At 41.5% G+C, this 271,930-nt stretch overlaps 2 protein-coding genes across 2 annotated transcripts; one reads left to right on the top strand and one right to left on the bottom strand.

The window, feature by feature from the left end:
• Window positions 1-26,555: 26,555 nt before the first annotated feature.
• Window positions 26,556-39,284, bottom strand: LOC146656023 (uncharacterized). Its single transcript, XM_085427621.1, has 6 exons — window positions 39,202-39,284; window positions 34,238-34,322; window positions 33,519-33,638; window positions 28,479-28,507; window positions 28,287-28,372; window positions 26,556-28,185 (listed from the first exon to the last, which is right to left on the bottom strand). The coding sequence occupies exons 2-6, from the start codon at window positions 34,284-34,286 to the stop codon at window positions 28,149-28,151; spliced, it is 321 nt and encodes a 106-aa protein (XP_085283747.1). The 5' UTR covers window positions 34,287-34,322; window positions 39,202-39,284; the 3' UTR covers window positions 26,556-28,148.
• A 14,224-nt stretch (window positions 39,285-53,508) lies between these two features.
• adgra1b (adhesion G protein-coupled receptor A1b) lies at window positions 53,509-252,995 on the top strand. The gene is made up of 19 exons (XM_085428849.1): window positions 53,509-54,319; window positions 78,276-78,347; window positions 99,400-99,471; window positions 101,748-101,819; window positions 101,999-102,070; window positions 102,406-102,569; window positions 111,444-111,657; window positions 124,539-124,703; window positions 127,804-128,023; window positions 128,451-128,600; window positions 130,285-130,446; window positions 130,781-131,014; window positions 184,924-185,134; window positions 185,674-185,882; window positions 218,281-218,408; window positions 226,028-226,151; window positions 235,568-235,713; window positions 250,277-250,372; window positions 250,702-252,995. Exons 1-19 carry the CDS (start codon window positions 54,102-54,104, stop codon window positions 252,113-252,115), a joined length of 4,143 nt encoding a protein of 1,380 aa, XP_085284975.1. The 5' UTR covers window positions 53,509-54,101; the 3' UTR covers window positions 252,116-252,995.
• Window positions 252,996-271,930: the final 18,935 nt, after the last annotated feature.

Raw genomic sequence — 271,930 nt, 5'->3', positions numbered from 1 at the left:
CATCTTTCCTTACAGTCAGTGCATCATTTTTTTTGGGTGGCTGTATGCCTCTCGGAACTATCGCTTATATCAGTGTAAAAACTGATAAGATGAGTCATAGTGTGAAGCCTGTTACCCTCCCCACAGGACTTGGAGCCTGAATCTGGACTGAATGAGGCTGAGAAGTGGAAGGTTATCACAACATCAAAACACATCTCAGGGTGGTAGATTCGAGGATGTAGCAGCCTGAGTGAGAGCAATACAGCATTTGTCTCGACAGAAAACTCCCACGGGAATATAAAATAATGTGTGCAATTGTTTTTCCTCACAGTCTGTGGAATATCAATAGTGGTCCAATCAGATGGAGTGTAGCAGGAGATAGAGGCTGCGAGTAATTGCAATCTAGCTGAGCAGATAAATGTCGTTTGGGTTTACTGACAGACAATTGAGCATGCATTTTAGAAGAATGCAGCGAATTGATGTGAACATTTTTGATGCAACAAGAATTCCTGCTTTGTCTTTAAGTCCAGCCACACTGGCCACTTTGTGTCTCTGCATCCAAAACCCTTTAAAGATCCTTGAACGAGAAAGGTGTGACATGTCCGTCATTAACTAATTCTGTAAACAGTCACACTCTTTAACCTCCTCAAACCATGGCGTGTTCCTTTCTCCTGCCACCAGGGCGTGGTGCTCAATGTCGCCACGAGATGGCGGTATAGAACCACGATTAACCATCACACACATCCACTGCAGTGCGAGAAGAGCTGCACTGTGCAGCAAACCATAAAAAGATTGACTCGCATGTTGGTGCACTGAGAAATCGCTATTATAAAAATGTACTGACCCGCTCCCCTCTAATATTTTAAGCCAATTACATGTGTGGAACTTTGTTGTTTTGCTGTTGTGCAGGTTTAGTGTTTGTGTCTTCAGGGAGCCGCAGGTTACAGTGACAAGAGAAGACATGATGCTCATTAAAATGGGGTTCAGCTTGTGTGACGGAATGGTTTAAGCAAATTATGAAGCTGAAAATATGACTGCAGCGTTAATAAGAATCTTAATGAATTGACAAGATTGATTGGTTTGAAGTTGCTCGTTTATATTTTTTGATGTATAAAACTGAAATGAATCCTTCATAGAAAGAAAAGAACTGTCAAAATGCTGCTCCTGCTGCTGCAGTATTTACCCTTTATAAGAATTTCTTACTATGTTTATGAAATGAATAAGCTTGCATCCAGTTAATGAACTGATCACCATAATAAGCATCCTCATTGGTGTGATTGCTGATTGCTATGCAGTCGCAATTACGCTCATGTTGTCTTTTTGATTTTTTTTTTTTTTTGCTAACCTGCAGCTCAAAATTTTTCATTTTATTGATATGCATGCAATTTGATGCTGTTTGCTTCGTTTTCATGCATAAAATGTGCATAAATCTGCATTTTTCATGAGATATCCTGAAAATCACGAAGGCACTTTGCTGCTAATTCATATGCTAAACTGTGCACAGTCCTTTGCACGGTTCTGTTATCTATTTTTCTTTTTTCAAATGATTTAATTAAATTCCCTGACACTCATGCATTAGTCACTGTATACTGCATGACTAATTTTAATAGTATCGCATACTGATTTGTACCTGGGCTTTCTATGATAACATATACAGTTTATTTAGAGTTAGATAATGCATTAAGGTCTTTGGAGGATCATTCAGTCTACTTAAAACACAAAAGACAAGTTTGAACCTTTGACGTCTATAGTGAAGGAATCTGAACCCATTATGGTTTTTGCTGAGATTGTTTACGACTGTTTCCCTTAGAGGGAAAGGTCACTGCAAATCATCACACACTTGTTTTGAGTGATCACTTTTATCCTGTGGTGAAACATTTGTATCCTGTTGTGTGTGCTGGCTATAGATCAACATGTTAAACCCTTCTCTCTCCATCAACATTATCAAAACAACAAATGACTGAATATATTTTAGAAAAATGGTCTTTCAGCCCTTCAAGAGAATTACAGCGACTTGAAGACTGGCCAACACTTCACTAAGACATGTTCAAGGGGAACAGTAACCCTTCGTCACCCATATTATTATCTTTTTAAATGCCCATAACTGGAACAAAATTATGCAAAGTTCCACTGACCACAATTGTAACTCACCACTGGCATTCAGTAAAAATCCAGTCTGAACCTGCTTATTACTGCACAGTGACGAGGTCTGGATGAGCTAATTATTAAGACGTATGGGTTATTATTATCATTATGTCTATAATATGCTGTCTAAGGTTCACTTTCTAAGGTGGCCCTATCATTCTCACTGTACTGTACAAGAATATAGGCTACCACACACCAGTGGAATTTTTAAATGATCACCACTCCACACTCATTGAAGTATTTGATGATACAACCGTGTGTAAAATAAAGTTTTCACAGGACTCTCTGCAGTCTCATAAAAAACACACAGCTTATGATTCATCAGCTTGTAGAACAACCTTTAGCAGTAATAACTTGAAGTTCTTTATGACTTTAACCGTCTCCTACATCATTATTTACAACATTGATTTAGTTCATGGAGGTTTTGAAAAATTAGTTGACATCTGGGCTTTGACTGGATCATTGCAGGACCTTGATTGTTCTCTTTTTCAACCATTCTGTTGAAGATTTGATGTTATGATTGGGATCACTGTCCTCGTTGCATCACCCAATGCAGGCCAAGCTGAATCTTTTGAACAGTTGGCCTCAAATTGGTTTTTGGTTCATGGTCAACTCAGTGACTGCAAGGCACCCAAATCACCTCATGGGGACCCCTGCTTTTCAGAAAGAAGAGGTTTTCTCCTAGTAATCCTTCCAAGCATAACATTTACTTACTTAAGGCCTGTATAGTCTGAGATGTAGCTGAGATGTTGATGCTTTATCTTTTTAAAAATATATCTATAAACATTTCTTAAGAATTCCTGAGCGTGCCAAGAGTGTAGCATTGTGTTAACATACACCTGAATGCTTCAGCAAAACGCTGCTTTTACAGGGGCAGTCACACATGCCGATGATCACTTAATTCAAGTGCATTAATTTGATTACTGCTACATATCCTTCTTAATTCATATAGAAGCAGTGAGGATATAGCCTGCTTAGTTTTTTAGAGTAAAGTATATCGTTAGCTTCATAGCATAAGTGCCTAAGTCATTGACTTAGTCAAATGACTTAGGCAATTATGCTATGAAGCTAACGATATACATGTTTTCTTGTGTGCTTTTACTGTAATGCATTGCAATCTATTGTAGAAATCAACTTCAGCTGCATCTGCAACTCAGTCAGTACCAAAAATCAGGTAAAGCATTATATAAAAAATAAATAAATCATAAATCAGCTTCTCAGTAAATACCTCATTAGACGCAGTTTACCTGAAACGATTAAAAAATGCAAAACCAGAATCAATAATTCTTGCTGAGCAATCAATCAGTGAAAACTGCAATTTAAATATTACTGACTATATACAACCAAGTGCCTGACAATTAAGCTGAATTATAACGATAAGGAAATTATACAAGAATATAAGGATTTTGACAGCGAGAGGGGGGAAAACCAGCACGTTAGAATATAAATATAATTATTCACACAGTGATTAAATGAGACAGTAAAACAGAAATGAATTCCAAAATAGAACAGCTCAGGCACAAGTACCTGCTAACTGCTCTGTGCCGCAGCACTTGAACTAAAAATAACTTTCCTCACTTCTTGTGGTCCATTCCGTGTCAATCAGATTACCTTGCAATTTGCAAATTTGGACCATTGGGGCCATTACCCTGCAAATTGAATTTCAATCAAACCTTTTAAGCGTTAGCTCACTATGTGTAACACACTCCCCTGTTGTTCATGGACTAAGCGCTCTGAATGGGGGAGTCTGAGGATCTCCACAGGCTACTTGGAGGACTTATAAAAGGTATATATGGAAGGTATGTAATTATTAAAGCCTGAGTTGATGGACATCCGTGTACAGGCTTGTTACCATAGCAAATAGGAAACTTGAAAAATCAGTTGTCATCCATAGGACTGGGAGACTTTTCATCTTTTGTGCACTGTGTCCCAAACAGTACACTTTAAACATGGTGAAGGTTTCTCACATGAATCACAGATACCAGGAAAACAAACCAGATGACAACCACGTGGAGACAGTTTTTCAATTTTTCTTGTGATTTTCATACTATTATAGCAAATATTACTAATCAGATTATTCATGTCTCTGTTCTTTGCAATAAACCCTGGCCGTTTCATTCTAGCATATTATTACAGTCTGTATTGAGTCTGTCATGACTTTGTCATTTAAAGTCACTTATGTAATCATGCTGTCAGCTCTGTGAGTGGCGACTAAAGTGTGTTTACGTCCAGACTTCTGGTATTATGCAAGCTCATGGTAGGTGGCAGTACATTCACACAGCTCTACCTTGAGAGACAAAGCATTCATTTAGCCACCTTTCATTCGTGCAAATAAAGGACACGCAGAGTGGCTCCCTCTGGAAACAAACAAATGAATACTTTTAAACTAAACACTCTAAAAGATTTGTTAACTCAATGGATTCTTTTTCTCACCTCAAATCTAATATAAAAACACCCCCCCCCCCCCCCCCAAAAGAGGTTGGTGTGGTCTTTTTGTAATACAGGGGAAAACTTACAATGTGTAATTTGAAACAGACAGTGGGTGAATGTTCTTCACATGCACATGCAGGCCAGAGTGTTGCAAGTGCACCTGTCAATGCAAACAGTCCATATCCAAAAACAGAGCGGTCATAGAATGAGAAGATGAAGAAGATGGATGGATGTATGGAGGAACTGAAATGATGCTCTGATCCTCAAAAGGGCAAACAGAATGGAACCATGCCTTCTTATATGCACGAAGGAAAGCATAGACATCATGGATGATGTGAACATGTGACATGAACAATCACAGTGAGAAAAGTTGTACAGTATCTGCAGGAGCTAAACAGAATACAGATGCCATTCACTGTATTATTTACACTGTGACTTCCCTACTCTGGCAGGTCAAAGTGAGGAAAAAGCACAGCTGAACTGCACCTTTGCGGTTCCTCAACCGACTCAGTAATGCTATTTTGCTGTTATTATAATTTTTTTCCACTAGATGAAAGATGAAAATGAAGCAGCGCTGCCACTTAAATACAAAGCCAAGAGCAGCCTGTCTTTATGCCGGACACATGAGCATTTCAAATTAGTCTGGAACCTCGTACTTGCGTTTTTAATCAACAAACTCAGACCAAAATCCGTCAATGCAACTGGACTGAGTTGGCCTACAACCAGTCAGAGCAACAAAGAGCTGCAAACCGGACACGTGTAAACTGATTACAGCAGACAGAGATGTCAGTCTTTGCACCCACATTAGATAAAGGGGTGTAACTAGCATGGGCAATGCTGAGTGGAATCCGTCTGAATGGGAGACACTCTCTGGTAGAGCAAATGAAACAGAGCTCAGCCCCTATCACTTTGTATTTCTTGTCTTATCTGCAGCCAACACCAAGACTCCCTGTGCAACACATTGGACTTGTCATAGCGCGAAATGTATTGGTGTAATTAACAAAATTAATGACCACTTTCTCATATTCAGGTGACTCAGGGAGTCTTACTGCTGAACCCGGGTGCACAATTTGTACAGCTGTTGTGAATGTTATTAGCAATATGGGTGCTATGATGCAAAAATGTTAAAATGTCTCCTCAAAAAAAAAAAAAAATCCAGTCAAATCAATTAAAGACATAGAAATAAGAGAAATCATTCATTGTGATTTAACAACTAAATTGAAATACAGTGTCTCTCTTGTACTGCAAACTCCCTCACATAAGCATATGAAATGATCAAAGTGATCGTATTCATGCAGCAATTACTAACACTTATATGATTTTAAAACATATTACAATATAACAATTCAAGCTCAAACTGGAACTTACTCTTCAGGTAAAATGACTTTCTGAGACTACTGAATACCATCAACCTGAAATCATCCTAAAAGAGTTACATTTCATACGTAACAATGAAAAGCTATACAGACTTAAAGGGAAAAATACAGAATACACAGTCAGACTGTGAGGAAGCCCTGCCAGGAACCCTAGTTGCTTAAAACAACTTGGTTTGTGGGGTTTGTTAAAAGTGCAGAATTTAAAAGTAGCTACCACCATGTTTTTGCCAGGGTAGGAGGACAGACTAACTGATGAAAGGCAAGCAGTACAACAACTCACTAACACTGCAGTTTTTGCTCTTAATGTGTACTATAGAGCATGTTTTTAATGGAAGGCATTTGAACATGCCTTGTTGTTTGCACAAATTCATTCTTCTGTCATTTGGATGAGTGATGAAATGTTTCTCCCGGTGAAAAACATCGTGTCCAGCTTGAACTAAATAAACTTTTTGGGGGGATTTCCTTATGTAACACAGTAACAAGACTTCCTAAATGAATTATACTAATGGACCAATTGGTTTGATTATAGGAGCACAGTGGTGTGTTTAAATGAGACAGAGACAGAAATGTGAATTTAAAGAATAAGCCAGCTTTAGTGAACCGAACCATAAGTTTGGCCGCCACAGTTTAACGGTACTTACAATTATAAAAAAGAAAAATCACTAAAAACTAAAAAAATACATAAAACTACCAGGATAAAGACTTGGCCAAGTGTTAGTTCTCAGTTCTTAATATTGGGTGTAACCAGGTAAACTGACATCTGAACCTTTCTAGAAAAAAACAGATTACTCAAATTCAATTTCCATTCAAATAAAAATCTCAAACAATTCACTTTTTGTAAATTGCAAAATAAAGACTGTTCCAAACATGCATCTGTTTACTCACTGCAACTACTTTTAGCTCAGAAAACTGCTGAAAGTAGCTGAACTTATCCACAGTAGGGTTTGTTGCAAGCTTATATCCAGTGCGTTTTCATCTCAAAACTTCAGTCTCTTATAACTCTCCTCCTCATGTCAGCAGGTAACTACACACACAACAACGCAGCAGACACAAGCAGGTGGGCGGGACACACACACTCTCTTTCCTGACCTCTATCATTTCTTACAGAGGTACCCTCATTTTATCTGGGTTATATCCTCCCCTCCTGCCCGTCCCTAGGCATCTGCAGTGTGGCACTGAGTCACATGACTTTAACATCTCCAACATAATTTCTATTTGGTTTCTCAAACTCATTTAAAAGAGCTAATCAATGCCACACTAAGGCCTTGAAAAAGAGAATTTATCATCGTTATCAGAGGATTGGCAAATTTTACATAACGCAATATCTCAGCTAGCTTTGCTTTGAGAGCGATGAAGCGATGAAGGGATAGTTCAGTAATTTGAAATTCACTAACCTGGATCTTCACGAGTTCAGGCTGTTCAGCCACAGTTCTCTTTACATCACTCAATCCTTCATCACATGCTGCATCAGAGCTCATCTCATCATCTAGAGGAATTTCCTCAAACCACCACAAATCTGAACTCTGAATTCTTTGGCAAGTCCAGTCCAGGCAAGATGCCTGCTTCAGATGACATGTCAAGTTCAGGTGAGTTGTCACATTCAAGTGAGTTGTCTTGTTTGGGTGAGTTTTGACTATGTCAGGTTCTGCAGCTGCTGATAGAAATCCACACAGGTCCATCTGTACTGTCAGGTTTGACTGTCTCCAGCTTGCTTAAGGACTATGTAAACATCCTCTTCCCACGCAGCGTCAATGCAGCTTCACATTTTTTAGGAGGACTCTGTCTCCAGTTTGCAATGTTGAGTCAACCACTTGCCCACAGATCTGGCTTTGTTGGAAGTTGCATTGTTTTATGCATTACTGGTGGCAACCTGGGACTCTTCCTAATCTTCAGAAGAGAAGACCCTTTGTACACTTATAAGCATGTACCAAAACTTGACCAAGACTTTCCAGTGGAGTTTATCTGACCAATTGAGTGTTCCCCAAGCATCTGGAGAAGAGCACGATTGAATCTCTCAAGGGGATTTCCTCTGGGATGGTAAGAGGTTGTATGTACTTTCTTCATGCTTGTTGGTTTGGAATTGGTACCCCTGAGGCATATGATCAGTTATCACAAATGCATTTAAGTTAAAATATTAAACAAAAATAAGAATGCTTGCTTTTGTAACAGAATAAATACACAAAATTAGGCAATGATAAGGCTTCTCATGAAACACTAAATGCAAGAGGGTTTATCAACAAACAAAGCATTCATATTTGCCAAGTAAGGTTAAAATATGATGCTACAGATGATAAGAAATTTTGGGAGCCAAAAGAGCCAGCTTTTCTTTGGGAGCTGTACCACAAGAGCTGGCTCTCTGAAAAGACCTGAACTTCCCATCACTAGTGGACGAAAAAGGCGGTACCTGTTCTTGATGTAGTGGACTACAATAAGAACATGGGTGGTGTCTGACGCTCTGATTGGATATTACAGTGCTCGCCACAAAATAATGAAGTGGTGATGACTTCTTGGACATTGCCGTTATGGAGAGTTTTATTTTGCTTAAGGAGTCAGGAGCAGGAGTCAGGAACACAAAAAAGGCTCCAGGAGCAGCTTGCTGAAGAAATGTGGGGTGTTGGTGTTGGTGTTGCCTCAGTATGCCCACACTCACCTGCATTCCACGTTATTATGGCAGCAATGCTACACTTTACAGGAGGTACTGCAGGAGGTGCCAGGATATAGTCATCCAGCAGATGAAAATGCCAGTCTGTTGTAAGGCTTGCAATGTCCCTCTGTGCCTCTTATCCCCCCAGAATATCTGCTTTTAACAGTGGCATGATGAGTAGCAATAAATGCTATAATTGTAAATATATAAATAAAAAACTGAAGGTTTGGGTATTTCCATATTTGCTTTCTTTCTTGCATGTTAGAACTGTGAGTAAAGTGGCATGATGACCAGAAATAAATGGTAAAAGTGTGAATATGTAGTGTAGGGTTGGAATTTTAATAAGTGGTCTCCGTTGGGAGTCAAACACAATCCTTTATTATAGTGTTATTTGAATAATAAAAAATATATATTTTTTAGGCACCCTAAAGTTAGATACTTTCTGTTATTCAGTAATTGAGATATTTCAACTTTCACAGATGGTGCCAAATTGAAAAACGCATAAATACATCTTTACTAAAACCTCTGTAACCTTGCTGTATTTCACTTCATTAGCATCAATCTTTGTACAGGTAATGTCCATATGTTTATTCATGATATTCCAGAGTTTCTCTAGCATATTTTCATGCTATAAAAACAAAAATATATTTAGACAAGGGGAAAAGAAATCAGGTTTTTGTGTGTTTGTGTGAGTAACATCTGCTGTAATATTTACACCTCTGATGAAATTAGTTTCATTTTGAGATCAAGATTGTTTTCACATAGTTTGTTATTGCAGAGAAATACTCAATTCATGTTGGGCATATCATTTTCGAGCAGGAACCTCAGAAATACCCTTGGGAATTGAGAGGTTAATCATCTCAGAAGCAGGAGGAAGGAGACGGTCCAGTATGTCATGTGTGCAGTACAAGTCAGACACGGAAGGGTCTTTAATAAGGATTTCACACTGGCACGCCATGTATTGTAATCTGCCTCATGGCTGGGACGTGGACTCTTGCCTGAAAAACCTCCGAGTCTATGATGTGAAGCAAACTGGGGTGAGCTCTCATTGCTCAACACTACAACTGCTGGTGGATTGACATCAATTACGGGTTTAGTACTGGATCCAGATGAGACTGGAAGAGTCTGTGAGGAGCTGAGCTCAATCGGGTTCTCAATGAAAACGGGAGAAGTAAGAGGCTTACTTGCATTATTTGTCACTGTCAAAATCATGGAGTCTAGAGGTGCCGCTGGTTGTCTTCAGAAAATTCAATAATCATGTGCTTATGGTAATCTGAATCAGGATCGTGGAAACAGCGTTGATGGAGCCATATTTCTGGAGAAAGGCGGAGACTTCCTCATCAGTTTCTAATCCTGTTAAACTAGCAACTACAGAACGGGGAATTCTGACTGATTCCTGTTGTATGACATCCATTTTTTTCCAGACTTCATGATTCAGATTTGGCACTTATGAAAACATGACAGAGACAGGAATGGGAATTTAAAGAATAAGCTGGCTTTAGTGAACAGAACCATAGATTTGACCACCACAGTTTTATGGTTCTCAGACACAATTATGAAAAAGAAAAAAAAAAAATCACAAAAATCTCTCTCTCACTCTCCAAGTCCAGACGGGAAGGCTTGTCATCTAAATGAGTGAAGAAATCGCCCACAGAAACAATCCAGGATACAAAGAAAAATATAACATGTCATCACACAGGGTCAGAGGAATGATACCAGTATTAATTACACTGTTCTAGATATTATCCACAACTTAGCTTTTTGTATACATCATATTTGACATCATTTTGTAATTAACATAGTAGGTGGGCGGGACACACAGCAGCAGTCTGTATTCCCATTGGTCAAAACAAACAGGAGGCTGTGTATTCTGACTGGTTGGACAGGCTGTCGCTCTTTCCTAAGCTTTATCTTTTTTTTACAGAAGTACCCTCATTTTATATTGGTTACACTTACCTGGTTTATTACACGTGCATCATGAAATTATTATCTGTAGAGCTTTTGCAGTCAGCATTTCCTTTGCTTTATTTCCAGGTTTACCAAGTAGCAGCTTTTAAAAGCAAACAGCAAAGAGGTTATTTAGCCTGGTGTTTTGCTTTGGTAGTTTAAGACAAAAATGGAGCTAAACAGTAACCTAATTTTAGACTGTGGTGAAAAGAAATCCTAGTACAGGTGTAATTGTCTGTCCTTTAGTGTCTGATGATTGTTTAATTACCGTATTTCCCGGACTACAAAGCGCACCTGAATATTAGCCGCACAAGCTAAAATCAGGGGAAAATCCTGTTTTGTACATACATTAGCCGCACCTGACCAAAAGCCGCAGGTGTTTCAATGTTGACTTATCATATGTAAGAGAATATGCACAAAGCGAATTGTCAGGAAAGAGATGGCTGTTTGGAGACACACCCCTTTTATTAATATTTTGAAAAACAAGTTATGGGTACATATTTGCACATGTGCTGTGCTTCATAAATGAGTAACAAATGTAGTACATAACAGTAACCTACAGCACACCAGAAAAATAGATTCGGACTACCTTTTAGGCTCAGGTGCAGTGACACGGCTGTAACAAGAAGAAAAGTCAGTCATTCACCACCATCTTCCTGCGCACTAAAACCACCAAAGTCCTCTTCTCCAGTGTCGGAAACGAACAGGCTCAGGATGGCTTCGTCATCCACTCTCAGCTTCTTTCCTTCGTTGTCACTTTCAAAACCAAAGAAATCCTCGTTGTCAGTGTCAGAGTCGAACACCCTCAGAAGGGCCGTGGCGGTGTCCTCCTCTCCATCATGCAGCAGTCCAGCCCTTCGAAATCCGTTGGTGATCGTGGATGTTTTCACACTTTTCCACGCTGTCAGAATCCACCGGTGGTGTTGAGCATAACTTGCTTTTCGCAAGTTTATCGCCGCTGGTCATCCACGACTCCCGCTGAACGCGTAGCGCTACTTTGAAGTTTGTTTTTCGCGCTACTTGTACGGCACTATGTTGCCTGGCGGATGGACATGTGACCAACATACCACTCTTGAACCCCGATCCTTCCGCCAGGCAACGTAGTGCCGTACAACAGCAGAACAAACAAAACAAATCGTCTTACGATATCACAAAAATCATGGACAATCTATAGAAAAGCCGCACCTGACTAAAAGCCGCAGGGTTCAAAGCTTGTGCAAAAAGTAGCGGCTTATAGCCCGACAATTACGGTATCTTGTAGTCTAGCCTGTAGAAGAGTGTGTCCCTCCATGGATATGAATGTGCGTCCCCACAATCAACTGGGCTCCACAGTGCTGGGCAGTGAGCACAGGAGGGCCTGACTTGAGGATGTCAGGCCCTCAGGCTGCCCTCAAGAAGTCTGTTTCTTATTCTTTGGTTAGAGACACTGACACCAGTGTCCTGCTGGAAGTCATTCTGAGGCTCTGGCAGAAATTAGGAAACATTAGGAGGTAAAGTAGAGAATGCAGAGTCAACTATGACTGAGGCAGTCTTTCCAACATGAAGTTCAAGTTGCTGATTTCCTGTGTGGGTGCCTGGTGGAAAAAATATGTCTCAAAGTGTTGTCAAAGCTGTACCATCCAACATAAACCTGGTATATTGTCATCCACAAACAAAAATACACGCACAGAAATCTTTTTAAAATGTAAACATCAAAAAAACTCTCAGCAGGGATTCAACTTCACTTTATGACGTCTGGGAAACTTATTTCCACATCATTTACTGAATGCATCACAGCATTCAGAGCCTTGATGGTCACAGACTATGCAGAGCATACACTGAAAATGAATACATTTCCTTAGGCTTCTGCAGGAAAATCACATCCCAGCTTACGTCACTGCTGAAGATATGATCACTCCTGCACTGAGGGAGAGCAAAAACACAGTCGGAGAACAGTGAATTACTCAGACACGTAGAGAGCATCCACCTCACACCTGAAAGTCTGTTTGTAATGAAGAATAAATGCCGAGATAAAACCTTTGTTTTGGCTCTATTTGAAGGCTTTGGCAGTTTGAATTGGAGGATTTTAATGAAAATGAAGCCTAAGACTAGAAAACTGACAAAAATTGCAGTAATTTGTAGAATTCTTGTCTTATGTTCATTATGTTCAACTGTGCTTTTTATGTGTTTTTGTTTCAGATGTATGCAGCAAACATCACTAATAAAATAACGGACGGTGAGTTCCAACCCTACAATTATTAACAGTTAAACTACAGTGTTTCAATATTTCCGCACAGAATTAAGGTAACAATGAGGATGAAGTAAATTTAATAAATACATTTTCTGTTCAAAGCACAAAACCTAGAGAGAACAAATGTATATGGGAGTCTTCTCCTTGAAACCACATGTGGTTCCTATTGATATAAGCTAATGCATTTAAACCACAGTACGCCTCTCTCTCTCTGTTCATATACTGTCAGTAAACATAGCTCACCCAACAGCCTGTTCACTGCATTTCTCTCACTCTCTTACATCAATCTGATAGTAATCCTTCAAATAAGGCCACATTTATTTAATTACACTTTGGATCTAAGTGTTTCAGGGATTATAATCCACAGCAAAAATAATAATGATAGATTAGTTGCTGTTTTTTTTTTTAAGTAGGCATGTGTGAGTATCTGCTTATAATAAATATAAGTATTAGAGAAATTAACTTCTGTAAATACAAGACTAAGCCTGAGTACCTTTAGTACATGTAGCACTACAACGGCCCCTCCCAGAGCCTGGTTCTGCTGGAGGTTTCATCCTTTTAAAAAGGAGGTTTTCCTTCCCACTGCCACTGTTGTTAAATTTCTAAACTTCCTGTTAATGTTTATATATCAACAATAGTAACTGAGATGGGGAACTAACATAAATGGCATACACATCTGCTTCACACCCACTGCAGCGGAAAATGCTATGCTACTTTGTTAGAATGAAGATATCTGTTCGCAGGACCTCAGTGCTTGTGTGTATTATTTTTTGAAAGAATATCAATAAAAGGAACATCTACCTTTAAAATACAACAACAATGCTTTTTCCAGTTTATAAAAAATAATAAAAAAACATGTTGCTTGTTCTAATGAAACAGCGTCAGGCAGCTTTCATATACAGTTAAACAGTCAGATAGATCAGTAGACTATTAGACTGTCACATGTGATGTCTCTAACTGTTATGTCTGATAAAATAAGAGGAACATGAAGAAAAAAATGGTTATTATAATGTGTCATATAATTGCTCATATTATAAGCCTAATTTAACCTTGTGCTTTTAGATGTTCTGCTATTACACCTACGAAACCACAGTACTGTAATTATAGTTCAAGCTTCATAAAAAATAAGTTTGAGCACTGATTTAAACTTTCACAAGTATAAATATAATTACCAATACAACTGATCATTTTTGACCATTTTTACATTGTGCCTTGATGATGTAATACCATTACACAATAGGTCAGTTAAGCTGACCTATTGTTCACTGGATAAAATTTTCTGGATATGGGTGTAAGAAACCGAAGAATTCCATCTTATACTTACACAAAAATGAAGAAAAATAATGCAATGTTAAGCTTGATGCTCCAAGCAAAACTCACTCAATCGCAAAATATTTGTCGACGTTTTTTGGTGGAAAAATATCCATTATTGAATTCTGATCAAAATGTCTCAAATGCAACATTTGCAGGCTACAGGAGGCAGGAATGGAGGCAGAGAGCAGATCAGCAGGGGTCTCACCTCCTCAGGCTGGGTTATTTATTTGTTTTACTTTACCGGATCACAGCCAGCTCAAAGCATAAGCAAACTAAGCAGTTCCCACAACAGCAGGGGTGCAAGGACCCGACCTCTGCCCACATGTATACAGTTAGGAAGTATTTTGTACATTATCGACACAGCGCTGAATTCATCATTCTATCATACAATTTTAAAACAATGTCAAACTGTTTTTTATTTTCCCAAATCTCCTCACAGGAGGTAAATAGGACTATTATGGAACAGTACAGTGAATATAGGAAGCTCTCTTACCAACAGAATAGTTTTTATTACGAACATGCAAATATAACTCAAATAACAAGAGAAAAGAAAAACTTAAAAACATCATGTTTTCATAAATATCTCTATGTCTACACAATGTTTATTACACGGCTTCTATTTTTAAGATACAGTTGACCTCATTGTTTGAATAAGAGTCCACCACAGATGATTCACAGTCAAATAAGCAAGATGTGATTGATGTGCAGACTTTTACTTTTAGGCCTTTAATGCAGCAGTAACCTTCAGGTGCTGCTTGTTTGGGGGTCTTGCTACCTTCAGTTTTGTCTTCAGTAACTAAAAAGCATGCTTATTGGCTTAGTGGATGGAGATGAGGTGACTGGCTTGGCCATTGAAGAATATCCCATTTCTTTCCCTTAAGAAACTCTTGGGTTGCTTTTGTATTACACTTGGGGTTATTATCCAATAGCATTGTAAAGCTCTGTACAATCAGTTTTGCAGCATTTGACTGAATCTGAGCAGAGAGTATAGTCCTGCATTCATCCTGCTGCTTCTATCAGGAGTCTCGTGATAGACTGGACTCCTGATAGACATCAAGTGCTCTAATGCAATGGTGAAAATAAAGTGTCCCCACTTTTTCTACAAATTGCTGATGAGACCCTTTGTGATACTGTTACAAGAACTCCGAATATGGCAGTCATCCGAGTTCGCTGCATGCATGCAAACAAAGGAAGGGTTATCACAGACACTGCTGTGGTCGTCATGCCACCTTCACCCATTCAGTTCTACACAATCACCATCAGCAGTCTTATCAGATGGCGCTATTAGCACGAAATCTTCCCAAAAAGTGCTTTTCCGCTCCTTGTCATGTGCAGCTGTAACACAAGAATGAACGCCCTCGTATTCACCATCTCTCTCACCTTCTCACACAAAGACACACATGCATCTACCTCTGTCAGCCTCTCACTTTGCCCATCTGTGAGATCACTGCAGAATGGCAGTGTTTAGCCTGTATTGAGAGCCCCCGTGCAGGGTGTGCAGGAGTGAGCCCTTATCTGCCCTGAGATCTGTGCTTCTCCCTATGGCCTGCAAACACCATGTAATTGGGCTCCAATTGGAAGCAGGCTCTGAGCTTGTTTATGTAACAAGCGTTTTGTGTGATAACGCCACTGTGCTGTCTGTCGCTCTGCCTGGCTCTCTGCAGACTTCCATCCACGCCTTTCAGGAGGCAGTGCACACTGAACACAATATCAGTGCAGTCCAAAAAAGAGGGGCCACACTATCAAACAGATGCATAGCAACTTATGGAACGTTTGTATTATCAGGTAACTTTGAATCCACAGCTGGTTAATTTCAAGCTTGATGCATTTCTCTTTTCTGTCGTTCTGCATGTTCTGTTGTTAAAATGCACATTCTTTTAAAAGCATAGTTAAACTGATCGTGCATAACATTATGAACATCTCCTTAATATTGTTTGTGTCCACCTTTTACATGATTCATCTGACCATGCCACCTTCTTCCACTGCTCAGATTGGGCACCCTGACTGGTCTGCGGCTAGTCTATGTGATATCCTTGCATCTGTGTTGTTCCTGGATCAACATAATAATGTTTGTCCAGGATTAACATTGCACCTGATTAATCACATTGTTATGATGCCATTGATGTGTGACTTGGAAAAACACCTGCTGTTGTCCACTCAGGAAAAAATCCAAAAAAGGGAGTGGTAATGGTTGGGGTTAGTGTTGGGGGTTAGGATGTGATTGCAGTTTGGGTTACAGGGCTATAGGGAGGATTTAGGGTTAAGGTTTGGTGTGTGGTGTGACGGTGTTTCCGTGTCACAAAGCCATGACATCACTACAGTGTGATTAAACACTTGCAGTGTTGAACCAGAACCAACTTTACTATAACACAAACACAACGAAGTCACATCTAGGGTTGCAGCTATTCAGCCCCATATGCAACAAACTGTGATGCATCGTGTATTCTGTACGGAGCCCCGCAAGGGACGTGGGAGAAAAAAAAATTAAGATGAAGTTTTGCAAGATCTTGCAAAAGTAACTTGGGATCTTGCAAAACTTTTGCGATATCTTGCAAAATTGACTGCATCCTTCACAGGTCGCATTTGAAGGCCAAGTCGGTGTATCCTTCGTGACCCAACCTATCCCAGAATTCAAAGCGCAGCCCAGCCAATTCGTTTCCAACAATGGTGGCAGCTACTTAGTTTTAATATTATTCGTTCTGAGTCACAAAATTAACTTTTAAGATATTTTTCAGGCATGAATGTAGCTGTGTAAACTTCAAATATCTGCTCGGTTTATCAAGACATCACATATTTGCAAAAGTGCTCCGATGTTTTCAGAGACGTCTGTTACCCACCATCTCGAAGCTAACGTGAGGTCAAGGCCCACTACAGCCTAAGGGGACACTGCACTCCCGGGACATCGTGCCTCGACCTCCCGGTTGGCTTTGAGCTGGCGGCCTCCATAGGATGCGGCCAAAACATTTCATCTTTATTTTTTTTCTCTCCCATGTCCTTTGTGGGACTCCATAATTTTGACACCTTTTTTTTTATCAGAACCCGCAATAAATTTTTTAGTAGTTTAAGCTATAGTAGCTTGTTTCTTGGACCAGATCACACTGATCTACTCCCCATGCAGATCAGTGAGCCTTGGCCACCCATGATCCTTTCACTGGTTCACCACTGTTCCTTTTGATAGATACTGACCACTGCAGACTAGAAATACCCCACAAGAACTGCAGTTTTGGAGACGCTCTGACCCAGTTCTCTAGCCATCATAATTTGGCCCTTGTTAGATCTGCTCAAATCCTTACACTTGCCTGTTTTTCCTGCTTTATCAAATCAAATTATAAGACAAAATACTCACTTGCTTTCTCACATATCCCACCGTCAATGTGATGAAGACATAATCAGTGTTATTCACTTCACCTGTCAGTGGTCATAAAATACTCTGTGTATAATGCGGTGTATTTTAGTGGAACGGTTAATACCTGGCAGTGGATTTCAAGCCAGTGTCCAAGCGTTTGTTAAGCCCATGCCTCTCTGTATGTCTCTGAGCCGCTCTCTCTGCCTGTATTCTTTTGTGTCTGACCTCAGAGATCTCACTGAGAGCCCATGATGAGTCATAGCTCAGTCTGGAGCCTCTGCATCACAGTAGGGAGTCGGGAATACAGAGCAGCTCTGGTGTTTCAACACACACAGATACACCCTCACTCAGGCACACACATTTGCAGATGCATAAAGGTGGGCAAACAAACAGGGGAGCAGAAAACTCACAGGGAACGGTGCTGCACAAGTAACATGACCATGCATCTATGTGTGTATAAATATTCATGGAGAATGTGTCAGAGAAATGTGTATGTGGGAATCAATCAGGTACTAACGTGAACACCTTTGAGAACCTTATGGTCCATACCTTCAAATTAACAAAAAACATTCCCGGACATGCACATGCACGCGCTCACTCACACACAGACATTGTCATTCATAATAATACCTCCCTCATCCCAGGCAGCAGATTATCTGATTGTCTAGCCCTGATCCTGTAATATGCAGCACTGTGACGTTCCTGTGATCTTTTTCACTTTTGCGGGAATCGTCAAGAGCCCTCCACGTCCCTGATTAATTTCACTCTGCGCCGTGATTGAAATTCACGCTACCACCTAACGCACCGCTACATTCAGGCACTTTGCGCCGCTGTATTCCTTGCCATCTCTCGCCGCTCAGTGTTTGAGTTTCATCTCTCTGTGACTAAAGAGTGTGTTTTCCATTCTCCCACCCCTGCACCCCCTGAGACTGCAGCGGGATCTCATAAGAACAGCATTCTGTGATGTATATTTCAGCTACTTTCTTCAGAAAAACTCCCCTTTTTTCTTTTCTCCATCTTCCATCATGTCTTGCAGAGGCGGTTATGCAGTCATGACATCGACACCTGAAAATGTTTAGCTGGGAAGCTCCTGGATCCTTTTTTTCACCCTCTTTTTTTAACAAGTTTTCAGCATTTCCCTGATCAGTGACTTGGGTTTGAGCTATGTGATATCAAACATCAGATGGGAATAAAGGATTGCACGGAGAAGATCACTCTCCAACTTAGCCAGGTGAGTCACACATGAGTTTAAATATCTCTGACCTCTAGTGGGTAAAACTGCAGAGATGAGTTATGGCTGAGACCTATTTTTTTTTTAAAAAGCCACAAGTCCTGCAAAAACAATGTTATGCATGAGTAATGCCAGTTAGTCAGTTCCCATTTACAAAATAGGTCTAGTGCATTTAGACATTCTGAACCTCTGTTGTTACCATGAAACGCAGCAAGGGGAGTGTTCAGAGAGGGGGAAGTTTGGTTTAAACTTTCTCTTTGGCTTCCAGTGTGTCCTTATTGTTTGCACATAAACACATGCAGACTGAGTTACGGACTTGTTTTGGATTTGCACTTTTATAAATGTGTTTGACTTGGAGAGTTTTAAAATCATGGTCAGAATTGAGGCAACAGGCCACACACTCCAACAATTAAACTCATCTAATCAAATCATGCCCCTCATTCTTCAACAGTCCTGATGAGTAAATGTTTCTTCTTTTTTAACTCCTTGATACCAGTTTGTAACAAAAATGTCTGACTTCTGGTTAAGCTATAGTCCATATCAACCTGTGCTTCACCTTCCAAGCAACGCACCGTAGCAGCACATGTACAGTGTATTAATCAGCTAACTGTGTTTGAATATTTTAATCTTTGAACACAGGCAGACCAACTGTTTCCTTCTGCCTACACTCTTTTTATTATCTAAGCAGTGACAGAAGGCACTGTTCACGTTTATATTACCAATTTATATTTACCAATATGACCATGGATCTTAACTTGTTTTGCATACCAATGTTATAGTCACGTTGGCATACCTAATGCAGAAATATATATTTATTTGTTTATTTAGAGTTTTTTCCATAAACAGAAACAGTCCTGAAGAAGGTCAATGTAAATTTTTGTTTGTCTTTAGATCACAAATAATTTTTGGGCCGGTCCAGATAGCTGTTTGGATGGTTAGCAACATGGCTAATGCTAACAGCATTACAACATTACTACTGTACAAAGCAAGACAAGATCTTAAGAATGTCTGTCTAGCGCCAATGACATATTTTGGTAGTATATTAAGTTTACAAGAAAATACTAAACTGTACAAATGTCAGGCAGGTTTTGCTACTTACTGATCTGTAGATATAATGCCAGGTAACTCTGTATTGAAGCCCTTTAAATCTTGATCGTGTCTCTATCGTACAAATGCTTGTCACTGTCTAACTCTTGCTTGCTTTGTCCCGTTTTCTGTTGCTCTCTCCTTTCCCTCCTTGTTGTTTTTCCTTTCAGTGATTGCATTTTCAAAGGTGTCTGTGTATTTGCCATGCCAGCTAAAAAAAAAGATATCCACCGGTACCTCTGAAAAGTTTTTAGCACCTGTGTCTAACGGCTAGCGGTTAGATCAGTGTTTCTGAAGGACTGTGCCGTGGCACATAGGTGTGCCGGGAAAAATGATCAGGTGTGCCGTGGAAGATTATCTGGTTCCACCTGATTAGTACTCTAAGCGATTGGCATGAGTAACGGGCAGAACAACTACATTCTCTTCCACTAGAGGGCAGTACAACTACCTGCACTAATTAAATGGGTTGCCAACTACCAGTAAAACAGAAGAAAACAAAGAAGAAATTACACAATAGTCATGCTGCGAGTGAGACAACACAGCGCATAATAGCAATAGATAAGTATTTGAAAAGAAAAAGCAGTCAATCTGACCTGGGTCCTGGAGAAAATTCCGACCCAGATGAAGGCCCTAGTATGAGTAGTGGTCAGAAGAAAGCAATAAAGGTGTACTGGGGACAAACCAAGCCAATTCCACTATATCTGGTGCGCAGGGAAAAATGATCAATATGCTTTTTGTGGCATTTTTGTTTGGTGGTGTTCTGTGCGATTTTTCTAATGTGAAAAATGTGCTGTGGCTCCAAAAGGTTGGGAAACACTGAGCTAGATGACCACCCCTAACTTCGGCCATATCAGATAATAAAAAGGCTAGTAACGGAAGCGGTGCTTGCCAGAAAACTGCTGCGGTATTGACTTCTGAAAATAGTTTACACCATTAGCGTAGTGAGCTAACTGCTAATTTGCTGTAAACGGTAAACTGCTTCCAGATTTGCTTGTGCAATTTTCTTTAGAAATCTGATTTGGTGCAACAAAATCTGATTTCAAGTGCCTGGTGGTAGGCTAGTGAGAGCACTGAGATAAAAAACATTTTTAGGAAGCTGAAAATGCTGATTTTTTCAATAGCTATTACACGTAATGATAGGCTTCATAATACAAAATTAAAGACAAAATGTTATTTAATTTAGTGCTGTATGAATTTGTGTGTGTGAATCAGTGAATGTCGGTTTTAGTAAAAAGTACTCTATAACAGGAATGCAGAAATCCTTCCAGATCTAACTGCTGGCGAGATATCAGACTTACCATCCAGAACTACTGCTATGATGACGCACAAGCTCAGGATTCTCACAGCAGGACTTGTGAAAAACCTGTAACCTGCTTTGGCTGCCTTCACTGTGATTTGATGCTGTGTGTCCAGCATTAATAACACTGAATGTGGGCCAAAGGATTTGGGTAGTGCTAACCAGCCAAAGAAAATAAATGCTGATATTCAAAATTGTTTAGGATGTGCGTATTGATGCAACAGTTTAATGGATTAAAAGCCAGTCCTCTCTTTTTGCTCATTAAATGTCAGATAACTTTAACAGCCAATGAACTCACCCCCCATCACCACTGTTAAAAAAGGAAAATAAAATTTCAGTACAACAGTAATTTTAGAGCTAGTTCAGTATAAAATACATGAGTGTTGCTATTTTGAATCAAAGTTGTGTGCTTTTTGGTAAGTGCGTGGTAGGAGAAACAAAAATAGAGCAACTGGTGTTACTGTTTGTTTTATGTAACACAGAATGACTCATTAATGTGCAGTATGAGAATGACACAATGGAGCAAAGAGGGATTCAGATATAGGTTAGACAAGTTTCCAGCTGGCAGCGCTCCAGAACAGGTTGTGTTCTCCATTCAGAGTGACCAAGTCACAGCTATAAGCTCTTGGCCACTGCTGAACTGTTTCCACATGCAAGTTTTCTGAGCTCATTTGTTTCTCCTGAAAATGAACAAGTTTGTGTTATTCCTCCCAGGTTTGGGAGATGATTTAACTTTAATTTCCCTAAGTTTAATAATTCAATATTGTCCTTAAGACAAGCCTTTAACAGTGGCAAACCAAGTGAAAATGGCTTTGTTATATATGCAAGTGCATGTATGAAATTTGCATAAATCCACTATTAAATTATCGTGAATGTAAAGTAGATAACTAAACTGCAGTGACTCACTCAACCTAACTGAAAACCGTCAAAGGTCGGAAGTCAAAAGACTATTCTGCAGTTTATCAAAGCAGCAAATGTTAGCTCGGAAACAGAGGAATAAAGAGACCAGTGAAAAAGTAGACAACACATCAGCAACTAAAGCAGGATTTACACAGGTATTTGCAACAGTCTGGCTTTTCTGGGGCTTTATTCAGTCCTGTAGCAGCAGCATAACTTCCAAACTGAAATCTGTATGTCTGAGATGCAGCTTGACTGCCTGCTGGATGTATATTGTTCAACTATGCTGGGATGTCCTTGCTGGATTTTCTACCAAAATAAAGTTTCTGTTCAAGAAGCACTTTTATTTGCAACGGGTCACCACAGTGCATAGATCTGCATACACAATTCTGCACAGGTTGCTGATGCAACCTTCGCAGGGATTAGTGTCTCCTCCTGGTGTTATATGGAAGCTCTCTCGCGTGTTAGGTGAATGTGACCACTCAAATCATTTTATATGATCTTTTTATCGTATATAGTGACATTAGGAACAGATGGTTATGGTGATGGTTATGACCAGTGTTGGGGTCATTACACAAAGTAATGTATTACACATTACTCTTTAATTTTATTAAAATAATGTAATTAATTAATAATTAATTACTCACCTGAGAGAGTAATTTGTTGCACTACTCTTTGCATTAGTTTCTTCTTATACTGTAAAATAACCTGAAATGCATTGTCACCTAATTACCAGTTAAACCTTAGGCAAGAGCAACATAAATCCTGAACCTAATCAGGACTCACACAGGATCTTTCTTTTGTATTTACATATGAACACATAGCCGACAACACAAAGAAAACTTTAAAATGAGCCCAAACTCCAAAGAGATAATGAACAGATAGAAACGGGGGCAGCAAGCCAGACTGCTTATCCTCACTGTATTTGTAACCTGTTGAAGATCAGGCTCTGGCTGCTTGACTGGGGTCGTCATGCAATCAGCTTTAACATCAGTTTGGGTTCTTACCATGTTGTCTGTGCAGATGCTTTCAAATAGCTGAAGTTCTGTTATTGCCATAATGTGGCCGTTTCTGTCGTGGATGCAGTTTAAACTTTGCTGTCATGGCACAGTGGCCTGTGAAAATGGGATGGACTCAAGCGCAGATTCAAAACCGGAGGCTTGAAGTGCGGTGTAACAAAAAATCTTTATTCACAACGTCTGTAGTGGTAAGGAAACTAAAAACTCAAACTAAATTTAGTGCGGAACATAAACTAGACGTCTGAGGCAGGAGAGACTAAAACAATAACTAAACTATGACAGATCACTGTGACGATGGGATGCAGGGACTGGGCGGAGGGAGCTATGGCAGACCAGGGCACTGAAACTGAGGAGAGAACTGTCAGAGTTCTCTCCAAAGAAAAGTTGCGTGTTAATCAAAGAATTATAGCATTGTGCCGCCTGATGTGCTTGCAGGCGGAGACTGTTTGGAGGGGAAGGCATGAGGTGGACGCACCTGAGCGCCACCTGCAATCATGCCTCGCCGCCTTAACATCTGTGCTATCTATGCCGTTGTGTTGGTATGTGTTGGGCTGTGAGCTTTAACACCGGCTGTATGCGTACAGCAACCGTGTGTGAAAAGTGGTCAATAAAGAGATGCTGAAAAGCATGTTCATGGAAACATTGTCGGGTCTGCCGTGATATTAGGGGGGGCAGGGATAGCTCAGTAGGTAAAGTGGTCGCCCCATGATCGGAAGGTCGGCGGTTCGAATCCACTTAACGGCTACCCTGAGGTACCCCTGAGCAAGGTACCGTCCCTACACACTGCTCCCCGGGCGCCTGCTTAGTGGGCTGCCCACTGCTTCACTGAGTGAATGGGTCAAATGCAGAGAAAAACAAGTAATTTCCCCATGGGGATCAATAAAGTATCCATTATTATTATTATATGTTTACAATGGGACTTCTGCTCCTGAACCTCTGCGCACAGCGTCTAAGTCACTTTCATCTTTACGCAGGACTGTAAGCTGTCATCTGTGAGGCGCGAGCGGTGTTTGTTTTTAACATAGTTCACGGTGGAGAATAGTTGCTGACTTTGCCTACCTGGGGTTGAAAGTCTCGATAAATGCACGGCGTTTCGGCGGGTATACCGGCTTCCGCAAGTGTGACGCTTATTTTGAGTGATCAAAAAATAATAGAATATAATTTTGTATTTATATTTCAATATCAGAATAATCTTCCAATTTAGAACTACAAGTTAAAAAAAACTAACATAAATAAAATACACTTCAGCTAATTACTTAAAACAATTTTTTTTCCCCAAACCACGCGGAGCCGCACTAAAAGGACTAAAGAGCCGCATGCGGCTCCGGAGCCGCAGGTTGCCGACCCCTGACCTAGGAATAATGATCAGACCTTGAAGTCACTATCTGTATGTTTTTGAGGGCTGGGAAGGTACACATGTGCACCATTTGTCCCGGAGTTTCAGATTAAAGAACTGTCAGCAGATGTTCAAAACTAGCCTCTGTTATGTACAAGGGTACCAAAAAAGTGCTCCCTGTCAAAGGATCAACAGTTGTACAGAGCAAATCGCCCCTGTCACAAGCCTTTGTACTTCCTGAGGTCCAAAAAGCTACTGTATCTCTTGAAAGTGTACTTCCCATAAAATAAGCATTCATTGTTTTCTGACTTTAAGTGGTGTTCCCATGAATCACGAGACACAAACTAAGGAGGGAAAAAAAGTCAAACCACTGAACCAAGCTCCACCAGAGGACTAGCTTTCAATCTAGCAGTCAAGTGTTTACTGCACAGAACCTCGTCTGTTTGATCCCATTGAATCATCAAGCGCTTGATTATGTTTAACTAAGAAGATATTTTTAAGGAATAAGGCACAGATTTCAAAAGATACTCAGAATGGTTGGGCGGTTTTTGATCAACCGAGTTTGGGGTTTCTTTTTTAAACCGAGTACCCTTTCAAAGATAGCATTTTTCTGCTTTTTCTCCCATAAATGGAAAGTGTAATACCGAAATATGCCAAGGTGAAGATCAAGGTAACTCAGCTCAATAGAAGGTTTTTCACAGAATTTTGAATTCTCCAGATGTTATGCTCATACTCTTCAAATATTTAAGGGTAGCGAGGGCGAGCAACAGTATCCTTCACGCCTGTGTAGTTTTTAATTTATATAAAAACTACAAATATAACGTTTCAAAATGGCTTCTTATAAGAGGCAGGCATAGAAAGGTGTGAAATGTCAAAGGGTTAAAAGAAAAAAAAACACAGAGAAAGCAATTCTACACCACCTGAAATTCATATGCTGCCTTTGTTCCTGCAGAGAAGCTGTTACAATTGCCAGCGAAAGCAGGACGAAAGGGAGCAAGGACAAGGAGTGGCAACAGCAGCAGCAAAAGAGAGAGAGAGAGAAAAAGCTATGTTATTGAAATCTCTGATATCGCGTTTCATCTGAAGTAGCTGGTCCTTGTGTTGGGTTGAAGAAACTGGGGAAAGTGGGTTTTTATGGCATACCCCTGTAGTGTAATCAGGAGCGCTGGCTAAGCAGAAGTGACAGCAGCGGTTTGGGATTAGGGTCAGTAGCAGCACACGGCTTGCAGCTGAGAGAGAAAAAGGAAAAGGAGGGGGAGGCATTGTGTTTGCCAGTGGGTAGGGGCCAGCTGGTCGAGGGACCGCCTTGAGGTTTGAAAAAAAAAAAGAAAAGATCCTAAAGTTTCAATGCTATCAGAAATAACACATCTGCAGCCAAGGCTGATTAACCACCTAGCCACCCAGAAAAACAAGGTTTCCTTTTTTTTTTTTTTTGACTCTCATGTAGGTCAATTAGCAGGTGTCAGAGGACTTCTTATAAAGTGAAAATTACGACAGGACCCTATTTCACCCTGGACTCTGCGCGACCTTGTGCTCATTAATGGTGCGCTGCAATCAAATGTTAGTGCCCCTCTGAGATTTGGGATAGTGTTCTACCCATAATAATGGCGCCATGTAATGCAGCTGTAAACGCAAATGTTTGGCTCTCAGTGACACTTGTGATGGGTCTGAATCCATTTGCGGTCAGTTTATTTTGGTCCGGAAAAGCGCACAAATAGCATATAAGAGCAAGCGGACCACTTTAGCTTTGATTGCTTGCTGCCCCCTACACTGCTTTACTTACCCAGTAATGTCTTTTAGTGTTTATTCTTGGTATTTTGACTTTTTGTTAAGAATGTGACCACTCCATAAACCCTCTTCAGGACTAGTCAGGCCTGACCTTATCTCTGCTGCTACAGGGCAAGAAATGCTAGTTTGTTGCAGGGTTAACTCACACAGACAACCATTTACACTCGCATTCACACCTATGGGCAATTTAGAATTACCAAATAAGCTAACCCCACTATCTGCATGTCTTGACCAAATCTTAGATTTGAATCTGTGAAACAACAATGCTAACAACCACGCCACTGTGTTTAAAGACGTAACCAAAGAAGATTTAACATTCTGGAAGACTCTGAATGCATTCCCCTATTAGATCCTGAACAAGTACGTGAAATTCAGTGTGTGAAGTCTTTTTTTCAGTACAGAGGAATTAGACTTTATTTGCAGTCAGTAGACCTGCAAATGGTTGGTGTTTGTGTGTTACCAAAGGAGAGTGGTGGAAAAAGTTTTCACATTATTTATGTTACTGAAATTGGGTGCGCCATGCTATACATCTTTTATATCAAGCACAGTCAGAGAGTCAGAGATGTCAGAGCATATGTGCTGGACAGGCCACCAACAAGGGGGCATTATCTCAACTCCCACTGTAATTTTGTCTGAAAAAACAGAGTGCATTTATACCATGACTTACTGTTTGGAAGAGGAATTCCTGTATAATTATAGCCTATACACTTGGCTACCTTTATAGGCTACACAACAAATTCAAGCCTAAACAACTTACTTTGAACAACCCGTAACTAATCACAAACAGGCATGCATAATATATTTATTTCTAGGTGCTGAAGTGGATTAATGACCTTACCACAACACACAATTCCATTTGTTTTATAGGTTTTTTTTTGTGATATCAGGCACAAAAATGGTCTCTTTTTAGTTCCAAAGAGATGTATACATGGGGGTTGAGATATTTGTATTTGTTATATTTTTTAACTGCAGATAAATAATAATATTTTTTTTTACATAAGTTACATTTCTGATAAAGATTAGCTTGCAGCAGTTGATTTAAATTTAAATAATTTTGTAAAGTAATTAAACTTTTTGAGGAAATATATTAAAGGCAAATGATTATTGATGATTTTTTTTTCAGTTTCAAAACTTAAAGCTACTAAAACTACAGCATTGGTGTTATAGTGAAGCTGACACAAGTGCTCCTCCTGCTACAACTGCTGTCACTGCATCTGCTGAGGCTGTTGCTATGCGACTACTTTTTCAGTTACCAGGTCAGACAACTCAAGGCCTGTAAGTTAATATTTGTATTAATTTGTGGGAATATGAGAAAAACATTGAATGATTATGTTGACTTATTGCCACAGCAGTATGGAGATCTAAACATCCTGTCCAAACATTTTTTTAACTGCTTTCAGTCCGAGCATTTCTGTCCATAGTAGGGTCACAGATAACTTCGCCCAGTGTGGGTGAAGCATCATTTGCTTCAGGTGAGGCTCAATCTGCGGAACCGTTGGCAACTGCACCTTTGTCAACTTCATGTGACTCATTGTTAACCTTTGAAGCTGAGAACATGAAGACCGTTCCTGACAGCTGAAGCAGTGCCACACATCATGGGCGTGGTTCAAATGTGCAGGCTCGTTTCATGCTGCTCTTAGAGCCTCACCCAAATCTTCCTCTGAAGAGGCAGAGTCATCCGTTAATCTGGCAGCGCTCTCTGAGGCTTCTTGAGCAGCTGAGACGGCGTTGTTTCTGCAAGTCATTTCAGATCCAACTGCGGCATCATCTGTAGCAGCGTGAGCCAAAACTGTGGCACAATCTGAGGCTGATTCTTTAGTTGTTTTGGTCTTGCCTTCTCCTGCCGATTTCACCAGTGGTGGGGACACTAAGGGTACCTGAGATTATGTCACTGGATGACGAAACTTTAATCTCACTGCAGAAGTGTAAACCAAAAGGCAATACACACAGAAAATCATTCACTCAAAACTGGTGGCATCACACAATTTACAGGTGCTCAAACACGGGTGTGCCAGCGCATCACTTGGTGTAGTTCTCCTTTGAGGATTCAGATGCAGCAGCATCTCCAGCAGGCTGACAAACTTTATCTTGTCCTCATATGTTTCCACATCTGGGTACAGCTGCATTTGGAGACATATTTCATGTATATTTAAAACACCCACTTCCTGACTTACAGATGAGTTAAATTCAATTTTACATCCACAGTACAAGGACTACCTACCACCACCAGGTCATACAGACTTTTGAACTCAGTCGCTTTGCCTCTCTGAAGTGGGAATCCAGTCCCAGTCGGTACGCTTCAGACATCTAAAAAGTAGAGAATGTATTTGAGAAGACTTTAAAAAAAATCAAAAACACAGAGAGAAAAGGAAAATATCCTTTGATTTGTGCATTTCAGGACAGCATTGCAGACCTGGAGTCCACATGAAAACCTCAGGAGATCTGAGAGTGGAAAACAAGAAGTAGTGATTAGAATGACTTCCTGCAAATGTTTGCATATTGATAAGAGTTATTGACATCAGATCAAATTATCCACAAGGAACCAAACGTAGCCGAAGTTAGAACACAAATCTGGAAACAAACCGGTATCCAACAGGCTGTATGATGTAGCTTTGTTCCACATCAGCAGCTTTTATGGCTTATTGAGAATTTAGTTTAACTGTGAATGGTTGGACTTCCTGGTTTACCAGCATGATATTGCTGGGTTTAATATTTGATGCCAGCATTCTTCAGAGAGTTGAGCGCAGAAAACAGTCGCACGGACAAAGGAAAAATTAGACTGTGTTGTTCAAATATGTTCAAGCATGCACATTTGCACCCTACATTAGCAGACAGTGCTTTGTGGTAGACTGATGATACCTGCTATGTTATGGGTTTAATCTCATGAAGGGAGAGTGGATTGCGGGGTAGCTTCTTTTCTAATATGTCTAAATCCGCGTGTAGCCTTTCATGTCTAGCAATACTAGACAAGTGTGCCTTTTTGTTGAAAGTCCTCAAAGAACCGACCAATACTCAGAGGGTCACGCCCGCTGATGTTTTTCAGCATGGTCAGCTGGAAAGAAAATATGAGACACTGGGCATGAAATAAAGAAAAATAACATTTAATGTTTATGATGAAGCGTGGTGGACAAGAATGACCCACCTCTCTGTTGGGCTTCTGGAACTCATTGGCGATCTTGAATATCTTTATGGCCAAGAACTCTTAGGTAGTTCTGCACTTAGCGACTTTGCTAAAGCAGCCATCAAAGCAGAACCGTGAAAACAGGTATTCATTAATTCTGCTGGACAAGTCCTAAGAGAAAACAGCTACACTGTTCCAAAAAATAGTAATGTCAAAGTATCTTACTGTATATTTTACAGTTTTGTACTGTCTTTCTAGAATATCATTAAATAAAAGACATCTACAGGAAGCGGTGTCTGAAAAGGGCTGGGAAAATCATCAAAGACCCCAGTCACCCATCACATGGACTCTTCACCCTCCTGCCCTCTGGGAGGCGCCACAGGAGCCTCCGGACTAAGACCACCAGGTACCGGAACAGCTTCTTCCCCACAGCTGTCAGACTCCTGAACTCTGCCTCCTGACATCTGACCCACGTTAAACTCATGGACTGAACATACACACACCCACAATGGACAACTGTACCCTCAAACACACAATAATAACATGGACTGAACCACCACTCACAACCACTAGCACTTTATATAGCCTCTGTAGGAATTATATTTCACTTGTCTTAACTGCACTACTGTATAGCTCTGTGTAAATAATCATTCTGTACATTCGATAATTTTTAATCCTACAACTGTTTACAACTTGCATAGTTCCCATTTCTGTATAGCTGTATATCCCAGATTCTGTAAAGTTATTTATTTCATATTCTGTATAGTTTTTCATATTTATATCCTGTTCATATCCTGTACATAGCTTGTACTCACTACAGCCTGTACATACTTATAGTTATAGAATATTCACAACATACTTCATACCGTGTACATTGTAACATACCATAATAGACCCATTTCTGTAATATACTCACATATCTATATTATTGCTAATATATATTGTAATATATCTATATCACTAAAGCACTTCTGGATGGATGCAAACTGCATTTCGTTGCCCTGTACCTGTGCATGTGCAATGACAATAAAGCTGAATTCTATTCTATTCTATTCTAAATTTACATAAGTAGACTGTGATTTTACATGTCAAAGGTAAAATAACATAACATCACTGTAAATATAGTAAAACACAATTTACTTGTTTTTTAAATATATTTTTTTTGTACATATGCATATTTAGATTTTAAAAATACATTCAGAAATGTATCATAATTTCACAAATATTTGTCTGTTATGTGAGAGAATGATCTGTTAAATTCAAATAATACTATGGAAAAATATATAAAATGATCGAAAATTAATGAGAATAATCAATAATTAAAGGAGTATTTGAATTATAATTTTGCTGAAAATTTCATGTCATCTAGGTCTGATTCAATAATTCAGAGGTAACAAGTGAAAATATAAATAATAGGAATAAAAACTAAAAAAAACATATAAAACATTGCACGGCCACGCTGTGCTAATTATATATTTTAAAAAATAAATGTAGAGGTAGGAATTGCAATTAATATAAATCTCAAAGTATTCACAACATTCCTGAACAGAAATAAGCCTCTGCACCTGGGGTGAAGGTGTGGCCATGAAAACAATGTGACATGCCACTGGATGTTGGGCAACATTATAACTAAGCATCGGCCAATGAATGTGAACTAACAACCACAAGGTCGCGGGTATGGCAGCCAGAGATGGGCAGTAACGCGTTACTGTAATCCGATTACTTTTTTCAAGTAACGAGTAAAGTAAGGGATTACTATTGCAAAAATGGTAATTAGATTACCGTTACTTTCCCTGTAGGAACGCTGCGTTACTGCGTTACTAAAACCGTGATTTTTTTGCGAGAATGTCTCATGACAATGACGTAAGCAAGTGCGACGTTCGTGACAACAGCTGTGCGCAGATCAACAATGGATAATATATCGAGTGCGGGAGACAGTATGAGCGTGCAGCGTTTAAAGCGTGGAAGTACTGACCTTACTTTAAGTTTGATTCCATAAAAAGTGACAAAAACATTAGCGTCCGTTGTGCGTAGGAAGAAAACTTCTTTTTACAGCGAAAAAAACCTCTAAACTTTCAAGCAAGCACCGAGTGCACTACGACGTAATGGGAAATTCACAGAGAAACTTCAACTGACCGCTGCGGCTCACCTGCACCAGGGTAAACCTCCACCTACCCCACTCCTGCTTTACAGGTGAAAATAGAGCAAAAGGACCGCTAGTCTTTGACTTTATTTATTTTCTGCTGTGTTTTACTTGCATCTATTTGAAAGAGTGAGTGTAAACACAAAAAATAAAATATTTTATGTGCTGGAATGTGCAGAAAATAGGTTTAAATGTTAAACTAATTTATTCAAGTCAGAGAATGTTGCATATAATTTAATTTTTGCTTGATGCATAAAGTTAAAAGATTAAAACTAATAAAACAAGTTAAAAAAATAGATTTTTCCATTTGATTACATTTTTTATGATGGATTATGTAGAAAAAGTAGAATTGGGCTGAAAGATCTATCGCTTTATCACCTCTTCAGGTTGTAAATCGTATTTTTAAAAAGTAACTAAGTAAATAAGTAATTAATTACTTTTGAAAATAAGTAATCAGTAAAGTAAAGGGATTACTTTTTGGGGAAGTAATCAGTAATTAGTTACTGATTACTTTTTTCAAGTAACTTGACCAACACTGATGGCAGCACTGTAGCGCTAATCCTAATATAAAAGTATTCTACTGTGCATTTTACAGTTTTGTTCTGTTCTTCTAGAATATCATTAAAGTTACATAAATAGACTGTGATTTCACATTTCAAATGTAAATTAACGTTAAATCACTGTAATGTAAAAAAACACAATTTTCATGATTATTAACTGTATCTGTCTGTACATATGCATATTTAGATTGTTAAAATACATTCACAAATGTATCATGATTTCACAAATATCTGTTCGTTATTTGAAAGATTGAACTGTTGAATTCAAATGTAATGCTATGGAAAAGTATATAACATGATTCCTATAAGCTTGTGTTACATCACATAAGTATTATTATCATTGCTATTTACGGCGATCGTGACTCAAGAGTTGGCAGTTTGCCTCGTGATCAGAAGGTTGCTGGTTCGAGCCCCGGCTCGAACACTCTCGTTATTGTGTCCATGGTCAAGACTCTTCGCCAACTGGTGATGGCCAGAGGGGCCGATGGTGCGATACGGCAGCCTCACCTCTGTCAGTCTGTCCCAGGGCATGCAATCCATTATTATTTAAACCAACTGTTAACTGTATATTTCTGTACATTTACGTATTATGATTCATATTGTTACATTCATTGACCTTGTTTATAGGTAATTTCATTGTTTGATCACGTTAAAATGTTCCTAATTTAATGTCTAAAAGCACTTGGTAAAGGCAGAATCCCATGTAAAATTAGCGCAACAAACTCTATTTTCATTACTGAAAATAACCGTATTTTCATTAGAAAGTTATTTTCTGTTATTTTACGGTAGTATTTTGGCGCTCCAGCTGCCAGAATATTACTGTTTTTTTAGGATTTGTTTTTTTCCCCTATTTATAGATAATTTCATTGTTTAATCACATTAACATGTTCCTAATTTAATGTTTAAAATCACTTGAAAAGGCAAGATCCCATGTAAAATTAGTGCAACAAACTGTAATGTCATTACTGGAAATAACCGTATTTTTATGAGGAAGTTATTTTCTGTTATTTTACGGTAGTATTTTGGTGCCCCAGCTGCCGGAATATTACCGTTTTTTAAGATGTTTTTTTAACAGTGTAGCTATAGTATATTCAGTCAGCACTTGATGACGTGCAGGTATGAAATCAGTATATCAAAGTATAAACCAAAGTATATCAGTTGTACTTTATCAATTTTAAAAACATACATTGTCTCACAGCTCCCATTTGTCACAGAACTGTATAATTTGTTTTTTAGATCGCAAGCTTTTATTTACCCATTTGATCATAAATCTAAATGTAGCCTGAGGCAGATTTCTCTTTATGTTAAACATTTTCTTTCTGTTTTCAACCTGTTCTCACAACTTTACTGGGATTTAATAGAGAAGCATTAATTGGTAATACTTAGTTTTGTAAAAACGTAAATATGGGAAGTCGAAGATAAGAAACAGTGCAAAATGACTTCTTCTTTACAGGCTACTGTCTACTATATAAAAACAGAAGCATACTTACACTAACCCTATGAAAAAGAAAACTTCAGCAGACAACAATCACTAAAGAATAGATGTACATATTTCAGCATGCAACGTAGGACAGGAACATTTTGCAGTCTGTAATATGTGAAAACATGTTGGTGTGCAGTGTCTCTCACCTATTTGATTTGAAGATCCTGACAGCTGCAGGTTTTGGTTTGCGAGGCTTGGAAATGACATGTTTTTGTCAAGGTTTGTAGTTTCAAAGTACTCGAAAGCAGCTTCACTGTGTTTTTTGCCTGAACAGATGAAACCAAAATAAAAGAGTTCTGACTGAGTTTCCAAGTATAAAAACCTTTTGACACCATTTTGTTCCATTGCATTAAAAAGATGAAGTCTTGAATTTGAGTCAGAGTCCAAAGCACATGCATCGCTTTTAATTCAAAACAACTGAAAACAGAGGGGACACAGGAACAGCGATGCAGGCAGTGTTTGTTTAAATATTGCCAATTCTCATGAAGGGATAAGAAAAGTCTCATCATTTTGTCTTTCCTGTGCTCACTCTGAAATAAAACACTATATAGCAGTTCCTTAATTTTTTATACATTTAAGTTATACTCTGGGATGTTTTTTTTTTAATTTGGCAAATCGCGCCTTCTAGTTTGGCATACATACTGTAATAATCAGTGCAGAATTTTAATGTTGTGTTCCATTGCTTTCTGAGGTGAGATATGCCAAAGCAAGCGCTTAGATCCTGCAGATCAGAGCATTTGAACGTCGACAACACACTTGAAAGGTCCTAAAGTTTGATTTATAGGGGTATGCCTACAGACTGTCGACTGCCGCAAACAACAGCCACTTTTATAGTTGCTAAATAAATGATGAAATAATCTTTTACCTTTTCTGTAATGCAACAAATTCCAATTTTTGTGATTTATCAAACCCATTACCAGTGGAAACCTTCCTCTGTCATAGCTGTCACTCTATAAAACACAAAGACAAGTAACATCATGTAAAATTTCACATATTCAGCAAATGCCCACTGATAAATCCATCATGTGTAGCCACTAGGGTAACTCTCTCTCAGCTTCCAGTGAAATGAATCACCTTGTTCCTATTGTAGGACTGGAGCTGAGCTGCACAATGTAAACTAAACCAACTGTTCTAGCATCCACCAAGCTTTCTGTACCAGCAGTAATGTATCTTTGCAGTAATTTAAGCACAAAGTTGTCATTACTTTTTACAGTAATGCATGAGCTGAGTTTCAGTTCCCTTGGTGCTAGCGAACAGTTATTTGACATGCCATTAAACTGGCAATAGTGACACTATCTTTGGTGTTGCTTTAAATGAAATCGGCAGTCGGGATTAAACGACAGCATCATACGCTTTCATTTTAAGCACCTTAAGACAAATCCACCCCCGTGTGTTCTGACCCAGAGAAACAAATCAGTCATCACTTCTGCGTTGGCTGTGTCACCCTCCACTGTTGCCATCTAGACAGCAATCTAAGTGAGATTTGGCAGCCGCTGGGCTACGCTTGCCTCACCTCGCTGAATCATGATGTGTGATATTTACATAGCCATAAAATCCCCTCCAGAAGTGAAATGCTCACTGCTTCCCCTAATTAAGCACAAGCAGACATAAACATAGACACAACTTCACACAGCGTAGGCACACATACGCACGAAGGATGCAACATTATACGTGCGTGACTTAATGCTCGCACAGGCACACAGGAATAGAAACTTTTCTGCATTCACACATGCAGAAAAAGACCAATTCACTTAATGTATTACTCGCATTGCTCTAGGCAAAGGGAAAGGTAGATATCAGAGTTAGTAAGCATCGAGTTTTCCATCTGTCAGAATAAACAATAACATATTTAGATGAGATAGTTGTCTCCCCTGCTACTCTTTTCAGTCAAATACCTAATGTGAAATTGCTGATCAGTATAAATCCTGTAATATCACCTCTCAGATAATACTACCGGCCTGTCTGCTCACTTCATTAGTTGAGATTGAAGGTGTTTGGGGATAGTAAAAACAGGTTCAGTGCAATATTTATAAGTGGGAACAGTAAAGTGTTGAGAGAGCTATGATTTTACTGTCAAAGCTTGCAGTGAAATGCAGATTGCTGCACAAACACCTGATGCAGACACATTTACACACACACACACGCATACACATACACTCTACGAATAAGCCCAGTTGAAGAGCAGTCCACTCTAGATTAACTTGTCACTAAAGTTGAGGACTACAGTCCTCAGGGGTTGTCTTATCCCTGCACAGATTGGCCTGCTAGCTGCTCCTTGTTGTTTGGTGAGCTCTTATCTGCCACTTGGAGCTGTGGCAAGTCAGACTTGGATAAGAACACATTCCTGACATCGCCGACACACTCAAAAAAAGTATTTGTGTTTAAAATGGCATTCAGTCTGAAAGCTTTAAGTGTAGGGTAACAATTTTACAAAACAAGCTGAAAGGTATCTTTAGAATTTGCATATATACATTTACCAACCACTTTATTAGGTACACCTTTACAGCTGCTTCTTAATGCAAATATCTAATCAGCCAATCACATGGCAGCAACTCAGTGCATTTAGGCAGACCTTTTTGAATCTGTGCCACAAGAATTAAAGCAGTTCTGAAGGCAAAAGTGCGTCCAACATAATATAGATGGTAGCTAATAAAGGTGTATCTAATAAAGTGTCCAGTGTTCATTACACATTTTACAGATTATATTTTTATTTTTCAAAAATTTACTTTAAGTTTATTTTTCTAAAAAAAGCAGTTTTGATATTAATATTAATATTAATAATAATAATAAAACGTTCTTTTTTAATAAAGCTTATAGTTAGTGTTCTCTTGATTGCCTAAGACTTAAGCGTATATTTATTTTCTTACTCCTTTTATATTTATTTATTAGCTTTTTTTGCACTGATGTAACCGGAGCTCGTCATCTTCCTCTCTGTATGCTGCACTGGATATCTCAGACATGACAAAAAAGTTTACTTTGACTTTTTCAGGCAAACCCAAACCATCTCTTAGTGTTTCTTCTTCACTCATTTCTTTCCACTAACTATTTAAACGCCAGTACTGTATTCAATTATTAGTAATTATTAAACTTTGTGTCTCTCTTCCATAGTTTGCCTTTTGGCGTGTCGCTCTCTTCTCTTTCCCCTCTCCCCCCAGTCTTTAGCGGCTGATGACTGCCCCTCCCATAGCCTGGATCTGCCAGAGGTTTCTTCCTGTTAAAAGAGAGTTTTTCCTTCCCACTTTTGCCAAGTGCTTGCTCACAGTATAGGCTACTTTGACCCGTGCCAAATGTAGAAGCAGCCCCTGGTTTGAAAAACAGACTGAGAAGCCCATTGTAACCGTTCCTATCTTGGTGTTTTAAAACACCAGGAGGATCTTAACTCTGAAACCAAGGGACACTTCACACTCTTGTTGTAGTGACTTGTCAGTCTCATGGTATGGATGACCTATTCTTCATTCTTGCTATAATAGGGGACCATTAATTACTGAGTGAACACTGACTTTATATTCTTTAAGACTTAAAATTAATACTTGAGCCTATAAACCTATCAGAGTGTTTACTGAGGTCTTATTGACATCTATACTATATAACTATAACACGTGGGTTCTCTCTGGGTACTAGGGCTTCCTCCCACCGTCCAAAGACATGCAGCTTGTGGGGATAGGTTAATTGGATAATCCAAATTGCCACTAGGTGTGAATGTGCGAGTGAATGTGAGCGCGAATGGCTGTCTGTCCCTATGTGTTGGCCCTGCGACAGACTGGCGACCTGTCCAGGGTGTACCCCGCCTTTCGCCCTATGACAGCTGGGATAGGCTCCAGCGCTCCCCGCGACCCTGAAAAGGATAAGCGGACGCGAATGGATGGATGGATGGATGGATGGATGGACTATATAACTACTTTTTGCAACCAGAGGATTTGCCCACCACTGGCCATATAAAACATAGCAAGCTTAAGGCACCCACAGGCTTTACTTTTTCAAACCCAGAAGCTAAAAACTATCTTTTGTGTATTGATTGCTGATTGGAATCACTGCATTAAGACACCACAGAGTGACTCATTCAGGAGTGAAGTACATTTTGTTGTTGGGCAGGGATAGCTCAGTAGGTAAAGTGGTCGCCCCATGATCGGAAGGTTGGCGGTTCGAATCCACTTAACGGCTACCTTGAGGTACCCCTGAGCAAGGTACCGTCCCAAAACACTGCTCCCCGGGTGCCTGCTTAGTGGGCTGCCCACTGCTTCACTGAGTGAATGGGTCAAATGCAGAGAAAAACAAGTAATTTCCCCATGGGGATCAATAAAGTATCCATTATTATTATTATCTCCTCGCTGCCCCAGGAGGCAACAGAGCCTGATGGCATGATAAAATACACCAGTGACCACTGAGCTGGAAAACTGTCAACTACGACCTTGGCTGAAACTGACAGGTGTCTAAAAGCACATGCATGACTGAAGCTTAGTAATAACTTTTCAATGAAGGATGTGCAGTAAAGGTCAAGCAGAATTTGCAATCTCATAAGCTGCAGAGCTGCACGGCAGGTGTGAAGTGTATATAAAAAATACAATTTAAAAAGGCTGACCCATTTTCCAGTGAAGGGAGCAGTGTAGCACGCACACACACACACACACACACAGAGATTGTAGTGCACTACAACAGTTTCTGTATGTTTATCAGTCTTCATTTAAGCTTGCTTGTAATTTAAGCTAAACAGACACATCATCAAGAAAGCGGTGGGGGTGAAAACATCTGTGGAAGGCTGTGTGAGATTTACATCCGCCCGTCTCAGGACAGATTATAAAATTGCTTGAGATCTCATTTATTCAAACTTCTTGGATGGGTGATGACCGCAGCAATATTTCATTTTTGTAACTAATCATCAGCCTCTCTGAGAGACACAGCACACTTGTTTTTCTGTGTGAGTCACAACACTCCCATCCACAGGATAGGAAACAAATAAGTCAATAAGGTAAATGTTAGTATGGCTTGAGATAATTTCTTCAACTCTGTGGGGATCTTTGAAGCTGTTACAGCTGCAAGCGTAATTACGCCGACTGCAACAATGACAAGGTTGCCCTCAGGGGATACGTAGCGAAGTAGCTTGAGCTGGCGCTAATTGAAGAGGAGGTAAATATGAGTGCACCATAACAGCTTCTTCTTTAAATACATAATTGAGTTGAAGGGCGCTTTACCATTATTCCCATTGCAGTTTTTATGTTGTAAATACTACAGGGTGATTTGATTTTGTAGCTGGTTTGTTTTTGCAGGAAATCTGACCTCAATCTGTCTTACAGTGACATCATCATTTAATAAACACATCTTGTTTCCTCTTTAGTGAAAATGGTTTTTCTTCGCACTAATCTTCCTGTCAAAATCTAACGGATGATCAGAGTCCGCCAGAGTAAAGTACGCCTGTAGGTTTTCTGAGCAGATCTGTGTAAATCTCAATAACTGATATGTTTGTAGTCATAAGCCTTGGTAAATAACTCAAATTCAAAACAAGGTATGTAAAACAAAGACTCTAGCTACAGCTTAGATTGTTTAAAAAAAACCCCAACCTAAATACCTCTTCCATTAAAATATTTTTGTTCACTGAAGCCATAAAAAACAACAACAACCTGTAAACAAACTGGAAAATGATGGTGACCCGTCAGCACGCTATGTTTCTGAATAACCAGTTTAGCTTAGCCAATTCCATAAGCCTGTGTGAAGGACCTCAGATAGAACTGTGTTTTGAAAAGAGGTAATCCAAGGCCTCAATACATCAATCATGTGGTATGGATGTATAGATAGCACTTAAATCAAAGGATACTAAATAAAGCCGATTCTCACCTCTTTACTGGCCAGTAGACCAGACCACGGCCTCTCTGTGTGAGGATCTAAACGTATTCTACGCTAGATTCGACGCAGCGAACACCATGAGACCGGACAGTGTGCGCACCGCGGATGACGTCAGTGCGAACACTGTGTCTGAGGAGGATGTGCGGAAGTGCTTCAGGAAGGTGAACGCGCGCAAAGCTACAGGTCCGGACGGGATTCCCGGCCGCGTCCTCAAGTCATGCGCGGCTCAGCTGGCTGGAGTGTTCACGCACATCTTCAACCTTTCCCTCTCTCTGTCTGTAGTCCCAGCCTGCTTCAAAATGGCCACCATCGTCCCTGTACCCAAATCCTCCACCATCTCCTCATTAAACGACTGGCGACCTGTAGCCCTGACCCCCATCGTAAGCAAATGCTTCGAGAAGCTGGTCAGGGACTTCATCTGCTCTGCACTACCCGACTCACTGGACCCTCTACAGTTTGCATACCGCCACAACAGGTCCACTGATGATGCCATAGCCCTGACACTACACACTGCCCTGTCACACCTGGAGAAGAGAGACACGTATGTGAGAATGCTGTTTGTAGATTACAGCTCAGCATTCAATACCATCGTTCCCTCGAAGCTGGACAGGAAACTGCAGGATCTAGGACTGAGCAGCTCCCTCTGCAGCTGGATCCTTAGCTTCCTGTCTGACAGACGCCAAGTGGTCAGACTTGGCAGCATCACCTCATCCCCCATCACACTGAACACTGGTGCTCCACAGGGGTGTGGACTGAGCCCTCTCCTGTACTCACTCTACACCTACGACTGCACAGCCACTAACAGCTCCAACATCATTGTGAAGTTTGCGGACGACACTACAGTGGTGGGTCTTATCACCAACAGTGATGAGACGGCTTACAGGGAGGAGGTCAGCGCCCTGACCCACTGGTGTCAAGACAACCATCTCACCCTCAACGTCGCAAAGACAAAGGAGAAGTGCAGAGAAGTACACACCCCCATCACCATCAGCGGCGCTGCTGTGGAGAGAGTGAGCAGCTTCCGGTTCCTTGGAGTACATCTGGCTGAGGATCTTACGTGGTCAGTACACACAAACAAAACAGTGAAGAAGGCGCAGCAGCGCCTCTTCTTTCTCAGGAGACTGAAAAGATTCGGCATGAGCCCCCGCATCCTCAGGACCTTCTATCACTGTGCCATTGAGAGCATCCTCACTGGATGCATCACCACCTGGTATGGCAACAGCACCGCCTACAACTGCAAAGCTCTCCAGCGAGTAGTGCGGTGCTCTGAACGGATAATTGGAGGTGAGCTTCCCTCCCTCCAAGACATCTACAGGAAGCGCTGCCTGAGGAAAGCGGGGAGGATCATCAAGGACTCCAGTCACCCCAGCCATAAACTGTTCAGACTGCTTCCATCAGGAAGGAGGTTCTGCAGCATCCGGTCCCGTACCAGCAGACTGAGAGACAGCTTTTTCCATCAGGCCATCAGACTGCTGAACACGTCATAGACACCTCACCTCCACTACTGGAACTTCAACATTATGCACTCCACACTGTATATAAATGCCACTTGTTTTGCACATATTCAACTCTGTATATTTTATATATTTTATTATTATTATTATTATTTTTTTTCTTTTTACTATTTAATTTGTAAAAATGTGTATACACACACACACACACACACACACACACACACACGTAGGAAAATATTTAGTATACACATCCAGAAATGCATACACTATTATATATTGTACATATATTTATTAGTTTCAGATTAGCCATTCTTGTATTTTGCTCGTTTGTGTTGTTGTGTTTGCACATCTCTGTTGCTTGTGGGGCTCGCACACAAGAATTTCACTCGCATGTGCTGTGCCAGTGTGCCTGCACATGTGATGTGACAATAAAAGTGATTTGATTGATTTGATTTGATAGGTTCTACAATGTGAAGAAGAGAAGGAGAGCTTGTTTGTCTGAAGTACATTTAATGGCTTGTTTAACTTAAACTATGCAACATGCCATAATAAACAAATAAAATGATTGTAAAATCTGTCCAAAAATAAACATTGATAGAGAGAAATGGGTGTATTACTGTTACAGTTCAAACAGTATTTTATTTCAGTTTTTCAGTACCTTTTTTTAGGGTATATGTGAATACTGGCTTCCTGTCTGACACCAGTGTAAAATCAATAAACTGTATTCATCACTGTAACCAAGAGACTCTGGGAAACAAATCTTTGTGTGTATGGCAACATCAAACCAAATAAAAAATAAATTAAAATATAGCAAATAAATGCACTGACCAGTTTACACTTTGAGGATAATAATAAGATAATAAATGAGAGCAAATAAAAATAAATCAATAAATAAGGGATGGATGAGCAAATCGATTCCTGAGTGGTTAACTGTTGACACTTAGTCTCTAGTGGGCATTCCAGGCTCCAGTTGCCTAGGTAACCCTCTCTAATGTATTTATCACCCTGTCATTTGTACTCTCACCTCAAGTTTAAATTGGGACCCGCCCACTTTACATTGCCAGAGGTTATTTCACCCTCCACTGGTTAAAGTTGTCAAATGTCTTTCACTTTCTATGATCTTTTTAAGCTTTTCAATATTGACTAATTCCCTCCCTCCAGGACATTTACAGCACCCGTCTCACTAAAAAATCCCTTTGCATAGCGGCTGATCCCACGCACCCAATGCAAAGCTTCTTCAAGCTGCTGCCGTTGGGGAGGAGGCTGCGGAGTCTCCAGGCCAGGACCAGCAGACTGAAGGACAGCTTCATCCATCAGGCTGTCAGGAAGCTTAACTCCCTCCCGATTCTGCCCCCTCTCCCCTCTCTCCTCCACGGTCTCACTGAACTCTGTCACACACACACACACACACACTCTGACTCACTCACTGGCCTGCACCAGTTACCAGTCACTTTGTGGAGCATTGGACTGCCATTACCTCATAAGACTTTGTTGTTACACTATCTCTTACCGTACATTACTAAATCTCCATTTGCACTATTTGCCTATTTGCACTACTCTGCCTGGTTTACACCCAATGTCATTTACCCTTATATTGTATATTGTATAGCTTTCTTGTTATATGTAAAATTGTATTGTATTTATTTAAATTTTACTTTTTAATTATTTTACTTGCATTTTTAATCACTCTTATATTTAAATGTTCATTTGCTATTTTATCTAGGGATTGAGAGTAACGAAGTTTCTATTCTCTGTATGTCCTGTACATGTGGCAGAATTGACAATAAAGTTGACTTTGACTTGACTTTGACTATTGTTTAAAAAACTGTCATGCTAATAAAGCACCTTTGAATTGAACTGAACTGAACTGAACTGAACATGTTTAAGTATCCTGAGGTCTATTAGTTCACTGTCGGTGTTACAGACAGTGTGTCAAAATGATATCAAACAAATCTGTAGCATGCCTGAACTGATGTGTCTTTTTTTTATTGGTTACTATACATATATGCTCATACTGACATGTCTGCAACATTGTAAAATGTTCCAGCGCCTATTGGTCAATATAATAACTATTAAATCACCTAATCTGGAAGAGATTAGATAACACGTAAAACCTTTGGCTTCAAACCTTTTTAAAACTAGTGATTAGAATAGAATAGAATAGAATAGAATAGAATAGAATAGAATAGAATAGCCTTTATTGTCATTGTACAGAGTACAACGAAATTGGAGTGCCACTCCCTTGGTGCAAGTTTCAATAATAAATATAAATGTAAAATATAAAAAGTACAAAAAAAACAATCGTAAGTACTCAAACAATAGTATGTACAATATATACAGGATAGCAGCATTAATATAATGACAGTATGAATAGCAGCATTAATATAATGACAGTGACGGTATGGAATAGGTTCAATTGTTTTTGTGCTTATTTACTACGGTGATAGCTCTGGGAAAGAAGCTATCCCTGAATCTGTTTGTCCTGGTTTTATGTGACCTGTACCGTCGGCCTGACGGTAATAGTTCAAACAGTTGGTTGCTGGGGTGAGAGTGGTCCTTGATGATATTGCCAGCTCTGCTGAGGTACCGATTTGATTATTTATCCAGATGTGTTACTTTTTTTTGTGTAATCCTTTTTTTTTTTCATATATTTTCCACGCCTCCACAAAAAAGTAATTCTATGAACAATTCATTTTAGAAACACGAACATGAAAAGACAGCTTCATTGCTCTACAATTATCAAGAGAAATAGCATAATTTAACATCTTTAAGACGTAACTAGGAGTACAGGTTGTCACAAAAAAACCTAAGAAGTCAGCTTTATCATGACCCTAATTAGTCAGTGTCAGCAAGCTAAACCTGGTGTTCACATTCACAGTGTTTGTAAAGAGAGAAGCTGAGTGTTTTGGGCCATTCAAGGACAAATGTGGTTTAGTCTGGTAATGACGTTCAGCAGATGCAATTAGTTGTACATAGTCAAAGTACTTTTTTTCAGTGCTTACCAACCCATGACAGAAGCAACTGGCTGTTGTTTATCTGCTATGACTCATACGTCTGGACTAAAGTTTGTTTTTCTTTATAGTTTTCCTCTAATTGTGAGTTCTGTTTTTCTTTGTGGACTGAAAGCGGTAAGAGACTTGATTGGGATGTCACTAGCCCACTCTCTGGTCTGCTTAGCTCTGCGTTCTCAACACAATGACAGGATGTAGGCTGCAGGCAGTCTGGGCCAGGGCTTGCTGGCATTTGGGGTACAGTGGTGACCAGTTACCCACAAATGAATATAAAGACTTTAGTCTCAAAGAGAGCCAGATGGAGAGAAACGAGTTTATTTCGGTCCGTATTTAGATCCTGTGAATGTGCCTGTAAAAATTGAGTGGTCTGTTTATTTTTGAATGTCTTGAGAATTTTCTGATGTGAATTTTGTTGAATGAAAGGAGAAGGACTTTTCCCTTATTGAGCGTCTTGTTGAATTATTTTTTTTCCCACTGGAGTTTCTGAGAATAGCTTGACCCTTTAGTGACTGACCAGCAGGCACATTAGACATGTCAAGCCCCTTTGAGGATAAATCCTGTTGTCTGCCCCCGTCTCCTTGGAGACTCAGGGGCAGCCAGTGCAGAGGTTCTTTCAAAAGTATAATCTGAAAAAGCTTTCCTCTCCCCTAAAACCAAATTCTGGCTATTTCTCAAGTGAGAAATTTGGTCAAAGTGCATTAGCAAATTCTCTAAGGTGTGCTACCTGTTCGCTCGTGGAGGCCAGTCGTTGCTCAGTGCTGTTTGCGGCCAGGGTTCAGACTCCGCAGAACCAGCTTTGTGAGTGACACCGGGGAATTGGCGTCAACATTTTGCTTGGCGAGCTTCCAGTGTCATGAACTGGAGGGAGTGCGAGGGAAGGGAATGGAATGAGCAGGAGAAAAAAAAGAACGGGAAATAGAGCTAATATTTTTAACTCCTGCAATGCGTCACAGATATATGGCCCCATCTGCTGAAAATAAAGGCATCCAGAAAGAAAGGAACCCTGAGCCAGGATCTGATGTTATTCGGTGACATACTATTTGCCTCAGGTTATGATTGCATGATGTCTGTAAGAGGTAGTAAATATCTCCTTGTCTATTTTTGTAGCTATATTTTTATTGCCTTTCTATGTATAGATACAAAAAGGGCCGAGATGCTGCGCATATGTGTGTGTTTAACTGCAAAGACTGTTGATTCAGCTGGAGCCTCCTGAACGCCTGACAGCCAAGTGACATCCTCCGTCACTGAGTGCCGGTGTGCAATCATGACTCAATAAGCCCAGGAAATCAAGGGAGAGCCGGAGAGTGAAAGAAACACACATTGGGACAGAGCAGAGTGAAGAGCAGTGGAGCAGAGGTTAGCCGGCCTTGGGGGTTTGTGGGCTCCAGAGCTGAGCTTCAACTTGCATACATCATGTTCCAAGACCTCCCTGGAGAGTACAGAATGTGTGAACATGAGAAACCCTTTGGGTGTGTTGGTTCGAACCTGGGTTAATCTTCTCTTCATAGGAGCATATACACAAAGTCAAAACACTGAAGTGTGATTGGTCATAATAAGTTACTGTGTCTCAAAAATATCAACAAGGGAGTGTTGAGCATTATAAAACAAGGTTACAAATCTTGACAAACCACAGTTATTGCACACCATAAACTGCACGCAAAAGATGGACATAGCACAGCACCTTCTACTGGTATTCTTACTACTGGCCAGCAGGGGGCAACTCCTGAGGTTGCAAAATAATGTTGGCTCCCTTGTTCTATGACCTCAAAAACCTATTCACTAGCTGGGCCTATGTCCTCATTTTAGGTTTGACAGCGTTTTAGTAGATAAAGTAAATGGCTTGAACGTGAATTGAATTGAATGCCTCGAAGGCGACTGGTGGCGGCTCCCGGGCCTAGCATGTGACTGAGTCACGAATTTGGATTTTGCTGATCTTGCATGTTTCTTAAATTACAGTGTGTGAATGGGTGTGTGAATGGGTGGATGACTGGATATGTAAAGCGCTTTGGGGTCCTTAGGGACAGGTAAAGCGCTATATAAATACAGGCCATTTACCATTTACCATTAACCCAAACAACCCTTTAGCCTTCCACCTGATTGGCAACCTGTCCAGGGTGGCTGGATGGATGGATCAAACAACTTCCGATGCTTGGTAAATGTATTCATTGTGGGAAATAAAAACCTAGATAAACTCCTGGTAAATCTAACTTAAAGCACTAACCACATTCTGAATGGGAAATTACCTTTAAGAATGTTTAAATTCATATAGTTTACTGATCACAATATAAGCATTAATTTTGCTAACTAGCAGGTTTACAAATGAAACAGGTTTTGTGTCATTTTGTAGGTAAATTACAAGTCTAAAAATGGCATGAAATCAAACCATTACAACCTTTATGAACAGTTACTAAATTACAGTTTCACTACAGATCTCCAGTGTTGTACAGCAAGAATGACGCCGCCAGGTGCGTGACCTGTCGCTCTGTAAAAACTGAAGAGTTTGTTTTGCCAGAGACCTCAGTACCCATCTGCTGAAGCAGCTCCTGCATTCACTCCTTCATTATTGCCAAATGTTGTCATGTTCTCTGAGGAGGACTAATTTTCCTGTGCAGAGTTTTTTTTTCTTTTCTTAAGGTTTATATGAGTCAGTCAGGAAGAAATATGTTTGCATCAGACCTCCACCATTAAGGTCAATATTTTAACAAGGGCAGGGTATTGGCTCGTGACAGTTGTGCAATTAAGGTAATAAATTTTCTGCGTATTCCTGTGTTACACTGATGTAGTTATTTTAACAGTAAACTTATCCATGCAGTCTGGATATGCTGAAAGATTTATTTAACCAAAAGCATGTCTACAATTTGCTGAGTGAAGGGAATTAATTGACATGAACAATAAAAATATTTGAGGATCTTGGCTTTGTGTTATCCAGGCCATAAATGTATCACTGTAAGGGTACGCACTGTAGCTGAGACATGGGACGATATCAACTGTAGATTAAAAATGTGGAGTTACAGTACAGTTTTTGCAGGTGGCAACATCTTTAGCACTGTCTGTATTTTCCCAGGTTGATAAATCCCACCCATCTGGCATCTCATCTAGTCAAAATGAATAATTCACACCTGCGCACAAGTCTGTTTTTTACCTGTAGTTACTTTCTAAATACACAACATATGCTGAGTGCAGTGATCTGATTTAGCCTGGAGTCCGCTCATCCACTTTGGTTGCTGTCAGTTTGGATATTTGTGTTGGGGGTTTGTGTACAAACCCACCGAGAGAAAAAACAAAGGCACCAAAAAAAAGGAGAAAAAACTGGAGGTATGAAAGCTTCCTGCTTTTCAACCGAGCCCGTACGCTCGCTCTCTGCAAAGAATATCTCGCCTTTTCTCGTGGGAGCCCTCAGATTTAATGAGCTCAGCTGTTCAAGGCTATCTGCTGTTTAAGTTCTTCTGGGAATGCTCCATGTATGTTTTTCTTTTTCTCCCGGTGATGCCAGCCGTGCCCCTCCTCTTCGTGCCCACAGGGCCGCCGTTTCCTCCCAAGTCTTTGCTGTGGCAGAGAGCTGGTGGAACATTCTGTGGGGAGGCTAAGCCACAAGAGCCAAATAAGAGGTTTTGACCAATTAGAGAGCATTTTGAGCTCAGGGTTCCGGTTTGGATGGCAAACTGAGCGGTTCACAAAAAAGTGTGAAAGCACTGAAGAAGTTGGACGCAGGTGAGGAGGAGAGGGGGAGGATGGGCTGAGGCCGCCGGCAGATCCTGACCATGAAATGCTAGTAAGAATGTGTCACTAAAAAGCCCATCTATTCTCCCTCTTGGCAAACCATCCCCTTGTTGAGGGAGGGCTTAACTGGAGGGGTTTTTTTTTTTTGGTTAGCAGCATATGCTGTCTTGATTTCCTTCTATCCATCCGCTTTGATGCGGGTGGGAAACAGAAAAGAGATGTTTTTCGTATGAAGGCCGTGTCAAGGATGAGTGGATTTGCAATGAATTAGGGCTGGTTAAAAAATAGAAGCACTTACTGAGTGCGCGCCGTCCTGCAACGGAGATGGAAGCCGGGCCTCGATACACTTGTGCCAAAGTGCCCAGCTGTAAGCCCCTCTCAGCACCGATGAAGAAGACGTCTCCGCAGCAGAGCCAAAGCGTGTCTTTTTAATAGAAGAGGAGGAAACGAGATAAAGAGACATCCACCGACAGGCGTGAAATATCTGCCGTGGGAGAGCTTCGGCTCTGACTCTGCGATGACCTATCTCACTACCGAGAACAAGTAGCAATTATGTTACAGAAAGGGGCATGATAGGGCAGGATATGGGAGCACTGCTTGTTGCCCCTTGCTATTCAAAGTTTACAGCCACTGAGGTCAGGGTTCAAATGCAAGACTCCCCTCAGGGCTGTTTTTAGATTCACGCCATCGCACAAAGCATCCTTGTTTGAAATTGAAATCTGAAATAGATTCTCTCTGATTCACAATGTGTTACTGCTTTTCTCTTTCCTATTCATTGTTTGTACTATAAATAGAGGACAACCTGAGAACGAGTGTGTTAAACCCAGTCAGGTTATGCAACTTATGCTAACAACAAATCCATTTTGGTGAAGATCACGTCCTCCTCCTCACCCAATTTCCCCAAGAGGGCCCAGTATTGCTATCTAATTCTCAAGCCCATAATTGGATCACACTATTCATACCTATATTTTTTTTCTTTCTATATGTGTGTGCACATGTACATATCCTGGCCTTTCCCAGCTCTGCGAAATAGACAGTACTGCCCAATAGGTCAGATTACATGTAAAGGGCAGAAGGGAAATGTTTTCATTTCGCACTGCTGTGAAAAATGTCAATAGAAATAAATCTGTTTTTCTCAAATGTTTTAAAACAATTGGAAAAGCCACAGGAAGGAGTATCTTTATACCAAAGGATCAGCGTGATGTTTTGAAATATCACAGAGAGGAGCTCAAAGGAGCAAGTGAATTTTATGCACCCTGCTGGTAGATTGTTTTCAATATTTTGTTATTTACATGACTTGCTTTAAGACTGTAAATGCAGTTAAAAATTACTTGTGTTTCTTTTATTTCTCTGCCCTTTCCTTCCCCTTTTTCTCTTTTTCTGTCAGGAAATGTTCCCAGGATACCTCATCCTCTCATTGGGTCCCCCGCTCACGCAGCTGGGATTATGGAGAGAGGCTAGAATACTTATAAGGCCGAGTTCAGCGCTGCACCGCAGACAGAGTCGGACCGTGTCTCTCCGCCAATGCTGCTTGTCAAAGCAACAAAATAAAAGCGGCGGTACGTCAGGCCTGTGCAGCTTTTATTTGTCTCTGACTTATTGTTGTGGATCGACAGACGGGAGCAGAGCGACCTCCATCAGCGCTAATGATGACAAATGAGCAGGCTGATGAAATTTCATGATGACCGTATTGAGATGTGAAAACAAGAGAGGAGTTTATGTGCAGAGATTTTTATGAGACTTCGGGGTAAAGAGTGATTACAAATGAATATACTCGACTTATTGTCCGCAGCCTCCCTTGAAAACAATATCATTGCGAAAGCTGTCATGTGCCCTGTTTGTAAATGAGGTGAAAACGACTGGAGCTCAAGCTCATTGCTGGCATCTGGTTTGTGGTGCTCTGCTTGTATTCTCGGGTGACGGAGAGTGAGAGAAAGCTGCGGAGGCAGTAACAAATCTGCACTCTCATAAAAGGGCCTCCAAAGATTCATTCTAGACATCTCTGTTTAGGTCATTATACACGCTCCAAACTTTTACTCAAGTCCTTGCGCCGTGCCGCGGTGGTTGGTGGTCAGTGGGTCCACCCAGTCGCTGCAGAAGCGCCGACATGCCAGCTCGCACCGCAGCGTCGTCCATTCTCAAGTTTAAAAGTAGCACTGGTTTCCCAAATCCTCTTGGCACCTTATTATAGTGAGTCTCAGTTTATTGCTGGTAAATTCATCCCAAGACCTTGTTTAACCAAGAGGGGAAACCAGATTGTTTGGTGTATAACATGTTATTAGATTTTCTACTGTTTTGTACTTCATGCTCTCTGCTTTGAATTACAATTCAACTCTGTGTCCTTATGTCCTGTTTCCCTGCCCTCATCTCTGATCCATCACAGCAGATGTCTGCCCCTGGGTTGGTTCTGCTGGAGGTTTCTTCCTGTTAAAAGGGAGTTTTTTCTTGCCACTGTTGCCAATTTCTTCCTTGTGGGGGTTGTCTGTTTGTTGGGGTTTTCTTTGTATTATTGTAGGGTCTTACCTTATAATACAAAGCACCTTGAGGTGACTGTTGTTGTGTTTTGTGCACTATATAAATAAAATAAAATAAAATTGCATCCACGTATCAGCGTAGATGTGTGCCACTCTTGTCTCTAAGTGCTGCATTTTCTTCTCCTTTGTTCTCACTCATATGATGAAGCACTAAAAAAATCCATGTATGACTTGATTCGACTTGACTTTTGTTGACTAAAATCCTCTGGGCTTTAAGCTGGTTAAAAGCCATGGGCTCATGTTGGTGTTAGTTGTGTCACAACAATACATGTCACAGGTGCCTAGTGCCCACTCGCATTTTCTCAGACTCCCACAAGCACATGGGAATATGGTAGGGAAAAAAAGATTGCTTGTTTATGCTGAATAGATGTGTGGACAGCTCATATTTGAGTCACAGACTCATGACCTCTTGGGATTTGGAAATGAACCTGCCACAGTTCTTTAGAACAAGTTTCTAATCAGTAATAATGGACAGCAATATGCACTAACTTTGCTTTTAAATGAATGGATTACGCATGCAAAAGACATCCATATTAAATACATTACACATAAAGACACATATTTGTAATAAATACAGAGGATTAGTGGGGACGCAGGTTCTGTCTTGTTATTTTTATGGAAGTATTCTTAAGGAATAGGATATTAGGATTAGAGAACTACATAAAGGCACAAATTGCAGTTGTCCACCTAATGCCTTCAAAGACCCAATTGTGTTGTTCCACTCATCCATGTTTACAGCTGAGTTGTGTTGATCTTTTTCCTTTTTTTGGCTGAACTAACGTCGATCATCTCGGCACTCTGGACTGACCTATAAACAAAAGCAAAAAAGAATCCTGCCCCAAAAAAGAGCTTTTTAAGCCTCATTTTTAAGTCCTGGTGACATCAGTCCATCTGTACACGTTCATTTTCTTATCCAATTTAGGGCTGTTAGTGGGGCTGGAACCTGTCACCGCTCTTGAGGCAGGGTACACCCTGGACAGGTCTCCAGTCCGTCACCTGGCTAAGACTTTGAGCCAAACTCTTTCCAGGAAAGTTTGAGGCTTTGTTTTTCATTGAGGCAAGTGTGGCTGTACAACTGATGAATAAATCTTTGTTCCACTCTTTTCAGTCAGATGCAATGGTCCGTCCCGCTGCGCATTCACAAATACCAATTATTGTAGTTTTAAATTTCTTTGTCTGTGAGACTGAGAAATTAAACAAAACAATTCAGTAAATGAGAATCTTATAGTTTATATAACTTTTGTTTGACAGTTTGTTGGACTTGACTCAAGTGCAGACTTATGATTCCACGACTTTTCTGGGTATTGCCCTTAATGCAGGCCCCACAATTTTATTTTCTAAGTCATATAAATATTACATGACTGCTTTTCACATGCCCAAAGAGCATTCGCTTTAAATTCACCTGTATGTTTAATTCAGGGATCATTTCAACCGTCGCTGTCTTACTTCCGGCCAAAACACAGATGGGGCATTATGGTACATTTTTATTACTCTTTCACACCCTTCAGATAACACCAGTATTAACGATTATGAAACTAGAAACCACCTGTCACATTTGCTTAAAGCTAAAACAACAATTTTTTTATGTGCAATATTCCATATTAACGGAACAAGTTTGAACACCTCGAGCCTTCATCCGAAACGTCATGGACTAATAATGAGTAACTCTTATCCTGCTGTACCCTGGCCTCTTCAAGTTCAGCAGGTAAATATTTAGTGAGGACTGTGATTGCTTGCAGCCAGGGTCTATTCATCTCTGTCACAGAGTAATAATGGAGAGCTGTGAACACTAATGTGCACGAGGGAAAACACAAGAACATGCTCTGCAGACAGACATGTTTGCGTTGCTTGACCAGGATTGACTCCATCACTTCATTGTGCACTAATGAGGTTTTATTTTGAGTTAATACTGCAGCACTATTTTACAATAATGTTCAGCGGGATTTCATAGTTTCAATTAAAGTTGTTTGTGCCATTCAGAAGAGGCTGTTGGTGTGAAAATATAGCCGCTGCCAGAGAGGAAAACCTTTATAGAACACACTCGAGTACATGGATCTGTTTTCCATTAAGAACATACAAGTAGCTCAGTGAACAGTCATGGCTTGCATCCAAGGAAAGGTTTCCTTAGGGTCTATTAAAGATGGATCACTTCAAATGTTGATGTCAGCTACATCAAGTGACTTTTCTTTGGCTTCCCCAGAGGTCAGCTGGTGGGTAAGATTCTCCTCTGCACTTAGAGGTACGAGGTAAATATACATCTGTGTAAACAAATGTGACTGACAGTCTGAGGCGGTGTCATGGGAGCACAAGGGTCTCCATATGTGGATAAACAGAGAAGGGAAGGTTGTGTCTTTCTCAGTATAGCATGCTCTTATGGAGAGAAAGGGAGTCCATGTTTGCCTGTCAAAACGGAAGAATAGGAAACACGGGCTGCTTGCAGGGTCAGTGGGAGCGGCTTCAAACCCTCCTTTGTGCTCTCGGGCCTGTGCCGGAGACAATGTGGATAATGAGGGAGGATTTTGGCCCAGGGTGCAATGCACATGGACACACAAACACACAGGGGAAGCACCTCACCCTGGCCCCGGGGAACCTAACTAGCCAGCTGTCTCAGCTTCTGTCCCCCTGGGGCCAAGCCCTCTGTACAGATTATGCCCCAGAAAGAGACGAGATTGATGTCACTGGATACATCGTGTGGGCTGTTCAAAGTCACTATTGCTTGATAAGAATAAGTGCACATTATAGGACAGGTATTGGTCCACATTGTTTGCTTTCTGTCTCAAAAGGAATCAGATGACATCTTGGATGGAATAAAAAAACAAACAAACTAAAATTCAGCTCATCAAAGTTAATCTAATTTCAAAGAAATGCCCCAGTTCACACTCTCTTTTAAGTACCTCTAAATCCTAAAACATAAAGACATTTAAAGTAGTCTTTTCTGTATTTACTCATTAATCATCTTCATGAGGCCAACAATCCGTTACTGTGTCAACCTTCCAGCTCATATTCTTAATTTATTGCCATCAGTGAAATGAACGCCAGGTTTACAAGTCTGTCCTCTGCTCGTAAAATGCCAACATCTGCAGCAGCCTCTCACTGCAGCAAATCAAAGCCGAGCAATATGGAAACTAATGAGTTAAAAAAAACAAGATTCTACTTTCGTTTAGGGGGCATGTAAAATAGTAGAACACCATGTTTCCCAAGATCACAATTCAAGCCATTTCCCCCCCGAAAATGTGTGTTTCGCCTGTTCACCAGCGCTGTGGCTCATTTTCAGTTTGTGTACAGGTCACGGGAATTGGATACAAACCGGTTCCTTCGTCCCTGAGTGACTGAAGAGACTAAAACAAACAGCAGCACTTTTCATCAGGCAGTGTAAATGTTTGTGTTTGAGAAATCATGGGTCTAGAGGACCTCCGGGGACTCTCTGAGGTGGCAAAGACGAGAAAATTGTTTAATTTAGCCCATCTGTGATCCCACTCATTGATTATTATTTAGATGAGAGGACGGGCTTCTTCCCCCTGTTGCTTTCAGTAAGCGCAATCCGAAAGAAAGAGAAGCCGAAAGTCTTCAGGACGTTATCTAACGGCCTCTTGTAGCAATGAGACGTTTATGAGCCCACACCGACGCCTGTAAGGACTGGACGGGGAGGGACTTTCGGGACACTACATGCGCAACAAGTCCAAGGGCGCATAAACTGCGTGATGACAAAGAATGACAACACTGCATGCAGCGGTTTAAACAGAAGCACTTTAAATGGATCGTGAAGGGAATATTTCTTGATTTCTGCTGCCAGCGCGAAAGGTAGTGTCGCCGAAAAGTTTGACTTTGAAAACGCACTTTTGGAAGTTTTCTCCAGAGCACATGACAGAAGCCGGCTCGTAAGACTGTTGTTCAGAAATGTCAGCATTTAAAACCCGCGATGTTTAACTTTATTCCTGGTTTAAAAGCAATAAAACAGCGAAAGTATTCAGCTCATTACAGCGCAGCAGGTGACGAGCGGGGTTTGGGATCTGGACTTCGGCTCAGGAACGGAGGAAACTTTATTGTAACGGGAGTGAATGTGAAATGGTCCCTGTTTGTCACAGAAGCTGGGACGACATCACTTGAAAATAGCGGGTTTCTTTCCTTTTTTCCCTTTCTTCTTCTTATATTTTAAGTTATCTCAGTCCACAATGAGGGCGCTGACTTTATTGTGCGTAATAGTCCTGCTGTGCAAGTCGAGCCTGAGCAATAGAAACTGCCCGGATCTGATCATTGACAGCTGTCACTGCTCCGCTGAGAGGTCCAAGGAGTTGAGCAGGCAGCAGGTCCGAATCAAAGTTGTGTGCGACGACGTGGATCTGATGGACACCTTACAGCCCAGCTTCTTACCCAACAGGACCGTTTCGCTGTAAGTAGGAGCAGTCAAGACTTTCACGTCACTAATATAAAGCCCACACACGAGGTAGTGTGTGTTTGTGAGACTCAACATATAACGGATTATCAGGAAGAAAACAGTGTGGGAAAAGTGCAAAGATAATTTTATTTCCTCTATTTTCCAATTCATCTACGGAGTCCCCGGCCCCCGTTAGGGCGTCTGCCTGCATGAACAATAGCGTTAAGTGTTATAAATTGATTCCACACAGTTAAACAACTTTGGCATAATTTACCAGTAAGTCATTTATCGAGTTGCAGAAGAATAGTACACATCAAAGAATAATGTTACCTTGCACTGTTACCATAAATATGTTGTGAAATATGTGGTTGGCAGCCAGCCTTTCTGCAACCTTATTACATTATTACCATTACTGCCCCCGCCCACCCAGCCCCACTGCATTAAGGATGCCACTGAAAGGTCACTAAACTTATCCACGATGCACTCTTCTAACAAAATGATTTTTAAAAAATTTACACAACAGATTGGTTCCAGTTCAAAATCAGAGTGCTAGCAAAGTCGCTGAGGTAATCCCCACAGTCATGACGTATAATAAGTAAATGATAATGTATAATGTAGTGTACCTACTATTCTTCTTTATCTGCCAAACCTTGAATTAACCTTGTAGTAACTTGCAATTTAAAGAATCTCTTTGTTATCATATTCTGTTTTCCACACTGTAACTGATTTCTGTGATTAGAACAGTATTATGGGGAGCGCCAAAAGTAAGATACTGTTATAGGTTTATACGGTTTATACGGGCATCCAGCTGCCAAAAAGTTTCTGTTAAATATACAGAAACTTTTTACACTGCTCCGTTTAAAAAAATAAAATCAGGATATTATTATTTCCTGATTTTATTTTATTGATTTACTCTTATTGCTTATGGTTAAAGAAATGAGGCCTAATTAATAATTAATATAATTAATTAAATAATAAAGAGATTTTATAACTGGAAAAACTGGTCAAAGACTGATCGATAAGTGAAATGAGATCACTGTTAACTCTGATGATCAGTCTATTATTTGGATGGATTAATTATAAAATTTAGCAGCATTTTTTTTTTAAATTAAAAATTTTAATTTGCAATTCTAACCCTTTTAACAGTTTTTAATGTGTTAGTCTCACATTTCCCAAAAGATCAGCAGGTGAAGAAAGGAGAGATAATATGTACAAAGAAATGCAAGAAATGGGTTGCACATACACACATATCAATAGAAGGAATGACAATCACAAACCACATCACAAAAAATGGTCCAGATGAGATGGTCTAGGTTCAATAAGTTCTGTAATTCATTCTGTTCATATGGTGCAACTCAGTCTGTCAGCATTCTCAGAATTTTTTCTGGTGGGTTACTGGGAATTAATCCATCCTGAACTATGCTCTGATGAATGACAGTTTTATATTACAGTCTTATGCATTGGCAGAGCAGGAGGCATTTACTTCTCTTCCTGTTCCTGTACTGACGGGGGTGTTTAGTATGCTGTAATGAAGAGTGATCACTGTTTGTCTACATGCTGTCTGTAATTTCAAAAGGGAGAGAGCAGAAGCTAGTCCTTGTAAAATCCTGCTCTTATTACTAGATCACTGATTCAAATGATAGTTTGAAAAATCTAAATCTATTCCTTAGTGTGTTTCTAGACCCACTTTGAGATCTACCTTCCCCCTGTTAGTGACAGTCAGACCTCATCCATTGCTCACATCTGCATAAATCATTCTCCCTACCCTCGGTGCTGTTTAGAGGTGCCGTTACCTTTACTGTATTGAAAGTCATTCAAACATTCATAGATTTTGCTCTTCCACACCATCTTGGAGAAACCTCTCTTAGTATTCATCTGTGTCTCTCTTGTGGATGAAATAGCACTTCAAACACTTGAGGGGTTGATAACTCCCCCCCCCCCCCCCCCACCTGCTCCCTCTCCCCTTCTCTCTCTGCAGGTGCACAGATTGACGGCAAGATTAATAGACTGCTTTATTCACGGAAACTCGAGGTCTGCCTTTGGAATGTAAAAGCAAATACTTAATGTAAAGGCCCTTGACAAGTTACAGGCGACTACTCATTCTGAACCACAAGCATAGTTGATTAATGGCAGCACTTTGCTTACAGCAGTTTATCTGGAGTGGTGTTTGTTTCCGCGCAGGCAGAGCTGCTTTTGTTTCTTTTAAGTGGGGAATGGTTAAAAAGCTTTGTTTTATCCTCGGCGTTAGTAAAAGTGGAGGCGTTTTTAAGGTTTCACAGGTACTAACGAGGTTTGATTTTTTTCTAAGCGGTCTACACAGAAAGATAAAGTAAGGTTAACCTTCACAGTACACAGTAAGTAAGCATCAAAGTACAGCGACGCAGGTCGAAGCGTCTCCTTCTTTCCGAGTTTCCCTGAGAAATTCGAGGTAGTGTGTGAGCACTATTCCTTGGTGAACTCCATCTTACAGCAGAGCTCTTACCGGCCAGGAAGCAGTTTTCCTGCGTTAGGAAATGTGACCTTTGTCAGGCTAAAGTGACCTCCCCTGCGTGCTCTTTTGTTTAGATGTGCTGTACAAATAAACATATATATCAGGGGAAGCATGTACATACCAACCCCCCCCCCCCCCCCCCCCCCCCACACCCCCACACCCCCACCCACCCCCCCACCCCATAAACTGTCAGCAAATTTCCCAAATGTCCTTCGGCATGCTCTCTTTATTTTCTCCTGATCTCACCACCTACATAGACAATGAACCCCTTGTTGAGCCATTTCCTCAATGACAACCTGTCACGTTCAAGTGTACCAGCCCAGATCCGAGCACCACTTCTGATTAGAGGCACAGATTGTGCTTTGTTGGTTTTCTTTTTGCGTTTCAGTATTGTATCTATAAAATGTTTATGAGGAACAAGCCCTGCAATAATGCGGCGCCCTGCGACTGCCAAAGAAAAACAACTTAACGAGCAAATGAAAGAACATTTGCATAAACGAGAGAGATGAAAATGAACTGTATGAGAGAGTGTGTCAGTAAGTCTGTGAGCCGCACAGCGCCCTCGATTAACACCTCCGCCTGTTTTCCTTATCGTCCACGGGGAGGGGTTGGAGTTGAAGAGTTTAGAGCTTGTCCTGACAGCTCTGTTGACCTTGGGACCTATCTGGTGTAATCGTTTCAGCGGTGCGCCATTTCACTGCAGAGAGTAGCGGCTGAGATCGTTGCTGACACTTGTCTTAGGCAGTGGTCCAGCAGGACCACGCCTCGCTCATCTCAGAAAGAGGAGGAATAGATTGTGGAAGAGATGCATGGATGGTTGTGGTAGGGGGAGATGGGAGATTCAGAGTAAAAAAAGCAGTTAAAGTACTTAAAGGAGTGACAGAGAGGATGCTGGGAAAGTGAGGATGTCAAGTGTTTGGTAGAAAATCACCTGAGGGCTGAGACTGATGATGAGAGTGATACTGAGCAGATGCGACCACTGCAAACAGTTGGGATGTGGAGGTGCTTGCACACTCCACACTCACAGCTTACTGTAAGTGAGCTTGTGAGTCTCTGCTCTGCTGGAATCTACACTGAACAAAAATATAAATGCAACACTTTTGTTTTTGCTCCCATTCCCCATGGGATGGATGTAGAGACCTAAAATTCATTCCAGATACACAATATAACCATCCCTCCCAAACAGTGGTCACAAATCAGTCCAAATGTGTGGTAGTGGGCACATCTGCCATATTGAGATAATCCATCCCACCTCACAGGTGTGCCACATCAGGATGCTGATCTGACATCATGAGTAGTGCACAGGTGTACCTCAGACTGCCCACAACAAAAGGCCACCCTGGAATGTGCAGTTTTGTCTCACAGCAAAATGCCACAGATGCCACAAGCAATGAGGGAACGTGCAATTGGCATGCTGACAGCAGGAATGTCAACCAGATCTGTCGCCCGTGCATTGAATGTTCATTTCTCAACCATAAGCCGTCTCCACAGGCGTTTCAGAGAATATGGCAGCACATCCAACCGGCCTCACAACCGCAGACCTCGTGTAACCACACCAGCCCAGGACCTCCACATCCAGCAGGTTCACCTCCAAGATCGTCTGAGACCAGCCACCCAGACAGCTGCTGGAACAATTGGTTTGCACAACCAAACAATTTCTGCACAAACTGTCAGAAACCGTCTCAGGGACGCTCAACTGCATGCCCGTCGTCCTCATCGGGGTCTTGACCTGACTCCAGCTCGTCGCCGTAACAGACTTGTGTGGGCAAAAGCTCACATTCGATGGCGTCTGGCACGTTGGAGAGGTGTGCGCTTCACGGATGAATCATGGTTCACATTGTTCAGGGCAGATGGCAGCTGAGAATGTCCCAGTTCTTGCATGGCCAGCATACTCACCGGACATGTCACCCATTGAGCATGTTCGGGATGTGCTTGACCGGCGTATACGACAGCGTGTACCAGTTCCCACGAATATCCAACAACCTCGCACAGCCATTGAAGTGGAGTGGACCAACATTCCACAGGCCACAATTGACAATCTGATAGACTCCATGCGACGATGTGTTGCACTGCATGAGGCAAATGGTGGTCACACCAGATACTGACCGGTTCTGGGTCCTCAGACCCCCAATAGCGCAAAAAACTGCACATTCCAGGGTGGCCTTTTGTTGTGGGCAGTCTGAGGTACACCTGTGCACTACTCATGATGTCAGATCAGCATCCTGATGTGGCACACCTGTGAGGTGGGATGGATTATCTCAATATGGCAGATGTGCCCATTACCACACATTTGGACTGATTTGTGACCACTGTTTGGGAGGGATGGTTATATTGTGTATCTGGAATGAATTTTAGGTCTCTACGTCCATCCCATGGGGAATGGGAGCAGTAACAAAGGTGTTGCGTTTATATTTTTGTTGAGTGTACATCCAAAGACATACTGCACATACAGTGCACTTGCATAATTGACAACTTTTAATAAACATTACAATGTTTGTACTGCTGCTTTTCTCTCTCTTGCTGAGTTGCTTTGTTGCAGCCTGACCCGGGTCGTGTACTATTTGCATATTGTCTGAATACTCATATATTACCTGCTGAGAGTAGCTCAACGTGTGGAAGCTTAAACTGAGTTTCACATATTTTTCAGCTGACTGTTCTACAACCACACTTTCTCCTGTGGTCCTGTGTGTTAACATAGCACAAAACAGGCAAGTCAGGCTGCAGTTTCTACACATGTTAGAGTGGTATGCATGGATCTAGAGCCCAACCAATAAAGGACTTTTAAGACTGATACCAGTACCAATAATTGGTCAATTCAATTCAATTCTGTTTCATTTAAATAGCATCAAATCACAACCTCAAGGTGCTTTATATTGTAAGGTAGATACTCTACAATAATACAGAGAAAACCCTTACAATCAAGCTACTCCAATCACAGTGACAGTGGGAAGGAAAAACTCCCTTTTAAACTTGGAGAACCATGCAGCAGAACCACCTAAGGCAGGGGGAGCCATCTGCTGTGATCAGATGGGGGTGTTTGGAGGAAGATAAAAATGAAATATTCCAACATACGAAAAATAAACAGATTACAGCAGGTTGTTGTGTTTACATTAGATAAACAAATAGTTAGCCAATACCCAATAATATCAGATCACTAATAAACTGGTTGGGGTCTACTCCTGGAAGGAGTCACTGGCTCAAAATAAATAGTTTAAAATATTCCCCTTCTCTCCAAAGGCAAAAATGCATTAACAAAGTTGTAAAGAATGGTTTAAGGTGTCAAGGGTTGCCCTGATCCAGTATTTGACACTGGCCAACATCATTAGACTGAATATAGAGAAAAACTGTGCCGTCTGATTCATTAGCTTTAACTATCATTTAAATATATATTCCATAACACAGCATAAAAAAGTTCCATAGGTAAGGATGGCAAAACAGCCAACTAAAATGTATGACTCTTGTGTGCAAAGGATAAATAAAAGGAGCAGTATTATTTACGGTCATGTTACTGTACAGACTGTATTTCTTCATTCAGGGGAATAAAATACTTGTTCCACAGTCTGAGCATGATGTTTTCTCCACGGCGAATTAAGCAAAGTGCATGTTAACAATGAGTCAGTTTGTATACTCAAGCACATTTCACAGTTGACAAAGCTGTCAGTACTGCTTGCAGCACATAGTAGTAGTAGAGACAGAATATTGCCCACCTACTCATGAAAAATCAGAAATCCACACTCTGTTGCTTTATTAGAATTAGCATGTAGTTCACCCAACAGGTTGGTTTTCAACCTGTAATATAATGTTAATACCTAAAGTGTTAGTCTATGAGATGAGTGGCTTTGAAATGAAATGCATTCAAGTGTTCCTCAAAACAATGTTTCTGTCTTCTACATGTTAGAAAGTGATGAAGATGCACCCAGAGCCCCAGTCTGATCCGATGTTATAGAAATAAACCAAAAAACTTTCTTCTGTTATGCAGTGACTGATTTGCGAAGCATAAAGTTTTTTTGTTTTATGTTGTTTTGTTTCTTTGATTTTTTTCCCCCTTATGAAAATAACTCATTAACCACAGTGGTGTTATGTACTCTGAATCCTGTAAAGGATTTATTATTATGAACTTCAAGTAAATAAATTCAGAACTTAAACAATGTTCAAGAAAATTCTAAGACACTTTTATAAATTAAATTAATATGTGCAAAATTCTGAATGTCATATTTTCAGTCAGTTTGCCAATCAAATAAAAGTCTCTTTATTGTCCTTTAAATGGTGCCACATCTGTAAGAAAAATGTGTTTGTGGGTTGAGCAGCAGAATTGAGTTTGTGGGTTACATCTATGAAAAACCAATGAAAAAGCAATGTCAGTGCCAAACAGCTTATTCTTCTATTAACTCTTGTTTTGAGCTTCTGATACCTCAACTGCAGTCAGGTTTGGTGCCTTAATAGCAGCACTGGTGAGCATGGACCCTGCTATAGCATCAGTTGGTGTCTACTCCAAACACACCATGTTGGACTGATCTGGATAGGTCAACTTTCGGCTGATGTTCCACAAAAGCAAGTTACAGCATTATTTTTAGTGAGCCCTTATATCATCTCCAAACTGAAGGCCAAATTCCATATAATTGGGGACTATAACATGCCAGATACAGGCTGCGAAGCTGGCGTCCCAAGAAGATGACGCTACAAGAAGACTGTTTCCTCACCCTGTCAGAACTTAGGAACTGTAGGCAGTCTTCTACAGATTTGCAGACAAGGTTTGCAGGACAATATGGCCGACAGCTCTGTACCCAGACAATACAGAACAGAGTGCACGCAGCCAATCTGTGGTCTTAAAGGGTTGTCAAGAGGCCTGCTGCAGCTGCCCTTGACCGTCGGGCCCATTTGCGCTGGTGTCAGCACCATGCGCATTGGAACCTGAACATTTGGAGAAATATGTTCAGTGATCAGTCCAGATTCTGCCTACTGCAGTTGGATCAACATGTTGATTACTGCATAGCTTTTGGTGGCAGCATTGTGATGGTGATGTCACTGGAAAAACAAGGCTTGTTATCATTGGAAGCAACGTCAATGTTAAACGACATCAAAATTCGATTCTGCAGTTTTGGCAAACCCAATATCTCCACAGTCTGGGACCAAACTCTATCCTCCAAGCTTTGTATGGTTCTTCCAGAGCTATAGAGGCATCTGTTTGTTAAATGAATAAATAGTTAAATTGCCAATATGTCTCGATCCTTCAGATTTCAGTCATCCAATCCAACAAAAGGCACCAGAGAAGACGGGGAACATTTGACAAGGTTTTCACGAACACAGATCACATACTCAACGCTGTTGCTCAATCCACAAATGCGTTTCCCTTTTCAGTGTGGCACCATTTAAGGGGAAATAAACAGGCTTTCATCCCATTGTCTTTCACCCACATCTGCAAACAGGGAAAAAGGCAACTTGTTACATTAAATGCTGGCATTTCAGCCAAAAAAAATCCCTTTTTAAATATCCATCTCATATCACACAGTAAATGGTTTATTTTTTCTTCTTTCACGTTGAGCCCAGTATTGTCCTTGTTGCAATCAGTTTCCAGAGTTAAGAGTTCAGCGATAATAAACAAATATAATTGCAGTAGTGCATTATTTGTCTTCATGTTGTTTTTAATATCTTAATTAAAAAAACACAACTATAATAAAATGTTTGTGATTTACAGAAGTGTCAGCTGAAATTGATCTTCTTAATTGGTGCATGTTCTCACACACTGAGCTCCTTGAAAGCCTGGTTGTTCTCCAGTTTGCCAGAGAGAAAAATGAGGGCATCTGGTTTGGGCTAAAGCCAAATCTGTAGTATCCTCCTCTGTGGACCTTCGCCACCATCATCATCCTTTCAGTTGAAAGACAGGAGGGATGTTTGTGGTGTCAAGAGGGAAGTGATCAGGATAGGGCAGTAGCTCCCTCCAAACCACTACAAGAACATGTCAGTCAAAGTGCTGGCAGGGAAACATTGGAGGAAGCGTGGCTGTAAAATAGCAGGTGGATTTTAGATTAATGCGCTTCTTCGCTGTAGATGGACAGGTTGTGATTAGCATGATCAAAGGATTGAGAAGTTTATATTGATCTGCGTTGTCACTGTGAACAAATACTGGATGTCAGAGCATTTTATTTTTTAGTATTGCTATAAATATAATTCTGTATATTCTTTACCCCCCATTATATTCACTCCAGCTCTTTTCTTCCTTGCTGTTATTCCTTGGGGGCTTTTCTCGTCTGCCGAGGTGCTGTTTGTGCTCTACCCTCCTCTGAGTTCTGAGTACTTCTGCATGAATATTTCATTGCACACATAGCCTGTCCATATACGCCTGTGCATTAACTCATTGAACAACCTTGTGAGTGCACAACACATCGGATCAAGACATTCCGAGTGTTAAACGCCTTAAATGATATGACATTCAGATCCACAGAGAGCTGGATGTTAATCTAAAGAGATGTGACCAAAATGACCCTGATAAAACATGGTGTATCTACTATCTCATGCTGTGAGGAGTCATGCCAATCTCTTGGTCTTTCTGTCTCTTTCTACTGGCTTTTCTCATTCTTATCTCCACTGATATGGAAGATTTTTAAAAAGCAAAAGGTTCAGCTTTAGTGCACTCACCAGTATCAGTCATCAAAGCTTCAGAGGGTGCAATATTTTAGATCCCCAGCACTTCTATCTTCGCTGTTGCCAAGGACCTCTTTCCTCATGTTATCCGTGTGCTCAAGAACAACAACATGGGCATTGAGCTGCTGCGTATTGGAAACATTAACAGAATATAGAAGATGTAGCTGCAGGGACGTCAGGACTGCCATGTTTGTTTGTTGGAGCTTATTGTAGGAATTTGTTGGTTTTTAGGCAGAACTAACATTTGCTTCCTTGCTCCCACATCACAACTTGTTAGCTGCTATTTTAATAATTAAGAAAAAGTTGATTAATGCTCATATTTGGATTAGAGTGTGGTTTACAAGCTACATTCATAAACTGTAAAGCTCAATTCAAAGCTAATTTTACCTGCTAATTAGGGGGTAAGGTCGTCACCATTCTAGAATTTCAAACTCGATATCAATACTCAGGAAAATACTCTTTATTTCTTCAATCCATCCACTTCCGCTTATCCTTTTCAGGGTCGCGGGGGGCGCTGGAGCCTATCCCAGCTGTCACAGGGTGAGAGGCGGGGTACACCCTGGACAGGTCACCAGTCTGTCGCAGGGCTAGCACACAGAGACAGACAACCATTTGCGCTCACATTCACACCTATGGGCAATTTAGATTAATCAATTAACCTATCCCCACAAGCTGCATGTCTTTGGATGGTGGGAGGAAGCCGGAGTACCCAAAAGGAACCCACGCAAAAACAGGGAGAAAATGCAAATTCCACACAGAAAGACACCGGTCTGATGGTGGAATTGAACTCAGGACCTTCTTGCTGTGAGACAACAGTGTAAACCACTGTGCTACCACACTGCCTTTTTGCTTTTTATTCTTCTTTATTCTTTTAGCTCATGTAAATGTATTCAGTAACAGCCCTGTTCATTTCAAGTGCTTCTGGGAACCTGGCACCATATTTCATTGATGGTTCAATTCAATTCAATTCAATTCAATTCAATTTTATTTATATAGCACCAAATCACAACAAAAGTCGCCTCAAGGTGCTTCATAGATACAGAGAAAAACCCAACAATCATATGACCCCCTATGAGCAAGCACGTTGGCGACAGTGGGAAGGAAAAACTCCCTTTTAACAGGAAGAAACCTCCAGCAGAACCAGGCTCAGGGAGGGGCGGGGCCATCTGCTGCGACCGGTTGGGGTGAGAGAAAGAAGACAGGATAAAGACATGCTGTGGAAGAGAGACAGAGATTAATAACAGATATGATTCAATGCAGAGAGGTCTATTGATACATAGTGAGTGAGAAAGGTGACTGGAAAGGAAAAACTCAATGCATCATGGGAATCCCCCGGCAGCCTATGTCTATTGCAGCATAACTAAGGGAGGATTCAGGGTCACCTGGTCCAGCCCTAACTATATGCTTTAGCAAAAAGGAAAGTTTTAAGCCTAATCTTAAAAGTAGAGATAGTGTCTGTCTCCCGAATCCAAACTGGAAGCTGGTTCCACAGAAGAGGGGCCTGAAAACTGAAGGCTCTCCCTCCCATTCTACTTTTAAATACTCTAGGAGCAACAAGTAGGCCTGCAGAGCGAGAGCGAAGTGCTCTAATAGGGTGATATGGTACTACAAGGTCATTAAGATAAGATGGGGCCTGATTATTTAAGACCTTGTATGTGAGGAGCAGGATTTTGAATTCAATTCTGGACTTAACAGGAAGCCAAAACAGGAGAAATCTGCTCTCTCTTTCTAGTCCCTGTCAGGACTCCTGCTGCTGGTTAAGCAGGCTGCCACCATTTCTGCCTAGGTGCTGGTAGATGTCTTCAATTTGGGTCTTTAAGGGAAGCAAAACTCTTTTTACACTCTAATGACTGTGCCTGTTAAATTCCATTTGCTACCTAGTTCCCACATAACTGTTATGATTGTATTATTAGAAGGAGCTTGTTAACCGCTGTTTTAATGACAGCTCAACAGTTGGCTAATGAGGGGTAACTGCTAGAAGTGAAACAGTAACATTCTTGCTGTTTAATACTTAGGTGTTGTTGAAAATTCTTCATAAAGACCAGGATGTTGGTCTCTAAGGTGATCTGCAAAGTTTGTGGTACTCCTGTTCATGTGTTCAGCTGGTGCTGGGAAATCTATTTTGCAAATCTTGGTCATGCCATATTTTAAAACGAGAGATTAGCCACAGTCAATCAAAAGTCATTGGCCAGTTATCAAGCAGTTTCTCAGGCCACCCCCACCCCACCTTGTCAAATGTCATAAAGGCTTGAAAACGAGAATTCAGAAACCAGTGAGTGATGTCACGGTAGCCATCGTACACCATCTGTGGTCAGCATATCTGAAGAAAACCTAACGTTGGTCCTTAACAAAATCTAAATGGGTGTAAATGAATGAATAAATAAATAAATAAGTCACTATCTGTACAGTTGTGTTAAAGGGGGAAACTATGGAGGCCAAAACTTTTTTGTTCCTGTTCGTTAAAGTTCTTACGGTGGGCATTTTTATCAATAGAGTCGATAAGAAGTGACATGCTTTTGGAGCCAGTCTCAAGTGACCACTTAAGTGCGGTTTTTACCACTTCCATGTTGGCTTCATTTTACAGCCACAGAGGTGGCTGCTCTTTAAGGAAACTGCCAGTGTTCTTAATAAATAGCCATTACTCAATCTAGTTACCAGCAAATGCCAATGATATTGTCAAGGTTTCTTCAGAGGCTACAGATATATCACTTAGAAGCTGGCCTTCACACTGGCTGCCTGAAAATCTCTCTGACTGCAGTTGACGTGGTTCAGGTCTGATCAGTTCTGCGTTAGACAATAATGATTCAATGATCGAGAGTTCATGACCACTGGAGCAGTCGCTGTAAATCCTACTGTAGCATGGAAAAACCAAGAATGTGTCAAAACCCAGACCTACTACCAAAAAATATTAAGTAAAGACAAATACAGTGTCTGCCAAGGATACTTCTTTGTGCTGCTCTCCCTGCCTCCTTCATACGCCGCTGAGTAAATACTAAAGTTACTTAAAGGGCCATAAATTTGAGAGAGCAGTGGAGGCCAGCTTAGAAGCATGTTGTCTTTACCCCGTTTTCTGACTAACTGTACAACAAGGTGATTAAAGCCCTGATGTGTGCTGCTTCTGTTGCAATGTGTGATCCCAGTGGGAATCGTATTAGCTGTTCTATTTGTCTCACAGGAGCCTTGGCAGGCTTTTATCAGCCCTGTGTGCTAGATTATGAGCGTATGCCTGCCTCTGTGTGTGCACGAATCAGGGAGTCAGTGTATCCATTTGTGTGCATATGTAGGAGCCCTGTGCTTGCATATGTGTTTGTCACTCAGCTTCTTCACATTTTTCTCCACTCACTCAACACAAGTCACTGATGCTATATGTCTATGTCTGTGGTGAGCCTAATAGTTAGAGACTGCTTAGGCTTCCAGTCACGTAGCTTCAGCATTTAGCAATGCCTGTAATCACAAAAAACTAACTTTTAAAAAAATGCTTATTTTTTCTATTGAACTTTTCCATTAAGTAATTTCTCGTGATGTGGCCTTTTTCATATCTAAATATTATTGCTGGTTAATATATAATTCGGTAAATGAACTTTTGAATTCTTAGCTTACAATAGTGTAAACTCAAATCTCTGATCTCCAATCGCCTTTATGGCTCAATCAGACTAAAGTTAAAGTAGAATGTCACGCTTCTTATGAATACGAAAAAATTTTAATTGAATTTTTGTGGTGATCAGTTGGTTGTCCTGAGGTTGAGCGAGACTGACTGAAGTCACTCTGAGACTCAAAGGTTTGCAATTACCTGACTGACAGACTATCTACTTTATGAACACAGACTGTTTGCTGATATGTTGCAAACAGTCAATCTGAATCCGTCTGCAGTCATCAGTGCAGAGTGTAGAGCTGTTTATAAGGTGGTACACTAGAGGTGATGTAATCGGAGGTTATTGTTGTGCTGGTTCTGACAACTTATCAAATTATGAAGTCACATAATTAAAATCAACAAGACATTCCTAAAGGTTAATTCCAAATTTAAGATATGCAATATTTTGCCCTAACAAGAAGATGAAATATTGCTGTGCTGTTCAATAGCAAATAGGGCAAACCCAGCGAATATGGCACTTTGCACAAAAAAGGAAAGCAAGCGAAGACTGCACTCTTCTCTCTGATTCACTCTGATCAGAATGAAGAGCATCTAAGGCATCTGAAAAACTATATAGTTGCATGCAATAGATAATAATAAAGATTATGATAAGAACTTACTTTTTTGGAATTCCCCAACTGAAGAACTCAACTAAACAGAACTTTCTCTTTTGTTAAAGATAAAGACAAGATAAGCTTCATTTTATTGCTTCATATTTAAGTCAAATCACAAGAATAACACAGAATAACACCTTACTTTATAACCTTCTGTAAACACAAGCAAACAAATCTGACTAACTGATCTGCAACAGTAGAACGGTAGATTGTGTCTCAGTCAGATGACCTTCACCATCATTTAGAGGCCATGTGAACATCTGTTGGTAGCTCTTAAAGCAATTTTCCATCCAAGGTCAATGTTAGTAGATGTGAAATATGTTATTTTGGTTAGCCCTGTCTAGTAACTTGATCTTCTAAAAAAACACTGGGTTTGGCTGTTTGAAGAGAAGTGGCTTGAATCCTCGAGGCCAGTAGATCTAAATGTTTGCCATAGTTTAGATTGTGATCTTTACTCCCTTTGCTCCTCATGATCGGTGTGTTGGATTACTTCCGTGGGAGCTATTTTCGTTTCTATTCCTCCATAATGATATAGCTGAATGTCTTTGCTCCAGCCAGACTGGTTTCTAGAGCACTGACTTTGTTCGGCCTCACAGAAATATCCCAGCTGTGGTGTGGAGGGAGATTAAGAGCAAGAGGTCCTGTTTAAAGGAAGAATTTTCTTTATATTTGGCTAGGAAATGGAAAATAGGTGCAGCTATTTATTGAAACATGTCCAGACATTAGGCAGCTTTCTTGTCATTTCTTGAAGTAGCTCTCCTGGCTCCTTTAAGGACATTCAAAGCTCTTTTTTAGATATTAGCTGCCTTTTTTCTGTTCTCTATCAGAATGATCCTAAACTGCCTCAGTTATGTGATTGATTAGTGTTCTACTGTGTGTTTTTCTGTCAGGTTTGCGTTTACAGAGACAGTGTGTTTACAATCATTGTCACGTTTAAAATTAAGCCATAATAAAAAAAAAATCCAGAATGTTTTCATTTATTATTATTATTTATTACATGGTAGATTAGACTATAATTTTCTGTGTTTATAGTCGCATCACTTTTAACATTTTGACAAGATCCCAAACACCATTGGAATGAAATGCAGTTCTAAACAATGACAGAGCCTTCAATTTGTTTTACAGATGACTGTAAACAAGCACTGTCGTACCTCTCTGCTGACGTCCTCCATACATACTTTTGCCTTTTACCCCTGTTTCCAGTTCTTAATAATGGCTCTTTAGCAGCCATCCTTCCACTGGGACTATTTCTAATAAGGCTTAGAAACAGTAGATGGATCAACTAAAGGTCCAGACACATCTCTCAGGTCCCGTGTCAGGTCTTTGCTGGATTTTTTTTTACTTCTCAATGACATGACTTTTAGATACCGTTCTTAAGCTGTACATAGTTTTTCAGGTATGTCACTTTTTATCCTCAACTTGTTCATGTTCCTCAAATTTTTTAAGAGCTCATTGCACACCATGCTGAGATATGTTTTCAGCTAATGGCTCTTTGGGAATCACCTTGTTGGGAAAAGACAAAGCAACACACAACAAAAGCAATTTTATGCCTGTTAAACTGTGTTAATGGGAACAAATGATATGTTTTTGCAACAGGCTGCTAATAAGTGCCCAAAGAAACATTTAAAAACCTGTCTGATACGTGTAGACACAACACTTACTTATCTGTTGAATCAGATGTCTTTTTATTCTTGAATTATTCCCAGGTTATGTCCAAAAACTTAAAAAAGACCTTCAGAAAGTCTTGAGAACTATTACTCAGGACCACTTAAAAAAAAAATGGGGGTGGCTCAAGACTTTCGTACAGTACTCAGTTCTCATATTTCTCATCAAAACCTTGGCATTTTTATTTGAAAAATGACTCCAGTGTGTATCAGTTATCAAAATACTGTCACACAAATTTATTATCAATTAACTAATCAACTGTTTAACCTTCTGCAGTGCTTCAATCTTCCAATTTTACGCTCGCAAACTCAACATTCACACAAATGAATGCCCTATGCCATGTGGGAATTTTGTGAAAATGCAGCATTTACTAGATAAACTATACACATCTGGCTGTGGTTGGCGCTGGAACACAGTAAGCAATGACATAGACCATTTGCTGCAGCCTACAGAGACAATACTGAATCACTTCTCCTCGCTGAAAGCAGCTTATCCACAGAGAACATAATTGATAATGTAAATACAGAGTTGGATGGCTCCTCTACAAGTTTGTCATGGCCTGTTTACATAATGTTCAATTCTGTTTTTCCTGTGATTTCCTGGACGTTGCGCAGAGGCCTGAGATAGGCATGCAGGGGTCGGCAAGCAGGCACATCCACACAAATCCGCACACACATACATGCAGCATAACACAGCACAGGACACGCTTGAGTTTGCACAAACAGTAGCTGCCTGTCCCTGAGTGGGACGTCCGTCCGCAGAGGGAGGTGTAGGAACAGAATGGGAGACACTGGAGAAAACACAGCGACAGCAGTGAGTGTCTCAGCTCGACCACCTTTACCCTGCCACATTGTTCATATGTGGCTTTAGAAAAGAAGCGCAGCAGTTTTGGCACAATTTATAGTGCTAGCATTTAGAAAAAGCTCAGGGAATACCAGAATCAACTCCACCTGGCCCTTCAAACTGTTTGAGCTCTTTGGTTATCTTTCAGTAATTCTCCGTGTGAAATATTGTGATATTGACCTGCTCGGTTTTCCAAGGAGTTTCTCACCATGTCCGGCTGCTTCCATGCTGGCTTGTATCTGCTGCAATTTCCTGCATGCAGAGAGCTTTTGTCAAGACGAATTCAAACTGACACCAACGCAGCAGGATACTGATGTTTGGATCAACAACAATAGAAATCCATACAAACTCTTGCTTACTCACATTTGGTGGTCTATAAATCTTGTCTAATCTGACTCAGCTTAAAGGATCAAATTTACAAATTTACTGCACCAATGAAATACTCTCTTTTGGTATTAAAGTGCACAGGGTGCAGGTATTTTCGTGACTGGGCTTGTTGTGCAGGTCTTTGTAGGAGTTTCAGTTTTAGAGTGGAAAATCAGAAAGGTCTGATAAAGCAATTCATTGCAAATTGCACTAAATTTAATGCATTTAACTTTAGGTCATGTGTTATTTTGCACCGGGTGTGGCTGTGATAGTCGCCCCTAGGAATGCTGATATACTCAAAATGAGTGAGAACGAATTTGTATATAGTGGATAGCTCAAAGTTACACTGTAAAAAAAAACTAACGTAATTTTCTGTGAGCATATTATCCGTTTTTTAACAGTTTCTGTATGTAGTTGTAATTGTGAACTGTAATTGTTATTTGTAACATTCAGTTATGGTTGAAAAATTAATCGAGAAAATTCCTTCATTTGAAAATGGCACGTCATAAAATCTTCACCTTTCGTGATTTTTTTTCATGCACATATTGCCATATTGAAATGACTGTCAAAATGCAAAAATGAATGGGACTCATACACTTCTAGACTGATCTCTGATGTCTAATGGGTTTTATAAAAACGTCTTCCTAAAATGAGAGAATTGCTTGCATTATTGCACATAACACAATAACAGCAAGTTCATCGACGCACAGATGGGTAAGTATTTGATGGTAGATTATGTTTTGTGTTATTCTGCACATCCTACAGATCAGCTGTTGCAGATTTCAGGTTTACACTATGGGATAGTTTGCAGAGGTGTGGACTCGAGTCACATGACTTGGACTCGAGTCAGACTCGAGTCATTAATTTTATGACTTTAGACTTGACTTGAAAAAATGTTCTAAGACTTGTGACTTGACTTGGACTTTTACACCAATGACTTGGGACTTGAATTGGACTTGAACCGGTTTACTTGAAAAGACTTGATATTTTACCCCAAATATAAAATTTAACATGCATATTATATAGAGATTGAAAATGTGACGTCATTCACGGGTAGAACCGCAAAGGATTCTGGGAACTCGTGGCAAGCGGTACTAGCGCACGCAGGCTTTCAATTGAAATCAGTTATACAGCGATAAAAAGAAACACAAAAATGTCAAGAAGCTGTTGTATTATTAACTGCAATAGCCGGTCGCATGACAGCCACGGGAAGCCGACGGGTAAAGAGATCGGTTGTTATCGGATTACGTCGTTGAAGAGAAATTGTTCGAGCCATGTTTCCGAAGTAACAAAGACGCGACGGATGGCCTGGATCGCAGCCATTCAAAGATCAAATATAACGTCCCAGAACCCTCCAGCTCACAGGTTAGTCTGCTCCAAGCATTTACACGAAGGTCAGTGTTTTTTAGTAGTTAATACGTCATTTTCATAACATAATTGGTGATATAGGTTACAAGCAAGTCTGGCGCTGAACAGAAATTGTCGCGCTATGCTCCTGTGTTTATTGTGCATAAATAGTGAATTGTCCTGACACAATATTGCGTTTCGCTTCTGTTATTATGGTACATTGACAAAAACATATACTTTTATTCACAGGATAAAACAGTTGTTTTGTATCACTAATTGCCCAGTACGATTACAGCATACAATATTATTGTCACTGCTACATTTCTGTGATGGGTACCAGAAATTATTTCCACTACTAATTAATTACCGTTGAGCTCAAAGGTCCTATTAATAAACGGTTAACGAATGTGTATTTATGACGACAATTTGTGAGACTGGTAAACTTATGATACGTACGATGGTCTTTACTTTCTACACGGTGCATTTCAAGGTCCTGTACCCATCCGTCGGTAAACTGTACCTGGGCTTGTTGCAGTGACCTGAAGTTACTAAACTTCATGAGTGTATGCACTCACTCCAAGAACCGTATGATTATAAATATGCATATAAATATGCTAAGATGAGATAGCTGACTTCATCTAACTAGCAAATGTTGTCCAGGCTACGTTGGTGATACAGTTTTTTTTAATGTGTATGATATTTTTGTCATGCGATTTTAAAGCTGGTCCTACAACCGCATCCAAGAATAACATGCAGCTTATCTCAGAACTGTCGGTGAAAATTATTCTTGGAGCTAGGTTTAATTGAGCTGCATTTTAAAGAGGTGCAATTTCACAATTTGTGTATATTTTCTAAGTTCACTATTTTGTCATGTGTTGAGAAAAACACAGATTTTAAAATTACATGGTCTAATATTTACATTTAGCATATAACTGCAACATTATTTTTTCTTTTTTTTTTTTAAAGACTCGAAAGGACTTGAAATTCAAAGTTTCAGACTTGTGACTTGACTCGGACTTTTACACCAGTGACTTGAGACTCGACTCTGACTTGCCTGACATTACTTGAGACTTGACTTGAGACTTGAGGATAAAGACTTGAGACTTACTTGAGACTTGCAAAACAATGACTTGGTCCCACCTCTGATAGTTTGTAACAGCCCTTTTTCTACACAAATCCTGTGCTCCTCTGATTTATGCAGAACATAAGCAGCCCTCAGCAATTTCTAACAGAGAAGTTTGCACTAAAAAAAGACACGAAATTACCATTAAGTTGGCTCTCAGTGATCTAAATTGCCATTGCTGTTACTGGAGACTGTTTTATTTTGATTACTAGACTGCTTGTCCATTATCCAGTCTGCTTGTTTTGATTTGTGAATTTAGGTTTTTAGTAAATTAGCCCATTGTTAGTTGAGCTGATCACCCACAGAACTTTTTTCCCCTTCAACCCATGAGTTAATTTGGCCCTACACTTTCTAATTGACTGATTTCGCCAAGCCCACATAAATTGCAAGCCTTTGAATTTCACCATGTCCCAAAACAGTAGACACAGGGCTCAAGTAATAACTACACTTGATGTAAAAAAAAACCAAAACAGTTTTGTAAAAATAAAATAGCACAAAATAAAAGTCAGTTAAACAGGACGTTTTTGGCATGTAACATTTAAATTACGTTTTTACTGATAATTGAGGAATTAGTTCAGGTGAGATTTCAGTGCAGACAGATATTTGACAGCTGATTGGCAAATCTCATATAGGGCATGTTATTTACATTACTGAGCAAGGTTAGCAACCCACCTCCATTCCAGCTCCTCCTCCTCTGCCATGTCTGACACAATCAGTGTTTTTTCTGTCATGTTAATGCTGCTCTGTTCTGTACCACCGACAAGGTGTGCTCTTCCTCCCACAAGCAGTGGCACATAGCAGATGGAAAAAAGTGGTACTGGCACAAATGTCATATATAACTACGGTTAACCATCTCTACTATGCAAAACATGCCCATGCTCCTCCTTATTCCATACTGACGCTGATCATCAGCTGGTGACAGTATGACTTCATGCGGGTGACGAGCAGCTTTGGCCTCAGTCTTCTAACACTAAATTCAGTGGACTGTCAAACGACAGTCGTTCGTACAGCAGATAAAATAGATTTTCACTTGTTGGCTGGAAATGAGAAGCCTACTGTTTACTTCCATGTGAAATCAGCTGTCATATCACTGTTTAAAGAATTACTGCAAATTTCAAATGATAAATGTGCCTGTGGTATCAGTGTGTAAAGTGCTTTGTGCAACAATGGAACGCTTGACAGCCATAGCAGCAATAACTGGATGGAGGGGCTTAGTGAAAAGTCTATTATCTCACCCGATTATTTCTATCTTTTTTGTGCATTCTTTGTCTCTTGTATTGGCTCTGCGGATTTTGTCCCGCCGGATCTTCCCACTAGTTCTCTGTCAAAAAAAAAAAGAGTCATTTTGGAAGTAATAGAGATACGATCTCCTTGGAAGTTTGCTATTGGGGTAGGCCAAAATATAAATACAAGCTTAGATGTTGACACAAATTTGCTGACGCGAGTTTGCGTCCATCCTGGCCTTTTGCTGAGAGGGGACTTCCTGTCATCAATCTAGCTTTTCCTGCCAAGACAACTGTGAGCAGAAAGAGGTGCTTTCCCCAAATATCACCCAGAAGCAAACTTATTCAATTAAATGAGACAATTCTCCAGTGCAAGTGCAAAAAATGGCAAGTGCAAATATCATTTTTTAACCTTTCAGCCAAAAACCGAGAGAAATCTTTATAGAATTGTTTATTCTCATGACCAAAAAGACCAAATATTTATTTCCTGTTGTGAGTTCATGCCTAGTTTGCATGTCTGTTTGTGCCTTCACAAGTACATTTTCATTGTGCACACTCTGCACCCTGAGCAGTTTGGCCGGCGAGTTGCCCGTTCAGCACAATGCATTGTGGGATCCCGCTGCTTAATCCTGGGGTTAAAAATGAGCATGTAGCCATAACGAGAGCACTGTCGTCACAGAAGAAATCAACACCACATTCTAATTGGCCTTCTCTCCTTAAACCTGGGTGATCATTCCCACAGCCCATTGTGTTAAAAGAAGATGGGAAGGTAGTGGTGGAAGGTGATAAAAGGATCTGACCTTGTGCAAATCTGCCACTGTCTATCTGTCTGAATGTGTGTGCGTAAGTGAGTGAAGTGGCCATTGGCTGACAAGAAGATACACAACATGCAAAGGAGAGCTCAAGGCAGCAGATCACATGGGTATGTACGTATCCACAGCATCACAGAGCGAGAGAGAGCAGCCCTGCAGCAGAGGATTTAAGAGCTGGCTGGAGAAATCAATATTTTAGCAGATATAAAACCTTGAATCTCCATTGGAGTTGTATTTAAAATTATGTGAGTCTGGGCTGCAGAATAAGCGCTGCGTATATCATCATCCCCCCGACTCTTGCACCATAGCCTACAGCTACACTCAACAAAAATATAAACGCAACACTTTTGTTTTTGCTCCCATTCCCCATGGGATGGACGTAGAGACCTAAAATTCATTCCAGATACACAATATAACCATCCCTCCCAAACAGTGGTCACAAATCAGTCCAAATGTGTGGTAGTGGGCACATCTGCTATATTGAGATAATCCATCCCACCTCACAGGTGTGCCACATCAGGATGCTGATCTGACATCATGAGTAGTGCACAGGTGTACCTCAGACTGCCCACAACAAAAGGCCACCCTGGAATGTGCAGTTTTGTCTCACAGCAAAATGCCACAGATGCCACAAGCAATGAGGGAGCGTGCAATTGGCATGCTGACAGCAGGAATATCAACCAGATCTGTCGCCCGTGCATTGAATGTTCATTTCTCAACCATAAGCCGTCTCCACAAGCGTTTCAGAGAATATGGCAGCACATCCAACCGGCCTCACAACCGCAGACCTCGTGTAACCACACCAGCCCAGGACCTCCACATCCAGCAGGTTCACCTCCAAGATCGTCTGAGACCAGCCACCCAGACAGCTGCTGGAACAATTGGTTTGCACAACCAAACAATTTCTGCACAAACTGTCAGAAACCGTCTCGGGGACGCTCAACTGGATGCCCGTCGTCCTCATCGGGGTCTTGACCTGACTCCAGCTCGTCGCCGTAACAGACTTGTGTGGGCAAATGCTCACATTCGATGGCGTCTGGCACGTTGGAGAGGTGTGCGCTTCACGGATGAATCATGGTTCACATTGTTCAGGGCAGATGGCAGCTGAGAATGTCCCAGTTCTTGCATGGCCAGCATACTCACCGGACATGTCACCCATTGAGCATGTTCGGGATGTGCTTGACCGGCGTATACGACAGCGTGTACCAGTTCCCACGAATATCCAACAACCTCGCACAGCCATTGAAGTGGAGTGGACCAACATTCCACAGGCCACAATTGACAATCTGATAGACTCCATGCGACGATGTGTTGCACTGCATGAGGCAAATGGTGGTCACACCAGATACTGACCGGTTCTGGGTCCTCAGACCCCCAATAGCGCAAAAAATGCACATTCCAGGGTGGCCTTTTGTTGTGGGCAGTCTGAGGTACACCTGTGCACTACTCATGATGTCAGATCAGCATCCTGATGTGGCACACCTGTGAGGTGGGATGGATTATCTCAATATAGCAGATGTGCCCACTACCACACATTTGGACTGATTTGTGACCACTGTTTGGGAGGGATGGTTATATTGTGTATCTGGAATGAATTTTAGGTCTCTACGTCCATCCCATGGGGAATGGGAGCAGTAACAAAGGTGTTGCGTTTATATTTTTGTTCAGTGTATGTGTAAAGTTGCATCTGCATCCATGTGTCTGCAGAGAAAATACCTTCTTTCTTTTTTTTACCCCAACAGTACCTATAAATACTATTACCTTTAATTACTCTAATTAAATGTGAATGAGAAAATTATGTGTATTAATTTCAATAAATTTATAGAAATTTTTACTTTAATTTTTTTAGTTTTTAGTTTTTTGTTGCTTGACACTAATTAGCAGGTGTTTGCATTCATATAATGTGTAACGCAATTAATGCATTCATATTGTTCATGGAAGCTTGGTTAGCAAGTTTGCTAGCATTAGCTAATAACAAGGAACCCACCAATCTGTTGAAAACAAAAAGCCTCTTTAGCCACTAAACAAACTCACAAAACGACACAAAATACTAACTCAAAAGCAAAACTGATGGATGATCACACGGTGGCTACCTTCGTCTTTTTAATACAGGCTATGTAACTGTTACATAATAAACAGTGTCTCTCCTTTGAGCTCTGTTTGTGCTTTCATTTTTGCATCACTGCTGTTTTTTGTGCTGAGGTTAAAAGATATAAAGTAAAGGAGAAAGTCAACAACCTCTGTGATCTGAAACTACAAAATAAAATCACAATTCTCTGTTGGTTTTTAGCTACAAGCAATCCTCTTCACATAGACAGTGAGTAGTGTAGTGAGTAGTTTCTAATTTATAAAAGCTTTAATCTCCTTTAACTGTGTCTGTGTGGTTGGATATGATTGATTGGCACCAGGCTTCTGAACTGAGACACAAACCCTAGGTGTGGCGTGGCGGTGCAGTAGTTAGCACTGTCTCACACTGCCAGGGAAGTGTTTGAACCCACTGGCCAGCCTGGGCCCTTTTGTGTGGAGTTTACACGTTCTCCCTGCCTGTCACCTCATGACCTCATGGGACAGTCTCCAACCCTGAATTGTCTAAATAAAGGGATAATTGGTGCATTGTAACATACATCATGTATTACCACCGTCTCGCTGTTTTAAGGAAATCTGAGGAAATCTGTATAATGAAAAAAACTCAAAAAGTCTTTATTTGCCAATTTGCTCATGGAAGTCCGGCTTGAGAGAGAGATTTATTTCAGAGTGGAGCCCTGAACTACCTGTTCTTGTCTGCTGTATCGTTGTATTTCATTGATTTGTTTGCTGTTGTGGTGTGAGCAATGGATGACTGAATTGTGCTGACCTGGCGTTTCCTTAAGCTTTTCTATTAGGCCAATATTTTGACATGAAGGAGTGCAGGAGGGGGCATGTGGGGGGTGGTGGATGGCTTGGATCATTACACATCTTAACCACAAATGGCCATAAACAAGTCCAAAACGTGGCTTGGATGAGTAATTTACAGCCACAATCTCATCAGGCATAAATCCTTATCTCTTGCCAACATATTGACAGGCAGAGGATAAACAATTTATCAGCCATTTGAATAAGTAATCTCCCCCAGCTCTGTTTTTGTGATATTTACAAATGCGCCTCCTCTTACTTGCTCTGCATGCTCACCTCGACTTCTTTCTCTCTCTCTCTCATATCTTTTGCCCCTAAACAGAAACCTGAGTAACAACAAGATCTCTCTGCTGAGGAACGGCTCCTTCTATGGCTTGGCTGCCCTGGAAAAGCTGTGAGTACTTAAATCAAGCACTCTTTAATGTTTTGTCCTCCCCAGAGTCCTAATAGCTGTCATCGCAGCAGCAGTATTGCACTGTAGCTGGGAAAAGGCAAACAGGGGACATGGTGGGAATTAGGAGATCCTTGTCAGGTTTTACCCTGCAGGAGGCTTGCCAGTGTGTTTTTTTTTTCTTTTACCTTCCAGCCCTTGCGCTTAACCACAATTGCCACAGTAAATGTCCTAAAAGCGATAATATATAGCATCATATTAGGGACTAATGCAGTGTGAGATCAGGGTGCTCTGACAGTGTGACTGACTGTGGCGGGCTCGTGCCGATGACTCTCGCACCATATGCAATCTCCCAGAGGGCTGTATTCATACAGCCTGATGATGAGCTCCATGATAGCTCCTCCTGTGTCCCCCCCTGAAGTCAGCTATTGATTGCTTTCACCTCCGTGCAGCCCGGTGATAGCTGCTTTTCTACCTGATGGTGACACAGACACTGGCTGATGAGGAAATCAGAAAGGGGCTGAAATCACACAGAGCGGATGGCTTGATAACTTGCTCTGTTCAGTCAGTCATTCCCAGAGGTATGTGCATGTGAAAGCACACATATTAAGCTCACCACTCACGCCAAAACACACACACACGCGCACGCAAACTACATCAGTGACTGCTGTGAATATTATTACAGTCAGTTTTGGCCCCCGTCTCCGCCGACTGCTGACTGACAGTTAAATTTAGATTGGAATAATGGCAGCGGTATAATTTTGCCTCTCTTTCACTTCTTTTTGGGTGGCTGTGTCGCCTGGTGACCTACAGGATGGTGTCACCTGTCTCTCCGGGCCTTATTAGTGCCATTAAATTGTCCGACTCTCTCTCCAGTTCCATTGGAGTGATGGAGATGATGATTGCGAGGCTTTTAAGGACATTCAGCCAAAGGTCTGTCGCACCTGACCTTTTGGAGCAGCAGTTTGCGTGGCCTATCCCTTCTTTCACCTCACTCCCTTGGTTCAGTCTTTGCATTCTTCCTGCCACATGCAGCATTTGGCAGAGATACGCCTGTTGCTGGAAGCTGATGCCAAACCAGGTAGCCTCAGTGAGTTGAAAGTGGCGGCCAGCTGTTCCCTCGTCTGGCACAGCCGACTGACTGCCTTCCTGTACGGCTGGCTGACTGAATGGATCTGAGGGTTGTGGAGAATTGGCAGCTGATTGACAAGCTTAATAAGGCATGTGTATATGTTTGCACCACTCTTGCTGCAGCTGCGCTCTCAATGTTCTTCAACAAACAGACCGTTTGGGGCAGGAATGGAAACTTGGATCCCACTGCAAGTTTTTTGTTTTTTTTAAATGAAACAGAAACTGATTTGCACATCTTTTCTTATTTAACGATGGCTCTAGATATGCAGATAATTTTAGTTTCATTCATTTTTATTCTGAGGCAATCTGTTTCCTTTCTAATTCAGTTTAGGCACAGACATAATAAAACAGACAAAATACTCTGTGAATGACAAACTGAAATCCAGCAAACATAGAAGGTGGAAGTTGGTAGAAGTTTTTAGTAGATTTGACGTTTTTTTCTCTATATGCAGTTGTTATGTCCTGTGGACCACTGAAATAAAAAAAAGTGCTTCAAAATAACCCCCTGCACTGCACGCCGGTCTTTGCTTTGGTGTTGGCTCAATAAACAATAACTGCCAAGAATAACTGTCACTTTTTCATCCCTTTTTAACCTCTCTGCCATAAAAGGCTGAGGGGGTAATATCGTCACACCACCAGGCGGGTGGGTGGCGTGACACCCAAGTTTGTGAATGTGAGAACTCAAGAACGAGGAGACGTGGGATTTTGAAATTCGTTCCATGGGTGCATCTACTAAAAGTCTGAGATGAGTTTGAATCTCAGTGAGGTTGACTTCAAGGTTAAGGTCAAGGTGAGAGTCCAAGTTTTCTGAAGATCTTGTGAACACCATAAATCGAGAAAGATGTCATGTATGATTTTCAAAGTGATACCATAGGTGTATCTACTAGGAGGCTGAGGGTAGCCTGGCAGCGTCCAGTAGTTTTTAAAATCGTGATTACATGAAACATTTCGCAGATTTTCATTTTAGTATGCGTGTGTTTGTGATATACTCTGCGTACAAATATATGGTACCAGATATATTATTGGCACAATAAGCACACAATTTAATAATTCATTGATGGAAGATCTATATACTGGTAAATTTACCAGAATACTGACTTATTAGATTATTTATTAGTTGTCAAATCTAAACAATATAAATTAGTAAAATGAAGAATATATTAAATAATATGTATACTGCAAAATTAATGATGAATTCATATAGAAGATTTAATACATGACAGGTTGTTTATAAAGTCTCTTATAATATGATGCTTATCCAAACATTGTGTTCTTATCCCCACAATGTTGCTGTCTGCTCTGCTGCAGTATTTTCTAAATTTTAAATGCTTTTATAGTGGCTTATTTCTTTGATCGATAATCAGCGGCCATTCAGCTGCACCAAAAAGTTTAAATATTTGCACTGACGGTTAAAATGCATAACAAACACAAAAACACACTCAATTGAACTATCAAATGTATAACTATATATGATTTGGGGATTTTGTATGAGATATTTGTATAAGTCATATGTATTTTAGCATTCACATTACCCCAGAACAGGGGTGTCCAACTCCAGGCCTCAAGGGCCGGTGTCCTGCATATTTTAGAGATCCCTGGATCAACACACCTGAATCAAATAATTACAAGACTCTGGAGAACTTCAAGACATGTTGAGGAGGTAATTTAGCCATTTAAATCACCTCTGTTGGATCACGGACACGTCTAAAACCTGCAGGACACCGGCCCTTGAGGCCTGGAGTTGGACACCCCTGCCCTAGGCAGTGTTTATGCAAAATTACATCAAGATTGGTCCACTCATCTAGGAGTAGCTAGAGAACATGCAAACATATATTGTATTATTTTCAGAATCTTAGTTTAGTGCACTTGCTCTTTTGGACAAGCAGAGCAGAAAAGACGAGCGTGAAAACTCGATGCACTCATATTTTTAGGTTTAGGCATCAGTTGAATGTTAATCAAATGTAGCACTTTTCATGAAAATCACTACAGTGGTTTTACAGGGGCGCTTGGGAAAGGTTAGGTGCTCTGGAGACAAGGTCTGAGGAAACATTTTAATAGTAATTTCACTCTGAACCAAATGAGCATTAACTTTTTCATCCGAGGTCATGGGGGAGCATTATTAGGCTTCCCAGTCCAATTCCGTGATGAGAGTATACTGTTTTGCTTGTAACTTACTAATCCTAGCTAGGGGCTGGACTCATATATATCATCATTATTGTTATCATCGTTGATGAATGATGGAATTTATACAGCACACTAAGCGACTTTATTAATCCCCCATAGAAGTCTCTTTTGATGTGATTTGCTTGCCCCTGTAGGCCAGATAGAGTCCTTTTAATGGGCTCCTGTATTGTGGGTGATGCCCCCCCCCCCCCCCCCCCCCCCCCCCCCATATGGACACCAGCCCACTGCCGTCAGCCAAACTGGGTCCCACAGGAGCAAAGCAGAAACAAAGCCCATCTCTGTTCTCTGGTCAGGACACTAAATCTAGCTTTTGCCACTTAATCATGTGTTTCCACCGCAGAAGGCCTCGCTGTGCGAAGGGTCTGTCTGAAAGCGACGAGGCTGGCATATCCTTCTCATACCGATTACACTCATGAGCAAATGTTTTTATAGAAAGATTGCACTTAATTTGGAACTATTGCGGACATTATAATATTCTATTTGCATTCTTTATGTAACATCTAGAGTCCAACGTAACAATCCAACAGCAACTACAGAAAATAAATGATTCCTTAATGATAAGGTCGAGATTCTTCGAGCACACTTCTGTTGGCTTCAAGCATGTTGTTGATTATAGGTGTCAGAGAGAGGAGTGGGTATTTTTGAGATCATGACAGTGGCTATGACAGCAGATTTATCCTTCGCAGGCTGTCCAAATGTTTTCTTTACTGAAAGCAGAGGATCTTTTTTTTTTTTTTTTTCGTCTATTTGACCAAACATTATTTGTCTAGCCCTGAGGTGTTTAGAGGCAGGCCGTCAGACTGAGCGGACCACGGCTCAGGCCGGAGACAGTATCAGAATTCAGAGTAGCATCTGCAATTGCTCATCCTGAAAAGTGGATGTCAGAGGTGTGAGGCAGCGTCGTTTAAAAAGTTTCGCGAGTCCTGTTGTTCATACTGACAAAGTGACGTTTATTCAGTCTTCCCTGTGAACGCCTCTCCTTGGGAGGTGATTGATGATGGAGTGGCAAGGTCGCTGAAGGACACATCGCCCCGGCCGGTTGTGCATAAGAATGTGCGGCCGGGTAAAGTCCAGGGCTCCGAGTGAGGAGTGCAGGTCGGGAAATGCTCGATGATTATGCGATCATAAACCAGACTGACCCTGACGTTTTCCTGCAAGGGTTAAAGGTTAAAAGAAGGGACAGCTGAAAAAATGAGAGCATTGTTAGAATTCTTACAGTCCACATGCAGTTTAAAGGGGAAAAAAGCCTAAGATTACATGTGTTAGTGTAAAAGAAAAAGAAAGAAAATCAAATATTCAAATGAACCTTTCCATTACTGATTGACAATTGAATAAGTTCATTTTGTTTTCTCATTAAGAACAATTAATAGATGGAGTGAAGCCATCTGATTAAAGACTCAGAACACATTTTTAGGTAGTGCCACAGCTACTTGTTCAATCTATTTCAATTTGTTAACCATTTATGTGTAATTATTACCAACTTAACTCATAATTGTATTTATCCTCCTTCGGTATGCGCTCTAGTTTTCATGTAAGACAACACTGCAGGTGAACTTGGGCTTGCTAGTGCAGTGTTAGCTTGCTTTACATTTTCCAGATTTCCCCGTATCACACAAAAGCATTGCTATAACCCCCTCAACCCCCTTTGTTTACCTAAGACGTGGAGTATGATCAAGCCTTAAATGGATCAAAGTGCACGCTTGAAATATGAATGCTTTTATTGTTACTTTAAAGGAGATCATTGCTGGGTCGCAGCTGAGGTAAAACATGTGAGGAGCATGGGTGTGACTGACTCACTGACCAAGTTTGGAGAAACAGAGGGGGAGACAGAAGAACAATCCGTCTCCCGCTCTGTTTTGGTAATCACAAATAACCGTCTCCCACGATTAAAACAAGCAGCAGATGAGGAGCGTAGACTTTCAGCACAGACTGGTTATAATATTCAGGTGTAACGTGGGAGTGTTGGGAGTTGTTGTTTGCTTTGTTGTGCTAAACCAGCAAGCAAGAGGGCATCAAAAGCGTCTCTTAAAAGAACTTCACACTCTCTTTGACCTTTTGTTTTGTTCTAATAGAAATCTCTCACACTGATGAGAGGGGTAGTTCCAAAATTGGATACCGACGCTGAGCTGTTAACAAAGAAATTTTCTTCACATTTCTGGAATCCTTAGAAGCATTTCCCCCAATCTGCTGCTTTTGTGCAACTCTTTTAATTTTAAGTGTTGCTTGACTAAAGGTTATTTTTTTGCAAATGTGACTGCTTTTACTGCTACTTTTCTTCTAGGTCAGAAGTGAAACCTGACAAATATTTCATTTGCACCGCCAATCGACCCGCTAGTGTTAGGATGCCTGGGTCGTCGACCCAGGGTTTTTGAGTTTATGTTATTATTTATAATTTCTAGTTTTTGGTTTCTTTGAGTTCCGTCTTATGGCTTATGTCTCTGTCTTCTTTAGTTGCTCTGTCTCCCCTATCACCTGCATCCCCTTGTCTAGTTCGCGTCTCTATGTATCCTTAGTTCCTATATCCCCGTGTTCAGTCAGTGTTTGTGTCTGCCCTGGTCCCACGTCTCTGTTCCCTCTGTAGTGCCTGCATGTGAGTCTATGTTATGTGTTTCCTGTTTTACTTTGAAGGTCTCTGTCTTAGTGTGTTCAGTTTACGCTTCCTTTTGTCTCGTCAGTTCTGATTTGCCCCAGCTGTATTTCCCTCCTGTTATTCATTCCCTGATTACTCCCTCTGTGTATTTAAGCCCTGTGTTTCTCTGTGTCCGTGTTGCGATCTACCATTTTCTTAGCTGTGTGTTCTGTCATTTCTCTAGTTTAAGTTTGTTTTGAGTTTTTTTTAGTTTTGTTATATTTTGAGTATTAAATTAAAGCCTTTTTTGAGTTCACGTCTGTCTCCGGAGTCTGCACCTTGGGTCCAATTCCTGCCTGCACACAGCCTCACCTAACAGCTAGGAAGGAGCCTGCACTCCATCAGTGCTTGAGAAATATTAAACTTTTCCCCCCAAAAACAAATATATTCGCAGTTCATACAGATTATTTTTAGATTTACATGGGTCTACGGTTACTGTTTGAATAATTCGAATAAGAAGGTTGAATAATTAATTTGTGCCCACAGGTGCTGTGGTGCCTACTGTATGTAATATTTTATAATGCAAACACACACAGGGAAGTCCACCGTTTTAAGCTCTGGCAACGGTAGCTAGAAGCCTGTCACAATGCATACACATTCACTCTGTTTAATTGGACTGAACTGTCTGACTGTCTGCCTTTTTCCCCTTCTCAGTAAGCTTTCAACACGCATTTATTTACAATTCAATAGGTGGTTATCTGTCTCAGTGAGTGTTTGTTATAATTCAGTGGATGTGACCAGGCCTTCCCTCAAAGCACCTGCAAACTCACCCATGAATATTTAACATGTGAATAAATGGTTTTAATAAACACCATCCACATTACAATCAGGTCTGGTGCCAATATACTGTAGTTTAGCATTTAGTCAAGTTAATGACAGAGCCAGTTAGAGTTTTCATGGGGACAGCCTTTCATCCAGGTTTAGGTTTAGGGAAAGCTGGAGCCTAGTCTGGTTGAGATAAGGGGAAAGGCAGGGTACATATTGACACAGTTCAGTACCCACAATTATTGCAATTTTTTGTTATTTTGCAACATGCAAAGTTTTGCAACTGAATGGGGTCGGTTACATAAATAGTTGAAAATCACACCTCTGTTGTTGTCTGCATACACCGAAATTCACAGAAATATAACTATTAATGTAATAGTTATACAGAAATAGTTATATTTCTGTATAACTATTACATTTGCGTTCAGCAATCTTCATGTTCTTTGAGTTGAGTCCTCTCGAACTGGACTCACTGACAAAGACTGATGGCAACATGTTGGCGACCTTACACAATCTGTCTAACAGCCAATTAAACAAAAGTTTGCTTGGGTAACTTTATGTCAGGATGATGTTGCATGAGAGGAGTCCTCTTGTTCATAGTATTTCTAAAGTGTTTCTATAAAATGTTGATACTTGGTGTCCCTGCATTGATACAATACCACCACACAATTTGTCGTAACACTCAGACTGGACTCATTTGAGGCTAGATGTTGCTATCTTCTCCTCTCAGATTACAACATCACAAAAAAATAAGCGTAATCCACAAAATTGTCATCGAAATTATATCAGAAATTTGTTATTTTTTTAAACACACGCTTGAGTGTGTGATTTGATCTGAGGTGGATATTTTTACACAGCCATATAAGGGAGGAGAGGGTGACTCTGAAGGCGGGATGTAGATAGAAAAGGTAAAAGAAACAGTATAATTTTTTTTATCTGATATTTTTTAATTTGCTAAAAAAAAAGGGGTAAGTGGCGACAATCCTCTGGAAACCATGAATTTGGTTTTTATGTGGCAATTCATCCAACAGTTGCTAAGATATGTTCAAGTCCATAGATCCATTTTCTTAACTGCATATTAAATTCAAGGTCATAGGGATGCTTAAGCATAACCCAGCTGCCATAGGACAGGAGGCAGGTCCATCTCCACAGGTTTACCACAGAGAGACAGACAATCATTCACATCTACAATTTAGAGTCACTAATTGACCAAACATCTTTGGACTTTTAAAGGAAGCCAGAATGCCTGGAAAAACCCATCCAGGCACAGGGAGGAGATGAAAACACAGAAACGCCCCAGAACCTTCTTGCAGTAAGGCAAGAGTACTAACTACTGCTCCACCAATACAAAACCAGTTGGAATCACCTTAACAAGCAGCCAGTTTTAGTTTATTACTGATCTAAGAGAAATAATACCAACTGAATATCTAGTCTTTTATACCCTCTCAGTTCTCAGAGTTCTTTCTTAGTTAAGGAAACTCCTCTTTTGTTACCTGTCAGCCTCTATCATCACTTTGTTTACCTACTCTGACAGTGGGGAGTTTTCTACAGTTATGGTTCAGTCACACTAGGATAAAAATAGGACAGCAACCTCCTTGAGACTTGAATAAAAAACACTGGTTGCAGAGAGAATGCACTGAATTTTTTCAGATTGGGTGACTTTCTGCTAGCAGCTGCAGCAAACAACTGATCGCCGAGATGATGAACGTGTAACACACTTAACTTCTGCATGACCACTTTCAATTGCAAGACAGTTACACAAATCACCTGGTGGGATGCAACCGGTCTCCAAATATTTGCAGTACCACAAACTGAACGCAGTCACTATCAGACAGATCAGACAGTCTGCACTGACGAGCGCAATTCGCCTGCGACACATCACTGTGCAAGACAGAACTCGAATGGTTGTAATGTTTTATTGCTATATTAAACCGAGGTTTCTGGACACCTATGTGACTTTGCAGTTAAACTGCCATCCTGCAAATCAAATCAAATCAAATCACTTTTATTGTCACATCACATGTGCAGGTACATTGGTACAGCACATGTGAGTGAAATTCTTGTGTGCGAGCTTCACAAGCAACAGAGTTGTGCAAAATACAATAATGTAAACAAGCAAAATACAAGAATGGCTACATCTGAAACTAATAAATATGTGTACAATATATAATAGTATATGCATTTCTGGATGTGTATACTAAATATTTTTCTACGTGTGTGTGTGTGTGTGTGTGTGTACATATTTTACAAATTAAATAGAGTAAACAATAAATAAAATATATAAAAATATACAGAGTTGAATATGTGCAAAACAGTGGTATTAATGTGCAGTATGGAGTGCATAATGTTGAAGTTCCAGTAGTGGAGGTGAGGTGTCTATGACGTGTTCAGCAGTCTGATGGCCTGATGGAAAAAGCTGTCTCTCAGTCTGCTGGTACAGGACCGGATGCTGCAGAACCTCCTTCCTGATGGAAGCAGTCTGAACAGTTTATGGCTGGGGTGACTGGAGTCCTTGATGATCCTCCCCGCTTTCCTCAGGCACCGTTTCCTGTAGATGTCTTGGAGGGAGGGAAGCTCACCTCCAATTATCCGTTCAGAGCACCGCACTACTCGCTGGAGAGCTTTGCAGTTGTAGGCGGTGCTGTTGCCGTACCAGGTGGTGATGCATCCAGTGAGGATGCTCTCAATGGCACAGTGATAGAAGGTCCTGAGGATGCGGGGGCTCATGCCGAATCTTTTCAGTCTCCTGAGAAAGAAGAGGCGCTGCTGCGCCTTCTTCACTGTTTTGTTTGTGTGTACTGACCACGTAAGATCCTCAGCCAGATGTACACCAAGGAACCGGAAGTTGCTCACTCTCTCCACAGCAGCGCCGTTGATGGTGATGGGGGTGTGTACTTCTCTGCACCTCTGGAAGTCCACTATCAACTCCTTTGTCTTTGCGACGTTGAGGGTGAGATGGTTGTCTTGACACCAGTGGGTCAGGGCGCTGACCTCCTCCCTGTAAGCCGTCTCATCACCATTGGTGATAAGACCCACCACTGTAGTGTCGTCCGCAAACTTCACAATGATGTTGGAGTTGTTAGTGGCTGTGCAGTCAAAGGTGTAGAGTGAGTACAGGAGAGGGCTCAGTACACATCCCTGTGGAGCACCAGTGTTCAGTGTGATGGGGGATGAGGTGATGCTGCCCAGTCTGACCACTTGGCGTCTGTCAGACAGGAAGCTAAGGATCCAGCTGCAGAGGGAGCTGCTCAGTCCTAGATCCTGCAGTTTCCTGTCCAGCTTCGAGGGAACGATGGTATTGAATGCTGAGCTGTAATCTACAAACAGCATTCTCACATACGTGTCTCTCTTCTCCAGGTGTGACAGGGCAGTGTGTAGTGTCAGGGCTATGGCATCATCAGTGGACCTGTTGTGGCGGTATGCAAACTGTAGAGGGTCCAGTGAGTCGGGTAGTGCAGAGCAGATGAAGTCCCTGACCAGCTTCTCGAAGCATTTGCTTACGATGGGGGTCAGGGCTACAGGTCGCCAGTCGTTCAATGAGGAGATGGTGGAGGATTTGGGTACAGGGACGATGGTGGCCATTTTGAAGCAGGCTGGGACTACAGACAGAGAGAGGGAAAGGTTGAAGATGTGCGTGAACACTCCAGCCAGCTGAGCCGCACATGACTTGAGGACGCGGCCGGGAATCCCGTCCGGACCTGTAGCTTTGCGTGCGTTCACCTTCCTGAAGCACCTCCGCACATCCTCCTCAGACACAGTGTGCGCACTGACGTCACCCGCGGTGCGCACACTGTCCGGTCTCATGGTGTTCGCTGTGTCGAATCTAGCGTAGAATACGTTTAGATCCTCACACAGAGAGGCCGTGGTCTGCGGTGTGCTGGTTTTCCCTCTAAAGTCTGCGATCGTGTTTAGTCCCTGCCACATACTCCGAGGGTTGTCAAACTGTTGCTCCACCCTGTCCCTGTACTCACGTTTGGCTGCTTTGATCGTCTTCCGGAAGTGGTAATGTGCGTGTTTGTAGTCCGATGTGTTGATGCAGCTACTGCATCACTGTTTGTGGAGGCATTTCAGTTCCAGATCTATGAGGATCTGGCTGGACTCTGAATGTAAGTAATTTCTGTGTATGTATACACACTAGATTTGCTTCATATGGCAACATTTATTCATAAACAGGTTGCATGTAATTGTTAATGTGGCCCCATTCAGTCACAAACTGATAGCAGACTGACCCCGTCTTATTGCCGTTTTATTGCTTGGCACACTTATTCACTCACACTAACATGACACACAAAGCAACCATTTCAAAGGCAACAAACTTGTAAGTTAATTATACATGGTGTCAATACTTTCCCCTAGTGTGACGGCAGCGTTACTCTGGTCGTTCCACTGGCCACCACTGTAGCTACATGGGGAGAGTGATCAACAAAACTGGGATGCTCTTTCTGTTTTGGTTGAGCAATGAGGCCTTTATTTTTCTGCAAGATATTGTAGCTGATGGCAGACTGATTTGAATGGTGAAAATGAGTTTTAGTAGGAAGCAGTCAAAATGCAGGTGTTCTCATTATCCTAAGACCACTGGACTGTACAGCTGAGACTTCTATTACTAAGTGAAGATAAGTGAAAGAAAAAAAATCTGCTTGAACGTTTGGGAATCACTAAAATACAGTGTGCACAGCATTTTGAAATCCTTTGAACAGTTGTTTATTTATTTATTTCATTTTTTGGAATAAAATCGATGAAAAGGTTATAGAGTTATCCAAGTTGGTGCACTGTTAGTTAAACCATTAAACCATTTTTAACTCTACCCCATCCAGTCTTGCCTGCAGCATTATGTGTGGGAGTGCAGTATCTTTGTATCGTCACTATTCTGAATATTAGTCTTCTGTTCTCTAAAACCAAGATGGCCTCGGATTCACAAATGCTGAGACAATACCGCGCCACTGAGAAATACGATGCAAGTTCAGTTAATGAAAGCACCTTGTGGTCTCATTTCATTAACTGTGCACACAATCGAATACGTCATGCGGCATCACTTTCCATTTGGACGAGTGCCCGAGTAGCCATAGGAGGCTGCAGTTTTATTTGCTTATGTACTTCAAGTAGAATTTGACTTTCAGTGAAACTGATGGCGCTCTGATAATTCAATCAACACTGAGATTTATTTATTGGAACTACGCATGATTAAATAGGGCTTGCTTTTAAAGAGAAGGCAGTATTGTGTCTGGAGCATGTGTGTGGTGTGTTCTGCATGTGGAGATTTATCACAGCGACTGAATGCCTGTGCACGCTTCTTTATTAATGTAACAGTGCGGTGCGGTAATCATTTGGATTCGTGGAGGAATCCACCCATTAGCGTCACATTGCAAACAGGCTGCTCTCCTCGGGATCACGCGCGTCAGGAGAACCTGAGCTGCCTAACATATACAGTCCAGTTTAAATTAATTGGGAAGCACTTCAGTAGCTTTTCAAACGTTAACCACAAATGGTGGAGTTTAAACTTAGGGTCGCTACTGCTACTCAAACAGGCAGGAGGGGAGTAGAAAATGGTTATTGTTTAAACACTCGTCTCATTTGAGCTACTCCAGCTGTATCTACAGCGGCTATGTGGGGCAAGTCTCCCAAAGGTAGTTATCATTTGTTTGTGTGTCTTTGTGTGTGTGTGTGTGCACGCGTCATAAATACTCAATAGTGGCCAGAGCTTTTGTTTACCTCAGCTGAAGAGAGAAGTGGGCTTTTATTTGAGTCGGGCTACTATCAGACTCACCACTTATATTCGATTTCCCCTTAAATATATTCTATAAGTATATTTAATGTGCTGAAGCTACTCCTTTTTTTCACATTTTCTCCACTTTGCTGTTATATGCCGCCACTGTGTCCTGTTACTTTAGATTCAGAGCTTAGAGCCTGAGGTGGCATAATCTCTTTTCTTCCTTAGAAAGCATTTGCTGAAAAACTGCAACTGTTTACGCAGGAAGTGTGGAGCTTTTTTTGTCAGTATACACTAATATGTAGATTAAACCAGTGTGAGATATTTTCCTTTCTACATTACAGCCATAACGTAGATTTTACTGAGTTTACAATATAAGTTATTATAATTGTATTAGCTGTATTTTGTGTGGTTTCTCATTATGCTTGTACACATTTTCTTTATGTTCATAGTGCCCGTTTGAACAGGTCTCTGCTGCTGGTCACTTGCCTCACAGCTAGTTTTACAGAATTATGGAAGTTAATGAAGGTTTCCTAACTGGTGAGTTGCTGGCCAAAGTTGCCTCACTGTGAGTGGATCTTGGATGGGTTACAAACATATGGCTTGACTTTGTCAAAAAAGAAAAAAAGGTCTGAGTGTTGGTTCTTGCTGTGTGCTGGATTAGTTTTTCCACTATCAGAGACAGAAAAGAAACAAGTTCACCTCCTAATCTAAGTCACAAATGACATGGAATATTTGGCACAGATGAGACAATGACAAAGAACGTTTCTTTTCAATCAGATTAAAAAATATATATATAAATTTATTACCAGGCTTAGGTACAATTATTTTAGAAAAATGTTTGAATCCTGCAGGGAGATCCTAAGTTGGACTGACCTGAATATTACATGCAGAGCTTATAATTCCTCCATAAAGCTCTGGAGCTGTACACAAGTCCATATTTTTCCCTACATGTAAAGTCTAGTAAACATTGTATTGGACTAAATATTAGCTCTAAAAGGTACAAATAAGTTTTATTTGATTTTAAGATGCAATGAAAAGAAACTACTTGTGTTCAGCCCAGTACTAAAGAAAATGAGGTAATACATTAATTTAACAGATAAATAATTTCCTTATTTATTCAAGTTGACTGAAAAACAGATAATATACTCTGACAGGGTGCAGCGGTTCATCAAGACTTCAGGGTAGAACTGGCCTACCTTGAGTCCAGAGCTTTCAGCAACTGAAAGCATTTGGCACATCATGAAATGAGAACTATGACAAAGAACATCCTGGACTGCTGAGAAGCTTTAATCCTATATTAGGCAACCGTCGGGCAGTATTTGTCTTCCAAAAGTCGAGTGGCTGCTCTCATTAAATCTCAGATGTTAATGGAGTGTTGTTAACAGAAGAGGGGATGCTACACCGTGGTAAACATGTTGCTGCCATCAAACTGAAGACGAGCTAATAGTTCTTTTTTTAAATGTCTCTTTTTCTCAGTTTAAAGATTTGAGATGTTTTCTTCTTTGAATGAAATATGTGTTTATGATATTGTCAAATAACTGCATTCTCTTTTTAATTTACATTTTACACAGTGTCCCAACTTTTTCAGCATTGGTTATGTATTTTGAATGTGAAATCTCTACATTTGTGGTTTGCTTTGCAAAACCGTGGCCAGGCAGTCACTGATAGGTCACTGCATCTGCATGACTGGAGCTTTAGCAATTTCATAGTGACAGCCACCAATTTCTAGCAACCACTTGCACCCAGTTGTGGAATACTCATTTTTCCGTAGTTGCCAGTAGTTGCCAGGCGATCTTTAACCAGTTCTCTGGGCCTACGTGACTGAGCCTTGGTGAGAAACAAATGCTTTATTTTGGTGATAAATCTGGGGTACCTTCATTCAGATTAGATTAGATTAGATTAGATAGAACTTTATTAATCCCTCGGGTGGGTTCCTCTGGGAAATTCGATTTCCAAAAAAGCACAGCACCGACAGAAGTTACAGAGTTACAGAATATTATATATATATATATATATATATAATACACACAAACACACACATATATATATATAAATACAGAGACAATATAAATAAAATATACGAAGGGGATAAATAGAATAAATAGGAATAAAAATAAAAATACAAGTGAATTGCACATTTCAAGTATTGAGTCTATTGCACCGTTGACTATTTACAAAAGTATTGCACAAAAGGTATTGCACAGTGAGGTGAAGAGGCACTACAGCTTAGTTGTTCCCCCCTCCAGTGTGTGTTGATTTTTTCCCCTCCAACTCCTAAACCCCTAAGCCCTAAACAGGATAAGCAGCTAAGAGAATAGATGGATGGAAAATAACCTTGAATGAAACTTAAGCTCTTCGATGTGTCGACTTTACTATAATGACTGAGAGCGAATGTAAATCAAGCCGCTGGGAACCAGTGATGTAAGTGACAGTAAACTCAGCAGGGGTCTCAAAGCTTGTAGCAGGGAAATTACCTTGGCAAAATTAGGAATGCTAAAAACAGGGTAGAAGACATTATTGCATTTTTTCAGGGTCCTTAACCAACAACTACAAATCCTTCAAGCTTTACACTATGATGAATGAGGACATTATGTCAGGCTGTTAATCACAGAAAAGGATGCAAAACTCAATTTCAAATAACTTCCTCTGATTGTTCTGACTTTTGGCATCCATTCTGTTGCATTATGTAGCAGACTCCACCCGTCCTGAGCCAGTTAATGACACAGAATCATAATTTATAACATTTATTTGCAGATATTTGTTATCTCAGGCCTGGTGACCTTAAAAGGTTTTGCCTGTATTGTCATCTATGGCTTTAAACGTGACTGTATACAGGAAACCACTAACACAAACAGGGCCACAGCTGGCATGGTATGTGAAACCAGGACTACAACATCATAACAGGACAATTATTCTCTTAATATCCAGAGGAAGTTCAGACTAGAGCAGGGCGATATGGCCAAAAATATTTATCACGATATATATTTGAAAATTTGCGATAACGATATAACCGACGATATAATTGATGCGAGACAAAATACAACTCCACAACATTACTAGCGCAAAAAGACAACCTTCCATTTATTTTCACTTAAACAAGAAGCTGGTTTTTATGTACATTAAAGCTTTATAAAAGTGTAACAGTGCAAATGCAAATTCCTTGCTGAAAGTTTAACCAAAAGGCATTTCCAGTAGAAATGGGCTGACATATCCTGAGCATAACCATGTATAATATCCACTGAAGTTAAAAAGAGGTGCTTTGCAACATTAAACTGCAGTGTGCAGTACGCATTTTTCGGACCATAAGGTGCACGGGATTATAAGGCACATTAAGCGAAACAAAGCAGTCAGATAAATCAAACTTTATTAAACTCATTCTTCTTGCTTCCTCCACTTCTGTACCATTGATTCATTAATGTTGAATTCTCTGGCAGCTGCTCTATTCCCATGTTGTTGCAGTATATTAATGACTAACCTCGTATTGTGGATGGATTATCTCAGTTGTTCTCCTGACTGAAGTTTGGTCCGTTTACAGTATCCTGCCATGCGATTGCATTTGTCTCTAACCATGAAGAACCTTAACGTTAACTTTTATAAGTGGAAAAGTGTTAGTGTTCGTCCTCCAGCTTCACCGTTTATGTTATGCTAACATAGCTGTGTCGCTAGCGATCACGTAGCACATCATTATATACCAGCTAGCCCAACTTCAGTAACCCTACAAACGTCACTGCTGTTTAGTTTCCTGTCTTCATTTATGTTGGAATTGATAGCAGAGCTGTACGTTTGATTTTTTTCAGAAATCTCTCCGTCAGAACGTGCTATATCATGCTTAGGTAACTAGCGAAACTAGCGAGCTAACTTCCGCTAGCTTCCTGCTAACTTCTAACTCCGTTAAATGTAATAACTTTTGTTTTCATGGATGCCTGGAAGTTAAACTTTATAGTTACACCTGGTAAAGCAGCAATGCTGATCGTTTTATTAAAGATGAAAGAATTTAGAGTTTTTAACTCTAAGTGATGCTGCAGTGTTGTTTGACCTGAAGTATACGGAGTTTAGGACCCAGTTTACTCCCAGATTTAAGAGCATCTTAGTCCGACAAATAACGACGGCCGCTTGCATGTTCTGCAAAAAAATGTGCTTTGTTGTGTATCTGACGGACAAACACCAAACCAGTTCCACATCACTGAAGTTGCACCATTTTTACAAACCAATTCTGGTTCATCTGTTTCACTCAACAATCGGCCATGTGCGTATGAAAACAAAGGCACTGCGCATGCGCGTTTTACTCCCATTCTATCGCGATATTTCATTTTCCTATCGTTTCCTAACATTATACCGGTATTACCGTGAACGGTATAATATGGCCCAGCCCTAGTTCAGACACATGAGTACCTACTGTAGGAAATGTGTAATTACAAATCAGCCAATTGGTTGTTTTCTGTACTTTATTCAACTCAAATCACAGCAACAGTGATTTGCCTCAAGGTGCTTTAGATTATAAGGTAAAGACCCTGCAATAGTAGAAGGAAAACCCCCAAAATCAAATGAACTCCAGTGAACAAGCACTTGGCAACAGTGGAAAGGAAAAACTCCCAGTTGGGCCTGAGGGGAAGAAAACAGGACAAAAGAAACATTGTGAAAGAGAGCCAGAGATGAATAATAACTAATAATTAAGTGGAGAGTCATGGATAAAGACAAAGAGAGTGAAAAGAGGTGAGTGAAGAAGAAATACTCATGGGTAGGGATGGGTATCGTTTAGGTTTTATCCGATACCGGTGCCAAACCGGTACTTTTGAAACAGTGCCCGTGCTTAAACGGTGCTCAAACCGGTGCTTAAAGAATGGAGAACACTCATGTTTAGCTGTTTTTTTGTAAAAAGATAACAATGTTAGCCTTTTCTGCAGCTATGGGGCATATATGGTATCACTCTTGGCTGGAAGCAGTGCTTAAACAATAGAAAAAACACAAACTTTGTCCAAAAACCTCTCATGTTTAGCTGTTTTTTTGTAAAAAGATAACAATGTTAGCCTTTTCTGCAGCTATGGGGCATATATGGTATCACTCTTGGCTGGAAGCAGTGCTTAAACAATGGAAAAAACACAAACTTTGTCCTAAACCTCTCATGTTTAACTGTTTTCCACTTTTTCTTTGGTCATTTTAGCCTTTTTGGCCAGGGTGAAGGGAGTATCTGCCATCAAACAAGAAGACAGCCGCATGTAGCTATGATGATGTTTGCTAGTTCACCTTACACGCATTAATGTAATAACGTGGTTAGCCTACTCAACGTAAATTACACACGAACAACATTAAGCTACTGACCCAGAGAAGAACGGCTGCTGCTGCATCATCATCCTCATCATTTCTGCTACACTGGCAGGGCTAGGGGCCAGGACTCTCCTCTTCGGGTTTTTGGGGGATGTTGCTAACTCCGGGTCCGATAACAGGCAACCCACCCGCAGTAGATGTGCACGGTGTGAGGTCTCGCAGCAAGCTATCAAATACGGCGCATTTCTCGGCTTTTAAAAAAAACGCTATGCGTCGCCAGGTGTTTAATCGGATTCTTGGTGTTACCTCCTTTGACAGTATCACAGTATCAGCTTAAAGCACTTGTTGCAGGCTGCTGAGTTTGCATATTTCGCTGTGAAGTACAGCCAGACTTTTGACCGCTTCGCCTTGGGCATTTTTAATCTGTAGCTCTGCTCTAAAAGAACGTACGTACCTGGACCCGCCTACTATCCTCGGAAACGTAAAATGATTGGCTAGAATCTAAAGTGTATCACAGCTCAGGAAAAAAAAAGCACCGAAATAAAGCACCGAAATGTGCGCTGCTTTTCGGTCTGGTTACTACCGTTTATGACAGAACCGATACCGGTACCCATCCCTACTCATGGGAAGCCCCCAGCAGCCTAAGGGAAGGGTCAGAGTCACCTGATCCAGCCCTAGCTATAAGCTATATCATAAAGGCATAAACACTGAAGGCTCTGCCTCTACAAACATGCTACTAAAAACATTACCTCCTTGGTGGAGGTAACAAGTGTAATTTCATTCAGTAAGTTGATGGGTCATTAAAATAACAGCAGGAATATTTTGCACCTATTAGCCAGTTAGGTAGCTGGTGAGAACAGGCAAAACTTTTACCTAGTCCACATCATCAAGTGATGACTGACCCATGCCAGGTTAATTAAGAAACTATGCAGGTGGTAATGTTGTATTTAGTTTTAGTGACAATACCATAAGAAGACCAAAGTGCACCACTGGACTAGAAAATTAGACACTTGAAAAGTCATAATGCTGTCAAGCTGAATCCAAATGCAATAAGATTACCCTCAGAAGTATATAATTGATATAAGCATGATTTAAAGAGCATTTTTGTGTTTAACACTATGAATTAGAAATATCTCTCTGAAATATGCAGTTTTTACAGTGAGATTCGATCCAGTGGCATAAGAGTATTTATTGTGGTAAGATGGTATATGATACTATGTATATTTAATCAGTGTTGGGATTATTGGGTGGCTGTAGCTCAGGTGGCAGAGCAGGTCAGCCACTAATCAGAAGGTCGGTGGTTTGATCCCAGGCTGCATCCTGGCTGCATGCCAAATATCCTTGGGCAAGATACTAACCCCGTGTTTGCCTACTGGTGGTGGTCAGAGGGCCTGGTGGCGCCTGTGTCCGGCAGCCTCGCCTCTGTCAGCGCGCCCCAGGGCAGCTGTGGCTACAATGTAGCTTGCTATCGCCAGTGTGTGAATGTGTGTGTAAATGGGTGAATGACTGAATGTAGTGTAAAGCGCTTTGGGGTCCTATGGACTAGAAAAGCGCTATACAAATGCAGGCCATTTACCATTATAAGGGGTTTCTCTCATGAAATCTTCCTCCACTCCAAACCTGCTTTGTGAGGTGCTTTGTGGGATTTGACATTTTCCAATAACACTTGCAAAGCAACACATTTACTGTGCGTAGACTCACACACACAGCAGTGATCTCTGCCCTTTGGTAGGGCACTCAGTCGATAAGGTGGAACATTTTGAACGTTCAGCAAATTCAGAGGCAGTAGAGCAGTGAGCTACACGACTGTTCGGGATAAAAGGAGGTGCTACAGGCGCAGTGGATGACCTTTTGACCTCAGGCCTGCACCAGCTCTTTTGTAGACTATCATACATAATCAAAGATAACTTTGGATGAGAGCGGAGATGAGAGCTAGCCGTTGGCTGACCCTGTTGGACTAGGAGGTTAGTCAGTCAGGAAAGGAACTTCAGTATTCTTCCTAGAGCGTGGTAGCCCCTTCCTGTGTGAATAACAAATCCTGGAGGATGTCCATACAAAGTCTCATTAGTGAGTAAGAGGCATACAAAACTGGCATGCTCAGATGATGACATGTGACATGATCACTCATATATGATGAAGAGCATATATTTTTGCATATAACACATAGTTTGGATGAAAGTCCACTTGGAGAGCTTGTTACAAAGTCTTAAGAGTACAGACCAGGCGTGTGTGTGTGTGTGGTTTGTGTGTGGGAGTGTTTTTTAGCATGGACCAAACAACAAGACACAGATCATTAACCCTAAACGAGACTCATTTTTCTGCTGCTAATGATGGCTTGTATCAGTATGACTAACTAATGCTTTAAATCAACTGAATTAACACCAGTTACTGTAAAACAGCCACAACCAAAGGTTTTCTTTGAAGTCCACCAACAGTAGGGATATAGCCATCAACGCCTTCAACCTCTAAGGGGAAATCTGCATTATTGAATGGCTCCTATAAATCTTGCAAATCCATTCTGAGCTTTTTGCTCAAAAACTGTCCCATATATCAAATAGAAGAGCTGAAGCGTTAATTCTATTTTCACTTTGGGATGATTATTGTGTCCTTTTGGTTTTATTTTGTTTCTTCTGGCTGACCCTGAGTTGACCTGACAGATAATTTGCTAAAGTTTTAGTTGAGCTTTGTTGTTGCTCACATTTGGAAAAAGGCACTACCCTTCATCTCATTCTCATCACACTGGACATACAGTTCAGAGTCAAAGGAAACCAGGGACACAATTTCAGGAAGTTTTCTTTGGCCATCTGAGAAAACCGGAGAGGAGATTTTTCTGGAATCCAATTTTAGCATCGTCCGAGGTTTTGGGGTAGGCAGAGGGGGTGGATTAGAAGTCCTTGGCTGTAACCGCAACATGTGTGTTTTTGTCTCTTGGCTGGATGTGGTCTGGGTCTCCAGCATGCAGGAAATTGTCTGTGTCATCCAGCTAACAGGTGCTAGTTAACCCACAAATACTGTCTCAATTAGATGTCAATGTAAAATAGTAAATCTAATAGAAATTTACAAATAGCGCAAATATTTAATTTTGGTTTTTTTTCCCATTTTAAATTCCTTGGCTGTTTAGTTCTTCTTGAAAGCTTAAAAAACACAATTCTTTGCTTCAGTTCAAACTGCAAGCACGCTATTATAAGGTGAACTGGACTCTGCTGTGTGCACATTGTGAAAGAAACATGTTTTGCAGGATGGTGCTGGCCTATATGGTCAGATTTCTTTAAACCAAGCAAATTGAATCTCAGAAATAATCCCTAAACATCCATAGATAGATAGAGAGATAGACTCCTATCTGACTCTTTTTCTGTGTCTCTTTTCTCCAGGGACCTGAAGAATAATTTGATAAGTACAGTGGAGCCTGGGGCTTTCCGTGGTCTGCTAGCACTGAGGAGACTGTAAGTATGATGAAGCCTTGTAATAGCCTTCTCCAGGGGACGCGGGGAGAGTCCTTTGGCTTTAGAGACAATGAGAAAGAGTGTTTTAAAGTACAGAGTTGAAGAGTGGACTGAAGTGTTTAACTTAGGCAAAAGGCCTGCAGTACAGTTTTAGACATTCACAAACCTTCTGTGCCTGAGCAAAGCTAACTCAGGACACAGAGTTATGGGAAGAACAGAATAGCTGCAAGTTAGCAAACTGACTCCGAAAGCAGTCAGCTTCACAGGATAGTGTAGTTACAGTTTGCTAACAGTATCTGCCATTGGAACACTCTCAATTGGACTACTGCAACCCCTTGAGATGAGGATGAGGATTACGGGATTGACTGAGCTTGTGAGCCCCGGCACTCTGCTGGCATGCTAACTGCCACTGTCTGGTTTTAGGACCTTACCAGGTCTGAAAAATGCAACCTCAGATCATCAACAACACATGACATAACACCCTTACTGCTTCCATACCAGCAAGTGTGAGCACCTGTATAAATGCAGTGTGCTGAAGGTGTGTTAACACAATGCCAAGGAGAAAGGACATCAGTAATGATCTGAAAGAAGCAGTTGTTACTGCCCGTCAGGCCATTTCCAAGTACATCTGAGACTCTACCTCAGTTAGCATGCTATATGCTAAAACTCATTCATTCAAAAGGACTGAACAAGTCTGACTTGTTTGGAAGGGCTGGCATGAGGTAGCGTCTTCTCTTTAAAAAAGAACATAACAACACGACTTAGGTTTGCAAAGTTGCATCTGAACAAACCACAAGACTTCTGGAACAATGTCGTTTGGCCAGATAAGACCAAAGTGGAGATTTTTGGCCACAAACCGCGATACCACAGTACCACTTACCAAATGTACATATCAACACAAGCACCACATACCAAATGTCAAGCACAGTAGTGGAGGGGTGATGATTTGGGCTTGTTTTGCAGCCACAGGACCTCGGCGGGCACCTTACAGTCTTTGAGTCGACCACAAATTCCTCTGAATACCAAAGTTTTCTGGAGTCAAATGTGAGGTCATCTACATGACAGCTAAAGCACTGCACACCAGCAAATCTACACCAGAATGGCTGAAAAAGCAAAGATTCAAGGTTTTGCAATGGCCCGGTCAGAACCCATACATCCTCAACCTTGACGCGCAGTGTCATGACCTTAAGAAAGCATGCATAAATCATGGCCTGCAAACTGAAGCAACATTGTTAATGAAGAGTGGGCCAAAATTCCCTCCACAACAGTGTGAGAGACTGAAAGTCAAACAGAATGACTTCATATTGTTGCTGCTAAAAGTGGTTACTGCTACTGAAGCTACTGAATCATGGAGTGTACTTAGTCAGAAGGAGTATTTTCTTTTTACAATGCCTGTAAGTAAGACTATATATAGTCACCAGGGTGTATTTTATTGCCTGCAAGTAAATGTTCTGTGTATAAAAATTACATAGCAATTTTAAAAACTTTGAATGTTACTGCCTTACTAAGTTAAAAATGGCACTATGCTTACATCAAATGAATTCTTCTTTCCAATTTTCGATTAAAGTTATGCTTCTGTTAAAGTTACAGCAACATTTCAAATGTTTTACAGACTTAATTGGAAGGCAAATATTCAAAAAGCAAATGCAGTTTTAAAGGTTAGCTTTCCTTTGTTTGTGGTTTTCGTTGATTTCTTCTCTTTGGGTAATTCTCTCAATGATTACCCTCATCCTTTCTACATATAGGCTTAGGGAGTGAGTGACATGATTGCAGCCTGATAGTTAGTGGGATCTGGGCTGGCAGGGATGCAAACAGTGAGTTAGCCGCGCTGATTCGGGGCGCGTGTGCGCAAGGCTCGGAGTGCAGCGGAGTGCTAATTTAAGTGCTCCCCAACTGGTGATTATTCGAGTGCTCTGCTTATTTTCCCACAGCTGCTCCAGCAAAGCAGCTCTTTAATTACAGAGTGTGAGGGCACGGAGCCACGGACGCGACAGCGCTCAGCCACTCGCACATGGAAGCCCAATGCGTTTGCACATGTTTGTGCATTTCGTGCTCTGTGTGCCAAAAATGGTTATGCGACGAGTAAAAGGTCAGGACAAATATTCCAGGAAGTTGAATAGGCTTTACAGCTGTTTAACTTCTCTGTTCAAGCAGCCATGAAAACAGACATATTGTTTTCCAGTTAGCTCTTGTTCCAACTCGTTCTGCACAATAATATCAGCAAAATTCACCATATGAACAGAAGCATTTTTCTCTTTGCCTTTTTGTTCATATAGGGATCTGTCCAACAACAGGATTGGCTGCCTTTCCCCTGAAATGTTTCTCGATCTGGGTAACCTCTCGAAATTGTGAGTAATCCCCTAAAATTGGAAACATGTCTTGCATCTCTTTATGCTTTGTATTCACCAAATCTGTAGAGGATATGTTTGATATGGCTTCAGTAATGTATGAAAAAAAACCCAGTAGTAAAGCCTTTTTGTATGTGAGGAGTGATCTGTTTCTCTCTGTGTGTTTTTCCCACAAACAGGAATTTATCTGGGAACATCTTCTCCACTCTGACCATGGGACTCTTCACACACCTAGCTGCTCTCAGAGTACTGTAAGAGAAACATACAAGTGTACAGTATAATGGCCTGATCCATTCAGTTTTCTACGTTTCACTTGTTTGTTGTAGTTTAGAGCATGGATGCAGTGGTAAAAGTCAGTTATTGGCTGTTTTCACTGCAGTTATTTTGGCTTGTCATAGGAAGAAAATGACATTAATAATAGCTATGCAGCACACACAGTAGGTTGGAAGTCTTGCCAATGAGTGACCATAATACATGCACTCAGCAACTAGACCAGTTTTTCCTGTTATGACATCAAATACGTGTTAAATGAATAAAGTCCAAATACAGGCGCATGGGTTGTAACAGTATGCTGTATTCTCACCAGGCACTTCAGCGCTGAGACTTTGTTCTGTGACTGTCAGCTGAAGTGGCTGCTCATCTGGGCTAAAAGCAACTCCGTAAAGATTGGCAATGACACGGTCTGCATTTTCCCTACCCACCTCCACGGCCTGGAGTTTCGCAACCTACGCGAACCACAGCTCAAATGTGGTAAGGATTTAGCTAATGGTGGTGGCTGGCATTTACTGTCTCCTAAAACTGGTTTAAATGTTGGGGCTATTTAGAACAAAAGAACTTGACTGTTGAAAGCTTTTAGCTTGCAAAATAAAATGACACTAAACACTAACCTGTTATTTATATAGGTCATGTTAAACATGGCCAAAGTTTCACATAATGAGATAATTGTATTTACAAGTAATCCCCGTGAGCCAAAACCTCAGACTACAGACTGCGCAGTTTCTTTCATGATGTATTTGACATTATACAGCCACTGGTAGCTGGTATAGGCTTCAGCCTCTCATGACCCTTATAAGGATAAGTGGAAGAGATGGATGGATGGATGAAAGGATGGACAACAACTGGTTGCAAGGGAAATTTGGCCATTATCTGACTGGTTGCAGTGGTCCCTGGAGGTTGCTGGAAGTCACTAGGTGAAACTGATTGCAAAGAGAATGCTAAACCAAAATCCCCGCTGTGAATGTTTTATTTGCTGGCAGCTTGCGGTGGTTGACTGTAGTTTGCATGAAAGATGCCAACTTGACTGCAAACACTCACAAACTACTGGCTAAGATGTAGTAAAACCTGAGAAAGTATGGTGCAAGTTGGAAATGGAGAAAGTTTGCCCCACTAGGCACAATGTTTCCAGTTTGTGTTGCACTTTTCACAGTTTCACAAGAATAGCTAGCGAGTGTTTGTAGACAAGTTAGCCTGTGATTGTCAGAACCGAAGCAACCACAAGGAAGTATTTTTTTAACTGGTTGGGAATACAGATTTTTTGCTAATCTGTGATTGAGTGGAGACTGGAGGTCACTAACAAATCGCTAGAACTTTATTTTTAGCAATCTTTTCTGTCAACATCCAGAAACCACTCACCAACCAGTTGGGGAATGGACATTTTTCCCTTGGTACTGGCAGATCCCAGATGGTCATTGACCAGTCTCTAGGCCTGTGTGGCTGGAACCTCAGAATTGTCACACGCTCAAAACTGCTGAGACATTAACGCCATGTGGTTTGTGGTCATTTCTGTTTGCAGCACCTCACTCTGCCCCAATTCGTATAGTTTTTTTTCTACTCTTGGATATCTATGATAAAAATGATGGCTTGTCTTTAATATGGCCATCTCATGTACACAGCTTTGGCTAAAAGTTGACTTAAAACATTTACAACTTTACAGTGAGAGGAACTAAAAAAACCCCCACAAAGATATAAAAAAAAAAAAAATAAAGATCTAAATGCCTTGTTTCTGACAGAGGACAGGCTAATGGGACACTACGGCGCAGTAAAGGGTAAAAAAGAATTAGTTTGAACTTTTAAGGAGCTACTATTATTGAGTCCAAGAATAAAGTTATGAAAATAGAAATTAATATAGAACCACTTTAGAGTAATAATAAGGTATTTATATTTAAACACACATACATTTATTTTATTACTAGCTTTACGCATATTTTAGCAGATTGAACACAGATGCTGAGACAAAGAATCTGCAGTGAAGTTAAGTTTTATGGCCGAAGTGACAAATTATGGCTGTATGATTATGATGTTTCATTCAAACACTTGACATTGTCAAATTGTTGTACTACGTGACTCAAAATTTTGCATATTTTTTCATAACTTAAGAAAGTGAAGCAAAATATTATATAAATTCTAAGTGTACTTCATTTTCCAAGTAACTGGAGAGTGCAGCAATATTTTATTTAACGCAAATAAAACTGTGAGTCAGCAGTTTCCCACATTAGGAGTTTTTCAGTCTCAGGCCAGAATGAAAGCCAGCAGGTCTCTGAGTTTTGTAATTGACTGTCTGACAGATGTTTACAGGGAGAAAATGTGTGGAACGTATTATTTTTGTCAGCGGGACACAATTTCATTGTTGATAATTATAAAGACAAAGCAGTGACAGCATATAGCTCAGTTTTTTATGGACGAGAGTTATCATATCTTTTTAGTATTTGCAAATGAACAAAAGTGCATTGTACCACATAACAAAGGGCACTTGGATGTGGCGCTGGAGCACAAAAGAAACCTCCTCCTACCTTCAAATTTACAACCAGAAATGTTCTGTACACTGCAATCAAAGCAGTTACAAACGTTCACTCAAGCATTGTAAATACTCTGAGTGGCCATGCTATGCTGTTGAGCCCATCGCCATGATGACAGACTACTGCTGTGTTGCTGGTCTCCCCTGCCCGCTTGTTTCCACGTCTGCCTGCACACACTGTGAAACAAAGACCAGAAAGGGCAACAAAACAGATGTGGAGACACTGAAGTGAAACAAGTTTGCTTAAATAATGCTACACAAATAAAGGTAACATTTTCTTTACCCTCTACAATCCAGATTGCACTCTGCTATTCTGATTTGAGGTCCACTTTTAGTCTTATTGGGTCTTCATAAACGATGCATATGTTACAAAGAAAAAGCAATGTAGGTCACTGAGCCACTGTTTCGAAAGTCCCATATTATGAAATGTAATAATTTGGTTTACTTTAAACGATGTTTAAAGCAAAATCTGAAGAAAAAAGTTACTCTCAAACTTTGTATAAAGTTTCTTTTCACTACAGAAGAGTAAATACGACTTGAGGGAAAAAAGCAAAGCGAAAGACTAAACAAAGACATATTTCAGTTGTTGGGGTTAAACTGTGGAATGATGTTGACATCAACATAAAAATGGTTTTGGTCTTTAAAAGAATGCTAAAATATATTTTGGTGGGTTCCTTGTGATAATATTGTTGCTGCTGTCTGTTTCTTGTTGCTGTTATTTCATTTTCTACTTGGAAAGTAGCTTTAATGATAAGAACATAGGCCAGGCATCTATACACATGTTCAGTGGTTCCTATATTAATTGTATTGCACATTCTGTGTAGTCTGTGATGACTGAATGAATAAATAAATATCAATATATAAGAATTAGTTGATTTTCAGATAATAAGGGCAGTCTTATAAGAATTTCAGCTTATTCTGATAATGAGAAAAAAAACTAACATCGTCATCATATTTTTAATTTGGCTGTCTGACAGCTTTACATTTTCAGGTTTGCTTTTGGTGACTTCTCATAACAAGAACCTCTAATGTCATGAAAGCTGCATTTTCAAGTGTTTTACCCATGAAAACATGATTAAGTAGAGCTATTTGGATGATAGGTTTCCCCCTCCGCTGTTATCTCTCCACCTACTGTGAACTGTTTGACAAGCTTAACATGAGCCAGTGATTTAGTGCAAATTTGCTTGACAGAAAATTGCAGGCAAAGATTGTCTCATAAAGGTGTTTTTGTGTTAGGCACCGCTCATTCATCTGTAAATCCGGCATCGGTATCCCTAAAAGGAGGAAGGAGCTCCAAGATTTGCTCGTTTCTCTTTTCCTCAAATAATAATAAATGCTCTATTGTTTTCCCTGACTCACACGCTGATGCCAAAGGACCTTCAGAAAAACCTGCTATTCACTCTGTAGAAGCCAGTGGTTGAAGGCTATAGTGTAACTGGAACTGCAAAGTGCAAAAATGTCTACACAGAGAAAACTGATTGCACTGCATGCTGTTGGAGATTTTGTCTGGGGAGCTTGCTAAATTTGTGGAAAAGTCATTTTGGCATGCACGGTGGACTTTTAAAGACCAAATATGAGTTTAAAGGCTAAAAGATTAGGACAGATATGTTGTCTATCAGCAGTGGGGGCATCAAAGTGAGTTCTTTAAGCAGATAAAAATGCTCTCTTTACTGACTGGAAGCTGTTAGCAACAGCGAAGAAAAATCCACGAGTCTTTGCTTTCTTTTTCTTTCCTGAAAGACTGGTTACAGACAGGCAACCTCCCCCTGCCTCCCTCTGTCTTCCCTCCGTTCCTCTATCTCCCTGCTCCGTGCTGCTGTCCACAGGGGAATTGTATCTCATATGTGATAGAATCATCCTCCTCTTCTCCTTACATCTGGCTCGCACAGGGGATATTGCACTGGAATGAGAAAAATCATTGTTTAGTGCTGGTGTATGTCTGTGTGTGTATGTGTATATATAATGCAAAGGGGCATTACATTGGGATGCACTGTATGCACGATGTCAAATAGTTTGCAGAAGGAAAAAAAAACTAATGTAGCCCATGTGCAGAATACATATCTCTCTTTGCATTTTTGCAGTTGCATCCAGACACTGCAATGCAGACATTCTGGAGAAATTCTATGTAATCCTAACTGTATGTGTTTTTCATTTACGTAGAACAAGCCAAACCAATTACAGAGTAATTCTGCATAGTCAGTGGACAAAGAGCCATGAGTGGAATCCAGTGGCAAGACAGGAGGCACTGCTTTTAGGCCCTAAAGCATCCATCATGGAATTACAATGATAAAGTCCTGCTCTCAGGCATGCTTGGCTTCATACACTTGTCCACAGTACAACTCTATCTTACAGTACCTTATCCATTAACTTGTGTAGTGCTCTGAGAGTCATATTTTAAATGTCATTTGATGATTGCTGTTTTCATATGGCTACAGTTTGCAAAGGAATGTTTTCCAGCAATGTACATCCAAGTACCTGACTATCTCTCAGCACCTGATACCACATTCTTGCTATCAAGAATGATGATGACCTGGAATATAATAAAATTCAAACATGGAATCAAAAGTATGCTTAAAATGAGATTATCCCCTCATTGTTTTTATGAAAATTTGTCACTGAGGACAAATTTGTTTCTCTCTCCAACGGCTCCTGCCTGATGGTTTGCAGATGTTTATACCATACATTCCAGCAACAAGCTCTCATCCCTCCGGTGATACAAGTCGGGTGCTGCCTGCAAATGAGGGGGAACGGAAGAGTGCACGCGGCTTCCTTAGGAGATCAGGTGCTTCCTGTGTTGGGGTCAGGGCTGTCTGTTTGATGGACTCCTGGTTCTTTAACCCTGGTAGGAGGAGCACAACAGCCCAGACATAAAGTGCAAAACTAACACGGCATGTTATACACTGCCCAACAAGACCCTGCTTTCTTTAGCGGTTTTTATTGCATGATGACACAGTAGTGCAACTGCACGGGTATCATGTCATTAAACTGAGTTTCACGTGCAGCACTACTTCTCTTAGCCTGTGGTGTGACTCCAATAATTTAATGATGCAAAAATATCATGAAATATACCTCAAGATAGTCTGTCATACAAGTCTTTGAAGTTCAGTCATGCACCTCTTTTAAAACCAGTTGCTTTGAGAAAGGGATAATGAAGTGACTATACAAACAGACAGTACGTGTTTGAGAATATCTGCGTGTTTTATTTTGTTTTATTTTTAATGTGGATTTGAATCCAATTCAGTTGTGCATGAATACAGTAAATGTAGCAATAAAGAAAATAAATCCTCTAGGGGGGCAATGATCCATAACAAATGGGGGATATGGAGGTTGGTCTATACTTTAAAAATTGCTAAATTAAAACGATTGCTCAAATAGCCCTGTTATGGACTGGTGGCCTGTCCAGGGTGTACCGCTCCTCTTATGGACTGACAGTTGAGATAAGCTCCAGGCCCCTCCGCGACCATGAATTGGATAAGCAGTTAAGAAAATGGATGGATGATTTCTTAAATTGATGAATTGAATTTGCATTTGAATGATGCAGCAGCAAGAGCTCTGAATGACTTGAACCAGGACACAACTCCTACTGACACAAAACGGCTAAATCTTCTGTTGTCTCGCTCACTCTCTTTGACTTGGACATTCACATTTTAAGTGACTTCTACATTAAAATCTAGTGTAAAATCCCACTACAGCATGTCAATCACGTTGAATTTGAGGTCTGGACCTTACCATAGCAAGACATTGACCCTTTTGTTTTTGAGCCATTCTGTTGTAGACCTACTGCCGTGCTCAGGATCTTTGTCCTGTTGAGTGAGCCAGCTTCAGTTAAGCTTTAGCTGTCAGACGTATGGAAAAGAAATAGTAAAAACATAAAAGACTTGCATAAGATGTGGCCTACTTCATATAGTGAATCATATAAGGCTTATATGATTTACTCATGAAAGTGGCCACTTTCTCATTACTTTCATATATTGTTTTAGTAAGTATCCAAAACATACAAGTTTCATTTATATCATTTTTCAGGGGATCTTATATCTGCTTTCACTCTTGTATGCTTTTCATACAAGTTTCACACAATACAGATACAAACTTTATAAAATGTATATATATCTTTTCCATATGGGACAGATGGCATCACATTTGACTCTAGAATACTTTGGTACACAGAGGAGTTCATGATTGGCTCAATGACTTGGTTTTTACCAAAAGTGGAGCTGTGCAGTATGTCCACAGATTTCCATCTTGGTGTCACTGCACCAAAGAACATTGTTCCAGAATTCTTGTGTATTGTTTAGATGCAACTTTGCCATACTAAGCTGCGCCATGATCTTTTTTAGAGAGGAGGTCAAGAAGAGCGGTCCAATATTGAGTGTCTAAAGCCATCTGTAAAACATGGTGGAAGCTGGGTGATGGCTGCATTTTAGCCAGTTGATGTTGTCTAAACCGATGGAGTTAGGAAAAGTCCCATCAGATTTTGGTGCATCATGCAGTATAGTCTGAAAATTGTCTAATTGGCAATGGTTTCATTATATAGCATGAAAATGATCCCAATAAAGTGCCAGTGCAGTGAAAATACACCTGAACAGAAAACGCATAATGAAACACTATCAGCACTACAGATTGGCCTGGGTTGAAGATCAAATTTAAACTTTCAAGATGATTAGAATCATACTAACTCGATTTTTATTTTTGGCTCTTCAGTTAGTCATTTTCCAGATCTTGGCATATCTGAATAACTAGTACTTACCTGCAATTGACAATCTGCAGTTGTTTAGAAATGGCTCCAAGAGACCTTGTGTAAATCTACAATTTTCCTTCACTAAGGTTCTTGGACTTTCCCATTTTCCCGACCATTGGTGAATCCAATGAGTCCTGTCAAACAAGTAAATTTCATGCTAGCAAAGAGAATCTTCCAGTTGTAGTCTTGAATGAAAAGTTAATTGACACCTTCATCACCACTTATTAAAAGATTAAGATGACCGTATGTGTATATTTCAGTCTCTATGTATAGTTGTGTCCCTGTGTAGGTTAGAGAAATTCCAAAATAAAATCAAACATGAGCACCCAATTATTATTTTTTAATCATTAAAGATGATGATTGCTGGAAAAATACCAGTTAAAGGAAATTGTTAGAACCTCCAAATTACCATTGCATTCATGCACATGATGAGTGTATGGAAACTTTTGGCCACAACTGTATATTTCACATAGGATTTATGTGAAAGAAGATGCATACATATAATCTGGTGCTAAGGCACTGCTAATTCAAAAGCATTGTACTGTTTTTTTTATTTCACAGACTCGGCTCCAGTGCACATGCCCCTAGTTCTTGCACATATAATTATGTCTCTGTCCCTGTCCCTGACTTCCTTTGGTTGTCCTACACACACTCCCAAACCCACAGCCAACAATTACATTTTGCTCTGACAGTGTCCAGTGGCCAAAGGCAAACAGCCACACTCTGATCCTTGCCTCAAAGTGTTGTTTCAACAGTGTTAGCACCAGACTAGTCAACAGTCAATGGCCCCCATGCTGTTTCTGTTGTGTTTCATGCAGAGGAGATAGTAAAGCCTCATCTGCCACTACTGTCATAGAGTCTCGACAATCTAACAGGGTCATCAAGCAATTACACTGAGATGTTGCCATGGAGGAGGCAATATTAGTGACCAGTTTTTAAAGTCACTCTCAAAAGCGTGTCACTTTTAATTATACACCTATGATTATAAACTACTTATGTAGAAAGCTGAGGTCAAGGCTCTGCTTGTGTTAATAGCTGTGATTGCCCTGTGGGTTCTATGTTACAATAAGTAATATTGCTAGCTACTCAAGGCTACTCAAGGGAAATGTCAGCTTGTGAACTTAGACCTTTTGCTACCACCCAACATGGATCTTTCACTGTTTTCCTCTTTCAAACCAATTCATCGAGCAATAAAAAGGGTTTATGAGCCACAAATTGAATTGTGTGTCTGGTGCTTTCAGCATATATAACTTATTACAAAAGACACACTGCAGGCAAAGTGCCTGCTTATGTTGCTCTTTGGAGCATGTGCAAGGAACGTGAATAAAAATAAAATACCTTGATTTTCTAATTATTACATTATGTTTATATTTACATGATTTTTTTAACTGGATGTTTTTTTTATTCACAGATATTTTTTATTGTTTCAAGCTCTGAGAGAGTTCCCAGTGTAGTGCACTGAGCTGTCAAGGCACCAATCCATGCCCTGCAAAATAGACAGCACTGATCTCCAAGGGTTCAGTATGATTAGAGACATTACACTGTGTTGTATATCATATTTCAACAGTATGCTTAGATCAATCATTTTTCCAAAATCAGGTCCATTTTCTGGCACTAGACTAAACACTCCTATGGCTTCTAATCTCCTCCCAGTTGTAGCCTTTAATCTTTGGCAAAAGCGCCTGTTGACCTGGCCAGCTGCTGGCGCTATTGTCAGCTTCCTATGTGGAAAATTTTAGGTGTCAAGGAGAGTCCAGGGGAGCACTCTAGGCTGTCACTTTATCAGCTCCTGTTGGTTTCGCTGAGCAACAGTGTGTGAAGGATGGGGGAGGGGTGTGACCTTGACAAAAGGTTTCTGTGTGTTTATAATATTTTAAGGAGCATGCGTGTTTGGTTTTCCCGAGAAGAATGCTTGTGCTTGTGGTGGAATATGTGGAAAGACCTGATGCCTGATTTGAATCCATATGTGATGCTGAGTCTGTAGAACTTCCATTCCCCGAAAATCTCCATTCTGGCTTTTTTCCTGTCTCAAAGAAGCTAAAGGAAGCTTTACAACATAACCATTCTGCTTTAAATCTTCTTCGTGTTCCAGATGGACCTTTGGAGATGCCCCTGTTTCAGCTCATCCCCTCCCGGAGGCAGCTTGTTTTCCATGGTGACTGCCTCCCCCTGCAGTGCACCGCTTCCTACTTGGACCCATCAGTGGAGCTGCTGTGGCGTCATAACGGGCACATCGTGACCACGCAGGAAGACCGAGGCATCTACGTGGAAGAAACCCTCATTCACGACTGCTGCCTGCTCACAAGGTGTGCACAAAGGATAGGGGAGTGCATCTAATGTCTGATTAGCTGTTGACTGCCCTGTTGCACTGACCCACATGCACACAGTCAGAGCCCGACTAAGCCCACGCAGTCAAAATCCACATAGAAATATGCTGATGCATGAGGAGTTTCGTCAGAATATGCATGCGTTTACTCATGCAGCACAGCCACTTCCACGGGAACAGATGTAAAATATGCGTGCGGAAACACACACGCGCTCTCTCACTCACTCATAGAGGCTGTGATTTACCTTTTGTTATTACCGCCCTTGATAAGGATCTGAAAGGACAGGGCAAAATTGGCTTGGCACGGTGCCAACACCTCAGAGCAATCCGCGGCCTGTCTCTAGAGGTTGGCCGTCCAGCCGCTCCCCGAGCACTAGCTGTTTACACGCTAAGAGGAACAGATGCTGAATCATAATTGCAGTGATAAATTAAAGCAGCAACACTGGCTTTTGTGCATTTTTAAAAATGTTTATTTTTTGATATAAGACGTTGCCTAAAACCTCGGTCCTATTCCCATCTTTGCTGCCTTAGCGCTGGCCTGCTTTGTGTCATGGGCGTGCTCACGCACTCCTCTGTTTGTGTGTTACAGTTAATGTTTTTGACATAATGCCGTGGCAACAGGGCTCAGACACAAGAACACATTGCTGCCGATTGCTTTAACTGCTGCCTTTTTCTTACTTGGCCTCTCTAACATAAATATTGATGGAGTGCTGACAGAAATATGTTTCCCTGTGTTAACGGGGCCAGAACGCCTCTTGTTGTGTGGTGTGTTTGGCAGCAGCAGCACCAGCTACTTTTCCGCTCCATTACTGGGAAGGTATACCGTTTCCCCTGCTGCAAATACCACTGATAGTCAGTGGGGTTTATTTGCTTTTATTATGTAAAATTAACTCAGTGGTGAATAATCGTTCTCGGTGATTCCTGTGGTGGCATAATTAGATTAAAGGTAGTGTGGGTGCTTTTAGTGATGTATTGGTGTCTTTGTGTCTCAGTGATGATGAATGTTTTAGGTTAATTTCAATCAAGGTTTCAATCAATACAATACTTTGTCACTCTCTTCTCAGTGCTTACAGTCGTAACAGGGAAGTGCTACCAAATACTGGCACATTTCCGAGGTCCTTGAGCCTGAATAGTTTGACATCATCCTGCTTTATATGTTCTTAATTACAATTTAACAAGAAATATTGTACTTTTTTTTTTTATCCGCTAAACACTATTTGGCAGCTCGTGCAGCTTGTATTGCAGATTAAGATTTTACATGCCAAATACTGTATAATCAGCTTAAAATTGTAATGCATTATGGATTTAACTACCTACTAGCATATTAACTAGTAAAATTAATCACCAGTCTTAAATGTTCCTTAAGCCTCATTTGTGGTCACCGCAACGGTTGTCACTTGTGCCAATTGTGACAACATCACAGCCCTTTATTCATTTACACTGATGCTGGAGGCATACTGGACTTGGTGGGCTTCTAAATGATAGCTATAACAGCTCAAAATAAACCTCAGCATCAGCATCACTTTTCTTTTTTTAGAGTTTTCTCCAGAATGTCTCCTCTTTATCCAGTTGTCCCTATGCCTCTGCATTGCTACAACACTGAAAACTGCAATAAAGATCGACCCTCAGGCACTTGTTTCCAACTGAACTGCATGTACATACAGATAATCTAATATGCAGTAACTTTTTCTAATAGTGTAACAAAGGGGACAGTGGAAGTACTGCAATGCTAAACTGTGTAGGTAGCGTAGGTTGTAATTCTTCAAGAAGTGAAGGGTGAGGGATACACTTAAAAGAAGAAGGATGCCCACATGCATTACACATGCAAGACATGACACGGCGCAGCAAAAACTACACGTTGAGTACGGTGACTAGTGCAGCTGCTGCGATAGCTCAGTCCTGTCTTGTTGATAAAGATGGGAGCATCAGTTGGGTATTAAGTACAAACCCAATTGCGACAGGCTGGAAAAGTAAATGGCACTAAACAGTAACAGCTGGAGGAACATTTTGAAACTCATCAACAATACGTTGGGGTATAAAAAGGGGGTCTTAGAGAGGCAGATGTTCTTAGAATTAAAGATGGGCAGAGGTTCACCAGTCTGCAAAACAACTACATCACAAAAGTGCGGTTCAATGGCATTAATTCAATTTAAGGCAGCACAGCATTAAAAAGTGGCATTATTCTATTATGGAAATCACAGCATGGGTTCATAAACAGTTACAGAAATCACAGTTTGCATGCCATCCACAAATACAGGTTAAAGCTCTGTGATGCAAAGAAAAAGCCATATGGGAACATGATCCAGAAACACTACCGTGTTCTATGGGCTAAAGTTTGTTTAAAATGGACTGAGACAAAGTAGAAAACTGTTCTGTGGTCAGAAATCAGAATTTTGAAATTGTTTTTGAAGAGCCTGGAGAAGGAGCACCCATATACCATTCTCTGATGGTATAGGGGTGAATTAGCAGCTATGAAATTGTCGGCTTGCACATCTGGAAAGGCACCATCAATGCTGAACAGTTCTACAGGTTTAGAGCAGCACATGCGTCCATCCAGATGAGGTTTTTTATAAGTGATGCCTTGCATATTTTAGCAAGACCATGCTAAACCTCATACTGAATCTATTAACTCAGTATAGCTCCATAGTAGAAGAGTCCAAATGCTGAATGGGCCTGTCTGCAGTTTTCACCAGCTGAAAACATTTGGCGCGTTATGATATGAAAAATATGATGAAGAAGATCCGGGACTGTTGAGCATATAGAAGTCCAGCAGCTGCTCTCCTCACGTCCCAGACATTCATATACTGTTGTTAAAGAAAGAGGGAGTGCTATACACAGTGGTACACATGGCACATGACACAATCTAAATCACTGTTTCTTATATATGTGTAAACAAGCCAGGTGAGTAATGATATTGCAATATCTTTTCAAGCTAAAAATATGTGAATGATTTCTTTACAGCTGATTAATCTGCAGTTAAGTCCAGAAAGAATAATAATGTATAATCATTATTTTTTTATAATAGTGAAGAGAATGTACTGATTTTTTACAAATTTATCATATTTCAATATCTTATTTTCCACGTCCCCGATATTTTCATTTTATTTTCAATTTGATTGAATTTAATCTACAGTTTTGATCTCCAACTTTTGATTTGTGAGCTCAGATTAAGATCAGATCGATTATGGTTATTAAATATAATAACTACACATTATTTGTATTCCTGTTCCTGCTGTTATACATCATTCTGCCATAATCCAAAACATTCTTTGCAAACAGTAGCTTAAAGTAAAGAGTCTGAGTACAACTTTCACCATTTGATGTCATGAGAAAGAAAACTCACTGGAGACAGTGAGATTTAGGCTCACTCAGCCCTCATTATGCATATTCGGGGGTCCAAACACCTTATGTAACAAACCCTCTATTATGGTTGTGTACAGACTGGTGACGTCTGTCAGTGTCTCATCCAGCCTTCTGCTTCATCAGCCATATCACTGTAGACTACATGAACCCATCTCCCTCTCCTCAAAACTTTGTCTTTCTTTTCCAGCACAGTATCCCGATGAATTTCCCAACACTCCCATTCTGATTAGGGCCCCATTTGCAATTACGCACCACTCTTATCCCAGTATACACAAATAATGTAATTTTCTACTCCAAGTGGAACCTATTTAGGTCATGTTTCTCTTGGCACCTGAGAGTGTCTCCCTCATGTAGAAAACCTACAAAAAGCAGACATTAGTTCCATAGCGGATGAGTGAATAACAGAGCTTGGGCCAACAAAAACAATCTGCTGTGCATGGGCTGAACTTCACCCTTCACCCTTTGCTGTATCTTAAAGTGGAGTGCTGAGAGAACAGTGTGCGTGTGTGTGTGTGTGTGTGTGGGAGGGAGGGAGGGAGGAAAATTAGTGCTTTGACTTCATCAGCCCTGCAAAATTTTTGTTAAAAAAAAGAAAAAGAAAAAATTTAACTGATGTTTTGACCTTTGACATGCCAGATGCAGTCGATGCTTATTTAAGCACAGTGGACAAGATATTAGTCATCGCAGGCCGTGTTGATGTCGTTCACCTTGGATAAATGTCTTCTGAGTCAGTGAGCTTCGCCCTGCATGCCCCATCAGAGGGGAAAGACTGAATACACAGGATTTAGCGCGTAGCTTAAAGCCCTCATCTGGATTTGTTGCACAGCGTTGCAGCAGTGTGAGCAGAGATGCCAAAGCCTCAGTGAAGTGACCTCTTTGAAGGTGAACCCAAAATGTTTTGCGGCTATTTTCTCATCTAAATTCTGCTTTATCCTGCTTTAGGCAGTGTCAGGCAGGCAGCCAGTGTAGACATTCAAAGCCTGACAGGGTGTTTTGCTTATTGAAACGGGCATAACATTATGAAAAGTGTTTGGTTTTTTTGTTTTCTGTTTTTTCTTTTTTGTATCTATCAGCTCCCTCTCATTTCATGCTGTGCCATGTCATCATGGCCTCTCATTTGCTAGAGCAGGTGGGCCGATAAGTGAAGCCATTTACATTGCTCACAGTGAATAGCAGCAAAGAAACGGGCCCCATGAGGCCTGGTGGTTCTGCGACGTGGGTCAAACTCCTGCTGAGTAATGGTGTCAGGCCAAACTCCCAGTGTTAGCTATGCTAGCAGCAGCAGTGGGATCAGCCTGGGATTCATGTTTCATTAATCAAACATTTCAGAGCCCTGTAGCTAGCAACAGCAGACACTTTGGATGTATCTTCCTTAATCCTCTCCATTTTTAATCAGGCTAATCTTACACAAAACCTGATGTGGATGCATTACTGAAGGCAAAGTGTTTCTAATGGTGATCTCTCTGAAAGCTCTTTTTCCATTTTGTTGCGCATAAACTTTAATTTCTTTCTGCTATTACCAGCATCTCTTTCCTCTCTTATTGCATTCTGCAGTGTTTTCCTTAAATTTCTGTCTCTGTTTCTTTTTTGGTAGCTTTTTTTTTTTCTCTCCTTTGTTTTCCGCGCTGGATTTCACCTAGGGTTGCCAACTCCCTGAAAAATAAATAAGGGACACCTCGTGGCCAGGGCCGGGCGACCCAGTTGTCTTCACCCTTCCCAGTGTGGTGAATTTTCTAGCTCTTTTTTTGTGTGTGAAATTATTTTTTTAACCATTTGACTTGAAGTTGATTTAAGTAGATGCATATTCTATTCTTTGTGATATGAACACATGTGAAACAAATGATCATTTAGCCATTTATTTTTAGCTCAAAATGACAACATTAACACAGTAAAACAGGTCTCTTTCTTAAACAGAAGCCTGTCATGCTTAACTTTTGAGAATATAAGTAAATCTTTCTTTAAAAGCACTCTGTCCTGCTTAACTTAAAATAATAGAAAACAATAGAAAGAAAAACATTCTTGTAACTGTGCACATTTAGTGCATTTAGTACAATTGGCTTCAGTTGAGGTATTATTTCAGCTTTTCTAATGCTAATCAGCTGCTCCTGTTTGTAAACCCGCTTGTTCCCATGATTACGCATCTTAACTCATCATCATTATTCATCTATGTATTACTTTTATGTATTAGTCATCAATTTGTTGTAATCATCTATCCTTGCAGTTGTTTATTACACAAAATAAATTATATTATCACACTTCTGGCCACATAGCGCTGATATTCACTGCACATGCCCATATTAACTTTTTCCAGCCAGGTGTTTTCCTTTTCCCATTCTTCCCTTTCTCTGAGGGGAACAAACATTGCTGCTCTAACGCTGGGCTCACACTGTGCGATTTTTGGCCCATTTTGAGCCGATTTTTGAGTGATCGGACCGATTTTGGCCTTCATCGTGCGTCGTGTAGTATACGTGGGGTAACGAGAAGTGATTAACACCTCACGACCAGCTCCCGATCATCAATCGCTCGTGAGGGTGTCACCACAGGCGCTCACACTGCTCACGCGCAAACGTAAACGTTGGTGAAAAAGACGGCGCAGCACAGCAGTGCAGCGTGTGATCTGGACACAAGCGATGGAGGCACAACTTGTAGAACTTTGGAAAGCTCATCCGAGCCTTTTCGATGTGGCCTCACAAAATTATCACGACCACAACAACCGTGAAAATAGTTGGATTTACACTGCTGCTCAATCACAGCTGCCTGATCAATGTTTTTCATTAGCAATTTAGCAAAGTTGATGGTGGTGGTGTGTGTCTGTGTGAGTGAAAGACAGAGAGAGAGAGGGAGAGCGACAGATTTTCTGTTATAACCTTCATGTTATGGAGGCACAGTGTGAGCACTCAGGTCGCATCAGAGCATCGGGCGGTATAGTGTGAGACCCTGCATCGTGACCTACCAACGTCTAACCCCTGCGAGTCAATCGTGCAGTTTGAGCAGGAGCTGAATAACGTGACTGAAAAAAATCGCACAGTGTCTGCCCAGCTTTAGGTGTACTGTCGTCCGAGACTTGCACCGCAGAGTCGGCGTTTGTTTCCCTGTTGGCCATGCTTCTTGTTGTGGTCATCTGTTGTTTTCCGGTATTTTCTCCGTAAGCGACCTTTCCTCGACCAATGAGATGAGCGGTAATCTGAATTGTCATACTCGAATTGTCATAAGTGTGGTGTCAGCTCATTGGTCACAAAGCAGGAGAGGGGCTGGGAATTATGTTTTCAAACAAAGCGTTAATTCCATTAACATTTATAGACTACTTTTGATTCTCACTGTATTACGGGACAAAGTGCGTCCCTTATACGGGACGTGTACTTTTGTTTCGAAATACGGGACGATTCCGTATTTTAAGGGACGGTTGGCAACCCTAATTTCACCATTTGTTTACGAGCTTTTGTGCAGCGTCAGTTGATAAGGAGACCAAATGTGATTATGTCCACACATACTGTAGGGTTTTACCTCTGGGTTCATCACTTTACTGCTTGCCAGTTTCACTCAATAAAGAAAAATAAAAGCTCTTAGTTACATTGGATGAAGTGAAACAACGATAACACGAGGTGTAAATTATTTATAGTCCACATTATATAGTGTAGTGCATCGAGTGGTTTAAGACATGGAGCTAATTTGATGGAAGCTGCTACAGTGGGAGTAGTATCTGTGAAATATGCCACCGTGTGTGTGTGTGTGTGCATACCATGGTTGCACACATATACTCGTTTAGGCATTTAAAAATTGACAAAATCAGTTGACGCAAATTCACAAACGATGCTCTTTTGGAATATTTCCTACATAGCTGAGTTGAGGTGGGACAGATTGAAACTTTGCAGTCTCATAAGCAACATTGTGTAAACAAAGTGTTAAATATCAATGCACAAGCATAAATGTTCTTAATGAGTCCTTTGGGAGCTGCTGTACAATAGTGCAGTATTACTGAGGATGTAGGTCAGTGCTTTCTGCAGCTTGTGTGCCTCTGCCCTATTGATTTTCACTAAGTGGTGTGATTTCTTCATATGTTCATTATGTGAAAATGACCTTTTTCCCCTCCCTGAAAACTAAACAGGCTGCTCCATGGTTTCCCTGCTCTTCTTTCTCTCTGTTTTTTTCTTTTTTTTTCTGGGTGCAGCAGCTCACCAGGGATGTTAGTGATCATCAGCGAAGTTGGGGGGGGGGACGGAGGGAGGGAGAAGGAGGAGGAAAAGGAGAGGTAAGGGTGGGAGGTTTTGTGTATGGGGGTGGGGGTATTTCCCTCTGTATTTCCCAGCATTCAGAGATTTGGCATTTGTTCAACAGTGATGTAACTGTCCCCTCTGCGCACTATTCATGTCTAGAGATAGAGAGAGAGAGACGCTCTAATTTAGAGGAACTGCTATCACACTGATCTGTTTTGGTTTGTGTGCTGCAGTGACACCTATTGTGTAAACATTCCTGATAGGGTTATTATTGACGCCACACTAGCAGGGTTTTTTTTTTTTTTACTTTTTTTTGTCTGTAAACACAATAGCTTGATTCTGATAAAACTTTATAAGGGTTTAGAGCAAGGTCATGTTAACAATCTGGTGAAATCTGGGTTATATCCACGAGGCTCCCCTGATCTATTTAAAGATTTACTGGGCAAATTTTTAAAATAAGCCTTATAACTTGCTAACACATGAAAAGTACTGGACAAAGATTCAAAATATCATGTCACATTTGACCTCTGACCTCTCCTTCAAGGTAAATAGATTGATCTGAATGTCAAAATGACATTAATACTATTAGAACTTTGTTTTATTGTCTATGTTGACATAATATATATAAGGAATGATATCCAAAAATACTATATTTCATCCAGCCATTTGCTTCCGCTTATCCTTTTCAGGGTCGCGGGGGGCGCTGGAGCCTATCCCAGCTGTCATAGGGCGAGAGGCGGGGTACACCCTGGACAGGTCGCCAGTCTGTCGCAGGGCCAACACACAGGGAGAGACAACCATTCGCACTCACATTTACACCTAGTGGCAATTTGGATTATCCAATTAACCTATCCCCACAAGCTGCATGTCTTTGGACGGTGGGAGGAAGCCGGAGTACCCGGAGAGAACCCACGCAAACACGGGGAGAACATGCAAACTCCACACAGAAAGACCCCGGCCTGATGGTGGAATTGAACTCAGGACCTTCTTGCTGTGCGTCAACAGTGCTAACCACCGTGCCACCGTGCTGCCCTAAAAAAAAAAAGTTAAAGTATAAATGCAAAGAACGACACCATTTACCAGGGCAGGGATTCTACTCACTACTATAGATTATACATTTGATACACTGTAAATTAAATTAAACATTATAAAAGTATTATTAATTTGTAATTCACTAATTACTTAATTCATTATAGATCACACTAGCGCTGCCTGGTTCGACTAATTTTTAGACACTATTGACAAAATTGTTTGACGATGAAAGACAGGAAAAAAAATGGTATTTGGTCACAAGCACAGCAGCTCCGCCTATTCAGACCTTCTGCTTAGGATGGGTAGCCAATCAGAGGAAGGTAAACATAAAGGGAGCACAAGACAACTGCCTTCATATAGTGGATGATGATAGAGCTGCACAGAGGGTCTAAGATAAGTAGAAATTAGGTTGAATTGTAAATCAAACAAAGCTACTCCCTTAAAACCAAAAAATGAAAGTGAAGCGTGAAATGAGTACAAAACGTATTCTTTAAGTAAATACAACGGCATGAGCAACAGGAGCAGGTGATCCCAGTCATTAAAAGGTTCCTATGGAAACTGGAGGAGGTATTGGACAAGATGAAGTGGAGGATGGGAGAAGAGAGTTTTGGGTGAAATGAGGACGCTATCCTGTGCAAATTGTATATTACTTTTTTCACTCTAATACGCCACAGAAGAAGGTCTGGAATACTCGGGTCTCTTCGCATCTCCGTTGCTAAATCGATAAACAATTTACTAAACTTTGGGTTTACAGACAGCAAGAGTTTCCCGTTTCATTATCCTGTGTAAAAACAAAATGTAACCACCACAGAGTTTGATGAGTAATCTGTGAATTACTGCAGCCGCCGTTTAATACAGGTCCTGTGCAAGTAGCCTGAGAAGCTTGACTTGGTCTATGGATTTAGTCTTTCAAAATACCTCCTAATATTTTATCTATATTATCTGTTTATATTGAGTTTCCAGACACCATGTCCTCATTGTTGTATGCTGTGTAACTGTTGTACTGTGAAGACAGGCTTGACTGTGCCAAGAAGGTTTTAATGGAGAGCCCATCCAAAGTTTAACACAACATCCTTTTTGTTCCACAGGGCTTCATTTACGTTTAAGTGGGGCTGGAGAAGAGACATGGGGAGAGAGAGGGTGATTGAAAATGTGAGGTTTTTGCACTGTGTCAGACAGAATAAGCATGTAAAATCATCGCAGTCATGTTGGGGAGTATGTTATTCCTGGAGTAAGGTTCAGTAAGGCATGCAAACATTCTTACTGTATATGTAAGAAGATCTGTCATAATGACAGTACAAGGCAAAAAATAGGTCCTTTTCAGACAACTGAAAATGTACTTTTGCTCACAAAATGCCACCATACATATTTACACTTGCACAAAAACAAAGAGCCAGGCACAGGCCTACACATTTGTTTTGTAGCCCAGAATGTCATCATCTCAGTCAAGCGTTCAAATCTGATTTAGGGTGTCTTAGAAAAGCAATCAGAAAGGGGAGCTTCAGTGGAACACAGAAGATGAAATCAGGACTCATTTTATTCATTTCCATATCTTGCTCACAGAAAGCCATTGGAGCAAAGTCATATGTTGGAAATGTTAACAGCATTCACTGAACTTCCTCCTCTTTCTAAACAAGTAGCAGTGGAGATAAGTTCACATGAAAGTACAATATGTTTTCATTTGGAAACGTTACTGTATGATCGCATCACCTCTGTAGTAGATTCAGATCACAAAGTAGAAAGATTTCACTTCAGTAATAGCTCATTTAACTGATGAACTGATTTTGCATTTTAATGCATGGTCTCCACATTTCAATTTATTTGCATTAGCAGTTCATATGTTAAACACAAGTCAGACTTTTGCTAGTTTACTATTATTTAAATATGTTTTGTGGTTCATTCACACCTGTTTGTTTTTTGTTTCAAACAAAATTCACAGCTCTATGCAAATGTTTGCTTTTAGTGTGAAAATGAAACCCAGTGACAGCTTGTCAGCTGTCAAGTAACCAGTCTAATAAAGGATATGTTCAAGCAGCATGTGCCATATGTTTTTGTAAGATTTTTTGAAAACCACTCCAACTGGTACTGTATGTGCACAACTGTGGATTTGTCACTAATCAGGTAAAGTTAAATAAAATGTTAAGTATTCACTTGGCTAAGCTAACTGGAAAAAGAGAGAAATTACTGTACCTGGACTTCTTAAGCTTACTGACTACTTAATAAGCTAATTGCTTAATTTATACTTTGGCATTAGTCTATGCAGAGCCAATGACTGTAGTCTACACAAGAGGCAGACTATTGCCAGTGTTTATTATCTGTGTGGGCTGCATCAGTGGTGATGTGTAGTTATATTTCTAGGAAGGTATACACCTCAGGTTACGGCACAGGGTTTCCAAAGGGTTTATGACACGGGGCCTTCATACCTGTGGTACAGATTTAACACAGAAGGATACATACACATGCTTTAAGTTGAGGGATTTTATCGATATGGACAGTAACTTCTTAAACTTTTTACTGCTTACTTTTCCAGCACATTTTTGGTCTTAGTTAATCTAAAATATAAGCTTGTTTTTCAACCTTAAGTTTACTCTAAAAGCATGTGGGTTGTGTAAAACCCTCCATCACACTCATCCCTTAACAATTTGTGATAATCCTTTTATCGGATAGTCAAGCTATCTTTTATTTAGCTTAGCTTAGCACAAATACTAAAAGCTAGTATGCATTAATTCCTAGTTATTTCTGCAGATAACTAATTAAAATGGTACGTCTTTTATTTCATGTGTGGGAAATTTCAAAACTAATTCTACAGTTTGATGTGGTAATGAGTGGGCTTCTGAATTGTAAAACTAACTTTATGAGCTATTCTGAGCTTTACTTATATGTCCACATCAATGCCAGTCTTTCTATTTGTTCTAGTAAATTGAATAAAAAAAACTTAACCAAACTATACTGGTATTTTAACTAGTTATTTCACTTACATACTGTACTACGAATATCTGGTTCTAAGATAATATTTCTTTCTTTTTGGTTTGTTGGGAAAGCAGAGTTGTAGGTTTTTCATACTGTGTAGAAGATATTGTCCTGTTTTTGTTTTGCAGTATTAGGCTGGGATGTGTGAATATGTTTACATGTGTTGGTTGTCGGGATGGTTGTTTTGACTTTCTTGAAGTACACGCATGGAAGCCGGAAATGATTTTGCTAATAAGCATATTGAGACAAAAAGGATGACAGGAAGGAGTGAGAGAAGCAGAAAAAAACGAAGGCATTTCATTTTTCGAAATAAATGCCTTCCTCACACCGTCTGATAAATGTTTTCTGGGATTACAGCTTTCGCACATCAGAGCCACTCAGCCACTAATCATCTTTACTCTGAAAGATTTTCGTTTCTTGTCCAGTCTGTCACTTCAGATTTTCCATGTCAGTTGTAATACTTTCCCATTTGTGCAGCATTGTTCCTTAAGTCCCATTTAAAAACTTTATGCAGCCGAGTGGGGGTATACAGTGGCATACTGTGTATTACGAACACATGCAGCTTAATTAACACACAAAAAAGGCATTAGGTTTTTACACAGACACAAAGCAAAGTGTATATTTGACTACAACTGGATTGTATTTGAAAATAAAACAGTTGGCATTTCTTAAGGAGGTAGAATTTCCATGGTGATTATTCCCATTGCTTAGCCATCTCCAGCGGCTTTTCTGTTTTTTTATAACGAGTAAAATCCTCAAGATTAGTCGCGTTGGCAAATGGCCCTGCATTGGCTCTTTGTCACCGTTTCACCATTCTTTGTTTAATCAGGCATTTTCCATTGAGATAGGAATCGCTGTGACAAAGTAGGAAAGATAAGCATGAGTAATGATCATCTTAAGTCACAGCCAACGTTTTAAGCTACCACATACTTGTATATGGACAAAGGTCCCTTGAATGAATTAGATCGGGTGAACCACGCAAGCGCACGCACATCTTTGCACTCTACAGACGTCTTAAGATGACCTTAACTCTTTATGCCTTTTGACTGACTTTAATCCTTAGTCTAATCCAAAAATAATTCAAAGCACCCTAAAATCAAGCCGCAAGAGAAAACTAATCCTAAAACTACATTTAACCCCAAATGTACGACTAGGCTCTAATTCGGTACTTCGAACTTCTCCTAAATCTCATAGGAAGAGGTTCACTGACACAACCCCCTCATGGATATGTCATTTTAAAAACACATTTTCATAGTTTTACGTGTCTTCTCTCTTCCTCCAGCGAGGTTATTCTCTCCAGCATCGATGTGCCCATTGCTGGAATCTGGGAGTGCCTGGTGACCAGTTCCCGTGGCAACACTTCTCAGCAAATGGAAATCGTGGTTCTGGAAACGTCAGCATCATACTGCCCTGCTGACAGAGTCACCAACAACAAGGGGGACTTCAGGTGAGTGACCTTGCAGCCACAGACAATGGCAGATTAGTTTTTCAGTTTTATTATACAGGCTGATTTGGAAAAAAAGGTCTCAAAATAATAGTAAATGTATTTTTGAGAGTTGGATAAGAAACCTGGTATATTTCATGTGTTTGTGCAGTTGTGGCTTGGTCAGGAACCACTTCTTCTCATACCCCATCACCAACATATTCTGACACATGCAGATACCCCTTCGATGTATGTTTCTCATGTGAGGAGGAAAAATAAACCCCAGCAATATCTGTATCTGGAGGCACTTACCTGCAACCAGAAGATTGCTGTCCAGAACATCTGCTTTTCCCACATTCATTTTTACTTGCATCACTTGCTTTTGCCTATATCTAGGGACAAAACTGGTTAGGTAAAGAATTGTGTTTTGTGTTAAAATACACCCTTCATAACCCATTAGCTGAATTTTGTTATAGTTGGTATGAGCAAGAGTTCCCACCAATCATCACATACTCATTCTACAGCATTAGTACATGGGATTTACATTGGGATTTAAAATGATATGGTTGGAAACAGTCAGTCTCGCTTTTTTCAGAGATAATAAAATCCATCTTAACTGACACACTGATTACTGTAAAAACCTATAATCTATAGCTTAACCAGCTTTTGCAGTTCTATTAACTGTTAACCTAGCTAGGTTAGTCCCAAAGGTTGATTCTGTTCATCTGGACGTAGCGTTTTCAGTGGGAGAAACGTTTCGTCACTCATCCAAGTGACTTCTGGAGTGTCAGCTGACTGCAGGTTTCCCCAGCCTTATAAACAGTACATTGCACAATAACTGAAACCAGTACACTGAATGAACAATGGGCTGTGAGGTCAGTTTCTTGATCAGTAATATGAAAATTGTCATGACCATTGATCAACAACCACTGATCAAAGCCCACTGATCATTGATCAAAGACCATTGATCAATAAATAAATAATAAAAGTTCTAGTAAATATTATGTAAATAAACAATTTCCTTCAATCTGCCTGTACATTGTACTTTGGTCTTGTGCTTGGACTGGTTTTCAAAGCTGAAACCAGGAAGTCTCCTGATATTTAAAGCAATAGTTTAACCCCACTATTATTTATTTCACAAGAAATATTTCCAATTATAAAATAGCATGTTATAAAAATTAATACTCTAATCACAGAACTAACTCACTCTGTTGCTATCCCTCTATAGAGTGCCCAGTCAAGGTACTTAAGTCTGGTTTTAGGTAGTGTCGTGCCTTTTTTTGTTTCATCTTACAACTGGTTTGCCTTCCTCTACGTTTGGCTCACTAGTACAGCAGAGTCTGGACAGTTCATATTATTTAATAATAATTGTTATGTGCAATAGAAAAACTCCTACACACATTATGGCTCATTGTAGTCCAGATTTATATCATGACTACAGAGAACAAGTTGAATAACTAAAGTCTCACATAGACAGAAGAAAAACGCCACACATCTACTGTGCACTCCATTTTCGCTGTCCTCGACTCCATGTAACCACGTTAAAACTGTATTTGTTAACATACATGCACGCACACCCTCCACCTCTCTTCCCTTGTGGGTGTGCTGTTGTCGTGTACACTCTTTTGTAGCTGCTGTACTTTACAGCCCACTTCTAGTGCAGCAAGCACAGAGGCTTTGTTTCTGCTGGAGCATTGGAGTAATGGGCTGGAAAATGAGCCCCCTTTTTGTTGGGGGTGAAATTAATGCCATTTATTACTAAGTAGCTGCTGCAGCAGCAGCAATGTGGATGACTAGAGGTGGGGGTAAAGAGAATGGGGTGGGGAGTAGTGTGATGGCAGGTCTCTACCCTCAGAACAGATTACTAGCCTCCTGAGAGCACTGCTCCTTTATTTTAATTTTGATGAAGTCAAAAGCGTTTGTTTTCACACATTTTTTCAGCTTATTTTCTGAAGTACAATGTGATGCTGCCTCTAGCATAAAACCACGAACATGAGACACATGCTCCTTCTTTGATTGTTGACAAATTGATCAACATGTGAGAACACAAGCCGCTCTGTCCTAAGGCTACAGAAACACATACCTTTAATATACGGTGATGCCAAGTAACAAAACCTGGAGTTCTTTTGTTATCTGCGAAATACAGGCTAGTGTCCTAGACTGTGAATGTTTGGCTGCCTTTTTACACCCTAATGAGCTTTATTTTATTGAAACACTAACAGGCATTACCCAGAAAATGGAAATGATCCATTTGACTGTAAAATCACACTAGCCCCTATCATAGGTTGGTCAGTAGAGCAGCTCCAGGACTTGGTTCTTGATGACATTATTGAGAAAGTCTCATTTCTTGCTCCAGAGGAGTCTTCAGTGAACTTTGTATTACCATAAGAACAACACTTAATTTGAATTTCCCTTTAGGAGTAACAGGCAAGAGCAGGTTCTGCTTGAAATATAAATCCTTCACTGACATTCTCCATCTGCCACTGTGGTGCATGTTTAAATGGGGTACGCAGGCGATTTTGTAACGCTCTTTCAATATACTGTGGAAGTTACAAACAGTTCAGAACAGAGTAGAGGATGAGGTATCCTGACTTTCAGGCCCTTGTATGGGTCAAGCTGTGCCACTCCACAAAGCCAGCTTTTCCAAAGATCACCTTGAGAGTATTTATTCTGTTGTGCCTGCAAGAAACTAAAAATATCAAAAATAACTGTGACGACATCACACAAGTTATTTTTTCACACATCTGGAGCCACAGGAGGTAAAAGTGGATGTCTTTGGATACTCAAATGTGGGCTAAAGCCAGAGGAAACCATCACAAGCAGAGGGGAGAAGACATCAACACCTTTAAATGTCTTTTGTGATTAACAAAAAAAAATATTTCACTGCACCAAGTGAATAGACAATAAACTTCATTAATAAAGTTAGTAAATAAAATTAATTCAGAAGTCATTAATAAGACAGACGCGTGTTTCACAGTCAAGAATCTGGGAGTCATCTGCAAAATAATTAAGCCTAGCTGTAAATCATTTATGCAAATTAATACTTTCCTAAGTACAGGGAGTATGAAATTGCCATCTGGTGCCGCTTGTGTAGATCCTGATATTTCTGATATTTCTTTGGCAGGTGGCCAAAGACGCTGGCTGGCATCCTGGCCTTCCTACCCTGTGCTCCTGCCACCTTTGGCTCTGCCCCTCACCCATCTGGCAGCGCTCCTCACCCCTCGAGCCGGGCAGAAAAGAAGGCGTGGCGACGTTGCGACCGTGCTGGGCGGTGGGCTGAGGAGGACTATACTCAGTGCCCTTATGCCAGTGAACTGACCCGTGTGCTGCATGAGCTCACCCAGGTATCAGCATTAGTGTAGAACTAGTGCCGAGAACTGCTGGGAAACAGGATTCATTTATGGATTCTGTTTCTTTTTTTTTAATTGTCCATCAATCCTTATTTAGAAATTTTCCAGCTTACTCTTAACAGCAAGATTTCAAGTTCATATTCCCTGAAAACTACCAGTTGCTTTGATTCACCTGTAGCCTGCAGGTATTTCCAGATCTGTGTATGAAACATTTATATGCAAGCTGTTTTAGTCTACTTCTGCTCAAAGGATTCATTAAAGTGACAAAGTTTGCAAAACTACACAAATTCTTGAAATTTTCATTCATTTTATTCATCTTATCAACTGTGCAATGTTTTTGTGGAATTATTATAACAAGCCGTCATGTTTGTCCTCTCTGAAAATTGTTGCATACTGCACAATATATTGATTTCTCTTCCAGATACCTATTAATACGACCAACGCTCAGCCTTTTGGACAGCAGTTGGTGGCCTTCACCAGCAGGGCGGCGCACTTCACCGATGTCATGGATGTCATTTATGTCACCCACCTGGTGGAGAGACTAACGAGGCTGGTGGAGAAACATAAAGATGTAAGAGGAAGCACAGAAATATACTACATCCAATGCATTTATAGTGGAATCATCCCAATATTTTACAACTGAATTAAACAGAATCAAACCCCTAAGATGCTGTGTGAATGAACTGTAAAAGCAATTACAAGGTTTTCAGTGGCATAACCTGTACGTCTTTGCAACCAATGTGAGTGACTGCAAGCAACCTCCTGCAACCACTCACCAACTGGTTTTGCAAATACACATTTTTCCTTGGCAAATGGTGGTTGCTGGGCTGCCACCAGCCAGTCTTTAGACTGCAGTCACTGGGGCCTTAATGACAGTTATTTAGCTTAAATCAGCCAGTCCTACTCTTGTCAAAGAGTGCTTATTAAAAGTGAAAACACATGTTGTTTCTAGGTCTCCATTTTAATATCTGACCCGTTTCACTCTCAGCCAGCTTATGCCATCGGCTCGTCTAACTGTCAGAAGAGGAACTTGATTTGCTAAGTAACTTTTCTGGGAACTCAGGACAGTAGGAGGGGAACCCTGCGAAACATATAATACCTGCAACGTGCTCTTCTTGTCTACAGTGACAATTAGACAGCAGCTATTAGGTCTAAAGAGGAAGGTATTTTGTTTGTTGTTTCAATAGTTCTAATTGCAGTTCCTATTCTGATCTGCGCACATGTTCATTCATTCATTTTTCCATCACCCTAAGAAAGAATAAGGTTTTGTTTAATGCTCATCTAGAGGTTACCCTAAAGACTACACCATATCACATTACCCATCAGTTAGTTGCTCTTGCACTAGACAAGCAATATCACTGAAAAACCAAAAAACCAAGAAATGTCAGTGACTTGTCGATCACAGTGCAGGCCTTCTCTAAAGATACCCTACGTTATCAAGCTTTTTGACTCTAACAGGGACCATGATTTACTAATTGAACATGTATCTATTAAGACTTGCAACTAGCAATTAGGACCACATAACTGATGAATGTCTGCACAACCACTGCTCACCAGATCCCAACAAGAAACCACAGAAGCTTCCTTATAAGACACAGTAACATGTTTCTCACCTCATACAATATCCCACTGGCCATTGTGGCACTGGACCTGAATGGGAATCATTGTTAAGATGCATCTCGTGTTTGGGCGAGTCATGTTTTTACCCTGAGTGAATTTCTTTAGTAGAGGCAATGGGATTGTTATACTGGCATCACACTGAAGGTCAGGTTGTGTGAGGGGGAACGGTGCTGGGCTTAGTCAGTGAAAAGAATCAATATTAGCTCTCACTTGTGCAATTATTCAACACAGGTCACTCGGGAGGACATATTATTAGGAGATACTTAGAGTTTTATCATTCCTAAGACAATGGTGACGAGACCACCCTCATTCACGGAATAAAGAACAGCCCAATGAAGCAACAATAAAAAGTACAGTAAGTAAATAGTGAACTGCCATCCTTAGGAAGCAATTATGCCCCATTGGAGCTCCTAATCTAAATTAAATCTCCCTGTAATGAATGAAGCCACCATTGCCTCCCTCACAATCCTGGCTGCAGATTACAAATGTGCCTGTTGTTCTATGATTGATGTGCATGATGAGTCTGCTTCTTCCTTGCATGTGTGCGTGTGTGTGTGTGCTGTACACGTACAGTGCAGTTTGTGTTAGTGTGCGCGAGCAACCATTTGCATAAACGTCTGCTTGTGCTTCCTCAGCTGGGGGACTATATATCAGACATTGCCAGCAACATGATGCTGGTGGAGGAGCATATCCTGTGGATGGCACAGAATGAGGCCAGGGCGTGCACTCGAATCGTCCAGTGTGTGGAGCGAATTGCTGACCTGGCGCTGACTGGAGACAATCAGGCCATTTCTAAGGTATAGCTGGACTACAAAAAAAAATACTCACACTCAAGACCACACTCAGGGCAAGGGTTGCTTATGGCGCTAAATGACGCAAAGCTTTCACTTTTTTCTCGTGGTTTAGAATAATGAGAAGTCAATTTGGCTTAAGTAGATAGTGAAAACAAAGCAAGCTAAAGATAATTTGCTTCCTTTCTTGGTTTCCTCTTCTATTTTTCCCTCCCCATTGTCATTGGGGATAAAAGCAGTGGCTAAATTAAAAAAATATAAAATTGTCTTTCCTCCCCTCGCTGCTCTCCTACCCTTACCTCTCTCTCCCCACTCCTAAATCCTGGGATGCTCATCTTAGGTATCTGCTAACATAGCTCTGGAGGCCTTTCTGATCCGTCCGTCAAACTTCCACGGTTTGTGCTGCACAGCCCTTCGACAGCCCCCCTCAACTGCCACCTCACCCCGTCCTGACAGCCACTCCCACTCTGATAAGGACATGAGCAGAGAGCGTGATGCCGTGGGGGAATCGTTGCTCAGCTTCAAATGCCACACTGTCAACAACAGTGGCTCACCGGTCAGTCAGCTAAGCAAGGTAAGACGCAAGTTAATAAGCGGTGTGAAGCTTTCTAAAATAACGCCACTATCTTCTGCTGCTTGGACGTGTTAGCTAGGGGGGGAGAAAAAAATATTCCCTTTCTCACTCCCAGCAAAAAAACATTTCTAAACAGACATTCACTTTTGAAATTTTTGATTCTTAGTCCAAATACAGGAGTGAGAGAAGGAGGGAAGATGCTCTGAGAGAGGACAGAAATAAAATACGAAAACAGGAGTACAGTTTGTATACTAGCTCATGGGCACAATAAAATGAATTCCCTTGCACCACGCCTTTGAAGCATGTGAAAAAGATTACCTCCTGCCCTTAAGTCTGTTGTTGCCTATTTGTCCTGGCAATCTGACACCTTTGTTGGGGTTTGTTGGCGCGCTATAGATCATCTCGTTATAGGTGGGGTTGTGGTGGGAGCAGGGACTGCAAATAGGGCAGCAATTTGGGAGTCAGGGAATGCCGACCACTCCCCAGTGATGGATAAGGTGGCCTTGTGTACCTGTCACTTTAAATCAGCTGAAGCTCTACTACATCTCCAGTTGTGGTTGTCACAAATGAGAAATAGACATGGGGCACTATACATCTGCAGACAGCAGGCAAAACACTCAACTCCCCTGGCACTGTAGTGTCATATTTGTGCAACATTTGTACAGTTTGCACCCTCTAGCTATTCAGTCCACGGATGAATTCACCAGTGTACGTGCGTGTGAACACTGTCTGTGCATGTTAGTGTTTATGAGCAGGAAAGAGCTCATGAGTGCGTGTTTGTCTTTAAATCCGCACGATTGTTTCATTTTCCACCTTTCTTCTTCGTCAAGTCTTTCAGGTTTTGTCAGCAATTACAGCACTTTGTTTGTAGCTCCAGGGTCTGTGTAGCTTGCACGCATGTATATCATTGTACAGCGGTGTCAAAGGTTTTCAGCACAAGTAGGTGTGTTATAGGTTTCTTTTTTCTTTTTTTTTTTAAATCACCTGTCCACATACAAAGTGTAGCAAACGTAATACTGAGCTCAGGGATGTGTGAGGATCATACCAACTGTTGCAGTGATCCTTATTCAGCTACTGATGGAAGACCTTTTTCTTATGATTCATCTCAGCATTTCAAATGTTTCAAACTTTTTCTATCTCTGGAAACTGACATAAATTAGCAGATTCACAAAAAGGACAATACTGCTCTGGCAGAGGTCGACGAATGAGGAATTAACATTTATTTTCATTATGGACAAGTGATCTCACTGCCAGTACTTTCAGTTTTAAAAGGTTTTCTTACAGCAGAGTCCAAACAAAAAATAATATTTTATCTTCCCACTAAACGGTTGCAGCACTGTGTGACCTTGAGAAAAATACTTTAGCTCGAAGCTCGTATGTGATGTGTAAACTTAAAGGGTTCTTATCAGTGACTCATCTCAGCTAAGTGTTTCTTCAACAGCAGCACAGAAAAGGTTCATTATTAAGATAATCAACATTTCAATTACAGATTCACATAAGAAAACTGTTGTTAGCTGAATGTCAAAATAAGAAGGTGAACCTGATTTGACAGCAGGAAATCTTAATGACTGTCAAGTTAAACTCTACTGAAGTCATTGCACAACTCTATAAAATCATATCTTGCTTGCTAACAATGGAGTGCTCAGCGCTGCTACTGATAGCTGAAAACAATTGATTTTCATAGTCTCGACATGCTCCCAGTAAAAAGACTTTTTTTGGTAAGTTATTTACTACAAGAAAGGGTAAAAGTATACGTGTTATTGTTGGACTCTGTTAAACTGCATTTTTTCCAACATCTGAACTGTTAAGCCCGGGACCTCTCACTAGTCTTAGTGCTCTTCTCCTGTTGTTAACAGTAATGTCCACTGTACAAATCCCATAGGTTACCATTTAGCTAAATAGTATCTTTGTTTTGCAATGTAAAAAAGAGAAACAAACAAAAATAGCTATATGCGACCTAGAGATGACTCTCTGCCAAACTCCTGTCACTAGGGAAAAGTGGTTTATTCCCCAACCAGCTGGCAAATGCTTGGTGGTGGTTGCTGGCTGTTTCTAAGTGGAATTGGTCACAAGGAGGCTGTTGTATTCAAAATGTCTTTGTGATGACTTTGGTCACTAGCAAATTGCTCCAGTTACCCATACTTTGCATGGAAAATGCTCATTTCATGTCCATACAGCATTACTACTCGGGGATTCTGACATTATCACCACATAGCTGGCATGAAGAAATCAAAATCCTTCAAACACAAATGCTAGGGCAGCCAAACATATGAAACTAAAGGTAGAGTGAATGTTATTTAATCTTAATTTAACAAGCCCCACTGAAGGGCCCCACATAGATGAAATACTTAGATTAAGGCCATGTCCACACTAATATGTTTTTGTTTGAAACTAAAGGTACAAACATCTTTTTCTCTCTGTTTTGGCCTCCCGTCCACACTGAGATGGCGTTTTCGTTCATGGAAAACACAGCTTTTTGAAAATGCTCTCCGAAGCGGATATATTTGAAAATGCAGTTTTTTGCGTCGCAGTGTGGACAGCGAACCCGGAGCCTTTTTCGAAAACGATAACACATTTTAGTCATGTGATGCTGTCATGTGACCAATTAAACCAAGATAGCGGAGGGCCATTATACAGCAGTTGTTTTGTTTGCTGTCACTTTTGACAGCCCTATTAACGATTAATATCAGTTATGCTCCAGATAGCTTTTCTTCAAATTCTTTAATTCTCACTCGCTTTTGCAACTTTGTGCTTTTGTGTTACTCGCAGCAACAACTCCACCTCATTGTCAGTCCATTTAAAAAACTCGGCGCTTTTCCTCAACATTTTGCCGCAACGTTTCAAAGAGCCTGAAAGTAAATAAGCGGCAGACAGAAATGAGGCAGGTCGAATCTTCTTGCGTTTCACGCATGCGCAGTACTGGAACGCAAGCATTTTCAGCTGTTTCAATGTGGATGAACAACTCTGTGAAAACAACTGAAAACTCTAGTGTGGACACGGAGCTACACTGTTAAAAAAAACAACGGTAATATTCCGGCAGCTGGGGCGCCAAAATACGACCGTGAAATAACAGAAAATAACTGTCCCATAAAAATACGGTTATTTCCAGTAATGAAAATAGAGTTTGTTGCGCTAATTTGACATGGGATCTCGCCTTTTTCAAGTGCCGCTAAACATTAAATCAGGAACATGTTAATGTGATTAAACAATGAAATCATCTATAAATAGGGGAAAAAAAAAAACATCTTAAAAAACCCGTAATATTCCGGCAGCTGGGGCGCCAAAATGCGACCGTAAAATAACAGAAAATAACTGTCCCATAAAAATACGGTCATTTTCAGTAATGAAAATAGAGTTTGTTGCGCTAATTTGACGCGGGATTCTGCCTTTTCCAAGTGCTTTTAGACATTAAATTAGGAACATTTTTACGTGATCAAACAATGAAATTACCTATAAACAACAATCATAATATGTAAATGTACAGAAATATACAGTTAACAGTTGGTTTAAATAACAATTGATTGCATGCCCTGGGACAGACTGACAGAGGCGAGGCTGCCATATCGCACCATCGGCCCCTCTGGCCATCACTAGTAGGCGGTAGGTGAAGAGTCTTGACCACGGACACAACGACGAAGAGTGTCCGAGCCGGGGCGCGAACCGGCAACCTTCTGATCACAAGGCGAACATTTGAATTCAACAGTTCAATCTTTCAAATAACGGACAGATATTTGTGAAATCATGATACATTTGTGAATGTATTTTAACAATCTAAATATGCATATGTACAGACAGATACATTTAATAATCATGACAATTATGTTGTATTACATTACAGTGATTTAACGTTAATTTACATTCAAAATGTGAAGTCAAAGTCTATTTACGTAACTTTAATGATATTCTAGAAGAACAGAACATTACTGTAAAATGCACAGTTAATTACCTTCATATTAGGGTTTTTTTTCCTACGGTCGCAGCCATACCCGCGACCTTGTTGTTGTTAGCTCACATTCAATGGCCAAAACTTAGCGTCATGTTATTTATATTTATTGCAACTCCTACCTCTACATTCCTTTTTCAAACTATTTAATTAGCACAGCGTGTCCGTGCAATGTTTTACACTGTGGCATGCAGAGAAATCTTAACAAGTAAGCTCACAGAGAGAGATTGCGCTTGTTATTTAACTCCAAGCTGGTAGGGGGAGCGCTTCATTAAAACACTTGCCGGTGCTACTATGTGCCTCAAGGTTCAACAACAGCACAACAGAAGTCACTCATGGTACAGCACTCTCTCTACGAAACAACAACTGTCAGTGACGCTGCACCACGGCGTAAACACAACATTCAAGATAACAGTTAAAAGTAACGTAACCATAAACAATAAAACAAGAACATCTAAACAGCAGCACATGTCCCAAAGCATAATGGGAGACATTTCTGGACGTATTTTTACAATCTAAATATGCATATGTACAACAAAATATATTTAACAAACAAGTAAATTGTGTTTTATTACATTTACAGTGATGTTATGTTATTTTACATTTGACGTGTCAGATCACAGTCTACTTATGTAAATGTAATGATATTCTAGAAAAACAGTACGCAACTGTAAAATACACAGTAAAATAATTTGACATTACTATTTTTCGGAACAGTGTAGTGTGGACACGGAGCTAGTGTAGACGTAGCCTAAAGCAGCACGAAGTAGCGTGCCAATGTGTGAAGAGACAATTCTTTAGTCCAGTGTTGGGTGACTAAAAAACATGCATTATTAGCCTAGGACGAGAACATTTTAAAGAGATAGCTATAACAGCTTTATTTGTATTGTACATTTCATTATGTGTAAACTCAATAAGCTTAACAGAGAAGACAAAAACATAAAAACTAGTGCAGGTTATAACATCTTAAGGCGGCAAGAGCAGCACAAACAAAACAACAGCGGTAACGTGTTTCCACCTACCTGTAAGGATTCTGGCTGCTGCATTTTGAAGTCATCCTAATGTCTCAGTTCCAAAAAGCTTTGAGACATCCAGCATTTAATGTCATCAATGCAGCTCGTTAATATGTGAAGAGAGGTTAGATCAGATTAGATGCTGATGTAAAATTCCAATTCTATACAGCCCCAAATTTTAAAAAAAGGTGTTAGAATTAGTCTTAATACCCACAGGTGCAGATTTTCTGCAGATGTACTGCTCTTATTTTGCATTTTTATGTAATATTTATGAGGTGCATACAATTGTCAGTGTCAGATTTACCTTTAAATAGTTAATATATTTTGGTAATTCTGGCAGAAAAAATCTCTCCAAAGGTCAGTTTTTGGATGTGAGATGAAGAATGTTATATTATTTCCAACTCACTGAATGTGCAGAATGAATAAAGCGAGAACTCTCTGGGCGATTTACACTCTCACACCTGTGTTATGCCTCGTCTTGCTCTTTAAAGGCTCTGGGGTGTGAAGCAGCAACCTAGTATGGATCACTTCAATGTTAATTGTAGGGTGGACCAGAATGGCATCATTTGCATGTGAAATACTCTTTTCTAACTAACAGCACCTTGAAATCAGCCTGCATAGTATCTTTTTATTGGCCTCCTCTGGCCTTAACAGTCTGTCCAAGTTACTCAGGTCTTTACATCTGTCCAGTTCGCAAGCATTCATGGCTTCTAACACAGCGATGAAGACTGCCTGGTGACTTACTGTCAAATAAAAATATAAAATATAAGCAACTTTATCTGTGGTCATAATATTTTAGTTCATTAGTACATTTGTAACAGATTTAATTAAAAGGGCAGGGATAGCTCAGTAGGTAGAGTGGTGGCCCCATGATCGGAAGGTCGGGGGTTCGATTCCCCTGAACAGCTACCCTGAGGTACCCCTGAGCAAGGTATCGTCCCTACACACTGCTCCCCGGGCGCCCAATGGCTGCCCACTGCTTCACTGAGTGAATGGGTTAAATGCAGAGAGGGATTTTCCCCACGGGGGCCAATAAAGTACACTTTCTTTCTTTCTAACAGTGACAGAGAACTGTCTTTGGAAGGGGCTCTAAAAGTGAGAAACAAGCCAAGACCTAAAAATCTGCACTTGTCCATAAACTCTTCCTTTTCCAGACTGTTTCCTTCACCATCATGTACCTGACTGAATGATCCCCTCTCTGTCTCACTCTGGCAGGAGCTCAGCACAGTTTAGAGCCATTTTGAGCCCAACTGGACTTAGACACACAGCATATGGCCCTGCTGTGCCAACACCTTGCCAAAAAGTGGCATAATAAAACAGCCAACATGAAACATGTGATCCTCACTTAACTTTTTAAAGAGCTATTTTATTCTGTTTCTTTTTTGCTTTTTAAAAAATAGTTATTCACCAACTGTTTGCAAACAGAAAAAAAAAGAGATATGTTATTGGATGTTTAAAAGAAACCACATATTTGTCACGTTTCGTGTCATTTTCTGTCGGAAACAAGACCTTGTGACAGAATAAGATATTCCATGTATTTCATATTGCACATCTGAAGCAGCTTAGAAGTTATTCCCTGAAAGCATGCTGTGATTTAATGAAGCACCCTGATGTTCACTCAGTGGCAGGTCAAATTTAGTGAGATTTATGTGAGAAAAGAAGAGGATCCAACACTGGCTGTGTAGAGGAACTTAAGAAGATTATAGGTTACTTAAAAACAAAACCAACACAGCATCAAAGTGTCTAAGTGAGCTAAGGCTCACTGCAGGTATTTGGTCAAAAAGAAAAGCAGTGGGCAAGCTGTTTGGTCCAGTGATGGTGCTAGTTGAAAAGGCAAAGGATCAACGGAATTACTGAATTTTATCCTGAAGGGAATCTGGGTGTCCAACGTAATCATTATTGAGATATTCCAGGGAGGCTGGGATATCTCAATAAACATCATTGCCAGAATTTCACTGTTTTTTGCTGGTATGACATTGAGATTCTCATATTGAGTGTTGCTTATTGAACAAAACACCAACAATGTTCGAATCCCTGGGTGGACAAAGAAAGCAACCAGTTTCAGGTTTCTGACTGTTCATTTATTGGAAGAAGATAAGCATGCACCCTCAAATCAGCCTGAATATTGAGCACCGCATTTTATTGCTGACCTCATTATCCATTTGTTCCATTTGGAATATGTTCACCCAAACAGACGTGGACCAGTACGCCTCATCTGTACTGGATTACATCTCCGAAACCACAGACAGTGTCACCACCCAGAAACGGATCACCATGTACCCCAACCAGAAGCCTTGGATGAACCGGGATGTTCGTCTCCTCCTGAAGGCCCGCAACACCGCCTTTAGGTCAGGAGATGCACACGCCTACAGTACAACCAGGGCTAATCTAAAGAAGGGCATCAAAAAAGCCAAACACCATTACAAAAAGAAGGTAGAAGAACACTTCTCCAACTCCAACCCCCGACGCATGTGGCAAGGACTCCAGACCATTACAGACTACAGGACCACCAAACCCTCCTTCCTCAACGAGCTCAACAACTTTTATGCTCGTTTTGAGCGAGGGAACCCCACAACCACAACCAAAGCAGACATGACGCCAGACCACCAACCTCTGACTCTCTCCCCTACCGATGTAGGAGCGGTGCTGAGCAGGATCAATGTCCACAAGGCTGCAGGTCCTGATGGCATCCCCGGGCGTGTTCTCAGAGCGTGTTCTGGGGAGCTTGCAGGAGTGCTCACAGACATATTCAATCTGTCCTTGGCCCACGCTGTGGTACCGGCCTGCTTCAAATCCACCTCCATCGTCCCGATACCCAAAAACTCCAACCCATCTTGCCTCAATGACTACTGCCCAGTAGCACTCACCCCCATCATCACTAAGTGCTTAGAGCAGCTGGTCCTAGCACACTTCAAATCCTGACTCCCCCCCACCCTGGACCCCCACCAATTCGCATACCGCCAGAACAGGAGCACAGAGGATGCAGTCTCCATCGCACTGCACTCTGTCCTCTCACACCTGGACAACAACAACACCTACGCCAGAATGCTGTTTATAGACTTCAGTTTAGCATTCAATACAATCAACCCCTCACAACTCATCAGGAAACTGACAGACCTGGGCATCAGTTCCCTCATCTGCAAATGGATACTGGACTTCCTGACCAACCGCCCCCAACATGTCCGGCTGGATAACCGCTGCTCATCTACAATCACGATGAACCACAAGGCTGTGTGATGAGCCCTTTCCTCTACTCCCTCTTCACCCACGACTGCAGACCTGCTGATGGTTCCAACACCATCATTAAGTTTGCAGATGACACCACGGTGATTGGCCTCATCAGTGACAACGATGAGGCCGCCTACAGGGAGGAGGTGGATTGTCTGGCTGAGTGGTGCGACAGAAACAACCTGCTGCTTAACACCGAGAAGACCAAGGAGCTCATCGTGGACTACAGGAGGAATGCTGACCCACATCCACCCATCCACATTAAGGGGACGGCTGTGGAGCGTGTGAGCAGCTTCAAGTTCCTGGGAGTCCACATCTCCGAGGATCTCACCTGGACGACCAACTGCTCCAAGCTGGTCAAGAAGGCTCACCAGCGCCTCTTCTTCTTGAGGACTCTGAGGAAGAACCACCTGTCCTCAGACATCCTGGTGAACTTCTATCGTTCACCATCGAGAGCATCCTGACCAACTGTATAACAGTCTGGTACGGGAACTGCTCTGCCTCGGACCGGAAGGCGTTGCAGAGGGTCGTGAAAACTGCCCAGCGCATCGCCGGAGCACCACTTCCTGCCATGAAAGACATCTACAGGAAGCGGTGTCTGAAAAGGGCTGGGAAAATCATCAAAGACCCCAGTCACCCATGACATGGACTCTTCACCCTCCTGCCCTCTGGGAGGCGCTACAGGAGCCTCCAGACTAAGACCACCAGGTACCGGAACAGCTTCTTCCCCACAGCTGTCAGACTCCTGAACTCTGCCTCCTGACATCTGACCCACGTTAACACATGGACTGAACACACACACACCCACAATGGACAACTGTACCCTCAAACACACAATAATAACATGGACTGAACCACCACTCACAACCACTAGCACTTTATATAGCCTCTGTAGGAATTATATTTCACTTGTCTTAACTGCACTACTGTATAGCTCTGTGTAAATAATCATTCTGTACATTCGATAATTTTTAACCCTACAACTGTTTACAACTTGCATAGTTCCCATTTCTGTATAGCTGTATATCTCAGATTTCTGTAAAGTCATTTATTTCATATTCTGTATAGTTTTTCATATTTATATCCTGTTCATATCCTGTACATAGCTTGTACTCACTACAGCCTGTACATACTTATAGTTATAGAATATTCACAACATACTTCATACCGTGTACATTGTAACATACCATAATAGACCCATTTCTGTAATATACTCACATATCTATATTATTGCTAATATATATTGTAATATATCTATATCACTAAAGCACTTCTGGATGGATGCAAACTGCATTTCGTTGCCCTGTACCTGTGCATGTGCAATGACAATAAAGTTGAATTCTATTCTATTCTATTCTAATTCATTTAATTGGGTTTAGTGAACTAGGTGGGAGAATTACAATTTCATACTTGACATTTATGTTTTCTTTATGATTCCCATTAGAATTGAATTCCATGTGCTCAAAATATGTCTACATGTGAATGAATATATGCACACATCCATCTACAGCCAGCGGCTTTTCTATACTTTCTTCAAATATGAGCTAATGTTAGCTAATGTTTGCTAACATTAGCTAACAAATTCTTGCAGATTAGATTAGATAATATACTCACACTTACTTGAACTACAAAAATGAGTCTAAGGCTCTGATTTCTATGCCAATTTACCTTGCAGTATCTTTAAATAATGCTTTAATGGGCTTTTATCAGTTAACTACAGAAACGATAGCAGTAGTGAAGCTGAAAGCTAAACAGCAGGCAGCCCGCATTATGTTTGTACCAAACAACGGAATAGATAGATTCAATGACAACCAAGTAAAATTACCTTCATTTATGTTCTATATTTCATGTTTTTGAGGAGTCTGAATGTCCAAATCAGCTAATGGTTGGGGCGTGAAAGAGACTAGCTTTGGAAATTAGCTGTGCCCAAAGAACATGTGACCAAAACTGGCAAGGTGTGTGAGAAGAGAGCAAAAGCGAAAATCAGACAGTAGGTCAAGGTTTTAAATCTGTTTTTTCAAAACTTTTTCTGCTTCTTCTTCTTCTTCTGCGTGGGTAAATTGAATAATGCCCTACAGTCTTCATTTATAACTCCTTGTGTCATCTAAAAGATGTTATCCCTTTCAGATTTAGTACAATTTATTTAAAAAAAAGTTTCATGTTTTCAAGTTTCTGATTTTATCTGTTTTGATTTTATATACTGTTTTGTTTGTTTGTTAAGCTTAAATTTCAAAACTTACATTAACTACTGATTTTATCTACTGTTCTGATTTTATCTGTTTTGATTTTATATACTGTTTTGTTTGTTTGTTTGTTTGTTTGTTTGTTAAGTGGGTTTAGAGCTCTGGGTAGCTCCCCAACTGGGTCTAGACTGGGTCTAGAGAGTATTTTAAATTCAGGGAATTTAAAATAGAAAGTAGCTCGTCCACAGAAGGACTGGTAGCTCCCCTTACGATAAGGGTTCAGATCGCGCAAACAGGTGTGGGATTAGAGCTCTGGGTAGCTCCCCAACTGGGTCTAGACTGGGTCTAGAGAGTATTTTAAATTCAAGGAATTTAAAATAGAAAGTAGCTCGTCCACAGAAGGACTGGTAGCTCCCCTTATGATAAGGGTTCTGATCGCGCGAACAGGTGTGGGATTAGAGCTCTGGGTAGCTCCCCAACTGGGTCTAGACTGGGTCTAGAGAGTATTTTAAATTCAGGGAATTTAAAATAGAAAGTAGCTCGTCCACAGAAGGACTGGTAGCTCCCCTTACGATAAGGGTTCAGATCGCGCGAACAGGTGTGAAATGTGTGTTTAGTTAGTTAGTTTGTTTGCTTGTTTTAATCAATTTTAAATCATGCTTTTTATTTGTTTTTGTTTCTAATGTCTCTGTAAAGCACTTTGAATCACCTTGTTGTTGAATTGTGCTATACAAATAAATTTGCCTTGCCTTGCCTTGCCTTGCCTTGCCTTCATAAATTTTGTGGTGCAATTTTTGTGGTGCAGAACTGCTTTCCCAACTCAAGTTTGGGAATTACTTGTTTTATGTGTTATTTATCAGCTGGCTTTGAACTCACTGACATACATTAATCATAAGCTCCAGAATTTACAGTAGCTGTGATGTTTCATTTTCATATCTGAAAAAAGCAGTTGTATTTAAATTAGAAATTAAACAAGCTTTTGAAGAAAAAAAAAACCCCTGACTGTTTTCGAGATCTTTTCAGCATCTTGCCTGATTACAGCATGCTTGCCAGTTGACCTCTGGTTGGTATCACACAGTTCCACTTTGTTTAGAACAGACTCTGAACTAATTATCCCTAAATTACACAAACATATGGCATCTTATCCTATTTCCCAAGTCAGTGGGCGTTATCCTTGAACTGAATTGCAGAGTGTATGGTTCATTGAGGATGACAGTTTGGGACAATATTTACCACTTTAGATCTCCTTCTTCCTTGTCATTGACAGGTAATTAGCGGAGGCCTTTAGGCTGAACAGTGGAGTATTTGCACCTCCCTCTCCCCTCATATAGCCTCTCGTTGCTCTGCAGAGCTCCAGTGTTTTTTAATTATACCCACCCTGTTTTGCGTGGGTGGGTGTGTTTGTTAGTCTGTTTTTTTTTTTCTTTTTTTGTGTGTCTTCATGTGTGCGTTTGTGCTTTTTATTTTGGTGTGAGGGTGTGTTTGGATGCGTGCCCACCAGTCGCCCTCCAGGTGAAGACTCTATCTGGGGACTCTGTTGTAGGAGAATAGAGCCGCAGGGCTGCCGCGCAGAAAACGAATCCTCTGTGTGTCAGCACTGGCATCTGAGACCACCAAATATAACCCAGTTTGTCCTGATTCAGTAAACATGGAGCTTTACAAATGCGAATGCCTAATGTCTCAATAATTTGCTTCTAATTGGGATATGTTAGGGATGTGTTGTGTACACTTCCCTAATAAGCAATACAGGATTTCAAGTACTTAACTCCAACACGAACAGTGCAAGGACTCTTCATTAGCTCGTTGACCTGTGTCTCTTTGTACGGGGGCCACAGATTGAGGAAATCCTCCCGCCATATTTGACATGCAAACGACCGGAGGTTAATTGTATGGATGCTGAACTCTGTTAAGCACCAAAGCCAAATGGCAGCAGGCATTAACAGTTATTAAGTATTAAGGTTTTATTAGTTCATGTTAAGCTTCACAATAGGGCGTGGGCGTGTTGTGCATGTGTGCTGGCTTGTGCGGACAGTGCACATGCATCCTTGCGTGTGTGCGTGTGTGTAGGCAAATGGATTTATACATGCTCCGGATTTTGTTTTTGTGCAAACTATTTGCAGCTCATACGGTATGTGTGTGGCTGAGTGTCCATGCAGATGCATTATTCTTCAGCATGAAGGCATATAGAATTTTTACTCCCTCCCAGAGGAATCACATCTTTTTCTCTCTTTGCAGCTCGGTGAAACAAACAGGCCTGTGATGCAGCAGTGAGAGGCCTTGAATGCTAAACACATCATAAGAGAGGAAGGCAGAGAGAGGAGGAGGAGGAGGGCAGGAGGCAAACAGAGAACTGAAATTGGAAAAAAAAAAAAAAAGAACAAGACTGAGTGCAATACAGCCAAAAGTGACAAATGAAGGACTAGACACAGACAGGTGGACACATCCAGGAAATAGAGAGCAAGAAGTGAGAAGGAGAGACTTAGCAGGAAACAAGAGAGGGTGATACTAAGAACAGGAGAAAGAGAGAGGAGAAATTGTTCCATCAATGACTGGAGATCAGCACACCCGGGGGACTTATATCCATTTCCACTGAATGAGAGACAGTGATTTATTTCCCTTTTTAGAAGAGCAGAGGAGCTGATCCTCTACTTCCTGTGTAGATTCTGTGCTGGACAAGTTGTCCCCAACTGAATCAATCAGCCCATCCCATCCCCTTAAAGTGCACTCTGGCAACATAAAGGTCATTTCTAACTTTTTTTGTTTTGCTTTTTTAAATTAGAGCCCACATAGCACCTTCACGTTCCTTACTGCCCCATCCAGTTTGTGCTTATACCCCATTAAACATTTTGCTGAATCTTCCAGGATACTCCTGTTTTTTGTGCTGTGCTTACCCAGCCTGTCTGTTGGCTGTGTTGTCCAATGCAGTGTTTTGCTGCTGCATAACAATGTGGGGGTTTTTTTCATCTCACTCTGCAGCATTGTGTAGAGATGAATGGAGGCATTTGCTCATCTCTGACTATCCCCCCTTTTTTTATACATTTAGCCAAGATCTCATTTTCTCTGTGGTGTGACACACTCTCATCAGGAAAGCTGTACCACATACAGACAGCTTTGTCCTGACAGCTTCTGTAGGAAAATGACAACTGGAAGTTTTAGGAAAATAAATCCAATGGAAAATAGGTCATTTTAAATTATATATTGTGTCTGCATCATAATATTGCTTCCTGTCAAGAAAGACTGTGTTTAAAGTATACTGCCCGTAGCCATACTGTAAACCTGCATCACTCTGGGGCTCCTCACATGAGTAGAGATGTTTCCCTGCGTGACATGAACTGACAAAGACTCAGTTGTAAACATGGCATATACTATACTTACTTTAAAAGATATATTACATTCATGTTTAGGGTGATTTTGTGTATTCGGACCTTGCAAAATCTAAAAATAGTCTCGGGAAAACATAAGAGGTCATAAGAGCGCAGATGATGTCAGCTTTTGTTGTAACTTGTATACCATGCCAAGGATTACTTCACTTAGGCATAAGCCATTAACTAAGTGCTAAAGCATGGTGAGTCTGACCTACCACTGTTTGGATCAAGTACATGAAATAACCTTTAGTTAGGTTATTAAACACAAGCAGAAATGACTTGGTAGTTTTCCTTATATTGTTCAAGTTAAATTAATTTTTTTGCAATGCAGTAGTGGGAATCCACCATTTAATAAAATTCTGAAGCTTCACTTGGTGCAGGACACATGGTGGGGAACAAGACTCTACACTTGCTGGCATATTTGATTTGGTTATCAAGCCTTGTCCCATTGTTAGTGGTCTACAGGAGACATAAAGCTCAGAATAATTAAGAGACACAAGGATTTATTGGCGATGTAATCAAGTAGTCCATATTGGAAAAAAAAAAAACTCAAACAGAGAAACATGAGATCTTTGTTCATGCATTATCTTGTATCCTTGTATCCTGATCCTAGAAAGTTACTGCCAGGGCACTGAAGACGAAGCAAATCTAACTGGAAAAACAGAGGTGTCACACCTATTTGAGCATCCTGTGATTTACAACAAGCTAACATTAGTTTTGTTGACATTGTATTGTAACTTTTCTGCAGCATCTGTAGCTGTCACAATTCACAAACACAGCATTTCATCTTGGATCATAGGAGCTTGTTCAGATAGCATCACTCAAACTTTGTCACCTTGAAATCCGTGTAAAGGCATGGAGTGCTTTCTTTGGGCTGCTATGAATATTTTGTGGCAGTTTCTAAAATTTAGCTGCATTATACATGTATGTATATTTTGTCCCCAATTATCCAAGTAAAATCTAAAATATTTTTTCTTCTCTCACATTGGATGAATCTGTTGCTGCCCTTGAACTATTTTCCTCTATTCCACTTGCTGCACTTGTTAAATTAAGCATCATCATTTTTTATTATTATTATTTTGGCATTACTGGTACTGAAATGCTAGTTTCAGCATCTTTAGTTAAAGCAGATGCTTTTTCAAAAAGACAAGTTCAACCTTAATCTGTGAATTTAAACACGTAGCTCCTCATTTCTCTTGTTGTGAGTAACACAGGTCAGTTGTACAGTTTCATATGTGGAAAGCCTAAATATCAGGGGAAAGCAAGTATTCTTGATCTTTCATGCATGCATGGAAAGCCAAAAGTAAGGGAATGTAGCTGAATGACCACCCGACAGAACAGAGCTGGCATGGTGGTGGGTTGCAAAGCAGCTGGCAGAGTCAGCAGGCTAACACACCTTCGTTAGAATGCTTCATGTGAGATTTGCCAACAGGATGTGCAGAAGCATATCAGCAGAGTTTCAATACTCTATAACAGTAGTTTGTCCTGTGATAGACTACTGACCTGCCAGGGTGTACCACCTCTCACCTAGCGTGAGCTGAGATAGGCTCCAGGTGCCCCACAATCTGGATGGATGGATGGAGCTTAGTTTGTTTAGAGACAGACACTATCTCTTCTTTTTAAGATTAGGCTTAAAACTTTCCTTTTTGCTAAAAGATATAGTTAGGGCTGGACCAGCTGACCCTGAGTCCTCCCTTAGTTATGCTGCAATAGGCATAGGCTGCTGGGGGACTCCCATGATCCACTGAGTGTTTCTTCTTCAGTCACCTTTCTCACTCACTATGTGTTAATAGACCTCTCTGCATTGAATCACACTTGTTATTAATCTCTGTCTCTCTTTTATCCTGTCTGCTTCTCTCGCCCCAACCAGTCGCGGAGGATGGCCCCGCCACTCCCTGAGCCTGGTTTTGCCGGAGGTTTCTTCCTGTTAAAAGGGAGTTTTTCCTTCCCACTCTCGCCAAAGTGCTTGCTCATAGGGGGTCATATGATTGTTGGGCTTTTCTCTGTATGTATTATTGTAGGGTCTACCTCACAATATAAAGCGTCTTGAGGTGACTCTTGTTGTGATTTGGCGATGACAGTGCAGAAGAGAGGCAAAGAAGTGATTACAGGCAGTGGATGCTGAAGAAAGTCTGATGTTCCAGTAGAGAAGTGATGGTCGTAGAAGCACAATTTCCACTAGGAAGCTGAAGCTCACTTGTGAAAAGAATATTGCCAGTCAGTCATTTATCATAAATCAGTCTGTGATTTAACATTACAAATAAGCACATACAACAAGTATAACATAACATTAACTAAGTTAATCACAGACACAGAACGGACAAGGATCTCCAGCAACTTTCGCCAAAAATCAAAATCAAAAAACTAATAATGGAAAGTGAACTGTGATGTGTTCAGTGACCTCTGAAAAATCATAGCATACAGTCATAAAAATGTACACACCAATCTGTTTTTAATCATGAAATAAAATGATGACTACCATGACAGGTAAGTCTCCTGCTGTTATTGTTTTTTACAAACTTTTATGAACTACCTTCAGGATTATATCTCCAGCAGATAAATTCCTCCTTTAAAAAAGTAAAGATAAAAAAAAAATCTCAGGCAAACTGAAAATTGAATAGTTGTTGACATTCAGGTTTTCAGCCAACAATAGCAATATGGTTTTTAATCCCAGTATAACTCTGAAAGTGAATGAGTCATACATTTCCTCCTCAAATACATAACTCACTCAGCCAGCACTAAGACTGGCCAGTACTGGAAGCCTATTGTACTGGGCAGCTGCCAGCTGTCACCACAAATCTAAGGCAAAACAAAACAAAAAGCAAAAAATCCACCGTGCGGTTGTATTACATCACCCGATCGAGTATTACATCACCCGATCACCTGAACAGTTTAGATGGCTTTCTCAACTTAGCGACAGCCGTTGACATTTCATCTCTGAAGCCAGTTAACTGTGTCTTCAGTTTGACATGACATTAAGTTATTATGGTGATCTCACGAGTTGGGCTACCTGCTCTGCTACAGTCAGATGGCATTCATCACCCAGTGCCCTGTCACTGGCACCCCTGGCAGTAATAAAGAAGCACGCTTTAGCACTGGCATTTTACAATCTAGACACCAGTAACTCGCTCGCATTTCATATTCGCATAGTTGTCTGATCTTTTGAACTTTGTCCCTTTATCTCTAGAACACACACACACATGCACGCGCAGGCGCACACTTCTGAATATAAGACGTTTTGATTTTACACGAAACTCGTTGCAGGGGTTAAATAATACTTAATTTTATTAATAATGTTAAACATCTCTTGTGTCAGGTGGCGTGCAGAATATTACAGCACTACTGCTCTGCTCTCTATGCACACTATGATGCCATTAATATTAATTGTTTCATGAATTGCTGTCATAATAGCAAAACAGCTCACAAAACCCGATGTGCATATTTTAACTCTTCCTCTCACTCCCTGCTGCTCTCTCGCCTCCTCCCTTTGTCCTTCTTTGTGGCTAAAAGCAGTAAAACACTCAGCCAACTAAGTTTGCCTCCCATGTGCTGGTTAATCTGGCCTGTCTAGCGTTATCTTCCACCTTTTGTTTCTGGTCCACAAATCAAAGCTCGATCGACTCCTATTTCTATCATCTCCTTTCTCCCCCCTGTCCTCCCCTCATGCCCCGCAGCAAGCGCCTCCTTCTCTAAGAAAAGTAGGGTGCAGCAGCAGGGAGTCCTTTGCAATTCTTCTGTGTCTCGTCTCATCAGCCCCACCACAACGCTGTGTTTCTCTCAGCCTGTTCCGTGCTGCTTTCATGTGGCATCCTGCACTTTGCGGATGTAATTAAATGCATGCTGATAGAGCATCAGGTTGCTGGTAAAGCTGGATGTCCAAGGTCAGGCTCTTAGTGTTTGACAGCTGTGCAGATAATATCAAGAGTAAACAATTGGCTGCAGACTTTTATAAGATATGTTTCCTCATAAAATTCAGCTATGGACCTATTGCAGCGTTTGAAATCCACATATTTCTTGCAACACATCAAAAAAAAGCTTTTTTGGTCATCTGCACTCTTTCTTGCACTCAGCTGCTTGAACGCAGCTTTTTGCCATATGGTGATGTAAAGTGCTTGTTAAGAAGTGCTGAAATATGTGGACAGATGTTTTAGACATGTATGCTACGTGTGTTCGGGACAGCATGCCATATGCTGCTGAGTTGGTACTCACACAGTCTGTACCTGCGAGATTGGTGGGCACAGGCAGCGACGTCTTTCCTTTGATGAATGAAATCCAAATCTCTCCTCACCCTCATTTCTTATTTTCACTCCCCTTCACTGTCATTTTGAAGCCATCCCTCTTTTAGGATCTTTTTCTCTAACTTCCCCTCACTTATATCAGCTCCATCCACATCGTGTTTTCTGTGATACCCTTGAAAAGAAGAGGTTTCGTTGAGGAGGGGGCCTTTTTTTCTAATTACTCTGTGGTGTGTTTGCATGTTGCACCATCTGTGAAGCTTCTGCTGTTCCCTCAATTAGAATTCTTAGATCGACGAGATTGGAGTTTTACTGCACTGCCAGTGTTTGCTCAGATGGAGTCTGCTGCAAAAGCACCGACTTTCACAGCTTATAATTACAGTAAAACTGTGCTCCTCTCTCAACAGTGGGATATCACTCTCTCTCTGTATATTTCTCTCTAATTATTGTTATTCCTCATGTGGAAATAGTAGTTTTCACCCCCTATTGTATCTGTTACTGCACTGTGCAAAGCTGTAAATTTGGCATAGCAGTTACAAGTCCTCCCACAGTGTCCATAATTTTGGATTTACTGAAACAATATAAGCTGCTTATTTTGGATGATGCGCACACACAAACGCAGAAACAAACACACGTACACGGGATCTAAGCCTCGTGGAACGCTATGTTTAGAAGTTATCCATGGTTCCTTAAGGGTGCCCATCACCAAAACTGTTTGGGTACCGCTTAAACAAACTGAACGCTTAGCCATTTCTGGTTGGTTTAGTTGTGGTGCAAACAGTCGCAGTCTGATGCAGACTAAACAGTTATACTAGTGTTGATTGTTGTCCTAGCAAAATAATGTGTTTATATGAAAGCAAAGCAGCACCTTATTTCACACACTGTGTGCTTACACACCACTCCTTAATAATTAATTATTATTAATCTCTGGCTTTCTTCCACAGTGTGTTTTTTATCCTGTGTCAATCCCCTCGTCTGGCTGGTCGCAGCAGATACCTGCACCTCCCTGGGCCTGGTTCCGCTGAAGGTTTCTTCCTGTCAAAAGGGAGTTTGTCCTTCCCACTGTCACCAAGTGCTAGAGATTTCCCTGTATTAGGGTCCTTACAATATAAAGCAATATAAACAATATAGAGTGATTTGGTGTTGGATGAATACAATTGAATTGAATATATATCAGCTTCACATCATGTCACATTAGTTTTCTGTGCTATCCATTTTTTGCTGCTTATCCAACTCAGGGTCATGGTGGTCTGGAGATACCATAGGCCAGACCTTCCCAAAGTGTGGGGCACGCCCCCTGGGGGGGGGGGGGGGGGGGGGCACAAGATGACAAGGGGGGAAAAAAACAAAACGCTTGGACACTGCTAGCACGGGCGCCTACAGAAATGCAAAGCAGGAGATGAAACATCGCTGAATATGTTTCCAAACCAACTTCATTCTAAGCCAAAGACTAGAAAATATGGTGAAGCATATCTTCCCTTTGGCTTCACCTGCACAAGTGCCGAGGTAGGTCTCCCCTGCAGAATTGGTTTTCCCTTCGTCGGGAGCAGCGCTGGGCTCTTCAAATCACGGACAAACAGTATCCCTCATTCGTGATTTTTAGTTCACAACCACTTCTTGTAATGACTAACTATTCCTGACATTTTGGAGATGTGCATACTATACTTTATACAGTAAAGTTACAGCGGGATACAAATAATATCAGGCTGATCCTGCCACGATTTGTTCCCCCGGTTCAAATCACGGACAAACGTAGCGTAAAAGAGTTAGTAGTATATTTTCTTACTACCTGTAATTTATTGCAGATTACTTGTATTTGCTTAAATGTTTGAGGTGTGAAATAAACCGCAATGGAGCAAAATATGGGTGTGTGTGGTTGGAGGATGTGTGCACACGGGGGGACGTGAACATTTTTCTTATAAAACAAAGGGGGGCCCAGCAAAAAAGAGTTTGGGAACCACTGCCACAGGCAGGGTGCACCCTGGACAGGTATCACACATGTCAATTTAGAACCAATTAACCATTAGAGGAAGTCAGAGAAAACCCACACATATATGGGGAGAACCACCAAGCACCACACAGAAATGCCCTGTGGGGGATTTGAACCCAGGACCTTCTTGTTCTGAGACAACAGTGCTAACCAGCACACTACACATATGCTGCTCTCTGTAAGTTGGTGGCTTCTTCTTGAAAAGTAAAAATCTAGTGGCAAAAAAGTGAGAGTTGTTAGTTTTGTTTTGTTTTTCAGTTGTTACATTTACCCTAGCTTGTGTTCACTGACAGTGATAGTCACATCGAGTGACAAAGTTGTAAAAACTCATTGTAAAAGCAACTTTTTCAGTTTCAGTTTGCTTTGATAATGTTGTATGACAATAAAAAAACAAAAAAAGAACAAACCTCACATTTGCCAAACAAATATATGATTTGGATTTGTATCAGGTCACAATCAAAGCTAAAAGACAGAACTGTAACTCAAAATCACACTTTCCATTTTAATGATACAATAACAAGAAGAATGTCGGCAGCTTTTTTTTTAGTTTCCTTTGACTGGACATCACCATTTGAATGTTTGTCTGAGATCTGTTAGATTTCCAAGAGTTTGTGTTCTCAGAAATGGAGTCTTTGAAAGATGCTTATACTTGTCAACCAACAGTTGCAAGTTCTTGATAGTGCTGAAAAAGAGCTGAGAATAAATCAAAGTCTAAACTCATGCCGAGATTACAATTTCAGAAGCTGGAATCAAATTGGTTCCGATCCCCTCTCTGGTACAATGACAGCTCCACTGTACTCTGTCCATTTAATGAGCTACTTGGGGGCCTGCTGACTTTTATTTACTTGCACTGCTGTGAGTCTAATTGTGATCGTAAATGAGCTAAGCATGAAAAACCATCTCTGCTTCAGGGGAAAGCAAGCAAGTTGTAGGTAGAAAGTGCAGACTTGCTGGACAAGTGCTCCAAATACAACTGAATATCATGTCTGTGAAACATAATGCAATCTCCAATTTAATTGAGTTCAACCTGGCACTAAATTTAGTGCCAAGTTAGCACATGAGTAATTGTGTATGTACAGTATATCTTATATACAGTAGATGCAGTAAAATATAGACTCACGCTTATACAACAATGCAAAAATGAACCCTTTGAGGAAGCACTGGTGAGGGAAACCACCACAGACAGGACCAGGCTTAGGAAGGGGAGCTATCTGCCTAGACTGGTTAGCATGAGGGGGGAGGGAAGAGAGGAAAGAAAAGCTCTGAGAAATAGCAGGGGAAAAAAGTATCATAATAAACACTTGGCATCGTAAAGATTTATAAGCTATGTTAAGTCAGGCTCGAATGAGACCGGCATCATCTTTAAGTGGGTGAATTAAGCTTTTCAAAAGGTGCAGCTAGCTGTGATGCAGTAGTTTGTGGCTGCATAACAAACCCCCCCCCCCCACCTAGTTTTCTTTGTAGGGCACATTTCAACCCTGTACCACCATACATTATACAGAGGGTGATGCTGCATCCAGTATCCACAATACATGTATTATTCTGTGCTATCACTACAGAAAGATGGAATCCTCCGTCCTCATTCACACTCACCTCTTGAGTTCATTGCTGCGCCTGCCCAACTGCTCCTTCTGCAGTCTACTTCTCCCACATACGCCTTCACAAACACCCTGTTATCATTTTGGAGTCATACTCGGAATGCACATTAGCTGTCCTCCGCTGCATAAATACAAACCATTTGCTGTAGTTTTATTGTCCAGTTTAAGGGGCTGTCTATAAATTTATGCTTTTGCATCATGGTTATTCAGTCTGAGTGTAGATTGGGGGGGGGGGGGGAGTGCAGAACACTGTGAATAGTCCACCATGGGTAGTGCATACTCACACGATGGTGCATTTGGGAGTGTCGTTGCAACAGACTATGGGTTCCCTTCTTTTTGGTTACTGGCCACGCTGTTGAGAGACTGTAATCATATTATTCTTCTCTGTACCAAAGTAAAGTTAGATACTGCTGTGCGATACTGGACATTTTGGTACCGATGTCAATATTTTTACCAATAAAGCCAACTTATGTGGGGGAGCAATGTATCATGATTTATGAGATGAAACATCATCAACTTGCACATTTTAATGTGTTTTGAAACTGTGTGATTTGAAGCGCTGGAATGTAAATGTGCCTGTCTCTAAAGCATTTTGGGTCAGCTTCTGGTGTTCAAATGTTCTACAGACTATAAATAAAATAGTCAACATAAAAAGGTTCAGACATTTTTCATAGAGCATGTTTGGAGTTAATTTTTTTTATTACCCAAAAGATTGTTTATTTAACACAATTCACTGGGTTACATACTCAAATTAGAGGATAGAGATAAAGTATCGGTCCACTACAACAGCAGCGTTGGTGTTGACCTCTAATGTTAGACATGTTAGACGGTTCCTAAATTCCACATTTGAACAACTATGCAGTGAATGGTGCAAAGCATGCATTCAGGCAGCTCAACCTGCCATTGTCACATAATTATAAAGTTCCTTGCTCTCCTCACGTAATAGGTATGCAAGTTGCAACCATGTTTATGCTGCGTCTTCTCATCCATCCCTCATTTTCGGCTTCATAAAACCAAGATGGCAACATTAAAAATGCTAAAATAAAGGCTTCAGAATAGTTCATGAAACAATTACTGATCTGTATTTCCACATTATAAAATAGGTATTTGTGTTGCTATGTGGGGATATATAAGGTTTTATAGGTCTGTATTGTCAACTGCATATTACAGGGCAATGAATCTTAGGTGATATAGTTTAATGTAGATGTATGGTAAGAAGCATTTTAAGTAATTGTTTATTCTAGGGAGTAAATAAGTAAAATAAAAGACTGTTTCTCTTTCACTGTGTTACCTTTTATGTATTTCTATCCAGCTTCCAATGATACCTGCATTGAAATGGCTAGCATGCTAACTCTGTTTAGTCTAGCTACCTGCTGTAGATATGGAGCAGGAGGGAACTGCATTAATTACAACAGAGAAGGCTGATCTTGTTCCACAGGACTGGAATGCTAATACCTTATCAGGCCCAGCACATATGACTGCAGTTGCAGAGGGCAGGCAAGGAAATACCTGAGGAGCTGTTCAAGGCTGTTTTCTGAGTGAGTGAGTGAGTGAGTGTGTATGTGTGTGTGTGTGTGTGTTTGTGCACCTTATAGTGACTTTAGAATCGGACTAATGTCAGATGTCACAGCTGATTCTACACCCGATTATTTGTGTTGTCTGGAAAATGTAAGCAAAACAAAAATGTTGGCTGGAACGATCACATTTTTTATTTGATATGAAGGAAGATATCTTTCTTGTGCATGAGTTCATTTTTTTTGCTCCACCCCCAATTATTTCAAATCAAAATCAAAATCTTTAAAACCATTTTTAAATATATCAATGAATTTTTACTTTTACCATCCAAAAGGATTGATCAAATTGTAGCTATGCACTGTAGCATTTTATAAACTCTAGCCTGTTTTTTAGCAACAGATTTGGTATGCTAGTTAGATTAACTTGCTAATAAACTACTGTGTGTGTGTGTGTGTGTGTGTGTGTGTGTGTGTGTGTGTGTGTGTGTGTGTGTGTGTGTGTGTGTGTGTGTGTGTTCATACCTAAAAACCCGAGTGAGTAGTTAAGGCCTGTGGCACATGAATAAATTGTATTACAGTTTAGTTTGACAAACAATATGTGTTTTGGCCTTTTCTTGAGATTTCTATAAACTTTTTAAATTGATTATTGATGAACCAGATGCCTGGTTAAAGTCTGCAGTTATCTTGGTCTGTCTCTTCCATGCATATACTCTTGACTACACCTAGTATAAGGTAGGACACTACTGCATTATAAAAGTTCATTAAAGAGAATAATTGAACCGAGTGCACAATATCTGCTACCAAGCCAGATCGCAATCAGTGTCAGGCTATGGCCCACTGTGACTAACTTCTTTCTCATGCTAATTAAAGCCATCAAGGCACCGTAACTACCAAATTACAATGAATACACAGCAACTCGTATGGGTGACACCAGCACAGAAATATCAAACATGCTAAGCAGTTACCAGGGAATGGTTCTTTCACTCAAGTAAACAGAACAAAAGTTTAGAAAAAAAATATCCTCATCCATTCTTCGCAGGCACACCTGTCTGACTGTACTGTTAGGAAGAGGATGAGTAGAATTCTCTAATTATCCTTGCTGCTGTGAGCTTGTTCTTTCTGTTCATCCCTCTCTCACATGCATTGAAGTGTGCAACCTTTTCCCCAGCTGTGTAATCCAGTGTGGCGCTACTCTGTGCTCTCCTGAAGAGCATAAGCAACTCCCAGCCCCACTAATCCATACTGGAGCTCTCAACTCTTTCTATGCACGGCACCCGACACGAATCCTAAGACGAAGGATCATCTATGTGTATTTGCCAGAAGCTCGGCTCATCTCGTTAGCTGCCTCCCTTCCTTAGTGTTCATGCTGCCTGCAGCCATATTGTTCTGCCTCTGCGCAATGGCATATATGTAGGTGAAATGCAAGACAAATACTTTAGAGTTTCGAGTTAAAAATATGTTCCTGGTTGGTAAGGGAAGCCACCAGCCAAAAGTTCTACCACTTTTTACTATTGACAAGTAAGGATAGATAGCAAGCATTTGTAGTTTTTGGATATATGGCAGGCATGAGCTTTTTAGTGGCTCTTCTTCTCACCTGCAGCTCAATGAAGATCCTTTCACCAGAGGGTTTCAAGGAATTTTCATTGATTTTTCATCATAATTTGAGTGAAATGGCCTTTCAAATAGACCAGAATCAGAGGTGCCACAGTAGATTTGAGATGAAAACAATGACTTCTATGAAGTCTCCCAACAGAGAATACCCCAAAATGATTAATTAGTAATGATAATCACAAATCTGCAGGCTGTGATGTTCCCAAAGTCAGTTTATTGCTTTATTTATGATGTAAGAAAACTCCTGTGTGATGAGTTATTTAATGCTTGTAACTTATGGTTTAATAAAAGATGTTCAATTGAGTGTTGCTACGCCTTCAGGTTCTGTATTTGATAAAATAATCATTAACTGCATATACTGAATTTGAATTCAAGGCTGAAAACCCGAATGAGCAATAATCTTGACATCCCTCAGCCTTCTCTCTTCTTCTGACCGCCCCCTATAACCGGGCAACTGAATTTTATCTATAGAGAAGCAGGTGCACAGTGTGTGCCTCGCCAAGAGATGCACATAGGTGCAGGAGTGAGACAGTCGTGTCTGATGTGTGGACCTGAGAGGTCCATCAGCTCACCCCTGGTTGCTTCAAGTTGACTGTTTGCAGTAGGCAAAAAGCTCAGATCCCTGAGAAATATCTATGGGCAGTCCACTGGCAGATCACCATGATGGACAGTACAACAAAGATGTCCCATCAAGTTTGAGTCTCAGTGTGTATGACGGTGTACCTGTCTGACAAAAAACCCTGATCCACTGCTGTCTTGTCTCTGTTTGGGGAATAATTAATAGTTATAAGTTATTCATGAAGCTCTCTTGTTTTCAGGATGGTTAAAGATTCTGCTTTTCAGTGGAGTTGCAGGTATTTAGTAGTTGCAGAGGAGAGACCTCAAACATAAAACTGATGAGCCATACCAGGAAGCTAAAAAGAGTTGTTGAAGCTGGATTGGGAAGAGAGGTGACATCAGCGAGCAGCAGTATGGAGAAAGAGCACTACAGATGTGATGTTTGCTTTGAGAATGTTGATGGAGAAGTACAGATAAGGTCAGGAAGAGCTTCAATGTGTCTTGTGGATCTAGAGAAAGCATATGATAGGGTGCCAAGAGAGAAACAATAGTGCTGCATGAGGAAGTCGGGAATGACAGAGAATTATGTGAGACTGGTGAAGGACACGTATGAAGACAGCGAGACAGTGGTGAGGTGTGCGGTAGGAGTGACAGATGGGTTTCCAGTCTTGTTTGCAGTGCTCATGGTAAAGGTGACAGATGAGGACTCTGTGGTCTGTGATGTTTGCATTGTGATCTGTAGTGAGAGGAGAGAGCAGGTGGAAGAAAGCTTCAAAAGGTGGAGGTATTCTCTGGAGAGAAGATGGATGGAAGTCGGTAGAAGCAAGAAAGAATACATGTGTCTGAATGAGAGGGACACGGGTCTAAAGGTGAACGTACAAATAGACAGATAAGTTCAAATCCCTGGGGTCAGCCATCCAGAGCAACAGAAGAGAGTGAAGGCAGGGTGAAGTGGGTGAAGTCTCAAGAATGATATGTGACAGAATGATAGCAGTGAACAGTGAAGGATTACAGCATGGTACTGAGACTTGTATGATGTAGGATGCAGGTCTGATGTATGATGGTGGCACTGACAAAATAAGTCATGGTGATCTCTGGAACATCTGGAAGTTGCATATTTTATGCAACTTCCTAAACACTGAAGTCCTGGGAAAATCTGGCCAGAACTTCAGCCAACACTGACAAGTTATTGTTTGTATATATAAGCTCATGTTACAATGTTTGTTTAAAATGATTAGCGCACAAAGAAGGCTTACATTTGCCAGTGAGTACAAATCATTACGGAGAGCATACTGCATTTTTTAAGTATGTAGCATGGATTTGGGTGGGAATGTAGTCATTCTTCCCACTGCTAAGTTGTTCAAAATCTAGTCTTAGATGGGCAGATACATGACAGAGAGGTCATTTCGGCAATCTAGCTGAAATAGATTGGGAACAACAGTCTGGGAACGCAGTTTTGTTCCCAGCCGAATCGCCACTGGGTTCAAAGGTTGACCTGGAGTCAGTCTGTCGGCTTTTTACTTCAGTGTTGAGAAGGTTTCTTGTGTGACAGTTGTGCATGATCTGTTTGGACTGAGGTTTGGCAGGTGTATGGGTGATCACACACACACACACACACACACACACACACACACACACACACACACACACACACACACACACACACACACACAGGTTTTAGGGGTCACAACAGTCTAAATAATTCATCTCACAGACCTGCAGAACAAGGTGTTTCTGACTGGAATGCAGTACCTCTCCTTTCTGAGCTGCTTCAACAGCGAGGCAGGCAGACAGTGAGATGTGTTTCTGTCCAGGCCACTGGACAGTGGCCCTTCATAATTCATGAGAGTTTGATAAGGAACTAAAAGCTTTCCCTTACTTAGACAAAAAGCAGGTGACAGAAAGGTAAAGAGAAAAGGGGCCAGATGGCTGAGAGGAAAGAGAGTCCATCAGGTGGAGAGATTAAGGTGTATAGAGCCAAGACACCGAAAGGCAGAGAAAAGGTGAGGGTAATTATAAGTGTGGAGGACTGAGAGGAAGAGACGAGGTAAGAAATAGAGACAAAGGTAGGCATAAATAAAGCATGAATGAAAGAGGGGGAGTGAGTGAATTTAAAGTTCTTTTTCTTTTCATTGAGCACACTCGGGTTGCCATTCCCACCACATATCCCGAGATGCTGTGTTGTGCCACAAGAGAATATAGGGAGAAAAATAGTCCATCACTGAGTCATCCTGCACAATAACCTGCATAAAACCTTTGACCAGCAATGACTCAAGAAGAAACACATTTTCTACAAGAGGAGCATTTCAGAAGGACATATCCATTCGAAAAAGATCTTCTCCAAGTGAATTTAAATAGGATGATTACCATGGACGACAGGTAGATAGATAGCCCTGAACACACTTCTGAATAATACAGAAATTGTGACGCCTCCTCCATCCCCCCTGAGCGCTCTGGTTTTTGCAGTTCTTTCTGGGCCTCTGTGTCCTTGGCTCTGCTTCAGTGGCAGTGTGCGATCATTAGAGCTCTTTGCTCCTGGCAGCCACACAGTGGTCCGAGGATCTGGCTGTTGTCTGAAAACCCCTGGAGGACGAAGCAGCAGCCAATCCCACTGGACTACAGGAGGAGAGGAGGTGTGAGCCACGCTCCTTTTGCAATGATTGGTGCATTGTTTCAAGGCAATAGCTGCCTGGCAGATTGACTGAGTGGGATGCATTGAAAGACGGTGATAGGAAGGGTAGAAGGTGAGCAGTGAGGGATTGAGGATAAGAGAAACAGACAGGAAAAAAGCAAGTGGCTGCTGCCTACTGCACTTTTAGACATTTCTTTGCAGTTGTATTTTGGAGTTTTGGAGAACATTTGATGAGATCTGGATAAATAGAGAGGTAATTTTCCACATGTAAATTTCACTTATTTAGAGATTGCATACATTTTTTTTGTTTACACATATTCTTTTAGGAAAACATTTACACCTCCTTATTAATGTAGTTAACCAATCAGCCACACATTGACAAAAGAAATGCAGAAATAAAGTCAATTTTCACCTTACATATAACTGATTTTAGCATCACTGACTGCATCATGATTATTAGACAGGCTTGTTTGATGATTTCTAAAACTGCTGATTGCCTTCACCGTTACAGTCTCTATGGTTTACATGGAATAATAAACAAAAAATAAATAAAACAAAGAAAAACTTAGCGAGTAGCAGTTCTGCTGATGAACTGCCACTGAGTTGTGTGATAAAAATGTGACCTAATTAACTAACTTAACTTTGATTCTACCACAGAGCATGAAACAACCCATGTAGGCATTATTGGAATCACATCTAATAGAGCTGACTTAAAACAGCCCAAAAAAGTCCATGTTAGGAAGCAAAAACACTCAAATTTCAACCAGGGGACCAGAGTCCAGCTCTCATCTGCAAGCATTTTAGTTTTCACTGTTAGGCAGGAAAAGCGGGTTCAAAGAGTGCACACTTACCAAAAGCTGAAGGCTGGAAAATGTATCCCGGTCAGATGAATATCGAACTGCACTCACGCTGCAGATTTGGCATCAGCAGCACTGACTCTGTGGATCCCGTCTGGCTTGTGATGGAGTAATGCTGATTGTTTCTTTCTTACACTTTGGGGCACTTAATACAGGACAGTCATGCTTTAAATACCACGGCCTACATGAGTCTTTCTAGTAACCATGTGCAAACTCTATAGCACCAGTTTACCATCTTCCAGAGGGAAGAGCAACAGTTCCTGCCTTGACCTGCTTTTTGTCTTTGGAAACACCAAACACTGGGTCAAAACTCCCTTTGCTCTCAGAGCAAAGTCCTGTAAGGCTAGTTTACCAAACTAAGGATGGTAGCTCAGGATGGCAGTGTTTGGACTTTTTAACTTGATGAAACAGGGTTGTGATAGCCACAGGCTCTCACCACTGTGACAGCGTGGGCACTTTGTGTGGAGCTGGACTGGCTATAATGCAGTACACCTGGTCAGTGTTTTGCAGGGTCACTTTAGTCCTACAGGCACACACCAAATCTTCCATTTATTTGCTATAGCTCCATTTATTTATAGCTCATATATGCCCATGCATTTCTTTACACTACAGGGTGGCCTATTTATGTGGTTACACCGTAATAAAATGGGAATGGTTGGTGATATTAAAGTCCTGTTTGTGGCACATTAGTATATGTGAGGGGGCAAACTCCTCAAGATGGGTGGTGACCATGGTGGCCATTTAGAAGTCGGCCATCTTGGATACAACTTTTGTTTTTTCAATAGGCAGAGGGCCATGTGACACATCAAACTTATAGGTAATGTCACAAGAAAAACAATGGTGTGCTTGGTTTCAACATAACTTTATTCTTTCATGAGTTATTTACAAGTTTCTCTTTGTTCACAGCCATTGACATGTCGAAGAGGTTAACACGTGAGGAGCGGATCAAAATTGTGTTGATATCTGGTGAACGCAGTAACTGGGTCATTGCAGCAGATTTCAATGCAAGACACCCTACGAGACCACCCATCTCCCATGCTACAGTTAGCAAACTGCTTGCTAAGTTTCGTGAAACTGGTTCAGTGTTGGATTTGCCAAAATGTGGATGCAAGAAAGCTCACAGCGTAGCACTCGCCGCATGTCACTGGAGAGTGGCATTAGTCGATCATCCCTTCGGCGGATATTAGCTACTCACAAACGGCACCCTTACAAACTCCAGCTACTGCAGCATCTCACCGAGGATGACCCAGATCGGCGCACAGAATTTGCAGAATGGGCAAAACAAAAATTGGAACAGGACCCTCAGTTCACACAGAAGATTTTGTTCAGTGATGAGGCAAACTTTTATGTGAATGGTGAAGTTAACAAACAAAATCACCGCTATTGGTCTGACACTAACCCACATTGGATGGATCCCTCCAAGACTGTTGGAACAACAAAAGTGATGGTTTGGTGTGGTATATGGGGTACAACGATAGTGGGTCCATTCTTCATCAATGGAAACCTCAAGGCCACTGGATATTTGAAATTGCTACATGATGATGTGTTTCCCTCTTTGTGCACTGAAGCTGGCACGTTACCTGAGTTTTTCCAGCAAGATGGTGCACCACCACATTATGGGTGCCAGGTCTGAGCATTCCTAGATGAACAGTTTCCTGGAAAGTGGATTGGTCGTCGTGGGCCAGTTGAATGTCCCCCAAGGTCTCCCGATTTGACCCCCTTAGACTTTTATCTTTGGGGACATCTGAAGGCAATTGTCTATGGTGTGAAGATACGAGATGTGCAGCACCTGAAACTATGGAGACTGGATGCCTGTGCTGGCATTTCTCCTGCAGTGTTGCTATCAGTGTGTGAAGAGTGGGAGAAGAGGGTTGCATTGACAATCCAACACAATGGGCAGCGCATTGAACACATTTTATAAGTGGTCAGAAACTTGTAAATAACTCATGAAAGAATAAAGTTATGTTGAAACAAAGCACACCATTGTTTTTCTTGTGACATTACCTATAAGTTTGATGTGTCACATGGCCCTCTTCCTATTGAAAAAACAAAAGTTGTATCCAAGATGGCCGACTTCTAAATGGCCACCATGGTCACCACCCATCTTGAGGAGTTTGCCCCCTCACATATACTAATGTGCCACAAACAGGACTTTAATATCACCAACCATTCCCATGTTATTACGGTGTATCCATATAAATAGCCCACCCTGTACTTATACTAATCTTCACACTTTGGCATCTTTTTGTCATATATTTCAGTAAACATTTCTTAATTCCTCATGAGCTGGCTCCTTATCTTGTTGTCGTCTCTAGAGCTTTAATTTTCCTTTGACTATGCAGCAGATATCAGTGGAGATGGAAGAAGGTGAGTGTCAGCCAATGGTGTGAGCTTTACCTACTGGAGTACGTCTTTTGGGTGTTGTGTATGTTAGTGTGGAGGCACAGCGGAGTATCCCTTTCCGTCTTCACTCACATTGTTCAGCAGCATTTCTTTGGTTTGGGGGGTGGTTGTCAATATTCTGTTCACCTTTACGAGACCAGCAGCTGTAACCACGCTTAATTAAACTTCAGCATAACTGGAGGGTTGAAACAATGCTTTGACTTTGTGTTGTGTGGAATACGATGGGTGGCGCTTGTTTATCTTTTTCTCTGGCCATTCCTTATCTGGAAACAGAGCGTGTGTCGGTCATGGCTCACTACTCAAACACAGCACACTGGCAAATCTCATTAGCTGTCAACATTTCAACACTACCAAATAATCTAAGTAAACTAATACTGTGAATATGTACCGGACATCAGTGAATTATTATTTTAGAGGCTACCCAGCTAGATTAGAGGGTCAGTTATTCTGTGATTTATACATTTAAGCAGTTAAAACGTTCAGTAAAGTATCTCTTACTCTTTTCATTATCATGCGCATCCAACGTTCATATGGTCGACACGTTTGCCAACCTACCTCAAAAATGTCGCTGACAAACTGGCAATGTTTCATCACTGCCACTGACTTTTATCTTACTGTCCCAGTCACACAGGATAAGGGACTGATGGGTGACCCCTGGAAACCATGGTTGTTGGGGTAGAAAGTGTATTTGTTGACAGGTTGGCGAGTGATTACTGGAAGTTGCTACCAGTTGATAGGTGAAGTTGGTTGCTATGAGAAACAGTAAAAGTTGCAGCTTTTGCAATGTTTAACAATCAGTAAGGCACAATCTTTACTAGGATGTTTATTATTTCCTGTTTGCGTTGCACTCTTCACACCTTCACTGCCTCTCGGCCAGCAGCTGGTGACCATTTGCAGAGATGTCTGCATCTTCCCCGCAAACTATAGGCAACTGCAGCAATCCTTTAGTAATCAACGAATTCACAAGGACAGTGCAGCACACTCTTTGTGTCCAATTTCACCTACGTAGCAACAGTGAAAAACCTCAAGCAACTACTGTTGCTGTGTGTCTGAGGCCTAAGAGAAGAGACTCTTGATCCACACACAGATAGCAAATTATGGAAATTATGGGAGGTGGAATAACTATATAAATTCTATAAACTCTGATGCACAGGCTTAAATCCGGAAAGAAATAATGCCATGCTCCACTGAGACTAGGATAGAGATAGAGATGCAAGGCTTTATGTAATGATTAAAAAAGTCCATAATGCAGTATTTTAATTCTCTACATGTTGTTTTGTGTCTTTATGGGGCAACAGACTATATGAAAATGACACAGCTATGTGACATGGAGAGCTCTTATTTCCTCATTCCTTAGGACATCTCCTGTCACATCCCATTATGATGCAGCAGCTTTGGGAATAGAAGAGGGCCTGACAGACTGAGATGAATTTAGATGTAGCGATCTTGTCTGGGATAAGCTTTAATAGATTACATTTTATGGTGATGTGGCCTGTCCCTTGTCGTGCAATGTGCACTTATACTTTACACATGCATGGTCTCACATGCACAAACCCACAATCCCAAACAAACACGCACCTGCCCGCTCTCATCAAGACTCTATGTGTCCCTATCGCTCCCTCTCTGTCTATTATGCTGCTTCATCTCTGCACCGTTTGGCTCTCGCTCCCCACCTGTGTCTCCTCTCTGATGAGATTTAGAAGCTTCCTGAGTGACGTGTCCATTTGCCTTGACGTTAAGGAATCAGACGGGCTAACGCTAACGACACCCTAACTGCCTAGATTGAATATGCTGTTGTTCAGATTTGCCCTTGTCTCTTCACTCTATTTTTATCAGGACATCGCCCGGAGCGACTGGGTTGTTAGCAGCTAATGGTGGCAAAGCAACAAAAACCTGAAATTACATTTGGCACTGGGGATTTAATGGTTCAATAAAAATCAGTTTTTCCCACCACTGCCTACCTAGCCACCCACCCAGCCATCCCACCAACTACAATCTCTTTTTCACCACTCCAGTGGCCTCTGTCCACACCTCATGTGTGTAAAAGTGCACTCCAATAACACTCTAAATATGGACTCTTGATGTTATTTTTGGCAGTGCTGCTATCCGCACGCCATATGGGTTGTAGGTTAAGAGAAATGGCTTCAAATGATGTGACTTTAACTTGTTGGAGCATTGATTTTCAACTTAGGTCCCATCTATCTTTTACTGTGAACTTATTGATATTGGTGAGTCCCATGCCACTCTGATGAATGATTTCATATTAAGTAAGTGACTTCACTTTCTCATTGTTTTACTGCACCTGAGTGACCTTGATAAAAAAGAAATGGTCAAATCCCCGCTTCATAGTGATTGGATATATGTCAGCGCACAGCATGAATATGAATCACATTTAAAGAAAAAAGCTGGGCAACAGATTTGGAAGACAAAGGTACTCAGACTGTATCTCAGTTGTATCACATGAGCACATTTTCAACTTATTGTTTAAGCATTCATTTTAAATCCTTTTTTGCCTCCTGGGCAAAAACCTAGTGCTTCCTGATCCAGCCAATCATAATTTATTCATTAAAAGCTGTTATCTGATTATCTCCGTTAATCGGCGTTGCGTTCTTGTAAACAGAGCGTGAGGACAAAGACGAGATCCACCTGAACTTGTTTCCAGCTCCTCGGGCCTGCGGCGTGGGAGAAGAGCCAGCAAGATTTGGGCTGTGAGTGAGTGCGGCCATCGATTAAGAATTCATAATGTGAGAAGTAGGGTGGATAGGGCCTGTGTAACAAGGGATGCTAAACAAAACAACCCAAGCCAGTGCCAAACATGGAGCCAAGGCTCTCCTTTAGCCCATGAATAATGTAGCAGAGGAAAACATTTAATTCTGCTGTCGCACCACAACAGTAAACACACGATTAACATAATAACTCACAAACGCCTATACAAACCCCAGAGTGGGAGGTGTGTCCTTAGTGGTAGTGATAACTCTGACACTGCTTTGCAAATGAACTGGTGAAAGCAAACTTTTATATATGATATGAAAAAGAGGTTTATGTCTTTTTCTCTTTGTTGGCCTTCCTTACAGACGTTCAGTTTACTCTGCTTTGAAAAATCTGTCCTCCAAAAAGTATCTTTGTTCTATTTTTATCCTAATGCCCTCATTTTTATTCAGTCCGGTCCTTCTCATAGATTTCCTTATTCAGTACTTATTTGAATGGGATTTTCAAGGCAGCTCTTCTCACACTCCAACTGCGGGAGTTAGTTTGGTTATCATCACTAGGCGGTGGTGTGGCATCACTGAATTTCCCCATATTTATATGGGTCAATTAATGGGCAGACCCCATTTAATGAGCTTTAGCCCATTAAATGAGTTTTAGCCCATTAAATGGGGTCACATTTGGGGCAGGGCTGAATTCCCTGTGAGGGGTCCATATTTATGTGTTTAGATTTAGATTTTCTTATTGTGATATGAACTATGTGCAATGAAGCAAATGAATCCGAACTTTCAAAATGAATTAAAGTAGTTTTAAAAAACTATTCCTGGATCCTAAAACTAGTAAGGCGCTGTTTCCTTGTAACATGATGTTTCTTATTTCCTTTTATTTAAAATTTATATTTATATTTATATTTACGTTTGTGTGAATCTGAATTTGCCATTTGTCTGTCACTTTGCTGCTGGATTACGTGAATTTCCCAACAAAGGACAATAAAGGATATTTCAATTCTATTCTATTGTATTCTACATTTTAAATTACCTACAAAAACACCTTATACAGCCTTTATTTTTAAAATCTGTAAGCTGTGAGTCCTGGTTGTTTTAGTGATGCTCACGGTCTCTGTTCAAAGATCTGGTACAGACCTGTTTCCCAATATAAAATGAGACTCTTCTTTTAATCTATTAATAAGCAAATGCTTTAATGTCAGGGGTGTTTACTGTCATACAAAACTGCAGGATTTTGCAGTACTCCATGTCTTATTCCTGTTGGACTTCTGTTCTACTTCTAATCTGACAAAATATGCCTGCAGACTTCAGGTGAGAACAAAGAAACCTTTTAGCTGCAGGCAATAAATTTCAGTCAATATCCAAAACACAATCTTGACAGGTGGGAAATTACAGCAAATACCCCGTGAGCAGCTGCTCTGAAAACAACTGACATATTTGTTTATAGTACAATCACATAATATACAACAACTTAACAAAAGCAACATCAATACCAACAAAACAAATTGAAAAGAAACAAAAGTAAATAAATAAAATAACAAAATAAACAAACAAAACCAAAAAAAACTTATGCTAAGTTAACACAGCTAATTTCTTCCATAGTGAGGCTAGCTCATTACACAGTTCTCTTTCTTTAGAACTAACTGAAGCTTCTTTTGTCATATAAGAAGTTTTCTTGATGTCTATTTATCAGAAATATCATCACATATCATCACAGAGAGATACGCACAGTTTGCCTCCCTTCAGCACCCAGAGTCCCGTTTTTTTCCATGTATGCTTAATCTTTTTTTCTCATTTGCATTATAATTCTCTCTCTTTTATCGATTAAATGTTTATAAGCCACAACTTTACAGCAGTCTGACCCAGTGACAAGTCAGACTGACAAGACTCACCAGTAATGATTACAATCTTTGACAAAAAGTTTATTGTTAATCGAGACTTTGTTGCTTCCTGCTATTTGTTGAAGTCTTTTTTCTCGGTGTAATAACCTGGAGCATCAGACAGCAACACTGCGACTCAGCTGCTCCTGGTGCTCCTGGCTCCTTTATTTCATTACTCACTGATTGTTTTGAATGTCTCTTAGGGTGTAGGAAGTAGCTTCTGTAATCTTTATAGTTAGGTAGTAGATGATATTGCGAAGGTACCATGGCTCATTCTGTGAATTTCATATGTACGCAACATGAAGTGGCAGGAAAACGTAAAAGGTAAAATTGATTTATGTCTAAATGAGAAAATACTACCATTTTGACATATGAAGTTAGTAAGCTGTGTGCTGTTTGCAGCAAGTTAATGCTGTTCTGAAAAGGTGTTAGCAGAAGTGATAGGTAGGGAGGAAACATTTTCTAGGACTAGCCCATTAGCTTAAAGTACCATGAAGTGTTGAATGACTATTGCTGGAAAACGTCAAATTTTTTAAAAGCATTAAAAGCTGTGATTACTAAATCATTATATCACTGGAAAAATATTGCCTGATGACAGGTGACTTTCTGAACCTGCTCAGGAGCCTCTGGCTTGTATGCACGGCGAATCATCTTACCTAGTTGTGCACTGACAAGAATCTCATTGATTGACAGCACCTGTTTATGCTGAACTGTTTGGGGCATTTATCTGGATCCTGCAGCCCCAGGAGTGTACTTTGGCCTGGATTGGCAGCTTTGGAAGGAGCTTTAGTTGTAAATGAGAAGGCAGATGTGATACATTGTGGCCTTGAGGAAAGAGATGGATGGCAGTGTGTGTTAGGTTAAGTCTTGCAGATAGAAACCTAGGCTGGAGCCTCCCACGGGGAGCCAACAAAGGTCGATTGTGTTTGGGATGACATGACAAGTCAGTTGTGTGTAATCCTGTATACTCCTCTTTCTTTCCCCTGCCCTGGGACTGAGGACAGAGGACTACATGGAAGGTTAGTTTGTTGTTTGGCTGTGGAGCTGTGGAATAGCTGCAGTTATTGCTACATCGTGTCAACAATACAATAATAATAAATCCTTTTGTGCATTATTTTTATGTTTTACAATAAAAACACAAATACTCGCCATCTGGTGTGCCAGTATAAACTATGTGGATTAAACACGTAAGGAAGAAACATTATTGCAGTTGAAGAGTACTGCTTTCTCTTAGCATTAGCACTGCAACTTGAGCTGATAGCTGATAGAGTTGTCCATTGTCTATCGCACAATCTCCAGACTGTTAGCTGAGCTGCTATACGTGGGTTCCGATAAAAAAAAAAGAGAGCTCTGGATATCACACAAAACCAGACAGCCTTCAACTAAAACTTCAGTATATCTCTTAAGACTGCATGCATGTCTATACATGTCATTTTTAAATGTAAATTTTAGTTATTTAAATAAATAAGAGTATGCTACTGTACTTTATTTTTGGTATTTTACAGAGTAAAAAGTATTTTACACAGTAAAATACATGCAGATATTTAAGTCTTATCTGAACTTCCTATTGGTTCTGTGGTTAAATGGATTTTGAGATCTTAACCTCAAAATATTGGCCATGCGGAATTAGATTTGATCGCCCAGTGCTTCATGCATTGTGCGGATGAATGGCAGTTTAATGGAGTAAAAATGGGACAAACTGCAGGTGCCACAGCACCTGACGATATGCACACACGCATGACTGCACACTCCGCATGCACGAAAGCATATCGCAAAGGTTGCCACACATTGCTTTCATTTCTCACATCACATGTTGCTGTCTGTCTTTTTTCTTCCTGACTCTCGCTCTCACTACTTAATCCTGGATGTGAGGCGAGAGGGTACCTGAGGTGCTTTAGCTGAGTGAAAATTACATTTACATTGACATGGAAAGGCAGGTCCATCCCTGGAGTGGAACTAACGTCTGGCTGGTGCTAGCCACCGTCGAGCATCCATTCTTATACAAAGCCCCCTGGAGGCTGCAGGTTTGCAGCTCACTTTTTTCAGGAGCTTGGTGGAGGGAGGTGTCACAGTCACCGCCAACATCTCAGTCAGCTGTTTTTTTTCCATCATTTCACTAGCAGCCTTCCTATACTGAGTGGATGAGACAGAACCAATGTACCATCTGCACATTTTGCTCCGTGTCTGATTTGCATCTGATGAAACTAAACTGTCCCTTGACTCAGATTCTACTTCACGTGTGTAAGGATTAAGAGTCTTTCTAGCTGTGCACCTACATTGCATTGATTTGGATTATTACGTGTTAGGGAATAACAAAAACGACACACATGGTAAAATTTAAAAAAAATCCAAGAATAACTTGAAGAAAACAGAGAATTTTCATTCATTCATTTATTCGTTCATTTTCAGGCACAACAAATACCTATATTGAACATTATTATTATTATTAAATCCCACCCTTATACTTACTCATCAACAAAAAAAAAAAAAAACAAAAAACAAAAAAACAATAAACTTCCCGCAGCTACGCCCATCATTGCATACAGACCCATCAACAGCCCCGGGCACATACAAGCATCTAAACGGCAGCTCGCAAACAACAATTAGAGCCTTCATAACTGAATACAGAATATATAAATTATAAATTGCATTACCACAGGTAACAGGCAGTAATAACTACAAGTAACAAACACACATACATATATATCTACACACACATATACATATATGTACATACTTTATTTTCAAAAAGCTGTAAACAATTTGGAAGTTATAGATTAATTTTGCAGAGAAGAGAAAAAAAAGAATTAGATGACTGTTTCACTGAGTATCACCACCTTGAGAGAACATCTTAGTAATATTTTTTTCAAGAAAAAAAAATAACATTGAATTATTTGCTATTGTTTCTAAAAAAAAAAAAAAAAAGTGAAAAATGTGAAAGATAAAAGTGATGAACAGCTACTAATGGATTTTGTATGAAGCTTTGCAAACTAAAGTACCCAATTTGAATAATGCTTGACTTATTTGAAAAGCAACAAAATAAATAAATAAATATAGTGATCTTGGAAACAATCTATATAAGTGTCCTGCATATTTTTTCAGTTGCTGCTGAAAAGTACGAATTGTTTTTTCCACTCTTCAAGGACATGAAAATGAGTTCTTAAAGTAATGCGACTTGAAGGGAGGAGCATTAAGCAGCAAGTCAAATTGCTTTTTAAATGAATTTCAGGGCAAAGACAGGAGTAGATCTTTGCTTCCTCTTCATCACTGCCACAATGGTCAATTCTCTCTGGGTAATGACACCTTGATGATAGTACTAACTTCTCCTGATGAGACCAATGGAGACAGGCTTCCTGAAAAGCGACCAATTAGCTCCAACCCCTGAGATCCATGTAGCTTAGATGCTGTGACATGGCGATGGTAGCTGGGGGCATGTGGCAAGCTCCTTAGTCTGATGGAGTTAAACATGGCCAGCGGCGGTGACCCTGAGGTTAAAGGATCACAGACAAATAGCTAGATAGTGTCTCTCTCATGACAAATGGAACAGCACCAATGAGCTTATTCGTCCCCCTCCTCTCCCTCCACCATTACCACAGCTGATCCTACTTCAGCCTGGCACTTGCAAAGTAGAGGCAATGGAGACGACGGAGCAGTTCAGGGGGCCGGCGGCGCCGAAGGAGACGACGGAGCAGTTCAGGGGGCCGGCGGCGCGAAAGGCAGCGGCGGCCCTCCAGTCCCAGGCGTGCTGGCCATGGCCTGGTGGGCGCCGGACCAGACGAGGACGACGACTCGGTGGGCGCCGGACCAGACGAGGCTGTCCAGCGGAGACAGGAGGCTGAACGGGCCCCTCGGACCCTCCAGCGGAGACAGGAGGCTGAACGGGCCCCTCGGACCCTCCAGCGGAGACAGGAGGCTGAACGGGCCCCTCGGACCCTCCAGCGGAGACGAGGAGGTGCTGGCCGGGCTCACTGGAACCCCCAGCGGACGAGGTAGATGGCGGCGTGGGAGCCGCGGAGTCCTGGATGAGCTCATCCGAGCTTCCAGCAGGAGCTGATGTAGAGCCAGAGAGGTTTGGGACCCCTGGCTGAATGTTAAGCCGAACAGAAGACCGTATTGCTATCGGGGACTGGGCCAATGGTTCAGGTGCGAGCTGAGCTACTGGAGATGCGGATGAGAGTGGGAGCTGAGCTACTGATGGTGGTGAAGTAGATAACTGCACGGGAGACTGAACTGAGGGCGTCTGCACTGGCACAGGGGACTGAACTGATGTCTGTTGTAACGGAGGTGGTGAGAGTGGAGTAGGCAGTGGAGTTGATGACTTCACAGGAGAATGAACCAGAGGTGAGTGCACAGGAGACTGAGCTAGAGGTGGTAGTGATAGTTGAGGGGAAAGTGGAGCTGGTGATTGAGTGGATGACTGTGCTAAGGGATGCTGCACTGGGGACACTGGAGACTGCACTGGGGAAAGCAGAGCTGCAGGAGACTGCGCTAGAGACTGCAGTGATGGTTGTAGTGGAGGTGCAATGGGTGGAGGAGTGGCTGAAGTGGCTGTGGGTCGGGCGGCTAGTGGCTCAGCTACAGAGTATAGTAACGGCAGGGCTATGGGTTGAATGTCTGACTGAGTAGCAGCCTGAATGGCTGGGTGTAGTGATGGTTGGGATGACGGAACTGATGACTGAGGGGGACACTGGAGACTGAGCTGTGGAGGGCGGCTGCGGGGGACACTGGAGACTGAGCTGTGGAGGGCGGCTGCGGGGGACACTGGAGACTGAGCTGTGGAGGGCGGCTGCGGGGGACACTGGAGACTGAGCTGTGGAGGGCGGCTGCGGGGGACACTGGAGACTGAGCTGTGGAGGGCGGCTGCGAGGGAGCTGACTGAGCTGTGGAGGGCGGCTGCGAGGGAGCTGACTGAGCTGTGGAGGGCGGCTGCGAGGGAGCTGACTGAGCTGTGGAGGGCGGCTGCGAGGGAGCTGACTGAGCTGTGGAGGGCGGCTGCGAGGGAGCTGACTGAGCTGTGGAGGGCGGCTGCGAGGGAGCTGACTGAGCTGTGGAGGGCGGCTGCGAGGGAGCTGACTGAGCTGTGGAGGGCGGCTGCGAGGGAGCTGACTGAGCTGTGGAGGGCGGCTGCGAGGGAGCTGACTGAGCTGTGGAGGGCGGCTGCGAGGGAGCTGACTGAGCTGTGGAGGGCGGCTGCGAGGGAGCTGACTGAGCTGTGGAGGGTGGCTGCGAGGGAGCTAACTGAGCTGTGGAGGGTGGCTGCGAGGGAGCCGACTGAGCTTCTGGTAGCTGCACAGGCGATAAGCAGCTCGCATTGACATCCGCCACACAAAACACAGCCCCTGAATGAACAGTCATAATGTCTGGAAAAGACACAGAGTCCTCACTCACCACAGCAGGTGAATTAGAAGGCCGAATGTCCGGCTGTGGGGTGGCGCGTCGGCGGCGTGAATGCCGTTTTCTTCGGGAAGCCGGAGGTGCGGTGATGGAGGAAACCGGCAACGACGGAGAGATCACGGCCGGCTCCTCATCCTCCGACCACATTGCTGCGAGAAAAGCAGCGGGTGAGTGACAGTCAGAGTGGAGGGTGGATGGAGAGGAGTCCAGTGGCAGCAGCGTGGAAACGTTTCCTGATTGTGGCGGTCGCTGTTGCGGTATGACGAGCTCGCGAACTTGTACTGTCTCCTTGGCTTTCTGCAGATTGGACAGTAGGCCCGAAAATCCTGAGAGCTCGTGAAGATGGGGATTCCCCTTGAGAATTGCCTCGATGGCGTTTATCCCAATGGACATTGCTTTAATGTCCGAGGCGTGGGAAACTCGCTCCCACAGGCTGAGGATGCGGGCCAAATCGCTTTCCCGGGAGGAGCCTGCTGGGTCCATGTCTGGTGACGTCGTACTGTCACGAATCGCTGTGCGGCAGGCAGGAGTAGGACCCAAAATGCAGGACTCACAGGCACGAGGGAATGAACTCAAAACTCAGCTTTATTTGCTGGCAGAACAAATATACAAACTAAACTAAACTGGGAAACCACAAACTAAGAACTCACAGGGAGATCCACACAGCATGAGGGACGACGTCACGCTGAACAGAGGGAGACGCAGACAGAAATACACAGAGGGTTAACGAGGAAAGTGGGAACACACGGGGAACACAGGTGACACTGATAATCATAACGAGACAGGGCGGGGTGAACTGAACATGACATGTACGGGCGTGAGAGTCACAAAGTAAACAGGAAGTGCACAGAGGTTCCGACAGGAGGAGAGAGAGCACGGGGAAAACACAGACATAACGGGCTGGGGAAACATGAAACAACCACAAAGGGAGACGAGGGCTCATAAATACATAGAGGGCACACAGGGGGAAGAGAGAGCACGGGGAGAACTTAGACATAATGGGCAGGGGAAACATGGAATAAAACATAAGGAGAGACGAGGGCTCACAGATACACAGAGGGGCACACAGGGGGTAAAAGCCATGAAGGGAAAACACTTAGGGAACAACACAACAGGGCAACTCAGAAAACATGGCCTAAGCAAGGAACAAAATACAAACATACAAGAAAACTAAGAACACTGGGCCAACATGGCCCAGGACCATGACAGGCAAGAGTCGTGCCTCTTCACAGAAATGCCACACTGTACATCTAGGCATACATTATGTTGTTTACTGTTGGTCCTGCAGGGTTCAAGGACCTCTCCCAATAAATTGCTCTCAAAAATCTCCTTCTTGACTTTTGTAAGATAGAAGTTTCACTTGTCGTGAATGTCAGAATTTGATATCACTGTATGCATACACACGGGTGGGTGCATACACACAGCTAACTTTAGCTATGACAGAGTGTGGAGCTTTTAAAGAACTGCCACTTCCTCTGAGAAGAAGACCTGAGCTATAAATCATTTAGTGTGCTGTCCAATGTGGAACAGCTACAAAAATCAATCATACGCAATTGCTTCAAATCTCTGTCTTGGACTTTTTTAGAGGCTCTGCAGCTTGGACCAAGAGCTGCATTCTCAAACATATGTTAAAGAAGGCGATGAGACAAAGGTTAGCCGGTTGTTAACACCATTACATTGCTTGTTTCCTAATCAGGGTGAAAACAAATATCTGTGATGAATGACTTCTCTTCCCCTCCCGTCCTCATTCCCTGTCTCTCGGTGGTCAATGTGTACACTAAGTGGGATGGCTAATAAGTCCCCATTGGGCTGCATGGCTGGCTCCCAGCTAATCACTTTTTTAAACAGAATCTTCAAAGTGTGCCCTCTTGTCTGATGTTAATCTGGGCCAAGTGGAGGCTCTGTAGATTGATGGATGTAGGCAGTGGCTAGATTGGCTCACGTAAGCTCTGCTCCATCCAAATCATCAGTCTGCCCATTTGAATAATGCGCTATGGGTGACAATGTAAAAGTTCTAACATTGACATTATTATGTGCAGCCATTAATTTTAGATAGTGATGGTGGACTTGGGTCAATGACAAGGAAAATGTTGCATTTATTTTTAAATGAAGGGTGCGCATGGAGAAAATGTGTCTCATTTATTTGTTAACGACTTACAAGACCAGACTATGGCACTGATCAGACTATGTGTTGAGTATATACTGAGACTCCCAACAGTCCACTAACAAGAGCAAAATAAATGACTCCTGGGTGGGTTTTCTACACTGTGCAGTATTTTGTTATATGATCTGTTAACCTTTAAAGTAGTAGAGAATATGCCGTTAAGATTGCCTGTGTTTATTCAGTATGCTTACATGTTATATGACATAACAACAATTGTAAAAAAAAAAAAATGGCTTATTGGGGGAAGTGGGAGAAATATGATGACACCTTGAACTGTGCTGGCTCAGAGACCAGGACTCAAATCAGGTATTGTGGGTAGAGTTTAAGATGTTTCTTTTTTAAGTTCAACCACTGGCCTTTTTTTCTCTCCCCCACTTATAATTTCCTGTTTGCAGTTTCATAAAGGCCTCAACCCCACCAAAAAAATATCACATGAAGTTTTTAAACTGCACTGTGTAGGCAGAGACAATTCCCTGGATGATTGTTTCCAAGTTGCGTAGCACCACTTCCATGACAACATGGATCAGGGCGTATTTTTCTGCAGTTGTGCTAAAGAGGCAGCTTACTGACACCAGCTTATTAGCCTTGTTTAACACATTAAATGGCTGATGAATTGAGTGCAGATCCCCGGGGATTTCGTTTGCTCAAATTAAGCTCCAATCATCTTTCTTTTTCTCATCTTACTATGAGATGGCGCTGGAGAATTTGCTGTCGGTCTTTTCGCTGAAATGGTGGACCTGATTGAGAAACAGAAGCTTTCATCTCCGCTTCTTGAGACATATATGAGTCAATTTGCTTTGGTTCCACTGCATCATGTAGGAGTGGGGGGGGAATGGAACAGTGGATGGACTGTCATTGATTACAGCATGGGGAGGGGGTCTGAACACCCAAAGTGAGCTGACTATGGTAATGCTTAAACAGATCGATTAAAGTGATGTGCATCTGAGGCACGAGTGCGCTTCAATAAATCCTCCTACCCTTACTAAGAGTGTTGTGTTTTGGATTCTTCAGCGTGACCGAGACTGAGAGGCTTGTACAGCATAGCAAACAACATCTGTGAACAAAAATCAAAGTGTGCATAAAGACAAGCTACTGAAAATTGACTACTGCTTTGTATCATGTTAATTTAAAATATAAAGCAATAATGAACTATTATATTTAAATTAAAACTAAATAATTCAAGTTTAGACTTTGTCTGTTTGTTGAACTGAGTTTATTTGTTTGTCTCTAAACCAAAAACCTACCAAAAAGCATGAATACAGAAACTGGGCAATGTCATAGCCTGACCAGGTGTTCTCTTTTATTTGGGACTGCATAGTTTTGTTTTGTAATTTGTCTCCAATCTCACTTATAGAGAAAAAGTCCCACATTCTGATTGGCTCTATTTTAGAAACTTTTCAGAAGACAGAGACGCTGGTTAAGATTAGCCTTTTCAATAAAGCATATAGTTAGGGCTGCTGTTGTGATTTGGCACCATATGAATAAAACTGAATAGAAAATCAAATTGAATGGTTATCCATCTATGTGTTAGCCCCATACATGCCAACCCTCCCCATTTTTCCGGAAGAATCCCGAATTTCAGTGCCCCTCCCAAAAATCTCCTGGAGCCACCATTCTCCCAAATTTCTCCCAAATTCCACCCGGACAAAAAAATTGCTAAACCATCCTTAATTGGGCTGCCGTTTCCGGCCGGACAATAATAACCGCGACACCTCGAAGTCAAGCACATGGATGCTACTGGCTACTGCCCCCCCGCCAAAACCCTCCCCCCCCCAAAAAAACCAGCCCTTTTGAATGTCTCCCCAATTCTGAAGTGTCAAAGTTGGCAACTCAGGGCGTACCCCGCCTCTCGCCCTATGACAGTCGATCCAGGCTCCATCCAGCCCCTTTATACCACCTCTCAGCATTAGTAATAGCCTGGATTATCTCACACTATCATTCTCTTTGCTCCACGTTCAGTTTATTGGAAAAGATGTGCAGCTCACGAGCGTGTTTCACATCTTGGCTGACATATATCAGTTCCCATTCCAGACCTAATTTAAGACAAACAAGGTCAAGTCGACATTCTAAACAAGCCATTTTTAGTCTCTTTGTGCTGGTCTCCACAGCCCAAACACATTTCCCATCTGTTCACACAAAGCGGTTGCAGCTGTTGGATGGATTCCAAGTGTTTCTGTTGAGGGCTGGTCTTGTGGTTATCTAGGTAGCAAGTGAAATCCACTAACCTACTCTTAGAAGCCTCTGCAGAGAAGCAAGCTTCAAACATTTCAAAGCCCTGTCTTTTCAAAGGCATCTGCCTTAAGTTGTTGACATTTTATTTCAAACTATTGTTTGAAGAGACTCACCCTTTACTGACTTTAAAATGCGGAGGCTAGATTTTTAATAAAGTCAGTGTGAGTAAGCACAGTGGGCAGAAGCCGAGCAGGTTTGGTGAATATGCCTACTTTTTTCTTCTTTTTTTGGCTTTTTTTGATCTGTTGATTCTAAAGATATTTCTGTTACACTTCTCATCTGTATTTTCATGTTTGAGGCGTGAAGGTCTGCGCTTGCTTCGTGGCCGAACAATCACAGATCTTCGTGTAGTCTGTGAAAGTCTATCAGACACATGGAGACAAAAGGGACATAATAATAATGAATGTTTTTAAAAATCTGGCCAAGGGATTGAATTGGTGATTTTGACCAGTGAGTTCATCATCACCCTGGTGAGCCAAAAATGGCCATCAAAGCCATTACAGCTTTATTTGGTTCAGCTGAAGGATTAGTGGGAAGGGATTAATATGGTGCAAGAGGGCAAAAATATACAGCACTTTCCTTCCCCTCTTCCTCTGCTTTCATTTCCCTCCCAGATCTGTTAGATTTGCTGTGCTGATGCCCAGGAGCATTTTCCAGGAGAGGAGCTTAAATGCAAAATGAGAGAGTAGGTCATTAAAGACAATCGCATCTCAGGACAATTCCATTAGCTTTAAATACATTATGGCTAAATGAAACCTTTTGCATTTTTATATAATGCTGTGTTGATTAACGAAAATGGCTTAGTAAACCAACAGTTAATACCTTTTTTAACCACGCAGCACACCTGATTGCTCATAAATGTTATTATGGCATAAATGCTTTCATGAGGATTTGCCATTATGCATCCTTCGTCTTTACGTATTGAGCATTGAGCGAGCAATTTTATATCGTGTGTATATTTATAATGTACAGTTCACTGCCTTTATGCTTTGCCATTCAGCTGGAAGCAGTCGGATGGTTGCAATATCTACCACAGTCGCGGGACCACAGGAGCCCCAAAATGCTTTTTGGTTGCACATGAATGGATCCACTTGATCTCCAAAGCGTTATTTGTTCTATACAGCATGAGTTGTGTTTGCTGTGTGCAGATGGTGTTGACCTCTCTAGAATCTCACAACAGCTGGTGTGTGTAGGTGGGATCCAGGGAACCATAAGGCCCTGCACGCAACATCAGTGTAAGAGAAGTCCTAAAAGAGGCCAGTGCTACAGTGCGAGTGTTAAATTATGATTAATGAGCTCGCAGACCACTCCGTGTTGCATCACGCTCACAAGAAAATGGAATATTTAGACTTTCCTTGGGTTGATCAAATTACATGTAAAAAATTAATTGTGTCTGCTTTTTAAAAAAAGAAAATCTTTGAAATACGGTTCGTGTCTGCCGCCGCCGGTCAGAGGATGGTTAATCATGTTCCCCGAGCGGAGGTCTGGAAGTCAGAAATCCCACTCTACCATGTTGTACTCGAGTTTTGCTGATGAATGACCCCGGTTCCCCACCGTCATACATATTCATGCATACCCATGTTGATGTAAAGGCACTTAGCACATGAAGCACTAGCTAGCCCTCCACTCTGTGGAGGAAACTTGTTAATTCACGCAGACTAATAAGCAGGTTTCCATGGTGACAAGATCAGAAATGGGAGGAGGCTCTGTGTGCCATCATATCTTACTGGATATTGCTATCAACTAATACAAACTGTAGATCATGTCAGGGGAACATGATACATATTTTAAACTCGTGTGTCTACATAGGGATGTGTGCTAGCGTTACAGTGTTTGGATTCATGGTAGCATGAACATCAGTTGTGAAGGTTACACTTTCATTTTTCGTTTCATTATTTCATTCCAATTGATTTGCAGAGTTCACCTCAGTCCCACGAACTGCAAACTGTTTGACGACGTGCATTTATGCGATCAATACTTGGCCCTGGCTTGCCAAAGCTGAGAGTGTTGCCACATGTACAAAAAAAAAAAAAATCATCAGATGGCAGGTGGAAAGTAATTGTATAATTCAATCTGTGAAGCGCACACACACCACTTCACATCCATTCCACCTGTGTGGCGGATCTTAAATTACAATCAAAAAAAGTCCCAAAGAGACTGCAATTGTTCTGCCCCCGTCTCTCCTCAAATGGAGATGTGCTTAATCATATTGTTCAAGTCAAATGCACCCTTTTCTGGGTAAATCTGCCTTTACAGCAGCAAGCTGCGACAATTGATATCACTGCAGCAATGTTGTTTCCAGGCTTCAGATGCAGCGTGCTTGAAATAAAGCTATCCGACAAGTGGAACAAAAGTGAGAAATCTATTAATGACTTCAAGCCTAAACATGACTTTAATTGTATAGCTGTCATGTCCTCTTTCACTGCTAGAGTGCTGACCTGGAATAAGTGAAAGTAAATCTGGAAAAGAGTATAAAGTCAGAGGTTGTACATGTATTGAATTAAGGGGAACTCAGACATTTATCCACCGGGGCAGTCCGAACAGAGAGAGGACAGGACCCTTTGGCATAATCCAAAGTTATGAATCGGTTTCACCTCTCAGGCAGTGCTAGCACACCCACTTTGTGTGATCGCCAGCTGTTATTGCTACGCCGAGTGACCGACCATTAATCTTGTCTCTGTAACCAGCAGGTGAATCTAAGTCAAGAAACGAGAGCATAAGATACAGAAAGTGGTGACAGTAAAGCATGAGCCAGATCAACTTCAAGAGGACTTTATGTATGTGTGTGGCAGCGCTGTGGTGGAGGTAGCGGTGGTCTTTGTTCTTACAGCTTTCACCAGTAACTAAAGCTGTGGCAGTGACATTATTATTATTGTCCTTTTACCCATTGGAAACATAAACAACAGCACAGATCAGTTACTTTCAGCAGTTTTCATCACTTTTTAAAAATGTCCTACTTCATGCTAATACTTAAACGTGAGCTAGCTAGTGTTAGCTACCTTTTAGCATTTGAATCTCCATGACACACAGGGACGTTGTAATAAACTGAGAGTCAAGGCTCCTTACTGCCTCAATTAAGCATCACTCGGTGCTAACTAAGTGTACTGACCTCCTTCAGATAATGTTTAGAAAAGTTCAAGCCTGCAGAGCATGTATCAAAATGATGATATGGTACTGCAATTCTACCACTTCTTGCCTTTCAAAAACAGTAAACTTCACACAGCGCAGCGATTTGCTCAGTGCTGATGTTTGCAAAGCCGAGCTCTTTCAGTTAGTCTGACAGCTTCACACATGCAAGCGTCTCCAAGGAAAAAGGTGGTGATTGTTTGGGACTGTTCAGAGAAGTCCTTCTCATTGCTAACGCTGGTTTCAGTTTCACTAATTAGGCATTTTTCACAAAATCCAAAATTCTGATTTATGCAGTCCATTGCCTATCGCTTCTCTAGTTAAGGATATCATTTAAATGTATTGTGAGATAGTGAGACGGTGAGCATTGAACACAATGGCAAACTTGTCAGCAAGACACAGGCCGGTGCCAACCAAACTTGAGTTAAAGCAAATTCTAAATTTCAGCTTAATATTAAATTCAAGATTACTGTCAAGGCAAATAAGGAATTTATTATTTTAACAACCTGCTCCATAGAGGCAAAACTATATACTTTGGGTCTGAGCCTTCCAAAACTACAAGCCCTACAATAGCCGTTTTATAGACTCCTTAAAGATTTGGAGCGATAGTCATTCCAATTTTAGACGTTTAAAACTAATTGGAGAAAGCAACAGAGTTAAACTTATTATCCACAATACTTGAATGAAAATCCTTTGCAGTCTGTGACTGCCTGGAGTCACCCATGGGCATCACAAAATACTGCGTTGCCTCCCTTGAGATGCTCTGTCTGGCTTTTACCTTCAGCCACTGCTTGTGTTCGCATGTTTTTGCATTCAGTTGTGTCTTCAGTGAATAAAATGCATTCTCAGTTGAGGTCAGTTGAGGACTTGGCCATTTGAGAACATTCTCAAATTCTTTTTTAGGCCTTTGTTGTTTAATTTTAAAAGCAAACATTGTAGTTTTGGCGACTCCTAAAGGTTCTATCGTCTCGCTGTTAGGTTTCTCGTGCATCCACAACACTTCAGATCACATATCAAGGGTTCCTGTCAAATACTACCAATGCAAATTCAATACTTGGAATGAACTCCATACCTTTTATCGCCTTTAATTTTTCAAGAAACACTCAGGAAACAGCAGAACCTGGCTGTCAGCTCTCAAAAGTAAGAGCATATTTTTGTTAAAACCCTTAAAATTAAATTAAAGGTGAAAGTCTAGCTTCATTCCCATCCTGATTGCTTCATTTCAAATCTTTTGTGCTGAGCAGAGACAAAATTACACAAAGTGCCACTGTCCAAATATTTATGGTACCGACTGTAGATGGGAGATGAGTCAGAGCAATGAATAATTCTTTTTTCTTAGTGTGTGCAAATTGCTTCTTATCATTGTGGTAGTGCATAAAAATGTTTTCTTTCAAAAGGCACACTGTAGTGAGTCACAGTTATCTTTGCTTTCACTAATAATGGGCATGTAGGCTACGCTGACGTGGCAGTGACTGACTAATGCGACAAACTCTTACTGACCAGTGAAATTCAAATATTTGCATTAAAGCACTATGATGGAAATGTGAATTCCCCTTTTAAGGTTCTTTTATGGCTCTTTATCAGTCACCTCGCAGCAAATTCATGAGTTTTATCCACCACATACTCATTAATTAATCTGTAATCCGAAACGGCCTTTCAGTCAGACAGTATTGTCCATCTGCTGCGGCCTCTTGAATGTTTTTGTTACGCCACTACACTGTGATGTGACAGTTTGAGTCAGAGCTGACTGAGGAGAGCGTGGCTGACAGCTGAAGCACAGCTCAGCCTCTCCAAAGACGCTGATTTCCTGCTTCATATCTGCTCAAATGCCCCCACCCAACCAACTAACCAACACAACACGACGACGCCACACAACTCATGTAGGGGGGGAAACAGATTCCTGTTGGCATGGCAACCGTGTGGGATTGTGTTTAATTTGTCTTGATAGGTAACGCTAACAACGCCACGGCGTAAAATTGCTCAAGAGCAAAACGCATTTGAATCTCGCGAGCAGCAGTCATTTGCTGTAGAGCCGTGTTTCCTTTTATTTGTATTTTCGGTGTCAGGAGATACAAGTGTGTTCAAATATTGAATAAGCTCTGGCAGCATCCTGTGTACAAGCTTTTTGTTTAAAGAGAAAAAAAAATGTTTCTGAGCAAACTGTGATTTATTTTCAGAATCACTCTAAAACATAAGGGGTAGAAACAATCCCCCTGAAGTCTCCTGATGTCTACCTATTTGTCATGGACACTGCGCCTTTGACCACGTCTGTGCTGACTGGACTGCCAATGATTATGAGAAAAAAAAAGAAACAGAAAAATTATGCAAGTCTCCCATCGTGCTTGTCAGCAGTTCTTCTTGGCTGAAGGCGAGCTCAGCAAGCTGCCCTTTGAGCTAAATCCATTCCATTCATACTTAATTTTCAAGTTTCCGCCCGCGCAAATAAATAGCTGTATCGCTCCCACAGATATATCTACAAAGGCACAGAGCTGTGGCTCTTTCTAATTTTGGATCGCACACTAAAGTGGCTCTCCTAATTTTCCACCTCTTTTGTCTAAATAGCAATCGCTCCTGTAAAGTCAGGAATCTGTGTTTAAGCACGATGTTTATGCTGTGATTTGGTGGCCACCCCAGGTCAAACGCCGCTGTTGTGTTTTGCCCAGCAGGCTGTTTTGCAGCTTGGTGGTTCCATCAAGCAGGGCTGTGCATCAAGGAGCAGGCAGGAGGAGGCTGGAGGGAGGGAGGTGGACGAGCAAGGAACAGCTTGAAATAGGAGGTGACTGCTGACATTCACCTAACTGCCCTCTATAAGGAAGAGAATAAAAGAATAAGCAGGGGGAAGGCTAGAATGAGAGATGGAGGGGAGCGTGTGATTATGGTTACTAAGACTACAGCATGCTGCCCTGTTAAAAAAGGGAGGGGCTTGGAGGAAGGTCAGGCAGCTGAGGTACAACCAGCTAAATCAACTCTGAAGTGTGAGGTCCCTGGTGGCATTGGGGTTGAGGAAATGTAGCTGTTTAGGTTGCTCAGGAGGAACATAGATTGTTGCTGAGAATGGGACCTTACGCACGCCATGGCTTATGGCGCACACACACACCCCGGGCTGTAAATCACTTTGATACGCCACATAAAAAGGGATAACAGATGTAGGAAGAGATGCAGAGACAAGTATACGAGATAAGGTTTCTTTTTTGAATTTGTGCGATTTGAAAACATTTCCCCTGGGGATGATGGGTCACTCGGAATCTGTGCTCACTGCATTCGAATAGCATGCCAGGGCCTGTGTTTAACACCACCTAGATCGTCACCTAGGCTGAAATCCTCCCTGACTCCATCCCTGATGTCTGTATCCTGTGACGTCTTGGAAACAGACTGCCAAGCTTGAGCTGCTCACAGAAAGGAAATGATGCAACATAAATTTCAAGGCAAAGATCCTCTGTCTTTCTTGCTCTCCCTCCACACACACATGCATACACACCCTGCAGGGTGAAAATCAACACCTTTTCAAGAGTGAGTCAATGCAGAAACAAATAGCTAACAAAGCTGATGCTGCCGTGGTGTCTCGGACGTAAAAAGAACTGTGCTTAAGCACACAGCTGCTCTTTGGCACCCGTGTATATTTATTTTCTAGGATACAGAAGGAACCAGGACGATCAGGACAAAGCAGAATAAAAGGCTGGACAAACGCCACGGTTACTGTAATCAACATAATACTGGACAAGGAAGCTCTTGATTAACTCGATTAAGAAATTTGGCTATCTTCCTCCTCGGCATTGATTGGGCTGAACATCTGACTAAGCAGCTACCCATTAACTGTAAGGGCACTTTCCGTGCATCCACATTCATCTCTGGCAGGAAGCTTCCCTCCCCTTTAGGTTCAAAGTGCTGATCCTCTCACGCCAGGGAGGGTGAAGCGATTGAAAGCTGATTAAAAACAGACTGCATTCGGAAAGCAAGCCGCAAGCAAGATGCCGTCATTATGCCTATTATGAAGGGGTATCATCAGCAGCCTTGTCATTAGCATCATTCTCCATCAGGGATGAATCAATGTGCGGGGTCAGTCATTTTGCTTCTTCCGAGAAATCTGTTCATGGCGCGCAAATTCTGTTAATAACTCAAGGTGCTGGCTTCATTTGAAAGAACATTTTCTGTTGTAATCACTTCTTCACAACAACAACAACAAAGATGTCAGCTTGTTTAATCGCTGCTTCACACTCTGATGAAGGTCCCTGACTAGAGAATTATCACTTTTCTGAATAAAATCACAGCTCAGATAATGTCAGCAGAAAGCCTTTTCTTTTTAAACACGCGTTTGCTTAACTTTCCAAGCACGCCACACTTCCCTCCGCTGTATTTGTGCATGGCATGTGGAATTCATGAGCTGATGCAGATATATCAGTTGCACAGAGTTAAGTGTGTGTGGCCACACATGCTGACAGTGGCACTTTGGAAGCCTTTTTTTCTGATTAAACTTGCTCTTTGGCAGCCTAAGTGCTGCCTGTCCTGTCCTAAATGCAGTCACTCACTGGTCCACACACCCTTGAGCAACATTTCTGTCCACCAGGATGTCAAGTTACTAAATCGTGAGCTTTGCCAAAGTTCCCGAAGCTGTAATCATGCCGCTCTTGTGGGGCTGCTGGATCTTGATTGTAGCTCAGACTTTCTTGGACAGTATGGGCTACTTAGTTATTTGGTCAGAATATAAAATGATCTGCTTCAGGTCATAACAAATCAGAGGGAGTGTGGATCTTGAATGCAACTCTGGTGGGGATTATTTTTTTATTTTACAGGCAGGTTTACATTACAGTTTGGATTTACTTCTGCTTAAAGATGGCGAGAGTCTTCACTTTGGCATTCCCAAGCTGTGCCCCCCCCCCCCCAAAAAAAAAAAAAGAAATCTTGCCAGGGATGTTATTTGTGTTCTTTGGTGTTTACAGTTGCTAAAAAGAAGATAAAGTCAGACCGGTTGTCTCTTTAAATCAAGCTGCAGTGTTGATGTGCCCTCAAGCTGAAATGGTAAGAACCATTTCCACCTCTGCGGCAGGGAGCTTGACCAAATAGGCGCACTAGAGCGCTTCAAACGTGATTCTCATTCCCTTGGTCACTTTTGGTCTATGGTCGCCTCCACTCCCGGAGAGGAAAGGATTTTTTTTTTCAGTTTTTTCTTCTTCTTTCTTTTTTTTAACAGAGTTTTTTTCCCACAGCGCATCACCGACACATTATTTAATTTTTATTTTCTTCTCTCTCTCTTTCTTTTTTGTTCCATCCGCAGAACTCAGTGGCAGTCGCCTCAATCCATTTACCGCTGGCTGGTACGCCTATCTCTTCCTCGCCGTTGCAATCTGTTGATAACTCCACTTGCAAGCTGCAGTTTATTGTGTTTCGCAATGGGAAACTCTTCCCTTGCACCGGCAATTCGTCAAATCTCGCAGACGACGGGAAGCGTAGGAGCGTTTCAACACCAGTTGCTTTCACCAAATTAGGTAAGAGGAAATCCATTTTTATCATCATGCCTGTGATGTCAACGCCGTGCTGTATTTGCCGACACGGACATGCTTTACACACGCACACACACGCGGACATAGCCGTAGTCCATCAGTTTGCTCTGCGCAACATGTTGACACACCGCTCCTGTGCGTATTCCCGGAATAAATGAAAGAACTCTGTTGCGGTTTCATTTACTCTGATTAAAGAGAGCAGCGCGTGCTTCAGATCACCCTGCACACTCCGCTGCTGCATCATGTCCGAAAACACACCATGTTTTAGCAAAAATATTATTATTTTTTGGTTCGATTTGAAATGAAAGTTAACTGCAACACTTCACACACCAGTCTATCACCTGCAGTCAGCTGTCTGACACTTGTCTAGCCTGTGTGCATGTGTGTGTGTGTATAGCGGCCGGGGGGGGGGGGGGGGGGGGGGGGGGGTGGTTCGTCCTCTCATGCCCATGCTTTTTTTGTGCCACAGCACTTACAGACTTTCCACATGATTTCCTTTACTGAATGTGTTGCTTTCCTTGCAGATGGGTGCAGCCTCGGGAGCGCCGTGCACTCTGTTACTATTGCTCTGAGGCACTTCGCGCTGGGTGTAGACCCCACCGCAGCCTATTGGGATTTTGACCTGCTGGATGGACACGGTGGCTGGAGGGCAGAGGGCTGCCACATAACAGGCTCCGGGGGCAACACGACCACCATTCATTGCACCCACCATAATAACTTTGCTGTGCTAATGGTGAGTAGTCTCCTGTGTGGTACCGGTGTCATTCATTTTTCTTTTTTTTTTTTTTTACCATGACCCCCCTCCCCCCAACCACTACATAAATGCTTCCTCCACTGCTTAAGGCCTGTTATGGATCAAATGCATCTGTTTTCACCGTGGAATAGGCTGGAGTCACGTGTTTTAAGAAGGGACCTTTAAACGCTTCCTTTTATTGTTGCTCCTCTTCAGCAGAGGGAAAAGGATTTGTCAAATGCGTTACGGGGATTTATTGGCTTTGGAGTATGCGCTATGCTAAAAAAAAAAAAAAAGAAAAGAAAAAGAAAAAAGAAAAGAAAAAGAAAAAAGAAAAAAAGAAAAGAAAAATTCTCCCCCCCCCCCCCCCCCCCCACCCCCACCCCGTATCCTGGAAAGTTGCGGGTGTTGTATAGTCTGCCACCTTTTTTCCAAAAAGCAGCACAGCAGCTGAAATAGAAGCGATGCTCAAGAGAAGGAGCGCCTTGTCAGGAGCTATTCGCCTCCGAGCGCAAGTGGTGTGCTAATTGGTTGCAACCATCGCAGAGAGAAAAAAAAGAAAGAAAAAAAAGAAAAGAAATGTTGGACTGCAAAGCGTAGGATCGTTCATCTGTGTCGCTCAAGTTGGTCTAGACGCCGACGAGATGCCTTCTTCCGACGACGTCCCTCTGTTCGAATTGATTTCATGAGGATAATACCAAAAGCGCAATGGCATCGCATCGCCCAGTCGCTCCATAGAGCTGCTGCGCCTGGTCCGCTTTTTTGGATGAAAAGAAATCCTCCGGATGTTTACCGAAGAGTGGCATTCGTTAGACTGGGAGGTCAGTCCTCGGCAGAGCATGAAAAGTGTTGTGCTTGAGATGTCGGTGCTTTTCCGAGTTGCTTCTTTTTTTGTCTTTCCTTTTATCTGCATATTTTATGAAGCCGCTGTTCAATTTGGTTGTTGTTCCGAGTGTGGAAATGAGCTGGATCGAGGATGGAGGAGAAAAAAGGAAGAAGAAGAAAAAACAGCCGCATAGGAATGGGGGGGAAAAGAGTGGGGCACGAGGGGAAAAGCGGCACATAAAAACGGCATGGGGTGGTGGTGGTGGAGAAGGGGTGGGGGTGTTGCTCGAGGGGGGGAGTGGGGTGTCTGTGGAGAACACTGAGCTGTTGTCAGATGGAGAGCAGATGTCAGATTGTCATTGCACATGTATTCTCTATCAAACGCGAGGCTTGGGCAGGCGCACCGTCAGTGGGCACCTTGTGACTGTCAGAATAAACGCTAGATCGGCATTTTTATTATTATTTCTATTTTTGCTCAAATTTCCCGGCTGCAGATGAATGATTTGAACTTCAAGACACGTACGATAAGTAGCAGGTAGTCATAGCGATGGTAGAAAGCCGTGACGGGAATGTCCACATCGTGGTCTAATGTGAGCTTTCGCGCCGGGGATTGCGCGTCTAATAATGCAGTCACCACACCCGCCTGCTCTCTGCAGTGCCCAAGAAAGAAGGACCTTTTATTTACGGACTTGTGACATCATTCTCCTGATGGTCTCATCTAAAATACTGTACTATTGCAACAGGGATATTTATAGCCCAGGGTGGCTTCTGCAAGTACTAAACCTGTTGCATAATCTTTTGCATGTCAATCTGAGGGGAATTGCCAATTACAGCCCGACTGCAAGTTGACCATTTTTAATTTACAGTATTCACAAGGGGGGGGGGGGGGGGGGGGGGGCTCCATCGGTGAAACCACCGTTTGTGACTAATGCAGTAAAAGCACAGCGACCAGCTTAAGCTCAGCTCTTGCTTTTGGTGTTCTAAAGCAAAATCAGAGTAACAAGTTGAGCAGAGTTCCACATTTCAGCTGCTGTGGGTGAAGTTAAACAAGGTGACCGTGATGTGTTTTTTATTCCCTGGGTGTCAAGTCATGGCTTAGCCATCATGCTGGTGTCTTGCATAGCTGTATCACCTCCCTTACATCTGACCCCGAAATGCTTTTATATCAACTGTCTGCAGTGTGCAGTTGAAGTGTCTGTCAGGGTTAGCAAAGAACATGCAGGGTGGGTGGATGTTGGACATTGAAATATCCCATTCCTGTTGATCTTGACTTTTTCTTTTCCATTGAGTTCTTACTGTGTCTGTGTGTGGAGATGATTAGTCTACAAATAGCATGGCAGCCTAATACAATTGTCCCTGGGCACTGATGTTTGGAATATAAAAAGCACTCTAATGAGAATCTTTTTGACTTGGCTCAGAAGGAATTACACGGTAGAGAATATCCTCCCCTGGCTTTGTGATCAGAATGCCAAAGACATGACTTTTGGACAGTGTGGAAAACCTCAACTGCAAGAGCCTCTGAGCTTTTGTTTGGGCAAATATTACACTCCTCCATGCAATGGATTTTGAAAATTTGGTGTAGGTGTAACAAATGCCTTACTTTTTCTCTTTTTTTGACATTGGAAGGCAGGCGGCGCTGACCTGTTACATTCCAACTAGTGATACAAGTTGTTTCAGATGTGGGTCAGGTATAAAAAAGACAGTCTCCCTCTATTTTGGATTTTTTTTTTCTTTCTCTCTTTCCTGCACTGGGCTGAACATGAAGCTGTTACAATGCAGCCGTTACAGATTTCAGCACCGGGGACAGTTCCCATGCATTTCTCTGTCTCCCTCCTTCTGTCCCGCCTCCTCCTCTTGCACCCCCCCCCCCTTCCCCTCCCCCATCTGCCTCCTGCAAGCCTGTGTCTATCTGACTGAAGGGAGGGCTGACTCACTCGTTTACAGAAATGCAGCCTCATCATCAGTCTTCATCACAGTGACAAGCCTCAACCCCACATTCCCAGCAACCTTTTAACCCCTTCTACCAGACACACCCCTCTTCTGTAACCACGCTGAGTATGGTGTGCTGTCTCGGAGGTAGCAGGATTCATTTATTTATGCATGTATTTCCTGAGGAGATAATGTCGATGAAGGAGTTCATGCATTTTACTGCTGCAGCGGTCCAGACTGTTTAATATGCAGGAGCAGACCTTTAGAACGAAAGAGAGACATGGTGTGGGTGGCTGGCTTTTGTAAGTATCCAATCATAACAAAGGGCCCAAGGGCGAGGTCCAATAAGGGAAGAGCTGTTTAGAGATATATCCCCATGCACTGTAAACAATATAACGAATATGTTAAGGGAAGTGGATTCCTATAGAGTGGTGGATCCTCTGTTTTATCCTCAAGCGAAACAGGAGACCTGTTGGTTAAACACGGCAGAGTCATACAGTGTAAGGGTAAGTTTGTAGTACTGTTTAGTGTTTGCAGATGATGGCTTTAATGAGAAGATGATGACAGATGAAAGAGTCATGGTAGGCTGATTGTTTAGATCCTTTAGTTACAATACAATCCACCAAGTGCAGAATTTAGCATTAAAGCCCAAACAGTATCGGTGGGTGATATTAACAGCTTTTTAAGAATGAGAAGCAAAAGAAATTGACCAATGAAAGATTTGACAGATTGGCCGTGTTGTAGGCAGATCATGGATCTGGATGGAAAGCCATCCAGCTTTAATGTCAGTTACTCATATTGCTAAAAAAAAAGTTTGATACATTGGCAGGTCAGAAGCAGAGAATCTGGGTACCAGGAATACCATGAACTAACATAATGAGATAAAAGTTCAAACTTAACCTAAGACACAGAGAACAACCGCTAACAAAATAAAACAGGAAAAAAGACAGAAGGGAACGGGAGAACCCAGACCAACTGGACAGAGGAGATGCTAAAGGACAAAGTCATAGAAGCGAGACAAGAGTGGGACAGAACACGAAAGGCAACTGACTAAATACTGTTTAACCAAGATACACAAGAGACTGCTGGAAGATATAAATGATCTTGTATTGTGTAGGCAAAATCTACACAATACAAGCTATGTTACATAAAAAGGGAACAAAATTCAAACACAAGTGATTCTCAAATCCAAAAGGAATCACCATCCCACAAAAACTCAAAACCATGGGTCCAAGGCTGAGGCACCGTTAAACTGTTAATACATCACTGTGACAGCAGCCGACTGAGGGAAAGCAAGTTTCAACTATTTTCTGTTATACAGAATTTGGCATTTTAGATCAGTGTTTCCCACAGTGGAGTAACAAAGGTCATGAGTTGTAAGGAACTGCTTTTACACACAGGGTTACGAGTAAACAGTAAAAGCCTAGAAACACTGCTTTAATCTCTGATGATGGCATGTTGCGTTAATGAACTTGTATTTTTAATTCACTAGCTGGGCCCACATCCTCATTTAAGTTTGACAGCGTTTTAGTAGGTAAAAGTGAATGCTTTGACATGAATTGAGCTGCGGTTTGGGGAAGACCTCGAAGAGGACTGGCGATGGCTCCCAGGCTTGGCAGATGCCCACGTACTAAATAGAAGTGAAGAAGTTGAAGAATGGAGAAGAAGAAGGGAGGGAGGGTGGGGCACGTAAACGAGAATCCCATTAGTGCGCACAAAGTGCGCTGAAATATTTTAAATATCCTTAGTCAGTGGTTGGCAGATTAGCTGATCTCAGTGCCAGCCCATGTCACCAGCCTGTTTCAAGGTTTCAAGGTTCTTTATTTGTCACATGCATAGTTATACAAGTATAACACACAGTGAAATGTAAAACATTTGACATTATATAAAAAACATTATATATATATATAGTATATACACTGGGTGAATGTGCAGTAGTAGCAGCAAGCAGGTGAATTCTGTACATTAATATGAATAGATATCTGACTATTTTACAGGATAGACAATATAAACATATTTAAATTTAAAGGAATTGAAATGTACATTGTGCCTTGGTTTAGAGTGTCTGGAAGAGAGTCCTGTCTCAGTCAATTATAGATGATGTGAGAGGGCGGGTGTGTGTGTTTAGGGCACGGATGGCTTGGGGATAGAAGCTCCTCTTGAGTCTCTCTGTCCTTGCCCGGATGATGCGGAACCTTCTACCAGATTGCAGAAGTTGGAACAGTTTGTTGCCAGGATGGGACGGGTCCTTCAGTATCTGCACTGCTCTAGTCCGGCATCTCCTGGTGTAGGTGTCCTGAAGTGGGGGGAGAGCAATCCTGCAGCAGCGTTCTGCTGTACGGATCACTCTCTGGGGAGCTTTTTGGTCCTTCACACAGCTGTTCCCGAACCACGATGTCATGTTCTGTGTGAGGATGCTCTCCACAGCACCTGTATAGAAAATCCTGAGGATCTTTGGAGAGACCCTGAACTTCCTCAGTTGTCGTAGGTGATACAGGCGCTGCCTAGCCTTTTTGGTCTGGACCTGAATGTGGGCAGCCCATGTCAGGTCTGAGGAGATGTGGACACCAAGATACTTGAAGGACTGCACCCTCTCCACTGGAGCTCCATTGATGATGATGGGCTTGTAGTCTCTGTGCTGACCCCTTCTGAAGTCCACCACCAGCTCCTTGGTCTTGCTGACGTTCAGCTGGAGGTGGTTGTCCTGGCACCACGATGCCAGATTCTTCACTTCATCCATGTAGCTCAGCTGATCTCCTTATACACATTCAAAATGGTAAAGCTGTTTTAGCATTAGCCTGCTTACAGTTTCTGCTGCATCTGCAGACTACTTTGCAACCCACCTCCATTCCAACTCCTTTAATGCTGTGTCTGAACTGTAATGGACCATAGACTGAGATTTATTGTGTCATTCTAGCCTGAGTACCTCCTGTTTTAGGACACTTGCATAGATACTTTCAAAATGACCAAACAAACCATGATTCACTTGGCTGCTCCGCCTCCACCTTGAACCAAACCAGCCAAGACAGGATCCCATCTAGATAAATTAACTCTCACAGGCTGAGCCTTCTGCAAGCCCGATACTGCTGTGACATTACTGCTGACATCTGGTGCTGACCACCAGGTCCTGTCTCCTATAGAGAGGAAGAAAATATCTGTAGGGCACAATGTCCCTAAGAATCCATCCATTCATTGTCTTATCCTTATCCTAGGTGGAATAATCCGGCTGCATTTCTCAAATATTAGATCAGATCATTGCATCAGCTTTGATTCATAAGATTCATTCAGAAATGTGTACTGCCACCTGGATCACGATCGTTGTCTCTTAAAGGAAATAAAGGATGAAGTTAAAAGGAGGGAATAGGAGCGATACATTCAGAAATCCTTCTGCCCTTCTGCTTCATCTTAAAGATGCCAACTGGCTGTGTTCTAGAAAACATCATCAAAAGGGAGTTGTTTATTCAAATTCAATCCACATTTGGTGTTTTCGTCTTTGGCAATAATGGCTAATGCACACAGAGTGTAAGTTGTGCTGGATACGTGTTGCTAATTGAAAATAACCTCCCGGCAACTTTCAGATCCTCTGTAGTTCAGAAACACTGTTTTCTTGTTCTCAGTCTGTTTTGTTTTTTTGTTTTTTTCCAGCAGCACATAAGTTATGTGTCCTCATTAGTCCTTTGTCCACATCTGTGCTCAAGGCAGACATAATGAGACAACAAGCCAGCTTTCATTGTTCGCCCACAAGCGAGACCCAGCTCCTGCTTCCCTCGACTTTATCCTCACACCCTGGACTTTTCTATCTCCGAGACGTGTTCATGCTAAAGGAACTTTGCTGTGTGTGTTTTAGGTGATGAAGGGATTTACAGTGGTAACGATGATGACCTGTTTAGATATGCAACCATGTCTCACAGCACTATGTTGATATTTTCTGTTGATAGGCATTGTTGTGGGAGGGGAAGAGGGATGATAGGCTATGATATCTACAGAGGGAAAGGGTGGCGATGCCTTGTGATGGTGTGTTAGATGACAGTGGATTGAAAAAAAGGTTTGTTTTGAGAAAACAGGCCACTTGACAATATACACTTTTTAATACGTACAATAGCCATGAACTAAATATCTCAAGTGCCTTAACTGTGGTTTTCAATTAGGCTATGTTGACATTCTTGTTGGGAGTTAAAGGAGAAGAAAAACACTTTTCTGGTCAGACACAGCTAAAATGTGGTTATCAAGTATTTAAGCTTAAATGATATACAATGTGTTAATTTGTGTCCTTAAGGTCCCTTTCATAACTGGCACTAATTTGTTAACTAACTTGTTTCCTTGGTGATCTGATCACAAGCAGACTCCTCTAAGTACCAATGCGCCAATGACACACAGAGGACACGCTGAGCTCAGACCACATTCGGAGGAAGTTTGGGCAACATATGGCCAATTCTTCTAGCAGTTTGCATGCGAATGAGTCCTTGACCACACAAAAGGATCACCCACTCAACTGATGTGCTTCTTGCTGTGGAAAAACAACAACACGTTTTGTTGATCGCTATAACAGGTTCAGTACGGACAACTATTATTAGTCATTTGTTTTACATGAATCTCATGGCCGATTGCGCAGCTAAAAATTAAGCCCTGTTAATCATGGTTTGTGTTGACTCGTGATAACTCCAGGTGACAGGACATGAAGCCTGCTGAGCTGTGCCTGTAGTGCTGTTGTTGTCCTGCACATTGGGATTTGGGGTCGGCAAAAGAAAATAATGCATTTGCTATTTAACAGGATAAGATCTCATCACAATTGGCCACTTGAGACACATACGGAGACCGACATACACTATATTGCCAAAGTATTTGCTCGTCTGCCTTCACAGACATATAAACTGAAGTGACATGCCATTCTTAATCCGTAGGGTTTAATATGATGTTGGCCCACCCTTTCCAGTTATAACAGCTTTAACTCTTCTGGGAAGGCTTTCCACAAGATTTAGGAGCGTGTTTATAGGATTTTTTTTACCATTCTTCCAGAAGTGTATTTGTGAGGTCAGACAGTGATGTTGGACGAAAAGGCCACCGTCTCCGCTCTAATTCATCAAGCATTAAGGGTTCTTTTCACTGGAACTAAGGGGCCTGAAAAACAAACCCATGCAATAACCCCCTTCCACCAAACTTTACATTTGGCACAGTGTACTCAGACAAGTACCGTTTTCCTAGCAACCGCCAAACTCAGACTTATCCATCGGATGCAGCCGCTTGGACATGGAAACCCATTCCATGAAACTCTCCATGCACTGTTCTTGAGCTAATCTGAAGGCCACATCAAGTTTGAAGGTCTGTGGCAATTGATTCTGCAGAAAGTTGGCGACATCTGCACGCTGCGTGCCTCACCATCCACTGACCCCACTCTGTGGTATTACGTGGTCAACCACTTCATGGCTGAGTTGCTGTTGTTCCCTGTGCTTTCACTTTGTTATAATACCACTAACAGTTGCCTGCTGAATATTTAGTAGCGAGGATTTTTCATGACTGGACTTGTCGCACAGGTGGCATCTTATCATAGTATATAAAGAATATAAAATATGATTCTACGAGCATGCAGTAGGCTGCACATAACCTGCTTAATGTGTGTTTGTGCTTCGCCGTAATTATACAGCTTAGGCTAATTCTTTGAGTAAATGCTAATTATTTGCAGCTCACTACGCATCGTCTACCTTTCACCCTTCACCTCACTTACGCTTGTTCCAAACATGGCAGCTGGCAGACCAACTCTAATCCGCCTCATTCTGAGGAGAGGCAACCATGCAGCTTCCTCACGGGCGGCTGGCTTAACCAGCTACGCTGAGGCTCGGGTTTGTGCTACACTCTGTGAACTTACTGCACTTACAGTCGAGTTTGGCTTAACTTAATATTTAATAAATGCACTCGTGTTCCATTTGAAAGCATTAACTTAAATTTGATGTCGGGCACGGTTACTTTAACACATGAGGTTTGCTGTTTGTGTGTGTGTCTGTGTGTGCATCACTGCAGACTTTCTTTCTGTTGCTTCTGTTCTGATTTAAACTCTCTGTGTTTGCTGACTTGCTTTGGTGTGAAATGGGAAAAAAAAGGGGGGGGGGGGCAGCCCACCTCCACTCCCACAGCAGATTGCTGCTTGCCAATAAGCTGACATGTAATGCAGATTGTTTTCTTCCTGACTAATGAGTTCAGAGCTCACAGACCACCATTTATCTCAGACATCAACAGTTTTGCTCTGGCATTTATACAGTAAGCCAATACTTGGCACTTTTTTTCCTTTTTAATGTGTGGCGCTCTGTATCGGACACTCTGTTTTTAATGCAGTGTGCCCCTCCTTTAGCCTGTATACAAATTGCATTGCTTTAACCTATTGTTATTCAAATTATGTATGCTCCTCAACCACAGTGTATGAAAGATTATAATAGTGCTTCTGGCAGCAGAAAGGATTCTTGCACTTAATGTGTGCGCACGTCCGTTGTGTGCTAAGAAAGCTAATGGGATATTTGGTGGTCTCACTGTTTTGATGACGTTTATATGCAGTTACTGATTAACTGGCAGCCAAAACGGTGCTCAGAGTTTTACACACGGGTAAACTCGCTCGCTTGAAATATGAAACTGTCCTTGCTGACAAGCTGTCTTTATAAAAGATAACGACGCAGACGCATTTTGGTTTTATTTTCAAGTTGATGATTTTGGCACACATTTTCTCAAACAATTAGTGAGATATGAGCGCTTGAATGGGAATCAGTTCTTTTTTTTCTAGAAGTATTATGCAGACTTGAGTACATCTGACGTGCAAGTCCACGATTACTCACAAATGATTAAAATGAAACAGGTCTTGCTTGTCCTCTCGCATGCGATAGGGGCCATCTGACATAAATGATTCATGTACTAGGACACTGTTGGTGCACATAGTCGCATCCAAAAAGTATTTGAGCTTAAAAAAAACTGAGCTGTTCACATCATAACATGGCATCTGATCTGAAACTGTCCTGGTCAAATGTCCCCACCTCCCCATCCCTTTTTACCAGCTGTTCCCTAGTCATCAGTGCGACCCTCTCTGAACCCGAGACAGCTTGGTAGAAATGAGGGCATGCCGTGTAAACAGCCTCTTTCTGTCTCTCTCTCTCTCTGCCTCTGTTTGAGTTTCTGTCACTGGCTTTCAATTGGGTCGCTGTATTTGTGAACTGCATTTAACTAAACTGGACAGCGACTCATTTGCACAGTGCTGGACAGCCTAGACAAACACATTAAGTGCTTTTTTTTTTCCTCTATTAGGCCAGTGTAGACAGCAATTCTGCCCTGTGGCTGGCTAGATGTTTGGCTGGCTGACTATCTGCATGTCCACTTCTGTTGTCAGCCAAGACAACAGCAACTCCCAGAATGCCATTGCTGCTGCTGCCGCCTGGCTGATTAGCAGCGATATATCCGAAAAGCCAAAGGGTTAAAGGTGAGAGGCATTTTCATAACAGACGCGAGAAACGAAACTCTCGCAAGTTATTTTATATCCTGCCTCAACCAGTGACCTATGCCATATGACCTTACCTCTTTATTGTTTTTGGAAAAGCACATTAGTCTCATCAGCATGCAAGAACAGTGCAACCTGGCCCAGCATGTTTTCTGCGTGTGTGTGTGTGTACTGTAAGATTGGAACTGCTGCTGCTTTTGCTGGTTTCTCTGCCGTAATTAGGGAGAATATATTGATCCAATGTGGCCCCCTGTGAGCTTCTATGTGGAAGATAAGCACGGCAGAAAATGAGACTTAAGTCATTTGAAGGGGTAGCGATAACATGGCAGACAAAGGGGTATATCTTTTCATAAAGTCTGTTAATGGCCCTTCAGATTTCAGGGGTGGCACATATTTATGCAGATTTCCAGCTGTTCAATTGTTCCTTTTTTTCATTTTGACTTGAAATATGTGCTTCACCTGTGACAGAAAATTCCACACAAAGAGCAGTTAACATGCAATTAACTGGTAGCACACACCACAAAGCAGTAAGGACAGAGCAGCTGTACAGGAGCAAGCGTCTCTCTCGCACATGATTTCATCCTCCATTATAAGTATTACAAATTTTGCCAAATCCTGACACCAAACCTCAGTGTTTTATGCCGCAGCACCTGATGGCATGCTTCTAAATGCCATGCTTGCCCAAAGTGTAGTTTAACAGACTGTCTTGATACCATGAATGAGCACATCCGTATAGGGGTGCAACGATACACAAAATTCACGGTTCGGTTCGGTTCGATACTTTGGTGTCACGGTTCGATATTTTTTCGATACAAAAAAAATGTTCATGCCTTTTTAATTTGTCATTTATTAAAATTATAAATATATTTTAACTCAAAAGTACAGTTTTTAAATTTAACCCTAACCCTTGTGCGTGTTTTTTATTTTGACAGCGAATGCGCACCTGCGGACCACTTATGTGCAGCCCTGGTTATTTAGCTCGTCATATTGCAGCCACAGAAATTCTTTTGTCCATGAAACCATAAAGCTGCACTTTCTTTTTGCCTTATAGTCTGATTTGTCATAACTTTTCCGTTTTGTGGTAAGCTTTTCTTTGGCTGTCACTTCTTCACCCTGACCTGTCTTATTTGGCTCAGCAGAACTAAAATATATATCCTGCTGCTTTTACACACACACACATAACGCTCAGCGATTCTCTGCGTGATCAACCTCTCATATGTTTAAGCTTGCTGCGGGAGATTTCACTTGTCATGTTTGCATAGTAAGCTAACGATTGATAAGACGATGCCAGAGGAATTGGTGCACAAATTATCATCACTCACCAATCAGTGCTGTCGCTCTCTATACACAGTTTGCGCGATTGCAAAGTGAAAGCAAAAAAACAAGCGCAAATTCAAACGCGATTTCAATATGTCACATATTGACAGTGGCTCACCGATGCCAATGACATAATTACCCAGCTACATTTCCGAAAGAATGCAAAAGCATTGACATATATTTTTCCTTCCTACAATAGCCCGACGGGCAGGGCAAAGATAGATTTTGGTAGCCCGACTGGAAAAATCGCTAGCCCCGGGACGTCGGGCTAGCGATTTTGCGAGCCCTGTATCTGATTGAGGAATCACTCATCTTTGGAAAAGAGAGTTTATTACAGAGAAATGGCTCTTTCCAAAATAAAAGCTATACTATACGCTTCTTCTGGGCTATATTCTCAGCAGCATATTGTAGCGGGTCAGGGCTGTTCGGGGTTCTGTTTGTACAGTTATGTTTTGTTTATGTTGTCATAGTGACGGGTGACGCCCTCTCGCTGCGACGGTGTGTCCTTCCGGGGTCAGAGGGCGCCCTGTGTGTTGTTGTTGCTGTGCGGTTGCCGCGCTGAGCAGTTAGCTAGCGGCAGTGTTCTTATGCAGATGTCAATAAACGGCTGTGCTCCCTGGCTACCTCACGGGAAGCAAGACCAAACGACACCTCTGTCTCCTCCTTGTCTGAGCTCGCCACATTGGTATCAGAAGTGGGATGATGGTGGCACCCCATATTCTAACCCGAGTGACTTTTCCCCCGCCGGTCGTGTCCGGCCGGTGCGCCGAAAGAAGGCACCTGGACATTTGCAGGACTTTGTGTGGGGCAATGGGGTCGTCGGGGACGACTGACCCCTTAGGTGGGGGCTATGTAGCAGGTCAGGGCTGTTTGGGGTTCTGTTTGTACAGTTATGTTTTGTTTATGTTGCCATAGTGACGGGTGACGCCCTCTCGCTGCGACGGTGTGTCCTTCCGGGGTCAGAGGGCGCCCTGTGTGTTGTTGCTGTGTGGTTGCCGCGCTCAGCAGTTAGCTAGCGGCAGTGTTCTTCTGCAGATGTCAATAAACGGCTGTGCTCCCTGGCTACCTCACGGGAAGCAAGACCAAACGACACCTCCGTCTCCTCCTTGTCTGAGCTCGCCACAATATTAAACATATTAAAATCGACGAGCTCTCAGCACTGGTATGGAGTCAGAGGGAATACCGAGAGTGTAGCCTGATGTGTTTCACCGAATCATGGCTGCACCAGGTCATTCCCGATGAGAATGCTTCCGTGGAAGGCTTCCACACTGTTCGGGCGGACAGGGACAGCATCGCTAGCGGTAAGCGTAAAGGAGGTGGGCTTGCTGTTTTAGTTAACAACCGGTGGTGTAACCCTGCCAACATAACAATCAAAGAAAGGATTTGTTGCCCGGACACTGAACTGTGTGCTGTTGGACTCAGGCCGTATTATTTACCCAGGGAATTCTCTCACGTCATCTTGGTGGCTGTTTATGTACCCCCCTCTGCTAACCCCACAGCTGCATGTGACACTATCCACTCTGCCATAGCTCGGCTACAGACTCAGCACCCGAGTGCCTTTATTGTGATCTCGGGTGACTTCAACCATGTATCACTGGACAATACACTACCAACATTCAAACAATATGTGGACTGTCCCACCAGGGGAGAGAAAACTTTAGACTTACTGTATGCTAACGTCAAGGATGCATACAGCTCCTCCTCCCTCCCCCCACTTGGTAGGTCAGATCATAACCTGATTCACCTCACCCCCCGCTATGTGCCAATTGTGAGGAGGGAACCTGTGACCACCAGGACTGTTAGGAGGTGGTCAGAGGAGGCAATAGCGGAACTACAGGGCTGTTTCGAGGTGACCGACTGGGAAACACTCTGTGAGCCTCACGCCGAGGACATCAATGGGCTTACTGAGTGTATCACAGGCTACATAACTTTCTGCACCGACTCCATTGTTCCAGCTCAGACTGTTCATTGTTACCCAAATAACAAGCCGTGGGTGACTAAGGACATCAAAGCCCTCCTCAACAACAAGAAGAGGGCTTTCAGAGGGGGCAACAAAGAGGAGGTGAGGAAGGTCCAGGTGTTACTAAAGGACAAGATCAGAGAGGCTAAGGACAATTACAGGAGGAAGCTGGAGTGGAAACTCCAGCAGAACAGCATGAGAGAGGTGTGGAGGGGCATGAAGACCATCACTGGATTCAGGCCAACCAACAGCAGGGGAGCTGAGGGAGGTGAGAATAGAGCCGACGAGTTGAATCTGTTTTTCAATAGATTCGACACCACAGTGTCTGCTCCCACCCCCACAACCTCACCTGCAGTCAGCCTGGAATCCAGAGCCACACCACTGTGCCAGCCTCTCTCTTCACATGTTGCCTCCTGTGAGAGTCCTGACACCCCTCCCCCACCCATCACCTTCACTCAATACCAGGTTGAGATGCAAATGAGGAGACTTCACTCAGGCAAGTCTGCTGGACCAGACGGAGTGAGTCCCCTTGTCCTCAAGACCTGTGCCCCCCAGCTGTGTGGAGTCTTTCATAAACTGTTTATGCTGAGTCTGAGTCTGCAGAGGGTCCCGGTGATGTGGAAGACATCATGCCTCGTCCCTGTACCAAAGACGCCTCGTCCCAGTGGCCCCCAGGATTACAGGCCCGTGGCACTGACCTCCCACATCATGAAGACCCTGGAAAGGCTCATCCTGGACCAGCTGCGACCCATAGTAAGACCACATCTGGATCCCCTTCAGTTCGCTTATCAGCCTCGTCTCGGAACAGAGGACGCCATCATCTACCTGCTCAATCGTGTCTACACCCATCTGGACCAGCCGGCGAGCACTGTGAGGGTCATGTTTTTTGACTTTTCCAGTGCTTTCAACACCATCAGGCCGACCCTCCTGGGTGATAAGTTAGCAGCGATGCAGGTGGATGCTTCTCTGGTGTCCTGGATTGTTGATTACCTGACAGGAAGACCACAATATGTACGTCTCCCACAGTGTGTGTCTGACAAGGTGATTAGCAACACAGGGGCACCACAGGGGACTGTCCTCTCCCCCTTCCTCTTCACCCTCTACACCACAGACTTCAGCCACTGCACAGAGACCTGCCATCTTCAGAAGTTTTCTGATGACTCTGCGGTGGTTGGATGCATCAGCAGGGATGATGAGACAGAGTACCGGGCTGTGGTCGACTCCTTTGTCACGTGGTGTGAGCAGAATCATCTGCAGCTCAACGTGGCAAAGACCAAGGAACTGATCGTGGACTTCAGGAAGACCAGGAAACACTTGACCCCTGTTTCAATCCAGGGGGTCAGTGTTGACATTGTGGAGGACTATAAATACCTTGGAGTACACATTGACAATAAACTGGACTGGGCTAAAAACACCACAGCACTTTACAGGAAGGGCCAGAGTCGTCTCTATTTTTTGAGGCGACTGAGGTCCTTCAACATCTGCCAGAAAATGCTGAGGATTTTCTATGAGTCTGTTGTGGCCAGTGCGATCCTCTATGCTGTTGCATGCTGGGGGAGCAGGCTGAGGGTCGCAGATGCCAACAGACTTAATAAACTGATCCATAAGGCCAGCAATGTTGTGGGGATGGAGCTGGACTCCCTCAAGGTGGTGTCGGAGAGGCGGATGCTGTCCAAGATAAAGACAATGTTGGATAACACCTCCCACCCACTCCATGACATGTTGGTCAGTCACAGGAGCTCGTTCAGTGAGAGACTGAGATTACCGAAAAGCACCACTGAACGACACAGGAAATCATTCCTGCCTGTGGCCATCTCCCTGTACAACGCATCCACTTAACACACTGTTTGCTGCTACAACTACACATGTTTCTTTTCCAAATATTTATTTATAAGTGACTTATGTATGTATGTATGTATATATATGTATATATTGTACTATTCTTAGTTAGCGTATTGTCTGTCTTGTCTTAATGTTGGTTTAAAATGGAGCACTGTAACAAAAAATAATTTCCCCCAGGGATCAATAAAGTATTCTGATTCTGATTCTGATTCTGATATCAGGTCCCCATAAGGAGAATCATGTGCTAACGGCTGTCTAAATGACTCGGGTAAAGTTTGTAGCATGCATGCTTGTTGTTTTTGTCTGCTTCCACTTGTCTTTGCACTAGGATGATGTCGGCGTAAATGTGCAGTCATTTTCGTTGTGTTCCCACTAGTGCTTTCAGGTTAATCTCGTTGAAATAACCTTAACGCCACAACACGGCAAATCTCCGTTAACGAGCTACCCCTGATCGTCCCGTGTATGGGGCTAGACAGCCAACACGTTAACGAGCTAACTGCGCTAACACACTAGTTCCCACCCATGTAATTGAGCATTGCGTGGCACATCCAACATACTGTTTTACTTTAGTCCATGACGCGCTTACCTTCAGGGTCATACGTCACATGAAAACCAAAATAGTTCCAAACGCCAGATCTGAATGAGGGTGGGGGAGGTTCAATTTGCCATGTTGCAAGGAGAGCTTAACTTCTGTCTCGCTAGCTTGCCCTGCGCTCTTCCTTCTGACGATGCTGTCTGTGTTGAGCGCTCAGTGGATCTGCGCTCCACAGTGCAGCCTAGGCGGAGTAGTCGAACGCAGATTCACTGAGCGCTCAACACAGACAGCGTCGTCAGAAGGAAAGTTGATAAAATAAATTACAAATCTTGTATTGTTCAATACATATGCGTACCGAACCGAAAGCACTGTATCGAACGGTTCAATATCGATAAGAATATCGTTGCACCCCTACATCCGTAGTTCATTCAGACCACAAAGTCAAGCTCAGGTGGTGATTAGCTCAACTTTATGCTAGTAAATAACCTAATAATTATCCTTATTGCTGTTTTAGAGGAGCGGTGCTTCAAAGGATAGTTGCAGATTTCCGTCAGAATCTGCAGATTATACAGTACAAATAAAATGTTCACGTTTCTCCAACGTTGTCTTCCCAACAGTTTCACTAACATCTACACTGGATAGCCAGGAAGCGTTCGCGACGTCTTCTCCGGCGCTGATAATTGGCGTCTGTCTTGTGTCAGTGACGTAAAAGACGGATTTAATGCAACCTGACCATTCAAACAGCAGTCACTTTCTAAAACATCGGATATGTATCGGATTCAGCACCACATACGAAAGTGACCCAGATCGGATTTGAAAATATCGGATTTGTGCCGTTCACACTGTCATACCATGATTGGATATGGGTCGCATAGGGTAAAAGAAAAACGGATTTGATGCGCTTTCGCCTGCAGTGTGAACGTAGCCATAGACGCTCAGAAACCTTGCTTTTATAAAGGAATATAACCTGAATGCAGTCAGCTGGCAATCAAGTCCTCTATTACAAAGACCCATGTCACAGACGACACAGGTTGATTGCAACAAGTTGCCAATCTGTCTGCATGTCTAACCAAGATGGCAATTATTTGCAAAGCTTTGACGAGTGATTGCAGTCAGTCTGAGGCAGACGGCAGTTTTCCGGAGAGAGGCAAACTGTGCAGTTGCGTTGCTGATCGAGAGTTCAACCTTTCAACCTCTCAGCAACTACTTGGTCACCTTAACTACTTGCAGTCTCCAAAAGCAGGCATGTTGATGCTCCAGTTTTTCTGGTATGCACACAAAAGGATGGATTCTAAAGGATTCCAAAACCCATACTTTCAAGTATAAATGCTAGACATCTAAATAACGGTCTTTTCATACACTTGTCCTAACAGAAATACTGAGTATCCCATAAATGCTCTGTTTACTCCTGTTTGCTTAGTGTCTAGCATTCATGGGAATTTGGTAAGAAAAATAAATAATAGTGAACAACGTCAGTCTCATGCTTGGCCTCATAGATCTTTGGTCACAAAAGGATGGCATCATAGAAAGAAAAACTATAGTGATGTTTGGTATCAATACTCAGCTGAATTTAAATGCATTCACTTAGCCATTGCAAATGCAACAGGTGTAAAGCACACCTGTTGCATTTGCGGTTCATGTAGGTGCAGCAGCAGAATACGCAAAAGGGGTTGTTTAAAGTGGAATATAAACCAGAGGGTGTGACGGTTAATAAATGCACCCTTATCTGGTCACATCAACGATCTCATCGCTCTGAAACAGCTGTGCCAATCTCAGTGATGCATGACGACGAGCGTGCAACAAATGGAAAAAAAAAGCCTCTACAGGAAATTATACTGTTGTCTGGATGGTGCAGAGAAGCACGACCTGAACACTGGCACCTCAAATCTGCAGGCAGAGGCAGGCCCTGCACAATAATGATAGGAGACGGCAAAATATGTCAACGTTGTAAATGTCCACGTTATACCATCCACGTTGGGGGGGAGGGGGGACTGTCAGCTGCTCTAATCTGAAGTCTTCTGCCAAAACAACAGAATACCAAATCATACCAGACTAGTCAGATGTGTGCAGTACTGAGTAGGATTACTTTGCAGCAGCCTGCTGTTATTTACACATGATTTAATAAAGGTAAACAGTACACTGTCGTGTGTAATGGCGCTGCGCACTGGCATGACACTTCTCAAATCACAGGGTGCAGATTTGCCAGCATATGTGCCCTCAGATGGCTGCAGGGATTTAATGAACTGAGGGTGGAGCTTTTTTTTTTTTTTAAACAGCATATGTTTAAAAAAAGCAGATGTGGACAACAAGTTACGGTAGAGTCACATGTATATTTATCAGTGCGCACAGAGCTCCAGACCTCCTCCTTCAAACATCATTTTTAAGCAGTGTTATTTAAATAAACACACCTGCAGACCGCTGAGTGATAAAAATGGTTTATTTCCACTCTGAGCTTCATTTTTCTCACAGCTCTGTATGCTCTGTTTAGATGCCTCCTGTCAATAAAATGGTCAAAATGGCAGCATGTTGATCCTGGGTTTTTACATATATATATATATACCTGACTTCTCAAATGGGAAATGAAATTTTAAATGAACTGGTTCTTATCTAGGACTATCCTGTTCTACCTGAGCTCTCAAAGTGCTTTATGCAACATTCCTTCACTCATTCATACAAGCACCTTGTTTTTCTAAGCTTTAGTGCTTTCTATTTAACATTCACACACACTGACACTCCAATGCATCCTCCCCAACAATATTTGGCATGAAGACTGGAGCAGCCAGGGCATGCAACAACTGCTGTGGTACGAAAAAATAGTGAATTATTGATCTGTGTGGTGACAGGCCTAATCTGAATAAAAATGTAGTGAAGTGTACATTTTGTTTTCCTCAGGTAGTAATGTGTAGTAGCGTGACAGTTGTGCACTACCCCTGGAATGAGCTGGTGACGCTGATCGTGTTGGTAGTCTGGATCGAGCTATAAATGAAGTGACAATGTCACAGCTTTTCTTATTGATCTAGGCAAAACTGGCAGTTTTTTCAAGCCATGTTCAGTAGATTTGATTGGTGATTTCGACAGGCGGTTTTTCTGTCTCACTTACTCAGATCTCTCTCCACGTTCATTCAGATAAGGCCTCGGTGCTCTTAACTGCTCAGAGGCATTACCAGAATAGTGGGGCTCTGGTATAGTATTTCTGTGATGCAGCAATACAAGAATGTTTGCATGAATATGGTCTAATTTTCTAAAGGGGAAAAAATTGCCCATAGGGTATATCTCCAGTGTACCGTTGCCACGTGTTTGCACATGTCACAGTGGGTTAAGATATGTGCAAAAAGTATACAGCATGTTTGAGAGTATGTGTATCTGCAGCTGCCTTTCCAAAATCCCATTCGAGTTGCTGAGCGATATGCTTTGGTATCAAAAGTGAAAACTAATCTAGGAGCTGAAATTCTGTCTTCATTCACTGTCCTGACACTTTGCCTTTGCCTTACAAATGGCCCAAACAAGATGCAAACATGTAAATTGCCATCAGAGGAGATGGAGTGTCAACTTAAGTGTAAATGGCACAGATAGCGCAACTGTCAGATAGTAAAATGGAACCGGGTTGAGATCACCGTGAGCTATCTGTAATCAGAAATGGAAGAAAATTGCTTTGCTGTGCGAGGAGGATGCATGGAATGGGAAAGAAACTAAGGGAAAAATCCAGCCAGACTTACAGTCCCTTCCTAGGCTGAAGGGGATAATGATTTACCTGGGTGTCCTTCTCTCTCCATCTGTCTCCGTGCTTTCTGTCTCTATAATGCCATCATTCTTCATCTCCTTATCCCTCCTATCGCAGCTCTTCATTGTGGTCCCTGCTACAAGCTGTTTTCTGTTAGATGCATCACATAACATATTCTCCGCACATTTATTGTGTGCGAAGCTGACTGCTTTCACTCAAGAGCATCCCCCATCTGTTTTCTCCCTCAGTACCCCTGTCCCAGGGGGCTAAATGGCACCACAGTCAGAACACACACCAGCAATGGTCAGTTTCACTTCCTGACCACGCCGAAAGCAGCAACTAAATAAAACCACGCTAAAGCCATTCATTTTCTCTTATGTTTAAGGGGGGTGGTGGCGTGACCCCTTACCTGCAAACATGCATTTTATTTGAAGAACCCGAGGTGGTAATGTGGTTTCTATGGCAATGAAAATAGAGTCATCAAAAGCCCAACATTACAGGGTTGCTTTTTATGTAGTCAGCCAGCACTAAAAAGGGATGATAGAGGTTTGTATTGGAGACAGAGAGACAGTGAGAGAGAGCGCACATGAAAATGGTGGATAGCAACAGATGTCCGCGTACGAGGCGGCCTCTGTAAATGCTCCACCTCTGCCATGATAAGAACCACACAGGCACACCTAAGCCTATTTACGCACTGAGACCTCTGTAGCCAGAGAGCGATACATTCTGTTGAGAGAGAGGCTGTTTGTATTGTGCTGCTTGCAGAGACTGGGTGTGAATCCCCCCTCTGTCGCGCCGTCTTTAAGCGTTAACAGTGCAGAACCTGTGGAGTCCTGGCCTCCTTCTCATCTATTGTTACAGGACAGAGAGAGAAAAAAAATGGCACGCTTTGGTTCAACGCGTCAACCTGCAAAGGAACGAGGTGTGGACCGGTGTAATGTATGCTCCCACTCAGTGTGCTGAACAGCGTGCCATCTCAGAGAGCTGAGATCAGAGCACGAGTGGGGTGCGCGTACGAGGGGCCGACGTGTTTCTTTCTGTGTGCCTAGTTTTGCCCTCATGTGACTCTTTCATGTCCTCGCCTGTGAGTCTGTGTGCACGCACATGTGAGTGTAACACTTCCAGCTCTTCAAGAATCACAGACGCTCAGAAGGGTTGGCTTTTCACAGTTTACTTCTGCAGAAGACATAAAACACATTCAACAGGTGTCTTCTGGTGGTACCGGCAATTGTAGCTCCCTCACAGTGCAAGCGCGCGCTGTGTTAACAGACTTACAATTAACTTTTTAATAAAGAAAAGGTGGAAAATAATAATTTCTCCCATTTTACAGTCTGTCATACTGAGCTTGTATACAAAAGAAATCTTATGACTAATAAAATACATTCCAATCGTATAAAACAAAATAACAGGATAAACATAAATACCACCGACTAAACATTTCCCTCTAGTGGACAAATTAACAATAGCGCATTACATCTTCACTTGCTTGTGCTTTACAGACAAAATGGCTGTTAACAAGCTCACATACCTGCAGAAGACATAAAACACATTCAACAGGTGTCTTCTGGTGGTACCGGCAATTGTAGCTCCTACAATGTAAAGCAACATCACAAAAAGCACAGAAAAACGGTAAATCCAAACACATTTCCTGCTATGCGCAGCAACCACTAGGGGGCTGACAAAGACTAACTGCCAAAGAGCATAAATACGGCAGAAACACTATTTAACAGCAACCCGCCTTTGTTTCAGTTACACAGAAACTTTCTAATATCAATATGAACCTATATACATCGACATATATAACTTATGTAACAACATTCACACCAGAAACCATAAAAATGCCAGAGCCTTTCATTACCGGACTTACCCTCACAGTGCAAGCGCGCGCTGTGAGGAGCGGAAGCCTTAGCAGCTTCTAAACGTTAGGGTGAGATCCGGTTTCTGGGTTTTCAAAATAAAATACAATTAAAAAAAAATGATAAAATTCACACTTAAAATGATAATTAAGAACAGGTAAGTGCATGTTTTTCATATGTATTATTAACTCTGTTACACTAGCAGGCTTCCATTGAGCATTCTGTAGTGTGTAACGATTGTAAGATGAGTCACCCCTCCAAGACAACACCTACCAACCATCCCTCTCTGTCTCTCTGTCTCCGTCTCTTACACACACACACACATCTAAAAATGATGAGAGACATGGGGAGCAGAGTTTCAGGCTTGCTCATACATTCACATTCAGAGAGAGAGAGAGACAGAGAGAGAAAGCAGTCTCGTTGTAGCCTCTTTGCTCCACATTTTAAAGCAATTCCTCTCAGATTTATTTTTATTGATTACGGTTCACAGAAGGAACAGATTCTCTCACGTTTATTTCAGGAGCAGGGTTTGTGTCTGGAATCTAATAGCTAAACGGGTTGGTGTGATGGTTGTGTCCGTGACCACACAGTCGGGTGATATTTATTCTTCTACTCCTATTTTCACATTTTTAGTTGGCAGTTACTGAAGCTACACAGCAAACAGTTGGTTTCTATATACATAATATGGTTAATTTGTTTCAATACATTATGAAAATATGACATGTTTTGTTAGTATATTATAGATACAGCACAAGCAAGTATATAAGAAATATATATAGCAGTATGTACGGAGGCTCAGGGTGTAGCTTGTTTAAGTCCAGAGGCCGACCGAGTGGACTTAACCATCTGCTGTAATCACATGGGAGGAAATGTTTGGGTTATTTTTTTGTATTAAACCTAGTTATTGTCCCTGTGGTTTCCCTTTTGGAGTTCAGTCAGTGGCTGAGCTGTCTCTCATTTGGGTTGGGTCAGTTTGTTATGTTTTAACGTTTTGTTGAGTGTTAATTTTGAGTACGGTTCTTGTTTTTAGTTGACCTCTTTTATGGGCCCACATTTTCTTAGAAATAGCTTATTTTGCTGAGTGTGTATTTCTTACATTATTTCTGTGTTTTTCTGGGTCTTTTTTGTTTTGATTTTTCGGTCGCAGCAGATGGATGCCCTTCGTTGAGCTCAGGTCTGCCTGAGGTTTTTCCTTCCCACTGTCGCCAAAGTGCTTGCTCATTGGGGGTCCTTTTGTTTTCTCTGTATTATTTTAGGGTCTTTACCTGACAATATAAAGTGTTTTGAGTTAACTTTTGTTGTTATTTGGTGCTATGTAGATAAAAGTGAAATGAATTATATAATAAAACCCACATTTTGGAAATGACACCTGTGCCTGCAGGTCCTTGGCTGCTTAGTCCCTGATAGTTGGACATTGCTGGCTGTTTGCTGTTTATATAGTGATAAGCTTAGGTCCCTCTTATCCCTCTTTGCTCCTCTTTACTGACAAACACGCAAAAAAAGGTTTTTCCTTGTTCCAGTTTCACCACAGTTGGGGTGGCTATGTGTGCAACTACAGTTAGTCTGCAAACCGTAAAACTGAAGTATCAATGGCGCCTCTCTTGGCATAAATCTATGTGTTTTCCAGCTAATTACATCCATTTCATGAACAAGGAGGTCTATTATGTTTGAGCAAATGAAACCTTAATTAACAAAACTGAATAAAAAAATAGTTCATTGCATTGATGATTTTCATCTGGCTCTGGCTAAAAAGTTTTTATGTTTTTGGGGGCTCCAAACATTTCTGCATGCTTCTGTGGTCTTACTTTAAGTTAAAGTGCCTCGTGCACGCTGGTGACACTACTGTGATTGCAAATAGACTTTCTGTGTGGAGTATGTGCTAATTGTGAGAGTGAATTGGGGTTTTTTTGTAATAATCACACAACCGTCCACATCTACCACCGTGTAAACTGTGGAGAAGGAAATATTTTGTGCAAAGGCCTGACAGACTTTGAATGCGTCACTTACTTTCTCGTGGCTGCGGTGCAGGAGGTAAAAGAGGTCGTTGATTAATCGCAGGGGTGGGCGGTTTAATCCCCGTCTCCTGCTGTCCACATATCAAATTGTCCTGTCCGCTGCTCCCAAACGTTGCATTGCAGCGGAGTGAGTGCAGACTGATGAGCGACAAATTTTCATACCTTGTGTCATGTGTACTGTGCATTCTAGACTGTGATTCATTCTCACAAACTGGCACACGAGCCTTTAGGAACAACGCGTCTTAAATCCCCGACTGTTGTAGTGGAGCTGCTCGGTAAACACCAGTCAGCTTGTGGTCAGATTGGGCCGCTACCAGTAGCCAAGTTAGCAGTATGAGAGCAAAATGAGGCATCACGCTCAGGAACTGTTGCTTGAATAAATAAAAGCTGCAGAGAGAGAAGGATTAGTGTAACTGCCCTATATTAAAAAGCAGTCTTCTCCCTGCTTTCACATTTGTCTGTATTGATTCATTCTGTTTGTAGCAGGCTTTGAGTATTCACATTTCTTTGTTCCACTTGGGGGCGGGGGGGATTTGGTGAATTATGAGCTTGTTCTCTGTTTGCAAGGTTGAACAGTGCACAAGGCTCGTTTATTCGATAGTCATGCTTTGAATATCTGCGCAGAACAGCGATTACAATAAGTTCTGTATAGGAATTTGAATAGCCTAAAGCTAAATACAACACTTCTAATCTCGGGCTCTGGAGAAATTAATGCTAATGAAACAATGCCCCCTTGATGTTCGAGGAGATAAATACAGCACCACTGATATGTGTGCGCATCAAACGACGGTGGGCTTCATCTTTTATTCCGAACAAGCGTCCTCATCAGCTCGTAATGCTTGTTGATTTGATGGATGCGTGCTTGATTCCACGTGATTTGATTGCTCGTTCCTCGCAGTGGGCCTCGTTAGAAACTGTTGAACATTCACCGGGCGAAGTGGCGATTACGAGCATGACCGTATCTCAAAGCTATGTGCTGAGTGACAGCCACAAGGTACCGGCCGAAACACTGATGACCCGCGTTAATGGTGCATGACTGTTTTCCTGACAAGTCCGGAGGTCATTCTGTCCTGCCTGCTGTCCTGTGTGTGTGTGTGTCTCCCTCTCTCTCTGTTATTCAGTATGTATGGGCAAGCCAGAGGTTTGATTTGCACACTCGCTGAGGTTCTGTTCCAACATTGGCACGGCCACTCAAGGATGATAAAATACAGTGCTTGGATGGGAGCTGTGAGCCGCGAGCCCGCGGGCTGTTCACTAGAGGATTTTAATTTTGTTTTTTTCTCTCAGCTCTTGCCTCTTTCCCAAATTGTTTGTGCATTCTTGCATTCACCAGTGTGATTACAGCTGGGAATGGGCAAAGCTGTACAGTGATATGTGAAATTCTGTGTGCCACTGGTCCAAATTTCTGTTACCATGATTAGTTACTCGTGTGATCCCCAAAAGGCATGAAGTTAAAAAAGAAACATAATTTTTTTTACAGTAAAACAAACAAACAAAAAAACAGATGTGTAGACAAATATAGCTTCCCAAAATGTGGTTCTGCTCTTTACATACAAAACATACAAAGCTCGCTAAACTGTGTCGCTCAATTAGAAATCACACAACTCTGTAAAAGACTGTGGGTTAAACCCTATTTCACCCCAGCCGCAAGGAAAGTTGACTTATTTTTCCCATTTTATAGCATTTAATGAACAAACACTTATGTGGACTTCATGAATATACCCAAAGAAGCTATCATTATCACTTTATTTTCTATTACTGGTTGTTCTCTATAAATGGCCTTTTCTTTGTGTCTACAGGTTTTCACATTCTAAATCCATCCTCGAGCTGGTTCCTTGTTCATACATGCTGGAAAACTTAAAATCCACATGGCCTGTGCTCTTAAAATACTTTACTACTGTTTTCCCGCGAGTTAGATCAGAACTGACCAAAAAAAAAAGCAACCCCCTTCCTCTTGGCATAATCTGCAGGAGCTGGTTACTGTGGCATAATTAAAGTCAGTTTTAAAGGATGAAGAAAACAGCCTTCTTGGTTGTGTAACTGCTCTGATCCTTAAATAACTGATATTTTCCTGCGTGTGAGCCGGCTGTGGAGCTCCACAGCTGTATTTGTCCATTTGTATTGTTTGTGTTTATGTTTTTTGACAACGTTTGCCGCCCTTGGCTGGGCGATATTTAAAAAACAAAAGAAATAAAAGACCTTAAAAATTTCTCAGCAGCCTTCAGCTGTTAAATAGAGGATATAATAAATAATAATAGTGCACGTTGTGTTGTTCAGCATTATTCCCAATCCCCGGGATGAAACACGACACCGAGCTTATAAGGTCTCGCACATCAGCAGTGTACTTGTCCTAGTTATATTTTCTGGGCCTGATAACCTTGCATTGCGCTGTGCTGGATCGAGATTACGGATCAAGTTTAATTGAGTCTGGTAATCTGATTTTGGCACAGGGATGGAGGATCCTGGATTAAAGTTGTAACCACAACATAAACAGGGGATCAGGGGCCTCTTTAGCTGCAGAGGCTAGGGGACAATGGAGGCATGTTTAGATGTAACATGCCACTGCTAATCCAGCATAGGCTAAACTAAGCTGCCCTGTATGGTAATATAGTTGCCTGGCTGTAATGAATTGCACTGTCAGGGGAGGGAGGGGCTGGTCACATTGCCCTGCTGTACAGACACAGTAATAAAGTGGCCACAGTGCTGTGATGTAATATGATAGCAATAATGATAATAACTGGAGTTGAAGAATCACATTTGAAGCTCGCTGCTGCTGTCCCTAGATGACATCCCGCTATTGGCTTCTGCATGCAATGGTACAATAGGGAAGCGCTGTTTAGAGCACGCTGCGAGCTACACCAATAGCCTATCAGTCATCATGACAGCCAGGTCAACAAGGGAATTGCAACTTCACAGCCTGCATCTGTTGCACGGGACAGGAAGATCTATACATAACGTAAATATAGAGCATGTAAAACTCAGGAGTAGTAGACTTTGGGAGGCAAGGACGATAGAAAATTCTCTTTACGGTGTTACTAATAAATGAGAAAATACCAAGTGACAGAAAAATATGAAAAGAAGAGGTGAAAAACTTTATAGCCCTTTAGTCAATGCTCAGCACTGCATATTGTGCATTCACCCCACTGAAGTCATCTCTTCTGAATTGCTTCTGCAGTTTGCCCCCACACCACCCCAGGAGCATAAACACTGCTCCTAGAAGCCATATGAACAATTTGTTCTGGGCAGCCTGTAGTCTACCTCGCCATTTTTCTCTGGGCTGATCCATCTGCTGAAGGGAGCGTCTCCCTTCATCCTTCTTCCTTTCTTTCCCTCTATTTTCTGTCTCCGCGTGCTCTCTGGGCTGTAAGGTCTTTTTTAACCTTTATTTGTCCACTGGAGGTTTCTGCTGAGCATGCATGTTCCGTTGCAGCTCTGCCCTTCTTCACATTCATACCCCGCCGCTGTATAGTCTATGTTGCCCTATAAAAATGGCAGTTCCTCTACTGTTGGCACCTTGCTCAAGGGTACCTCTGTTGTAGTTGTTGAAGAAGGGCTGTTACTTCACTTTCATTCAGGCTATTTCCTTCTGCCAGCTGCCTCCTTCTCCTTTAGGCAACCGTTGTCCTTCTTTAGCTTGTCTGTGAGCCGCCAGCTCTTCTGCATAATGCTTGCTTGTTTACTTTTTCTATTCCCGACTGTAACCAAACATTGATTTGTAATTAATTTTGGAAAATTCTCTGAGAAATGATGTTGCTAGTGTCTGATTTTTCCTGTAGGGCTGGAGATTATTGAACATTTTCATAGTAATATTTCAGCATTCTTCGAATATCTCGTTTAAGCATTTGATCCATTGAATATCTGAAAATACAAACACCCATTTCCACATGGCACAGTAAGTCTGCTTACTTTGGCAGTCTTAGAAACATTTTTATTTTGGTGTTTTTGATTGTGATTAATGAAGGATCAGAATTGCTGCAGATTAATTTACTGTATATCATCTAACTACATTGTTGTTTCTGCTCTCGTTAATGTATTAACAATATGATTGCTCTCTTGGCAGTCATCACCAAAACTAAATGCCTTCTACGTATTAGGAATCTGACTTAAGATGCCCTGTGTGCAAATGCTATGTCTGCTGGTTAAGCTGTGTAGACCTTTGTTCAGCTTTGGAAGCACCTGATCTTAAGCTCCTCTGTCAACAGCGCAGCTTGGCGATGTTAGTCTGTCTTAGTTTAGCTGGCTGCTGGGAAAGGTACATTCTGCTGTTAGCAGGGCTTTGAGGCTAATAATCAATATCCAATTTGCATAACTAATACTGTTTCTAAATGTGTTTCAAGTATCTTCACGTATGCTGCTGGAAGAAATGAGCAAATTAAGCAGGTTCTAAAATTGCTTGATTATTGACGTGGTGTTAATGGACAAATGTGCCACAATGGCAAAAGCTTGAAAAGATGGTGAGACTCTTTATAATGGCATGCTGTAAATAATTTGAAAATACACTAAAGGTAATGTTAAGTTGCAAGTCAGTTGATGTTTTTTAGCTATTAGACCTCTGTGTTTATTTACACTGATCACTTCATATCAGATACACGTGGAGGTACACTGGTTGTATTCTATAAGGGTTATATGTTATGTCCTATCCTATTTCCCTACAGACAGGGTCTGCTGGGATTTCATCCTGTTTGAAGGGGGTCTTTCCTTTCTGCTGTCACCAAGTGCTTGCTCTAAAAAGGGACCTTTGATTATTGGGGTTTTCTTTGTATTATTTTGGGTCTTTTCATACATTTTAAAGTGCTTTGAGGTGACTGTCTTTGTGATTTGGCGATATACTAATATAATTGAATTGAATATGTCCATCTGGGTCCAAGATGTTGGCAGCAGATCAACTGGGAAGTCAACCATGATGGAACCTTGCTGTATCAAGATTGTTATTATGCAAAGAAAGTGGGATGTTGAAGCTTAACACTTTGAGCTTTTTCTGTGTTTTTTTACTGTTCCTGGACATGGACATGTCTTGTGGTCAGTGGGGATATTTCTTCACTGAAAAGTGGAATTGCCATTAGAGTCTCGGGGGGGGGGGGGACTTTAGATTAGGTCCTGTGAGACATACACAATGAATGAATACCAGAACACAAGGTTCTCCAGCAGAACATTTCATTGTAATAGACACAATCATTGTTACACACATCACCTGTTTTTATGTTTAACTCATTCTCCCATAAAAACGGCATTCAACAACCTCCTCGTATCTGTTATGATAAGTTTTGGCACCTCGCTATGTATCAATAAAGAAGTGAATATGTTCCAGGTTTTGCTAAGTGTAGCTGCATAGAGAGCATCACTAACTTCAGATCCACATCCAGTCATTTTGTTCTATAACAAATATGATAGGCCTGGCTTTCGAGAGATAAAAAGAGTACTAGAATAAGGTACTGTATGATCAGTGTGTTACTCAAATACGTAATGGCAACATGCATATCATCTTGTGAATTTTGTGGGGGGAAACAGCTCAGCAGCTGTTTATTTAGTGGTTTGAGAAATGGTTAAAGACTCAGGAGGTAAGAGACTGACATGAGCCAATAGTATAAGCCAAATGATGATGATGATGATGATGATAATGGCTCCCATGAGATTGTTTGACTTCCACCTAAAGCCTTTTAACAGGAGCTGCCCTTACTGTGACATGTGATGATTAGCATCACGTGTGTGTGGGCAGGTTTTTTTCCAGTTTTTCCCAAATGCAGACTGATTTCAAAGAGAAATGTTTTGTTTTTTTTAAATTTTCTTTTAAGTTGAAATGATGTTTGCATGGGGTTCATTTTCATGATCTAAACTCATATGAAGCGCTGTTTGCTTTTTAAGTACATAAATCAGCTTACTGAATTGGCGGCTCCATTTCAGGAGGATTTCGGATGCTTCGGGCCATGATTCTTTTCAGCACCATCAATTCATTGAGCTGTAATTAACACCAGTTTTGTCCTTCCATGACATCACTTAAAGACGTCATTCAAACTTAATAATTCCATGAAAATCCGTAACTACCAAATTATGTGAACAAATTGGAAAGCGTTCTTCGTGTTGTATTTTCACCCATAAAGGCCACTTCCTCTCTGTTCTTTCTTTGCTCTGTATGTCTTTGCTCAGGTCTGATGGCAGACTTTCCTCCAGCTCTCCTTCCATGCCTGCATCTTGTCATTACTGTCCAAGCTCCAAGCTCCAAAGCCATATATGTCAAAGTCAGATCAGTTGTCACACTGTTGTGTCTTCCACTGCTTTTCAGAGTTGGGAACAAACAGTTCTTTAAAAATGTCATGTTTTTTGTCATTGTCGCTCATAAACCTGCAGAGAGTCATCACCTGACTTTCAAGTTACAGTTAAGCTACAGCTCTATAGTGGAGTCTATAGAGGCAGGCAACTGCTTTTAGTGAAAACCTCCCATAAACCCACTACATGCATAGCACCAGATGGAGCAAGTTAGCTCCTAGCTAGTTAACATAGTGAGACATCTGTCAGCTGAAGAGATTTCTATTTCTATTTCTATTTTAACTCAGGTGTCTCCCTGAGTCCAAGGGCATGCTGACATCTTTTCTGGCATAATTGTGGTATAATTCACCATGATAATGTTCTTTGTGATTTTCAAACTAAATATAGTCCTTGATTACAGAGAGATGATGTCCATTTAGCAGATTAAAATGATCACCCACCGCTTCTTTTAGCCATTGCCAATAAAGCTATGTGGAGCTACTGCCCAAAAAGGTTATAGCTGTACCAATAGATGGTTTATTCAACCACCTGCCAAGTATTTTTGGAAAGTGATTGGAAAGTTTTATTAAACTTTTGTTCACGGTCTTCGTTAGAAAGACACCGAGAATTATCTTACAACATTTGAATGGTTGCTACACTGATGGTGTAATAAGTTAAATTCTGCAACGCTGCGCCGCTTTCTCCTCTTATGTTCCATGTCTTGTGGGTCTTTAATATGACTGTAACAATAACAGGAAGATGGCTCACCCTGTCATCACCCGTTATCTAATGTTTTGAAGGCATGACGTTTTTCCAAACAGTTTACGTGGAAGATTTCTCAGATCGTTACGTGTAACAAATAGTCTGGTGTGTCAAAGTTGTTGCATCGTGCTGAGATGCATCACCTCTAGCAGTCCTTCTGTGGGTGCACGGATGTCTCCCTGGTAGTCATAGTGATCATTGCCAGGGCCACATTTGATGATTTCACCATGGATCTCAAACATCAGATTCTGTGTCAGGCTGACCAAACTGTCATGCTGACTATGATCATTGGTTGCTTGGACCACAGCACACATAGAAATCATCAGTGGAAAAGCTTGCAATGTCCAAACCGATGCCACCAAGAGTATGCTGATTATTTACTTTGGCATGTGGTGTTGTGCGCCATCAATACATTCCCCATGGTCAGACTATCAATGCTAATTTCTACTGTAATATAAAATCGCACATCATTGCTGCTCACTGCCTTCCCATCCACCAGATACAGGTGTTACTTCATCATCTTCCCTAAGATATAATAATTCAAGCTAAAAGATTGCTGTTTTGGAATATAACTAATATGCAGGTGGTCAGGAGAAGACCGAGAGAGATCCAACATAGCTGAAATGCTGGAAGCATTGTTTGCAGATCAGTGACTGCCTTGAAGAGAATTCATTTTGTTGTTGTTTTTTATAGGCGCAGTGGCACCTTGTAGCTGAAAAGAAAACACATTTAAAGGTTACATTGCAATTTGAAGCTTGAACAGATGACTTCCAGTCTTTCCCTTTGCCTCCTTAAACACACATGAAAAGCTTTATTAGATTGATCGATTGAGCCGCGTCTATCGCATCTTCTCCTGTTTTACATCTCTCTAACGTCCTGTTCTGCAAACCTTTCATTTTAACTCTGGCCACTGCATTACAGCTGTGTTTAAAAAATGCTTCTTGCTGGTCGAGACCCCACAGAGGCCCCAACAGGCTCATCTGCGTCTAGACAACCAGGGAGAGAGAGAGGGAATATCCCACTTGGCTACTCATAGAGACAATGATGCAGTCAGACAGCGTGTCTGTGGATCACTCTCGCAGACACAACCTCACATTGAGCCGGCGGGTTATGGAGATAAGGTGTGCTTTATTTAGCAACGTCAAGATGATGGAGCCTAAATCATGACGCCACCGCTGGCTCCACACCTGCCCGTGGCACAAAGCGAGGGCAGTCCAGCGCACGAGAGTCGAGTGGGCCGACTTTAAAGCTGTCTCTTTTATCTGTGCACAGCAGATCCGAACCGTTCACATGCAGCGATAAAATGGAAGCATTAAAACTTTTTTGTCACCATGTGTGCCGCAAATACGGAAGAAGTTTGTCTTGCAGATTGTAAAACATATGTAAATAAATTTCCGAGCAAATCGACTGTGATGTTGATAAGGGCTTAATGAATGTGTGATAGCATTACCGTCTTTTAGAAACACAAAAAATGACTTCTTTTTTCCCTCTTTCCTTTTTTTTCTGTTTGCCTGGCTCCTATCCATTTTTGTTTGGGTTTTCTTTTTATGTTGGCAGACAAGGAAGCTTATGCTATTGTTGCATTCAGTTGCTCCGGCTAAGTGACAGCTAAATGTCTGAAATGCAAAATGTAAATGCAGGAGGAAGAATGTTCCCTCGACAGGGTTGTTACTCTTTTATGCTGATTTGGACCGCATTCTAACTCAAAGACATTTCCTTGACATTCATTTATATTTTGGCTGCATATCTTGTCAGCGCAGCATACTATGCTTATGCATATAGAGAGCTCATCATGCTGTGACTGTGCAGGCCTGGCTCTTGTTCTTGATAGTTTCTTTTTTTCTTTTTGGATACTGTGTTTATGATGACTTTTTGTCTGATCCCCATTATTTTCCTCTGTCTCTCCTTTTTTTCTGCCTCAGGATCTGAAGAAGGTGCTGTCTTTCCCCCCATACCCTGGGGAGTTTTTGCACCCGGTCGTGTATGCCTGCACGGCGGTCATGTTGCTCTGCCTCTTCGCCTCCATCATCACGTACATAGTGCACCACAGGTATGAAGAAAATCTCCACCTTGATTTTGTTTAAGTATGCATTTGGGCTTTAATCCCTCCCTGCACGTCCTGCCTCGATTTCTAAAATTGCAGCCATTAATTTCACTTCTTCATCATCTGGACATTCAGGCAGACGCTTATGTAATCTCCTTATTTCCCGCCCTTTTACCTTCATGCTTGTTTTTGACTCTTCTGTCACAGATCCTGAGCTGACTGTGGTGTGAGTCAGATGCTTTAGGCTGGCATAAAGTATTGCAGCCTGTCTGACTAAGAGGATATAAAAACATATACACAAATGTGTGTATGTGTAGCTGTGTTTTAGACAGCTACAGCAGAGATATATGCGTCTAATGGATTTCTAAGGAGTACTTTTACCAGCTTTGTTCTTTTTATTCGGCATGGAGATGAGGGCAAAAAAATAAAAAAGTGGACCCTGTGGCTCTTGTGGTTTTGTACGGTGGCATCTGTCTGCTCATCTTAGTTTCATCTGCTGTGAATGCTGTTATTAAAGCAGGAGGGAGCTTGACTGGCGTATTGTTTCAGCACAGCAATTCATCATCTGTTGTTCTTGTAGAGCATCACTCATTTTATCATATCCTTGGCATTAATGTGGTATTATTGTAATAGCTTTCCATCTATTTTCATATAAAGGAACTAAGAAATATCTCAAATGTCACATTTTCAAAAAATATTGTTTTATAACACAGTTATCTGGTATATTCACAGTAAGATTTTTATTTTCGTTGTGTTTTTTTCTGTGGGTGGGGTCTCTGTTCTTACGGAGACTGAACTGAATTTATTAAACTATACGAAGGCGCAGAGGCTTTCGCAGTTTACATCCATCTGTGACACCTGGGATGGAGACAGGGTGGGTCCTTCTGCAGTCAGACAGTGATGACAGCATCTGGGGCTCCAAACAGCAGCATCACTTGCTGTCGTCTGGCACTGCAGTATTGACGTTTGAAGGAAAAATTGGAAATCGCCATAGAGGCAGGAGACTGAGATGTTGTGGTTTCGAGTGAAATGAAAAAAACAATTCCCAGATACTGGTGTGCATTTTGTAGTTTTTCCACAAAATGGAATTAGAGACAAAAAGAATCAATTCAAATTCATTTGAATTTCTCTTTGTGGTGTATAGTTAAGGATTGGATTTTTAAACCTGTATTTTTATTTTTGATTATTTAAGCTACCAGGGATCTACCAGGGGTCTTGTTTTTGGCATTTATCTCAGGGCTGGTTTTAGGTTCTCCATCACTTCATCAGGGATCAAAAATGAGCATAGGACTTTATGAGAGGCCCAGTAACTATGTTGTCAGGGGCACCTTGGCCCACAAGGTAAATTGGTCCTGGGTGAGGGGTCAGACTAAGTGTAATTCAAAATAGTCCTATGAAGACAACATCTTGGCACATATCAACATTGCCTGGTGAATGATTGTTTTGGCACTACCCCGAAGCAAGGGCTGGGAAAGGACTCTGCACATAATAAGCCACATGGGTCCAACCTGCTGTAGGCTCACCACTCGCAGGAAGCGTAGCAGCAATCTGGGATACAGTTACAGGCAAAGGCAGAGACCGTGATAAGACCAGGAGAGACCATTCATTAGAAGGTCAGAAAGGAGCTGCGGTTCCTCTGCATCGAAAAGAGCTGAGGTGGTTCAGCACCTCACTGGGATGCCCAAGTGGTACCCAAGAGGCATATCCAACTGGGCACATGCAACTGTGAGGAAACACCAGGGAAGACCCAGGAAATGCTGGAGAAATTATGCATTGCAGCTGGCTAGGGATCACCCTCATATTCCCCCAAGAAGAGCTGGAGGAGATAACCAGGGAGACACAGGCCTGTGCATCACTGCTTACTTTGCTTCCTCCCCAACATTGAAATGCAGCAGAAAATTGGTTGGAACTGCTGTTCCAATAAGGATGGTAGAGCATCATCGGGATTAAACGATAGTTTAGAGATGTTGTGTTTACATCGATAACACAGCTATGATAATCCCAATAAACTGAACAAAGCCAAGTAGACAGACATTCATTCATCAGAGAGTGCTTTTCGGAGCAAGAATGCAGAAATTCCAGATTAAACTAGAGTGAGAACAAGCCCATATTTAAGATATGATGCCAGAGCTTTTGTGGTGTCTGTCACACACAGGAGAGGGTTAGAGGGCTTTTCTTTCAACAGTGCTCACATTAACAAACTCCAACACCTCCTCCTCCTCCACACCTCCCTCCAGGCTCTCCCTAGTACTAAAACACATCTCTGTTTAGTAACACTTTACTTGTGTAGTATCACTCCAGCTGACTGACAGTATCCAAGCTGTGAAGCGTTGGGACTGTGTTAAATGGGCAGAATAGAATAGAGGCTGTCCAAAGGCACCGTGTGCAGTGGGCACGTTGAATCTGTCACATTCTCACTTTAGCTTACTAACACATACACACATGCATAAATATAGCAATACACTGTGTGCTTTAGTTCTTTCTCTGCTGGCAAGATAATAAGACAGAATATGTGATTAAGAGTGCATGTGATGTATGATGTATGAGCCAAGGAAGAACATAGTGGTGGGTATCACGTCTTTGAACCCCAAATCCTTTGAGTCCAATTGATGAAATTTGAGTCAAAAGTGTTTACAGTCATGACTCAGTGAATATTCGAAAACACTGATATCATGCTGTTAGAGTCAGAGGAATACTTCAGTAATTTCCAGTTTATACAGTAACCATCCAGTTTATCTCTATAAACAGATATCTGCATATGAATTTGCATAATATGCATTTGTATCGAGACTTCTTTTGACCCAAAAGCTTTCTGCTTTCAGGTCCGCTCGTCTGCTTGTAGTCTTATCATATTTGAGCAGGCTTTGGTAAAGAGTCTGTGTGGAGCTGAAACAGGGATTTCATATTCCAATGCAATCTCAAAAGCGTCATTTAGGAGCATAGATGATGGGTCTCCATTCAGCACAATCACAAGCCCTACCTGATTTAAATTTGGCTAATCTTCCCTTCAAGATCGGTCCTTGTGCATCTCAACTGATGCCGGTGTGAAAGCTGTTTTTTTTTTCTTTGTTTTTTCTTTGTTTTTCAGAATGCTTGTGTGTGCAGTCTGCGATTTCACCATAGACCTCAGACTTACAACTCAGGCCTCAAGGATCTCATTAGCATTGTTTCCAGCTGGAGCAAGCAGTAAGAAAACTTTAAACCAGCTGCAACCCAGTGGTGAAGCTCACTAGTGAATTGAGTAGTGGACTGAGTAGATAAAAATATACATATTTTCTAAAGTTGATGGACACCAAAAGTGAATCACAAATATTGCACTCTGGACTCACATTTGTCAGGAAAATTAGTCCAAATGAATTCTTTTGTTCCTCCAAGTGTGCTGGATGTGCAAATACACAACTGCTTGCTTATATATCCTCTACAAATACATACATACACATTGCCAAAAGTATTCGCTCATCTGCCTACACATGCATATGAACAGAATGACATTGCATTTTTAATCCATAGGGTTTAATATAGGCCAGACAATCCCTTGAAGCTATAACAGCTTCAACTCTTCTGGGAAGGATTTTCACAAGGTTTAGGAGTGTTTATGGGAATTCTTGACCATTATTCCAAAAGCAGGCAGCACGGTGGCACGGTGGTTAGCACTGTTGCCACACAGCAAAAAGGTCCTGAGTTCAATTCCAACATCAGGCCGGGGTTCTCCCCGTGTTTGTGTGGGTTCCCTCCGGGTACTCCGGCTTCCTCCCACCGTCCAAAGACATGCAGCTTGTGGGGATAGGTTAATTGGAAAATCCAAATTGCCATTAGGTGTGAATGTGAGCGCGAATGGTTGTCTGTCCCTGTGTGTTGGCCCTGCGACAGACTGGCGACCTGTCCAGGGTGTACCCCGCCTCTCGCCCTATGACAGCTGGGAAAGGCTCCAGCGCCCCCCGTGACCCTGAAAAGGAGAAGCGGAAGCAAATGGATGGATGGATATTCCAGAAGCACATTCATGAGGTCAGATGCTGACAGATGAGGAGGACTGGCTCTCTGCTCTAATTCATCCCAAAGGTGTTCTGTTGGGTTGAGATGAAGACTCTGTTCAAGCCAGTCAGGTTCTGCCACACTAAACTTGCTCATCCATGTCTTTATCCACCTTGCGCTGTGCACTGGTGCAAAGTCATGTTGGAACAGAAAGGAACCATCCCCAAACTGGTCCGACAAAGTTGACTGCGTATGTTGTCCAAAATGTCGTGGTATGCTGAAATATTAAGTTCCTTTGACTAGAACTAAGAGGCTGACCACAACTCCCGAAAAGCAACCCCACACAATAACCCTCCTCAACAAAATTTACATTTGGCACAGTGCGGTCCTGGCAACTGCCAAAGTCAGAATCATCCATCTGATCACCAGACGGAAAAACGTGCTTCATCACTCCGAGTATGGTGGTGGCATTCTTTACATGACTGCATTTGATACTTTCCATTGTGCTTGGTGATATAAGGCTTGGATGCAGCTGCTAGGCTATTCTATGGAGCTTTCTATGCATTATTCTTGAGCTAATCTGAAGGCCACATGAAGTTTGAAGGTCTGTAGCATTTGATTCCGCAAAAAGCTGGCAACATCTGAACATTATGCACCTGAGCAGGTGGTCTACCACTTCATGGCTGAATGGCTGTTGTTGCCAATCACTTTCATAACTTTGTTATAATACCATTACCAGTTAACTGTGGAATATTCAGTAGTGAGGAACGACTCGCTGTACTCCTTGCATAGGTGGCATCTTATCAAGGTACCATGCTAGAGTTCACTGACCTCCTGAGAGTGATCCATTCTTTCACAGCAGCTGTCTGCATGCCTAAGTGTTTGAGTTTATACACCTGTGGCCACGGATGTAACTTGGCTAGGGGAGTGAATACTTGTGGTAGTGTAGTGTATGTCATATGTTACTGTTTCTGTGAGTTTGTCTTATTATAATATAATATGGTGGGCCACAGTTCATTGCACTGAACACAAATTATATTATTTTCATATATGAAATAGATTTCAACCATATACCCCACTGCCTTTGCCACGTTTCCTCTTTTTCCTCCATCATAATTAACATGCATTTCCATGCAGCGGGTACCATCTAACTGTGTAACGGTGCTGCAGCCTATAGTTTATGGAGCTTCAGCAGCATATTTGGAATGTGTCTGCCACCAATAAAAAGACTTGGCTCAAACTACTCATTGCATAATGTGTCATATTACACTGTCCATAGCTTTATTGTCCCTTACATTTGGCTGAGGACCGGACACAGGGTGAGAGAGCAGATGCAAAGTCAGGACAGTTTTATTCCCCCTTCACACTGGGAGATTGGGACATGGAGGGTTGCCAGGTTAATGTACTTGACCCAGTGAAAGCCCAGAGCAGAGCCTATGAAAACCTCCTTCAAGGGAGGCCTGAAGCCGGCCTGATTTATGGCCTCTTTGCTGGAAGGAGTTCAGTACCTGGATCGCAGGAGAGGCATCGACAACGGTAGCTTTAATTCTCCCTCCCCTCACACAGAGCAGTGAAGCCCGGCCCCAGAAACACCTCATGGCTCACTGCTGAGCCACTGCTTCATCTACAGTTGGCTCACGTGCAGCTGGGGCTCTGCTCCTCCATTTTGGGGAGTGGAGATTTCCAGCACATGGTTATATAATTTCAAATGGTGACAGTGACTGTAAGGTTGAAGAGGCTGGAGCCGATGTAGGAAAGTAATTAAAAGAATAGATGGTCTAGTAATTCACACAGTCCAACTAATGTGTTGGTAATGTCTGACCTATTCAGCTTATTTTCAGCTGGGTGAAAAGCGATGGTTTGGGTTACCATAAATGTGCTGCTGCACAGAGCGTGGCTGCTACCATATTTCACAAACAGATGCAGGGCTTAGATGAAAAATGTAAAAACTTCAACTGGCCAAACCAACTGGAGGCAATCTCCTTTTATTTCATCATCAAATCAGCTGATTGATTCTCTTTTGTGTACATATGCTGCATGTATTGTACGCAAGAAGGTGGTGGAAAAAAGCTGTGTGGAAAGAATGTACATTGAATTCTTGTAAAAGAATCTGCAAATATCCCTTTGCCTGAGGTCCATCATTCTAAAATAAGCATTATGCATTTTGTAGCAAGGAATTAAATCATTCGTATCTTTTGATGACACAATATTCTGTCTTTCACTTTGTACATGCAGAGATCTTCTTTTTGAAAGGGCCGTTTTTGTTTTTTGGGTTTGTTTTTTTAATGCACTTTCCTTTTTTTATTGTCACAAGACTTCAAACAGCATTGCTGTAAATAGCATTCTTCTAAAAGTTCAATCAGAATGAACTTAAAAGTAGCTGAACTGCTTTTTGCTGTGTAGCAAATACTTGTAAAAATGTGATTTTTGCAGTTCATTCTGCTTTTAGCAAACAGTATTGATATTGTCAATGCAAAGAGATATATGTATTTTTTTGCATAATAGGGACATCATTTATAGGGACATCATTTAATTCTTTTTTTTGATAACACAAATGTCATATATTTGAACATAGTTACATGATTATCTTTGGCTTTGTGTTATGGTGATCTCTATCAACAGATATCTTGCATATGAATATGCAGAGTATGTAGGCAAGATTTCTAGAATTTGAAGCTTTCCAGTTTCCATTTTTACTCCGCTTGTAGTCCATGTTCAGTTTCAGGAGGCTTTGGCTACATGTGTCTACATAAACAGTCTGAATGTCTTACAAGTATGAGCTTTTTATTAGCGTTAAAAGACTGATGAAGTACTGTTGTCACCCTGGCAGGCGCGTAGGCGATGTGGATATCTAAGTTTGCAAATGCGATAACTCGAGAACGAAGCGACGTAGGAGTTTCATTTTGGATACCATTGGTGTATCTACTTGGAGGCTGAGATGTGCCACTGCCAGTATTTTTAGAGATGTATTTGCATTTGTAAACAGTGACTTTCTGGATAAACCAAGGCCCCAAAATATTGACTGTTGCAGGCTAAGTCAGCACAGTAGTTAATGGGTTTCCAGATTAATGTTACCTGGAAGCAACTATTGTTGTGATTTGGTGCTATATAAGTGAATAGCATTTAACTGAGTTGCATTTTTTCTAGTGTACCCTTGCAATACCCTTTCTCATTGAGAATGAATGGTGCTGTGGTGCCACAACTGATCTTATGTGTATGGTTGATAATGATTGGCTGGGATAGTGCTTCCCAAGTTCTTCAAGAGAAATCTGGTAAAATTCTATGCTCCTCCATCTGAATGTGGAACTGTCTTCAGACAGGAATACAAATAGCTCACAATGTTTCTGCTAATAGATTTATTTTTTTCATAAAAATTTAAATATCTGCTACTCAGCAGGTGTATTGGTAGTGAAGTATATAAAACTTTGTTTATACTACTCGGTTTCTATGGACAGCACTACCAGGTTTTACTGTTAATATATATGGTAGGAGATAAATGATAAAGAAAACTGATGCTGACCTTTGTAAATAATACTGAAAGTAACACAATTTCAACCAAATTTACAAAAGGTAATCCACAAAACTCTTCACAGTATGATATTTATCACTATTTATCTACTAATTTTTTTTCCCTTGAACCTTTTTTTTGGCAGTGCAATCCGCATCAGTCGGAAGGGATGGCATATGCTGCTCAACTTCTGTTTCCACACAGCGCTGACCTTCGCTGTGTTTGCTGGCGGCATCAATCGAATCAAATACCCCATCATCTGTCAAGCAGTAAGTGCATTCCCTTTTCATTCGTCCCACTCTCAAAGCTTTTCAAAAAATTGATTGTGAATGTCTATTCAGGTGTCCACAACCAGGCCACTGGGTGCAGTATGTGGATGTACAATAACCCCGCTTTGTGTGTCTTTCATGCTTCAGCTGCATGTATGGTCTGGTCACTCTTTTAGTAAAGTGGTGGCCTAGTGAGTGCGGATGATTCAGGCCTTCCCATCATAACTGCACTCAGTAGCAGGCTCTCTATTGTCTATCTTTGTCTCTTTCTTTTTGCCCAGGGGTTAGTGGTGGGCATTGTGCCACAAACATTGTGGATGTTTTAGAAATTGTTAGCATATAAAAGATTTTCTGGTCAATAGAATTTTGTACAAACATGCTTTTCTATGGAAATTTCAATGTTGCATTTACCACATCGCTTTTCATTAAAGGCACCCTGCCTGTGTACTTGAGATGCAACATGATTGTTGTGGATTGCGTGTCTGTCTTCATAAATAACAGTAAAAGCAGTTTCAAAGGATTTTTAAATTACTTAATGAAATAAGCTCCAGGATTTTTACGTGTTTGATAGGGGTGCAACGATACACAAAATTCACGGTTCGATACTTTGGTGTCACGGTTCGATATTTTTTCGATACAAAAAAAATGTTCATGCCTTTTTAATTTGTCATTTATTAAAATTATAAATATATATTTTAACTCAAAAGTACAGTTTTTAAATTTAACCCTAACCCTTGTGCGTGTTTTTTATTTTGACAGCGAATGCGCACCTGCGGACCACTTATGTGCAGCCCTGGTTATTTAGCTCGTCATATTGCAGCCACAGAAATTCTTTTGTCCATGAAACCATAAAGCTGCACTTTCTTTTTGCCTTATAGTCTGATTTGTCATAACTTCTCCTGCTGCTTTTACACACACTCACATAAGCTCAGCGATTCTCTGCGCGATCAACCTCTCACATGTTTAAGCTTGCTGCGGGAGATTTCACTTGTCATGTTTGCATAGTAAGCTAACAATTAATAAGACGATGTCAGAGGAATTGGTGCACAAATTATCATCACTCACAGATCGGTGCTGTCGCTCTCTATACACAGTTTGCACGATTGCAAATTGAAAGCAAAAAAACAAGCGCAAATTCAAACACGATTTCAATATGTCACATATTGACAGTGGCTCACCGATGCCAATGACATAATTACCCAGCTACATTTCCGAAAGAATGCAAAAGCATTGACATATATTTTTCCTTCCTACAATAGCCCGACGGGCAGGGAAGAGATAGATTTTGGTAGCCCGACTGAAAAAAAAATCGCTAGCCGATATTGCGAGCCCTGTATCTGATTGAGGAATCACTCATCTTTGGAAAAGAGAGTTTATTACAGAGAAATGTCTCTTTCCAAAATAAAAGCTATACTATCCGCTTCTTCTGGGCTATATTCTCAGCAGCATTTTAAACATATGTAAGGAGAATCATGTGCTAACAGCTGTCTAAATGACTTGGCTAAAGTTAGTAGCATGCTTGCTTGTTTTTGTCTGCTTCCACTTGTCTTTGCACTAGGATGATGTCGGCGTAAATGTGCAGTCATATTCGTTGTGTTCCCACTAGTGCTGTCAGCGTTAATCTCGTTGAAATGACCTTAACGCCACAACGGCAAATCTCCGTTAACGAGCTACCGCCGATCGCTCCGTGCATGGGGCTAGACGGCCAACACGTTAACGAGCTAACTGCGCTAACACACTAGTTCCCACCCATGTAATTGAGCATTGCATGGCACATCCAACATACTGTTTTACTTTAGTCCATGACTTGCTTACCTTCAGGGTCATACGTCACATGAAAACCAAAATAATTCCAAACGCCAGATCTGAATGAGGGTGGGGGAGGTCCATGTTGCAAGGAGAGCTTAACTTCTGTCTCGCTAGCTTGCCCTGCGCTCTTCCTTCTGACGATGCTGTCTGTGTTGAGCGCTCAGTGGATCTGCGCTCGACAGTGCAGCCTAGGCGGAGTAGTCGAACGCAGATTCACTGAGCGCTCAACACAGACAGCATCGTCAGAAGGAAAGTTGATAAAATAAATTACAAATGTTGTATTGTTCGATACATATGCGTACCGAACCGAAAGCACTGTATCGAACGGTTCAATATCGATACGAATATCGTTGCACCCCTAGTGTTTGAATAGTATTTGTATTTGGTTGATGAAACACTTGTTTGCTATGTTGCGCTCCTATCCGTGACAAGGCAGTAATGTGTTAAGTTTGTGTATGATGGTTTATGGTTCATGATTTGTGTTTTTCTCAACCTAACATCTGCACAGATTTTGTTTTTTTGCCGAGCTTGTGGGTTACTGTAAAAAATCTTGAATGCATTATGGTCCCTGGATAAATTGAGGGCCCCTGCATGCTTAAAGTGTTTTCACTCCTCTGAGGCATTGGAAATCTTATAGTATAGGCATTCTTTAATTTGGTATATGGCGTGCTTTTTAGATGAGTCCTGAAGCTCACATCATTGAAAGTGTTTTAGATTTAGAGTTCAGTCACTGCTCATGAGCTCGGGTCTTGCGTGTCCCTGCCTGCAGGTACTGTAGCCCTTTTTATCCTCTACAGCCTTGATGAGGGTTGCATAGATTTAGGTAAATCATATGTGGTTAGCTGGACCAAAGACGGTGAGGCAGTTGAATGACAATGGAGACCATCACAGCAATCACTGAGCCTAGCTATAGATAGAGAAACAGGCCCTGGATAGCAGTGACTGCATTTTCATATTAAAATACTTGCATACAAATCTAAATAACACTTTCTACACTCTGGTACTCCACTTGAACTTAGAGTGTAGCTGTTTTTGACAGAGTTTGTAACTTGAAAACAGAAAAAATACCTGAATAAAATCACATCAAAAATGAAACTATAAAGCTAATACAGTACTGTGCAAAGTTCTTGAGCCACGCCTCGTTTCTTTATATTTTGCTATGAAAAAAGGGAAATAGGGGTAAAGAGACATGTAGTTTGTGAAAGAGTTTGTGAAATTGTAATGTGCTTTAAAGTCAATATTTAGTATGACCACCTTTGTTCTTCGCACAACTTGATCTCACTTGGGCAAGTTTTCTTGTAATTTCTTTGAATAGTTCTGCAGGCTTCTCGAAAGAAAGACAAAACCATCTGTCATGATCGGTTGGGGGTGAGGGGAAGGAGACGGGACAAAAGACACACTGTGGAAGAAAGCCAGAGCTTAGTACTAACTAATGATTAAATGCAAAGTGGTGTTTAAACACATAAAGAATGAAGAAGAGTGAGGGAAAAAGAAACCCTCAGTGCTCAATGGGAAGCCCCCAGTAACCAAGCCTTAATTCAACAAAATTAAGGGAGGATTCAGGGTCATCTAACTAAACAGTTTATCAAAAAGGAAAGTTTTGAACCTAATCTTAAAAGTAGAGATTGTGTCTGTCCCCTGAATCCAGACTGGGAGCTGGTTTCGCGAACAGCTGAAGGCTCTGCCTGGCATTCTACTTTTACTTTATCATTTCTGTGTCATGCTGAAAAATAAAGCCATTACTAATTAGATGTTTTCCAGATGGTTTTGCGTGGTGGATCCACATATCGCCACACTTTCCTGTGTTCAGAATTCCATTAGTTTTGATGAGATCCCAGACAGCACTGGCTAAAATGCAGCCAAAACAATGACAAAGCCTCCACCATGTTTTAGAGATGGCTGTAGACACTCACTGTTGTTCACTGGCCTCCTCCATGCATCACTTTGTTTTTTTCGGATGGTCTCTTTAGGGATCGCCACAGTGGATCATCTGCCTCCATCTCACCCTGTTCTAACATCCTTCTGTTATACCAACCCCCTGCATGTCCTCCTTCTCTATATTGGCAAATCTTCTTTTTTCTTCCTGCCTCGCAGCTCCATATTAAACACTCCAATATATCAAACATCCCCCTCTCTAACTTTTACAGAAGCCCATGAAAAATATTAAATTAAAATGTCAACATATGTGAATTTGTAAAGCTGGAAAAATCAAAGAGGCTTCTGACATAATTGCTGTGTTATTGAACTGTGTCTCTGATGTTTGCGATAGTTGACAGCGTCAGAAAGAATGAAAGTGAGAATAAAAAACAATATGTCTCTCCTTTAACTTTTTTACATGGTTAGAATACCATATGGTCCCTGTGGATTTCCTATCCATTTGATTGATAGCTTGACCGACCTCAGTAGTGAGCATGAAACATCAGCTGGAGCAGAGCATCTCCCACTGTCAGTTCACCTCAGCAGGGGGGCATTTACTGTATGTAGCCACAAAGAGATTGATGTACACCTCTTTTCTACTTCTCACTCACAGTTTAGACTGTCTTCAGTCACTACTTGTTTGGATCAGTTGGCCTCCGATGCTCCATTTTTTGTGTGCGCTATCACACATTTGGGACTCAACTCCTTCTTCTGCTGTCACAAGCACTTTAGGTGGCCTCCTATTCCATAGTGTAACAACTCTACCTCTGCTGAAATATAGCCAGCTTTTCTTGAGTTGTCTAGCAGAAGGCTCGCTGACAGGCATGTCTTAAAAAAAGTCACCACTTGTGTCACAGCCGTCAAGTCTTCCCATACGATGGTAACTGACACAAAATGGCTGGTATTTGTCCCTTTACTCTTAGAGAAATGGTGAAAGGGACACAAGAGTAGCTTAACTAGTTTTTGTCTAGTGAAGCACATCAAATCATTTTTGATTACTTGACATAAAAAAACACCCACAGGGATAAGAAATTCAAATCTTCTATCGTTTATTTTACGAATAAGGTCCAATTTAGATCAAGTTCAGAACTATTTGCACTGCTCAGATGCATAGTGGTTTAAAATTTGAGAAGAGAAGTGATGTAATGATGTACCCTTTCCAGATCTTAATGAACAGAGAATGTGGTTATCTTCTTCTAATGCTTATGAAGGCAAAGTTATATTTTCAAATAATACACAATTAGATTTTTAGCATGTAGCATAGCCTAGTGTTGAAGGTTATCCATGCAGCAATGTAAGAACAAAGACATCTCTTAACAGAAGAACATGGTGGTCCTCACAGAAACATCACTATAAGAATTCAACTGTTATCTTTCGTTTCTGTGCCATTTACTCCTCATTTTCTTAAAAGCTGGATGAAATTTAGTTTTTGTACCACTGAGTGTATAGGTGGCTGGGAGACATTGACTTTTCAGCATTCAGTACAAGCTTCAGAGGAGAGAAGAATGAATGATGTTCAATCATATTGAGGAATGTGTCATCTGCATAAAATATCATCTAAACTTAGTATGAGCTGCATATTGTTCTATATGCTTTTGAGTTGTGGCATTGTAAACAAGCACTTTGGCTGGTGTGTCCATGTTTTGATTTTTTCACTCGATTAGATACCCAAGCATTTTAAAATGTACTAAATTAAGCGTTTGTTGCAATAATCTGTTGCCTCTAAATGTTTTTTTCTCTTTTTTTTAGGTTTGTCCTTGAATTGTACATCAGTGTTTAATGTTTTGAAAGGACAAGAAATAATGTTATTATTTTCAAAAACCTATTTCTTATTAGAAAAAGGTTGTTATTTGAATTCTACTTATGCAGCCACACACAATCTCCTGCTTTCCCACAATATCAGTGCAGAGTTTTCTGATGGAGCTGTGTAATTTAGCTGACCTTGCCGCTGGTTTTTAACGTACTTACCTTTCATTCATTTATTCAACTTTGTCCTGGGGCCTTTGAATACTTTTTGATGCTCCTCCTTTACCTAATCACTGCTAGCAAAATCACTCTTGGCAGATTTGGGAAGGAGCCCAGATTGTCTTCAATTCCACTGGGATCGAGGCAGGCCCCACCAGACACAATTTGGGATAATTACAGGAATGCTTGAGGAGATGTGTGATCTCCCGATGCATATACACAGTCAGATTCACACACGGATACACGCATTGCCTGCTAAATTCACTGTACCCCCCGATCACCCCGCCAACCTCCTTACGCACACACTTACCCTCCTTTCCCTTCCCAGGAGGAAAAATAAGTACATGCTCTCGCTCCAAACTAAGCAACTTCAAGGGGCTCTGAGTCTAGATTTGGCAGTTCTCGCAAGACTTCAAGCACGCACTCCCCACCCAGTCTTCACCCATCCCCCCTCCCCCCTCCTTTTCCTTCCACACCTGCATCCCATACTCGTCTGCCTGTTCTTCTATCTGTATGCCAGTCTTCAGTCGTGCACCGCTACTCCACCCACTGTGGCACTGTCGCTATGCAGCATCCAATGTCTTTACAGCTTCAAAGTCAAAGTCATCTCTAATCTCAATTTCTATCTTTTCTTCAAACAAGGCTTGCTTTATCATTGATTTGAGCAACACCCTAGCTGTCACACTACATTTTCTGCTTGCCCGGGCTAAGCAGGAGAACAACATACAGTATACCACTGTTTCCAGTCGACTTACCTCATGTTACCTCAGACCATCAAAATTTGGATTACACATCGCAGATGATTGTTCACTGAGTGTGACCGGCGTTAAATAACCTATTAATTTAGAAAAGAACTTGGCTAAGGATGACCTAGATCTGAGGTAACATCCAAGTGTCAGCTTAAAGATGCTATACAGAGGATTTCCCTAATTAGCACCGCACTGTGAAATTAGTTGTGATGGCAAAAGCTGTGAAAGCGAGAGAGAGAGAGAGAGAGAGAGGGCATTACATTATAGCAGTGATTTTGCTTTGTTTTTCCATTGGGTCTACTTTGACTGTTCCCAAGTTTCCCTGTACATAAATACTGTAGCTTAGAGTAGACTGGTTACCAAAAATAATTTGGAAACAATATGACAAAGATGTGATAAAAGATAAAAGACTTTAAAGTTAGTTTTTAATATCGCACTTTTAGTCTGTGCCAAATGTTTTAAAACAGATCATCTGGCAATATTAACTGAAATAAAAATGTAGTATAGAGTTCATTGAAAATTCTTAATCGCTTGTTATTTTCCACATTTCTTTTCCCTCCAGAACTATGATAATGTTTATTCAAATTTCAAATCAGTTTTCAAGGACTAGGTTCACTGAAAAAAATACTATGAAACTGATTATTGTGATTTCCAGTCAGAAAGTATAAAGAGCACACGTGTTTTTCTAGACTTACAATATTATTGTTGCCTTATAATTCTGCTTTTCCTCATTTTCTGTCATATATTTTACAACAGTCACCTTGAAGGGAAGGAAAAAAACAGATTTCTTGCCTTTACCATCATCTAATACAAAAGAGTGTCTAATAAATTATTATAATTATATAAAAAAAAAATACTCTGTAGTTTACATACAGTTCTGGTCAAACGTTTTGCGGTCAGGAAATACAATGTGTGTGAAAATAAGTCGAAATCAGAAATGATTTATGATCATTTGTGATAAATGTTTCTATTAACCATTAATGGTGGTTTATGGGATGAAAAAACATGTTTATTTATTACTTTAGTTTTTCAACAAGACACTTATAGGATTAGTTAGAATACAAAAACGATGCTGATTCCTTATTAATTTAACATTAATTTCACATGATGCTTTTGTTTAAGAGCTAGTAGAATCCTGGGGTTCACTCTTGCACTGTGTACTGGTACTGCAGAAGGACGTGCTAGTGCTTTGACAAGTTGCTACTCTTCTTCCACTGACCACACATGTATGGAGGAAAGTAGCCGACGAATCAAAATCAAGCCACTCTTTTTTTTTTTTGTGAAGTGTTAATTTTTTCATGTCTCACCAACATCTCCATACGAGATAAAAGAGGGATTTGAGGAGACGGAAGCAGTGACTGTTTTAATGGGGACACATTGATCAGGCTTCCTGGGCTGCTTCCAGCTTCTGTTTTGTTAACTGTGTGATCATTGTGCTGCTGCTCACTGATCCGATTATTGACTGAAATTTTGTATTTACCCAGATTCTGTGCTAACAATGGCACATCAGGTGAAAGCACACACCAGCTCTGAATAGTAAAACATCAAATATCAAAATATTGCTGTGTTTTTTAGAAGTCAGGTCCCTCAAGTATATACCAGTCTAAATGATGCACCTTTCACAGACTCAATAACGAATACAGATGGTCACAAATAGCTCCAGTCACCAATGGTTACAGCTATAATTGTGACCACCTTCGGTTCTGAAAGACACCAGAAATTCTGCTTTATTATCAAAACAAATGTTAGCATAGGGTTTCTTTAACCACACACACACACACACACACACACACACACACACACACACACACACACACACACACACACACACACACACTATTGGTCCACTGCGGCTTGTGTGTGATTTTTTTGAAAAACTGCCAGATGGGCAACTATAGCTGTGTTGCTTTATTATTGCTGACTTGTCTCAGCTGATTTGGACATTAAAGTTTTGTTGCCATTTGATTGATCGTGCAGTTGCAATAGCAAAACAATATTCAGGACATTAATCAGCCAGTAACAATCACAGGTCACGCTCCGTACGTTAATATGAGAACCCCCTCCTCCCCCATTAAAACCATATTTAAAGACACACTTGCCTTCTGTCTGTTCTTGGCACTAATGAAGCTCTGAAGAGTGTGGACTCTGAAGCTGTGATTGACTTACCACCCACTCTCTGCTCTCTATAACCAGCTCAAGGACGCTTCCAATTAGCATCTGGACTGGTAGCTCGAGTCCCTAGGCCTTTCGTGCTGGAGAGAAGCCATTTGATTGGGTACCTCAGGTTGCCAGTACATCATGAACGCACTGACTGGTTGAAGAAAAGGCTCAGTGCATTTTAATCTTCTGTATCCATTCTCCTTTCTGTCTTTTTTTGCAACTGTCATGTCTATGCTCTCTGTCTGTGAGCTAGCAAAGCTTTTAAACAAAGTTAGATTAGTTTCCCCATTCAAATATAATTCATGAATATTAAAACACGAGGAACGGAGATATGTGTACAGTGCGTTTTTGGAAAAACAATCACACGCTGATAGTTGTCAACGTGACTGACATTTATATTCAGGTTTGTTATTCACGGTGCACACCTCATGTCCTCTAACTCAACTGATAAGGAGCTGCTCAGTATCCACCAGTATAACCTCACTATGCTGCTCTTATCCTAGACAACCTTGATGATTCAATAGCACTTTTTGAACCTGTCTTTCCGTCATTCTACTATTGTCTTTTAGTGGAGGATAACACAAAGCAGCCAGGTCTTTAAGGAAAACGTCTGTGGAGACACCCTTGGAGTGACATTGATGGTTATTTTCTCAAGAGGAGTGGCAGCTCATCCTGAACACTTTTCTTCTTTCAGTTACAGGGATATAATGAAGTCTGACATTTTTCACAGAGACACACTTTACAGTATTATGTATAAGCAAAAGTTCAGCAAAGTCAAAGAAGTAACTTGATGCACCCTCCGTCACCCAATCTCAGGTCGGGGTCGTGCTGCACTACTCGTCTTTGTCAACCATGCTGTGGCTCGGGGTGACGGCGAGGAACATTTATAAACAGGTGACCAAGAAGCCTCCACAGAGTCAAGACAGTGACCCGCCTCCGCGCCCTAAACAGCCCCTGTTGAGGTAAGCACAGATGTCCTCGCAACCCTTCCCAACCCTGAATGCCGCTCAACAGAAAGTTCATAAACATTTGTGCACACATATGTGTTTGTGTATGTGTGTGTGTGGTACTTTTCTTTGGTCTTTTTTGATTGCTTCATGTGTGCCTTTAGAGGACAAGGATGGTTCCCTGCGCAGTTATTTGCTTTCTTATTTCATTTTTTTGTATATACACAACTTGACCGAGGCTGAGATATACTGTCATAGTAGGTTTATGCATTCACATTTTGATGAAAGAAGTCTTCAGATGAGTAAAAATACAAATACAGCGATGATCGATATACTCAGTTATAAGGGTCCTGCCCCAGACCCCTGGGTCTTATATTGTGTTGTCTATTTTATGTGTGGCGCACTATACAATGATTAGCACTGTTGATTTGGTTTCTACTCATCTTTTTGTATGGAGTTTTTCCCTGTGCCCTCATAGGTTTCCTCCAGGTGGTCCAGTTTCCTCCCACTGACTAAAAACACAACTATTGGCTTGACTGATGATTCTAAAGGGCCATGGATGTAAGGCCGATAAAGGGCTTAAACTATATAGAGTAAAACGCTGTATCAATGCGTGGTTAAATGTGGCTTGTAATCTAAAGCTCTTTGACTGATCAGCAAGGCTGGAAAAGCACTTCATAAATAGATTTATATTTACTCCCAATATTGTGTGACTTTGAGGATTTCGCACATTAGCTTTCACAGTTGTTAGAATAACAAAGTCACACCATAACATAAACTTGCTAACAGATGGAGTCAGTGGTAGACCAGGACTTTCACTTCGGAGTGAGAAGTAGTTTTTCACAAAGTTTTTTTTCCCACTGGCTTTATAGGTGGAAGAAAACCTTTTGCCAGTTTCCCATTGTCAGCAGTACAGTGATTTGTAAGAAACTATGGATAAGTACCTTTGTAGCGAACCCCCCCGAATGAAGGATGACACTTTACTGATGACGTTTTGAAGGTTTAATGGCAGTAAACCATCAATCTCACCGTAAGAGCTGGGGATGTATACACAGAAACAGCGTGTAAGCAAAATAATCCACACTCTTACAATCGTAAACCTTATAACATGAAGTTCGTTTCAACGTAACATTTAACAAATGTAGCGACTGTCACAAAAACATCTAAACGTCTCCTTATTTACATCATAACCATACCTTGTGCCTCTATCAAGGGGGCTGCTAATGACAAAAGAAATCACCATAGGCTCCGTTAAGCCATCACTTTTCTAAACTCCCGCGACTGCTGCTGAAAACTGCGCCAAAAACTGTTTTACAGGAAATCGTCCCATCAAAATAAAAGCTTCTACACACGGACAGGAAGTTGGTAGTAGAAAACAGGAATGAGTGCCAAAATAAGGTGCAAAGAAAGGCATTCAGGGTTATTTACACTCCCACCAAAATTACGAATAATTGGTTTACATAAGAACCAAAATGAATAATTTTCCCAAACAAAATAACCCATGTAGGAGTTACCTTAGGAACTTTCTAACAACAATACAAGTTTTTGTACTGGACGCTCAACAACTGATAGTTTAGTAGAGCGTTGACCTTTATTATTGAATCTCTTTTCTCCAAGTGAGATCTTTACCCTTCGCACAAGTCCATCTTTTCCACTGACAGTCTCTACAACTCTTGCAAGTCTCCATTCCCCTCTGGGTGCCAGTTCATCCATTTCCAACACAACATCACCTACTTTTAGATTCCTCTTTGGTGAGTGCCACTTTTGCCTTGAAATGATGTTGTGAATGTATTCTCGTCTCCAGCGGCTCCAGAACTGCTCTGCAAGGAACTGCACGCGGCGCCACCTCTTCTTGCTGTACAGGTCCTCATTTGAAAAGGCACCAGGTGGGGGCAACGGTGCATTGGATTTCATGTGCAGCAGATGATTGGGCGTGAGCGGTTCTAGGCTGTTGGGGCTGTTCAAGTTATCTATAGTCAGGGGTCTGCTATTGACTATAGCCATGGCTTCGTAGAATAACGTCCGTAATGAAGCATCATTGAGTCTGTCGTGAGCCAGTGACAGAGTGGTATTCAGCACACTTCTGACAGTCTTTATCTGACGTTCCCACACTCCCCCTGCATGACTAGCATGGGGTGCGTTCATCACAAAGTCACATTGTTTTTCAGTCAAGTATGTAGTTAGTCTCTGAGTGTCTAGCTCATTTAAAGCTGCTTTAAACTCATTCTGAGCACCAACAAAGTTCGTTCCCTGGTCACATTGGATGTGTCGAACTGCACCTCTGATTGAAATGAAACATCTTAATGCATTAATAAATGCATCAGTAGACAAGTCCTCTAAGAACTCAATGTGAATGGCACGAGAACAAAAGCAAGTAAGTAGGAGTCCATACCGTTTGTGTTGTTTTCTTCCCTCAGTTGTCACAAATGGACCAAAACAGTCCATGCCACAGTGTGTGAAGGGAGGAGAGGGCTCTAAGCGATGTGGAGGTAGGTCACTCATCCTCTGACCCTCTGGAGCTTTGCGGAGTCTGCGGCAGATCACACATTGTCGGATGAATGAGGCAACTGTTTTACTCATTCCAGGAATCCAGTAGCCACTGGATCTGATTTCATTTATGGTGAATCCCTTTCCTTGGTGTTTTACTTTGTCATGACAGTGAGATATTATGAGTTTGGCTGTACAATGTTCTTTTGGGATCACGATCGGGTGTTTGAAGGTGTCACTCGTCGCATGCTGGAGTCTCCCTCCCACCTTGAGGAGACCATCTGTATCCATGAAAATGTCCAGTTTAAACAGTTTGTTATGATGTGGGAGCTGTTCTCCTTTCTTCAGCTGTTTTATTTCCTGTTCATACGCTTGACTTTGTACACGTCGAATGATCACAAGTTCAGCATTTTTCTGCTCACTCACTGTAGCTGATGCATTTGACTTGATGTGTCTAGCCCTTCTTATGAGACGTGCTACAGCCTTAATTGCTTTGGACCAGGAGGAGAACTTACTTAGACATTCAGCAAGACTTACAGTGTCTGTGACTTTAGTTAACATTGTCTGTACTTTTCTGACTTCTGGATCTCCTCCCAGCTCGACAGGTTGTGCTGTGGGCAGTTCATTTTTGTAGTTCTCATTCTTGTTCAACCTTCTCCTTAAGTGTTCCAGTCTGATCTCTGCAAGCCTTCTGTTGTCTGGTAAGTTTGGCCTTTGCTTGAATGGAAGAGGCATCTCACAGTATCCTTGTTCATTTTTCTTTATCCCTTCCTTAAGTTTTTCCAGAAAAACGACATCCTCTTGTGAGACCGTTTTGTCACATGCCTTTGTGTCCTTGAAGTCTGATTCAAGAACATTGATCATGTCCATTGGTGTTACAGCAGGCATTTCCTTTACCATGACCCTATGGCACAGACTTGTTTCAGTTTCATTTGACTCTGATGAGCCACCAACAATGCTCCACCCTAGGTCTGTCTGTATGGCAAATGGCTCATTGTCTTTTCCGAGTAGAACCTGTTTTGGAGCTAGAGTTCTGGGACAGTTAAATCCAATGAGTAGTCCAACATCACAACTCAGGAGAGGGGGTATCTGATCAGCGATCTCTGACAGATGGGGCCATTGCCTTGCAGTTTCATTTGTGGGTATGTTGTCATAGTTAAATGGGATGTAGTCCTTTGTGTAGGAGGGTGGAAGGTCGATGTGAACATCTGAATTATAACCTCTCACACGTAACCCTGCTACTCTCTGGCTTTTGACTGTCATGTGAACTCCCAGCATCGTGGTTAGTTTTAGCTTAACTGGATGGGATGCTGCTTGTAACTGGTTAGTTACCTCCTCACTGACAAATGTGTTGTCACTTTGTGTGTCTAATAAAGCGTACACAAGCTGCTCTTTAGATGGACTCTGAGTAGTGGAAACCCACACAGGAACAATCATGGAGGTACTACCTGATTGACCCACCTTAGTAACATTCAGAGCTGTGGCTGCCATGGTGTCATTTTCTGTGGTTGAAGCGACGTTTGTAGAGCTCTGAGGCCTTTCATTTGCCATGTGACTCTCATTGTGCAAACAGGTGGGGTGTCGTCCTTTGCAAGTGTCACATTTGTGGCGATGACGACAGTCTCTGGCATTGTGGCCCACCTTTAAGCACCCGTAGCACAGTTTATTTTCCTTCACAAATGTCCGTTTGTGGTCTAGTGACTTCTCTGAGAAGCTTGGGCACTTTGACAATTGATGACTTTCATCTTTGCAGAACATGCAGGCCACCTTTAACCTTGTGTCATTTGACTTAGTTTTTTCTCCTTGTACTGTGGCTTGTGTAGTGAAGACTTGAGTCACAGATCTGTTTGGTTTGGTCTCCCTTACGTATCTTTTCTCCAAGGATGAGCTGCTTGAGTAGAGTGCATATGAAGAAGTCACAGGATTACATGCAATTTCTGCCTCGAGTGCTACAAACTCTGCAAAATCCTTGAAAGAGGGAAAATCTTTGCCTTTCATGAGAGCAACTGTGACTTGACGGTTCCAACGCGTTGCAAGCCATTCTGGAATCTTTTGCAATAACTTTTGGTTTTCCTCACAGTCACTTAGTATCTCTAAGCCCTTTACATGTGGTGTTGCTTGCAGACAAGTTGTGAGAAAATCAGAAAAGGCCCGTAGACCTTCTGCATCTTTTGAGTGGATTTTAGGCCACTTTGACAGTTTGTCTCTGAATGCCTTTTGAACAACAAATGGCTGACCATAGCGTTGGTCAAGTCTTTTCCATGCATCTTTGTATGCCTCTTCATCACTGCGGTAGAACGTGCCCTCAAGACACTTAAGAGCAGGACCAGTGATATACCTTTTTAACAAATGCAGTTTTTCAGCTGGAGATATACCTTTGTGGCCCACCAGTGAGATGAAGGAAGCCTTCCATTCGATGTAGGTGATGGGATCTCCGCTGAACACAATGGGCACAGGCACTGGAATTCTGCTTACTGCTATGCTGTCTTGAATAGCTTTAGCCAGCTGCAATACGTCTGTGGGAGGCGATGGAGTGACAATTTGTGAGTGCAGTTGTTGTAGAGGATTATTGACAGGGATGGATGCATATTGTTCCACATGTGGGTGATATGAACCTGTAGAGAGCTCTGAGGCTGGTTGTGCAAAGCTTTGGTTGATAACAGACATCCCATTGCTCTGTAACATTAGCTGACTGTCCATATCAACTTTTAACTCCTTGTCATAAATCTCTAATTTTGCACGTGCTGCTTGCCTTTCCTTTTCTGCTTGTAAACGTTCTAGTTCAGACCTTTGTGCATCCAATTCCCTCCTGTGTTTCTCTTCCATTTCTCTTATTTTTTGTTTTTGTTTTATTTCCTCTTGTGTGATTTTATACTGAGCTTCTTTTGCAGCTAATTCTGCAACAGCATCGATTCTTTTGGCTGCAATGCTTGCTTCAGATTGGTAACTTGACTGTGATGCAGTACCAAATATGGACTTAGCATGTTCATAAGCTAAGAGCTGATGGAGGCGCTGCCTTTCTCTATCTGCATCATACTCATCTATAGCTGCTAAACGCTCAGATATGATTTTCATAATGTCCTTTGTCACTGATTCACAAGAGTCCATTTTGCGCCTTATGACATGGGATGGTTCATTACGCTCTCTATATTCACTGTATGCCTTTGTCATATCATTTACTGTCCTTTCAATATCATCAGCCATTTCTGCTAACCGTGAATCTGATAAATCACTTTTCAGGTCTTCTCTGTATACTCTGACCTGGCCTTTCCAATGTTCATAAATGGTTAGCAGTTTCTTCTCTCTTTTATTCTGTTCATCTCTTTGATATAAGAGCATTTTCTCCGTGGGCACACTGGGCCGTTCTGATCGCCTTGGGAACGTTTCATTAGCTGTTTCATCAGCTTCGCATGTCAATTCCTTTCGTTGTTCCTTTTCGTTTAACTGACCTCCTTCTATATTTTCCATTTTGAGAGCAACTGCTTGTTACCGGACCGCTGCTGTAGCTTGCTGCTCCGTGCCGTGCCGTGCCGTTCCGATCGCAGGAAGCTCTCTCTCTCTCTCGCTGCTCCCGGAGGTAAGCTCTCTCGCTGCTCCCGGAGGTAAGCTCTTACTGCTCTCGGAGGTAAGCTCTTACTGCTCCCAGAGGTAAGCTCTTACTGTAGCGAACCCCCCCCCGAATGAAGGATGACACTTTACTGATGACGTTTTGAAGGTTTAATGGCAGTAAACCATCAATCTCACCGTAAGAGCTGGGGATGTATACACAGAAACAGCGTGTAAGCAAAATAATCCACACTCTTACAATCGTAAACCTTATAACATGAAGTTCGTTTCAACGTAACATTTAACAAATGTAGCGACTGTCACAAAAACATCTAAACGTCTCCTTATTTACATCATAACCATACCTTGTGCCTCTATCAAGGGGGCTGCTAATGACAAAAGAAATCACCATAGGCTCCGTTAAGCCATCACTTTTCTAAACTCCCGCGACTGCTGCTGAAAACTGCGCCAAAAACTGTTTTACAGGAAATCGTCCCATCAAAATAAAAGCTTCTACACACGGACAGGAAGTTGGTAGTAGAAAACAGGAATGAGTGCCAAAATAAGGTGCAAAGAAAGGCATTCAGGGTTATTTACAACCTTCATGCACCTACTAAAGCTAACAGCTAACAATATGTGGCATATTTCTGATAAGCTAACTTTGCAGAGTTAGCAACATAGCATCCTCTATACCAGCGGTCCCCAACCTCCGGGCCTGTCTGTGAATCGTTCGGTACCGGGCCGTGAGAGTTGAGGCTCAGGTGTGAAATTTATGGTTTTCAGGGTTTTTATCGTTTTTTATCATTATTGTTTTTAATCGGTTTTATCATTAACTCAGTTTCTCTGGGTCTTTCCCCGTGTGTTATGAATAAATCTTCCTTTTTTTGTTACCGGTACTGGTTTTATCCACGACACCTTAAAGGCCGGTCGGTGAAAATATTGTCGGACATAAAGTGTCAGTGGCGCAAAAATGGTTGGAGACCGCTGCTTCATACCCTTTGAGTTGGTGGGATAATGACTATTGCTAGCTTGACATGGACACAGAATAAAATTCTTAGTGGCTTTTAAATAGCTAAATATGTGTTTGTCAGATTACTCAGCCATTCCCTTGGGCACGTGTGAGCTACGTGGACTTTACTGTGGAGTAAACTTTTGCATCTTTGTGTCTCACACTAGTTTAGGCTCAGGTGTTTCAAAGGGGAGAAACTGTCATGCAAGTGTTGCATAATTTATATGAAAATAAAACCCCAGTTGGTTTGCATTATTCAACATCAACAGCGAGATGGCTATCAAGACTTTCTGTTGATACACTTTGCATCACCTTATTGATTTCTCACACGTCTTGGGTGTTGAATAGTAAGGAGTGACTTTATGTGAAAACTGATAAACCACTGATTAGAGAACTTTAAATTCCTTGTAATCAGCCAATTTCCTGAAGAGAGACCACTTAAAATGGATAGAGGTTGTTGTTAGGGGTGACATTCAAGGTTAATATGAATATGTAGTATACCGTCAGTCATCAGCAGCTCTCAGTAGGGCATTTCCTGAATTTCCCCACTGAGCTTGTCTGGCTAATCAACTTGCCTGATATTTTCAGGACATTAAGAAACAGCCTCACTGAACTATAGCAGACTGACCAGAAAGTGTTTTGATCTGTTTGCTAGAATCATTGCAGTCACCGCCGCAGTCTTGTAATCTCTAGCCCAGAAACACTGGTGAATATCTAAGTGTATTTGTAATGTACTTTATTAATTGTAAAAACACAAAAATAAGGATTGTGACATAATTCAAATAAACATTTAAAAAAGGAATTGACCTGTAACACTGCCTGTTATACTTCTTCATAATATTTATGTATATTGGGAATCACGGACAGTATGAACAACTGTGACAAACAAAACGCAGGCAGTGTTACAGGTTAATCAATGGAGTTTCACCTAAGAGGCAAGGGTTTGGTTCCTATGTGAAGACAAGAGTCAGCATTGACTTGATTTGTTTAAAGCACCTGCAGCTCCCTTGTGTCGTCCTCGGGATTCCCATACACTTGTTTGCCACACACCTAGGGGTCATTTTTGACCCGAGGACAACACAATGGTTAAGGTGATACAGAAACAGCTGCTTTCTGTTATAAGTTATAACATTATTGGCAAGTTGTTTAAATACTTAATTTTGAAATAACCATTCATACTTAAAATACTTTGTTAAAGTAGTTTTATTGGATTAAAAACGACTATGTCAGCCGCTCCAAATGGCAGACACGAGAACGCAGCATTGACTAAACTGAGGTCTGACAACATCGACAATTTGATAGCTGCAGTTCAGAATCTATGTAAATCAACACAACACAAACCTTTGTTAGCTGTTCATTAATAGGCATTTCAAAATAACCTGAGACATCATGTTTTGCCTTTTTATAGATTTTTTTATAGATTAGTGAAAACACAGTGTACTTTCGGTTATTTTGTGTGAGCTTTCCTTCCACACTTAAAGGTTTAGTAAGTAGGAGGGAGTGCAGGTGAATGTGAGGAGGAGAAGGAAGGACGGAGAAGTAATTGACTAAAGCCCTTCACCATAGCATCACCTCCAGTGCTTTTACTAATTACCGCAGTCACCCAGGAGGCCACTGAGCCAGAAGCTTTATCAAAAACCTAAATGTATTTAGCTTTTTAACCCTTTAACTCCTCTTCACTTAGACACGCGCACATCAGATTACATTTCTCCTATTTGTGTTGTTTTTTTTCCCCCTACTTCTTCGTTTTATTACTTTACTGCTTACGCCTAACATTTGGCACATTTAAGAGGATCGTTTTTTGGACCCATGCGGCACTCCTCCTCTGCGGTGAGAAGGTGCTGTGTGAGCTCTTCAGCACATTGCAACCGTGCTGCAGAAGCTGCTGGAGCTTCAATGAGAAATCCTGTTAGAGGAAGGTTTCAGAGCAGCAACAGAGAGGCAAACAGGGGGCAGACCGTAGCAAATGTATGTTTGTCATTTAATCTGTCATTTTCTTAAAGCCCGCTGGGAAATTTCAGTTGCATGAATTTTCTTGAACTTTTCAGAATATTTTGCAGGAGATACAGCAGACGACCCCAAACTAGAAAATGATTTGAACATGTGGAGCTGCACTGGATATGAACCCTGCTGCAACACCTTACGTGCTTTTAGAATCGCTGTCTGTGGGGTGGTTTAAAAGGATTATTATGACGAATATAGCACTCTCATGGGCATTTATTGCCCATACCACCCGAAACTAATATCTGGAAAATTTATAAAGGGGCAGATTCATATGTCTGACATTATTAAAATTCGAATCTCTCAATAACGTATTCCTGACGAGTCGCTGAAAGTCTGAGGATACGGACGCCACTAAGATAAGGATCCCCTCAACCTATAAGCAGCACTTTCCTTGCAAAGCAAATCCTCAGACACCTGCGTGATTCAGGGGTTTAATATGGAATGTTCTCGAGGCTCTCCCATCATGCACTGCTTGTGAATGAGATAATTTGTCTGGGGGCAGACGGGGGGATTGTGTGGCACAGCAGTCAAGTTGATCCACAGTGATTGACTGTAATGCTCCCCGTCAGACAGGCTCATGCAATGAGACTTAGCAGCTGGAGACAAATCAATTTCTCTCCCCTCCCAACAACCCACCTATTTCTCCTCATCTACCTCTTTTCCCGTCCTTCCACTCTTGACAGCATCTGATGGCATATCCAGCCGACCATTACACCGACCCCTGTCAAAAATCTGCCACACCATGTTGGACCGCACACCTTAAACGCTTCTGTTTTTACTATTAACTAACACCGATCCGGAGTGATGAGTGCTGATCTTTCCTCTAAAACTTAACAGAGGATTCACTATAGAATCTCCATCAAATATCTGACAATTATTGATAAAAACTTCTTATACCAGCCGTCGGTGTCAGTGATATCGAAAAGAAAACTCACATGACAAGTGCAGTCATGTAAGTGTAAAATAACACTACATGTATAGCAGGAAACAAGGGAGAAATCTAAGGTAATGTATTATGTAATGTATTGTAATACTCATTTAAATCTTTTTACAGTAGTTAAAATTTATTCATATTAATTTAGATGGACAAACAATTAAAATATACCCAGCACATGAGATGCTGCAGTGTGTTTTAAAGGGAAAAGGTCACCCATCAAGTCCCTAAATAACCCAAATAAATAGATAAACAAAAACAACTTTAATCTACTGTCTGTGTGTCATGTATAATTATCAGTTACAGTAATTTATGGTACCAAGAAGGCGTTAGTTATATTTTAGTGGGTACTTTGCTGAGAGGTCATGTTCTACTTGGGAAGCATCCATAGACCTAAAAATATCTCTGCTGCAAATAGCCTACAGTGAAACTCTAAGACTGAAACTGTGTGAAAAACTAGACATGACAGAAAACTATTTGTGACTTTAGAAAGGAAAATGTCCCAGCAATTATGATGGTGCTCAATACTCGACCCGAGGAAAACCACCGGGTAACAAATTAAGCGACTGTAGCCTTTGGCAGCTCACCTCTCTCAAATAGAGAAAAGAATACAATGCTCTTTGCAATTATATCATCCATGTGTTTTGATTAGTGACATGAAATATAATTTACAAAATCTTACAATATTTGCAAAGTTTTGTAAAGTGTATATGTGCAAAACTGTTGTTTTGGAGACACACACATGGATCCTGCTGCTGTATGATGCTGCAGGTGATTAATGAACTGTTTAAAGAGCACTTTCACTCGCTGGGCCCACGTCCTCATTTGAGGTTTGATAGCGTTTTAGTAGATAAAGGAGAAGGGCTTGGATATGAATTAAGCTGCAGTTTGGGGAAGGCCTCGAAGGGGCCTGGCGGCAGCTCCCGTGCCTGGCAGATCCCCGTGTATTAAATAGAAGTGAAGAAGTTAAAGAATTGAAAAGGGAAGGGAGGGTGGGGCAGGTAAACGAGAACTACGGCTTGTAGAACTGGGGGGACATATATAGATGAGAACCGGAAGGAGCGTGTTTGGAGGCGTGGTCCTGCTCCTGAAATTCTGATACTTTAACTCCAACAAAAAGTGATTCTTTGCCTTCATAAATATGAAGCAATAATTTTGAATAAACTGCAACTGAAATAAAATCAAATGTTTGTTTATTCAAATAATTAATCATTAAGGAAAGTATGATTGGTATAAAGTGTATACCAGTCAAGTTTATTTTTGTTTTTGACAAGATTTTGACCAGAATTTGATCAAATTCAGCATTTGGGGCATAATTATTTTGAATGAGAAGACTACCACACATTTTTAATAGATGTGAAGTTTCAGAGCAAAGTGAATCCGGCTACACTTAACCTACATAAAGTTGTGTTGTGAATTTTGGAGAAGTCTCTGCGTGTGCTTCTTTTAGGCTTTGAACAAAGTGATTTGCAGACTTTGTTCTGTGCTCTGTTAGTTTTATGATTAAGGGGGGATTTTAAGGCTTCCTCTTATTTGTGACAGTGTCTCAAAGCTGTTGTCACATGATAAAAGTAGCAAAAAATGTATCAGAAAATAAAATGGTATATGGAAGAACATCTTTCTTTGAAAAAGACTACTTGAAATTAACATAGACTGTTCAGAGTTTTTGCTTGAGTGTTATCTAAGGCGCTTGGAAATAAAAACAATTCTGGACGTGATAGGGTGGGGCTAGGTTTCACAATGAGCTCACCCGAAACCTTGGCTAATTGTGACCTACACTCGTTTTCACACCTTGGCTCATGTGATTAGGTAGAGGATCATTAGGGGTCCTTTTGTCCCTCTTGGGGGGTTACTCCCACTGGGTTTAAATCTGGGGCTCTCCACCATTTGACCCTAGAACTGAAGAAGCTTCTCGGATGAGAGGTGAAATGTGTTCAAGCAACTTAAAGAAGTCCAGACGCTTTTCTTTCCAAGCTCTTTAGACTACAATGGCCTGGATGACTGAGAACCTTCACAGACATATTGCTTGAGTGTTATTTTGTGAGTTGTTTTTATTCTGTTTGCGATCCTTATGCTAAGCTGTGGTAGCTGGCACAGCTTTCTTTTGGCTGTGGCATCAATCTTTGCATAAATCTGTGCATTTAACTCTTGGCAAGTAAGCTAATGAGTATATTTCCCAAAGTGTTGAACTGTCACTTCATTCAGCTTACTTTGCCCATTAAAGAGAATTCAGACCTGCAGGACTGTGGTTAATGCCAAATTTATGCCTTAATGTTCCATCCTCCAGCTTTACTCCAAAGCCCTTGCCCTCTGCTGGAGCTGAATATGACCATCAGTTGTCCCCAGCTGTGCTATGTATATCCTGGACAGGGTCCAGAGAAAGGACAGTGCACAGTCATAAAAACAGAAGATAAGCATAAGCATAGGAACAAAAAGAGGAGTTGCTGTAGCTACTGACTAAAAGGCACTTTAGGGTCTATTTATATCAGATGATTGCTGTTCCTAAACTCACTCAAAAGCACAAGACTGCATACACAGCCATTTTGTTTGAGGTTGAAGGCTTTTTTTAAAAAGTAGATTGGCCAACAAAGAGGATGAGTGCATTCAAGGGGGGCAGGATTTTGTGTGCATATTCATATTAGAATGGGTGCATTAGCAAGAATTTTAATGCGGTAGACCTTTTCGAATAAAAACGAGGCAGCAAGTAGAATGAAATATATCACACGCTCTCGATACAGTTTCTGCATGTACTGTACATGTGCTTCACTTGGGACCACGTCTTAAGGAAACACATGCTGGCTTTCCTAGAAGGGATAAAAGGGGAATGAGGGTTATAAAGTGCTGGGTGCTTTAACATCTACTAGCTCTTCTCATTTATGCTTATCTAGCTGACGGGTGTGTAAATGGCTTTCTGCTGGAGCAGGGTCCCCCGGGAGAACCGTTCCACTCACACAGACAGTGACAGGCCAGTAATGCTCCCCCCGAAAACCCCCTGTCTTTGCCTCACCTCCAGCCACCCCTCACCGACCAGCCCAGACAAACATCTTGATTGTAATTGAATTTTCAGAACGGCTGCTGTGTGACGGAGTAACGATTGGAAGGGAGAGCGACAGAGAGAGAGAGAGAGCCACAGTAAGAAGGGGTGGAAGGGAGGAAACTGAGGATGAAGACGGAGGAAGATGGAGTGGTGGAAAGGTTAGAGTAATGACAGAGGCTAAGATTGAACAGGAAGGAAGAGGAAATAGCATACTGTTGTATAGCATGACAGTGGAGGGAAAGCCAAGGACAGGAAGCTGCTGGGGGATTAGCTTTGTTTCTGCGCCGAAGTCTTGACGGATCGTAATATACTGTTGCAATGCAAGTTTCATGGTTCACATACCTGCCGTGCGCAGTGTAGCTGACATGTGAAAGATCAAGGAGAGGGGGAAAAAAGCACCGAATAATCTGCGGTTAACATTAGAATATCATCCTTGAGAACATTTAATCCGACACAAAGTAAACAGAACTAAACATGGTAATACCTAGGGGCATAATGCACTGTTGTTAAGATCATACTTTATTAGTTCCGCTTCACATCTTTCTCCCATTGATATTATTGTTTGTTTGGGGTTTTTTTTCTCCAGCTAGCCTTATATAGTCTTGATTTAATTGGATAAACCGCCATTACATCAGCTATGTTGGCAAGTGAGGTCAGAGCTAATTCACTTAAAACACGTGTTAAAATTAAAGGTAGTTCTGCTAAATTTCTTGGTGGCTTACAACATAACACGAATGCTGTATTTCTGGGGTTGTTGCTATGAAAGCTAAAATAACTGCCACTTAGCTGTATAACTCTGTGCTTCATTGTTGTGTAGTGTTTTTTTCATTTTGTCTATTAAGTGACCTGCCCTCTTTATGATAATGAAAGCTGAAGTCGAGGATACAATCCGTTTTCTGTATGTCTGATAAGCCAGTTTTGATAAGTTCGCCATCCCTTTCCTATTAAATCCGCACTCTCTTTCCATATTCGGTGCTCTGATGAATAGCAGATGCCCTAAATGAGCACTGACAAGTTTATCGCCGGGAAAACAGATTTGTTTATATAGGAAAATTTACACTTTGATTTGTGGCAAAGAAAACAAATTGTAGGTGGCGATTCCTCCCATGGAGTGTGGTCACAGGCACACCGACAAGTTCCAATCACACATCATTGATCTTTGTTCATTCATTTATTTTAAAACACTCATAAAGCTGCATTCACCAGTGGCTCCATACTGTAGTGGTTAACACATTTGTCCCAAAACAGAAAAGCTTTCCCAAGAGGAGAGACAAATTCTCACGTGGTGTTTAAAAGAAAAAAAAAAGCTGCCAAATCAAATGTGTGTGTCCATCTGCTGTGGTAACCAGTCCATTCACAGCACAAGTCAGCATCTTTCATCTGTCACCTTCTTTGACAGCTTTTTTAATCTTCCTGAAGTCTTATTTTGACAGTGTATTTTTATAATCCACATGTGTGACACAGGATTTGTAAATGTCTTTTCACTTCCAACTTTGATATTCTTGCCCTACTGACCCTGTCTCACTCTCTCTTTTTACCCCTCCCCCCATTACCCTCAAAGATTTTATCTAGTCAGCGGTGGAGTGCCCCTCATCATCTGCGGGGTCACGGCAGCTGTCAATATAGACAACTATGGCAGCAGGGAGCAAGCGCTGTAGTAAGTCCTAGATTTGCTTCTTCCTGAGTCAGTCTGAGATGATGTTTCACATTGTTATGCAAATAAAGAGTTTTTTTATGTTTTACTCCCAAAAATTAAATTTGATTTAATCTTCTTTAAACGCTGTTAGACGGGTGTATACATAGACACAAGCGTATGCTCCCTTTGGTGGATGTGTATTTCATTTAGTTACTCTCTTCTCAGTAAACACATAAAGATGATGTGACTTTATGAAGGTAACCATTTAATTACAAACAGAAAGTAAACTTTGAATTGTTCCATATTTCTTATGGTATTAAAGTGCAGTGGTGTGTTTGTGTGTGTTGCAGCTGCTGGATGGCGTGGGAGCCCAGTCTGGGAGCATTCTTTGGCCCCGTAGCTTTCATCGTCCTGGTCACGTGCATCTATTTCCTCTGCACATTCATCCAGCTACGGCGACACCCTGAAAAGAAGTACGAGCTCAAGCAACTGACGGAGGAGCAGCAGAGGCTGGCTGCTGTCGATGTGCCGACACACTGCCACCAGGGAGCCGAGCCCGGAGCCCTGGCTCCACCGCCCAGCGGGAGCCACTGCCCCGCCGGCTGCCCTGGCATTCCCATCAACCCCGCGCTGCTGGCCAACGAGCACTCCTTCAAGGCTCAGTTAAGAACAGCGGCCTTCACCCTATTCCTCTTCCTGGCAACCTGGACTTTTGGGGCACTAGCTGTGTCACAGGGCCACTTCCTGGACATGATCTTCAGCTGCCTTTATGGTGCCTTCTCCGTCACCCTCGGCCTCTTCGTCCTCATCCATCACTGTGCCAAGCGGGACGATGTTTGGCATTGCTGGTGTTCCTGCTGTCCTGGACGAAGCGCCGACGCCTCCTCTGGTGCCCCCGCGCCCGCTCAAACGCGGCCCAAAGTCAACGTGAACGGAGATACCCCCGGGCACGGCCACGGCCACAGCCACTGCCACCATGACTCACCTTGTCAGGCTAAAGCTCTAAGCTGTGGCCATGGCAGCTTAGCTCACTGTAAACACGCTGCCCTTCCTTCCTCACAAAATCACATGACGTGTCTAGCGCCAGTGACGCCGTGCTGTGCCGCACTGCACAGCCAGCAGCTTATGGAAGAAGAGCCCGCGGCCACGCATGTGCTGCTGCACGCTGACCCGGAGGGTTACCGGCCGGGGATCCAGTTGCACCCCTGCCTAAAGAGCAGTGCCAGGACTAAAGGCCGACATCTCAGCCGCAGGGATGGGGCCGGTGCTTGTGGAGCGGGGAGTGAGAGGGAGTACGCCTATCACATCCCCTCTAGTGTGGATGGAGGCAGCGTGCACAGCTTACACACTGACAGCCCCCACAGCACACACGAGCGCCACGCCCACATCTGTCCACACCTGGCCCACGAAGGCCACCATGACGTGCATCACACATGCCACGCTGCTGCAGAGTCCCTGGCATGCCATAATCCCTGCCACAGGCACATCTGCTGTGCCAAGGCAGACCTTTTCCCTTCTCTGTGCCCGGCAGAAGCAGGAGACACGGGCGTCTTCCTGTGCGGCTGCGGCAAAGTGGCTGAGGAGGACCCCGTGGCAACACATCACCATTTGGAAATGCACGCCCCGCGCAGACAATCTTACCCTCAGAACCCGCCCAATCAGAACGGGATTCTAAAGGGGAGCCTGCATGAGGGTCTCCTCTACACATCAGACAGCACAGGAAATATACGCACTGGACCCTGGAAGAATGAAACTACTGTGTAGTGTGGGAAGACTGAGAAGAGGGGATGCAGGCAGCATTCCTGCTTCCCCTTCTAGGATAATAAAAAAACAAAGAATTGTATAACATTTTAAAACATCACAATCAGCGTGGGATATTTTTTTATTTTAATGTCCTCTTGATTTTATGTGTGCTGTTTTACTGTACAGAATTCCATTTGAACGCTCTCCTTCAGGGGGCATCCACTGACAGAAACCGAATTTCTTCCATCACAATGAATTTGTGAAAACGTGTGTCGCATGGCGCCTTCAGATGTAATCGAAGGTGTCGCCACTGTTCCATATAACTACAGATCTATCTCTCTCTATATATACAAGAAAATGAATGGTTGTACGTATGAATTTGTGTGTGTTAACGCTCAAAGGCAACACGCTGCAAGATATTTTTTACACTTTGAAACACGTCAAATAGTCTCTGATGACAGTGAACCTCCAGTACTTAAAAGAACTTCTTGGCATCCATGTTTTAGACAACTAAACCAGCAGTTTTAGACTTCATGGGTATTTTTGCCATTCGGTCAAGCAACTGTGAATATCTACTAGAGTTTTCTAAAAAAAAGAAATATATATAAATATATATAAAGATACTGTTGCTTACAAGAGATGTGTGGATGCCAGTTAAGTTGTGAAAATTCAAAGCAACAGAAAAAGAGAAGTGAAATTAAGCATCCTCTTATCCAGGTCAGTATTGATCGTGCTGTCTATATGATGTCTTCACTGTTGTGTTTCTTTTTCTTTTCTGTTCTGGAGAGAATAACGGCACATCAGCAGCAACAGCATTGTGTGTAGAAAGTTACTGTCAGTGAGTCATTGGATCCATTGTGCCATAAAGAGCCAGGTCCTCACAGCAAAGTTCATTGCCAAACCGGTGTGCTGGTTTTTATTCCATTCAGCTCAGTTTGCACACGCTTCATGTGACGGTATCACATCAGCTTATGTTTCTCTGTACAATCAATCTAGAAAAAAAAAACAGCAACAACAATAACAGCAAGCTGCATCAACATAACTTTGGGAAACCAGCCCAGCGTCCTGCAATTTTCCCTCCTATTAAAATGCTAATAAAATATTTCAGACTCACCCGACATTGGCCGAAGCCAAAAAAATGATACATGGCAGACACCAGAGCAAATTCGGCCCTGTTGTGTTTTATAAATTTATAATTTGCCTTATAAAAGCTCCAACGCATGCATGCTTATATGTAGCTGTGTTTTAATGGTGTAAATGAATGCCTTTCCACAGACATATCATTTGACTCGACCCAATGCAGCTTGCCATGTGTCCTTTTTTGAAGCACTTGTGGATTATTTCACTTCTCAACAGTACTATTTGGCTCTTGTGACCTTCATGTTGCATCACTTTAAAAAGGACCCATTATGCTCATTTACAGCTTCATAGTTTTTTTTTAATCTTCAATCTTAGAGTCATCTTTGCAAGATTCATAGTTTAAATGAATCCTTCTTTATCTTATACCAGGCTTTAGTGCAGTTATTTCTGGGCAACTGCTTTAGCCCAGAACACCCAGTTTTCTCCTGATTGGTTGCCCTTCAGAAACAGCACATGTGTGGCCAAAAGTAATAGCCAAAGCTGATACCCCCCTCACTGAATCAAACAGAGTCGACACTAGAAAAAAAACATTTAGAGAGGTTTCAAGATTGCTTTTGACATTGTAACAATATATGTATTACAGAAAATAAGATAAACCATAAGCTATCCCTTTATTCTTACATTTATTCAGGAGTCCAGTCAGTAAAATCATATGTCCTGCTTTGGTGACAGCTTTTGTCAGGACTGCTAACAGATGAAATGTGGATCATTTCTTTTTTTGTTTTTTTAAACCGTGAAGGTCACACTCTCTTTGAAGAATTGCCTCTCGAAAGAGAAGCCAAAAGAGTCTCCGTGTTGATTTAGAAGCGCTTGTTTGTTTTATGAATGATAATATTTAATACAATGCTCCAGACAAAACAAATCATACATTTCATCAGACCAGCCAACACTTCATAAAAAAAACAACATCCAAAGCATAATCTCACAGCAAAGCCCACTCTCGCGAAACCACCTCAGCATGCGCACCACCTCTCTATCCATCTCGTGCACTTTTTGTCCGTGTATATAGAATTGGTTTCTGATGAATTATTTTTTATGAGATTTAAGATATTTAAGAATAAAATAAGTCTATGTAAAAGAAAGTTGTATGGGAAAAAACTGACCTCTCAGTGTTATAATGCTCAGTATCTGAGTTTAGAAATGTCCTTTTTGTTTTCAAATGCCTTTTTTTTCTGTCGACTTCATAAAGTATGCAGACTCGCCGTGTGTTGTGAGACTTATCCTGTCATATCAGAAATAGAAATGCACTACCCATTATAACGTTTGGCCTGCCAGAATAGTATTTGTCACTTACGGTGTCGTTATAATAGAAGTGCTTGTTCAGACAGACCTGAATTAAGGAAAGAAATTCAGAGAAAGAAAGCAAAATATTAATGTGACAGTCCTTCTGGTTGAATGGCAAGGCTTTGAACAGTAAAGGAAGGCAATGGTAGACATCAAAGATGATGCATGAACCTCATAGCTTTGCACAGGGCCATTGGAGTTATTGCCAGGGACTGGGACAAAATGGGATGTTATGGGTTCAGCTTATGGGTTATAAAACATTGGCCCACAATTGATCATACAATACAAGCTCCTTTGAGCCACCTTGGATGCTAGCAGCCAGCGGCCCTGGCTTTATAGTTATTGGAAAGGGATTTGTAACAGTATCACAACGAAATCATCCCACATTAAACCGAGAGAACATCGGTCTAGGTTAATTGCTGTACAACATGTGCATTTGCTGGTGGTGTGTCTTAGGAGCAGCCCGAGCTTTTCAGTGTCTGTGAGACGGTGTGTTTGGTATCACAGGCCGCCATAGGCCACCTTCTCTGTCGCCATCAGTAACAGATGTACTGCCCCAAACAAGCTAGCTGGCTTCGTTTCGGCTCACCAGGCGCCTGCTGGAATATTCACCTGTGGTACTGTGACAAAACCTAAAGCCAGTTTTCAATTTTTTCTACATTGACACAGATTCCAATAAATGTATTTTTTCACCATGCAACGGACGAGCGCGTCTTTGGCTTTGTGTTTGTGTGCCTGCCACCTGTGTGTATGTGTGTGAAAGTGCATTTAACATATGTGAATATGAATCCAAGTGATCGCAAAAGCCTGTTTTTTCCCTCTTCTTCTTCTTCTTCTTCATAATTCTCTTTTATAACTTCTGCCAGCGTGATGAAAATTGAGATGTCTTTTGGACTCACCATGGGGGAGGAATCAAGTGATAACAGGCTTGACTGCTGTTCCTGCTGCTGCTGCTGTGCGAGTGTGTGTGGTGCATGCCCAGACTTTTGTCCACATACATGCACAGGCATCTGCACGTGCACATATCTTGCAGGAAATGAGACACTGTGTCTTCTGCGCATCACAAACGGCACCCTGATTTGACAGGCCGTGAAACGCCTGAGCACATTTAATATGCAGCTGGATTTTTTTTTCTTTCCCAAGGCCACACAGCTCTCTCTTCAGCCTCACAACCATCAGATTATTCGTGTGACTGAAAGCCATGTGAAATATCAAACCCCCGATCTCCTTCTCTGTTGGCTGTGAGGACCCAGGCTTAACATGAGTACTGCAGGGTGTTATGAAAGGTGAGTAATGGATGTCTCGAGCCTCTATCTTTTAAAGAAACCAAATTATTTTGTGTGCTGCAGTGCCAAATGAGTAGCTGCCATCCTTGTATATGACGCTTGCCCGTGTCTTTGAATAAATAAGTGTGTGTGTTTTTTTAAGTGCTCAACAAAGAGTCAATAAAGCACATGGATGATTCACCGTGAGGCTTGAAGACTGAAGGCCGTGGTAGGTGAGGCCATGGTGGTTTGGCAAAGGGAGAAATTGGCCCAGGGAGGCAGCTGTTTCATTAAAAATTAATCTGATTTTAGCAACACAGATGTGTGTTTATGATACAATTAACAGTGTTTTAATTTCCTGTTGTAATAGATAGGCCTATAAGTAGGAGTATTAGCCAAAGAAGAAGAGCAGGAGATGTGAAGAGAAATGCTTATGTGCCCCTGCAAAGAAATACGCTTCATGTATGGTACGGAAACCATACATGCAGTACAATTAGATTTTACTGAGGGGCTTCTATCATGATGCAAGAACTGTACATATGAACAGGGGCATGATTTGTGAGTCTCTTTGTAAGCCTGTCTCTTAACACGTGTCAAAATTGCTGTTATCTTTCGCTATCTCTCATGTAGATCTAACAACATATGGCACGTAAACAATGTTCCTCTGGTGTATAGAGACTTGTATTACTTTGTCTTACTTAATCAAGAATGTCTTTGATTTCTCTCAGACCATGTTATACCGTTTATATGCCTTTGGCTTCCTCCCTTACTCCCCACACGTTTAGTAGCTCTACCCCCCCTCCTCCTCCTCCTCTTGTCTTGTCGGACAAGACTTGTGATAGAAGGCTGTGATCGTCATGCTAATGTTGTCCTTGGCTTAAATAACATGCTAGAGATTCGCGGGGTGGGGAGAGCGAGAGGGAGCAGCAGAGTGAAGGCGGGGTGGTGAGGAGGGGGCGGTGGATGGAGGGGAAAGCAGGACGGATAGTTTGAGGCTTATGAGAAGAAAGACACGGCGAGGGAGGTGGAGCGATCAAAGGGGAAGAAAAGACAGAAAGAGGTGGGCAAAACTTCTTATTAGATATCATCACTTGGTTTCTTGGAAGCTACATTTCTAATGGGTGTCCGTGAAATTTGTGTGTGTGTATGTGAGAGTGCATCTCAGGCTTGCTGCAGTGGAAGGTAATTTACTCCAGTGCCAACTTCACGCCCACTGGTTTTACACATGCAAATCCGTTCATCTATCTGAACGAATATCTATAAACATCTATAAACACTGTAATGTAGCCTATAAAGGTGGAGCTCCTCAGAATACAGCGAGTCCTGATGATATCACACTGATGTCACTATTTAAAATATGCACTTTTTATGAAAAGTCTGAACTATTACTGATGAAATCAATGTTTATAGTGAACCTCACCTATTCCAGAGAGTAATTTATGCAAAGCCTCCAGGTTGCATTAGTGGTAAATACATCATATGGCAAGAAGATGCTGAATCTGCTCCTGATGTTTCTGGGAATGTTGTAAGATCTGAGGGTGACGTTTCAGATAATGACAGAAAAGAATGTTGTTCCAATAATTTAATAATTTACTAAATACACTCATTGCCCACTTTGTTTGGTAAACGAGTTTGGTAAACCTTGCTAGTAAACCTTGTTTTGCCTTCAGAACTGTCATAATCAGTTCTGAGGCATCACACAGTTTCAGTAACAATACTCAGGTGTGGTGTTAAAACAATGCTCGGTTGGTACTAGGGGCCCAAAGTATGCCAGGAAAATATCCCCATACACCAATAAAACACCAACAACAGTTTTAACTGCTGAAACAAGGCAGGATGGATCCGAGTTGTTATGCCAAGTTTTGACATAGCCATCCAAATGTCACAGCAGAAATTAAGGCTCAGGCAACATTTTTCCTGTCTTCTGTTGTAGACTTTCCCGTTCTTAGTTGACAGGAGTGGCCCATGTGGTCTTCTGCCCAACTGCTTGAAGGTTTGGGTTTGGTGTCTTCAGAGATGCTCTTCTGCATACTTTGGTTGTGATGAGTCTTTATTTGAGTTACTGTTTCCTTTAGCTAATCTACTCTGACTTCTAGCATCAACGTGGTCCAAAGAACTGCTGCTCACACGATATTTTTTCTCATTTCAGACATTCTGTAAAAAAAAAGACAAGGCTGTGTTAAAATCCCTGTAGATTACAATTTGTGAAATACAAACACGCCACATTCGAACTCTCTTAAGTCACCTCGCTTCTCCATTCTGATGCTCAGTTTGAACTTTGGTAGCTTGTCTTGAACATGTCTACATGCTTAAACAATCCTGTTTTCCTGCTATGTGAGCTATGTATTAGCTCTTTGCCTTAACAAGCAGTTGAACAGGTACACCTAACAAGGTGGCCAGTGACTGTGTGAATCATTTTGTTAACGTTTACCTCCATTAAATTGCTGCTTATTCTATGCCTATGTATTTTTACTCTTTACTGTTTTCTTACTGTAGACGGTCTGTTTTACAATATTTTTTATGCATTCTGTAGAGAATCTTTATACTGGGCTTTTTCATATTGGAGAAAGAGAGGACAGAAATCACAGGTCTATATAAGAAATGAATGATCAACCAATCACATTTAACCCTTTATTGTGCTGTTAATGTCATACTGTCTTACTGGGACACCTAAAGAAATGTACCATCACTAATGTGTGTTTTCGCTACTTCTAGGAATTACTAGTTCTTATCATGCTATCACCAACACTTGCTATGAGTCACCTATGACTTGCTCATATCAGCAAAAATGAAAAACAAAAAAAACATAGAAGCTTAACACAGACTGTCTGATTATCACTTTGTATGTGTTTAAGGATTCATGATGGTCCTGATGGATCCTATCTGTCTCATTTGTTTGTCCTCAATAACAGCAGCTGTGCTCTTTGCAAGCACAGATTGTTTGATTTCATCTCTTTACGTCTCTCTGGGTTGATGATTGCTTAATTTTTACTCTGTGCATACAAGAGCACAGTTTCAATGTGATAAGAATACTCTGGACTTACAGGAGAAAGGCTAGCAGATATCTTAAGAACAAGCCGAAGCTCTGCATGAATGCAGCCACTTGGACATAAAGACAACTTTAGAACTAAAGTAGCACTGAGGCCTTTACAAAGTGCAATATTACATTTCTTTCATTGTTACTTGAGAAAACTGGTAAAGTTAGCCTCAGTCTCGCTATCGTGTAACTTTCTTTTCCATACGTGTTTTTTTTCTATTCTTTTTGAGACAGAAATTTCAATTACTTTGTTTCTGTTCATGAAAGCAGGCCAGACTCACATTCACTGTTTATGTAGCTTTATTTCTGTCTCCACCATTCCTCTTTAACAAAAACCCAAAACAATACAAAACAGGCTAAAAAGCAACACTGTTGGACTGAGCAATTACTACACTACACCGGTTAGGCACAACAAATGACCACCTGCCTAATATTATGTTTGGTCTCCTTTTACTGTAGGTAAAAGGTAGGAGGTACGTGTCAAAGTAACATTCAATTCCATTTTATTTTTATGGTGCCAAATGGTAACAACTTAATTGCCTCAAGGCACTTTATATATGTAAGGTGAAGACCCTATAATAACACAAAGGAAACAGAAAACCCCAACAATCATATGATCCCCTATGAACAAGTGATTTGGAGACAGTGGGAAGGAAAAACTCCCTTTTAACAGGAAGAAATCTCCAGCAAAATCAGGCTCAGGAAGGGGCAGACATCTGACGTGAACATTTGGGTTTAGGGGATTAACACAGGACCCAGAGATGACTAATAACTGATAATTAAATGGCATCCACATAGATGGCAGGACCCAAAGTTTCAGAACATTGCACAAAGCATCACACTGCGTCCACTGGCTTGCCCTCTTCCTATAATGCATCCTGCTGGTACCAGGTGTTCTCCAGATAAGCAATGCACTTTCACATGGCCATCCACGTGATGTAAAAGAAAGCATGATTCATCAGGCCTGGCCACCTTCTTCCTCTGCTCTGTGGTCCAGTTCTTCTGCTCATGTGCTCATTGTTGGCACTTTTGGCAGTGGACAGGAGTCAGAGTGGGCATTCTGACTGGTCTGCAGCCCCATGCACAACAAACTGTGATGCACTGTGTATTCTGACAGCTTTCTGTCAAAACCAGCATGAACTTTTTTTTGGTCAATTTAACCTGCATCTGTTGGACATGACCACAGGCCAGCCTTTGCTCACCCCCATGCATCAGTGCGCTTTTGCGTTTGTCAAACTCGCTCAAAATCCTCATGCCCATTTTTCCTGCTTGTAACACATCAAGTTTGGGGACAAAATGTTCACTTGCTCCCTAATATATCCCACCCACTAATAGGTGCCAGGATGAAGGATAATCAGTGTTATTCATTTGTCTTTCAGTAATAATGTATTTATTACTTAATCCCAAGGTTATATAATATATAAAGGTTAATGTTGGTGCTCCAAGTGTGCATATAGTGACATGTACGCATGTTAAGCATTGCTGCTGTGTCATCTTACATTATTCCCTTGGAAGAACCAGCCTGCTACACTTACACAGACTTGTACTGTAGTTGTTTGCCTGGCGGGCACAGGATATGATGTGTGATAATGCAGTGCATAGGGCCTCCAAACATAGGAAAACAAAAACAGCTCTATTGGTTTTCTTGCTTGTCATAGCTGTGTTTTGCCTCAGCATATGTCTCCCTATACAGAGGATGCCTTCCAGCCAATAGCTATCGCTCAGCTTCCCCAAAAAGACCTCTGAAGACTTACATCCCCCTCTAAGTACATAAAAGTAATGAACAAAAACCCCAACCTATTTTACTGAGCTCAACCCCATTCTGCTATTTCACAGTGGCTTACTGTCAACACATCCACACCTGAATTTCAGTCTGTGATGTGACACTATGAGCTAGCTTCTTGTGCTAAAAAGAAAGAAAGAAAAGAATAGAAGAAAGGACTTTGACATCTCGGTGAGTGACATGTCTGAATATTCCCTTTAACTTGTTTTCTCGACACAAGTATTGGCCCCTGCTGCGCTGCTGAATTTCTTTATGCATCAAATCCTTTGTTGGAATTGTGATGTGTGCCATCACAATGCCTAAGTCAGGTAAGTGTGAATATTACTGCACTCTCTAACTCAAAGCTGCACTCTGGCTTTGGAGGGAGCCAAAAGCTGCCAATCTGTGTTGTTCTATGTATTTGACAACCCTCCCCCGTATCTCCCCTCCCACCCCCGCAGTCTCTCCTTGTTATTTATAGCTTCCTCTAATGATGACGCAACGCAGCACAACTGCAAGGGAGCAAAGCATCATGTGACGGTTTTAATGCAACAATCCGGTGGTTTATGAGGCCTAAGAGGCTGCTGTTGCAGTATGTAACATCAAGGCTCGTACAACAGCCAGGCAGACAGGGAGGGAGGACTAGAACCAGCCAGCACCCTGCCCTCCCCTCCCCTCCAGCCCATTCCTTCTCCCTTCTTTAGTGGAGAGAGAGGACAGGACAGCTGGGGACGGCATGGTGGGCCAAGGACCAGTGAGGATGGAGAGAGAGGATTGCAACAAGTAGACTATGCTACAGTAGGTGTTCGTTCTGGGTCTGTTAAATCCCACACAGCTGCCAATAACCAGTGTTCACTGCCGCTATAGGTCAAAAGGGATTTTTGATCCTGTAAACTTGACAAACTTTGCAAAGAGAACGGAAACTGCAATGGAAAATACACAGTACAATGTCATGTACCCACCCGTCTTCTCTTTTTTTTTTAATTAAAATGTAAAGAGAAGTTGATTTAAATGAAAGAAAATACATATGGTTATATTTTCTGTTGTTACATGTTTAAATGTGGCTACTTTCTTGCCACAAAGTAACAAATAAATATAAATTGGTGGCATCTTAATATAGTGGTGGGCAGCAGGTTATTACTGTTAGTACTGTGGATTTCATATTGGCTTTTGGTCCTTAAATAATTATATTAATTTAAACAATTTATAAGTAATTACAATAATCAGATGAGAAATAAAAAAGGGATTTTATTTTTTGTTCTTTTTCTGTTTTATGTGATTATTATTATATTTGATTATTATTTTGTTATTATTTATTATTTTATCATTTAATTATTTTTATTATTTGATTTTTACTTTATTTGTTTTTAAATTAATATAGCGTTTTTGTTTTCTCTTTCATTTCATAAATTAAAAACAATGCTATTAATTTGTTGGTGGTTGATTGTTGGTTTTAGCAAACCCTGTCTGACTTAAAAAAAAACTTTTTCAAACACAACTCAGGGTGACTAAAAATATGTAATATATATATAAAATATATGCAATTGTAGCTGTGACAATGTGGAAAAGAAGCATGGAATAGTTGTGACAGTATCGTTGTTTTTTAACTGCATCTCTTATCTATTGTTCTGTTGGTGATTCATGTTTTTGCTCACTTCTTATCCAAATCGTAGCTTTTCATCATACGTGAAAGTTTGTATTTATCTTTTACAACACTTTTTCTTTCTCGTCTTTAATGACTTTGTTTCCCCCGCTTTCCCTCAGCAAGAATTTCTCTTTTCCGTAACCACCATTCGCCAACCACAATTAGCCAAGCTGCTCTGGGATTGCGCATCAGCCATGTGCTGCACACTGCTCTAGCTTAACCAACATCTTAAGCATTTTAGCCAACATAAAATCTGTTAATTTCTTTTGTCAGTTTCACGACCCTACCCCATGCTGTTTCACTTTTCTACAGTCTCCAACATGTGCATATTTATCTATGAGGTATGGTTTATGGTCTTAATTTTCCTTGCGTGGCAAGGGATTCAAATCCTGGCTGTGCCTGAGTACAATTTCTCATTTTAAACTCTACATTCCCTCAGTAGGAATTCAGTGCACTGACTGTATGCTCCAGAAAATCAATCTGTCACCAGTTTCATTTGTTTTCACCAGATGAGCTCTGGGAATCTCAGCCTGCAAATGTGCACTTGACTTGGAAAGGCTCTAAGCATATGGTCCAAGTGTGCAAATGTGACTTCTAAAATGGAGAAGCATTCAGAGGGCTCCTCTGGGTTCCCTTTCGGTGTGACAGAAATCAAAATCCTGGATAAAAGAAACATTGGGAGTTGGGAATAGCGACAGAAATGGCTACTCCTGTTCACCTATGATATGAAAACAGACAGTTATGTTAATGCATGACATAACATAGTTGGTAGTGGCTTTAAGTGTCAACAGCATGAACTGAGAGGTCTGATTTCATGCAGCCCTGCCTCCGGTTTCAGACTGAGGCTGTTTCCTGCTCTCAATACAGGAATGCCATCTAGTGGTTAAAATCAGTAAGTTTACATGTGGAACCGTATTGGAAAATAGCCCTTATGTACAACAGGTTATTAAACAGGATAGTGCATGAGCTTTGTGTTAATGGCTGCAACACAGCTGCAGCATAACATAGCACAAATGCAACACTTCCCTGCCAGTCACATGGTATTAACTTGGCAAAGTGCACCAAAAAAATCTCTCAAGTTCGCCCTCCTAAGACAGCCTATTTAACAGATCTTTATTAAGTAAAAGATTAGCCAGCTGAAGTAAATAAGTGTTCAAGATGGAGTTAAAACGAAACGCTAGGGTGGGCTTGAGCACCAGCCCCCAACCAAATGCAAATGTATGCAGGAATAACTGCTTCCCTTCTCTCTTCCTGTGATGCGTAACCATGAGGCAAGTCTATGGGCGAAGTTCATAAATGTTTGTCCCGCTGTAACATATTGAGTTAGCTGCAGTTATTTAACCTGCACTCGTTGCAGAGATTGTGCCCCAACACTGTTTTTGTCTGCGAGGCCTGATGAATATGCATTTCTTCCCTCTCCCTGTCTTTAATGCCTAAGCGCTTCCTCAACCACACACACACAGTGATACATTTGTGCACAATACAAATCGTCATGCATATAGTGCTATTGATATACAGATAACTTTGCAAAATACCTATTAGAGCTCTCTACTTTAAAGATTAGGATGAAAACGTTCCTTTTTGAAAAAGCGTATATAACCGCGAACCCTTCCTTCATTATGCTGCAATAAGGTCTAAGCTGCTGTGGGCGGCTGAGTGTTTCTTCTTCACCCACCTTTTTTCACTGTGTGCTTCTACAGCAATCTGCATTTGATTTTTAGTTATTATTGATCTCTGGCTTTTTTTCTACAGCATGTCTGTTGTCCTGTCACCCTCCGCTCACCCCCAACCGGTCGTGGCAGATGGCTGCCCCTCCCTGAGCCTGGTTCTGCCAGAAGTTTCTTCCTTATAAAAAGGGCTTTTTTCCTTTCCACTGTCACCAAGTGCTTCTCATAAGGGGTCTTCTGATTGTTGTCATCTGAGCTCTATGTTGTTTATTGCAGGGTTTTTAACTGCTGTTGGAATTTGGAGCTATATAAATAAAATTGAATTGAATTTATTATGTAAGATTTTTCTTGATGATGATGATACTAATTAAAAGTGTAATAGTAAGTAAACAGCCAGATATGCCAAAAAGATCACCAAGAGAACAGAACACATAAATGCGTCATCAAATGCACAATTGTGTTTTTAAACAGAAAAATAAAAGGAAAGTAGATGATAGATGTGTTACATAATTAACTGAGTGGAATGATAAGTTGAAATGGAGGAAACAGTGAAATATGTGTCTCTAAAAGGTTGATTCTGTTCATCTGGACGTAGCGTTTTGTGGGAGAAATGTTTCGTCACTCATCCAAGTGACTTCTTCAGTCTCAGCTGACTGCAGGTTTCCCCAATCTTATAAACAGCGTCATTAGGACGCTACAACACAGAGCGAACACCATCCCCACTGACACAGCGGCCAGGGAGGCAGAAGAACGGCACATCAAGAAGGCCCTGAGTAAATGTGGTTATCCCAGCTGGACTTTTGTCAAAGCTGGAAAGGCACCTAAAGAAAGCTCCAGCCGATCCAGGAGAGATCGCCCAAGCGAAAACCTGTAGTGATCCCATATGTGCCAGGAGTATTGGAGCAGTTGAGACGCATTTTTTCTAAACACCGGGTCTCTGTGGCATTTAAACCCCAAAACACGCTGCGCCAAAAACTGGTCCACCCCAAGGATCGGGTGCCCCGACACAAACAGAGTAACATAGTGTACGCTGTTAAGTGCCAGGAGGATTGCCAGGATTTATACATCGGGGAAACCAAACAACCTCTGGCGAAGGCACAACACAGAAGAGCTACCTCATCAGGCCAGGACTCTGCAGTCTATTTACACCTACAGGCCAGTGGACACTCTTTCAAGGATGAGGATGTAACATCCTGGACAGGGAGGAACTCTGGTTTGAGCATGGAGTCAAGGAGGCCATTTACGTGAAAAGGGAAAGACCATCTCTGAATCGAGGAGGGGGCCTAAGTGTACATCTTTCACCATCTTACAATGCTGTGATTGCAGCCATTCCCCAACTCTCTGTGAATGGTACTCATGGCCATTGATCAGTGGTCTTTGATCAGTGGGTTTTAGTCAGTGATTGTTTCTCTATATATTGTGATCTCACACTGAATGTAGGTGGGTTAGCTATCAGTTAGCTATGACCAGAAGACAAAAAGACTACACATCCAAGCCAAATGGTGGAACAGATAGTTTAGATCAGTGGTGTCCAACATGAGGCCTGTGGGCCAGAATTGGCCATCAAAGACAGCCTAATGGATAGTTTTGATAAAATATGAAGGAATTTCTGTATCTTGCTGATACAGAAATTCCAATTGACCATTCAGACTACATCATATTAAATAAGTAATGTATTTCTGTAATTTTACTGCTTATAATGTATCCCTAAAGAGTTATGCTGACAGATTTATTGGATTTACTACAATAGCATTTCTTTATTATGTAGAAAAACTGAGACTCACTGTTGAAACTACACTTCTTATTCTTATATTAAAATATCTCAGGGATTAAATGTGTGGGTGAGTTTCACTGGTCCTGCCCACATCCGATCAAAGTGGGCTGTGTGTGTCGTTGTAAAGTGAGTTTGACATTCCTGGTTTAGAGGAAGAATTGAACAGACAAATCTGAGTGTGGTTTATGGCTGTTGTTGCTGACTTAACTTGTGTTTCGAGTCAATGGGTAAAATGAAATTTATCTTTCAAGATGTCAGCGCCCCGACATTAAAATTGTGTGTGGAAAAATAAATACTAATAAATTAGTTTTGCATGTTTTTAAGAATTGTGCAAAGCACTCATACGCATATCTAACAGTTAGAATTTGAAATGAGCAATTGCAATCTTATTTTATTTGAGATAAAATGTTTATTCCATCTGGCTAATTGCACTGCCCTCAGCTCCACCATCTGTTACCCAGGTGAGGCAAAAAGACTCTCCTCCACACGTCTGCATCCTGTCCAGGTGAGTAACTCTCGTGCTCGTGCAGTAAACACAGTTTCCATTTATTTTCTTGTGATTCTGAATCCTCCTGATATTACTCCAGGTCTACCCACACAACACTTGTCATGCTAAATAAAATTGAAAGAGGTACAAGTTGCCTAGTAGCAAATGTTTTACTGTGGGCCTCTCACCACTGCTCTACTCCCTCTACACTTCAGACTGTGTGGGCACCCATGGCTCCAATACCATTGTGAAGTTTGCTGATGACACAGTGGTGTTGGGTGCCATCTCCAACAACAATAAGGCGGCCTACATGGATGAAGTGAAGAATCTGGCATCGTGGTGCCAGCATAACCACCTCCAGCTGAACGTCGGCAAGACCAAGGAGCTGAGCTGGTAGTGGACTTCAAAAGGAGTCAGCACAGAGACTACAAGCCCATTATTATTTCACTAGCTGGGACCACATCCTTGGTAACGATGGGCGATGAGGGAGTATTAACTGGTGCTGCGGTTTGGGGAAGGCCTCGAAGGGGACTGGTGACGGCTCCCGGCCCGGGCAGATCGCCATGTACTAACGAGAAGTGAATGAAGGAAAGGGAGAGAGGAAAAGAGAGGGAAAATGGGGGGGAAGTGTGGGGCATGAAAATGAGAAGAGCAAGTATTGGTGAAGGGGGGCTTTTATAGCCTGAGGCCGGAGGGGGCGTGAAGGAGGAGTGGTTCCGCTCCTGAAATTCAGATGATATCTCCACTAATGGAGCTCAAGTGGAGAGGGTGCAGTCCATCAAGTATCTCGGTGTCCACATCTCCTCAGACCTGACCTGGTCTGCCCACATTCAGGTCCAGTCCAAAAAGGCTGGGCAGTGCCTGTACCACCTACGACAACTGAGGAAGTTCAGGGTCTCTCCAGGGATCCTCAGGACTTTCCACATTCTCATATCATCCTGCTCCTTCTGGCTTCACAACAGCACAAGACACTTTAACACCCTACCCACGCAATGTACACAAGCTGTAAATTTCCAGCTTGCTTTATTTTATTTTATCTTTATTTATATAATGTATATAACTCACCCACTTGCTGCACATAATGTCCTTTAGTCAGCCACCGATTGTGCAAGTTCCCCCACTTAAAATGATGACAGAGGTCAGTAATTTGCACCAGAGGTACACTTCAACTGTGAGAGACAGAATGTGAAAAAAAAATCCATGAATCCACATGGTAGGATTTGTAAAGAATTTATTCGTAAATCAGGGTGGAAAATAAGTATTTGGTCAATAACAAAAATACAACTCAATACTTTGTAACATAACCTTTGTTGGCAATAACAGAGGTCAAACGTTTACTATAGCTCTTTACCAGGTTTGCACACACAGTAGCTGGTATTTTGGCCCATTCCTCCATGCAGATCTTCTCGAGAGCAGTGATGTTTTGGGGCTGTCGCCGAGCAACACGGACTTTCAACTCCCGCCACAGATTTTCTATGGGGTTGAGGTCTGGAGACTGGCTAGGCCACTCCAGGACTTTCAAATGCTTCTTACGGAGCCACTCCTTTGTTGCCCGGGCGGTGTGTTTTGGATCATTGTCATGTTGGAAGACCCAGCCTCGTTTCATCTTCAAAGTTCTCACTGATGGAAGGAGGTTTTGGCTCAAAATCTCACGATACATGGCCCCATTCATTCTGTCCTTAACACGGATCAGTCGTCCTGTCCCCTTGGCAGAAAAACAGCCCCATAGCATGATGTTTCCACCCCCATGCTTCACAGTAGGTATGGTGTTCTTGGGATGCAACTCAGTATTCTTCTTCCTCCAAACACGACAAGTTGAGTTTATACCAAAAAGTTCTGATTTGGTTTCACCTGACCACATGACATTCTCCCAATCCTCTGCTGTATCATCCATGTGCTCTCTGGCAAACTTCAGACGGGCCTGGACATGCACTGGCTTCAGCAGCGGAACACGTCTGGCACTGCGGGATTTGATTCCCTGCCGTTGTAGTGTGTTACTGATGGTGACCTTTGTTACTTTGGTCCCAGCTCTCTGCAGGTCATTCACCAGGTCCCCCCGTGTGGTTCTGGGATCTTTGCTCACCGTTCTCGTGATCATTTTGACCCCACGGGATGAGATCTTGCGTGGAGCCCCAGATCGAGGGAGATTATCAGTGGTCTTGTATGTCTTCCATTTTCTGATGATTGCTCCCACAGTTGATTTTTTCACACCAAGCTGCTTGCCTATTGTAGATTCACTCTTCCCAGTCTGGTGCAGGTCTACAATACTTTTCCTGGTGTCCTTCGAAAGCTCTTTGGTCTTGGCCATGGCGGAGTTTGGAGTCTGACTGTTTGAGGCTGTGGACAGGTGTCTTTTATACAGATGATGAGTTCAAACAGGTGCCATTCATACAGGTAACGAGTGGGGGACAGAAAAGCTTCTTACAGAAGACGTTACAGGTCTGTGAGAGCCAGAGATTTTCCTTGTTTGAGGTGACCAAATACTTATTTTCCACCCTGATTTACGAATAAATTCTTTACAAATCCTACCATGTGAATTCATGGATTTTTTTTTCACATTCTGTCTCTCACAGTTGAAGTGTACCTCTGGTGCAAATTACTGACCTCTGTCATCATTTTAAGTGGGGGAACTTGCACAATCGGTGGCTGACTAAATACTTTTTTGCCCCACTGTATACTCATTCACTGTATATAAAGTTCTGTCTCTCTTTTTTGCACAGTCGAGGAATCAGGTCACATTTCACTGCGTGTTATATCTGTATAACTATGCATGTGACAAATGAAGAATCTTGAATCTTCTTCTTTCAGCTGCTCTCTTTAGGGGTCACCACAGTGGACCATCTGCCTCCATTTGACCTCGTCTCCTTGTCCTCCTCTGCCACGCCAATGCTCTGCCTGTCCTCCTTCACTACATCCATCAATCTTCTCTGTGGTCATCCTCCTTCGTTTTCCTCCTGCCTGGGAGCAACATCTTCAGCATTCTGTGTCCAGTATATCCAGTATCCTTCCACTGCAAGTGTCCAAACCTGTCCTAGAACCAGGTTTTGACTTTTTGTTCTGCTTAGGGGTTTTGTAGTTTTATTTTTTGATAAGCACGTCATGGTCCTGGGTCAGTTTACGTTCAGTTATCACTCTTCCTGTGTTTGTTGTTCTGTGTGTGTTGCCTTTAGTTTTGCTTCCTGTGTCTCATCTTCTGTGATTTCATTCACCGGTGTCTCATCCTGCCCAGCTGTCTCCACTTCCCATAACCAACGTCCTGTGTATATATTGTCTCAGTCTCCCTTTTTCCTTTGTCATGGTGTCAGTTCAGTTTTCCTTCATGTCTCGCAGCTCCAGGATTAGGTCTCAGAGTCTGGTTAGTTTTAAGTTTCTTTCTGTACCTTTTTTTTCCTAACTTTGGATTTTATTCAAATCAACCTAAAATGTCTAACCTTTTGCTAATAAATTTTCCCCTTGAATTTGTTATTTCTTAATGTTTATAGGTCTTCATTCCCTTAACTGATACAAGTTGCTTTTAACTTAGTTCCATGCCTTTAGTTCTGTGCTCTTGCTCTCGTGACCTTTAGGTTCCTTCTGTCTTTTTTATACAGGATTTGGTAAAACTCCTTTTGTTTATGCTGTTATGGCTATGCTCCTGTTGTCTGTGCCTTTGGGTCCCTGACGGCTTTAGATGATGGGTTGGGTTTTTCCCCCCTTTTGGATTTCCAATTCTGTCCTTTCAATCTTGTCTCCATGTTTGTCCATGTTCTGTGTCAAGCTTGTATGTCTTTGTCAGTGTTAGTTATTTTTTCTATATGATTTTGACAGTCTCTTGTCACCAGTGCTTTGGTTAGTTCTAGTTCTCTGTCTCGTCATTAGTCTCAGCAGTTCTGCCACCTTTTGCCTGTTCCTTGTTATCTTATGTTTGTATATATTGTCATTTTAGGCTTGGCTCTTGGCTCTTGGCTCTTTGTCACATTCTACCTCCCCGCTCATGTTTTCTCCTGAAAGATTCCTAGCTGTAAATGATTTTTTTCCTGACCTGCTTTACGTTTATTTTGTAAGAGCTCAACAATAAAACTACCTTTTAGTTTGTAACTTGTTTCCAAGTCTTGCATTTTGTTTCCAACTTGTGCCTGCCACACAAACTGCCAGTACACAAACCATCTCAGCCTTGCTTCTTTAACTTTGTCTCCAAACTGCTCAACATAAAGTTGTCTCTCTTGTGAATTTGTTTCTGATCTTTTCCATTCTGGTCACTCACACACATCAAATCAAACTGTTGTCTTTTTGTCAGTGCCATCATCTCCAAACAGCACATCACAGCAGGTCTCACTACCATCTTCCTTTTCACTCTTGCTGCTATCCTTCTATCACTAATCACCCAACACTCGTCTCTACCACTCTCCTCATCTGCTTTGTTTGTTGGTTTGGATAAACAACTTCTCCTTGCGTGTCCATCTTTCATTTCATTCAACCTTACTAAAGCAACATGAAGACAACTGTAAAGTTTATAAGCATTTAACAAAAGACAGAACTCCATTAATCATAGGTTCTCACAAACTGACTGGATGGGGTCATTGTGTAATAAGCACACTCGTCATTCAACAGTCGTTTCAAGATCAAGGTCAGGAAGTACAAGAATACATCTTGGTTATGCATCTGGACACACCATCTACCATGATACCTTGGGTCATGGTGTTGGTATCATGGTTTTTTTTGACGTACATCGGGTTATGAAACCCAGAGTTTATATAACTGTAAACTCTCAAGTTAGCACTGGACGTCAGCTAGAAGTGATAAACCAAGTGGTGTTGGCTTCTCCACAGAACCTTGGGAATTGATTATTCACTTGATCGTGGTGATAGTGACTTTTCCACCACACCAGTGTGTGGTATCGCCTTGTAGCAAGAGTTTGAATCCATTCGAATATTCTCCCGTGTCTGTTTAGTTGCTCCTGCTTCCTCTCACAGCCCAATGACATGTTAGGCGATTCTAAATTGGCCGTTGGTGTGAATGGTTGGCTATATGTCTGTGTTAGCCTTCAGATAGACTGGCAACCTGTTCAGCGTGCACCACACACCTTTGCCCTTTGCTAGTTTGAATAGACCAAAATCTAACTGTGACCCTGAATTATATTGGAAGAAGAGGATGGATGAAGGTGAACTTTACAGGCTCAAAGTTATTATGTTGGTTTTACTGTTATTCAGTTCTTGGATGATGTTTTTATGCTGGTATGCAGACCCAGTTACACATACGCGTACAAGGACACACAGCACTAAATATGTAGTGCTATGTGTCCTGGAAAAATTCAACCTTTGTAGCGCTTTTATAAACTAATAGTGTTTAGATGCACATCCATCACCATGTCCTGCCATGAATACCATGATTTGTGCATGATATATGTTAGGGACAGCTATCGCAACCACTTAGCTAACAATTGGTGCTTTTTTCCCTTCTAGAACAAAACCCAAAGTTTTTACTTTCTCAATGATTATCTGCTTGTCATTTAACAGATTTTATTAGGTGATTAATGTAACTTTAACTTCAAAAAAATACTGTCTTTGGCCTACTTTTCAACATTTCCATCTGACTCATTTTAAGATAAGGTTCTGGTAAATGAGATCATTAATATGCATGGTAGGCTACATAATTATACCATGCTAAAATGCTGAGACTAAAGCTGCATGCCTCAAGAAAACAGTCACAATCCTCAGCTGATGACCCTTGAGGAAGAATAATGAAACAAAATTATTACTGCATCAGAAAATAACCCTATTTTGATCTTTAAGTTAC

The sequence above is a fragment of the Rhamphochromis longiceps genome, linkage group LG13 (assembly GCF_057381845.1).
Source record: "Rhamphochromis longiceps isolate RC_006_pf linkage group LG13, R_longiceps_female_GT1.1, whole genome shotgun sequence".
Lineage (NCBI taxonomy): Eukaryota > Metazoa > Chordata > Actinopteri > Cichliformes > Cichlidae > Rhamphochromis > Rhamphochromis longiceps.
The sequence above is the reverse complement of the archived record's forward strand: the minus strand, read 5'-3'. Positions and strand labels throughout refer to the sequence as shown.

Bases quoted from the DNA above. Each gene is read 5' to 3' on its own strand.
- LOC146656023 (XM_085427621.1), bottom strand. From the start codon at position 34,286: ATGGGTTTGATAAATCACAAAAATTGGAATTTGTTGCATTACAGAAAA. The intron at 28,508-33,518 runs GTGAGAGACACT...TTCCACTCTCAG, and splicing joins AGGATCTTCAAATCAAATAG to ATCTCCTGAGGTTTTCATGT. The intron at 28,186-28,286 runs GTAGGTAGTCCT...CTCCAAATGCAG, and splicing joins GTCTGTATGACCTGGTGGTG to CTGTACCCAGATGTGGAAAC.
- adgra1b (XM_085428849.1), top strand. From the start codon at position 54,102: ATGAGGGCGCTGACTTTATTGTGCGTAATAGTCCTGCTGTGCAAGTCG. The intron at 54,320-78,275 runs GTAAGTAGGAGC...GCCCCTAAACAG, and splicing joins CCCAACAGGACCGTTTCGCT to AAACCTGAGTAACAACAAGA. The intron at 185,883-218,280 runs GTGAGTAGTCTC...TTTCTGCCTCAG, and splicing joins ATAACTTTGCTGTGCTAATG to GATCTGAAGAAGGTGCTGTC.